This window comes from Heterocephalus glaber, unplaced genomic scaffold (assembly GCF_053883595.1).
Source record: "Heterocephalus glaber isolate CG9 unplaced genomic scaffold, H.glaber_assembly_v1.0 deba00001606, whole genome shotgun sequence".
Classification (NCBI taxonomy): Eukaryota; Metazoa; Chordata; class Mammalia; order Rodentia; family Bathyergidae; genus Heterocephalus; species Heterocephalus glaber.
Window position 1 is genome coordinate 40,314,296 of NW_028258377.1, and position 220,011 is coordinate 40,534,306.

A 220,011-nucleotide genomic window follows, 5' to 3' on the forward strand; every position below is an offset into this window, starting at 1 on the left:
TGTGCATACACTCCTAGGCCCTTTAGCTCTAAGCATCTATCATTTTTTTCATAAAGATCAACAGTTTTAGGGTTCCACCAGAATAAGGCCTGAGGATTTGTAGCCCAGAACTTTTCTTTTGTTGTTGTTGTTGTTGTTGCTTTTCTCTTACTAGGCATTAAACCCAGGGCCTGGTACTCTAACTCTGAGCTACATCCCCAGCTCTTTTAATTTTGAGAATAGAGTCTCTCATTAAGTTGCTCAGGATGGCCTTGAATTCACAATACTCCTGCCTCAGCCTCCTGAGTAGCTGGGATTACAGGTATGTGCCACCACACCAGGTGGCAGCCCAGCTGAAACCATGAACATGCTATCCGAGATAGCTTCTTTTATATGCCAAGCACAGTGTTCTGAGGGCTCCATACAGACGGTCTCATTCAACACCCAGAACTGTCCTGCCAGGCAAGTGCCCCTGTTCTTATTGTCTAACAGCAGAAATCAGGGCTCTGGGAAATTAAACATTTGCTTTGGGTCACACAGCTAGTTATGGGGGAGCAAAGACTTGAAGCCAGGCCACTGTGTCTCTAAACCCACATTCCCTCCATGGGGCCAGGTTGCTGGCCACCTTCTTAGAGAATTCTTGCTCCTGTATGTCAGACTTCAGAGCTCTCGGTCACCTCATTAATACTCTCTCAGAGACTGTTTTCCAATGTGCACGAAGGAATCATGATGCTTGCTGGGTGCCATTCTGGGGACATAACAAAGACAAAGCCAGAATGTTGGTGCTAAGTGCTATCTCCATGAAAGAGAAGTGGAACCCCATTTCCTTGTGCAATCAAAACTCCCAGAAACTTCTGTGACATCCTTTCTCTCTACAGCCAGGCATGGACCCCAGAGGGATGTCCCACCAGGGACTCCAGCTGGAAATTTTCACTCGTGAAGATCAGAGGGCTTGGGTTTGAAAACAACGGCTTGGGCTCATTTATCAGCCAACTGGGTACCTGCAGATGTTGGTGACATGGTTAGGCCACACAGAAGGGGTGTTGCTGACTTGACACTAATTGTGCACCTTCTCTGGATGAAGCGAAGATTTGGGATTTGCGTGACAGGGAGCACATGGAATGATACTGTTGCCTCTTCCACAGGGAAGAAAAATGAGATGAGTGGATAAAGGCTGAAGATAGTGGGTCACCATCTGAAAGGGCTTCCTGGCAGTCAGAGCCATGCTGCCCAAGACAGGCTGCTACTGGGATTACCATGGGCTCGGAGCCAGGCTCCCCAAGAGGTGCGATTATATGCATGCACCAATACTCCTGGCTTGTTCTACAATTCTTCTCTGAGAGAGAATGACTGGTGTAACTGTAATAAAAGTAAGAGTTGCCAGAACCCAGAGGTCACCCAATGATAGGTGATGAAAACAGAATTAAAATGACTGGTAGAGGCTCAGGATCCCACATGCACCCTGTCTTCTTTGCAGCTGAACTCCAGGAGCAGAACCGCAAAGGGTCAGAGAAAGAGGGCCCTCAAAGCAGCCAGCCGCGATGTGGTGCAACCTTCAGGAGTGCCAGGCCACAGAAAGCCCACCTCGGCCCGGAGCCAGAAGCCCCTGCAGACCAAGAGGCTCCCGGACACCCCAGCTCCGCAGCCCTGAGCCTTCCCTGCGCCGCCGCCTTGACCCAGGTGTTGGGGAAGGGTCGCTTCCAGTCGGCGGGGGACGCTGTGCGCTGGGGGTGCCCGCGCACCTGCAGGAGGAGGGTGAGGGCCGCCTGAGGTGTGGCGGCTCGTGGCGCTGGAGGTGGCTCCTGAGCGGGGACAGCAGTCCACGAGGACCCAAATGGCTCGAAGCCACGCAGCCGCAACGTGCACCTACATGTGCCCAAAGAAGCAGGAAAGTGGGCCCCCAGGCCCTCGGGCGCAGTGGCCAGGGAGTGTGACAGAGCCTGCCCACACGGGGCTGCTCAGGTGGGCACGGGGCGCCTCACGGTGCCCGCAGGGAGAGCGGCGGCCACGGTGAGGGGAGGGCGACGGGCAGACGGCCAGCCTCCTCCCACGGACACCATTATAAGGAAGCCAGAAGCGGAGGCGAAGGCGGCCGCCCAGCACTGCCACCGACCAGCCCAGCCGGAAACCAGGCAGAGGCTGGGATAGAAAACTGGGTGCGGAACACTTGCCTACCTTCTCTCGCTTCAGCCTCTTAAAATGAGCGCTCCCGGGATTCTGCCTCCTTCAGCGGATGAAGAGGGTGAGAGGGAATTCGCAGGTCTGAACAAGGGGACGCCAGGAAGGTGCCAAGGCCGCAAAGGCCTGTGGGTGACTGCTAGGCGTCTGCGACGAGGCCAATAAGAAGCAGAACGGCCCAATTAGAAGTTGTGCCTGAAGTCAGCGGGGTTAGGTGAACCAATCAGAGGCGGAGGGCGGGGTCAACGCAAATCCCAACCGCCATTGGAGCAAGTCGGGAAGACTGGGGCGGAAGTTGGGTGGTGGGCTCTGTGGTGGGTGTTTTGGGTCGTCTCCATCTCTTGCCGCCTGTCGCCTCTGTCTTTCAGCATCAAGCACTTCAGCCAGCACAGTCAGCTGCTGGTAGTGAACTCCACGGGGGCGGACACTGGGGAATTCAGCTGCTGGGCTCGGCAGCGCGTGGGTAGAAGGCAGGGACAGCCAGGGAAAGACATTCGTCTCCTTCACAGGTGCCTGCAGTGGGGTCCCCAAGAGTGGTGTCAGGGAAAGCTCTGTGAACCGAGCTCTAAGACTCCTTTTAGATCCACCTCTAAAGGGGGAGGGATAGCTTTCCAGACCCTTTTTGGGCATTCTGAGATTCCACCTCTAGTTCCAGGCAGAGCTGAGTGGTCAGAGTCCTGCTTTATGCGGAGGCGGAAACGCACTGCCCTTGTAGAGTCAGTCGTGTCTTTCTGAAATCAAGCCATAACGATAATGACCCAACCTAGCGGTTCAACAAACCCTACAGGTGATTCCCGACTCCTGACAGGTTGGGGACCAGGCACGCAGCCCCGGCCAGCTCTGGCTGCAGTTCGGACCACCCCCAGAGCTTTAAAACCACAGACCCCAAGCCCTGCACCCCAGGGCAGGTCCCAACCTGCTTGGTCTGGGGGGTCAGGTGATTCTAATGCACGTCCCAAGTCGAGAAACAACTGCATTTGTCAGGGCCACTTCACCCAGTACGGAAGCCACTGAACAGATGTGGCTGTTTGAACGGAAGCTAAATAAAACCCTAAACAGTTCCTCAGTTGCACTAGCCACATTTCAAGTCCCCAGCAGTCACATGTGGCAGGTGGTCACAAGCTGGGCAGTGTAGGTACAGAGCATGTCATGGAAAGTTCTGTTGCACAGCAATGCTCTAGAGAGCTGCTCCCCAGACAATTCCTGCCCATTGAACTGCTATGCACCTGAGTCTGACCTGAGACTCTGGTTAAAAGTGCCTTGAAAGAGTGTGATGAATGTTTGCCTCTCTGGGGCCTGGGGCCTCATGTCCAATATCTCATCTGCTTCTTATCAGCTCTACAAAATAGGCCAGATTGGGATTACTGCTCCCCATTGACACATGAGAAGAGACGAGTCCCAGAGGGGCACATTGAGCTGCTTAAGATCTCACAGGGAGTGAGTGGGTAGGGGGACTGAGAACCAAACTAGAAACTTTGATTTTGAGTTCAGTATTTCCTACATTTTCCTCCAGAAGGGCCCTTAGGAGTCAAGCAGTCTGAACCTCTCATTGTATATAATGATGACCAGAGAGGGAGTTTTAAGATACACAGCAAGCTAAAGACAGGGCTGGAACTACCAGGTCTGTCTTTAGCATCCTGAGCCCAAGAGAAAAGCATGCAGAGCGGCTGGGTGGAGAGGGTAAGGTTTCAAGCCCCCCAAGGGACCTCATGCTCCCGGTGGTGATAAAGCATCAGATGATGGGATGGCTGACCAATCTGGCCAAGCCTATCTCTCGCCCTCTCATTCCCAGATCCAGAGGAGCTCTTTGTCCCTAGGGAAGATTTCTACAGGTGGTGCAGCTGTCCACTCATCAGCCAGCACTGCTTCCCTGCCAGGTGACCAACCCCTGGCCTGGGTGACTGCACCTGGAGTTCCTCCCGCAGAGGTGCCGGTGGTGGGACAGACATCTCCTTCGATGTGAAGAGAGGCTTCACCATCCTCCGACCCCGAGCTCCGACCTCTGGCTGGCCCCTCTTCTGCTCAGCCAGCCTGGTCTACCAAGTACATGCTGATCTAAACCAACTGTGCCTGGGTCTGGGGCTCTTTGAGGGCAGGGGAGGGAGGATATGCAAAGGGACACTGCCCTTAGGACCTCAGATCTGGGGTGCATGAGTTATGGAGCTCTAAACAACCCGACAGGGTTTAACCCTCCTTGCTGTCCAGAGCCCCTCAGTGCTCCACAGCAGGCAGCCAGTCAGCCAGCAAGCTTCCTGCATCAGTTCGGCCGCTCCACGCCTCTGTCCTCAGTCGGTCCAACTAGTCCATTCCTTCATCCTGCCCCAGGTCAGCTCTGCCCCATCTGTCTCTGCTCCCCCAGGTCAGCCATCCCATCATCCACCCATAGTCCAGGATTCTTTATGTCTCTATCAGTCAGACCACCTCAACCATTCAGTTTAACCTTTCCATCCATGCACTCATTTAATTCAGTTTAACCGTGCCACCCATTCGTGCCGTTCAGCCGTCTCTCCATCCACCACCTGTCGTCAACTCAAGCACTAACAATCTTGCTTTTTATCCATGGCAGACCCATCTTCCTCCCCGAACCCACCATCCAGGCTTCAGCAACATCCGTCCAACTAGGGGAGAACTTCGATGTCAACTGCTAGGTCCTGGGTGAGCTGGAGATTGCTGTGGAGTTCAGCTTGGAGGACCCCGGGCAGAAGGTAAGCGCAGGGCGGGAGGCCGAGTGATGTGTCCATGCGCGTGGCTGAGGGTTGGGCAGGGAGTGGGGGTGAGGGACTGGGACAGAGGTCTGGTGATCACTGCAATGGAACCGCTGCCTGACTGGGGGTCTGAAGGACTTGGGTTCTAGTCCCGACCCTGCCGCTGCTCTTCTGAGTGACATGGAGCAAGTCACCTGCTCTATCTGGGCCTCAGTATCCCCATGTGGTAAATAGAACTACTCAGGTCACTGCCAAAGGAGGTAGAATTTATTCCTTTGTTCACTTATCTGACAGTAATTATTGAGCTGCCACCATGTGCCAAGCACTGTGCCAGGTGCTGAGATTACAGTGCTGGTCAAAGAGACGAGGTTTCTGCGGCCCGCAAGCTTATGCTCTAAGCAGGGAGAGGGGAGGAGGATCGCATAGGAACTGCCGAGTGCCATAATGGAGCAAAACCGGGCTCTGTTTAGGTCTGCTTAAATTAGGGTGGTCAAGGAGTCATCTTCAAGGTGTGACCAGGGTGGCCCCAACCACGCGAAGACGGGGTGCGAGCAAATGCCCAGGCCTGCGGCTGTGAGGATGAGATGACTCGTGAATCGCCTGTTTCCGGGGCGTGGCGTGGGCCAGACCTTCCCCACGTGATGGTAGAGAGGTGGTAGTGGTGCTGATGATGATGCTCCTTCCTCTCCAAGAGCTTGAAACCTCCAGAGAGCAGCTGTGGCCAAGTGTGCCAGGAACACCAAGGACTTTAGGAATTCTTAAAAGAGCTTCCTGGATGAGCTGGAACTTGACAGGAGCCTTGAAGGGTGGACTTATGTGTGTGGAAGGCTGTGTGGCCCGAGGCAGCAGGAGCAAAAGCGAGGGAGTGCGTGTGCCTGTCACAGGAGCTGCACACCCACCTCACACTGTGAGCTGCTGAGCAGGCAGGGAGCCGAGGGGCCGGGCTGAGGAGCCACACCAGTCAGGATGTGCTGTTCCTGAACTTAAACTGCCTGAGCTCCGCTCCGTCTTGCCCATCTCTGGGCATCCGGAGCCAGGACATCAGGAGCGCCCTGCCTGAACCTCTCTTCTCCCTGTGCTGACCTACCTAGGCCGGCTCCAGCCAGGATGGCACAAAGAAGAAACTCCAGGGCTGCAGGAGCTGATGGGGGGATCATTCTTCCACCTGGCAGGAGACAAACTGAGACCCGAGAGGGGGAGGAACAGAGATGCCTGGGAGGTGGCTTTGCCGGGCCAGTATCTTCCGGGTGTGTCCCTTGCAGTGGTAGAACACTAGAGCCCTCTCCTGCATGCTCCGGCGCCCAAAATGGTGTTCTGGGGAAAATACTGCCGATGACACTCACCCCGCACCTTTGGGAGTTGGCACATACATGTACACGTGAAAGGGTCAGGTCTAGGTCCCATTTACTCAGCATTTTCCAAACACTGGTCATGGGACCCGCACTTCACCTGCCATGCGGACACACGAAGCACTGACAACCATCCTTTAGGGCCAGAGGACCACAGACCCACACCGGAAATGCCATTCAGAGCCCAGTTTCCTCCAGAGTACTTCCTGAGCAGGAAGGAGACCCCGGCTTCTCTCCAGGGACCTGAGAAGCATAAAGGTTTTCACAAAGAACTGGCCTTCACGGAGCTCTGGCACCAAGGGTCACATGCATGTCATTTCCCTGAAGGGTTGCCTGGTGCCTAAGCTGGACAGGCACCCGGAACAGCTAATGGGCAGTTTCTGTGTCACCTGCAGCTAGGCCGACCCCCCTGTGTCAGCGAGCAGGCCGAGGTTATCCACCGAGAGGGCCAGGCTCAGCAGCAGGCTGAGAGCACCTTGGATGTGGAAGAGTCCAGGGCTGGGGATGCTGGCATCTACACCTGCAGGGCCACCACCCATGTCCACGTGGCCCGAAGCCCTCATGTCTCTCACACCTTCCTTAGCTCCTCCTCACTGCCTCCCGCTGCCTGCACTCGGGTGTGGAGCAAGAGGCGGGCACGGGTGGCACCAGTAGGCACCTGGGCACTGCAGGGCTGCTTTATGAAGGCTGCCACTCCCAGCAGAGACCTCCTCCTTCACCCTGTGCTCGCCCTGGTGCTGTCTTCCCGCTCTTCCCTGCAGCAGCTCCCTCCCCACCCTCCCTCCAGTCCACCTCCACCCCTGGCCAGGTGCCACCTCCAAAGCTGGGGCTGAGCCACGTTCTGGTACCTGAGAAGGGAGCTCAGAAGGGCCTGGGGGCCCAGGCCCCGGAATTTATTCCTTAAAGATCCTGGCCACCTCTCTCTTCTCCCAGGAAAAGCAGAGACCAAAGAAATAAGATATTTCATGTTCCTTTTAGCGTCCATAGCTTGCCTGGCCCTGATAAGGGTCTGACCGGAGTTTATTTCTCCTGCGTGTCCACCACAGGGTGCAGGATGGAAACCCCTGCCCCTTTCAGCTAGGAGGCAGCTTTCTAAAGTGCATTCTGCAGCCTGAAGAAGTTTGGCAGATGCTCAATACATTGCTTCCTGTGTGAGAATTTGCAAAGCACGTTAGCACATTGAAGGCTGGAGAAGTCCCACAGACTGCAGATCTGTTTTGCTTTGGGAAAAGTCCCATGAAAAATGACATGTCTGCTCCTCCCCAGGGCGACTTCCGGTGAGCTGGGCCAGGGCTTGTGCTGAAGCTGGGGCCTTTTAACTCTGGTGAGCTCCTTCTGTCTGCTGCTAAGGAGGGACAGACACTTGCTTCAAGGGTCTTATGAGGATGAAGGGAGCGAAGCTGTGTGGAAGCACTTTCATGATCAGACCCTGAGCTTCCTGAGAAGAATCTGATCCACAGACTGGCTGGGCGGCCTGCTGAGGTTTGTCACTCCAGCCCCACCGGCGCAGTGTGTGTGTGTAGTGGGGACTGAGCTATAACCCCAGACCTTTTTATTTTGAGACAAGGTCTCGCTAAGGTGCCCAGGCTGGGTTTGAACTTCCAACCCTCCTTCCTCAGCCTCCCCGAGTGTGGGGATGATAGCCGTGCACTACCACGCCTGGATTCCAGCCAACCCTTTTCTCACTGATGGCGAAGCTGAGGGCCATGTGGGAGGCCCGGGCCTGGGGCCTAGGGTCCGGGATGGCAGGAGGAGTGAAGACAGACAGCAGGGGAGAGGGTGACCTGGGAGTGGGGTCAGTAGCAGAAGGTTATGCCACAGACCTGATGTCCCCAGAGCCTGGGAGAAGAGAAGGAGCAGCAGGCTGAGACCTGCCCACAGGTGCGATCCCATTCTGACTCTGGGGCCTGCTCCCCACTCCAGCTTTCTCACCTGTACAGGGCCAAGGGTTCCGCTCTGCCTGCTGAGGGTCCTCAGACCCCCGGACGTGGCCTCTGGGACTAAGGGACTGGGAGCACTGGCCTGCGGGACCTCGGCCAGCCGCCCACCTTCCCCTCTGAGTCAGGACGCGTCCAGCCTCAGCCCCTAGCCTGACCTCCTTCAGGCAGGCCTGCTCTCGGACACTGCCGCCTCTCGAGTCACTGACAGGTACCTTAGCTGTCTCAGAGCAGGGGAAACTGAGGCTGGGAACAGAGCAGCACAGAACTGTGAGCTGGCAGCAGGGCTGCAAGCTGGGACCATGGCGGGCTCCCCATTGTCAGGTGGCCCCAGGGAAAAGCCTCAGTTTCCCTGATTTGGGTGACAGACACGGGACAGAGGACTCCTCTTGCGTGTTCCCAGGGCCTGCAGTGCCCCTGGGTGACCCTCGTGGCCCCAGCCCCGGGCTCTGGGCTCCACACACCTGGGCTCCCCACCTCGCCCCTGCCCTCGTGCCTTCCTGGGAGAAGAACCGAGCAGCTCCGCGGCTTCTCCAAGTCTTGGTGGGAGTTGTCACTACAGGCATCAGGATGGGCCGGGCCCTGCCCTAGGTGGCCAGGAAGGAGACCTCCGTGGGGGTGACAGAGACCAGGGGGAAGGTGGAGGGGACGTCCGCCCCAAGGACCCGGTACAGCAGCTCCTCCTTCTCCTGCTGCAGCTGCTGCCGGGCATACGACTCCTTCTCCAGGGCCTTGTGGGCCAGAAGCAGGTCTTCCGAGAGCTGCCTGTGGTACAGACAGGCCGAGGGCTGCTGCAGGGACGCACCCTTCCTCTAGGCCGCTAGCCTGCCCCAGGTCCCCAGCCCCACCCCTCTCACGGTCCCGGGCCTGTACCCAAGGTGCAGCTCAGGCTGCGGACAAGCTCAAGGTCCTCCAGGCAGCCGGCTCAGGGCTGCTCCAAATCCCTGTCCCACCACGGGAAGCATAACTGGGGATAGCTCATTCATGTGGCTCATTTCAGTTTCCTCATTTGTGAAATGAAGATAAGGTAATAGGACCCAGCCCTTAGAACCCACAGGGCTGTATTTTGTCACTCTCCTTCTCATCCCACGCGGGCCCGCCTACCCTGTTTCCTGCCCCCTTCCCCTCTTGCCCCGGAGCCTCTGAGCCAGCAGCAACATAGACGCAGACGGCGACCGCGCTTCTGCGCAGAGCAGGTCCATCGGGTTTCCTGACCTCCAAGGAAAGTGGGGCCACACTTCCTGGCCAGGCTCAGGGCCCCCTGTCAGCCCTCTCCTCAGACTTAGAGACCCTCCCAACCTGAGACCTTGACCACAGTGGGAGGTGGCGACCCCTACCTTGACACTACCGCCTGGTTCCGGGCTTGGACGACCAGGTCCTCATTGTCCTGTTGCAGGGTTGTGATTTTTTCCTCCAACATCAGATTTTTTTCTTTCTGTAACAAACCAGAATGAGCTCAGAAAGCTGCCAGGTTCACATGGCACGACACCTGCTGTCACCTCCCTCTTGTCCAGGGTCCCCCAGACACGGATTCATTCCCGACTGGTGTTGCATTTCCGGAGCAAAGAGATAACCTGCAATAAAGCTACAGAGTTGACACGCTGCCATCTTTCAATTTTGCGACGGGGAAATGTGAAAAAGAAAACAGCTCCTACCTCACGTATCACCACCTGTGTACAGAAGAAAGGGCATAGCTTTTGGGCTCCAAAGCCAAAAGGACACAGTCTATATAAATAAAATGACGCTAGTCTATTGTGCAAGAATGGTTCAACAAAATTGACAGGGCACATCTGAGCCGGTGTGGTGTCACACGTGGGAGACCAGGGAAACTCCTGAGCAGCACGAGGACTCAGCCCCAGGCTTCTGCACTCAGAGTCACCTTCCTGCCTCCTTCCTCAGCCCTGCCTGGCCTGTGACACCTCCCAGCCCCACCCGATCAGCTGGGCTACCTGTCCCAGCATGGTCCCTGTTACAGCTGGATGAGTAGCCAGTAAAGGCGCAGGACCCCATGCCAGGAGCCACCGCCTGGCCCAGACCGGCCACAGGCCGGCCTCGATCGAAGCCGCTGTGCACCAGGCTGGGCCTCCTCTGCCCACGCTCACAAAGGAAATGCCCAGAAAGCGAGCCCAATGCTGCATTCTCAGCCACGAACCACGGTTTCCATGAGGATCAGCCGCTTGTCCAGCTCATGAATCCGCTCACTCTTCATCTCGATGACAAAATGCAAGCTCTCCAGCTCCTGCTCCCAGAACTGGCTGGGGCTCCCATGGTCCTGGACAGGGCCACAGAGGGACCGCATCAGATCGGCAGGTAGAGCGGGCGGGCTGTCCCCTTCTCCCCATTCTGCCCCCGCCTGCTGACTTTGGGAAGGCACCGCCATCCTTGGCTCGCGGTATGTGTTGTTCACTTCATCTCATTTTACCCTCCCCTCCAGGTGTGTCCCAGCACTTTCCCAGGTGAGGCGGCTCCTCTCACATAGGCTGGGTTGCTGTGCTACACGGTAGGTTTGCTGTTTGCACCCAGCTCTCGCTGGACCAGGGGCTGTGCCCTTTACCATCCCACCTGCCTGTCCCAAGCCTTCCTGCCCCCTCAGTGAAATGTGGGCCCTCGTGCTGCAGTTCCCCCTGAAGGTGAGTGTCAGGTCTGAGGCGTGGGCTTGCAGAGGAGCCAGCCTTTCTCACTGCCCGACCGTGCCCTCCTGGGGGTTGAAGGAGTGGGGGGCCCCAGGTGAGCTGCACCTGCCTGGATGTGCTTCTTATAGTCTCGGGTCAGAATGGACTCCTCCACCCTCTTCATCTTGGCCTGGAAGGCCTCCAACTGGGCGCTCAGTTCTGCTACGGTGTCCTGGAGAAGGGAGCAGGAGGGAGGTGGTCAGGGTCTGGTGATAAAGGTGGATTCCACCATGTGCCAGAGGAGGACAGCTTTTGGGCTTTTCGCCTGTGGCTGACGAGTCCAGGCTTAGTCTACCCCAGCCACTGCTCGCACCGTCCCAGCCCCTCCGCATGCTATCCAATCCCGAACGGCTCCCTAAGCCCTTGAGGATTGAGTTTTTCTGGTCTCCTCTCTCACTGCTCCTGTCTCCACATTCTGTCCCGCAGCCAACATCACATCTCTGCTCCAAGTACAAGCTGTGTTCTTGTCTCCAAACTTCCTTCCCTGGTGAGAAGATTTCCCTCTGTTAACCCTTGACCATGACCTCTGGATCGAGTTCAACCCTTAAACACGGCTCCCGGCTCCCACCTTCTGGCCTCACCCACCTCTCTGGCGTCTCCCTCTTTCCCATGCAGTCCACACCCTGGGCATCTGGACTTCCTTCAGCTCCTCAGGTATTCTATATTTTTTCCCTTTTTCCTCCAGGTTTTAGAATAGATTGCTTCATTCTGCTCAGGGCACTCTTCCTACCCTTCTTTACTGAAGATTTCTAACCCATCTCTTGGGTTCCACCTTAGATCTCATTCCCTCTAGGAAGTGTTCCTTGGGCAGCCACATTGAGCTGAATGCCCCCGAGTGCCTGGCATCTGTGTGCCAGTCTAGTCATGTGGTAACATGCAGTCCCTAATATCCTCCCAACAGTCCTTGCAAAAACTGGCCAACCCCGAGTGCAGATCAAGTCCTCTTGAGCTAATAATGGTCTGGTTACCACATCCAGGGCCTTTTGGACACCTGGAAGGCAGTCACCTCTGCCCCTCTGACCTAGTGGCCATCAGTTTGGCTGCTTTGGAGCCCCGTGCTGCTTTCTGCCAGGCCTCCCCTGCCCACACCAGAGACTGGCACTGCTTAGTCATCTTACCTGAAGGGCCGCTTTGGCCTCCTGGAAGGAGTGGGTAAGGGCTGCTTTCTCCTGCTCCCAGGACGCCTGGAGGACTGTGGGGGAAAGGTGATCTCCATGAGCCCAGGTGGTTCTCCCTAAGTCTCCTGAAAACCCCTCAGGAGCAGAAGGGTAGAGATGATCCAGGGCCTCCAGGGGCCAGGAGTTGGGAAGGGTCTCACTCACCCTTCTGTCTCCTAGGCTGGCTGGGAGCTGTGCCAGAAATACACTAGGCATTTAGCAAAAGCTCGGGGGAATGGAGATAAATTACGTCTCTGGAAACAGACCATACCCATGAACGCCACCAGATTGTGGGCGCCACGTGCATCTCACTGAGGCCCAGATGCAAAGGCCCTGCGGCCAGCCTGTCTACCTTACACCTCACGTCATGGAAGTGCATAGGGCCATTATCAGCCGGGCCAGCAAATCACAGTCAGCAAGCCGTTCGGGTCACACCAGAAGGCAGAGCTACGGGAGGTGCATTAGCTCCGAGGCAGGAAACCTACCTGAACTGGCTCTGCTTCTCCAAAGCAGGGACCTGAGAAGATCACATCAGACATTGGAAAGTCCTGTCGCCTCAACTGAGAAATGGGGTCAGTGCGCTTGTCCTGACTGTCTCAAGGGGTGACTCAAGGATCACCTGAGAGGAGGATTTGTACAGCTTCCAAAGGGAGCGGTGCTGGAACGCGCTGTCATTCCCAAGTCAGTGGCTGTTTATCCTCCCCACTGTCCCCGCAGACTGCCTTTGGGAAAGTTCCAACCTCGTCTCATTTGAAAGAAGACAGCAAAGAAAGGGCCAGTCAGTGGCCAGGAAGAGAAGTAGAGTAGAGAGGACAAAAAAGTTAAATACAGCTAAAGCAGCCAGTCCCTGTGGTGTAGGCCTATAATCCCAGCACTCTGGGAGGCTGAGGCAGGAGGATCACAAGTTCTAGCCCAGCCTGGGCAACTGAGTGACTTAGTAAGACCCTGTCTGAAAATAAAAAATAAAAATAAAAAGGGGATTGGAGATTCTTAGTAACACACCCACACACAGCCAAAGGGCCAGGTGGGTAGTAAGAACACAGAAAAGGATGTACAGTGATATAAATGTGATAGAGCCATTGAAAACTACAGCCTTCACTTAAAAAAAAATGGACTTAGTTCGTTAATTTGCCTGTCAAGACAGGCTATGGTTCCGGAGAAGACACTTTGTCCAGGTTCCTGATTGCAGTAGCCACACAATCCAGACAGAATGAAAAGGAGTGATTTGGAACAACTGTTTGAAAAGTAAATGGTTGCAGCAAACTGGGCAAGAAGACAAAGTCTTAACAAATAAACAGGAGCGACTCAGAAGAACCAAAAGGAAAGTTCAGAAGTAAAAGAGTCAATAAATGAAATAAAAAATTCCCTGAGTAGAATCAACAGCTGGATGGAGATGATGTAAGAAAGACATTGAACTTACAGATAGATCAATAGAAATTATCCATTCTGAACAACATAGAGGGGAAAAAATGAGAAAAAAGTGAACAATGAACAGACCTTTAGGGCCCTATAAGATAGTCCTAAAATGTTTAACATCTGTGTCGTCAAAGAAGGGGAGAAAGAGTGAATCTCAGAAAGATTATTAAATGAAGCCAATTTGGCAAAACATAAACCTACAGATTAAAGAAGCTCATGGGACCTCAAAGTAAACCCAGTGAAATCCACATCCAGACACATCACTTCTGAAAACTAATGACAAAGAAAGAAAAAAATCTGCAATGGGACTGTGAACTAATGGTACATTATTTATGGGGAACATCAGAAACTTTGGAAACTAGAGGAATAAAAATTTTAAATTGCTTAAAAAAAAACCGAAACAAAACTATAAACCCAGAATCCTATCTCCTCTGAAAATATCCTCCAGGAAAGAAGGTAAAATAAAGACATTCTCAGATTAAGGAAGACCAAGAATTCATCATCAGTAGACCTAACCTAAAAGAATGGCAAAGAAAAATTTTCAAGTAATACCAGAGGGAAACGGGGAACTTCAAGAACATAAGAAGAGCAACACAACTGGAAAAAAATACCTGGGTGAATGCAATAGATTCTTACTCTTCTTTTAACCCTTTACAAATATGACTAATGATTAAAAGTAAAAATGATGACATTGTCTGATGGAGTATTCAAATATATATAGATGTAATACATAAGAAAAATAAAAGTAGGCCCATCTTACCCATGATGTCATTTCCCATGGTTTCCATTACTTACAGTCAACCACAGTTCAAAAATGGTACACAGAAAAAAACAACTAATACTTTTAAAGTAACTTTTATTACAGTATATAATTGCTCTATTTCATTATTCTTGTTGCTAATATCACTGTGCCTAATTTATGGATTAAACTTTATCACAGATATATGTATAGAAAAAACACAGTATACTTAGGGTTTGGTGCTATGTGTTTGGCATCTGTTGGGGTCTTAAAATGTATCTTCCATGGATAAGAGGGTACTACTGTGAGGCAAACAGGGAGAGGCCAGAGAAACCTACATAATGGTAAGGCCTCTACATTCCTTTTGAGGTGGTAAAACATCAATCCTAAGTAGACTATTAAATAATTATACTATAATTCTTAGAGCAATCACTTAAAAATACTATACAAAAAGACACAGTAAGAAAGATGAGATAAATTGATATAGAATACTGTACTAAAAGATGTAGAAATACTTTAAAAGAAGGGGGAAACAGAGGATAAAAATGGGGAGAACAAACAGAAAACATATATTAAAATGAAAGACCTAAAGCCAAGCATTACATGTTCTAAACACACCAAACAGAAGATAAGAGTATGTCAGAATGGGTAAAAACCAGCACAACCACCACCAGTATGTTGTCTCAGGAGGCATTCCATTACTGTGAAAAAAATTTCTGAGATAATCAACTTAAAAGGAGGAAAGAGTTATTGTGGCTTATGGTTTCAGAAGTTTCAGTCCATGGTCACTTGGTCCTGATGCTTTATACTTAGGATAAGATAGTATATCATGATGGGAGAATGTGGAGGAGGAGGCCTGTTGACCTCATGGTATTGAGATGCAAAGAGAAAGCCAGGACGGGGCTGGCTCCGAGTATCCCCTTCAAGGCCATACTACCAGTGACTTCCTTTCCCCCCACTAGGCCACACCTCCTAATGGCTCCACTACCTCCTAATAACTCTATGGGCTGGGGACCAACAGCTCAGTGCATGGGCTTTGGAGGACATTCAAGATGTAAACCCACCATATATATATATGTGTGTGTCAGAGGTAGGTTAACAGTGAAAGAGTAGAAAAATAAACATTTATTAATAAAGTTGTAGTTACTATATTAATTTAAAATGAAAGAAGAAACAAACAAATATTCAATTAGAAGTACAGTCTTCAACATTATACAGTTTTCAGTAGAAAACACAGAAAACCAGCAAGGATATGAAACTGAACATCACCATCAACCAAACCTGATCTAGCTGATTGACCTATAAAGCATTCAGCCTAACAAGAACATAATACACATTCTTTTCAAGGGCTCACAACACGTTCACTAAATAGACCATATCCTGGATCATAAAACAGACTTTAGCAAATTATAAAGGAGTGAAATAAAACTGGTTCTCTGGCTGTACTGGAATAAAAACGGAAATCAGTAACAGAACGAGAAGCAGAGAAATATCCACACTCAGAAAAAAATTTCTAAATAGTCAGTGGGCCAAAGGGCAAATTAGAAAATGTTGTGAACAGGACAAAAATACAAAATATCAATTGTGGGATGCAGATAAAGCAGTGGCGGTGAGGGAAATTTATAATGTTAAATGATTATACTGGAAAAGTCTCAAATCAGTAATCTAAGATTTTATTTTAAATCATAAAAGGAAGAGCTAACTAAACATAAGCAAGCAACAAGAAATAAAAATAGGTATCAATGAGATTAAAAATGGGCAGATAGAAAAAAACTAATGGAACTAAAAGTTTGCTTCTTTGAAAAGATCAATAAAAATAAAAGCCTCAGGCAAGAATGACAGGAAAAAGAGAACACACAAATGATCAACATCAGGGAATAAAGGGGAGGACCTTTAGACATAGTAAACATTTGACACGATATCAGGGGAATGAATACTAAGAACAATTCATTGCATATAAATCTGACAACTTAGATGAAATGTATCAATTCCTCAAAAGCTACAAACTATCAGAACTTGCCCAAGGTGAAATATAAAACCTCAATGTTCACGCATTTATTAAAAGAAGTGAGGGCCAGGGATTTAGCTCAGTGGTTGCGCTGCCTGCTATGCAAACGCAAGGACCTCAGTTTGATCCCCAGTCCAAAAAAAGGGACTGAATTTTTATTTGAACACATTCTGGGAAAGAAATACTCAAGCACAGATGGTTCCACTGCCAAATGCTATTAATCACTTAAAAATGACATCACACCAATTCGTTATGTTTATCCAGAAAGAGGAGGCAACATTTCTCAACCTGTCCCACAATGTAAGTTTTATCTTGATACTAAAAACAGAAAGGGAAAGGAAAGAAGGGAAAGAAAAAAATATGAGAAAAGTAGGAAAAAATGGAAGCAAAGCTTTTGTAAAGAGGAGGGGTGGAGGCATGGAAAGGAGGGAAGGAGAGTGGAAAAAACAAGAACTAAGATATGTCATGTATAGGTACAAATTCCCAATGATGAATGTGGTCATAATGCATGCCTAAAATGTACCAATAACATTAAAAAAATAAAAACAAAGAATAAGAAAACTACAGATACATATCTCTCAGGAACATAGACACAAACATCCTCAACAAAGCATCGGCAAATCAAATTCAGCAACATATATATCTATTTTATATAGATACCTAAAATAAATCGCTTTTGGCTAAGATCAAGTGTAGATACATCAAGTAATATACCATGACTGGTGGGGTTAACACCAGAAATGAGGTAAGTTAATATTTGAAAACTCAGATCTTGGAATCTACCATATCCACAGTCTGAAAAAAGCACATGATCATAGGGATCACGGATTTAAATGTTAAATCTAAAACCATAAAACTTTTGGAAGAAAAATAGGAGAAAGTTTGTTACCTGGTTTGAACAGGGTTCACAGAGTTGACTCCAAAAATATAATTAAAAAAAGTAAGTTTGACTTTATCAAAATTAAATGTTTTGCTTTCTGAAAGATATTATTTCACCAGGTCTGGGCCCCATGCCTGTAATACTCAAACTTTGGGAGGCTGAGGCAGGAAGATTAAAATTTTGAGCCCAGCATGGGCGACTTGGTGACTTAGCTGGACACTTTCAAAATAAAAAGTAAAACGTGCTGAGGACGTAGCTCAGTATGAAGGCCTGGGTTCCATGCTCAGCACAACAAAAATAAATAAATAAAGGAAAGAAGGAAGTAAAGAAAACAGACATTATTAAGAGAAGGACAAAGCCCCTACAGACTAGGAGAAAGTATTTGCGAATACAAAGGATTTGTACTCAAAATATATAGAGCTCTGGGCCACAGATTTAGCTCAGTGGTTTCGCTGCCTGCTGCGCAAGCACAAGGACCCAAGTTCAATCCTCGGTCCCCCCCCCCCCCCAAAAAAAACCTCCAACCAAAAATATATATATATCGCAAAACTCAACAGTAAGAACAAATAAATGACTAAAATGGGGGAAAAATTTGGACAGACATTTGATCAAGAAGCACGTATGAACAACAAATAAGGCCTGAAAGATGTTCAGCATCACCAGTCATTGTTAATGTGCGAACTAGGCCGCGGAGAGTCACCCCGCAGGTACCAGAGCAGCCTAAACCAAGCCACCAGGAGCGCTGGCCAGAGGAAGGGCCCTCACCCCCCGCAGGCGGGCACTGTAGAAAGGGGCTCGCCCTGGACAGCAGAGCAGCGCTTCTCATCGTGCCTGATGTGCATTTATTACCTAGCCCGAGGAGCACTTAGGAGAGTGCCCGGAACAGCTCTGTCCACAGTCACTCAACCGGAAACGACCCAGCGCCCTGCAGCAACTGTGGGAGGGACCTTGCCCTGCAGCTCAGCAGGGAGCAGGAAGCAGCCGACACCAAAGGCCTGTTCCGTCACTCACCTGTACAACAGCTCATAATCACGGACAGCAGGCCGGGGGGGCCCGGGACTGACCAGCAGGACACGGAGGGACAGAGGCCTTCGGGGTGACGGACTATTTTACATCCCGATTATGGTGAGGGTCGCACAAATCCATAAGTGTGTTAGAACTGTTTTTCCCCAGTCCTGGGGGTCAAACCCTGGGCCGCCTTCTGCGTGCGAGCGAGGGAGTGCTCTACCACTGAGCTATAGCCCAGGTCTTTTAAATTCTTATTATCTCTTGAGATTTTGAGACAAGGTCTCACAAAGTTGCCCAGCCAGGCCTTGAGCTTGTATCCCTACTGGCTTAGCTTCTCAAATTGCTGAGATCACAGGTGTGTGCCCCCATGCCTGGCTGCGTGTAAGAATTCATGGAGCTGTGCACACACACACACACACAATTTAAAATGAAAAAAATAAAAACAAAAATAGAAGATAAAGGACAGCAAAGGATCATGGAGTATGAAAATCCCCACTAGGCTTTCCTAGTTACTTTCACAAATAAATGAAATCTCTCATATTTCCCCCCAAGCTATGTACTTGTGCGTTCACTTAATACCCACTTATGCAGCATTTGATATGGTGCCAATCTGAAAATAACTATACAGGAATTCTGATGATAGCAGGACTGGCACTCTCCTTTGGGCTTTAGGGTAGGAAAATTTTAATCAACACTTTCATAGCGATGAAAATAATATCAAAGTGTAGAGAATAAGGTTGCTTTTGAACAGACCCTTGGGAAGCAGAGCAGGCAGATTTTAGAGAGAAATGGAGCTCAGATGTAAGGAGGTGAGGGTGATAGGGTGGGCTGGTAACAGGCTGCTTTAGTATCAAAGTACATCTCTAGGACTTCTCCGCAAGGGCCTTCATTCCACTCCAGAATGCTCCCTGCTCGTGTTGCAATACGCTTCAAGATTCTTAAAACTGTACAGACCTCTGTTCCAGCTACTGTTTCAGGGACTGAGGACCTACTGGGAAATGTGGGCATATCTCTATGCACAAGAGGTACAGGAAGGAGTGTTACAACAGCTAGAATCTAGACTTCTGGACTCACAGAAAATAAGCAAACCGTGTATGTTATAGTCTAGCCTTTTAAGCATTTTAGTAGAAGCCTATTTGGAAACATGCTTGATAGCACGTTAAAGGAAAAGAACAGGATATAAAATATTGTGGTAAAATAATCATAACTGTTTAAAAAAAGACAAACACTATGTTTCCCTAAGAATAAGACCCAGCTGGAAAACAATCACCCTTGAAAACTAGAGATCAAAACACCAGCCCCGGGCCGGGGATTTAGCTCAGTGGTGCCACCGCCTGCCTCGCAAGCACAAGGTCCTGAATTCAATCCCTGGTCCCCCCCCCCCCCCCCGCCAAATATGCCAGCCCTGATCAGCTTGTCCTGGCCTTCCCTGCCATCACGGTTCATCAATCTTAGTCACGATGTAAGTGCAAATTAAACCGTAAGGGCACACCACTTCACACTCGGCAACATAGCAATAAGTTTTGAAAATAACCAGTGCTGGCAAGGACATAGAGCCATCGGGGCCTCATGCTTGGCTGCTGGGAACAGCACATAGTACAGCTGCTGTGGGAAGCAGCTCCGTGGTTAAGTGTAGTGCTTCTCCCCCGGGGTCCACGCAGGGAAACTGAAGTCAGGGGGCCAGCGGGTGTCAGTGTAGGGTGCTGCCCACGGTGGGAGAAGGTAGAAGTGGCCCAATGGGCATCAACTGATGCACGCATCAACAAAGCATAGTCCACTCAGCGGAGCATTACTCTGCCGTAAAAAGGAACAGCGTGCAGATGCGTGCTGCAATATGCATGGGCCCTGGGAACCTCACGCTGGGGAAGGAAGCCGGAGGTGAAGGCCACAGGCTGTACAGTTCTATTTCCATGAGTGCCCGGCATGTAGCAGGCACATCCACAAACAGCAGATTCGCGGTTGCCAGGGGCTGGTGGCAGTGGGGCTGCCTGTGGTGAGGAAAATATTCTGGAGCTGGCTTGCAGCAGCGGCACTGCGAATGCGTTCATGTCACTAGGGTAAGTGTTGTGTCTACCTCGCCAACATGAAAAACACGCACACACGCTTGCCCTGCTGGTTCTACCAGGAGGTTACTCTAAAAATAAAATCATGAGCATGACAAAGATTTTACGAAATAAGGTTCACAATGTAAGTATCATTGCTATTTATAAACAATGACAAAAATGTTCAAACTCCCTAAATATCACCCAAGGGGACTCAGTTAAATGAATGGGTATAAATTGGAATGCTACAGTTACTAGATGTTCTAGAACCATTTAATGACAGAGTCCTAATATGATTCAAAGTGAAAAAATAAATTATCCATTTGTGTTTATTGTGTGCATTTATGGAGAAAAAGAAACCAAAGGGGTAACTGGCTAGCTCTGGGTGGCATCACACATGACTAACTCTCAACGAAATAGTAAGCGTAACAGTTATCCACCAAGTTTTTACACCGTTCTAAATTCTATCTTTGTCTGTCATGAAAATATGGGATTTTAATAAATACCTGAGGGAGGTGAACTCTTTTAAAGTTACACAGCTGAGAAGGGGACCTGGTTAGACTCACACCCAGGGACCGTGGCTCTGGAGAACAGGTCTTAGCCTCGACACTAAAGGATCTTTTTGTTTAACTCTCAATTTTCTGTGGCGATCACATTTGGTGATGTAAAAGGAAAGAGTTATTTATCAAAATCCTCAGCGAAACTGTGCATTTTAACCCTGTCATCATGGTGGGATGGAATATGAGGACTTAAATATTCTCCTATTTACCTAGGTTTTTGTGATTTCCTTTAATGAACATGCACTGCTTTAAAAGAAAACTGTCAATGGGGTGGGGATTTAGCTCAGTGGCACTGTGCCTGCTTGCAAGTGCAAGGTCCTGAGTTCAATGCCCGATACCGCAAATTAAAAAAAAAAAAAAAGAAAGAAAAATGTCAAATTAGGTAAATCAACATGAGCCATTTTTTGTTGTTGTTTTGTTTTGTTCTGGTACCAGGGATGAACCCAGACCCTCTGCACTGAGCTTCACCTCCAGCCCTTCATTTTTTATTTGAGACAAGGTATCACTAAGTCACTAAGTTGTCCAGGCTGAGCTCAAACTTACAACCCTTCTGCCTCAGCCTCCCAGAGTGTGGGATTATGGGCATGTGCCACCACGCCTGACTTTTATTATTATTATTATCCCCCCCCCCTCCCCGTACCAGGGCTTGAACTCAGGACCTTGCGTTTGCAAACTAAAAGTCCCACCACCCTCTTAGGGCCAGGGCCATGGGCTCAGCTCTGAAGCAGCAGGAAGTGCAGCGGGGAGAGGGGCCGCAGGTCCTCACCTCGCAGGGCCTGCTCGTGCTGTCCCTCCAGGGCGAGGCGCTGCTCTTCCAGCCTCTCCTGGAGCTGCAGCTCCTGCTCCTCCACCTGGGGCAGAGGGGAAGGAGTGAGGGGAGTGTGTCTCCCAGCTCAGCGAAGAAGCCCGTGCCCTCTGCTGAGTGATGGGAAAGAGGTGGGGGCACGGCAGCGTGGCAGGCTTTGCCTGTTTCGGGCTGAGCGAGGGTCCCTGAGAACTGCCTGCGTATGGGCACTTGGGGGCTTCAGCCCAGTGCATCCAGGCAGCAGGAAGCCCACTGCCCAGTCCCTTGTGCTGCAGTGTAGGGAGCGAGAGCAGCCCCTCACTGGGCCAGGCTGTCACCGCGGGCGGGCGTGGGCAGCCTTCCGCACCGAGCGCCCCGCCCTCCCCACCAGGCCGGCCTCTGCCTCGGTCCCGAGCCTCTGCCCGCTCAGGCTGGCTGCTTCCCAGGCTGAGACACAGAAGCCTCATTCCCAGCCTGCGCCTTCTGAGGCCAGGGCGCCCGGCCACGCTTACCACACTGGAGCCTTCTGAGTCCCTGGGCCACCTGCAGGGTACAGGTGATGGCTGCACCAGAGCAAGGCCAGTGGAAAGGGGTTCGAGCCTGGGCTTCCCCTGAGATGAGTGCCCTTCCCCCAGTGACAGGGCTCAATGCCAGGACGCCGGGGACCCTAAAGTCTTGGAGCTAGGCACCCCCAGGCCGAGGTCAGGGCCAAACCACGTCAGGACAATGCTGCTACCAAACCGAAGCCACAGATGTGCTCGGAAAGCCCACTTTTCATAACAGCCGTGTTCTGGAAAATGGGTCCAAGCAGATACTGTTGGAATGTGTTGAGGCTCCTGAAGGACAGGCTTTGGGCCCGAGCAGCCCCTAGCAGGCCCGGGAGCTCACCCTCAGTGCTCCGAGTCCAGCGGAAAATCTTTTAGTCCCCAGTAGCTGCACAGTTTCGCGGAGCTGTGTTCATAACTAATCATTTTTAAAAAGACACTTCATGTTGCAGGAGTGTGAAGGCTCACACTGAGTGTGTTCCACAAGAACCACCAAAGGAAACGAACAAGGTGATTTAGGGCAGACGTCTGCACACCACCCTGAGATCTTCCCTGCTCTGTCATCTTCCCCTGGCCGGGGGGAAACGGAGGCACACAAGGGGAGGGCGTGTGGAGTGGGAGTGAGGAAGATGAAATCCTGGGCAGTGGCAGATCGTAGTGGATGAAGCTCAGCATCCTGCGAGCCAGAAGTGTTCTCAGTCTCTCCTCATCTTCTGCAGCCCTGGCATCTGACTAACACGGGCTGCTGAGTGTGTGGAGTGTCCCTCAATATTCACTCCATCTAATTTTGTCTTGAGGCCCTGGGGATTGAATTCCAGGACCTTGCATACACTAGGCAGAGGCTCTGTCACTGAGCCACACTCCAGCCCTTTTGAGTTTTTATTTTGAGACAGGGTCTTGTTAGGTTGCCCAGGCTGACCTTGAACTCTGCCCTTCAGCCTTAGCCTCCTGAGTAGCTAGGATTACAGGTGTGCCTGCTTCCAAATATATACATATATATAATTTATATATTTTACATACATTATATCAGTTATCTTTGGAGACAGGGTCTCACTAAGTAGCCCTAGCTGGCCTTCCATTTGTGGGGATCCTCCTGCCTCAGCCTCCTGAGTGTTGGGATTATAGGCACGCACCACCCATGAGGGTCTTACACAAGCAATTGCACTCAGCCAGAAGGGGCGCTGTTTTTTCTCCACAACTCATCGGCCAGACCTAGCTTGGAGCCCCACACAAACGCACTAGGCCTGAAGGCAAAGAGCCCAGCAGCAGCTCCAACTTCGCCTCTTCTCAGGCCACAGATCAGCTTGGTGAGGGCGACTGCCGGCTCCATTGCGTGGCCAAGGTGTCTGGCCTACAGCGGCCGGAAATAAACACGTGTGAGGCGGATCTAGGGCTCCCTTCTCGGCAAGAAGGCCAGGAGATGCTTCCGACACAAAACCCAAATCACCGGGGATCCCGAGGGGAGAGTGCGCGCTGGGCCCCGGCCCACCTGTTGGGCCCACTTCCTCTCCTCTTCCTGTCGCTGCAGGAGCCGGGCGATGTCCCTCTGGCTCTGGTGCTGCTCGGCCTCCTCAGCTGAGCACAGCTGGGCAGTTGTGGCTGCAGGGAGAAAGAAAGCACTCGAGCAGCGCAGCGCAGGGAGGGCAGGGGAGTGGGAAGCTGCAGTGAACGATGTGAACCCTGGACTCCTCAGGACAGTTCCAGAGGGAACCCCAGATCTCGCTGGCCACGGAGCCCTCCTTCGGGGCAGGAGCCAGCGGTCTCCGCAGCCTCCCGCACCCCGGGCTGCCCCCCACATGCACACCAGAAAGTAGCCACTGAGAATTCACAACCGGGAAGATTTTCCTTCATAACACAGATTTCTAACTTTTTTCTTAAGGAATTCAAAGAGCAGACAGCAAGTCCTTTATGTCAGCTGGGGCTGCAACTCCTTTGGCCAGCCGAGGTCCTCCGCTTCTCATGGTGACCCCTGCCCTTCACCATCGCACCTCCCCAGCGGGACGGGGAGGAGGCTTCCCCGGGAGGCCTCCCTCTCCCCAGGTACCTGCTGAAATCCGGGCAATCATGGTGCCACCTTGTGGGGGAACTGATCATTCATCAGAAAACAAGGGCAGTGGAAATGATAAAAGCAGGTAGAGCCCCGGGAGTGCAGCAGGCCCGGCAGGGCTCCAAGGTGCCCAGAGTCGTCCTCACACACCCAGGGTGCTGCACTAGGTCATCCCGGAGCACACGCGAGGGGCACGGGCCTTCTGCCACCTGCCCAGGCTCACCAGTTCACCATCGGGACAGCGGGGACCTGATCTTCCCCATCCAACTCTCCTCGTAACTGCCACTCCCCCCCGCCCCACACCTACTGCCGCTCCCGACAGGACACCCACCTTACGCCCCGCCGCTGCTCGCAACAGAAAGAAATGCGCGCCGCGGGTGCCGGACGCGCTCGTGTCACTAAGCGCTTTCTCTGCAGCTCAGCTGCGCTCGGCACGGGCAGTGGAGGCTGTGCCACAGCCGGGACCGTTAGTTACCACAGCCACTGTTCCAGTGGTCAGCCTCGTGTGGACAGAGCGAGGGCTCCCAGGAGTGGACACAGGGGGGGTTGAGGAAGCGATGGGCATGGCCAGAGAGCCCAGAGGCCCCTCGTCCCGGGCTCAGGGTTGGTCCCGGGATCCCGACCAGACTGAACCCCGCAGGGCAGAAGCCTGCTGTAAAAAAATCCTTCAAAGGGCCGGGGATTTAGTTCAATGGTTTCCCCGCCTGCTGGGCAAGCACTAGGACCTGAGTTCCATCCACCGTACCAAAAAAACCAAACTAAACAAAAAATCCTTTAAAATGCAGATTCTCCACCCCCACTGCCAGAGATGCTTAGCTGAGCGGCTGGAAGGCGGGGCCCAGAATCTGTGTCTGACATTGCTCGAAGAATTTTTATATACAGATTGGAGAAGCTCCAGGTTCGGGCCCAGTGCTCATCTGGGCCTGAACTTGATCTGCACTACCACAGGCGCTTCCAGGCCGTAATCCAGCACTGCAGAGACGCGGCTGGTTCGGGCAGCCCACAAGCAGTTCTTTGAGACGGGGCTGAACTCGGCCTGCGTATCGTTGCTACCTTGAGGCCCTGGTACCCGACCTCTGGCGTACCTAGAACAAAGCTTGTCTTTCTTCTCCACTGGGCACTTCGGACACTCGGAGAGAGTGGGGTTTTAGGGCAACATCTTTCCAGGCCGACCATTCTCTGTTCCTTCACCCATTCTTTGCAGGACATATTTTCCAGATTTTTTATTAGCCCAATTTTGCCCTACTGTATTCCCTCCAATGTTTTTGAATCCCTTTGAAATACTTTCCAGAAATAGACACAGTGCACTAGGTGTGGTATCAGCCCCTCAGAACAAGGAGGCACAGGTCAGGATTATCACCTCTGAGGTTTTGCACAAGATACTCCTATTAATGTAACCTACCTAAGACCTCGCAGGCTCTTAAAGTGGCTCCATCTGCTTTGTTGATTACAAGGTAGAAACATTGTGAGTGTCAGTGGGTACAGCTGTGGGCTTGGCTACTCACCTGCGTCCTTATTCAGGGGACTCAGTTCCTGGGGCCCTGGATCGGGCGGCTGCTCCTGTTCTCGGTGCCCCTGGAAGAAATGATTCACAGATGAGGAGCTAAGGCTGGCAGGGTCAGAGCCTGATGGAGGTGGCTTGGGCCTCACCTCAGGATGCTTCATCCAACCCTGGCCTGAACTGGCTGAGTCTGACAGGAGAAGAAGCTGACGGAGGGACCTTCCTGTCAGTGTGGTGTCCACTGCCCCTGAGATTTCGTAAATGAACGACATTTTAATTCACTGTTTTTGGTGGTGGGGTTGAGCCCAGGGTCTGGCATTCAAGGCTGGTGCTCTGCATTGAGTCATGGCCCTGGCTCACTGGGCTGGCAGGGTGGTAGGAGCAGACAACCCAGGACGTTTGATGAAAAAAGTATTTGCAGGTTATCATTTTACCTCATTTTTATTTCATTTTGTATCATTAATACTTTTGTGTGGCCCTGGGGATTGTACCAAGGCCTTGTCCATGCTAGGCCAGTGCTCTACCACTGAGTTGCAAACTCCACCCCCACCCCCTTTCTTAAATTTTTATTTTGAGCAAGGCCTTGTCATGTTGCCCAGGCTGACCTCCAACTTGCAGTCCTCCTGACTCAGCCTCCAAAGTAGCTGGGATTACAGGCGTGCTTCCCTAGTGTTTTGAAAAATAAAGATATTTTAACCTTCCAAGACACAGGAGGGGCTCAAGAACAGTCCATGCAAGAAAGCAGTGCTGATATCGACGCAACACTGTCTCCCCAAGCACACTTCTCTCATTTTAGTCCAGGTGGGTGAAAAGCTGGCCAAGATTTGGGATGGAAAAGAAACCGACTTTTTGTACATGTGTCAAGGTGGTTTAAAAAGAAAGGAGAGAGCCAGATGTGGTGGCACACACCTGTAACCTCAGCATTCGGGGGGCTGAGGCAGGAGTACCACTGCAAGTTCCAGGCCAGCCTGGGCTACATAGGGAAACCTTCAAAAACAGAAGGAAAGAACAGAAAGGAGAAAAAAATGTTCTAGATCCTATTTTAAGAACCATTTTATAAAGTCAGACCATGAGGGCTGGGGATTTAAAGTCAGACCGTGAAAAAGTTACAAAAATGATTAATTGTATATTTAAAAAGAAAAACATTACTTTTGACTATGGTGACAGGTTTGTAAAAAGCAATTGTTAGGACAGAAGTTGGTACTAGCTTCCTGACCTTAAGACCTTCTGCTAGAAAGCACACTCTGACAGCGGAGGGCTGATCACCACGGGCGCTTCCAGGATGGACTGCTCTCCCCGTGAGGTGCCAGGCACAGAGCCTGGCACGCTTGTGTCCCTGGGAGCTGGAGGAGGCATGGCGCCTCCCCCAGGCCCCTGTGCCCAGATCTGCCTGCGGCCCTTGGCCTGATGACCAGCTCCTGGCCACTCTCCCGTCCTGGGTGGCAGGATGCCTGGGCCAGGCGCAGCCGGAGGAGCTGTCAACGTGGAAATCTGGAGGTGCCGAGCAGCCTCCCGGGCCAGAGGAGGGGAGACAGTCGACAGTGCCACTCCTTCCCCACTGCTGTCACTGGTCAAGGAGAACCTGGGTTGTGTTTTCTGGGGTCCGAGCCTGGCTCTGCTCCTGAGACCCCACCAGGCTTGCTCCCATCCGCCTCAGCTCCTCCAGAGCTCTGCAGGCAGAGGTCACTGCAGGCCAGGTGACTGAGACCCCGGGGTCTGAGACATGGTCCCACTGGGCCCATCCCAGTCAGCCTCGCAACCAGGAGTGGGATGTTAGTGCCCCGAAGGGCAGCAGGTTAAGAACTCCGGGACCCTAGGATCACCCCGGTCTGGATCTGAGCCCCAAGCCCAGCACTATGGCCCCGCGATCACACCAGGCCTGTTTCCGTGCGGGGCTGTGGTGGGGTTCGATGGACCAAGGCAGCTGCAGAGCCCCACACAGCGCACACCTCAACCACTGCGGAAGTTCTTGCCGTGGGTCAGGAATACGGCGAGAACAGAGCTCAGACTCGTGCTCGGCAGATCTCTCAGGCTGCCGCTGCCACCGATCACAGGCTTTGCCACCTGAAATAAGACCCAAGCCCAGGAAACACGGCCCTCTTCCAAATAACAGCAGTCATGGATGGAATGGTGGAGAACTCCTCCTCATAAAAAGCCGCCAGACAGGCAGGCGTGGTGGCGCACAGCTGGGATCCCCACACTCTGGCAGGCTGAGGCAGGGGATCCCAAGTTTGAGCCCAGCCTGGGCAACTTAGTGACTTAGCGAGACCTTGTCCTCAAATAGAAAATTAAAAAAGGGCTGGGGATGTAGCACGGTGTGAAGGCCCTGGGTTCAAGCCTCAGAACCACACATCCAAAAGCAAGGCAGGCTCAGGACGTGGCCTTAAGCATGCATCCCTAAAGCCCACCATTCTCTTAACATTTAAATATTTCAAACATCTTTTTCCAGTATAGAAAATACAGAAAAATTTAAAAATTAAATCCTACTTCCTAGAGGCAACCCTAGAGCAAAGGCATATACTGGTCTCCTCCACAGCTGTATTCAGCACTGGAATATTACATGGACTTTCTTATACCTTCATTTTTCAAACATGAGCATTTACAGTACAGCATGACTATAAATGTATTAATTTCAATGACTTACAGTGCTCAGAGCATGCGCTGAGCATGCAGTTCATGCTTGGCTTCCATTCCCAACACCAGCAAACAAACAAACAAACAAACAAGCTTGTGTGCACATCTAACAGGACGGGCCCCGGCCCTCTGGAAGTCCCAGCAGGCTTCTCACCCACAAATGGCCACGAGGAAGGCCAGTTCCAGTGCACCTCGGCCGGCAGGAAATGTTACTGGATCACTTCTTAGAAACTGTCAGCACATTTGCTAGATCAAAACTTGGGTCCCTTCTGGCCCCAACACGCATGTCCTTGGCCACCCCACCCTGCCCAGGTTCCCTCCCAGGCACCCACTGCTTCTCTGGCTCCCTCCGGCCCTCCCCGTCCTGGGCTCCCAGGACACCATCCGGGGAGTGGTCTATGTCTCCTGTCTGCCAAGGCCTCCTCAAGGACAGACACCACTTCTGAAGCCCACTTTGGGTGTGTCCAGTGTCTGGCATGGTGACCAAACAGGACTGCCAGGGCTCTGTGGACTTTCTGGGTGAGGAGCAAGTGGGCTGCTCAGTTCACATAATCTCCAGCCTGGTCTGGGCCCATAGGACCCGGGGGCAGTGCATGCTGGGATCTCCACTCCTGGTCATTGTCCAGATGACCCGGAAGCTCACAGACGCCTGGCGACACAAGGCCTAGAGCAGAGCAGGACCCAAACAACCACTGAATGGAAACTCTCCGGGTTGGTTTCCCGAGCTGCTTCCTCCTCAGAGGTCACAGAGCAGAGCACACCCTGCATGGGAGAGGTGTGAAGGGGACATAAGAACTTCCCCTTCCAAAAGGAGGGGCATTGTGGGGAGGCCTAGGGCTGGGGTGGGGCATCCGGACTGTGCTCTGACAGGGATGGCAGCTTCCTGAGTCACCGGAAACCTGGGAGTAAGAAGGCGGGCAGTACAGAACGTGGGAGAACTCGGATTCCAGCTTGACTGGGGGACTTCAGGCAAGTCACTTCTTCCCTAGGTCTCAGTTCCCTGTCTGTGAAAGATCAAGATCTCCTCAGCCCTCCTCCTAAGATGGCTGGAAACAGAGCCCTGTCCCTGGGCAGCACACACAGCTCTGAGGCCCTGCAGCCTGTCAAGCCCTCGAGGGCCCCGTGGAGATGACCGGAAGCACTCTGGGCCACAGCAGGACCTGGCTGTCAGAGCAGACACAGTTGGGCAGGATGAGAGGAGGTTGCCCAGGGCTGTGGCAGAGCCCAGTGAGACCCCTGAGGAGAGGCCCACAGTCTGGGGGCAAAGTGGACCAATGGAAGGGCATTGGAAAGAAAAACTGACGGGCTGTGGAAGGCACCCAGGAGCTGCTGTGACCAGAACATCAGTCGGAGCAGAAGCAACTTGGACCGAAGCTGCCCGGCTGTCCCTTCAGAATGGGGTCAGGAGCGGCCCTGAGAACGGCTCGGCCTCACTGCTGGCACTCGGCCTGGCCCCTTTTCCAGAGCCTTCACTCTGTTCTGTGTGAGGGCTGTCCACGCTTGTGCATTTCTGATAAGGGCTTTGTGACCTCTGCCTGATGCAGAGCCTTTCCCACAGAGGGGCCTTAAGGTCCTCCTTGTCCCATGGCCACAGCCCTGGCTCCCTCCGGCCACACAGTTTTACCCACCTATCTTGGCTGAGCTGAGGAAGGCATGCGGAGGCCCAGGGACAGGAAGGAAGGGCCCTGGAGGGAGTTCATTCCAGGCTCCACCTCCTTCCTCCAGGTAGAGAAACTGAGGCCCATGGGAGGGCTGGGCAGATCACCTGCCAGAGGCTACAGGCCGGGAAGCAGGGCCCTGCGAAGAACTTGATGCACAGTGAGCCTGGCGCCTCTTCCTCCTCCTCCCTCAGGCATCTGAATGCCAGCTTTACCCAGGGGTCCGGGCCTTTGGGGCAGTGCTGGTTCTGAGTCCGGGACTCAGGTGGAAGCCTGGGCAGTGTGACAGCCGCCTTCCTGCAGTCCCACTCCACCTGGGTGTGGCCCCAGCACCATGAGCTTCGGATTTGAACAACCACAGGCAAGGCCATTGGCCCGGAGACAGAGGCAGGAAGGAGGCGGTGGTGGGGCCCCCCGGGGGCCTTGCGGGGCCAGGCCTACATACTCAGCACTATGAGAAATGCGAGCACTCACACCCGAGCTAGGAGGCTCAGAACAGCAGACACAGGCCCCTGCTTCCCCATCTCTCAGACGGCAGAGTCGTCTGCCCAATAATGCCTACGTGGGATCTCCTTCGCACACTGCCAGGGCCACTGAGGCTTAGCTCAGCCCCCACGAGGTCAGCATCTCCTAGGCCTGCCTGGGGCACAACCAGACCAACGGAGAGCTGGGCCGCCAGCCCCCGCAGGCTGCACACCTGCAGTGGCCCCACAGCGCACAGGGCAGGGACGGATGTGGTCTCGTTGCTCCTACGCCCCGCTGACAAGCGAGGCCGGGGACCTCCGCTCCTAGACACCTGCCCCACAGGCCTGCTGCTCCTCCCTGCCAGCCCACACAGCCTCGAGAGGCTTCCCACCCTGGCTCATTTATGCTCTTCCTCCCTACAGTTTGCCTTTTCTTGCCCCAAATCTGCCGTGTTTGGCTGCCTTGGAGGGAGGCCCGGAGCCGGTGAAAGCACTGCCACCCATTCTGCAAGTGGCTCAGCCGGGCAGGCGGGGCGGAGGAGGAGCTGCACAGCACACCCGAGGCCGGGTGGGGGTGGGGACAGAGGCTGAGGGCCCAGAGGCGCTGCCAACAGCACCCACAGCTGAGGCCCGCAGCTGGCCTTGGCCCACGCCTGTGGCCCCAGCGCTCTGGGAGGCTGGGGCAGGAGGATCACAAGTGTGAGCCCAGCTCGGGCAACTCTGTGAGGGCCCTGAATTCAGTCCCCAGTTGTGCCAACAGCAGAGGCCCCAGCTTGCCATTTGCTGGCAGTGTGACTTGGGGTGAGCACCCTGCCCTCTCTGGGCTTGTTTCCTCCTCTGAGTGGCGTGGCACTGGGCAATGGGAAACTTAAGAGCCCTTCGGTCTCTACACACCGCAGATGGGAAGCTGGGGCCCAGCGAGGTCACCTTGCTATCTCGGCCTCCGTCAGTCCTGGTATGCTCCTCGCTCCGGGCAGGGCAGGGGCAGGTGGTTTGACACACTCAGCTGTCGGTCTGTATCACACAGAAGGCACGTGGCAGGGCAGGAAAGGAGGGGCCTGGGTGGGATTCGAGCCCTCAACCTCCTGCAGGTCTTCAGCAGCCCGGGTACAAAGGGAGGGCAGGACAGCCTGGATTCCAAGGTGACAGAGCAGTGGGCACCTTCCAAATCACAAGCAGCACATTCCTTGGCCCTGCCACTGCACTGTGGGCAGGGAGAGGTACCCTTTAGTGAGGACGAACAGTCACCCACAGAAAGGGGAGATTTAGGGGCCAGCTCCGTGTTCAACACCCAAGTGCAGCTCAATCCGCTAAGCCACCTGCTACCCTGAGCAAGAAGGAAGCGGACCTCGACATCCAAAGAGCAACATTTGATCAAATACTAGTACACAAAGAAGTTGCTCCATTGTTCCCTGTGCATTCACCTACACAGGCACGGCCTGGTGGCCTTATCCTCTCAGGAGAGGGAACTAAAATGCTGCGCTCAAACAGGGGGAGTTTTGCTTTAGGCGCATTCTCAGAACTTTCCCGGCAACAATGTATTCAAGTGGTATGTGTGTACAAAGTAGCAGCAAGAACAAACGTTTCCTTTGGGCCAGAAAAGCGGCCAGGGCAGTCCCTGCCAGATGGAGAAGGGAAGAGAAGACTGCGAACAGACGGAGCAGGGCTGTGCCAAGCTCTGGTCCCCGCAGGTGCGGCACCTGGGGTCCAAAAGCAGACTGGGGGTGGCCCAGCAGCTCCTCCTCACCTCGTGCTCCTTCCCCCGGTCCCACGTGGGTGCCAGGATTCCTTGCGTGCCCTACAGGGGCTGCTTCAGTGAGGCTCCCGCTCTGTTCCACCCCATTCCCGCTGCTAGGCTGCAGCTCTTAAGCGGAGGCCTGAGGCTCACACCACCCTCCCGAGGGGTGGCAGCTGGGACAGTGTGATCAGGTGCATGCGGAGCCGTCAGCCCAGCGCAGGACAGGTTCCTAGGCTGCTTGGCAAACTACTACAACCTGCAAACAACAGCACCTGCTTTGTCTGGACACTAGAAGTTTAAAACCAAGAAGCCTCCTGCTGGAGGCCCCAGGGCCTCTCCCATCTTCCTCCCCCAGCTCCTGCTGGCTGCTTGCAATCCTTGGTGTCCCCTGGCTTGCAGGTGGCACCATCCCAACCTCTGCTTCCATCACTACCAGGCAGTCTCCCCGTCTGGGTCCAAATTCCCCTTCCTGTAAGGTTGCCCGCCACGTCCAGTGTGAGCTCACCTTGCTCACATCTGCAAAGATAAGGTCCCAGCCACAGGTGCTGGGAGTCTTTGAGTTTGCGGGGGGGCATCACCAAGCTCTTCTGATGTCTGGGCGATTTCCCTGTGAAGTTTCTACCAGTTCACTGTCCGTGCAAAGGAAAAGAGCTCCACAGGGTGGGAGGTCAGACTGCACACGGAGCATGCAGGGCAGCAGGGGCAGGGGCGACTTCACACATACTGAAGACGAAGATTTGAAAACAAAGTGACACAAAATAAACTATTTTTAGGGATTAACATTCACCTGGCTAGAGAAGCTGGTGGGCTCATCCTCAGGTAATGGATGGATTCAGACCAGCTGAAATGGAGGGTGATCTCTCCCTCCCCTTCCCCACACAGGCCGGACTGGACTCGCCACAGCTCCACTTCCTGTCTGTCCCCCGGGCCTGCAGGGCAGCTCCTCACACTGGAGGTGGGCAGAGGACACGGAGCCTTGGGGTCAGAAACCAAGGACACCGGGGATGTCAGGGCCGGAGCTCGGCTCATCCATCTCCGGCGGATCTACGCCGGGGCTCTCCATTCTTCCGAGTTTAATTTTTTGAACACGAATAGTCATGGCTTTTATACTGCGACCCCTTAGAGCTGTCTCTAGGCAGAGTTTAGGCCTCTGGTTGATGAACACAGCCCACCCCCCTGAGAGTTTCAACGTCTTGATGCAGACAGTAGCCTGTTTCTGGGGAATTAATATGAACTTTTATCTTTTCTGTCCTTTTTATAACAAAAAACCCCCACAAGCGCTGACGTGTGGCACAGGCTCAAACCACTACCCAGCTGAGGCAAAGCAAGTCCTCCTTAGTGGGGCACATGGGCTCTCAGGGGCCCCATCCAGCCACCTGTGGCCTCCTGCAAAGTAGAAGAACAGAATAACCTGCCAGGCTGGGCACCCGCCTCGGCCACACCAGCCCTGGGTTCCATCCCCACATCATGAAATGAGATGTGCACATCTGCACGCCTGTGGCATCACAGGTCCACCTCAAAGGGAAGGGTTACTAGGGATTATTCGGCGGGGTTTTAGGTGTATAGTTCGGCTGTCCCCTTACACCAGAGAAGCGCAGTTCAAACCTCCTAAGTCTGCCTGCTGGCTGGACCCAAACCAGAGGTCACACAGGGCAATGTCCCCTCTGGGGCTGGGGCCCCAGAGGCCCTGAGCTGCCTCTGCATGGCCCAGGGCAGCTTCCTCTCATGTCCCAGCCCAGGCAGACCCAGCTCCAAGGTCACATTTGTCCCTTCCTTGTGACTGGGGGTGAAGGGTCTGCTCCCCTGTTCCTCTGCTTAGGACACTCTCCAACCTCGGCTGTGTCACCCCCTCCACCCTGAAAGCCCAGCCAAGGTGCCACCTCCAAGGTGACCTTCCCTGACCGCCTCTGAGCCCAAGGTCACTTTAGTCCCAGCAAAGATGCTGATTAGTAACACAGGGAGGCGCAGGAAATGTAAGCAACCAAGGGTCCCAGCAGCTAAGTAACCAGAAGACAGCCTAGGGGCCCCCGGAGCCATTGAGAGATCCTGTTTTCATGGGCCATTTAACAGGGGAAAATGGCCCATGAGCTAGTAAGTAACCAGAAGACACCCACATAAAATATATTCTCACTCCTATAAAAATACTCACACTCACATGTTATATATGTAGAAAAAACCCCAGCAGAGCTGGGTGTGGTAGTGCAGTCCTGTAATCCCAGCACTCAGGAGGCTGAGACAGGAGGATCACCTCAAGTCCAAGGGCAGCCTGGGCTATATAATGAGGTCAAGACCAGCCTGAACTATACAGTGAGACTGTGTCTCAACCAAAAAACCAAACCAAAACAAACAAACAAAAACAGTAGAAAGAATGGTACCAGGGGCTGGGATTTAGCTCAGTGGCACTCCACCTGCCTTGCAAACGCAAGATCCTGAGTTCGATCCATGGTACCAGAAAAAAGAGGAAAGAATTATACCAAAATGCATTCAATGGCTATTTGATTCTCTTCCAAGTCTTGAAATTCTGTCTTAAAGCACAATAATTGGTGAGAACAAGTAGATTTCTTAATGGAATCCCAAATTTGCTAGTCCTAGGCTGGTGTCCCCCATATGAGTCTTTCCAAAATCTCATCTGACGCCTGCTTGCGTCCCACTAGCAATGGTGAACTCACTACTCTCAGGTTTCGTTGGCCACGGTGCCCTCCTGAGGAGTAGAAATCCGGCTCCTGACCCCGCTGGCCAGTCTCGCCTTCCGGAACAGCAGCGAACAAGGCTGCTCTCCACACCCCTTGACAAGAGATTCCAGAGCAGCACCCTGCCTGCCGCCCCACATCCCTGCTTGCTCTTCCTGGGTTCCATGCAGGCCTCGCTGTCCTTAAAGCCTAACTTCAAGTCTACGCCTCATCGCCTCTCAGGAGTTTGCCAATTGCTGCTTGGGCCACCGGGGTCGCCAGTGCCTGCATCCTTTCAGTGAAGTTTCAGAACAGTCCTACAACACAGGAGCTAACCGCATGCCTCGCTTGCCAAGAACCTGAGGCACAGGGAAGCCGAGTCACTTCCAAGGTCACTTAACAGACTCACGAGGAGGCAGGACTGAACCAGAACCCAGCCCAGATTCTAGTGTGGGCCACACAGATGTCTGCCAAGCTCATAGAAGAATAAGTGGCCTCAGTTCTAAACCCTGTGCCCTAGAGTGTGCCGCTTTATTTGAGAATTACTTCCCCTTGGGCCGGCCTCTTCCATGTTACTCGCTTCCACCTGTCTCCCTCTCTCTCACCTGGCCTGCTACCTGCAAGAGCCCAGGAATGGCCACAGCAGGACTGTCCCGCTGAATCCCTGCTGCCTGGGGCCCAGGTTGTGCTGTGGCACTGTGGCCAGGGCCATGGGACAGGGAGAGCCAGCAGTGTTGTGCACAGTGGCTTGGCCACCAGTGCCCCCTGCCCCGCTGGTGACTTGTGGGGATAAGACAGCCCCTCATTGCCCCTCTTTAGCCCCAGGCAAGCCCACAGGTCTGTTTCCTCGGCCCTCACCCTCGGCCTGGCTGCTCCCAAGTCCTCCCGAGGGATGCGACCTGTTAGCCAGTCTCTGTCAAGAGGAAGCGTTTAGGAAAGACCACACCATCCCGATGGGTCCCCAGCACCTCCGCCCTCCTCCCAGGGGCTCCATGTACTCCCAGGATTGTCCCTCCCGGACGCAGGGCCCCAGGCTGGGCCTCTAAGCGAGTTCCAGAAGGGTTGGTCAGCCCAGGCCCGGGGTCTGCAGAACTCAGCAGGCCCTCAGAGCCCTGAGCCAGGCAGGAACCTGACAGGCTTGGGGCTGGGCAAGGGGTGAGCCCTGTCCTGAGCCAGGGCGGCCCCCAACCCCAAGCGAAGCCCCATCCGTTGCTGCCTGCTGCCCCCAGTCTGCACAGAGCCTCTCAGCTGCGCTCCGCACGCTGCCCTCTCGGGCTCGACCTGGCAACCCCACCAAAGCCTCAACCCCCAGCCTGCACGCAGGCCTGTGCTCCCTGCACTCGGGCTCCTCTGCCTCACCCAGTCACCAGCGAGTGTACTTAGACCTGCTCAGAGCTGGCTCGGGAGGAGCATCCTGCAGCGCAGGCTCGCTGGCTGGACACAGCTCCTCAGCCAGCTGTTTCCTCACCGGGGAAGGGGAAGATTCTCTCTGCAGCCCAGCCGGGTTTCCAGGGCTCCCTCCTTGGGAGGGGAGGGGAGGGGAGGGGAGGATATGCACGCAGTGTGCAGCCCCCTCTCATTGTTCCTGTGACCCGAACTTCTGGAGTCTGGGGACGTCCCGTGCGTAAAGTCCCTTCCCCTGGGGGTGACCGAGCACTGGACGTGGACTCCCAGCTCAGGCCTCTAGGGACTGGTGCCTGGAAGAGAACCCGGGCCGCTGCAGAACCTAGAGGGGCAGCGACCGGCCCGAAGTTCAAACAGTAAAGCCAGCCCATGGAACCCGCACAGGGGCAGGGGGACAGGCCAGGCTGCTCAGACGCCACGAGGGTGCGGGCCTTCACGCCAAAGGGCTCTGAGGCCGGCCTGGAGCCCCGGGAGGGGCGAGAGTGAAGAGCCAGGACAGGCGGGAGGGTCTGGGTCAGAGCTGGTGAGTGGAGGAGGCGCAAGGCGGGCCGGGCACTGCACTTCCGCCTCGGTCTCGGCGCAGCCGGGCAACAGGCTCCTCGGTCCTGCGCGAGACGCAGAAAAGTCTGCGGGAGGCAAGGGCGGAGCAGGAGAGCGGCCACGGCGCGGCCCGAGGTTACCGAACACCGTCCCGGGGCGGTGCAGTGCGGGGCGTCTGGAGTCTCCAGGGAGACCGCGCCAAGTTCGCAGAGCAGGACTTCAGGCTCCTCGGTCGCCGCGCCCGGCTCGGTGCTCGGGGCTCGGGGCTCGGGCTCGGTGCTGCGCCTGCCCGAGGATGAGGACGCGTCCTTCTGCTCCAGGCTCCCACTCAGACCCGGTGGCCGGTGCCCCGGAGCGGGAGCAGAGTCCCGGCCGCGCGGCGGGGAGGCGGGAGAGGGCTGTGGCTCCGCGCCCGCACAGGTCCGGAGCGCGCTGGGCAGCGACCCTCAGACCGCCCGCCCGCCCGGCGAGGTCCGGTCCGGTCCCGGTCCCGGTCCCGATCCGGCCGCCCGAGGGGCACCTGCCACCCGCACCCGCGAACTTCCCCGGCCGGGCCGTACCTTCCCGGGGCGCCGGCGGCAGCTCGGCCCGCAGCCCATCCTGCTCCTGGGCCCGGACCCACGCCCTCCGCGCCTCGCCGGTCGTCGAGCCCCGAAGCCGAAGCCGAAGCCGAGGCGGCCGCCTGGAGCCGCGCCGTAAATACCCGAGCAGCCGGGCCGCCCGGGCAGGCGGAGCCGCGCGGTGGCGGGGACGTCCGGGTCCTGTCTCTCCGCGTCCTTGCCGCTGAGGTGCGGTCTGCAGATGACCTAACAGGACCCGGCCGGCCGGCGAGCTCCCGCCCCGAGAGAACTGCCCCGGACCGGATCTTTGAGCCGCTTCCCTACAGACAGGCTGAGGCCACGTGGAGCCTCCCGTGGCGGGTCGTGACCTCTTCCGGCCCCACTGCATAGCCGGTCTGTCAGAGGGAACAAGGCGGCAGGATCCAAGAAAGCAATTCTTTACTGCCGGGCAAGCACCGCAGCTCAGAGCCCCATCCTCATGTCACTAGCGGCGGTTTCTGGGAGTGGCACTGTGTGTGCCTGTGGTGTAACAGTTTTGAAAAGCCCTTGTGGACGCATATCTGTGCGTGTATTAGAAAATTAGGGTCAGGCTGCAAAACTCCGGAGCAGATGTATTGATGAAAGGGATTTACTCAGGATGGGAAAGAATGTGCACCCTCACAAGACCTTCGCCTGTCAGGGTACAGAACCGACTGCAGGTGGTTCTAGAAAAGCAAACAGGAAACAGGTGACCCTGGGTTCTTAGAACAATATAGGCTGGTGGTTTACAAAGCGTGGTTGTGCACCAGCAGCCCAAGCCCTGCCAGGGATAGAAATGCAAATTATCAGGCTCCACTCTGCACCTACAGCTCCCAACCTGGGTGTGGGGCTTGAAATCCCTGGCTCAGGCTAAGGTCCAAGGAACCCTGTGTAGGAAGTGCCAAGGGTGACGAGGGAAGTGTTCAGTTAGGGCTATTGAAACAGTGCTCAGGATTTAAAACAAACAAACCCCGAACAGCCTAAATAGTTGGGGATTGAGCTCAGTGGTTCAGGCGCCTGCCTTGCAAGCGCAAGGTCCCAAGTACAATCCCTGGTACCAAAAAACAAAACAAAACAAAAACCAAAACCCCAAACAGCCTAAATATCAAAGGAAAGAAGCTTGGTTAAATAAATTATGATACAGCCACAAAAATAGAGGGTGGGGGTGTGTAGCTCAGCCTAGAGTAAGCACACAGGCAGTTCTCCGGGTCAACCCCAGCAGCAAGGGGAAGGCGTGTATCCCTAAAAATCCTAAGGAGATGGGCTTTTTTTTTTTTTTTTTAGACAGGGTCTCACTATGTAGTTCAAGCTGTCCTTGAACTCATCTTGCTGAAGATGGATTCTTTTAAATGTTGAAAAATGTAACAAATTCATTTTTATTGTAAGAGAAAGTAGGAGAGCAGGGTGTGTAGCACACCCCTAATCCTAGCACTCAGACAGAGGCAGGAGAATCGCAAGTTTGAGGCCAGCCTAGGCACTTAGTGAGACCCTGTCTCAAGAAAGGGGGGGACTGAGCTTGTGGCTCCGTGGAAGAGCACCCCTGGGTTGGATTTTCAGTATCAAGAAGACAAAAAAAGTGTTAATAATGATTACTCCGATTACATTTTGGATTTGTAAAGCTGTTCTTCATTTTCTTATATTAAAAGAGTATGCATTTGGTATTATAATAAACTATTAAAATAGAAAAAGGTTTTTAATGTTTTTTTATGAAAAATAAAATTTCATAATCAAATAAGACAATAACAGTTATTACACTATGCATCATTATCTTCAAAGTTGTTACTCAGAGTACAAGACATAAACCAAAAAGATTTTTACAATAAAGAAGCAAACAGATACACAGAACTTTCTTTTCAACAAACTAAGAAACTGGTAGTATAAATGAAATCAATTAGCAAATATATTGAAATATTTTTAAAATAATGGAATTTGTAGTTTAGGGAAGTATTTGAACTTCTCCCTATATTGTAGTGAGGGTTTTGGCAAGGGAATACATTTAATACAGGACACATAATTTATAGGATTATTTTTATAATATTTACCCCCAAAGTCAAATACAAAGGAGTGGAAGAGATTAGCTACACACTAGAGGCCCAAAGAATCCAGCCAAGGGCCTGGATCCCAGAAATGTCCTGCACAAGTCCAGCGGAAGGCTTAGAGCTCAAGGCAATGTCCTCCACAAGCCCAGCCAGAGGCCTGGAGCCCACGGCAATGTCTCATGCTTGTCCATATCGAGGATCTGCTCTTGGAAGGCCCAAAGGCCAGTGGTGAAAGACAGAAAACCTACACTAGTGGGGTGAAGGATTTGTGCCACCTGGCAGAGGGAGCCACACTGGAGCCAGGAAGTGATGCCCATGGTGAAGATCAGAGCTCCTCCTCCAACAAGAGCGGCCAGGTTTGCATCAGGAAAACCAACTGCAGCAAGCTTCTCCTAGAAAATCAACCGCCCACGATCTTCCCCTCCTTGTTCTCTTTTTATGGCTATTGACAACAATCCGCAGGTGGGTCTTCCATGCCCAGACCACACTAATTCAGTTCAGCTGGGCTGGGCGTTACAAATTGACCATTAGTTAATCCACCACACCCTACTTCCTATTTATCTCTCTTCTATTTTGCTCTCTCTCAATATATGTATTTTTTTCTGATACAAGAGAAACCACACAATATTTGCAGTTATGTATCTGATGCATTTCACTGAACATTATATTCTCAATTGCATTCATTAACCTAGGAATGCCTCAAGTTTATCTTTATGGCAGCATAGCACTGCACTGTGTATCAATGCCACATTTTCCTTATTCACCTGTTGCTGGACATGTACACTGTTCCCAAGATCTAGCTATTATAAATGGTGCCCCTACAAATATGGGTATGCATGTATCCCTGTAATATGACAACTTTAACTTTTTTGGGAGGATAACTAGAAGGAGACTATCTGGGTCAAATGGAATTTCTATTTTTAGTTTTTTGAGGAAGCTCCACACTGATTTCCACAGTGGTTGTACTAGTTTACATTCCTACCATTAAAGTATATTTTAAAACCATACATGGACCTAGGTGTGGTGGTGCACGCCTGTGATCCCAGCACTCAGGAGGCTGAGGCAAGAGGGTTGCCAAGAGTTTGCGGCCATCCTGGGCCACCTAGTGAGTTCAGGGCCAGCCTGAACTACGCAGCAAGACTGTCTCAAAGAACAACAAAACCTAAAAATAAAACCACGCATGACGTTGTGATTAGTTGCTCACCATCAAACTCTGAGCAAGTCTCGAAGAAATGCAGGGTGGCTGTTGAGGTAACTAGGAAGAAGAGCCACATAAAGGCCGGAGATGGCTGAACGGCAAACAGCACGCAGGAGGGGAGGACGTGAGCGGTTAGGTGAGCTTGAGCCAGTTGTTTCTCCTGCCTGTCACTTTCCCATCTGCCCTCTGAAGAGCTGTGTATTCTAAGATGGATCTCAAATTGTAACGCCAACCATGAAATCAATAGCTTGCGCTGGTTGGCAGCAACTGGGGTGGTAAGTTCTGCTCTGGACCCTCAGATCAAAAGAGCACTTACTTCCAGCTTCTCCGAGCCTCCTGGGAAGTAGGTTCAGATTTCCCACTCTTCCACTGCTGCCTGTTACATGTCCTTTGATGTTTCTGCCTGAGACAAGCCCAAGGGTTTTCCTGTTTTAGTTTAAGAAAGTTGCCAGTGAGACTCTTGACGGTCACTGTGCAAGCCAGGTTAGATGAGGTTTCTCAGTGACTTAACATGAGAGGCGCTAAGCTATCACTCACACCACATGTCCAGCAGGGCAGGGAGCGACATCACGCCATCCTGAAGTGCATCCGCCTCAGCAGGGTGGCTTCATGCTTACCGGGGTTGCACAGGGAGCACCTCATGGGGTCTTACATGCTCCACTCAGAAGCGACACATGTTAAGTCCATGCACATTTCGTGGGTCGCAGCAAGTTGCAGTCATGGCCAACTTCAAGTGGATGGAGAAATACAAGGTCCACCCAGAAGGAGGGGAGAATCAGACATACTGGTAAACAGCAGTCACACCTTCCGGAGTTAGCAATCAACAGCCAGGTCCTAACTACTATGTGCCCACTACTTGGGCAATTGGGGTGACTTACTCATCCTGGTTTGTCGGGATTTCCCCATTTCTAGCACTGAAAGTCCCAAGTCCCAGGCACACCAGGATGGTTGGCCCCCTATGGGCAAGGCATAATGAAGGTACAAGCCAAAACTCAGACCTTGGGCCGGGGATTTAGCTCAGTGGTTTCGCCGCCTGCAGTGCAAACGCAAGGACCTGAGTTAGATCCCCGGTACCAAACCAAACCAAACCAAACAAAACTCAGACCTTGTCCTTCAGTTGGTTATAATCTATGTTTTTGATGTTAGACTTATGCATGAGGAAAAAAGGGAAACCATGCAAAGCAAGTTATAAGGCTAGTCCCACGCAAAAGGTATTAAGGGGCCAAGACGCATGGGGAGGGTCAAGGGGGACTTCCTGGAGGGGTACCAAGCCAAAGGGTGATGATCCTCGGCTGGGATGGGACGTGCTGCCTGGCTTCTATCGTCTGCAACTCAGAACTGAGTAATACAACCCTCTTCTTACGATTGCCCTTTAGGTGGGCGTGCAGCCCATGCTCAATACTTGTAGGAATGGGAAACCATGTCCTACCTTTCCCTATCCAGGGAGAGGAGGAGGAGTGGGAGTAATTACGGCAGGGAGGGTAGAGTCGGGTCAGCAGAGGGTGTGCAGGTTGGGGAGCTGGCCACGAGGGACTTGTGCTATTAGGTTGTGGAAAGGTCCGACACTGAGGCGTTAGGTTCCTGGGGGAAAATGGGAAAGAATGATGTAGGGATTATCCTGAGCATCTGTCACGAGAAACAGACGACACGCTCAGGCATAAAAAGTCCGGCATAGACATCCAGGCAGCTCAGGGAGCTGGGCAGCCCATGCCACGGGCCGTGTGCACATCTCCAGTCAAGCTTTCTTCTCCGTGAATTCTTCTGAGTGAGCGCAATGGTTCCCCAAGCTCATGTCCTCAGCCCAGAGTGATTTTCTTCACAGTCCATTTCTGTGGGTTGCAAGTCTCCTTGTCCATCCAAGAGCAGCTCAATGCCTCTGCCCAACAGTCCGGCCCATCCGCTCTGCAGCCCTCCTAGCACACGCGGCAGCTTCCGCTGGAGTCAGACCTGTTTATGTGCTCTCCGTGCCCCGCCTCGTGGGCAAGGTGTTAGGGGCCCTGCTCCTCGCTCCTCACCCATCCTACGCAGCCTGGACCTTAGGACCTGGCCGGTCCCTTCCTCCACTGCCGCTCTCTCTTCCTGAGTGACAGAACGCTGAGGCTCCTGGGGTGGCAGTGTGCTGGGCTCACGGGCTGCTTCCCCGCATCTTCTGCACTTACAGGTGGCCAGTGATACGCAGGGACACCTAGAAAACCTCTCCTACGAGATGACCCCATTTTATTGCTCTTTCCTTTGCAGTCCAGCAGTCAGCTTCTTACCCCATGCAACAGGAGGAAGCCGTGGTCTCCAGTGAGCTTATCCAGCCTCCTGCCCAGCCCGACCAACTACTTCCAAGCCCCGTCACAGGACAGGATAAACAGCAGATGGGCTTTGGCCACCGCTGCTGCGATTCCGTCTCTAGCAGAGAATACACAGGTCGGCAATCAAGGCTTATTATATTGGGTTTAATTAGAATTAAATCACTGTGATACTGTGAAACCCCAGCTCCTGGCCGAGGTGGGTAACAAGGCCCTACTAAGAGGGGCTCCTGGGACATCCAGACCCTGCATGGAAAGGCGGATTCGACAGCTTCCTCTTGGAAAATACTCACAGGAAAGAAATGCAGGAAAACCTGAAACAGTTCCTCAGGCTTCTGTTGAAGCATCCCTCAGGGCCAGGGCAGGCACAGGGCCTGCAGGCCAAAGTGCAGTTTACTGGTCTCTCTTCTCCCCACTGAGACCCTGGGGACTCTTCACAGTGAAATTCCCACCACGGGGACTGGACTGCACTGTCGAGCTGAATGCAGGAGAAACCCTTGGAAAGCAGGGTTGAGTCTGAGTCAGGGTTATTGGCGAGAAGCTTTCCCTCCCTGCCGATTTTCCCTGGAGAACTGTGGTTTGGGATTTGGGATTGCCTTGGGAGAAGTGGTGAAATTCACTTCCTCACTATGGAGCCCAGGCTGGCCTTGAACCTCCAGTGATCCTCCTGCCTCAGCCTCCCGAGTGTTGGGCATCCAGGTGTGTGCCATCACGCCCCACGGCTTCCCTATTTTCTCTACCGAGAGTTGATCCATGTCAGTCACTGCACTTCCTCCATCCCCACAGCTTGGCTGGAGGCCCCCAAGGAGCCCGAGCTAGGTGCTGCAGGGTGGGCAGGTGCAGCTCGGCACCCAGGCACATCCTCTGGGAGAAATTGTGCAACTTCTCCTCAAGGTGCTTGGGGTCTGGAGGCTGCCAGGAAGGCACCGAAGCGGACAGAGCTACACGGGGCTCAGGGTGTGGGCCAGGGATGCCCAGCATCAGGAACTCCTGGGAAGTGCCTGGAAAGGCCGGCTCTTGGCTCCAGCCCAACCTGCAGCTCCAGGCACCAGGTGTGTGCCTGGCATCTGCCCACGGTGCCCAGGCGTGCTGTTCCCGAGCCCCTGCCTACCCCTCAGGCCCTCAGGCCCTGAAGGGACCAGAGTGAGGGACAGGCTCAGTCCTGGGCAGTGCGGAGTCCGAGGGGCCCCCACCCGGGATGCGGAGGGGACGGTTCCCTGGCTGGGACGACAGCAGGTCGGGTCCCTCCCCGTGGGTGGTACAGGAGCTGCAAGCGTTTCTGTCCTCTGAGGAGAGCTTGTGGTGCTGACTGACTGAGCGATGGCAGCTGCACCTCAGCTGCCCCCCCCCCGCCTCCTCCAGGCCTTCTCAGAGGACGCCGCCGGCCGCCGCATGTCCGTGATTCCCACCCAGCACCCGCCCTTCAGTCCCCCTCAGTCCCACACAGCTGAACTCTGTGTCCTTGGTCAGCGTGAGTTCTAGCTCTTGCACTTCCTTTCTCCCCCTGCCGTTGTGCTGGACCCAGAGCTGCTCCACCACCAAGTTACACCCCAGCCCTTCTTTTTCACTGTGACACAGGGTCTCACTAAGTCTCTAAGATGCTCAGGGTGGGCTCGAACTTTCGATCTTCCTGCCTCAGCCTCCCAAGTAGCTAGGATGACCGGTGTGCACCACAGCCCCAGCTCCACCTCATTCTTTGATTTGCAAAATGAGGTACTCACTCAGTGGGACCAAAGAGAACTGCCCTTCTGGGAAACCGGGTGCTTCCAGCCAGCAGGCACCTGCCGGCCCTGCTGCAAGCCAGGGCACGGGAGCGTGGAGGGCAAGGACGGGCCGTGTCTGGGAGTGAGGAAGGGAACTAATCTAGCAAGGAGCTGCGCAGCTTGTCACAGACCTGCTGCTGCTCACGAGGGGCTCTTTCCCAAAATGCGGACCTCCTGGGGCATCTGAAGGGTTTATAGGGACAGGGAGGTAGAAACGTTTCAAAACGAGGGAGCCCGGACACACGGCAGGTGGGCCAGGTCTGCAGCTCGACTCCCAGCCGCCTGCCAGGCGGGCTGTCTGCAACTGGGAAAAGGGCCGCCCGGATTCGGGGGTAGCACACGCTGGGGACAGGGAGGAGTCTGGGCGGTTTGTGGTGCGGGAGAAATGAGTGTCCACCCTGCACCGATCCTCCAATTTTGCAAAAGATGTGGGAAATCTGTTTGTTTTTTGAGTCAAGGTCTCAGTATGTGATCCAGGCTGGTCTTGAACTCAGTGTGTAGCCCAGGCTGGCCTCAAACTCATGGTGATCCTCCTGTCTCAGCCTCCCCAATACTAGGATTACAGGTGTGTGCTACCACACCTGGCTGGAGATTCTTAAATGCAAAATAGCGCTTTCTCCCTTTCGGCTTTTTTGTTTTGTTTTGTTTTGGTGCCGGGGATCGAACTCAGGTCCTTGGACTTGCGAGGCAGGCGGCAGAACCACTGAGCTAAATATCCGGTCCACTTTCGCCTTTTTTTCACAAATACACACACACAATCACCATGCGAGTTAAACCAGTTACGTGGAGGCTGCTGAGTCGCAACTGCCCCAGCAGCCGGGCCGTGGATCGCAGGGTAAACCTCACAGGAGCAGGACTGGCCCTGCCCAGCAGAGGGGAGGCCGCAGCCTCGCCGAGGGTGATGTTCGGGCTGGGCTCTGTAGATCAAGCAGGGTTCTTGTCTGAAATGTGGGAAGAGCGTTTCGTGGCCAGGCTGTGAGACATCTTCGGCCCGGTAGGACCGGAGCGCTGGGTGAACGGGCAGAGTGGGGCGGATACGTTCGGGGCGGAGGGCCCTGCAGGGCTGGACTCTCGGTCTCTGTGCCGTCATCGTGCAGGCGAGCACGGATTGGCAAGGTCGGAGGCTGCAGCCCAAGGTCACTGGCCCGCAGAAGGTGGCAGAAGGCTCCATCCTGCAGCTGCACTGCAGAGCTGCCGGTCCCCCGCTGGCCGCTGGCCGGTGTAATCCAGTGACTACGGCTCAAAGGCAGCAGGCGCTGTGGGTAGGTGGAGCGGTTTCCTCCACCGTCAGCCTGAGCACAGCCTGCAGTGTTGTGGTTACCAGGGCTTCGGGTTACAACACATGTTTGTTTTTCAAAAACATTGCAATACTTTTAAATCGGGGCCCTGGACAGGCTCCAGGGGCAGTAGCAGGGGCCAGGCCCCATGGCGCTTCTTAAAGCAGCAGCTGGGGGAGCCTTGGAGCCGGGCTTGCTGGGAGGATCCCCACACTCAGCCTGGCGAGGTTTGAAGGACACCTGGTCTCCGAGGCAGCTGCTGCCCCCTCTTCCTTCCTGTTCCAGGATGAGGATGGTCTCCCAGCTGCCTGCAGAAGTAGGAATGTGGGGTCCGCTGCTGGGGAGGAAGGGGCTCTTCCGCCTGGTCAGCCAGGGGTCCAGCTTGGCAGGGAGTGAGTGCCCGTTGTGGAAGGTGTGCAAGCAGAAGTTACGCTGGCCAGGAGGCTGACGGGTCTGCTGGGAGAGGCAGCCTGAGGGGACGGACACACAGGTCCCCGGGACTGCGACTGGAAGGAATCATCGCCACGCCCCTTCTTCAGAGGCAGTAGTTCTTCCTTACAGGAGCCACACTGGGACTCATTCTGTGACTTCATTCTGTGGATGAGGGTCGTAACTCAGGGGTAGAGTGCTTGCCTGACACACAAGGCCCTGTGTTCCATGACATTTAGTGCAGTGTTAGTGAGAACAGAAAATGAGGCAGCCGCTATGAAAAGCAGTATGGAGGTTCTTCAAAAAAAATTAGAAGTAGAATTTCTATATGATCCAGAAGTTCTGCTGGGTATTTATCTAAAAAAAACTGAAAGCAAGATCTTGAAGAGAGAGCTGCTTTCCCAGGTGCATTGACGTATCATTTACAATAGCAAAGAGATGAAAGCCTAAATGTCTGTCGACAGATGAATAAAGACAAAATATGATGTGTATATCACACAGTAGAATATTACAAAGCTCTAAAAAAGGAAGGAAATCTTGCCACTTGCCACAATGTGAGTGAGCCTGGAGGACATTATGCTAACTGCAACAAGCCAGTCATGACTATGTGAAGTATCTAAAATAGCCCAGCAGGGGGTGGTGACACACGCCTGTAACCCCAGGACTCTGGGAGGCTGAGGCAGAAGGATCACGAGTTTTGAGCCTAGCCTGGATAACTTAGTGACTCGATGAGTCCCTGCCTCGAAATAAAATTTTTTTTAAAAGGGCTGGCATGTAGCTCAGCGTGAAGGCCCTGGGTTCAATCCCCAGTCCTGGGAAACGAAGTCAGGCTCATAGAAGCCGAGCGTGGAATGGCATTATGGTGGCTAGGAGGGAGGGGAAGTTGGGGTTTGCTTCAGGTGGGTATAAGGCTCTGTTACAAGATGAACAGGTCCAAGAGCCTATGGTCAGTCATACTTAATTATGCACTTAAAATCTTATTAAGAGGGTAGATCTCAAGTTAATTGTTCTCACTGTAACAAACAAAGCCACAACACAAACAAAACAACAAAAACAAAACAAAGGGGCACAAGGAAGTTTTGAGGGAATGAATCTGTCTGTTGCCTTGGTTGTGATGATGGTCTCGTGGGTGCAGGCATGTGACCAAATCTATCGAATTGTGTACATTAACTAGGCGCAGCTCTTTTGTATATTGACTGTACCTCAATGAATTTTTTAAAAAATAGCCCTTTTTAGGGCTGGGTGTGGTGATGCACAACTGTAATCTTGGCACTTGGGAGGCTGAGGCAAGAGGATCACCTCGAGTTCGAGGCCAGCCTGAGCTACATAGCAAGTTCAAGACCAGTCTGAACTGCATAGCGAGACCTTGTCTCAAAAGAATAGACTTTCATCTGATCTGTGGTTCGCTACTGATTTGTGCCCTGAAGTCTCACATACACTCACTTCTCCGGGCTCGTGTCCCCCACCCTAGGGAAGACTGGGTAACACACACGTGAGCAGCCAAGTGAGCGGGATGGCGCTGATGCTGTGAAGACCAGAGGCTTCCAGGGAAGCTACAGTCCCGCCTCGGTGTGGGCAGGTCCCCGGCCCAGGGGGACACTTCTTGCTCTTATTCCTGCTCATCTTCGGGACCGAGGAGGGCACGGCTCCCAGGCAGCCCAGGCTTGAAAGGGGATATTTGCTCAGGGTGTCCGGGGCCTGAGGCCCAGCCCCTGAGGAAGGCCGGCCTGCGGAGCGGGACAGAGCCCAGGCCAGCCGGCTGCTATTTCCAGCAGCCGAGCCTGGAAAGGGTGCAGGCGGCTGAACAGCAGTCGTAAGAGGAGCCGGCGGCTCGCCCTCCTCCAGCTCGCCCTGTCGCCTGATGTCTAAATAAGGCTTCGAGGAGCGCTCTGGGCGGCTAAAAATATCCCTGCCCCCCTCCTGCCCTCGGGCCCTGGCGACCTCCTGGCCCGGGCTGTGGGGCTCCCCTGGGCAGGCCCAGCCCCACCCCGGACCCGGGGCAGAAAGCCCTGGGGGGAGTCGGGACGCCCTTTGTCCGCTGGACCTCAGGCAACTGAAGACCTGAGAGAACCAACTTCGCCCTAGCATCTCACTCTCTGACTCAAGTTCGGCGCAGTTGCCCACTGGTGTTTCTGGGCTGCGTCGGTCCTGTGGACCCATTTTTAGCTCAGTCGTTCACAGTGGTGTAAATGAAGCTGGGTCCACTGCTGCAGGCTTACAAAAGTCAGCATTCAGGGAGGCTGAGGCAGGACGTCACAAGCTTGGGCCTAGCCTGGGCAGTTGAGCCAGATTCAGTCTCAAAGTTAAAAAAAAAAGGCTGGAGACACAGCTTAGTGGGAAGGCCCTTGGCTCAGTCCCTGTGAAACACACATGGACGCGCACCGAGTAAACTAAGCGCCCACCCTTAACGTCTGGAGAGTTCACTCTGGATTGCAGCTTCTGAACCCTCGGCCAGTGGGCACCGGGCAGTCCAAGCTGGGTCGTGGCTGCCCCCTGCCGGCGGCACTGATGCACTGCAGGGGCTGTGGGGGCCGCAGGCTCCGCTCTGCACCCCGGAGCCGGGCCGCACCCTCGGGCGGCAGACGGAATGAGCCAGGCACAGGACGGGGCGCACACCAACTGTACAGGGCCCGTGGAGGGGCCGTGGGGTACCAGTGGGCCGGAAGCTGCCAGTCGCAGGTTGGGATTCAGGTCCCAGGGCTAAGAGGAGGCCAGGCGGCTACACCACGGCCTGCGGGGGTCATCGGGTTTCCTTGGACCCCAGGCTGGTCCTGGGGAGGTGACGGCCAGGCGCTGCCACCCTGAGTCAGGCTCGCAGCCCGCAGGAGGCCGGGAGGGAAGGAGGAGGAGAGAACCGGTTTCCATCCGCGGGCTTGGATCCACCCGGCTGTCTCGGGCAACTTCCCAGAGGAAGACACCAAATTAAGGAAGGCTGAGTCGGGAGGGTTCTCAGACGGCGTGAGGAGAACTGGGAAGCACTGTCCTTCCTGGCCCATGTCAATACCTTCAGTGAAAAGGGAAATTACAACTGAGGACATCAGCGTGAATTCAGATGGAAAATCTGAACTGGAAAGCAAGAGGAAATGGAAGGAACTTTAGCTTGAGGAGCTGAAAGCTGAAAGGGGCGCGAGTCTAAGAGATCAGACCGACCGCAAGGCAGGGGGCGTCTTCCAGGGCGCTAGCGCCTTGGTTTTAGAGCCGCAGAGGAATCCGATTCGGCTCTGCCAGTGTCTGTTCTTGCTTGGGGTAGGATGGGGCCTCTGTTTGTCCCCACGGAGGCATCGCTCAGGCTCGGGGAGGTCTGTGAGGCTCCACTTTCTGGGAGCAGGAGGGATCGAGGTTCAGGACGAGGCCTGGGACTGGCGAATCACTCCGAGCGCTCTCACCTGGGCTCTGTGCAGGCTGCCCACTGGGCCAGCAGTCCCGGACTTACTGTAGTGTCCTCTGTCTTAAAGGGGACGGGACAGGCAGGTAGATTTAGGGGTAACCAACCTTGTGTTACTGGCACTCCTGAAGTGTCTACATATCTACGTGCAGGGCCGAGCAGGAAGCTGACCCAGAGTTTTAAGGTAAAAAAGGAGAAAAACCGAGGCAGAGATGCCGAGCTTCAGCCTGTTCTTGGTACCCATGGGGCACCTGCAGGCCCAGCCTCTAGGTCTCCGTCACTTTGTGAGCATTTTTATTTCTCTGAGGCAGGGTCTTGCTATGTAGCCCAGGCTGGCCTTGAACTCTCAACCCTCCTGATACTGTGAGCGTATCTGAAGACAGGTCATAGGTCACTTAACCTCTGTCCTCCGAGTGATCACCCTGAAAACAAAACTCTTTTCCTGTTTTGTTTTTTTTTAAAACAGGGATCTAACTCAGGACCTTGGGCTTTTGAGGTAGGTGGTGGCACCACTGAGCTAAATCCCTGGTCCTCAAAACTTTTCCTGTCTTGACTCCTGCGTGTCTCTCAGATTGGTTTCCCAGGATTGGGCAGGTGGCCAGGCCTGGTCTATTGGGCCTCCCAAGTCCAGTAGCAGAAGCGCTCAGTCTGCCACAGTGCCGTACTTTGGGGTACCATTTCCTGAGCCCCAACACTATTCAAACGGTGGTTTTCAGCATTGTCCAGCGACCTCGGCCTCACGGGGAGGTAGCTAACACTCAGTCTTGGGGTCCACTTCGGACTTGCTGAGTCATATTCCTCCTTCGCCTGTATTGGCGCACTGGTTCTCACTGCTGGCTGCACCTGGGAAGCCCGACGGGCCTTCGAGAAGGTCTCCCCTGGGTCCTACCCCGAGGCGCAGCCTGGGCCTGGCCACTGTCCGGAGCTCTGCAGGGGTCCAGCAGGGCCAGCGTGAGCCTCACAGCTCTGGAGGGGTGAGCTTCGGGGACTATAGCGATGCCTCCCTCCGCGATCCCTCTGACCCGGCTGTGGGCAGGCTGTCCCCAGGTCGGGCTTCAGACTGGCACGGCGAGAAGCGTCATCTTTCCTACTCGCCGTCTTCGCCCAGGCTGCGGCACGGAAGCCAGGCCCTGGCCTCGAGCAGTGGGTCCAGCTCCCTGCAGCTCTGTGCACATGCGTAGCTTCCCACGCGGACCGGGACCCCGGGAGCGTCTACTCGGCCTCACCTTCTTCGGAAGGGAGGGTCGAGGCCGGGTACCCGCACTGCGGCAGAACTGTGACTTGCGTGGAAAGCATTCTGGGCCAAGTGGCCTTGCTGTTATCTGCTCCGCATCGTGGGCTCTGTGGCTCTCGTTGCCTCTGAGGTACGTATGACTCATACCAGCAAACAATAATCTTTGCTGTACACATAAAAGTTGCGGCCCTTGGGGTTTAAATTGTCTTCCTCCTCCTTCTGCGGTGTGCCTCAGCGGAACCTGAAGATGGCCCTTCTTCCTCCCTAACGCTGTAGACCTGGACCGGGCAGCCTCAGGAGCCGCTACCTTGTATCCTTCCCCCGTTCCCTTCCTGCGCATGCCCGGATCACGAAACAGTCGCGGTGCCTTTGCGTAGGCCACGTGGGCCGCGGAGCACTACCTGCCCGGCCTTCGGGTCGTCCGCCGTCCCCTGGGAATGGAGATCGCGTGGCTCCCGGGCGGCCCTGAGCCCCAGACGAGCTATGGTTCCACCTGGTCCCGAACTTTCAAGAAGAGTCTTAGTCTCTTCATCCTCTCTTCTTCCTCTCCCACCGCTCTCCCCGGCTTCGGACCCTCCGCTGTGCCGATCGAGGCCGCTATGGGAGAGGTCAGTTTTGCCTTCACATTTATTATTTTAATTAAAAAATTTTGAGACAGGGTCCTGTTGTGTATTCCATAGTTCAGGCTGGCCTTGAACTTATAGCAATCCTCCTGCCTCAGCCTCCCAAAAGCTAGGATTACAATCATGAGTCATAGTGTCAGGCTCTTCACATCTATGGTATTTAATGTATTTGTTCTTTGGATCGTCATCAAACTGATTGTAACATCTTATCGGTGCCTCATTAAGCAAAATAAATCTTGAGTGCATGTGCCTTTTATATCTGTAAGACCATGGGCCTTACCAAACGCTCCGAGGAGCTGACTACAGCGAAGATCACCCGGGAGGGAACACACTGGACAAGTTGTAAAACAGACCTTTATTAGTCTGGCCAGATGGCATTCTCCAAGCACCAAGCTTAGAGAGGCGAGAGGCTCAGAGCCTGAGGTCCTTTTATAGGAGATGCTAGGGGGAAGTTGGCAAGCAGAAATACAGAAGCGAAACGCAGAAGTAACTTTTACAGATTGTTTTTAAGATAACATATTCAGATATGGACTTGGGCAAGCATGACGGAACACTACGCACACAACAGACCTTCCTGGCACAACAACAAGCACATCCCTGGAACTCGATGTCTACCTGGTGATCCGTAACAGAAGCAGACAAGTTGGGGCCCTATTACAAAATGGAATACAAAATGGAGTAACTGTTGTTCAGTCTCACAATATCTATATGAGAGATGTGGACTTTATTTTCTTTTTGAAAACTTTTTTTTTTGTTGAAAACTGTGTTTTACTAGTGAGAATAGTCTTGGGAGGCTGAGGCAGGAGGATCACCATGAGTTCAAAGCTAGCCTTGGGTACATAGTGAGTTCAAGGCTGGTCTGAACTACATGGCAAGGCCCTGTCTCAAAAAAAAAAAGTTATAATAATAATGAGAATAGTCAGGCTGGGGATTTAGCTCAGTGGTTTCGCTGGCTGCTGCGCAAGCTCAAGGACCCAAGTTCGATCCCCGGTACCAAAAAAAAAAAAAAAAATGAGAATAGTGAAAATTTAAAACCAGATAGCCTTGACTAAAGGTGGGATTGAAACTTGTAGCGGCAGAGTGATAACACAGACGGGAGCGTGGGTGAGGATGGGGGAGCCAGCTGCACCTCTATGTGTGGCCACTCAGCCCTGTGGACTGTGGCAAAGCTAGAAACCCATACTGATGATTTATAAAAATTATGTTAGAAGCTGTGTAAAAATGGCTAAGAATCACCACGCAGTCAGACCTTGTTTGAGGTCTGTTCTTCTCTCTGCGACCTCTATATCTGACCCATATGCCGGCTTCCTACATATTTTGTTTTGCTTTGCTTTTGGTTTTTTGAGACAGGGTCTCACTATGTAGTGCAGTCTAGCGTTGAACTCACTGTGTAACCCAAGTTAGCTTCGAACTCGTGGTAATCTTCCTGCCCCAGCCTCCTCCTGGGTGCTGGGATTACAGGTGTGCACCACCATGCTTGGCTGCTTCATAAATATTTGAGGTGGTAAGCATGTTTCATAATCAGGGCATGCACGCGCGCGCGCGCACACACACACACACACACACACACTATAGGTCTCCCATGACCTCAGCAGCTATCATGTATAGTAGCTGCCCTCTTCCTATCGTGCCTTGCCCCCTCCCCTGTGTGGCGTCACGCTAAGATGGTTGCTCCCACCAAAGAACAAACCCTTCTTCCCAGCATGCCCCTGTTCCCACCTAGAGAGTAACCTAATACTCACCTCCTACCACCTAGTGACGTCACCGGCTCCTCCATTCCCTAGCCACTACCTCACTGAACCCCGCCTCAGCTCCTACAAGCCCCACCCCCGCTCCTATAAAAGGCACTTGCTGTCCTGGCCATATTGCTTTTGTCTCTCCTTTGTTCGGAGACAGCCCTGTAGATCTGTTCCCCTAATAAAGGCTTCTTGTGGCCTGGTCTGGTTTTGGTTTTCGGCCCTTTTACCTGACAACACACACACATCAGGAGCATGGCTGTTCCTCCTGGGCCACGGTATTTCAAGTCCCAGCCCCGGTTACTCTGCCAGTGTCGGAGCAATGCTACAGAATTTTAGGGAAAAATCATTTGAGTAGGCCTAGTTCTCCTGCCTACAGGCCAGCTATGGCACTTCGAGACATAACCACTCCGGTTATCTTGTTACATTTGTTTCTCCTATGTAATGAATGGAAGATGCAGCAAGGGGGTGGGGGGTGCGGGGGGGGGGGCTTTCGTCTTTGCTGCCCAGAGCAGCACTGATCTGGCCCAAAGCTCAGCTTCTCCAAGTCTCACCTTTTCTACCTTTCCTGTATAATAAGTTAACTCTCCTTGTGCTGTCGGGGCTCGCAGGAGACTAGGACTCAGTGCAGAGGTCCTAGTAATGTCCCCTGTCCCTGTTCCCTACATGCCAGGAGGCCCATCACTGATGCTGAAGCAACGATTTCCAGTTCTCTCAGACATTTCTCCTAGAACTTGAATTGCTCAGGACAGAGAACTTGTTCTAATAATTGCCACCTTTGTGTACATGTGCACCTTTATACGTGTGTGCGTGTTTCAGGTTGCTGGCTGTCAGAGCGCCATCGCCGAGAATTGAGAATGAAACAGCCCAGCGGCTCCCTGCGGGAGACCAGGAGCCACACTTTTCAAAAAGCGCCACAGAGTGCGCACCCCTGGCTGGAAACTGGCCTGGTGGTCATGACTGGCTCTTCCTCAACTGTGAGGTTGGCTGCGGAGCAGACTTCTAGTTTCACTTCTGCCGGGAGCATGGGCAGGCCCTCCTCCGCGCTGCTCTGAAACCGCACAAGCACCTGAGGAAGGGCTTTGGAGCTGGGAGAGGGAGCCTGTCCTCTCAAGAGGCTCATCAGGGAGTCTGGAGCCTGTGCCAACGCCTGTGCTTAGGCCGTACAGAAAGACCATTACTATAGGCAGCTAAGTTAGATAGAGATTAATGTGCAGGGGGATTGGGCCCTCAAGGATGTCAGCTCAAAAAAGGACCTGAGAATTGCAGCTGGAGGCAAATCTAGAGAGCCAGGCCTCAGGATGAAGAAGCAAGACCAGACCTGCAGCCTCCCTAGAGATCCACAGCAGTTCAGGGTTATATTAGCACCTCCTGGCCCAGTGGGCATCAGACTCAGCTGGGGACCAGGACACTGCGAACCCCCCCCCCCCCTCCTGAGAATTCCTGTGCTCTTTCCCTGTAGGATCCATATTAGCTGAGTGGCTATACCAGTAACCCTACAGACTGTGGTCTGACTCATTTGTACCCATGTCGTGACTTTGCCTTATAAATTACCCCCGACAAAGGGTCACCCACCCACCCAGGAGGCGGGTCCCTCCAGGAAATTCAGGAGCTGTTCTGCTCATTTCCAGTAAAACTCTCTTAACCTCCTGCAGTTGGTGACTTCATCCTTCAGGGTGAGGCCACAGACTCTGACATCTCACAGGTCGGGAGTTTAATTTTTGTTTATCAGCATGATATTTTAATGCTAACAATGGAAAATTGGAAGAGGGTTCTGAACAATTTTTGCAACTTTTCTATAAATCTAAAATTAATTCTAAAAAGTTTATTTTAGAAAGGTGGTGAGTTTTAAATTCTTTGTATGCATTAATTTATTCAGCAACGATTATCTATTATGTGTCAGGCAGGCGTGGGATTTTAGTCACCTTAGTGACCATAAGTTATGGTCCAATCTCTTGTGCAGCTTACAATCTAGTGGTAATTTGGTGGAAATGATATTTCTAACTTCTTCTTTAAAGCGAACTTCAGCTAGCATAGCGACCTAACCAAATCTTGTATGACCGGGTGCTTAGTCTTCACTCTGCTGTGACTTTCTGTGTGACTTTCTCAAAGTTAACCTCACAGAGTATCAGATTCCTCAGCCTAAAATAGGAGAAAGAACACCAAAACCCCACATTTTCTGGTAAAGTCCTTGGTCTGCCAAAAAGCACCACAGTTAGTTTTTGCAGTAATTGTACTAAAGGCAGCGATCGTTTTTTTGAGTGTGTTTGTCGGTGGTGAGCAGAGTTGTCGTACTTGATGTGTGCTGTCTGCAAGTATTTTTGCCGTCACATACCCTTGAGGTGACGCCATCTGCGTCCACTTCGTGGTGCACGCTGCGTCACACCCGTCGCGCGGAGCCCTCGAGGGCGCAGTAGCCAACGCCCCCCGACTCCGGTCCTGCCCCTCCCAGCCCTGGGCTCCTTCCTTGTGTTTCACGCACGTGTTTGTGGTACGTAATGGTCACGTTCCTCGGTCAGCGCGACTTGTGACATCATATGGGAAGCACAGCACTGGCAGGGAGCACGACGTTTTAATCAAGGAAGACTTGAGTGGGATAAAACTGGTTATCTGGGTTCTAAAACTCCTTCCGGCAGAGTAGGTTACACAAAGAGCCCCGCAACCACCGCTTTGCCCGCCCCGCGCTCGGCCCCACCGCTCTGGGTGCTCAGCCCCGCCCCTCGGGCGCTCAGCCCCACCCACTCCGCGCTTATTCCCCGCCCACCCGCGCGGAGCCCCCACCTACCACAGGGACCCGTGCCCCTGTCTGCTGCGCTCACCGTGCTGAGCCCCGCACCCTGGACGGGCTGTTTCCTCCTGGCGCTCAGCTTCCTTCTCGAACGGGAACGGCCGCGCCAACCCTGGAGGGAGGGGCCCAAGGACGAGGAGCGGGGGCGGAGCCGGGGCGATCTCGGGGCGGGGCGGGGCCCCATGGTCTGCCATAGGCCGAGCTCGATTGTAGGGGGCTGCGCTCCACAGCGCACGCGCGCCGCCGCAGCATTTAAAGCGCCCGCGCCGCCGTCCGGGCTGGCTCCGCCGCTCCATCCTTGCCATGCGTTCGCTGCGGACTCTGCAGCTGCTCGTCCTGGGCCTGCTCCTCGCCAGCCCCACGGACCCCGCTCGCCTGGGCGTGAGCCGCGTGAGTGCAGCCCCGTGCGGGTCGGGGCGCTGGGGTATGGCTCCCGCTGCAGGCCTCTGTGGAGGGTCAGTCTTCCTCTGCGCGCTCCGGCCGCCCCAGCGCTGGGGCTAAGCCCTGCTCCGGGCCGGAGACGCGCGCCCCTCCCGTTTCCCGGGCCGAAGCCTGGAGCCTCATCGCTTCCGCTCCAAAGCCCTGAGCCCTGCCTGGACGGCGAGGGGTCGAGAGCCCGGCTGGCCGGTGCGCCCAGCCCTGCCACGCGGGGACAGGTCCAGCCCCGCCTCACTGTCATTCGCCCCGTGCAGCGGGGTTGGGGACGGGACACATTTCGGTGCAGAGGGGGCCTGCGCCAGATCCCCTCCCTCTGCCGCCTTGGCGGGTGTGAGTGAGGAGCAGGCTGGTGGAGGGGACAGTGGCCAGGACGAGACCGGGGACGGGACGGGGAGGTCCGGCTGCGCCCCGAGCCCGCTCTCCCTCACTGTTCGCGTGTAAAGAGCTGTCAGTGAGGGAGGGGCCTGGGAAAGCTTAAAGTTTGCAGCGGACCAGGTACCGCGGGTGAGCAGGTGGGCTGGCCTCGCGTTGCTCAGAGGCAGCAGGGTGACCTGTTGGATGAGGCGCAAAGACCTATTCCCGTTTCCCCGAGCATAAGCATCCTGTCCCCGAGTGCAGTCGGAAGCCGCTTCTCTGGGCTCAGGCCGGGCAGGTAGAGTGGAGTCTGGCCGGGCCCTGGGCCTGCCCTGCGGCTTGCTCTCCTGTGTGCCTCGGCTTCATCCAGGGTCGCGGCGCCAGCGGCTCTTTTGATCCTGTTTGCGGTCATCTACAGCTTCCTGTGGGCTCGTGTGCTCTGGAGCCCTGCCCGGGGCGGGGGCGGGGGGGGGGCAGATGAAGGCTGTGGGTGACGGGCATGGCGTGCGTTGGCCTCCGGAACCCTGAACCCGCATGCAGCAGGTGTTCAATAGTCCTGGATGTTGTATGGTGGCCGCCACTTACTGTGCACATACTGTGCGCTGTGCATTGAGCCTTGTCCAGTTTTTCCTAATAAACTTTATGGAAAAAATTTAGATTTACAGAAGTTTACAAAGACAGTATCGAGTTCCAGTGTCTTCCTGAGAAACACCATAGGTGCATCCCTATTAACTAAACTTTACCTGGTTCCCACCACTTTCCTTCCTTGTTCTGGGATACCACTTTGCCACTGCTGTCTCCCTCCCATGGTCTGGCCTGTGCGGCTTCTCAGTCTTCCTCATTTCTCATGAGCTTGACAGACTTGAAAAGTTGAGCCCTGTGTACAGGCTTCTCCCAGTCACAGTGGCCCTGTGAGAAGATAGAATCACGCCCATTTAATAGATGAGGAAATTGAGTCTCCAGGGGTTAAGGAGCCCAGGACCTCAGCTGGGGAGAGTGACAAAGTAGCGCTAACCTGCGTCTAACTGTAGCCTGGGGCCCTGTCTTTCCCCTCTGCCATGGGTCTCTCTTCCCATGTGTCGGTGTGCACTGACATGGCAGATATCTGGTGCCAGCCTGGCCCTTCATGGGCACTGCCAACCCAGCCTGTCTCTATTCCCAGCGAGCCTGGAATCAGCTGCAGAACCCTTCACCACGGAGGCAGCCAGCTGGGCGCCGCCTCTGGGACCTACCTTGTCTGCCTCCCCAGGGCCTGGGAGCAGGGTGCTGAGTGGTGGAAACATGAGGGGACCAAAGGGCATGCTGGGAACTTCCCTGGGCCTGGATTCTCCTCTCAGTGTGGATCGGGCTGCTTCGGAATTCAGGAAACAGCCTCAGGAGGTGGCCAGTCCTGTCGGGCTGTCCCTGCAGCCTGACTCTAAACCCCGTCCTCAGTCATGGACCTTCGTGGGGTTCCACTGCCTCCTGATTATGACCTGTGAGGCTCTGCAGCCCTCCCTTCATCCAGCGCCCCTAGCCTGTCACCCTTCCCTTAGCCCTGGAGAGGCTCAGGGCCTCTGCCTGGGTTCTCTCTGCACTCGTAGGTGCGGCTCCTCATCCTGCACATGTCCAGCTTGAGTCCTCCCACCGCCAAGTGGAAGGGAGTCTTGTTCTCCACGTCTTCTCTTCGTTCCCTTTGGCACTCTCCAGTCCAGGGGGTGATGTTTACTTACATCAGACCGTAAGTTCCAGGAGGCAGGGCAGGAACTGTGTCTTAACTGCTTGACCTGACACATCACGAAAATTGCCTGTGATTGTCCCTTCCTAAATGTTTGCAGAATGAATGCTGAAGGAACTATTTGCTGGTTCCTGCCCCAACCTGCCTTAATCTTAGTCATATGTGACCTTCATTCCAAGGATTAGAAACCCATGTCAACAAACTCCATTACGGGGAAGTGTAACCAGTGTGCAGGGAATCTCAGGAACTAATGACAGGAAGCGGAGGTGGGAGTTTCCTGGCTGTCCCTTGGTGAGCCTGCTCATGCTTTGTACCTGGTGCGGTGTGTGAGCTTTACATGAGCGCCCTAACTCTTGGGACAGCCCAGAGAGGAAGGGAGAGATGCCTCCACCCAGATGTGGATGAGCAGCATGTGTGCACACACCTAAATTCCAGCACTGAGGGAGGCTGAGGCAGGAAGATCACAAGCTTGAATTTCACCTGGGCAGCTTTAGTGACACTGTATCTCAAAGTGAAAAAATAAAGAGGGCTGGGGATGGGGACATGGCTCAGGTACAGAGTACTCCAGCATTCGATCCCCAATACCAAAAAAAAAAAGCTGGGGATATAGCTGGGTAGTAGAGAGCTTGGCTAGCATTATGTGAGGCTATGGGTTTTATCTCTCGCACTCAGAAAAAAAGATGTGGAGGTGGGCATGGTGTCATACATGTGTAATCCAGGACTTAGGAGGCTGAAGCAGGAGGCTTGCAGTGAGTTTGAGGTCAGCCTGGCCTACATACCAGTAGTGAGTTGAAGGCCAACCTGAACTCCATAGTTAGACCCTGTGCCAAAAGAAATGAAGAAAAAAAAAAAAAGATGTGCCCTTGGGGCCGGGGATTTAGCTCACTGGTTTTGCCGCCTGCTGTGCAGGTACAAGGACCTGAGTTCGATCCCCAGTACCAAAAAAAAAAATGTGGCCTTTGGGGCTCCAAATGGGTCACGGACCCCTAGAATCACACAGTCAATGTGGCTGAGCTGACTCCAACCCAGGTCTGTTTGATTCCAACCCGGCTCACTTCCTGTGTGCCCCCAGAGCCACACCCTTCCCTGCCACCCTGTGTGGCTTCTGTAGGGAGGGTGAGTGACTCCATCTGTTGCCCTTCTGTAGAAGAGCAGAGCTCTTAGTTCTTGACCCTTCACCAGTTTTGGATTGGTCCCAGGTCCCAGGTCCAGGTGTTGCAGCACCAACCCAAAGCTTATGACCCAAGATGGCACCGGGCCCTGAGTCCTGGAATGATGCAGCCTCTGCTGCCCTAATCCCAGCGCTGTGGGGAGAGGGTCAGCCTAGCCTAGGGTAGGTGTTGTTGCTCCTCCTCTTCCTCCTCTTTTTGTGGTGGTGTTGTAGACTGAACTGGGTTTCTGTCCTGATCCAGTTGCCTTTGGATGCGGGGAAGATGAGGTCAGCTTGGGGGTATAGGCTGGTGGGTTTTCCTTCTGAGACTGGGTGCCCTTAGAGGGAGTGCTGAGCCTTTCGGGGGTCTGGAAGAGGTGTGAGTGGCTAGGAAGAGTCGAGGGTCGTGTTAAAGATCTCGAGATCCTCTGGAAATGAGTGGGTGGTCCTGTGGGCTCGGACAAGGTGGAGATGGACTCTGCAGGGCGTGGCGGGGACATGGCATGCGTGCTGGGGTGGGAATGAGACCCCCCACTGGAGATCTCCCCACTGTGTCCTGTCCCTCCAGGGCAGGGCTTGCAGTGCCACTGTTTCCCACTGTGCTTCGCGCTCCCTGCTACTCTTGGCCCTGGATTGGGGGTGCCGTATGAAGGGGCCATGAAGGGTGGTTCCCCAGGAGCCGGTGCTCTAGTGGGGTCCCAGGCTGGCCAGAGAGCAGCAGCCCCGGAGACAGATCCGTCAGTCCCGTGTGGTGATGTACTTTTCAGTTTCGGGCGCGCTTGTGGGAGATGGTGTCTTTGGTTTCTTCGTTTAGCCCTGCCTGTAGAGCCCCAGACAGGTGTGCGCTTGAGTGTAAGATGCAGAGTTCCAGTGGGGCCGGGAGGACCTGTCGCACTGCCAGGAACTTGTTCTGTTGAGGCTTCTGAGCCGAGGTGGCCCCTTTGTGAAACTTCTGTTTTGTTTCCTTCCTTGCTGCTTGATGGGCTCCAGCCTTCCCAGCTTGGCCGCTTTTCCTGGGATAACTGTGATGAAGGGAAGGACCCCGCGGTGATTAAAAGCCTGACTGTGGAGCCTGACCCCATTGTCATTCCTGGGAATGTAACCGTCGGCACAGAGGGCAAGACCAGCGTCCCCCTCACGTCTCCTCTGCAGGTAAGCGGGCAGGTGGGAGGGGTGTGGCGTGGGCCCTAGCAGGGGACCTGAGACTTAGAGAAGAAGTTGGAACCCTAACATCCCACGGCAGCGAAAGATGGATAGGCCCAGAGACCCATTTGGGCTCAGAAGATGGCAGGATTGTAGGGTTAAAGGAACCCCTGATGTCAGCCCAACAGCTTCCCAACGAGGGGCTGACACCCGGTGCCTGCCGAGGCCACCCCAGCCTTTTCAGACATGTGGCCCACTCTGGTTGCTACCAGGGTTTGTCATTGTCGTTATTATAAAATAGACGCATCAATTAGCCAGTGATGTAGCGTCACTTTAGAAGGCACAGGTGATAGAGGGGAAGAAAATAAATCACCTGAAATCCCACAGCCGTGATCCGAGACAAACACTTTGAACATCTTATAGGATGTTCTCTGCAGCTTTCTCTCGTACAGTCTTATCCAGAATAGATGGACTTATTTTTAATAGCTGTATATGAAAATGAGCAGTGCTTCTTCTTAGAAAGGCCTCCTGCAGCTTTCTCCTGAAAGGGCAGTCATGATTAGCTCTTTATCTTGTCAGACTTTTTACGTGCTTGTAAATACAGTGTTTGTACTTATATTAATGGGATTATATGACATATGCTATTGAACTTGCCTTTTATTTATTAAGCATCATACTCAATATTCTATATCTCTTTCCATGGGATTTGACATAGAACCACCTAAAATTTTGGGTTTTTTTTTTGGTACCGGGGATTGAACTCGGTCCTTGCACTTGCGCAGCAGGAGGCAAAACCACTGAGCTAAATCCCCTGCCCCACCTACAGATTTTTAATGGCAGAAATATCCTGTTGTGGATCTTTCATATTTTATATAACAGGGGCCGGGGATTTAGCTCAGTGGTTCCGCCGCCTGCCTTGCAAGCCCAAGGACCCGAGTTCAATCCCCGGTACCAAAAAAAAAAAAAAAGCATATTTTATATAACAAATCTATTGTTGGATGTTTAGTTTGTTTCCAGGGTAGTTTTTATTTGTGTATTTATTTTGGTTTGGGAAGGGTTTTTTTGACTATTAAAATCACCTTTGTAGACATTATCCTCTTTATGCATCTTTTTATACTTTCCTGATTATCTAGATACAGGTTTTTAAGGTCTTTTTCTTTGTTTTGTTTTTTGCACTAAAGATTGAACCCAGGGCCTTGTGCATGCTGGACAAGCACGCTACCACTGAGCCGTACGTACCACCAGGCCCACATACACCTTCAGTCATACATTGCAAAAGTGCCGCCCGGTGTTCTGGGCAACCTACCTCTTAACAACAACGGATTGTCCTTTTCCACCCGTTTGTCAACTCTGAGCATGTTCTTAAAATCTTTCCCAGTCCCTTGTGCTATCCTAGAAAACTTAGGTGTCTTCATGAGTTTTGCCTTTTGTATTTACTTGGGAGTAACCAGTTTCTCTCTATTGGCTGTTCTTCTCGGAATAATAAGGGCTTTCAGTATATCCATTGCAGCATCCTTGATTGCAGTCCTATGCTCTACTGAGGATCACCACATTTCTAGGATGTTCTTCTGCCCTGCAGTCTGTTCCTCCTCCCTATTTATTCTGGAATCCACTCTTCCCCTTAATTATTGAGAAGTTCTGGTGTGAAATCTCTGTTCCTGAAACTAGCCGTAGACTTGGTGCAGTCCCAGTCCCTACCTCCCAGGCCTGGCTTGAACAGTGCCTGAGCCAACAGTAACGTGGGAAGTGCCCCAGGCAGGCCTGGCACACAGGACTTGCGTAGTTGGTGCCAGCCCTTGCCAGCATTCTGGATAGCACGAGTCTTATCCTGCAGCTCCTTCGACCCACACCCCACGCCCCAGCTTTCCGCTCCCCCATGGCTTCCTACAATTTCTCTGGGCTGGGCGACTGCAGTTTTTTCAGCTGTTACCCGGTGCAGGGCCTCAGCCAGTGCCCTCTGATCTGAGACTCACTGTCTCGAAGGCCTCACCTCCACTTCGTGCCCTTTGCTGACCCTGGAGTGTTGCCTACTCCTGCAGGTTTCCAGGAAAGCTAGTCCGGAGCCAGCGTGGAAGCTGGAAGCAGGCACAGCTTGTCCTTTGCCCCAGCTGCTTTTCCTGCTTCTTTGTGGGTCATCACCATGGATTTTACCCCTGGTCCTTTCATATTGCTTTGTCACCTGTCATAAACTTGGGCCAAATTTTGTCTTTATTCTCACTCATGCTTAGTACGAATGAGCCTCAGACCCCCTCGGTCCTGTCCCTTCACACTCCTGGTTTGTGTGGAGTTTTGGTTTAGTTCTTTCCCCTTCTCAGGCCACCCGCTGTTGGACGCAAGCCCCTGTGATGGCTTGTTTGGGAGGAGAGGTGATTCGTGGCAATTCACAGACCCCGAGCTTCAGCAGCCGGGGGAGCAGAGGGGCGGCCAGGTGCGGCTCCCGACCTGTCCCCTCACCTGCAGACCCTCGCCCCGGGCCGCTGCCCACCCCAAGCACTGTGGTCTGTGCTTCCACCCCGCGTACTGCCCCGGCAGCCTGTTAGATGCTCTTCCTCTTACCTTGTTCAGGGGACATTCCCGTAGTCAGAAGTGCCATCTGGGGCCTGTGCTGCAGAGTTTTCAAAGTTGCGATCCTCAGATCCCAGAGCTGCAGGTGAGGCTGGGGCGCGCGCTCAGGAGCTCTCTCTTTGATCTTTTGGCTCCTCCGCAGGCCTGCATGTAGTCACTAATGCCCATGCGCCAGGCCTCCCTCCAGTTGCAGACTGTAGTCCTGGTCATCCCACCCCGGGAATTGTCCATTTTCCCTGGCGTGCATGCTTATATACTGGGGTTTCAGGCCTGGTGGCCGTCCTCCCCTCCAAGGGACGCATCTGCAGGGCTCCCTGCCTCGGGCCTCCGACACCTCTGGTCTATTCGAAGGCTGCCCTCCCAGGCAGTGGAACTCTGTCGAGCGCTGTCTGTGTGCCCGCTCTGAAGGCTCCAAGAGAAGAAGCCGATATTTTCCAGGCTGTAGGAAGCTCCTGCTCTTGGGATGTCACTGGCAGGTCTCCCTGCACTCGTGAGACCCACACACCTCACTGTCAGGGCTGCGGAGCAGAGGCCTTGAGTCTGGGGAGGGCGGGGGAGGCTTGCCAGGGGCCCGGCAGGCGCGTGCCAGCCTGAGGCTGGAGCCCGGGATCCTCCCCAGGATGCTTGTGTCTGTCTCCCGGCAGTAGGTGGGGAGTTGATGCAGTTGTGCCATGAGTGCCGAGGAAGTCCTGGTGTGCAGGGGTGGGTAGTGCCTTACTGAGGAGTTCTGCTTGCTTCTCCACGTCCCTGTCAGCAAGGAGACCAAGAAGCGGGCCCTGGGGAGTCAGTCCCGCGTGGCATCCAAGCTGGGCTGGCTGTGGTCTTCAGTGCAGGAGCATCCGCTTTGCCCCTCCTGTGCTGTGCTAGTCTGGGGTGCGGACAGCAGTGAGGGAGGCCTCGCTCCTTCCCGTAGAGGCCCCACCCCGTTCCCCTCACTGGGAGTTCTCCTTTGTGGGTGTAACTGGCGCAAGTATTTTCTTCAAGGTACTGGGAAAACAAGGAGGGCTGTCAGCCAAGGGACAAGCTGGCCCAGGGGCAGTTGTGCGTCCCGGGCACCGTGCCATGTGCTGGGCGGTGGGCCCTGGTGAGAGGTGGGCACCAACACCACTTTGGGGGCTGGGGTGCAGACTGAGGGAAGTGGAGCAACTCTCCCGGGGCACTCTGCCTGTCAGTGGAGAACTCGCTTTGACTCCGGCTCTCTGCCTGGTCCTCATCAGCTTGGCAGCACAGAGGCCGGGGCTGGTGGGAGCCGTCTGGAACTCGGGGTGGGTGGTGGATGTGTCAGAGCAGACGAGGCCAGCCGGGGAGACAGCCTGAACCTGTCCATACGGGACCCGGGGGTGCTGACTTCCCCTTCTCTCCGGGCCTGGAGGAAGACGCCAATGCCCTGATGTTGGGGCACTGAGAAGACTTGGGTTCACAGCCCAAGGAACCAGCCTGAGCCCAGCAGCCTCCAGGGGAGTAAGGGTTTGTCTCTTAGAAACAAAACTTCAAATAAAGCCAGTCTTGAGGCCGGGGTTCGTGGCGTGCTAGAGGTCGGAGCTGGAGCTGCGGGAGCCTAACAGCGTGGCTTCCTGTCACATGGCCGCCGTGGCTCGATGTGTGGGAGAACTAACTTCAGAAGCGCAGTTCTAAGGGACAGCTTACTTGGCAGAGGCTGTTTAGTGCTCAGCCTGTGCCAGGTGCAGCTGGGCAGTCTGCCTTGGGCCTGGCTCTCTTCCCAGGTCAGCTCCATCCTGCAGAGCAGAGGAGGATCCGGCAGCGTGGAGGTGTGAAGCGCCTTGTAATCTCTGCTAGCTTCCCCCAGGGTCATGTTGTAGGTCCCCCCACTGAGTAGGGGAGCTGCACTTTCAGAGGAAGTGCCATTGGTGTCACCTGGCTGTGATTACGACCTTAGACTAACCTCACAGTAATCTCGCCCCGTAAATCCCCGTTCTTCTTTGTTCTGCCTTCTGTGGCGACACAGCGAAAATCGGATCCAGGAAGAGCCAAAGGGCCTCACGTTGGTAACCAGCTCCAGTGAGTGAACAGTGGTCATCCAAAGGCCAGGGCAGAAGGTGGTTCTGCGGTGAAGACTGGACTGAGAGCCACAGTTAACCAGTTAGTGGGATTTTGGTGCAACTGTCGGCTCCGGTCAGCGGGTGGTGACAACTCCAGAATTCAGATTGCGTGTGTTTCAGTGAGGGGAGAAAATTCACACCTGATCATTAGTGCCTGCCGTGGGCACACACTGCAGTGTTGTCATTCAGGGTCAGGCTGTCACTGCCCATCCAGTTACATCCTGTGGTTATAATTTCACACTAACTCTTTCAGGAGGCAGTGGAGCTGTTATGCTTGCCCTAGAATTTACATTGCAACTTTCCCCCAGGTGGAGCTGACTGTGGAGAAGGAAGTGGCCGGCCTGTGGATCAAGATCCCGTGTGTGGAGCAGCTTGGCAGCTGTACCTATGAGGACATCTGTAACCTGCTTGCCAATTTCATTCCCCCCGGGGAGCCCTGCCCAGAGCCCCTGCACACCTACGGGCTTCCCTGCCACTGTCCCTTCAAAGAAGTAAGTCCCCGGGTAGGGGGCATTGTCCCTGTGGCTAACGGGGTTTGGACAGAAGGGCCCTGCAGCCTCCTGCAGACCCGGCTGTCTGTAGCTCTGTAAGAACCGCTCATGTCTTGGGCACCTCAGTTTAGCCGTCCGTGAAATGGGAGACACGACCTCAGGTGTGATCTCAGGGACCCTGTGGCTATAGTAATCTGTGCCCTATGGCGCCATGGTGATCTGTAATCCTGGGGCCTTCAGGAGAGTGGGAGGATGGGTTGGTTGTCCATGGCTGCAGCCCGGGGGTGGCTCCAGGAGAGGCCCCATCACCAGGATCCTGCCCAGGGCTCCCCTTCCTTCCCACAGGGCACCTACTCACTGCCCAGAAGTGACTTCACACTGCCTGCCCTGGAGCTGCCTGGCTGGCTCAGCAGCGGAAACTACCGAATCCAGAGCATCGTGAGCGGCGGCGGGAAGCGGCTGGGCTGTGTCAAGATCTCGGCCTCTCTGAAGGGCACATAACTTGGCATTCGGCTCAGCAAAGCCAGGGGATGAGGGAGGCCCTCTTCCTCGGCCTTGAGTCGCACCCTCAGCTCCTCTCCCCACTGCTCTCTTCGGGGACTCCGCACTCACTGGAAATCGCCATGTGCCACTTAGGTTCCCGGCTAGGGCCAGCGGCCTCAGGGAGGGCAAGGGGCCGTTCTCCAGAGTCCCACACCTCTGCAGGGCTGATCCCGTCCCCCTTCTCCCACCCTGAGCTTCTCTCACTTCCAGAGCAGTCCAGGGACAGGAGCCACCGTGTCTGGGACCTTCAGTTCTGACTGACCCAGTCCTGGCCTCCGGAAGCACCTGTCTGACTTTGTTTGCTTTTTTTTTTGGTCCTGGGGATCGAACTTGGGACCCTGTGCTTTCGAGGCAGGCACCAGAACCACTGAGCTAAATCCCCAGCCCTGTTTGCTTTTGATCATGACTTGAAAGTGCCAGTATTAATATTTTTCTCTTCTCCAAACCCCTCCTGCAGTAAAGGGGCTGAAGTAGTTCGTCTGTTCCTCCATTAATTTCTCCAATTCAGTTTGCATTCATTCCGTGGTTTGCATGGTCAGCACTGGGGCAGGGTGTGTGGGGTGAAGCTGCCTTGCAGAAATTAATGATCTCAAGAATACTGTAGGTGTTTGAGATCATTTACAAACTCAGGCACCTGCAGGGCCAAGCAAAATTAGGAACCTCTAGAAACAGCTGGCTTCCAGGCGTGACCTCTACTTTTACTTCTTTGATAAACTTAACAGATCTCCAAGGATTCCTTATGCTGTGTGAGAAGTCAGGGCGACTGCCCTGATACAGGAGCCAATAGTCCATCTCCATGGGTTCGGGCAGCTGCCATGCGGTGTGGCCCCTTGGGCCATGGAAGAGTATTACGGGCCCAGTGTTCCCAGGGTCCCCATTGTGCTCCCTAGAGAGGCCAAAATCCAGATTTTTATATGAAATCTTACAATTTTTAAATATCGGCAGCTCATTATCTTTTTATACATTGTACAGGCTGAAGCCCAGTCTGGGTTGTCCTGCTGCTGGGCCCAAGACTGGACCGGCCTTGTCCTTCCACTTTCCAGGCAGCTCCTCCACCAGCCTCTCTCCACAGTGTCGGGCCTGAGCAGATCAGCAGCTGTGTGGGCAGCAAGATTCGGGAGGAGGCCGTACCTCCCTTGCCAGCTGCTGGGCCCTGTGCTCCGACCTGTTGTGCTTGACACCCTCCCGAGCCAGAGAGCCCCGCGTTCTGGACTCATTTGCAGCAATAAACCTTTTTAACTTGTGAGAAGTCCTCTTTGGTCTTGGCTGCATTTTCCACTGGTTACGTCTGGGGTTACGTCTCAGAGCGGGCTTGCTGTGGGCGATCCTGGGAGGATCTGGGGCAGTGGCCCGGGGCTGGCTCTTCTGCTGCCGCCACTCTGCTTCCTTCTCAGTCACCGCCCAGCTTCCTAGATGTGCTGTGGTGTTTTCCATGTGACCGCGAGCCTTTCCTCTCTGCTGGAGCTGCAGCCTTACTTCAGCCGCTTTCTAGTTCACACTCTAGTACAGTCTCAGGAGCTTGGGTAACCTTTATATCTGCAGAGCCGATGGCTCCAGTGTCCCCTGCATCCTCCTGGGGTGCAGGTGGGAAGTCAGAGGTAGCACTGTAAATCACAGAGCAGAGTGGAGCTTCTAATAAATGGTGCTCAGCCAATAGGAAAGCCATTTGGGGAAAGCTGAAATTAGCCATGCAGTGAACTTCCAAATGGATCCAAGACCTAACTAATAAGGAGCCACGCAGATATTAAAAGAAAACATGACTGAAAATTCAGCTGCAATAAAAGCTTGATAAACTCGATTACATAAAGAAGGGTAAAACTGCTTAGCAAAAAAATATAAATCGAAAAACTGGGAGGAGATTTTGCAGCATAGATCTTAGAGTGTTAACATTCCTATTATTAGAGAATTAAAAATTAAGGGGCAAAGGACCGAAAGTGTGATAGAAAAATTAGGAAAAGACAGGGACACAATTCAAAGATATAAAAATGATAGAAGAAATACCCAAACTGATGATTAGGGAAATGCAAATTGAGATTATACTGAGATACTATTTATCATCTACCAGACTGGTGAAAACTAAAAAGCACAACCCCAGGATCTGTTAGGGTTACCGAGCCACAGGCACTGCCTGCCAGTGGGTGCAAATGGGTATGACCTGCTGTGTTTCTTTTGCTTTTTTTTTGAGGGTGGTGGTGGTACTGGAGATCAAAACCAGGGATGTTCTACCCCTGAGCTACATCCAGCCCTTTTTATTTTTATTTTGAGACAGAGTCTTGCTAAGTCACTAAGTTGCTCAGGTTGAGCTTGAATTTGTGATCCTCCTGCCTCAGCCTCCCAGTGCTGGGATCCCAGGTGAGCAGCACCATGCCCAGCTTATAGTCTGCTGCTTGTGTCCACCAGAGGCCCATATGTTGGCGTGGTCACCAACCTGTGGAGCTGCTGGGAGGTGGTGGGACTTGAGGAGGTGAGGCCCCTGGGGTGCTGTGGAGGGGACATGGGGAGTCCAGCACCTTCCTGTCTCTCTCAACTCCCTGCCTACAGTGAGATCAACGGGTTTTTCCATCACATGTCCCTGCCGTGGTGTCCTGTGCTCAAAGCAACAAGGCCAAGTGGCCCTGGGACGAAACCTCTGAAACACAATACTACACAGCCCAGGCTGGCCTCGAACTCAAGGGGATACTCCTGCCTCAGCCCCCTGAGTGCTGAGATTATGAATGTGTTCCTCCTTTTGGGGTGATCATTCAGTTTTGTCACAATGATGGGAAGCTGATGGGGGCCTCTGGAGGGGCCTCTGTCTGTGCAGTTGTCCCTCGGAACCCTTGAAGACCCCGTTCTGCAGGTGCTCAAGTCCCTTCCAGGAAGGGGTGTATTTGTGATCACCTGTGTACAGCCTCCTGAAGAGTTGATCTTATTTTTGCATTTTAATTAAAAAATTTTAATTTAGATGTATTTTACTTGATAATAAAAACTACACATTTATGGAGTGATGTGATTTTTTGATACATGTGTACATAGTGTAATGTTTAAATCAAATGAGATATATCTATTTATGGTGAAAACATTCCAACCCCTTTCTCCAGCTTTCTGAAGCACACGGGCCTGACCCGTAGCCACTGTGTTGTGCAGCAGCAGGCCAGATCTCCCCTCTGAGCGTCGCTCCGGCCCCTTCTCTCCCCTGCCCCAGCCTCTCTCTGGTAGTCACCCCTCCACCTCACCTTCTGTGCACGAGTGAGACCATGTGGCGCTTGTCGTTCTGTGCCTCTTCTGAGTATGTGGGATTAACTCTGGATTACCTCTAGTACCTAAAATACAGGTAATGCTAGGTAAGTAGTCGCTGTGCCACATCTTTTAGGGAATAATGACAAAATCCGAACACGTTCGGTACAAAGGCAGTGTTTGGAGGTGCTTGGGATTATACTCAAAGCCTTCTCACTGAGCTGCAGCCCCAGACCTTTTCTTTCCTGACACGGGATGGATCTCACTGAACTGCCAAGTTGCCCAAGCTGGGCTTGAACTTGCCATCCTCCTGCCTCAGCTTCCCAGAGTTCTAGGATTACAGGTGGGCACCACCATGCCTGTTGCAATTTTCTTTTTTTCAGAAAATTTTTATTTGCAATTGGTTGAATCCATGAATGCAGAACCCATGGATACAGAAGACTGATTCAACTTAAAAAAAAACAACAAAACCCTACAAAACCATGTATCTTTCCATTAAGACATCTCCAGCGTACAAAGTATCTATGCACAGACTATCCATCGCTACATTGTGACCTCATATTATAGAGGACGGCTGAATAAACCGTGACACATCCCATGATGCAGTTCTCCTTGGGGTGCTTTTCAGGATACATTGTGAAGTGCAAAAATCAAAGTGAAAAAAGTATAATGTTCTTCGTTTCATGTAAGAAAGAAGGGGATATAAGAAAAGACACATGTACCTGCTTCTGTGTGCGAAAAAAATAAGGAAAGATTCTCCCGACGAGGTTTGAATAAGGAACGACTGGGCCGACGGGACCGGATGCCTGTGGAAGTGAATGAAGAGGGAGGTGGACACTTCTGAGTAATCTTCCTGTGTAACGCCGAGTCTTAGAGGCACAGTGCCGCTTTTCAGAACCCAAGATGAACCAGGATTTGAGGAGAGTTCAAAATGATGTTCAGTAATGAATGAATTGTATCTTGAATGAGTAATAAACCACATTTAAGAGGCCAGGGACGAAAAAATGACTCGCGCTGCAATATTGTGATGGGACACTGTAAAGCCGGAGACAAGAAGGACTGGGTCAGTCAGTCTGCTTTTCACGGGTTGGGGTGAGGCGGTTGGAAAGCTGCTGAGGCCCGCACAGCGCAGGGCCCGAAGCCGCGGAGAGCGGTGGGAGATGGAGGAAATTGGAAAATAATAAGAAAGCAGGCCACACACCAAGACTCAGCTTCGCAGCTGGGACAGCTGGGACCACAGCCCGAGGCGCTAGGGGCCCCTGGCGTCTGCGCTTTATTTACAGTGGGGGAGGGGGTGACTCCGCCACGCGGCCCACGTGGCCTCGGCTGCACGCGCTTGTCTCGTGACGGGGCATGCGCAGAAAGGAACAAGGACGCACGCTGTAACTGCGTCCACCATCCGGGATCCACAATCTTAGCCAAACAGTGTCTGTTTGACTATCTGATCTATGGAGGAGGGAGGGAGTAGGGATTAGAAGAGCCGTCTTCAAGCTTGGCCCGCGGTAGAAAGCATTTTATGTGTACCTTAGGAATGAGAAAATAAATATATTGTGGGTCATAGAGTATAAGCGAGTTTATTGAAAGGACATAGGAACCAACTTGAAGGAGCTTTTGATGGCTAAGTCTTGGGTAATTTGAGCAATATCATTAGTAATGACAATGTGTTATACGCCATTAAATAAAAATACACAATTGGAGCCTCTAACATTAAGATCTCAATGAATGTAGAAGGAATGACAGAAAAAAAAATATCACTAGGCAAATGCCAGAGGAATAATTCTTACAGACAAGAAATGTCTATGGATGCTAAATTAGCAGATAAAAGTATGGTGAGGAACAAGGTTTTGGACGGTTAACAAGTATCTCTTCACCAGATACTAATTATAAAGGGAAAAACAGTCACTATATTTATGGTAGAGAAACCTGGCACACATGACCTTAACCAAGAGACCAAAGTAACATAATGAGTAGTAAGACATTGACATCATGTGACTCCTATTATGATACCCTAAGGGCAGATTGCCACTCTTTGGGATTCTTGTTAAAAGTACATGATCTCAGTGTACTCATGAGAAGTAATGAGACAAACCCAAGTTGAGAGATGCAATACAAAATAATGGACTAGTTCTCTTCTGAGTGTCAAGGTCATGGAATAAGGGAAGCTGAGCGGCAGTCAGATAGTGAATGAGAATAAAGAAATATGACTAAATGCACTATGAGATCTTTGAATGCTAGGTTAGAAAAATAACCAGAGATACCCATTTCACCAATATTACTATATTTTTTTGACAGTTGTACTATGATTAGGTAAGATGCTGACATTACTGACTGAGGTAAAAGGTACGTGGAAATGCTCTGATTTTTGCCACCCTTTGTAAGTCTAAAGTTTTTCACCTCAAAAAACTGTAAACAATGTGTTGCAAAGGTTTAAATTTTAAGAGAAGAAAAAGTTATGAGTCTGCTCTTATACAATTTCAGGACAGGAAGGGAGATAATACAACTGTGATGCATTACAACATGGAGGCGGTGGGGGACAGAGTCCAGGTCAGTGGGTGAGGGCAGAGGGAGTTCTGAGGAAGCAGGAGCTGGGATCTGAAAAGTGAGGAGGAGTTAAGAGGTGGAGGGAGGGAAGAGACTTCTCCGTGGATGGAGCAGTATGAGCACAGCCCTGGTAAGGGGAAGCTTGGCTTTTGGGGGCAACTGGACAAAGGCTGGCATGGCTGGGGCAAAGGTGCTATTGATTGAGGAACAGCCTGGGGATGGGAAGGGACCAACTTGCCCAGAGCCTTTTGTTTCAAGTGTAAGTTTCCCTGACCAGCAACCCAACTTCCTAAGTGCACCTGAGAAATCTTCCTTGTCGGTGTCATAGTGCCCAAGTGATTTCACTTTCAAATGAGGTTGGCATGTCATTAGAGAAGTCTTGTCTTTGTCTTTTCTTTTTTTTCTTTTTTGACTTTGAATTAGGTAACTGCTCAAGGGGCTCCTGTGTAGGTTTGAATCAGGCTTAGCCTGGATACTGTTTGCCAGTAACCCATCCTGGAGACCTGTTAGTTTGGGTTAAGTGTCACCCCAAAGTGCACAGTCCTCAGCTGGTGGCGCTATTGGGAGCTGGAGGAGGAGGAGGAGGATTGGTGGAAGAAGTGAGGTCACTGGAGGTTCCCTGGGCCACCCTCCTCTCTTTCAGTTTTTAGCTCTACCACACACTCCACACCATGGTGCACGGCCTCACCACAGGCCCAGTGTGACAGGGCCAAGTGACCATGGACTGAAACCTCTGAAACTGTGAGCTAAAATAAATATCTCACTCTTTTCCTTTGTTTTTCTCAGGTATTTTGTCACACTGATGGACAGCTAACACGAGATCTAAAGGACTATCTATCAGCTTCACACCCAGGGTGCTGTGGCTTATAGACCAGAGCCTTTGTTACTTGTATCCAATTGGTAACCAGTTCTAACACCTCATGCCATACTGGTGACTTCCGCACATGTAGAGCTGGTGTGAGCTTTTGTTTTTGCAGCTTCAGCTCTCTATTCCTTTTTCTTTCTTTCGGTGGGCATGTTGAAGATCCAAACCCAGCTTCTCCCTAAACTGCTTCTGTGTGTCATTTCTGTTTAGCCTCAAGTATGGGCCGAGACATGTCACATTTGTCAGATAGAGAAGTACTATGAGAAATGACTTTGAAGGCCCTAAATGTCACTACCCTCTCCCATCTTCTGTATCCTCCAACTGCCCAGTCCAAGTTCTTGCCAAAGAAGTATGCGAGAGCAGAGAATTCAACCTAAATTGCTGCAACTGGAGTTTAGCAATTTGAGTCCTACCAGTGACCCCAGAGTGTTGGCTGCCGTCAGAGAGAGTTTTCTGTGCATCACATGGTGACCTGGGCTTCCTTACCTGAGAGCCCGCGTCCCTTACCTGGTGTTGTCCGCTTCTACCTGCAGACCTACCAAGGGTTGCTATCCACTACCTGCAGATGGCTTGATCCCATAGGAAGCAGAAGGGCTTGCATCCTTTTTCCAGAGGCTCTTTCGCAACCTGGGGTCTGTTGACTCACAGGGTTCATGTTTGTGCTGAAGTTGCAGGTCAGGGTTAGCATGTTTGCCTAAAGGGGGGGTTTATGGGAGGAGGAGCGATAGTTCTCGTTAGAACCTCCATGAGGTGAATAATCCCTCATCCCCTAGGCCACTAACCACTGCCCACTAACCACCTCCTGCTGACTTACAGCTTTCTGTCCAGTGATCTCGTGTTCCTCTCTATCTCTGTTCTTTGTAATGTCACAGCTGCCTCATCTCTTCTGAAAGGTTGTTGTTGGACTTTTTTTTACTGGTATATATTTCTATACATAATAATTACATTTATCTTGGGGAGTCAGTACATATATTTATCACATCTTAATCATATTTACCGCCCTACCCAAGGCATCTCTTCTCCTATCCCTAGGATCCCTTCCCAGCTCCACAAGTCTACCTCTCTTCCATCATGTCTCTTTTATTTTGCTCTTTAAATTATAGTATTTATATTTTGGATTTCTCATAGAAGAGAAACAATGCAATGCTTAATATTCTGTGTCTGATTTACTTCACTTAGCATTATGGTCTCAAGATGCATCCAGTTTTCCTATAAATGAGTCAAATTAATCCTTCTTTATGGCTGAGTAATACTCCATTGTACAGAGATATACCACATTTTTAAAAAATCCATTCATTTGTTGATGGGTATACAGGCTGCTTCCAAAATTTACCTTAAATGAATTGTGCTGGTATAAACACGGGTATGCATGTATCACTATTATATAATGTCTTTAAATCTTTTGGGAAGGTACTCTGAAAATATAGCTGGGTCAAATAAACTTTTTATTTTTATTTTTTGGAGAAATCTACACACTGATTTCCATAGTGGTTGTACTAGCTTACATTCCCACTAACAATGTAGAAGTATTCCTTTTTCCCCACATCCTCACCAATATTTGTTGTTTTTTTGAGTTCTTGATGATAGCCATTCTTTTTGGAGTAAGATGGAATCTCAGTGTTGTTTTGAATTTGCATGTCTCTATATTTGGCAAAAAATGCTGGATATTTTAATATACTTATTGGTCATTTGTACTTCTTTTGAGAAGATTTATTATTTAGCTTCTGATTTTTGATTGAGTGTTTTATGTTTGAGGGCTTAATTTTTCTGAGTTCTTTATATGTCCTGGATACTAGTCTTTGGTCTGATGGGTAGCTGGCAAAATGTTTTTCTATTTGGTAGGTTGTTTCTTCACTCTTTTGATTGATTCCTTTGCTGTGCAGAAGCTTTTTAATTTGACATATCCTATTTGGTAATTCTTGGTATTATTTCTTGTGCAATTGGGGTTCTGTTCAGAAGGTACTTGCCTATGCTTATGTCTTCAAGAGTTTTACCTAATTTATCTTCCAGAAGATTTAGAGTTTCTGTTTAATGCCTAGGTCTTCGATCCATCTGATTTCATTTTAGTACAGGGTGTGATATAGTATAGGTCTATAGTCATTCTTCTGCCTATGGATAACCAGTTTTCCCAGCATCATTTGTTAAAGAGGCAATCTTTCTGCAAGCATAAGTTTTGGTCCCTTTGTCAAAAATCAGATGGCAAAGGTGCTTGGGGTTGTTTCTCCATCCTTGCTTTGACCCCATTAGTCAGTATCTCTGTTCTTCTCCCGGTACTGTGATGTTCTTATCACTGTAGCTTTGTAATAGACCCTGAAACCTGGGGCTGTGAGGCCTCCTGCTCTGCTCTTGCTGCTCAGGACTGCTTGGGTTCTCCTGGGTCTCTTCTGAGTCCATGTGAATTTTAGAAGTGTTTTTTTTTCTAGGTTGGTAAAGAATTCTGATTTTAATTAGGGGTGCATTAAATCTCTATCATTTTGGGTAATGTGGTCATTTTGATGATACTGATTCTGCCTAACCAGCAAGAAGGGATGCCTTGCCACTTTACAATGTCCTCTCCAATCTCTTTTTCCCCCCATTATTATAATTTTCATTACAGAGGTCTTTCATTTCCTTGATTAGGTTAATTCCTAGTTATTTATTTTTAATCCATTGTGGGTTTGTTTTCCTGATTTTTTTCTTGGTGAGTTAATTGTTAGTCTACAGGAATGTGATTGCTTTTTGGGTATTGATTTTGTATCTTGCCACTTTACTGAATTTATTAGTTCTAAGAGTCTTTTGGTGGAGTTTTGTGTCTTCTATGGAAAGCATTACATCATCTGTGAGTAAGGATAATTTGAGCTTTTCTTTTTTTATTTCTATTTCTATCCCTTTTCTTTCTTTCTCTTGCCTTATTGCTCTGGCTAAAGTTTTGAGTAGTATATTAAACAGGATTGGTGAGAGTAGACATCCTGGTCTTGTTCCTGATTTTAGAAGGAATGCTTTCAGTTTTTCTCCATTTAGTGTGATGTTGCCAGTAGGTTTGTCATAAGTGGCTTGTATCAGTTTCATGTAAGTTCCTTGTATACTTACTTGCATCGGGTTTTTTTTTTTTTTTTTTGTCATGAATGAGTGCTGGATTTTGTCAAAGGCTTTTCCCACATCTACTGAGATAATCGTGTGATTTTTATCCCTGCTTCTATTTATGTGGTGTGTTGCATTTATTGATTTACATACGCGGAACCATCCTTGAATCCCTGGGATGATGCCAACTTGCTCATGATGTGTGACTTTATATTTTTTATTGTTTTGAGACAGGGCTTCACTATGTGAAGGCTAAAATTGAGCTCACTGTGTAGCCCAGGCTGTCCTCAAACTCTTGGTGACCTTCCTGCCTCAGCCTCTCAAGTGCTGCGAGCCTTGTTGAAGTGACAGTAACAGATTCATAGTATTACATAAACTTGGTTGGTAAAGCAACATCAGGTACTAGGGTTGATTCCAATCTTGCGGGAAACCCTACTATGAGAAAAATGTGACCAAACAGCAGCGCATGCTACAGATCGATCTTTCATGAAAGAACCCACTGATGCAGCAAATGTGTTTTTCTCCCTAAGGATCTGCACAGCCACCCGGCCTTCAGCCCCTCCACCCTGAGCAGAAATGACAGCCGCCAACACCAAGGCGAGACCTCCACTATAGGCGACCCTGAGCTCAGGTCCCTGCCCCAGGTGCCAATTATAGGCAACCTCAGTCTCAGGTCCCTGTTCGGTGCCAACTGTAGGCGGCCCCTGCCCCAAGCCCCACGCTGGGGCACCACCTGTAGCCAGCTCCCTAGGCTGGCCTTGGGCTGGAACTCAGAGCCGTTGCTTTGTTCCGCCTGACCCGGGTGATGGAGGAAGAATGACAGAGACACGGGGTCAGCTGAACGTGGGCAGCCAGGGGTCTGTGCCTCTCGCAGGCAGAGAGGCCCGAGCCTTTGGCTCCCCTCGCTTTTATTCCCCAGACACCGGCACAAGCAGTCAGAGTAACACAGGATGCACCTGGTCTCCAGCAGCCATCGCTACATCCCTGGTAAACAACTGGACCTCAGCTGTCTTCGCTTTTCCCTAAGAGGCGACCAGCCCCGAGTGCGGCCGTTCTCCTGTGTGCTCACAGGGACGCCAGGCGGGCCTCAGCTCTCCTCTGGCTTTTGACTCTCCACTAGCAAAAGGGTCAGGACTTGCTATGGCCTCAGGTAACTCTGAGTGATTTTTGCAATAAAATAATTTATTTTTAAAATTAAGGTGTGTACATTGATTTTTAGACATAATGCTATCACATACCTAATAAACTACCATATAATGTAAACATAACTCTTCTACACACTAGAAAATAAAAAGAATTACTTTATTGCGGTGACCTGGAACCAAACTTATAGTGTCTCCAAGGCCTGCCTGTGTTGTCTTTGGTACATGGGTCTTTCATAGCTGTCATCAGATTTGCTCTCAATTAAGGTGTATCTTTGAGGCTATTCAAATGGTATTTAAATAGTTTAATTTCTCATAGTTTGATTCAATTAGGCTTTTTATATTCGATTTTTTATATGTATCATGAAATTTTGTAAACTCAATTAGCAGCAGTTTTTGTGTAGATTCCAAAAGCTTTCCTGCATTAATTCATGTCTTCAAATACAGTTTTACTTCTTCTTTTTCAACCTGGGTGCTTTTGACTTCCTGTTTCCTGTCTAATTCAGTGTCTGTAACATCTACTACAATCTTTTTTTTTTTTTTTTTTTTTTTTTTTTTTTGGTACCAGGGATTGAACTCGGGACCTTGCCCTTGTGAGACAGGCGATGCAACCACTGAGCTAAATCCCCAGCCCCATCTACTACGATCTTGAACAGAAGTGGCGGGAGTGGTGGTCTCCCTGTGTTGTTTCTGATCTCACTGGAAAAAATTCAGTATTTCCCTATTATGAGCGTTTCATTGCTATAACACAATATGAGACGGAAGGTAACTTTCTAAAGAAAAAATGATTATTTAGCTCACAGTTTGGGATGCTGAAAGTCCAAATGACTTGGTGTATATTCTGGTAAAAGGTCCCTTTTCGCTATGTCACCTGGTGGCTGGTGGTAAGAACAGAAGTGCATGTTAGATGGAGATGGGAGGGACAGCGAGTAGAGTAAAAATAGAGAATCACGCATAGACACCCGTGGAGTTGGCCATGGGGTGGCCAGTGGGCTGGGTCAACTCATAGAGGGCTTAGCATGTCCCGAGGATGCACCCCCAAAGGCCCAGGATGCTGATCATGATGTCCTTTGCGATGACCACACAGCTCATGCCCTCAGGGTAGAAGGTGGCGATCTCTAGGAGCAGGGGTATGACCAGGGTCAGGGCACTGCTGCTCACAGAGCCCACCAGGGAGAGGGCCAGGGCCAGGGCCAGGTGGGGATGAGGACGGCAGAGACACTTGAGGGTGAGGGAGAATTGAGGGTCACCGGGTGCCCCTGGGAAGGGGTGTAAAACACAAACCATCGCCTTGGAGCCTAAGGGTTCCGCAGGTCCCTGAGGAGCTGCTGTGGAGAGATGGGGAGAGCCCGCCGAGGTGGGAATGTAGGCAGGCACCGCAAGTCTGGATTCCCAGCTCTCCTTTTGTATTTTGGGTTTTTCGCACATATACTTATTGGAAGGTCTCCTCTCCCACTTATCTATTATCGTCTCCTCAGTGTAGAGAGGGGGAATTTACAGCTCTAGAGGAAACAGGACTCCCTAGGTCACACAGAATGGAGGTAGAATCCATCTCTGAGGTATGACAAAAATGCTGTGAATATGTTAGGTTTAAAAACATCACAGTAAGGGCCGGAGATTTAGCTCAGTGGTTTCGCTGCCTGCTGCGCAAGCGCAAGGATCCGAGTTCGATCCCTGGTACCCAGAAAAAAAAAAAATCACAGTAAAAGATACCTGAGCATTGACACCTCTCAGAATCCTCCCCCTTGCTCGGGACACACATCCTGTTGTTCTTGCCACTTTCTGATGCAGCTCTGGAAGTCCTCTCCCATGAGTTGCACTGTGGAAGCTGCCTCGATGTTCTGAACCAATTCTGAAGGTTTATCTTTCATGGTCATTTTGACTTTGGAGAAGAACCAGGAGTCAGAGCGTGCTAGATCCATGAATAAGGCGGATAAGGGCAAATCGTAGTGTCTTTACCAGCCTGCTTTCCCCTGGATGGCCCTTGGCAGCAGCGTTCACTGTATTTTCTATCGTGCCTTGGAAAGACACTCATGAAAGAGGACTTCCGGAACTGCTTCAGGAAGTGGCCAGAACAATGGGCTAAGTGTGTGGGAAGTGAGGGGGAGTCATTTGAGGGGAATTAATGGCAATATGTCTTTTACTGTAATACATTGGAAAAATGTAAGTTTTCACTATAAGCTACACATTATGGCACACACCTATAATCCCAGCACTCTGGGAAGTTCCCAAGTTCAAGACCAGCCTATAGTAAAACCCATCTCAAAATAAAAATAGGTCTGGGGATATAGCTCAGTGCAAAAGCCCTGAGTTCAATTTCCAGTACTGCAAAACAAAACAAAAACATTCACCATCCCTTTCAATCACACTTGGTAGCTGTCACATCCAAGGGCTGCCCTGCTCTGCTGGATCCATAGATGCTTGATCTCAAACCCAGACCTGGAATCAAACTTCATACTGCCTACGCAATATAGCTTCTGTCTAGAAGCAAGGATGAGGTTAAAGAGGGAGAGAGCGAGAGAGCCATTTTTGCCCAAATCTCAAGCACTTACTTTCTTATTTGTAGAAGGGTTCTGGTAATTGATCAGGACACAAAACATGAAGACCACTTTAGGCTGCTCATCCTTCATCTCTTTCCTTCTATAAGCGCTCTTCCATCTTCATCTCTTCTACATATAATGAACACATATCATGGATTTTCCCAAAAGAGTTTGATTTTGATAATGTTTGAATGAGTAAATATATAATTTATGTGAGTTAATTTCATATAATTATGATTTTTCTATAAAAAATTGTCTTGGAGAGCATCCATACATGGTTGCTGGATTTTCTTGTTTTGAGGAGCTGAGGATCGAGCCCAGGGCTTCATGTTTGCTGGACAAGTGCTCTGCCACTGAGCCACCTCTCCAGCCCCAGCTGGCCGGATACCCAGGGAAACACCACCTCTTTCTGCACTGGCTCAAGCTTTGTCCAGTGGAGCAGGAGAGGCACTCACAGGATCACGCAGTGGGGACCATGTCACCCCTGCTGGTGGCAGGACCCTGCTCACAGCTGTCCTGCTTCAGGAGTTTAATGACTGCTGACCACAGGATGGACAGAGCCACGGCAGCCCTGTGCTCCTGAGTGCTCGCACTGAGCAGACAGCGAGGACGTATCCAGAGAGCGCGTCCAGCAAGGTGGGCTGGAGGGCTAAGGCTCAGTCCTGGCCATGCCAGCCCACTGCACAGAGCCCAGCTCCAGAGCACCACTGAGGGAGCTGGCAGCTTAGGTCTCGGCCCTGCCGCATGCTGAGCCCACCTCTCACCACTCTCCTGCTTTCGGCTCTCCCAAGGCACTGAGGTGAGTACAGGGGGCCCTTGACTTACAAGCTCAGTTCGTTCTCATGGGCTGGTTGTAACTCAAGTTGGTCAGTTGAAGGCTCAGGCCCCTCTACACAGACTTCAGTCTCTCTCCTGTACACAGGCAGATCTCAGTGTCCTTAGAGAGACATTGGCCCAGGATTTCTCAACCCCACATGGGAAAGGATTGCTGTCATGCTCCTTCCAGAACTCTTTAAGGGTTAAATCTGTATCTGAGACCATCTGGAAGCACAAGCGGCTGGCATTTGGGTCATAACTCAAGACTTTGTTATAAGTTAAAACTAAAATTCCAGTCATAGCCCCCAGTTGTTCGTAGGTCAGGCTGGTTGTAACTTGAGGGTCTATTGTACTCAGCTCAGGTCTGCGCGCAGCCTGCTCCTACACATGGTACTTTCTTCACTCTGCCATCTGCCTCCTACCTAACTTTTAGTTCTTAACCAAAATATCCCTGCCATGGAAAGGACCCCTGACAGACCCTGTAGTACAGAGGGTGTCCTCTACCTCCACCCTGAGCTGTGACAAGCACTTGATCACACACCATCGTAACATTCTTCACAAAGCGCTGTCACACTTTCTTTGCAAGTATTTGCTGATCGACTGTAAGTCCGGGGAGGCAGGAGCTACATCTTCATCATTATTCATTATGTATCCCAGGGCCTAGGCTTATCGGAGGTGCTCCAGGAAAGACAGAGGAAGTGGTCACTCAGTAAATAGCAGAAACAGGACAGGTCATCGGAGGGCCAGCTACCTCTAGCCACACTGTCCCTGATCTTCAGTGGCCTGAGTCCTTCTGTTCTACTAGGGATGATTTCAGAACGACACACTGACAGGTTCCTGGATGTCTTGGCCTAGACTGGGAAGTCTCTTTAACACTTTAAACCAAGTAGGGGTGCTGTTTCTGCTTGAATTCGTTTCTCCTCAAGCTGTTGGTCTGGTAGCACTTGCTCTGCTGGACAGCTCCAAGAGGTACAGGGCTTCTCCTGACCTAGACTGAGACTTGATCCCCTCTGGTTCAGGCGCTGACTCCTGGAGCCGGTCGGACTACAGTTGTTCTCTCCCTTGTCCCATAATCCCATGTTCAGAGTAAATTCAGAAATTCTTCGAGCTTTTGGTTGCCTAGGAAAATCATCCGCAGTTCTGCTGGGAATTCCTCATGGGGAATCTTTTCTGATTTCTCTTGATGTGCTCCACAGAAACAGTTGCCAGCTCTGCTCACGTTTCCTAAAGACCTATAGCAGTGCCTAATGTGAATGAAAGGGCAAACAATGATGGGGAAGGAGGCCAGAGGGAAGGAGAAAGAATACACCTCAAAATGACCCTTGAGTCTTTAACAAATCAGCACTTGGGGGGTTTCTTTACAATTCAACACAACTTTATACAGAGGACTTGACTGTAATTAACGATAGAGACAATTCAGCACAATGGCAGCAGGCTTTGGTGCCACCCAGCCTGTGACTGAGCCCCTGCTCCATCCTGTAGTGGTAGATGACAGGAACACGTTACTTAGTTTCTTCAGATCAAGATTCTTTCGACTGGCCAGGTTGCCAGGCTGGCAGGAGAATTAGGTGATGTTAGGACCATGCCTGGCATAGAAGAATGACTGAAGCAATGATGCTTCATTCTCCCATAACTCGGCCAGACAGTAGAGATCATGCTGACATTTACTATGTGGGCTTTTTTTTTTGGTCCCGGGGATCAAACTCAGGACCTTGAGCTTGCAGGGCAGGTGCGGGGCTACTGAGCTAAATCCCCAGCTTACTATGTGGGCTTTTAAAACCTACTTTTTCAGCAGGGAAAATAGAGGTCCAGGGAGACAAAGTATCCTGCCCCAGGTCACAAACAAGACAGAGCCAGTGATGGCAGAGCAGGCGCCAGTGTGGCTCCTTGCTCTTGATTTGGGCAGACCGCCCTGTGTCCTATTCACAGGTCAGGCACACCACGGCTGTGCGGACGGACAAGTCCACAAGCAGCACCCAGCTCTCAGACACCTGGGAGATGGCAAACGGGACGATGATCTCGGCCAGGACGTGGAACTGCAGGGCATAGGTGAAGAAGATGCCGACAGAGTACATCAGCTTGACCTACTGGTGCAGCCTGCAGACAGATCAGCAGGAGGACGTGAGACGCGACACGGCCCTGGGGAAGGCTGTTAGGACTCACTCAGCAGCTGGCCCCGGCCCTGGAGCTGTAGGATTGGCTTGTCTCCCCAGACTCAGGTCAGGCTGCCTGTTAGAGCTGCCCGGGAGCTCCTTATGCACATTCTTGGAGGTTCCATGCCACGGCACGTGGCTCTAGTCTGCGCTTTTAATTTTTTAAAAGCTCCTGTCTACAGAGAGTAAACTTCACAGTACAGAAGTCCAATTGTGAAAAGCATTTTTCCCAGCCTCCATTTCCCTTTCCATAGGCAACCACTCTGAGTTTTCCTGTGGCCTCCAAAATGACCTGTGTGTACAACAAGCTCACGCAGACCATGACACACACGTGTGCACACCTGTGCACACGTACATGCTCACACACACGGTGGTGTTCTCCACACACTGCCGACCTCATTGTTTCACGAAATATTTCTTGGAGATTTCCCTTTATCCCTTTTTACACAGATCTGGCTCTTCTATTTAACAACTGCTTGGTATTCTAATTGCATGGGTATAGAACAACGTTAAAACTAGTCACTAATTCATGGATATTTAGATAATTCTCTCTCCCTTTTTTTTTTTTTTTTTTTTTTGGTACCAGGGATCGAACTCGGGTCCTTGCACTTGCAAGGCAGGTGGCAGAACCACTGAGCTAAATCCCCGGCCCTAGATAATTCTGTCTTTTACCAAAGAGACAATGCTATAAAGAATGTCCTTGTTCACATAACTGTGCACATGTAATACACAACTCCAGAAGGGAAAGTGCTGGGTAGGAATACATGTGACTTTAAATTCTGATGGCTATTGACCTGTTGCTCATTTGTGATCCTAGCCAGGTGTGTGAAGGTGTGACTGCATGTTGGTCTCTGCCATTCTGGTTTTTTTATTTTAATTTTAATTTTTATTTTTTTGGTACCGGGGATCGAACTTGGGTCCTTGCACTTGCACAGTAGGCGATGAAACCTGTGAGCTAAATCCCCGGCCTCATTGTGGTTTTTTAAAACTGGCATTTCTCGTATTGTTTACCACCTTTTTAAGTAAAATGGCCATGTTTTATATCCTGTGAACTGTTTGCTCACATTCTTTGTTTTTTTTGGTTTTTTTTTTTGGTACTGGGAATCGAACTCAGGACGTTGCGCTTGTGAGGCAGGCGGCGGAACCACTGAGCTAAATCCCCAGCCCAATGTTTGCTCACATTCTTTACCCATCTTCTTTGAGCTGTTGTGTTTTTCTCATCAGGAAGGGTGGTCTGCTTAAGGCTGCCCAGGAAGAGCAGCCAGGTTCACATTCGCAGGTGTGGAGTCCGGACGGAACTCCATGTCCATGTTTTCTAGCTGCGGTCCAAGAAAGGATAGCAGCTAATGGGAGCCTAGTCTTCCCAGGAATATTGGGATGGTATCTTTCTTATGGAAACAATGCATGGTTTCAAGGAAATTCCACATTAATCATCTCACTTGGTCACTGCCACAGCACAGGGAGGGGTGTGGGACTGGGGACTCTTTTCTCATTTTACAGCTCTGGCTTTGTGGGAAATGCATGCTCCCTACCCTACTCAGCCCATAAAGACAAGGCTGTAGGGACACAAAACTGACAACACTGACACCCCATGAGGGCTTGCTGCTGTACCTTTTTAGGCATCTTTGGGATATTAAACCAATTAATGCTCATAATCACTCCACAAGGGAGTATGGTCATTTGAGCTGCTCACCAAAGACTTCCAGGTGCTTCCCTAACCCTGAGTACCTGCAGGGAGGAAGTGTGGGCAAGAGAGGTGCCCTCCACCTCGGGGGGGCTCTGAGCCACTGTGCTCTCTGGCATGATCACCAGCAACACTTTGGGGAGCAGCTGCCCCCCTAGTGTGAGCCTCAGATGCCCCGAAATGGACATGCAACATGAATATAGAATTAAGCATTTGTATGCACAACCACTGAGCATGTTTATTACTGGAGCATAACTTTGCCTATCCTATTGTCAGACAAGAGAATAAAGGGCGTGTAAAGACAGTAATGGGAGCATGGATATCACTGAAGTGTGTTATAGGCATGTATGAAAATGTCACACCGAAACCCAGTATCTGGTACAAATGAGCAGCAGTCTGGGCCACATAGTGAGTTCAAGGCCAGCCTGGACTACATAATAAGACATTGCATCAAAAAAAATGATAGGAAAAAAAAAATGATAGGAACTAATAAAATATATTATAAAAAAGATAAAGACAGGTGAATAAAAAAGAAAGCAAAAGTGTTGATTGGCTATTTGACAAATTAAAATATACTTATTTCAAAAAACAAAATTTCATACATAAAATAGATTATTCTGATTGAATATTTAAACACATGCCAAAAGACTCAAAGAAGTTCAGATCTGGAATTTTGTATAGAAGAAAGTAGTTTGTAGATAATTTAGTAAGAATATTTAAGTAACTAAAAATAAATGCCTGCAAAATCTAAAATAAATAAAGAAGCTTACTTGCTGACATTAAAAATAACTTATTCTAGGGCCGGGGATTTAGCTCAGTGGTTCCGCCGCTTGCCTTGCAAGTGCAAGAACCCGAGTTCAATCCCCGGTACCAAAACCACCCCCCAAAACAAAAAACTTAGTCTATCCTGACTGTTACAAATAGACATCAGTATTGTCCTCATTTTACAGAGGACGAAGGCAAACCCCAAGAGAAGGTGGCCGCCCAAGGTCTCCAGTGAGCCAGCAAGCCAACCCTACTGGGCAGCTTCAGAGCCTGTGCTCTTGAGGGCTCAGCTGTGCTGACCACTTAGTCACTGTGTGCTCAGTGCCGCCACCACAGTAGCAGCTCCCGTCAATGCATGCACATTGTGTGCAGCCCCTAGGACGCTTCCTGGATGTGTGCATGAATGAATAGTGAATGAATGCTTCCACGGAAGTGGAAGCACAGATTAATTTCTGGGACTGGGGCCTGAAGAGCAGTCCACCTGTGGGACTCCAGTCATTATGCTGTTACACTTTTTGTGGTTCTGTTTCTTTCTCCTTGTCATTCCCCAATCATTTCTGTTTTAGTGGCTTTACACTTTAAGGTCAAAGTGGATTCAAGTTTCAGCTTCTCACAAATAATGTGGCTGGGAAAGTTACATACAATCTCTCCAAATATCAATTTCCACATCTATAAAGCAGAGTTTTTAATAATAACAATAATAATAATAATTCATAGGGATGAGGTTAGAAATTAAATGAGATAGTGCACATTGCCTGGATCATCAAACTGACCTATTATTATACCAGTAATCACCAGTTAATTAATTAATGCTAATATTAACATTAGCGCTTGTTAATGATAACCCAAGGCATTGCCCACTCTGTTGCTAAGCCTCTGTTCCACGCTTCTTCCTCCCACCACGTGAGGCCCACAGGACATACCAGCAATTAGAGAGGTTGAGAGTGATACTGGCCTGGGTGTCTGAACCAAATTTCACATAGCCCAGTGTCCCCAGGCAGATATACAGGGAGATGACAAGGGACAGCCCCAGGTACAGAACAAAGGAGAACTGCTGTGGATTCTTCATCTGGTTTTTCAGAGGCAGAACCTGGAGGTGGAAAGAGTTTGGGAAAGAAAGGGTGGAAAGATATGCAGAACATCATGAAGATACAGTTGCCTACACAAGCACAAATGTCCTTCTCTGTGTTGCCCCTGGGTCAGGAAGGGGCCTCCCATGGGCACACTGCTTTCATTTTCTCTCATGCTCTCTACTGTTAGGGATGCCCGGCTGATTAGTGAATTCTCACTCAGCCTTCAGGGCTTTATGTGGTATATGGAGTGGTAGGTACTCTGTACACATGTGCTAACTTTTCCTTCACCAGGGGAAATTATATTCTTCACTTTTCATGAATGCTATTACTTTCGACATCTGGAATTAAAACTGGCCACCCTAAAGAGCAGTAGGAACTATTCACATTCAAACTCATCAATCTTACCATACCAACACCTTCAAATGTGAAGATGGTTATACCAAAGAATAGCAAGAGGGTTTTCCAGCTTGCCATCACGGTTAGATTGCTGGGATACGGAATTCCCTGGAAGAAAAAGTAAGAGAAAGGCACTGGTTTTGCCATGGTGAACAAGTCATTCCAAATCTTTGCTGGGAGAGCTGGGTTAGACCTGACCTCATATCACAGGAGTGCCCATAAGATATTTACAGCATGGCTGAGCTTCTCATCTTTTAAACCAAGGGACATGGATCCACACTGTGGCCTGTTAAGAACCAGGCTGCATGGAAGCAGGCGAGTGAACACAAGCTTCATCTGTATTTACAGCCACTTACCATTGCTTCCATTATTGCCTGAGATCCACTTCTCAGATCAGCGGTGGCACTGGATTCTCCTAAGAGCACAAATTCTACCATGAACTGCACACATGAGGGATCTAGGTTGTGTGCTCCTCATGAGAATCTAATGCCTGGTGATCAGAGGTGGAGCTGAGGCAGTGATACTAGTGCTGGGAAGTGGCTGTAAATGCAGAATAACATTAGCAGACAGATTTGACCACAGAGATCCTAAGAAATAAATTGCTGGGGCCGGGGATTTAGCTCAGTGGTTCTGCTGCCTGCCTCGCAAGTGAAAAGTCCTGAGTTCAATCCCCAGTACCAAAAAAAGAAAAGAAAAGAAAAGAAAAGAAATAAATTGCTTGCAGACTCCTATCAAAATCTTGTCAATGAGTGGCAAGTGACAAGCTGCATCTGGTGGCAGGCTTTAAATCAGAATCCAGCACTTATTTTAGTCTGTGCATGGCTTACTCACTGTTTTACCACTTCTGCCCGTGTCTCTTTCCTCACTATGTATTTGTATCAGTCACAGTTTTGCTAAGTTCCTAAGTAACCCTAGCCCAAATGAGTAAAAACCAAGCATCAGTGGAGAGCTTCTTCGAATGGAGTGGGGGGAGAGATCCAATGATGAGATAGCAGAAGACTAAGACTGCCAACAAAAAGAGAGCTGCATTTAAATAAAACACCAAGAGTCCTACTTAAATTATGGGTTCACTGGAACAGGTGATTCACATTCTCCAAGCCTGCTCTGTAGAACATGATGACTGGCTATCCAACAAAGCCACAAAACCTTCTAAACTGCTTTTCCACATGGAGACCAAGCATCTTGTATTAAAAGAAAAGCCTTTGGAGTCTTTAAAAAAGATAAAAACAGAAGCAATTATTCATCAAGTGTGTCTGCACCTAGGGCAGCATTCTTAGGTGTAAACACATTGCTAAAGCTAAGCCGCCCTTTACTACTGGTGAAGAGTTGATCCTGACTGCTGCTGAGAACATTTGTCATGAATATTTAGAAGAGGCTGCGGTTCTAAAAGTGGCATGTGTTTCTTTTTTGGCTGGCACCATAACTAGACAAATTGATGAATAGCAGTGGATATTGAAGCATAATTGCTTGAGAAGATTAATGAGTCACTGTGGTATGCAATACAGGTTGATGAGTTAATCAGTGTTAATAACAAGGCAACAATGCTTGTTTTTGTGAGATATGTTTTTCAGGAAGATGTGAGTGAGGTTCTGTTATGTGCAATTTTGTTGCCAAACAATATCACAGTTGTAGCATTATTCAAGTACTTGAATGATGACATATCAGGAAAACTGAATTGGTTGTTTTGTATCAGTATATGCACAAAGCAGTTGCCATGAGTCTGTGGCTTTCTGGTTTCACTAAGTGGGTCAAAGAAGCAGCTTCTGAATGTGAGTTTATGTTCTGGGTCATCCAAGGAGAAATGCTGGCCAGATAAAAAATGGCACCAGAACTCAACAACAATGTTTTGCAGTATGTAATTATCAACCACATAACATACCTGCCCTTAGCGCACATCTGTTCATGCAGCTCTGCGGGGAGATGGATGCAGACCACATGGGTCCTCTTATTCACAGAAGCAAGATGGCTTTCTAATTGTAGATCCCTGGCCAGAGTTTTGGGTTATGAGAGTCACTGGAGAGATCTCTTTTAGAAAAACTCACAACTGGGAGCACATTTCAGTGACAGAGTGGATCAAAAAACTTGCTTACTCATGTGACATACTCAACCTACTCAAACTCAACCTGTCACTTCAGGGGAGAATGACAACTGCGTTCAGGTTGGCAGATAAAGTGGATGCATTCAAAGCCAAACTGGAATTATGAGGGGGACAAGTGAACACTGGGATTTTTGACAAGTTTCATACATTAGCAGAGATTTCAAGAGACTGAGCCGGGGCCTTCTTTTTCCTAGCTGCTGCATGATCACCTGTATCAGCTGTCAGAAGAGTCTGAACATTACTTTCCAAATACACAAGACCCCAAAACTGGGAAAGAATGGATCTGTGACCCATTTGTGAATACACCATGTGAACTGAGTTTGTCCATTCTAGAAGAAGACCAATTGCTTGAGATTATAAATGATGGTGACCTTAAAGTATGTTTGAGGGAGTTTAAATTTCCATATATTCTGGATTAAAGTCAAGGAGGAATGTCTTGCAATTGCCACAAAAGCACTGAAAAGCCTGCTTCCATTTTCAACATCCTGTCTTTATGAAGCAGGGTTTTCTGCAGTGGCAGCAGCCAGAATGAGATTACAGAGTCACTGGACATAAGTAATACTGGTGTCACTGTCTCTCCTCACCTCCATCACCCCCAGGTGGGATGGTCCAGATGCAGGAAAACAAGCTAGGGCTCCCCCGATTCTGCATTATGGTGCATTGTATAATTATTTCATTATATATTACAATGTAGTAATAATAGAAATAAAGTGCACAATAGATGTAACATGCCCAAATCATCCCTAAACCATCATCCCATCTCCGTCCGTGGAAAAACTGTCTTCCATGAAACTGGGCCCTGGTGCCAAAGAGGCTGGGGCTGCTGATTTAAATAGATTACTCATGGAGCACCGGGTAGTGTGAGGACTGTGAGAACCGAGCTCACATCTGCGACAGGAACCGGCCCAGGTGAGAACAAGAATCGCGTGCTGAGTAGGACACCTTCAGGGAGAGAGAGGTTTGTGAGTTAATGTCATGGCCATCAAGAATGAGGGACAAGGAAATGGCACACTGTGTTGTTATTATTATGGGATGTGGACAGCAAAGACTCTGCCCAGGGGGTTTCACATGGGAATAAGGACACTTTTGGGAATTGGACTAGAAGTCATGCTTGTACGTTACAGGCTGGCAATGAACTTGTCTACATTTTTTCCATTCCCTGAGATGACTGGACAAGTTTATCTGGCATAGGAGATTTTAAGGCAGCACAGCTTTCAGGCAGTATCATGAGTTTCATTGGCTACTTTTATCTATATTTACAGTAGTATTGTGCACAAAAGCACAGCAGAAAAATAGGAGAAACTTGCAGTTTGGCCAGAAAAGAAAAGTTGTGGATGAGAAGGGCACCGCTGCTGAAGAGATAAGCATCATTAAAATGAAGCCAATTTGCAGGGAACAATTGGGAAAATGCCTTCAGAGGTTCTCACTGGTCAGACCCCACCAGTCACAGCTTCAAGGGGTTACAAATATGGACTCATTTGAAAGACTTTGCTCTGAGAGAGAATGCCAGGCACCTGTTTGAACAGGGCCACCTGGAAACTTGTTTCCTAGGGTTTGTTTCACAGTGCTCAGCCGTCTAGGCATTCAGAGAGTCCTGCAGCCATGGTCCAAGTGGACATGGCCGCTGCGCCAGCTGCTGGAAGATCTTGGGCATCATCCACATGGTGTTGGTTTTGCAAGTAAGCAGAATACAAGAGCTGCAGGGTCACAGAGGCTTCCAGCCAGCTTTCAAAGGATGGTGGGGAGGCAGGGTAATGTGTGGAACAATCAGAGTTCCCACAGGCACAGCTAAGACAGCAATATGCAAAGTGTGAGAGTGGAACTGAAGCTGTAATGCTTCAAGAGCATGGAAGGCCTGCTGAGGAAAGCCACAAGCAGTGAGCGGAGCCAGTCCAAGGTGCCACGGGGGCTGCAGCCAGCAAAGCTGTAGAGGGGGGCTGCCCACGCCCTTGGAAGCTCCTGTCATGCACCAGCTGTCCTGAGTGCCAGAGACATGGAGCCCCAAGATTTAATGTTTGTTCTGATGGGCTTTTGGTCTGGCTTTGCTATTCTCCTAGTCCTCTTGTTTGGAATGTTAGCCTTGTGCCTGTTCCAGCATTGTATGTTGGAAATGTGTAACCCTTTTTTATTTTTACAGGGGCTCACAGCTAAGTTTGCCTTGAGTCCTGGAAGAGACTTTGGACCTGGGCTTTTGGACAATGCTGTAACTGCTAAAACTTTGGGGCCTCTTGGAGATGGACTGAATGCATTTCGTATTTTGAGTTGGAGGCAAGCCTTTGGGGGCCAGGGGGAGTATTACAGTTTAGACCTTAGACGTCCTCCGGAAGTTCACGGATTGCAAACTTGGTCCCAAGCTGACGGAGCTACTGGGAATGGTGGAAACTCAGGGAGGTGGTGTCTGGTTGGAGGGGAGTCACTGGGGTGTGATTTCTCAGGGTATATCTCGGAGACCTTGGGCCCTGGGTCTAGTGTTAGTGAAGCTATGATCTGTGAAAAATCCAGGAACTTTCATGGTGATTTACTGCAAGAAAACCTCTCCACAAGACCAATAAGTGATAAACTGAAAGCCAGTAGAGGGTGATTTGATAAATTCCACAAGAGAAGTGGCCTCCACAGTGTGATAAGACCTGGTGAGGCTTCCGATTCTGACAAGGCCACTGCAGAAGCTGACAAGAAAGAATTTGCAGAATTTATGAAGGCAGAAGGATGCATCACTCAACAAGTGTTCAACTGTGATGAAACAGGGCTCTTGTGGAAGACGACGCTGAACAGAACCTATAGCACACGGAAGGAAAAGGCACTGCCAGGGCACAAGCCCTCGAAGGACAGGTTGACACTTTTGCTGTGTGCTAACGCAAGCGCTGATCTGAAGATTAAGCCACTACTGGTGTCCCATTCCCAGACCTCTCATGTGCTGAAGGACCAGAATGTGAACAAGGCCAGGCTGCCTGCTGTGTGGAGGGCCAATGTGAAAGCTTGGGTCACAAGGCAATTGTTCATGGAATGGCTGCACAAGGTGTTCACACCCACCATTAAGAAAAAGTCTTTGTAAATCAGGAGGGATGGAGGGGTTTAAGGGAGGGCAGCGGAATGGGGAAAAAATAAGAACCAAGAGAGATTATGTAAAGGCGCAAATTTCCAATGATGAATGTCATTATATTGTATACCTAAAATGTAACAATAAAATTAATTTAAAAAAAGAGAAATATCTGACAACTGCCCAAAAGGTGCCTTCTTCTGATGGACAGTGCCCAGGCACACCCTCAGTCTTGATGGATGATATGGACACTGAGTATGGCTTCATAAAGGTCAAGTTCCTTCCCCCAACATGACACCTCTTCTGCAGCCTAAGGACCAGCAAATGACCTGCAACTTCAAGAAGCTGCACACAAAGGTGCTCTTCACCAGGTGCCACTGCAGAGACAGACTAGCTGTGATGTGATGAAATCCACTATGGAAAAATGGAATGAGTGCCAGGATTGCTTGGAGAAGCACCTCCCCAACATAACTGTAAGGAACAGAATGTTAAATCTGATGAACAATAACATGGTCTCTCATTTCCAGAAGGTTATGCAGTGTAGGAAGAAACAAGTGACATCTGACTGCTTTTTCATCAAAACTGACCTTGCAGCTAAGAGACAAAGAGAGGAAACCCCTGACGGAGATCTCTCCAATGCCTTAAGTAGGGGCCACCCATCTTCCTGTCCTCCATGTTAGAAATTACTTCAAGCAAGGTGTTTGTGAACTGAGTTACCACTGTATTTGTTACAGAGGTAACAGGAAACTAATACAACTGTAAAAATTTCCAGATCCAAAGAATTGAAACTATAAAGGTAGAATTCCAGGATGGTGATGACAGTAGAGCATGGGCATGGGAGGCAAACTGACTAGAATTAGTGGAAGAACCACTTTCTGTTTACCAAGTTCCTTGTCTGTAAACTGGAGATAAAGATAGTACTCTCCAAACAGTATCCTTGTAAAGATCCAATGAGATAAAACTGTAAAGTTCTTGGCAGCAAGTAGATTAAGCTATTTTATCATTAAATTATTTTATCTATGGATCCCCTGTCCAACTATTATTGTTACAGTTTTTGGTGGTTAATCAGTGTTAATCTCCCCATGTGAATGCAACATCTGTGACAGTAGACACCGTATCTGTTTTTTTAAAATTTTATTTTATTGGTACATTTTAGGTTTACAATATAATGACATTCATCATTGGAAATTTGTACCTTTACATAATCTCTCTTGGTTTTTATTTTTCCCCATTCCCTGCCCTCCCTTCAACCCCTCCATTCCTCCCTATTTACAAAGACTTTGTTTCCGTCTTTTCATTTTCTCATGGTAATCCCATTCCCTTCTATCCTTTCCCCACCCCTCCCAATTCCTCCCCCTTTGCCCCCTTCTCTTCCGATTTCACATTATCTATTATGCCATTTAGTCCTTGTTTACACTTTCAGTGTCTCACACTAGAGAAACTATATGGTATTTATACACGTGTGTCCTGTTTATTTCACTTGAGTATGGCCTCAGTGTGCATCCACTTAGCTATAAATGTCTCTGATTTCTCATTTTTTTACGGCTGAGTAATACTCCATTTTATAAAAAAAAACACCCCACATTTTCTTTATCCAGTCTCCAGTTGATGGACATTTGGGCTGCTTCCAAGTTTTAGCTATTACAAATTGTGCTGCTATGAACATGGGTGCACATCTATCACTGTGGTATGATTCGTTTAATACTTTGGGGAAGATCCCCAGCAGGGGAATAGCTGGGTCAAATAGGACTTCCAGTCCTAGTTCTTTGAGGAATCTCCGTACTGATTTCCAGAGTGGTTGCACCAGTCTACACTCCCACCAGCAGTGGAGCAGGGTTCCTCTTTTCCCACAGCCCCGCCAGGATTTGTTATTGGTTGATTTCATGATAGCAGCCATTCTTTCTGGAGTGAGGTGGAATCTCAGCATTGTTTTCATTTGCATCTCTGGAATGACCAGTGATGTTGAACACTTTTTCATATGTTTATTTGCTATTTCTACTTGTCTGAGCAATCACTGTGTTTACTTGCTACTGAATTTCTAGTCCCTTGTACAACAACCAGATTACAGAAGGTATTCAGAAACTATGAGTTGTTGAGTGACTCACTGTTGTTCAATATGACAGTGAGGAGGAAGAAGGGGAGGAGGAGGAAGAGGAGAATGTTGATGACTGGCTTCGACAGCTCATGGGGCAGAAGTGTTCTTAGACCTCACCTTGGCAGGGGCTGCTCAGAACAAGGGGCCATCTTCCTTCCTTTACCTGCCCTTCATGATCACAAGTCTCCCAGGTGCCTCAGAGGTCCTGGACCTGACTCCCTTCTTCCCATGGTTTCAGACACAGACCTGGATGATATACCCAAAGATCAGACCCATGCTCCCCAGGGTGGTAATGTTAGCCAGTGTTAAGACGGACAGCAACTTGAGGTTCTGGATAAATGCCAGCATGATCAGGAAGGGCAGGATTGTCAGTATGTAGAAGCGAACGTCCAGGATAAGGGTCAGCACCAGGATCTTTCTGGGCTGGCAGGAGCTGGAGATGACGTGGGCCTCTTCCACTATCTCAGAGAGAGCGTAATGAAAGGCAGGGTAGTTGATGATCAGCAGAGGACGCCTAGTGCAATCTGAATTTCAGATAATCAGCAGAAAACCTTTTTAGTACAAACATGTTCCAAATATTGCATACTCAAAAGTAAAAATGGTAGTACTCACTATTTATCTGAAATTCCATTTTAACTGGGTGCCATGTGTTTTTATTTTCCAAATCTGGCCACCATAACTGCGGTGCCCATGAGTGTGATAACCAGAAATGCTTAGAATCATAAAATCTCAAGGCTGAAAGGCCCTTTTGTCATCTAGCCCAACCTCTTCTTCCCCACCAAGGGGTTGTTTTCTTTCATACAACTAGAGAAAGGGAGCGCATCACACACACATATCCTCTTCAACCTTAGCTCTACAGCTCAGAGATCTATCTGCTTGATTCCTGCATCTATAGTGCTGGTCAGAGATCGCTGGATGTGTGGATGTGCAAAAACAAATATGGTCCTCTACTCCACAAAGCTGAGAGAGAATGCTAGGACCAATCTGTAGAGTGTATTAGGGGTTCAAAAGGGAAAGTTGCAGCTAGTTTGCCTTATATTTAGTTAGTACAGCATCTTCTACACGACATCATGAGATAGCCAAAGTTCTTTTCAGGCTAAAAATTAAGTTAATTTGGCCTCTGCTTCTTCCTTTTAGAATGTGAGCCTCAGCACTTACAGAACTCCTAACTGTGGTCTAATCAGGGAGTACAAGTGAAGCTGTCACCTCTCACAACGTAAGTGTTATATTTTTGCTAATGTAACCCTGGCAGTGGGAAGTCTGCTTTTCTCACACTCTGATGAGAAGAGGTCTCTTTTACCTGTTGTAAACTGTGTGCTATAAACATAAAATAAACACTGCAGAAGCCCAGGTGGGTAATGATGAATAAGAAGCTGACAGTGTATCTGAAAAAGAAAAGAGGCAGAAAAAAAAAAAGAAGCAGAGAGAGAAAAGAGACATTAAAGTTATTTTTAGTAACTTTAGTTATGAAAGTGCTTTTATGTTTTTTAACAATCACTGTATTTGTTCGTTTGTTTTGGTTGCTTTGTGTGGTGCTGGGGCTGGAACCCAGTGCCTGTCACTTGCTAAGCAAGTGCTCTACTATTGAGGAATGTCCTCAGGTTTATACGTAGCACTGTATTAAAACCTTTAAAAATTTAAATTGCTATATTCTCCTTGCTCTATGTTTTTCCTTACAGCTTTTTATTTTTTTGTTGTTGCTGAAGACCTCCGATATCTGTCCTGTAGTAGTATATCCTGTTTCCTGCATGTGGTTGGTGACTTCCTTACACCATCATCTGTCTTGTTCCTCTATCCTGTACTTCTTCTAAGCTGATATTAGAGCCAATGACTTGATTTGACGACACTTCTTCATTTATTTTTTAACAGGAGTATTTCAGAGGTGTTGTTCCTTCCACATGCCTACTATAATCCATGCCAAGGCATAGTGTGCCTGGCTGTGCCATCTAAACATGGTGCTCAGTGCTAAGCTCAGTACACAGAGCCAGGAGCAGCAGTGCCTTCCTCCTTTATATTCCCACTGACTTGCCTGAGCATCCATGAAACACTGTTGCCTACCTAGGATGGATAGTTTCTAGTCAACCTCCAGAGGCATATAAGATACACTAAAACTTACAAATCATTGGTCTAGTTAGTTACTTCTCCAAATGTTTCCAACTCCTTTTAAATCACTGTATATCCAAATAAATGGCACAGTGTAAGCTGGATGTGTGGGAGCTCAATGTTTTGGGTTCCGTTCCTTGGTGTACCACTAAATTCCTGTATGATCCTGAGCAGCTTTATTGTCTTCACTGGGCTTCAATGCAGTATTTCCATCTCAACAGGTGTGGATAAAGTAAACTCTAAGGCCATTTCAGCCCTAAGTATTTATTCAGTGTCATCAGAAATTGATCACCATCTCACCTGTCTGATAATCAGAGTGACTCCTGATTGAGAGGATGAACTACTGAGAATCCCAGGACATGAGAGGCAGAAAGAATGAGGGCAGCTACAGCATTGACTCTCACTTTTCAGCACTGACTCCTGAGCTCCTCAGAGCTACAAAGGGCTCTGCTGGGAAGGTCGTAGTGAGAGGCTCTTGGCCAAATCTCTGCTTCTCGCTACCGATGATGACTTTGGATATGTTATTTAATCTCTATGTGCCGTGGTCACCTCATTATGTTGAGGACAATAAAATCCCACTCAGCCAAGTGTGGTGGCACATGCCTGTAATCCCAGCACCTGGGAGGCTGGGATGAGGATCACCATGATTTCAAGGCCAGCCTGGGTTACATAGCGAGACCCTGTCTCAAAAACAAAACAATATCAAGAAAAATCCTGCCCTGTCTACCTCATAAGTTTTTTGAGATGATCAGAGATGCCAAGACAGAAAACCATTCTGTACATCATTAACTTTTTATCAAGCAAGAAATGTCACCAGATGGGGCCTGAGGAGATTTCCCAAAGGGTAGATGGGGACCTCAACTTGTCCCTAACCACAGGGTAAGCAGTAGGTTCCTCACTTACATTACAGAAAACGATTTCAGGATGCATGGGTGAGAGTCATAAACAGATTTATTAGGCAGAGCTGAAGTACACACCTGGCAGATAGAGTGTGATGCATAACGAAGGGAGAGGTGCATTATGGTGTCGGGTAGTGACCATATATGTTCTTGGTGTGTCTTCGGGGTTGTCCTAAGACAGATGATCTCAGATGTGTCCCCGAGTGCCTGTCAGATTCCTGGGAAGGACTGGTTAGGGCTCAAATGCAAACATCTGCATGTATTTGAAGTTTAGAGATATGACAGCCAATGAATGCACTATTTCTGAGGGTGCAAGTCTGGGGCATTTGTGAATCTTTAGCATTAGAAGAAAAGCAGGGGCCTGAATTTACAGGAGCAACCATGGGGTTTGATGTACAGTGTGTCTTTAAAACTCTTGAGAATCTAGTAGTGAGTTGTAGGGGACAGGGGAAGGGGACGTTACCAGAACCTCTGCAGTGAGTCCTGGTCTCCTGCGAGCCACGGCAGCACACGGCGAATTACAGGAAAGGTAGAAAAATGAGACCGAGAAGAAGCTGAGCTTCGGGTCTGATCAGTGCTGCTCTGAGCGGCAAAGACAAAAGCCCCCAGCTTACCACGCCTTTTATTCAGTACATCGGGAGAAACAAATGTAACAGATGACTTGCAGAGAGTTCAATAGTTCACATTGGGATAAACAAGGTGTAACGGAAGGCTTGCAGAGAGTTCAGTACATCTCCGGCAAACAAGATGTTAATCAGTCCAAGAACAATGAGGAACTGAGCAGATGTTTGTTCTCCCAGGATGTTTCTTGTCCTGGAGAATCACAGCATCACTGGATCACTGAAGTCTCAGTTGTGACCGGAGGCCAAACTGGAGTTATTCTGTAGCTGGGCTGTAGGCAAGAGAACTAGGCTAACCAAATGATTTATCCCTAGAATTATGTAGCATTGCTCCCAACAGTGAGTAGTCTGGAAGGGAAAACACAGGATTTAGGATTAAATTTTTAAAAAGGTGTAACATTGAAACCTTAGGTAACTTTGTGTTCTGAAGCTGCAGTTTTCTTAAAAGTACAGTTTTTAAAGTATGATTTTCCTCATCTCCTTTCTGTCTTTATTTCTTCTCTCCTGCCTACCCCAGGAACAACCTGCACGCTCACTCACTGGGGCGGGGGGGGGGGGGGGGGGTGGTGTCGGTGATCAAAGAAAATATGGTCCACGGCCACACCTGGGAATAGGCTGGATCTATTTGCTCCAGCGTGAAAAAAATGGAGACATTTGATGAAAAAGCACATTTCTAAACATATGACTCTAAGTAAAGCACAAGAAAACAATATGAATTATATGTCTATAGGTCAAATTATATAGGTCTAAAGGCACATTTACTAGCTAGGGAGAAATGACTATCGTATGGGTGAAGATGGACTGGGAGTTTCTGCACCGTTTGATAGTTCCCAAAGAGAACATACTCATTTAAAACTTGCATAAATAAAGTCAGAACAGGAGAGGACAATTGTGACTGCAGTTGTCACTGTGCCTCTGGCACCTATGGCTCTACCTTGCCCATGCCAAGTGGGTCCTCAGCCAGGAGCTCGAACAGCTTTCCAGGCTGTACATCATGGTCTCCTCGTAGTTCACAAAGGTCTTCTGTAGTCTAGAGGAAAGGACAAGTAGTGTGGAACTCGAAACATTTTTGTTGAAGCTACAGTTTACTCCTTAAGTGAGGAATGAGTATATACAGTGTGCTAACATGGAGTGTGCTGTTACTTTCCTAATAATAGTATAGCTTATATGATTTTCTGGAATTTGTGTTATCCTTTTTCCCCCCAGTACTCTTTTAAAGGACAAATACTTAAGTGGACCCCATTGGATTTGTTTTGAGGGAAGAGCTGTGCAGTGATTTAGATCAGAAGCAGGACAGAGGGTTTCGGCAGTGTGTGTGGCCAGCCCCTCATCCTTTCTGGATTTACATATGTGCTTCCTGTTGCCTGGGGTGTGTGATTGGCTGCCACACCCGCCTTGGACTGGATGCCGGGCAACGAATCCTTCTAGGATGAGATGCCCAGGTCGCAGCCTCTCTTCATCCCTTGTCCCTCTTCGTAGGTAACCCTCTTGAAGGCTGAGGCAGGCCCAGCTGCAGGGCCATCTTGGTTCTGGGCAGGTGTAGGTAGGGGCAGTGCAGGTTGCTAAGGTCCACCATGCTCTGCTAATTTGCAGAACTGCTAGGATGCAGAAAAGGCCCAGGCTTGTTAGGAAACCAGGGTTTAAATCCCTCATCCCTGCAGACAACTGGAGACCTGGAGCAATCTAGTTCTGGGCATTTAGGTTCCGGGGAGGAGATGGAGAGACAGATCTGGAGATGGGGGGATACAAGTACCATCCTTCAGTTCCTGTTACTGCTCACTGCGGTTGGCATTTGCAATGTAAATGGGGTCACACAGCGCAGGGCTGGCAAACAAGTGCAATGCAACAACTTCAGGGATCAGACAGGCGACAGTGTCACAGAGCGGCTCCCTCTGAAGCTCTTTTGCAGAATTACTTTAAGCTTTTTTTTTTTTTTTGATACTGGGGATCAGACTCGGGACCTTGCGCTTGCGAAGCAGGCAGCAGAACCCCTGAGATAAATCCCTGGCCCACTTTCTTAACCTTTTTGCTGCTCTTACCCTTATCTTCTAACCCATCCCTTCCACAGGGCACTCTAAATTCTACAGATTAGCTCCCTTTGGCTTATGTGAAGGGACTTGCAGGACAGTGCAGCTTCTGCTGCAGAGGAAGCCGGATGCTGGCCCAGGCTCTCATGAGGAGGAAATAGGGGGGGACTCGGCGCCAGTCTGGCGGGGAAGCCCTGGGCACTTCCTTTCCTTTGTCACACTTTTCCTCCCATGAAATTCCCCGGTGGTCCCGGGCTTCCTAAGATAGAGCTTGGAGGTGGAAAATTCTCTTCTATCTTCTGCAAGAATGACTTTGAATAAAACCGTCTCCTTCAGCCAACTTCTGTCCGCTGAGTTTTGGTTTGAGTTGCAAGCAGAGCAGATGTTTGACTCCCGTGACCTTAGTGAGAAGTGGGCCACAGGAGCTGTAAGAACAGGACCAGGTGTGGTGGGGGCACCTGTGATCTCAGCTACTCAGGAGGCTGAGGCAGGAGAGCAAATTTAAGGCTAGCCTGGCCGATGTGGCAAGATCTTGTCTCAAAATAAAAAAAAAATTTAAAGGAGCTGGGGATGTAGCTCCGCAGTAGAGCACTGGCCTCACACACCAATCACAGGTAGGGTGGGGGCAGGGGGAAAGAAAAGAAGGAAAAAAAGAAAAGGGTGTTATGGGGACAATGGCAACCAGGAAGTGTGTGTCCAGTTCTAAGGGTAAGATTGGGTCTGGGCTCTGGAAGAACAAGGAAGAAGGAAGGCCCAGATGTGCCAGAGTAGCTACTTGACAAGGACTAGGCAGAAAAAAACTTTAAAAAAAACTGTAATACAGTATGGACAATGTTTCTAAAAGTGCACCATGATTTAGTATTGTCTTATGTGTTTTACATATTTTTTGGCCTATTACTTGGGTTGTTAATCTGTATGTATAATTAACTTTATAAGGACTTAAAATAAATAAATGAATCTGATCTGGTGAAGGGGGGAGGGGAAGGGAGAAAGAGAACTGAGATGTGTTATGTACACGTACCAATTCCCCACATGAATGCAATCAATAGGTACTCCAAACATGTGCTAATAAAAAATAAAAATTAAAAAAACATTTTTAATGTAAAATCTCCAGGTTTTTAAATATCGGCTCAAAAAAAAAACCCCAAACTGTGAACGTCCTCAAAAATCTACCTGAAGCCTGCAGTTGGCTCTTAGGCCATCAGTCTGAAAACTCTGCATGAGAAGTAGAAGAGAAGCACTGGCAAAGCTCAGAGAGGGGCTGTGGAGAATGCCCAGGTGTAACTGCTGGATGAGAAGCTCCAGAAAGCGTATCCTGCGCCGAAGGGTGCTCCAGTTAGCTGGGCCTGTACTCCAGTGTGCCTGTCAGGGCTATGCAGATCTGGCTTTAGGCTTTGGGAGCACTGAGGCCCATGGATCTCATTAGCACTATTTGTTTTCATTGCAACTGTCTTTCATCTTCTTTTAATAAATTATTATAATCATCAACACATGCTAATTATTCAGATCAGTGGGATTCTCTGCATTCACGGATCGTACCATCCACACTTCCACTTTCGGTTCCTCTTTCCCTGGTTTTCTCTCCCTCTCTCCAGCACCGGTCCAGGCCCTAAGAGTCCTTCTTAATTTTTGCTGTTCCTCCTTCCTCTACCTGTTCCCAGCCCATGGACATGTTCTGTTCTGTACTTCTCTGTGGTCGACTTAATGGTTTCCGTAAACGTATGAGAACGTGTGGTGTTTGTCTTTCTGTGTCTGGCTTGTTTCACTCAACATACTGATCTCCGGCTCTATCCATGCAGCAGCAAATGACAGGATCACATTCTTTTTTTGTGGCTGAGTAGTATTCCATTGTGTCTTTTCTTTCTGAGATTGTTTTTGTATTACAGTTTCAAATGGATAAAGCTTGAGTGTTATGTGTACTTTTAATGACTGAAGTCAGTGTAAATGATTCCTTTCATTGTTAACTATGTTTGTCACTTTTTTTTTTTTTAGGTACCCGGGATCGAACTCGGGTCCTTACACTTGCGCAGCAGGCAGCGAAACCACTGAGCTAAATCAACAGCCCTCTGAGCTAAATCCCCGGCCCGTTTGTCACTTTTAATAACTTGTCCTGAAAGGGGTTTGCCTGGAACCAATTACCCTGGCAAGGGGTCAGGAGATTATAAGGAAAAGCAGATGTCTAAGCATCTTGCATTTACCTGGCAGTTCAGAGGGTGCTTCTGCATCTTCTATCATGTTTGAGCTTCCAGGGACCAGGCTCAGGGGGCACAAAACCCTGGTGAGCCCTTGTAGCTCACTAAGTCTGGACCAAGAATATCTACTTGGAATTCTCCCCACCCCTCCACCATGTTTAGGATGCACTGCAGTTGGGGCAGGAGCTGGAGAGGGGCCCCGTTCATCAGGCCAGCAGTCAAGGGGAGCTCAACATCTCTGGGATGAGGGAGAAGAGGGCTCTAACCTGTGTGTGAGGTGCTGTGCACAGTTCAGCAGGACGACCGTGCAGTGCACTGTGAGGATCCCGATGGCCAGCAGGCTGAGGGGCCCAACCTGTGGAGAGGAGGCAGCCATGAGCTGCCAGCCCATCTCACCCCTCCCTAGCCCTCTCCCTACAGAATAAAGCTGCCTCTGGGACAAGAGACCCTGCTGAAGGTCCTGGGGGCCCTGCAGGTCTGCATGCCCATCCCAGGACCACTGCAAAGTGGCTGCTTAACCTCTGCCAGGATTCCTCCAGTGATGGAGAGCTTACCATCTCCCCACAAGGCTGTCTTTTCTCATATGCCTCCAGTTCTAGCCTACTGGAGTCCTTCAGGGCAATTTTAATTCCTTTATACACTGTAGTAGTATCAACAGCTAGGTTAGATAGAAATTAATATGCTGTCAGACAGGGATTGGGCCCTCAAGGAAGTCAGCACAAAAAAAATTACAGACATCAGAATTGTGGCCTGAAGTAAATCCCAAGAGAGCCAGGCCTCAGAATGGAAGCAATACCAGCCAGGGCTGCAGCCTCCCTAGAGATAAATGGCAATTTAGGCTTATACCGTGATTAACCAGTGGGCCTAGACAGGCACTAGACACATGGGTGGGGACCTGAACACCTGGGCCCATACTCCCCTCCCTTTCTGAGAATTCCTTGTTCTTCCTATGTACTATGTGACTTGTTTCCCTATTGGATCAATATTACCTAAGTGGCTATATACTTGTAGCCCTCTAGGTTGATTGTAGTCTGACCCAGGTTGTACCCATGTCATGACTCTGCTGTATAAAAGACCCCTGAGGAAGGGCTTTGGTGGCCCCCACTCAGCACCCCTGTTTCTGAGGAGCTTTCTCTTAATAACTGTTTCTACTCTTAACCTCTTCTTTCAATCTTTCACATTTGGGGAACACGGACTCAACATCCCTGACATCCGATAAGTGGGGAGTTAAGTTTTTCCTCTATCACTAGCCCTCACCTCCTCTCAGATACTTGAAGACCAAGGTTCTTTCTAGGACCAAGTTTCCTTCCTTTACTGCATGCATAGCATGGAGGGCCCTACTGACACTGTGCAGCAGCTGAGCTTTGGCTGTAAGAAGCTGTGCTGTGTGCTGTGGGATGGGGAGCAGTGTCCCCGTGCCTCCACCCACTGGCTGTCAGTGACCTCCCCCAGGCTGTGACAGTCATGGACATCTCTAGTCATTGTAGTGGGGGGGGGGGGGGTTTGCACAAAATCATCTCAATTGAGGATCACTGCTCTTATGTTTAACAACATTCCTGTAAAAAGGTGTGGCCAGTTATGAATAATAACAATCTTCCAGATGAGACCAGAAAGGCAAAAAGAAGGACACTCCCAGTGGCTCTGTTTTGGATGCTTGTGCCCCAAGACAACATTACCTGTCACAAAGAAACAAGTGAAGGATCAAGAGCATCACTAGACTTCACTCGCATGGAGCCTCCATGGGCAGAGTTTTTCTTGTCTGGTTCATTTCTATACTCCCAGGGCCTAAGGATGTACATAGTAGATGCACAGTAAATCTCTCTCAACTGGATCAGGGTCAAGGGTTCTGGGGGGAGATGGAGGGTAAGGAAATCACTCAACAACTCCTAGGAGGAAAATTTGAAGTCTAAAAGAGCCATCTTAAGATGCCCACACCACCCAGGCAAGGATGGTCCAGATGGAGGCCAGGTGGTTCTGGTGCTCCTCTGCAGGCCGTTTGGAACTCAGAGGACTCCAAAGGGTGAGTCCCACTGCTGGGCTGGAACCACTGCAGGGCAGAAGTCATGGCAGAAGCAAGGGTCTGGATGTGCCTTCCTTAGAAATGGGAGCCACTAACAGGCCCGAGGAGAAGGGAAGCTTGGTGCTGCTGGGTGGAAATATATATTGGTATGAATTCAACTCAACTATGTTAACAGGGGCTTCCTGTGTACAGCGCCTCCTACGGTGAGATGTGAAGGGAAATCAGACAATTCCTGTCCCCACAGCCTTCAATTAAATTAGGAAGAAGGGTCTATTGAAAAAATAAACACGTCTCACCTTTAAGAATTTTGGGTGAGAGAAATATAAGGTGAGAGCAGTATTCATATTCATAGGAAACAGTACAGCCGAGAGAGGAGGCAGATTTCAAAAGGCAGAAGGCAGGGATTAGGTGAGGCCCAGGAGACAGCCTGCAGGTGCAGGGGGAGGGGGCCCTAGGGACCCCTAGCTCACGGCCAAGCCCTTGTCACGCGCCATCAAATGCCTTGAAGAGGGTCACACACCCCGTCTCCGCAGCACCGGCTGCAGGTGTGAGTGAGTGGAGGCCGCGCTGCGCTCGTGTGTTGGGGCCGTGTGCCTTCGGGGACGCCGAGTCCAGCTCCGGGGCACTGATAGGCACGGTTCCCTCCGCAGCCGGCACCCCCAAACTGATAGGCACGCTTCCCACGCAGCAGGCACCCCCAAACTGCCCTCTGCTCACAGTTCAAAGGCCCTAGAGACCCGACTGTCCCCCCACAGTGGGCGAAGCTGGTTCCCGCCCGCGGAGGCCTCTTACCAACAGGCCGGCGTTTTTTACTGCCAGGGGAAGCCCCAGGAGCCCAGCGCCGACGCTGCACTTCAGCAGGTGGATCAGAGTCTGCGCCGGGGTGTGGAGGGAAGAGGAGATAAGGCATCCTGTCAGGGCAAGGCGAGGGCAGCGCGAGGGCAGCCGGCCAGCCTGTGAGCGTGCGCGCCGCCGCAGTGCCTGCCGGGAGGAGGCCGAGACCCGGATCAGGACTAGTGCGCGTGCGTGTTGCTCAGTCATCACCGAACGCACGCACCCCAGGCTCCAAAGAAAATGGGGATAAAGACTGCTACAATCCTGGAGAATGCCCTAGTGCCAGTCGGTTCATTAATTCATCAAATCACCAACCCCCCTACACACACACCTGGGATCGAACTCTGGACTTTGCTCTTGCGAAGCAGGCATAGCGCCATTGAGGTAAATCCCCGGCCCCATCTAATCATTTCTTTCATGATTTATTCACTCAAATGTTATTTATTGAGCCCTCCTACACGCCTAGCAATCAGATAGACAATGAAAAGATTAGTAAGAAGGGCTGCAATTTACAGAATATTTATTGGCACTAGGTCAGTTTTAACTCACCCGTGTGTTGTTATATAATATATCCATGCTATGCATTGGATACAGATATAAGTTACTGCTTTAATAATTGCTATTTTACTACGTGCCCAGCAGGGTGCTAGGCACCCAGATTCTAAGTGCTCTTCACAGAGGTGCTGATGCAGATTGCGGAGGGGGTGGGGGCAGGATCATGAGAAAGGAGTCAGAAAAGGAACTGAACTGAAAAGTGAGTGCAAAAGCATTGAATTCCGAGGCAGAAGCCCCACTCGGAGTTCTGGTTTTGCCACTAACCTGCTCTGTTACTGACTGGGGAGCCCATCAGCTGCCTACCCCCCGGGCCTCGTCATTTGGGGAGGTGAAGCGGACCTCGAGGAGCCCCTAGAGATCTGCTTTCCTCTCAGGCCAAGGCACTGAAACCTTAGAAAAATTCCTAGAAATGGCATAATTGATAAAAAGATACATTTATTTTTATTTAATTATACTGAAGAACAAAATTAGGGAATAACAATAAGAAATTCAAAAGTTAAAAGCAAAGCACAATAATGAATAATAATGTGTAATGAATAGAAATCTCTCTCTTCTGTCTCTCAGCCTCCCAATTTCCTTCCCCACAGGTAGCTGCTGCTTTTGGTTACCTATGTACATGTATGTGTAACGTGTGTGCACTTTCCAAGATAGGACATGCCAAATAAGTAGCTGTATGCTTTATACAAATGATATTTTAGGATTTGACATAAAACACTGTCATTCAGAGAGGTACTAATTTGATTCTTCCACAAAAGCAGGCATTTCCCAGTATGCTTATCAACACTGAGTATTGTCACAGTGTCATCACAGCTCATGGGTACTACCCAATCTGATCACTATATAACAGTCTTGCTGGCAGTAAAGTCCTAGAGAAAAAGTTCCATTTGGGGGACAGAAAAAGTAGGACATGGAATTACAAGGTGACTTTATGTCCTTATGTTTCCTGGAGGAGGGGGAAAGGGGGGAGAGAGAGAGAGAGAGAGAGAGAGAGAGAGAGAGAGAGAGAGAGAGAGAGAGAGAGAGAGAAAGACAGAGAGTCTAAAATGGAAGAAAGAAAAAAGAGCCTTCAGCCTAAGATGGGAAATTGCTCCTGGAATCCAGCAGCCCATGTTAGGGGTGGCTGTTCTATCTGGGTTCTAGGGGACATGAGGGTACCCTGCAGAGCCACAAGATCAACCTTCTTGGGTCCTGAAGAGCAGGTGGCACTGAAAGAGAGGATCTACTCAGGACAATGAGCTGGCTTCACCAGCAAGAAACCACTTGCCACAGGGGTCCTGGGCCGGCTGTCCAAGTCCAGCGGGCTGCTGTGGGCCTGTCCAAGCAGGGATGTCTTCGACATGGCGGTGGGTGGCAGAAGCTCGAGGCTGTGCTCTATGACAGCCTGGGACCAGCTGAGGGTGGGTTCTTCTCCAGACCGACCATGCTGCAAATCCAGGATTCTTGAGGGTGCCTGGCCCTGGCTGAGCCCTGGAGCATTCGAGTTGGGGAAGAGGGGGCAGGACGAGCTGGTGCCCGGAGGGTCTTAGGACAGTCTCTTCTCCGATGGTCCACAGCCCCTCGGGGGCTCAGGTCCTGTCCAGGACTCGTGGGCTCTCAGATTTTCCCAGTTGAGCCCTTGCTGCTGGGAGGGAGAAGGAAGCATTTGCCTGGAGGCGCTGGTGCTGGGCTGCAGGCCCAGACTCCATGCTGAGCTGGCTCTGTGAGGAGGAAACCTGAGTGACCTCACAATGGAGGTTGCCTGGCTGACAAGCTGCTCAGAACCCCAGGAAGCCAGGGTGGCCCCAAAGGAGTCCTCCAGCACCAGCTTCTCTGTGTGGGGTGAAGAATGGCTCGTGATGTCTAACCCAGATGCCACCTGTGCAGAACTTCTGCCTAGGAGGAGTGTATGGAAGGAGTTCGAGTCAACTATGTGGAAGGGAGTTCGAGTTAATTTTTAAAAATCATTTGTTCAGCCAGGAGTGGTGGCACATGCCTGTAATCCCAGCACTTGGGAGGCAGAGGCAGGAGGATCACTGTGAGTTAGAGGCCAGCCTGGGCTCCAAAGCGAGACCTTGCCTCAAAAAAAAGAAAATCATTTGTTCCAAAAATATTTATTGGGCACATAATATATGCTAGGAATTGTTCTCTGTGCTAGAAATATGTTAATGTAGAAAATCTACAATTTCTTCACATCAATTTTATAGTCTGGTGGAGTCTAGGGAGGACAGGTGACAAAGAATTTGTCAAGAGTAGGTTAACCTGGGCCTGAGACATGTACTTGTAGTCCCAGCTACTCAGGAGGCTGAGACAGGAGGGCTGTGTGAGCCCAGAAGTTTGACACCAACCTGGGCAACATAAGGAGATGCTGTGGGAAAAAAAGTCAGAGAAGAGAAAGAGAATATGTCAGTTGGTAATAAGTACCAGAGAGAAATGGGGCATGCTGGCTAGGGGGAGGGGTTAAAGTTTAAACTGGGTAGTGTTGAAGTTTGGATCTTATCTGTCCCCCGAAAGCTCATGTTTTAAGGCTTGGTCTCCAGCTCATGGTGCTACTGGGGGGTGATGGCCCCTTTAGGAGCCTGGAGCCTGATGGGAAGAAGTGAGGTCCCTGGAGTGGATATTGGCCTGAGCCCCCTTCCTCTCTACTTCCTGCTGTCCTGTGAGCAGTGAGTGGCTTTGGCTTTGCTCTACACTGTGCTCCCTGCTTTGATGTTTGCCTCACCACAGGCCAGAGATGACAGGGCCAAGCAACCATGGACGGAAACCTCTGAAACTGTGAGTCAAAAAACCTGTCTTCCTTTTCAGTTGACCGTCTCTGGTATTTTGTTACAATGACCGAAGCCTGACTAACACAGGTAGCAAGAGGGCCTCCCTGAGAAAGTGGCATCTGGGGAGAGGTTTGAGTAAGATAAGTGAGCAAGCCACACGTGTGCCTGGGTCAGAAACTTCAAATAAATGGTAAGTGCCGGGGTCCTGAGGCGGGAGAGGATGTAGGGTGTTTCAGGAGCAGTAACAACATGTGGCTGGCTTGGAGTGCACAAAAGTAGAGTGAGCATGTGTCTGGTTCACCCAGGAAATTCTGGGTTAGTGCCGGTGGCCCTGGTGCCTCCTTTCACTACTGGAAGTCCCCTTGTTTGGATGATAAATTACAAGGTCACACCAGAAACACAGTTAGAGATGCAGTGGAAGAGGGAAGGTGTGGAGCGGGTTGGGTAGGCCACTGGGATAATGCTTTGGTTTCACTTTCCGGCCATGGAGGAATTTGAGCACAGGGTAACGGCTCTCTCTGGCCATTTTATTGGGATCAGGTTGAAAGGGGCAAAGGCAAAGCAAGGCCAGTTAGGAGACCACTGCCACAGTCCCAGGGGCTCTTGCAGGGCTCTGGGAGACAGACAGCAGGATGACATTGACAGGTAAGGAGGGATCAAAGTCTGGGCTTTTAAAAGGGAAGCTGAGAGGTGGGGTGGAAAAGAAAAAGAGGCGCCAGAGAACACCCCCAATCTATGGACGCTGTCACCCGAGCACTGTCTGGGGCCGCCTTTCTGCCAGCGTGGTGGACGTGGATGCTGGTTTACCTGGGATCTGGACAGGGTCCTGAGGAGGGTTAGAGAGTGTTGTATTCAGAAAGCGGATTGATTGAGGAATAATTTACATCCAGGAAAAGAGTAGAGTTCAGTGAGCTCCGGAGATGCATGTCTCGGAACTTACATCACAGTCTGCGGAATCCTTTCAGGAGGTTCCCTCCATCCTCTGCATCCCCACAGCACTCAGCTCCTCGTAGCCACTATTGCCTCCCATCCCACCAGCCTGGCCTTTTCCAGAATGCTGTATGAATGCACTCAGGCAATATACGAGCTCTCAGTCAGCAGCTGTCCCTCAGCACAGTGCGGCTGAGATTCACCCATGTTGTTGAGACCAACAGCAGATTTATCCCTTATTAGAGCTGTGTAATGTCACATTGTCCGGGGCTGATCAGACCCTCGAATACCTGTAGGAAGGATGACAGGGAATAAAAGAAAGAGACAGAGACAATATTCAAGGTACAAGGGGGACCAGGATAAGCCTGACTCTAGTGGACAGACTCTACAAACTCCACGGTGGACCTGCTTTTGTTATTCAGCAAGAAGTGCAGGGGAAGGGGTAGTGTACTTTTCTAGGAAGAGCAGCTGCAGTAGATGGGGGGAGCAAGATGGGGAACAAGGTTAGCATCTCAAAGGGAACAAGCTGAGGTCCCTCCCTGCACCAGGATGCCTGCATTTTGTGTGCCCTCAGCAGATGCTGCCCTGCCTCAGGAGCACTGATTATGGCTTTCCCACATAGCCAGGAAATCTGCAGCCTTTTGTATACTTCTCTATTCCTGAGCACAGCAAGTCAACACCGGCCTGGGACTGCAGGGCCTGTAGTCTGGGCCCCACCAGTCTATGCATTATCATGGCTGGTCCCCAGCATCCCATAGCTGGGATGCACCGCAGTGTGCTTATTCATTCACTTCATGCACATCTGGATTATTTGTAGTGTTGAGTGACAGTGAATACACTTCCTATAAACATTCCTGTATGGCACTTCGTGTGGCCGAAAGCTTTTATTTACCTGGCAAAGATTTAGGAGTGCTATTGATTGATTGTATGGTTTAAGAGTAGGTTTACTTGGTCATACTGTAAATGTATTTTTATGTTTTTGCGGTACTGGGGATCAAACTCAGGACCTTGCACCTGCAAGGCAGGCACGGTGCCACTGAGCTAAATCCCCGGCCCCTGTAAGTGTATTTTAAAATTTATATCAAACTGCAAATTGTTTTCAGCAGCAGCATTCCCATCAGCAATTATTAAGAGTTCCATTTGTTTCCATGTGTAGTCATTTTTTTGTGCCTTATTCGGTTTGATAAAACCCTTCCTATTTGATGTTTGGGACATTTCATTTTCAATGTTTTATATAGACAGTACTTCGCTGAGTCGCCTTAGAAATATGCCTCTGGCACTCATCTGATGCATCTTTGCCTTAGGATGTAGTATTAGGATTGTTAGATCAAATTATCTTTTTTTTTTGGTACCGGGGATCGAACTCGGTCCTTGCGCTTGCGCAGCAGACGGCGGAACCACTGAGCTAAATCCCCGGCCCACATCAAATAATCTTAATGTCAACTTTGACTCATATTTCCCTCCAGAAAACTTATGTCCAATGTACTCTTACCCCAAAATGGGGATCAATTTCCCCGTAGTCTGCCAATGATAATTGTTATTAATCTTTAAAATGTTTAGCCACGTGATAAGTAAAATGCTTCACTGTTGCTGTAATTTTGAATTATTTGGTTACTTCTGAAGGTGAACATCTTACATGATTTGTGCACTTTTTCCTCTTGTGTACTGCCCGTTTGTGTTTTTGCCATTTTTCTATTTTTTTTTTTCCTGGTACTGAGGATCGAACTCAAGACCTTGCGCTTGTAAGGCAGGTGGGGCACCACTGAGTTAAATCCGCGGCCCTTGACTTTTCTATTTTTTAAGTGTGGCAGCTATTAAGGGGTGCGTGTGTGTGTGTTTGTGTGTGTGCATTTAGGTGTTTACCCTTTTTTGGCTCCACATAGTCTGCAAATATTTATTTCCAGTTGAAAATAATCATTTACTTTTTTCAATGCTTCTTAAAAGTGCAAAACTTTAAATTCAAGGGGTGATAGGAGAGTGTGGTGAATGTTTAATTTTAAATATTTAGGCGCGAAGAGGAAGTAGATTGGCTCCCAGGGTGGGGTCGAGGGGTCAGGGCAGCGCCACTTCCGGGTCTCGCCTGCAGGGGCCGCACGAGGTCTCGCAGGGCGCCAGGCGGCATCGCCCAGGAGCAGAAGGAAATGAAGCTGCAGCGACCCAGTGAGCGGCCCGGAGAAGCTGAAGAAGCAGAACTAACAGCAAGGTACCCTCACCTGGCACAAAAGCCCGGAGGTTCCGATGTTTTAAGGAAACGATTGCTTCTGGGGAGTACAGCGTGGCCAAGGCAAAGGTGAAGGGCCAGGGGCTGCACGGGGCCTCGCCGCCCCTTGTCACCAGCAGGCTGGCGGCTGACAGCTGAGCCGCACGACCCGCTAGTTCCCTTTGCCCCGCCTTAATCTGCCGCTTCGACACTTTTCCTTTCATCGACAGCCTTGCGGGTAGCAGTGTGAGCTGCCGGCGTGGGGCACAGACGTGTGGAGGCCGAGGCGACTTGTGAGCAGCACGCGCCGTCTGTCCTCTGCCTGGACACAGCTGTGTGTCGCCGGACCCCAGCAAGCAACAAGCCAGTTCTATTGTTTCATTTCTGCTCTCCTTCCTTCATCTCAGGGATATCTTTGTATGTTTCTCCTGTGTCACATAACCTCTGTTGTATAGAGATTTTTCCTGTATTTTCCTCTAGGATTTTGTAAAGCAGAAGTTTAATCGCAAGTTAGAAGAAAGGCCACATAATCAAACAGGGAGAGATGGGAACTCTGGAGATGTGCATGCACTTGAATGGCTTTAAACCTGTCTCAGCATTAACCATAGCAGGTTACTTGGCCACTGTTTGCCCTTCCGGTGTAACTTCCGGGACTCAGTGCTTACCAGCTGTCCCCGAAGGCTGCATTCTTGCTCAGGTCTGTGTGTTAGGCCACTCCCCTTGCAATATGTGGATGAAGTATGCAGGTGCATCGACTGCTGGATTCACTTCTGTGCCATTTTTGTAAATACAGTAGTTTTGCCAACATTTCACAAGTACCTGCATTATTTTCACATATTAGGAAGTATATAATGTGTCACCCTGAAGCACAAAAGCTGCCACACAAAACTCTGTCATTGCAGCTTTTGTGTAATGACAGCAATTTGCAGTCTTGGGCCGTACAATGAAGCTTTTTGTTCCTCACATCCGTGACATTCACTGGCCTTGTGCACATGTGATACGTGGCTTAGGCACATCTTTGTCCTGTGCAGAACATTTCCTTTTGACTCTTGTGAAAGTTGCAGTTCATATGATTTCTATGAACCTTTAAATGTAGACACATTTTGCTTCCACACCACCCTTGGGCACATAGAATAAAAGGCTTCCATACTCTGCCTTCCACCCCCACCCTCCCCGCCCTGGCTTTTTCCTTTTCCTCTGCTCCTTTGACTCCCGGTCTTGGGCTGCTCGGTGGCTATGAAAGCCCCGGGGTCTGAACCCTTACTCTACACTTGTGTTTTGTGACACACTAACGGTGTTTTCCTTCTAATTTCCCAGTTGTTAATTGATCGCTCAATCCTGTATTATGAGTAATACTTGACAATTGTTTAAATAAAAGGAACTTTATAATGGAACAACTAGTTGAGAGGACTGGCCCAGGAGTCTCTGTGGGGATGAACTGAGTGCTGGTGGATGATCTGGAGGACTTTGATGAGCTAAGAGAACTGTGATGATTAGGGTGACTCTCATGACAGGGAAAACTGCCATTAAAGTATTTGGATGTTAGTGTCTGCGGGTGCCACTTTTATGAATGCCATTTGATTTTGCTTTTGGTTGATCTAATTAGCGAGAGCCGTAAGTCATTGCTGGCACACACCGAGAGCTCCTTTTCGGAGCTGGGAGGCTGTGGCACGACGGGGGGTCAGTAGCCAGCGATGGTACCCTTTGCTCTTCATCTCTGACTCACACAAGGCCTCCCCTCCCCTCCTCTCTTTGGGATGCAGGCATCTTGTCTGGGTCTTGGCCCCCTTTGTGTAGCTGCGCTCCTCTGCTCCCAGATCGTACTGGCTGGCGCCTGGGACCCAGCGTCTGCTCTCGCCCTGCCCACCCCCGGAGCAGGAAAGCAATGAAGTCAGTACTGTGCTCCTTTCTGATTCTAAGGGTCGATGATACATAAACGCAGTATTTGCAGTGAGAATACATTATTCCCCAATGTGTATACCTGCTGTTGATTTAAGAATTAAAATATCCCAAAGTCAGGTTTATCGTACCTAGTCTTTGGTTTTTACATAAACATTTGTAAGCTGTCACCACTAAATCCAAACCTCAGCCAAGACAGGCAGAGAGATGCATTGTTCCTGACCATGAGGGGACTCCTGGGGTTCGTGACAATGACAGGGAGCCTGCTTGGGTTTTAATTTGTAGACTGCAATGCTAATATTTAACCTACCTCAAACCTGTTAAGGATCTGTGAGATACTGAATAAGTGCCCAAAAATAAAGTACAGTGTTGTTGTCTTTTTTATAAAGGAAAATTTTCTCACTAAGCCAACCTGCCTTCTGTAGTCACAGTGCTTAAAATCTCAGGATTTTCCATTGCAAAAGCCCTGTCAGTAATTTCTCAGCTTCTGTTTTTGGTGCTTGGGTTAGAGGGGTTTAAAATTTTTCTATTTTTTGTTCTGCCTCAAAGCTCAGTTTATTGAAGACATTTTTACAAGCTGATTCAATGAATATTTTGATGAGATGAGCTTAATTGTCCACTTCGATTATTTCAAAGTTGTAGTTGGAGAAATGGCTAATGTTAATCATCATCCTGTTTACCATAAGTTAATATTAAAGTAAGGTGAAATTGGAGACAAATACTTGGTGAAAACTGGCTATCTGAAAGTCTGAAAGTCTGAAAGAAATTAGCGGTCTCATGTGCCGTGGCTTCACTTTTGGACAGTGCAGTTTTGAGAAGTGTTTCATTCTTGACGGCTACATCTAGCTAAAACAACCGCAGTTCCTGGCAAGTTGGAATAGGATTGTTCTGATGAATTCGAGGGAGCATTTGTGATCTACAAGTTGTCCAATAATCTTGTGCTGGTGACATAAAAAAATAAGTCTTAACCACTGACCAGGGCAAGCCCTCGAAGGCTTCTACTTGTTATTACATCTACAGTTAGAATTAGTTGTTCTTTTTACTTGATGTAACAAAAGTATACCTCCAAATATTTACCAATGCTTCTTACTAAATCAGACTTGTACTCTTACTTGATCCAAACAAAGGAGTGTTTCATCCAGGCTGCAATGCAGTTTTTCCTCACACTGTGCTCCAAAATTGGCATTTGGTGGAGGGACAGGTGACCCATGGGAAGAACATTTCAGGCTGGTTACCAGGGCGGTTTCCCTGGTGGCCTTCTGATGCTCCCCAGCATCCAAACACTTTTCATGTCCATTCTTCTCCGCCATTTTTCTCACTCCCCACGTCTGGCGTGCTCTTGAGGCCCACCACTGGCATTTACTAAATGGTGCTTGGGGCTAATGAATCACCCGTCCTTGACTCCCTTGCCAATGGGTCACAGTTTAGGATGCTGTAAGTTCTCAGAAGCATCATCCTGCCCTGGGTAATGACCAACATGAGTCACTGTCCCGGCTAACTCAGCATGCACGTCCAGTCTTCCCTGTGCCCCACCTGGGCTGGACATCGGCCGTCTCTGTCACCTAGGTGCGTTTCCCTGGGTGTAGAAATGGGTGGGAAAGCAGAGAGCAGTCACCACCCTAAAGGCTGGAGTGGTGTCTCCGATCACCTGGCCCGAGCTCAAGCCAGGGTCAGCCAGGAGAACAGACAGTGGAATGTCAGGGACAGGGTGCAAGAGGGCCTCTTCTCTAGTGGACAGAAGACTAGCTGCTTGAGTCTGTTCTCATTCATCAGTGTAGCCTCTTTAGCAAAAGTCACATTAACAGTGAACTTTTGCTGCAAAAAGCACATCTTCTGAATTGAGACCACAGACTTTTCTTATTCCTCACGATTTAGGGTTTTACCTGCACACTTTTGGTCCTGCGCACATTGAGCACATCCTGTACCATTTGGTTTCGCCCCCAGCCCCCTTCTGCACAATTCGTAGGGTTTGGTTCCACTTGACTAGAGCTGGTGATTGTCCAGGATGACTTCGTTGGGCCATCTGGAAGTTGACAAGCTGGTTGTTCTAGGCTGCAGGGCTCAGATGGGATGATTAGTTTTGACTCCACAGTAAGCTGGCCCAGGCCTTTTCACTTGGTGGTCTCAGAGATGCAAATCTCCATGCAGCCTTCACCGAACCCTTTCTTCCATATTTCTTGTTGTCTCATTTGGCCAAAGCAAGTTACAAGGTGACGGTCAGATTTAAGGGGCAGAGATATGGACTTCATCTCATCTCTTGGTTTAAGGAGCGATGTGGTCACATTGTCAAGAGGAATTCATGGGCAATTTTCCAATCTTTTCATTATGCTTGGCACACAGTAGGTAGTAATCCAGAATGATTGTTGCAAGGATTACAAGACAAAGTCTATTCAGATAATGTCTGTATCTACTACTTCGTGCCCTGAGCACATCTGCTTCTATAGAATCTTTGAGCTGAGCTACTGCTTTATCCAGTGGCTTGGAAACTTCATTGCCCTTAACTTTGACATGGTGGCTCCTTTCTGTCTAAGACTTGCAGCTCACATGGCTCCTCACGGCCCCATCCATCTCGATGCTGGAGTTTTGGACACCTTGCTGAATTGTGGGTTAGGTCTTTATATCGGTCAGGAAATGGGGAAACCCCCTGTCTGCGAAGCATGGCCTGCCCTTGCTCACTTCCTTCTGCCAATTGCTACCATTTGGAGCCCCCTGGTGGCTTCTCCTTGTACAGGCCACCCAAGGTATGAAACTTAGCTCATCAATTACCAAAGAACAGTAGAGAAGGATCCAGAACCTTCCATGGGAAAGTTCTCAGTGTAATGGAAAGCGAGAGATGGAAAGAAAAAGGAATAGACAACAACAACAAAAAATTTTTTAAATTATCATTTAGACCTTGTAGCTGGCGAGTCCTTGCTTATTTTACTGTGCCTTAGCCCAGAGAAAATGCAAAATAGCAACATAGAGATAGTGCATATAAAAGAGATCCATGCCATTATTCATCGGGTGTTGGTGGGTAAGGAGGGGTCCCATTCTCACTGATTAAAGATGGTGGAGTTGGAAGAAGGGAGAGACTCCTCTGACTCAATCAGCTCGTCCAGGGCCTGGTAGGTCCCCGTCACGAAGCCCACGAAGCCCAGGATGCTGATGAGGGCGTCCTTGGCGATGGTGAGCGGGCACAGCCCCTCGGAGGAGTAGGTGGCGATCTCTAGGAGTGGGGGGATGATGAGAGCCAGGGCACTGCTGCTCACGGAGCCCACCAGGGAGAGGACCAGGTCCAGGCGGGGGATGAGGATGGCCAGCATGCCTAGGAGATGACAGGGAGCAGGTGGAGAACCCCGGGCTTAGCCGAGCTTTTTCAGTGTGTTCTTAAATCCTCTTTTTAATAAATGATATGTTTCTCAGAAATTCAGTTACAGAAAGTAGCAGTTAGAAGTCCTGTAATAGCCCCCACATTCCTTAGAGAAGGTGCCTTAACATTTTGACCTATCTCCTCCCAATTGTTCTAATAAATACATTCACATTGTTGGGAAGCAAAACCTTTCTCTGCCAACTCCATGCCTGGGGAGGAGGTTGTCCACAATTGAACTAATAGTAGAAGTATTAGCATGAGAAAAAACAAGATTTATTTATGAGCTCTGGAGTTTTCAGATGATTTGGCTTCCACATCTGCCAAAGACAGCCGTTTGTATAGCCACTTGGTCAGGGGAACGGAAGGGAAGACCTCTCCAGATAGTGGATTTGAGTAATTGGCTGTTTCAGGATAAGGGTCAGCCTCTTATCTGGCTGTCAACCTCCCAGAGAAGGGCACTGACTCTGGAGTTAGATGACTGGGTTCACATCTCACTGCTGATTCTTAACTGGCCAATTAGGTGTCACTCCCGGTCTCAGTTTCCCCTTTTGTGAAGTAGGGTTTAGCATAGTTCTACCTTATGAGGCTTCCCGTGGGGACTGAATAAAATGTTATGAACTATAAACTAGGAAGAACCTAGCACTGTGCCTGGCCCACAGCAAGTATTCGATTAATGTCGATTCTTATGACTATTATTTGGTAAACTGGGTCCTTTGACTGGACAGGAATAAATCTGTCTAGAGTCCATGTAGGAGCAAGGTTATCCCAGTGAGTAACACGTGCAAAGCTTCAGAACAGTCCTTGAAATACAGTAAGTGTGTAATAAATGCTGGCTGCAGGACTGTCCCCCACCAACCTGGCTGGCTCCTGATGGCCCTCAGGAAACCTTGTGCTCTGCTCTCTACTCACAAGTCAGGCAGACCATGGCGAGGCGGACGGACAGGTCCACAGGCAGGGCCCAGCGCTCCGACACCCGGGAGACCGTGAAGGGCACGATGATCTCTGCCGGGACATAGAACTGCAGGGCATAGGTGCACAGGATGCCGACGATGTAGAGGAGCTTCACCGACTGGTACAGCCTGTGGAACAAACCAGACCCATGCTCTCCGGGAACCAGCCTCTGCCCTTGGGACCATCCCCGGGGCTGCGGTTCCCCTCTAGAGTCAGGGCGAAGTCACAGCAGAAAACACAGTGAAGACAGAGGGAAGCATCATGGATTCAATGCCAACAGGCGGGAGGGCACCGCTGGTGAGGCACAGAGGACCCTGAGCACGGGCACACATGGCACCTTCACCAACCATGCCCATGGGGCCATTAGTGCGGATTCAGAAGAGAGAGGCTCAGGTCAGACACTTTCCCAGGGAGACACGGCTATGAAAACCCTGAATCCAAAAGACTGCGGTGCTTTTTCGTCCCTGTCAGTCCCTAGAAATTCTCTGGATCCCCAAAGCTCTTGGCATTTACCCAGCTCCCCACAAATGTTGCTGCTTAATTGGGAGAATCCCAGGAAGAAGAGTTTATAAATGAGGTTGCGTGGAGCCTGGGGGCTGAGGGGATGGATTAAAGGAAAGACAAGGTTACTTGTAGGCTAGGCCAGAGGTGGAGAAAGAGGGTGTGTAGCTTCAGGACATGTTGAGTTCTCTCAGAGTTTCTTTAGGACCTGAGGAGACATAACTGTTTTCCTTTAGTTCACTAATGTAGTAGGGCCAACTCACCACACTGGAGAAGTGTGTTTGGTCACTCCTTAAAAAAACCTAACTTCCGTATTTTTGTGTTTCTCGCTTACACTAGTCCTGCTTCCTGGAGCATCCTGATTACTCCTTTTCCAACAATCCAAACACTACTGGTACCCTGAAATCTTCTTTTGAGCAGGTACCACAGTTCAGATGCTTTTAGAGACGGCCCAACATAATCCTCAGGAAAACTCTGCTTTATAGCTGCAAACTGAGGCTCCAAGAGGTAAAATAAATGAACCAGGAGCATAAGCCAGTGGGCCAGGGAGCTGGGGCTGGGACCTGGAGGACTGAGTTGTATTACTGGACAACCACTTTCCTGCTGTCCTCTCTCTCTCTCTCTCTCTCTCTCTCTCTCTCTCTCTCTGCAGATTGAACCCAGGGGCAAACTCTACCACTGAGCTACATGCCCACTCCTCTTTATTTTGAGACAAAGTCTTGCTAAGTTGTGCAGAGTGGCCTAGAACTTTTTTTTGATCCTCCTGTTTCAGCATCCCAAATCTGTGGCTGTCTCATTCTGATGTGTCTTCTTTCCTCAGAAATCTCCAAGGCCTAGCTGAGCGTGGTGGCGCACTCCTGTGATCCTAGCACTTGGGAGGCTGAGGCAGGAGGATCACTGTGAGTTTGAGGCCAGCCTGGGCTACATAGTGAGTTCAAGGCCAAGCTGAAGTACATAGTGAGACCCTGCCTCAAAAAATAACCAAATCTCCAAGGCCTGTTTGTTACTCTGGAGGATACGGTAGAGTCTGTGTGCATTTACAATCTACCTCTCTGACTCTACCCTGTTGCTAGAGAAGACAGTAAAATTTCACCACCATAGTCCACACCCTACTCTGTCTAGACTGGCATCTGTGTGTAGTAACTCGTTGGTGACTGACATTTGTGGGGAAAGAGCCCCATTTGGGCAAATTAGGTCCCCTAATGACTGTTTGGTTAGAAAGACCGAGTCATCCTGGAGTTAACCATCTGTCTCTGTGTGGGCAAAATGCCACACAGTGTAATATGGGGTCCTGTGTCTGTTCACAGATGGCACTGTGGAAGGTGGTGGCATCAAACTGCTCCGTGAACTGGGTACATTGGGCATAACATGCTTACAGATGCCAGTGGTCCCCCAGATTGGTGTTTTACACCTTTTTATCCAGGCCACCCTGACTAAGGGGATGTGTACCAGTGGCCGTGATGAGCCGGACTCGGTCCCCACCTCGGTAAGCAGGACTGGAAGTGCTGGCGCCCCCAGACTTCTCCCTCCTGCCTTCCTCCGTGCTTGTCCCTCCTCTCCCTAAATGGCGAGATTCTCACTTCTGCCCTCGCTTCTGAACCATGTCCCCATCACTTTAGGTGATGTGGCCTAACTCAGTGGGGAGCTGCTGTTGGAGGAGGAGCTGGGGACCCAGGATTCCAGTGACAACTCTGCTTCTCCCCTCCAGATCTTGGCTTCCCGGCTATGGAGGGGCAGAGGATGAGAACGGCATGTTTCCATCCATCCCTCAGTCCCGCCACCTGAGAGTCCACGAAGGTACCAACAGTTGGGCAGGTTAAGGGTTATGCTGGCTCTGATGTTGTCTCCGAAGCGCAGGTAACCCAGAGCCCCGATGGCGATGTACAGGGCGGTGATGATGGACATTCCCAAAGACAGGATGGCAGGGAAGTGGCGGGTATCCTTCATCTTGTTTTCCAGAGGCAGAACCTATGGAAACATCACAGTGCAAGGAGAGAGGAAGTAAGAAAACCAGCTAACCAACAACAAAACTAAACTGTGAATATATAAATAAGAGAAAGGCATGCCACTTCTGGGAATATATTCAAAAGCATTGGAAGGTGGGACTCAAAGAGGTATTTGTAGACTCATGTTCATCCAAGTATTATTCATTGTAGCCCCCCAAAATGGAAACAATCCAAGTGTTTATCCGGAAAATGGATAAACAAAGTGCGGTATATCTGTGCAATAGTATATTATTTAGCCTTTTAAAAGAAGGCAATTTGGACACACACTACAATATGGATGAACCTTGAGGACATTCTGTAAGCGAAATAAGCCAGTCTCGAAATGATCGATAACATATGCTTCCGCTGACAAGAGGTATCTGAGCAGTCCGGTACACAGGGACACACAATAGATCGGGGCTGCTAGGGACTGGAGCGAGGGAGGAGTGGGAGTTATTGCTTAGTGAGTACCACTTCAGCTTTGCCAGGTGAAAAGCATGCTGGAGAGGGATGGCAGCAGGGGCTGTACAGCGTGTGAATGTATTTGCCAAACTTGCACATCAGACTGGTTAAGATGGAACATTTTACGTTAGGTGTATTTTGCCACAGTGAAAGAAAAAAAATGAAAGGGAAAAGGCGGGGAGGAAAAGAAGGAAGAAGAGGAAAAGGGAAAATGGGGAAGAAAGAAAAGGAAGGGGGAAAGTGAGGGAAAGGAAAAGAAGAGGAAGGCCTGGAAGGACAAGATGAGCAGGGGCCACCGAGAGCTCCACGGGTTACCCGGATGAAGGAGCTCAAGACCTGGCCAGCAGGAGGCGCACTCTGCTCAAACAGCGATAGTCTTAATTTTATTAACATATCAATTCTACACATTAATAGATATTTCCATACACGAATACAGCGTGAACTGATCAAATCCAACCCTCCTCACCACTGCTGCCAATCTCTAGTTATCACGGTCCTATTTTCAGGTCGACAATTTTTAGCTTCCATATATGAAAGAGAACCGGCACTTATCTTTCTGCATCTAGCTAACTTCCTGACACAGTAACTGCCAATTCCACCCATTTTGCTGCAGATGCCAAGATTTCCTCCTTCTTCATGGCTGAATTGTGTAGGCATACCAACTTCTTTATCCAATCACCTGTTGCAGGGCATGCAGGCTGATTCCATATCTTAGCTGCTGTGAAGAGGGATCCTCAGTCTGTTGACTTCATTTTCTGTAGCTGTGTACCAAGAAGTGGGACAGCTGGGCCATACTTTTAACAGTTCACCTTTTAGCTTTTGCAGACCCTCCGTGCTGTTCTCCATAATGGCGGTGCTAATTTACGCTCTCACCAGCAGCGAGACCCCGAGGGTCTCCCTTTCCCCACATCCTCACTGACATTTACTTTTTGTTTCTTTTGGTAACTGCCATTCTGACCAGGGTGAGATGATACCTCGTTGTGGTTTTTACTTGCATTTCCCTGAAGGCTAATGATGAGCATTTTTCCATCTATCGGTTGGCCATTTGTATTGTTTCTTCTGAGAAGTGTCTATTCAGATCATTTGTCCACTTTGACTGGATGACTTGGGAGGGTTATTATTATGCTTTTTGAGTTCCTTATATATCCTGGCTGTTAACCATTTGTCAAATAGTTGGTAAATACTCTCTCCCATTGTGCAGCTTGTCTCTTTGCTTTGTTGTTTCCTTTCCCGTGCAGAAGCTTTTGGTTTGAATTAATCATAGTTGTCAATTTTTGCTTCTGTTTGCTGTGCTTTGGGGACCCAGAAAACCGTTGCCTGCACCAATATCTTGAAGTGTTTCCTCCTAGGAATTTCAGAGTTTATATCTTACTTTAAGGTCTTTGATCCATTTGGAGTTGATTTTTGTGCAGGGAGAGAGAGAGAGGTCAAGTTTCCACTTTCTGCATGTGAGTGAGCATTATAGTGGTGAGTTTCCTGATTTTTTTTTCTTCTCTCTCTCTGTTTAAACTCAAAGGAAGCCTAAATCCTAAAATTATGCAGTAGGCACAGACAGAGAAACAAAACAAGGGCTAGGGATTTAGCTCAGTGGTTCTGCTGCCTGCCTTGCAAGCGCAAGGTCCCGAGTTCAATCCCCAGTACAAAAAAAAAAAAAAAAAGAAAGAAAGAACAAGACACTCCAGGAGAAACCTTTTAATTGGCCAGAGAATCTGGAATGAGGACTGCTGTGGGAGAGAGAGCCTGAACCCAGACCCTATTTTTCTGTTCTTTGTATTAGCTCTGGGCCATTCTCCCAGGGCAAGTTCCAGTTTTGTATCAGTGACTGTGATGGTCACCTGCGCACCTAAAGATCTAACATAAAGAACTTCTCTCTCAGCCAGGCAACTGGGAAAATGGGCTCCAGGAGTCTGAAGAGTGTAGGGAAATCAGGACTAGGTACATCATTTATGGGGCCTAATATAAATGAAAATGCAGGGCCCCTTGCTCAAAAACCAAGAACATCAAGGTGGTGAAAGCAGAGCATTAAGCTGAGGAGGGGTTCTTCTGGAGGTGGAGCCCTACGAGGCTGTGCAGGTTGCATACCCATGAAGCTGGCTCTGGAAAGAATCTCTATTATTTTTCTCTTCCTTTTATGTGAGTATTTAACTCTAGAGGCAGACTGAGCCACAGGAACTGCATGAAAGTGCAGGAAAAGTAAAATCCTGGATTTCTAGCCAGAAGACCAGAACAAGGAGACAGTAGGAGCTGGTGAACATGCAGGAGAACAGAGGAGGCAACTGAGAAAGTGATCCCTGACACCTGAGAGTGAAGTCCTGGGCTCAGCTCTGAGCTGACATGGAGCTGATATGGAAAAGTTTTAGATAACTTAATAGATTGAATATCAAGGTAGTTGCAGAAGCAAAATAAGTAATGTGTTCTTTTAAGATTTGCTTTTCCTGGAACTCCTTGTTTAAGGTGATGATTATCTGACTCTAACCTGTAACTTCATTAACCTAACAAAGTTACCAGGCCAGGGTGAATTTACAATGTATATGTGCCTATCTTGTGTCTGTGACTTGTAAATAGGAACTGGAATTGTATTTACACATCAAAGACCACTAGGGATGAGATAATGGCTAAAAAGGACATAAAAAGGGAAACGCTGAACAAAGAGGGGCGGATACTGACCAGACTGGTTTCTGGCATTCCGGCCCGCTCCAGAGAAGAAATTTTATTATTTTATCCGAATTCTGTGTCTCTGTGTATTTCTTTACGAGGTTTCCGCAACAGAGCGAGCTGAGGTGAAGTAGCAAAGCAGGGTTTTGAGAACTGAATTACTGTGTAGATGGCCATCTATGGACTTCTTTGCCCTCGACATACAAGGGGCCACAAAAACCTCAGCAACTCTCAAGGGAAGAGACAACAGATACTGTTCTGGTTAGGTGTAATCATCAACTCAATCAGATTAAGAGACACCTGGAGAGGAGATTGGATCATGGAGGTGCTGTTCTCCTCAGTGGATTAATCCCTGACCCTCACAGGTGACTGTAGTGTTAGGAGAGAGTCACTGGGATTTGCCTTTGGAAGGTGTTCTCTCTGGCTCTGTCCTTTACTCTGCTTCCCAGCTACCATGAACTAGCAGCTTTGCCCTTCCACACCCTTCTATCGTGATGTTTCTGCCTTTGAGCCAGCTGACCATGGACTAAAACTCTAAAACTGTGAGCCAAAAATAAACCTCTCCTCCTTTAAGTTGTAGGTGTCTGGTATATTGCTCCAGCAACAGAAAAGCTGACCAGTATAAATGCCAACCCTAAAATGACTCAAATGTTGGAAAGATCTGACAAAAACTTTAAACTACCTATTATAATCATGCTTCCTAAAGGGAGAACACTGTTGAAATAATTGGACCAAAATAAAAGAAGTAAAAGCAAAATAAAAGAACTAAATGGAAACTGTAGAACTGGAAATAACAACTTAAAAATATCTTACTTCAGAGGCTTGATCGCAGAATGTAGATGACAGAAGATACTCAGTGAACTTGAAAACAGATCAACAGAAATGACCAAATCTAAACAATACAGAGAAAAAGCTTTCGAAAAATTTGAATAGATCCCCAGAAACCTGTGGGATATATAACTAAAGGTCTAATGATTAGATCATTGGAGCTGCAAAAGGAGAAGAGAAAAAGGTTGGTGCTGGAAAGAATTTGAAAAAGTAATGGTTGAAAACTTTCCAAATTAAGAAAAAGACATACATTTGCAGATTTAATAAATTAAGTTTAAAAGTTGAGTATCAAATAGAACAAACTCAAAAGAAAACTGCCACATAGAACTATTTAAAACTGATGATTAAAAATATCATGAAAGTAACCAGAGAGAAACTATCACACCGCTTGTCAGAAACGATCAAAGGCTAAAGACACAAAAACTGTATTTTCAAACTGATCGAAAAACTCCTAGAAGTCAGTATCATGAATAGTGTGCCTTTCAGGAATAAAGGCAAATAAAAATAATTTCAGAGTAAACTTTTTCTGTTAGACCTGTTCTAAAAGAAATGTTAATGGAGATTCACTTAACATTACAGGTTCAAGATGCCTCCATTTTCCTACAGATGACTTTTTCATGGCTGAATAATACTCTACTGGGTATATATGCCACCTTTTCTTTTTCCATTTGTCTGCTGATGGGACACCTAGGCTATTTCTATAGTTTAGCAGTTGTGAATTGCAATACTATAAACATGAATATGCAAGATCACTATTGTATGATGACTTTAACTCTTTCAGAAATATATCCAAGAGAGATACAGCTATGTCAAATGAAATTTCTGTTTTCAGTTTTTTGGAGATATTTCCATACTGATCCTCCCATAGTGGTTGTACTAGTTTACATCCCCACCAGCAATGTAGAAAGGTTCCTTTATCCCCACGTCCTTGCCAACATTTGTTGTTTTTGTGTTCTTGACAGCCATTCTTACTGGAGTAAAGTGAATGCTCAGAATTGTTTTGTTTTGTATTTCCTTAATGGCATAATAATAATAATAATAATAATAATAATAATAATAGTAATTTTTGTTTGTTTCTGTTTTTGCTTTGTTTTTTGGTACCAGGGATTGAACTCGGGACCTTGTGCTTGTGAGGCAGGCAGCAGAACCACTGAGCTAAATCCCCGGTCAATAATAGTTATCTTTAGACAAGGTCTCACTAAGTTGCCCAGACTGGCATTGCACTTGAGATCTTCTTGCCTCCCAAGTAGCTAGGATTATGGGTGTGTGCCACCATGCCTGGCTTCTGATGGTGTTTATTGGATTTAGATGTAATACACATGGAAATATAACATAAAAGGAGGATATTAAAGAGACCTATATGATGATAAGTGTCTCCACTCCTAGGCCGCAAAGACTCATGCACATCACTTTATATAAAACACATTTAGTCCACCTCTAAGACTTGCCAAAGTCCTAACAGTTTCAGAAGTGCTGGAAAGTCCAAAAGTTTCCTCTGACACTCAAGCAAACTCTTAGCTGTGAGATCCTGGGAAAAATCAAAACCAAGTTGAACACTGCCAACATTCAACAGCACAGGGCAAACATTCCCATTCCAACAGGGAAAAATAGGAAACAGAAAGGAGTGGGACCCAAGCAAGACTGAAACCCTGCAGGGAAAACATTAAATCCCACAGTTCCATGTCCAGCATCCAGAACAAGGTGTGGCTGAGATGTACACGCCAAATGGCTGGCCTGGCCCCTATAAGCATTGCCAGCAGTTGTAACCCTCAAGGTTTCTTTCTTGGGCAAGGCTTTCTACCTCCTTGCAGCTTTCCTCAGATGCTCCATGTTCCTGGTTTCTCAACATTCTGGGGTCTCCACTGCACTTTCACCTTCACTCTCACAGTTTCACACACTGCCCTCTGGGGCACCTTGTGTGGCCTCCCAGGCCTCCTAAAATCCAGGTGGAAACCTCTCTGACTCCACAACTCTTTTATTCTCCATGTACCTAAAACTAGCACCATGTGGATGATGCCAAAGTCTGTCACTAGTGGAGCAGGAGCTAGGCTTTTTTCCATCTGGCCTGTGGTTGCAGAGGCCTTCAGTTGCCTGGATGGCTGGTCAGGTGAAGTGAATCCCAGGGAATCAATTCCAACAGGGTGTCCTGGGACTCTCTTCTCAAAGCACTCTTTCACTTTTGCAGGCCAAATTGTAGAAGCTTGCTCTTTCCCAATATGGCCCTTAAGCCATTTTTCCCATTTGTCCTGTTGTAAAGTAGTTGGCTTATTTTTAATGCTAGTCTTTTTGGCAACCAAGCTGTCTTCTGGTTCATCTTTGCAGGCCCCAACTTTATCTGAGCTTCCTTTCTGGCCAAACTGAAATTTAAAACATTCAGCAGTGCTGCTTGCTCTTGGTTTTCAGTATAAACCTGGCTAAATGCACGAAGCACTATCCATGCTACACCCTGAATGTTTGTTTGCCTTGAAATTTCTTCTGCCAGATTAATTAGGCTGCTGCTCTTAATTTCAGTCTCCCACAAAGTCTCAGGACAGGAGCAAAATGTACACAAGTTTTCTGCCAGAGCATAACACACATGGCTTAGAGGCCCACTGCCAATGGCATCCTTTTTCCCAACCGAAACCTCCTGAGACTGGTCTTTACTGTTTGCATTTCTGTCACCATTCTGGTCTCCTGAGTGCTGACCAGTATCTCCCATCAAGCTAGGCTCACGGCATTCTAGGGCTGCTTCTCTAGCTGGCATCTCCAAACCTTTCCAAACTCCTCCCAAGAACCAGTTCCAAAGGCTTCCAAACCACATGGCCAGTAGTGTCATAGCAATGACCCCACCTCTCTGATACCAAAATCTTTCTTAGTCATATCCCTCATGACTTCTGGAAAATATCTTACACCCACAACTTAAAGGAGGAGAGGTTTATTTTGGCTCACGGTTTGTAGAGGTTTCAGTCCATAGTCGGCTAGGTCCAAGGCAGGGTGGTATGGCAGAGGAGCATTGCTCATGGTGTGGTAATGGGAAGCAGAGAGAGTGAAGAAAGGTGCAGTGAAGAGATAAGCTTTTCGCAGGCCTTGCCCTCAGTGATCCACCTCTTCCTACCAGATTCTGCCTCTTAACAGCAAATCAGCTATAAGCTCCTCAGTGGATGAATTCATTGATGGGATCACGCTACCATGATCCCATCACCTCCCAAAGGCTTCACCTGTGAGCACACGAAGCTTTGGGGAGATGTCTAGGTATAGATCATGACAGTACGAATTCTGCCTTTTACTAGCAATGGTAAAATATCAACCCAAAGTATGCTGTGGAAAGTTATAGATGTACATTATAACTGCTAGAACAACCACTAAAAGCATTTTTAGGGCTGTAGATTTAGCTCAGTGGCACTGCGCCTGCCTTGCAAGTACAAGGTCCTGAGTTCCATCCCCAGTACAAAAAAGAAGCATTTTTAGAAAGATATACAGTTTAAAAGTCAATAGATAATTTAAAGTGGGATACTAAAAAGCATTAGAGCCATGCATGGTGGCACACTTCTGTAATCCCAGCACTGTGGGAGGCTGAGGCAGGATGATTACAAGTTTGAGCTTAGCCTGGGAAGCTTAACAAGACCTTGTCTCAAAATAAAAAAATTAAAAAAGGGCTTGGGCTGTAGCTCAGTGTGAAGGCCCTGTGACCAATCTCCAGTACTTAAAAAAAGAATTCAAATAATCCACAAGAAGGTACTAAAGGGAGAACTAAAGAAAAACAAAAGTAACTTGCCAGGGATTTAGCTCAGTGGTTCTGCTGCCTGCCTCGCAAGTGCAAGGTCCTGAGTTCAATCCCAGGTACAAAAAAAAAAAAAAAATATATATATATATATATATATATATATATATATATATATGGCTACAATACAATATAACTACAAGTTGTCTAACCATACCAATAAAAGGATAAATATTATCAATTGATTTAAATAACAGGACCCAACCATATGTTGCCTTTAAGAAACACACTTTAAAGCAAGATAAAATAAACAGGATTGCATATTGCAAAAAACAAAAGTATAAACCAATATTCCTATGAATGTGGATACAAAATTGCCTAATAAAATACTAGTAAACCAAACCTAGGGGCACATTAAGAGGATTATGTATCATGACCATGTGAAATTTATCCCAGGAGTGCAGGGTGTTCAACAGATGAAACTAATTAAAGTAATATATCATATTAATAGAATGAAGAGGAGAAAAGCCATATGATGACTTGAATTCTTGAATTAATGCACAAAGAACATTTAACCAAATTCATTTCACAAACACTTAACAAACAAGGAAAAGAAGGAACATCTAAACCATTTAGCAAAAGAAATCATCTAAAAGAAATCTACAGTGAGCACCACACTTAACAGTGAAAGACTAAAAGCATTCCTAAGATCCAGAATAAGGCAAAAATGTTTGCATCTGTCATTTTTATTTAACATTATACTAGAAATTTTAGCCCAGCCAATGAGATACAAGAAGAAAAAAAACCCAAAAGAAAACATTCAGTTCACACACACACACACACACACACACACACTCACACACACACACACAGAGAAGAGAGAACTAGCTATTGGCTACCACATAAGTTTGACAAAGTTGCCTGATACAAAATCAGTGTGCAAAAATCAGTTGTATTTCTATATACCAGTAAGGAACAGTATGAAGAGGAAATAAAGACAGTTCCATTTACAATAGCACCAAAAAGAATAAAGTACTCAAGAATACATTTAACCAAGGAGGTACAAGTGTTGTGTGCTGAAAACAACAAAATACTGCTGAAAGAAATTAAAGACCAAGAAATGCAAATTAACATAACAGTGAGATTCTTCTTACTCCAGAAAGAACGGCTATCATCAAGAAATCAAATAATAGGGCTGGGGATTTAGCTCAGTGGTTTCACCGCCTGCCTTGCAAGTGCAAGAACCCGAATTCGATCCCCGGTACCAAAATAAATAAATAAATAAATAAAAAATAAAAATAAAATAAAATAAAGAAATCAAATAATAAAAAATGTTGGAGAGCCTGTGGGGATAAAAGCACCCTTCTACATTGTTGGTGGGAATGTAAACTAATATACAACCACTATAGAAATCAGTGTGGAGATTCCTCAAAAAACTAAAAATAGAAATTCCATGTAACCTAGCTAGTCCTCTTCTAGGTATCTTTCTGAAAGAGTTAAAGAGATCATATCACAATGATCCATGGATACCCATGTTTATAGCTGCATAACTTATAATAGGTAAATCTTGGAAAGGACCTGTATGTCCATCAGGAGATGAATGGATAAAGAAAATGTAATATTTATACACAGTGGAGTACTACTGTGCCATAAAAAATAAATTTTAGTAATTTGTAGGAAAACGGATGCACCCTGAGACCATAATTAAGTGAAATAAATCAGACACACAGCTTAACTATGGCATGGTTTCTCTCAGATGAGAAAACCAAACCATAAATAAATCAAAGAGCAAAATAAAAGATAGATCATAGGAAACAGGGAGAGAGATGTTTTGCAAGTTGTAAAGGACCAAGAGGTAGAAGAAGGGAGAGGGGAAGGGAAAGGGACATAAAAAGACTTAAGGTGTGCTATGTATGTGCACCAACTCCACACCATGGATGTAATGATTGTGTACCAGAAACGTGTACTAATAAAAATAAAAATTAGAAAAAGAGAAAGAAGTAGAACTAGTCTGAGGAAAATAGAGGAACAATGAATTTCTCCAAACCTCATTTTTCAAAAGCAGTGCCTTGGCTGGGAGCGCTGTAGTTCAGAAGTTTAGCCCATGTCTAATGTGCAGGAGCCCCGAGTTCCATCCCTAGCACCGCAAACCAGACAAAACACCCCAAAAACAAAGACAAAAGGCAAGGACTAGCACAGATGCAGAACGACTGGGATGTTCCTACGTTCTGGTGGGAGTAAAAATTCTGAAAACTTCTAGGAGATTTCTTAAGAAGTTAAAGATACATGTGAATCTGGGACCTTGTAAACAGAAATCAAAACCTGTACACAAAGGCTTGTAGCAGCATCATTCATAGGTGCCACGAACAGAAGCTACTAAGATGCTCTCCAGCAGGAGCACCAATAAAACAAAACGTGGTACAGTAATGCCCTGCGGGCGAGGACAGAGCCACTGACACGTGCAGTGGCAGGGATGGTCCTAAAGGCGTTAGGCTATGTGGGGAAAGGAGCCAGTCTCAGGAGGTCACACACTGCCTGATCCCATCCCTAGGGCATTCTTGAAAAGATGAAACAACAGACAGAACAGACGGAGCTGTCAGGATCTGGGTACAAGAGTCGACCAGAAGTCACGAGGGATTTGGGGGTGAAGAGCCGCTCTGTATCCTGGCTGTCATGTGTCTATGACACTGCACTTTTCGAAGCTGATGGGAACGTATATCCCCCAAAGTTAATTTTAATGTATGCAAGTAAAAGTAAATTAAAACTAGATGGATAGCACTACCCTGGCTCAAATGTGGAAGTAGAGACTAACAGTAATCCATGTAAATATACAATTCTTTTCTGTTTACAACTTTATATTTAATCAAATCTTTTCATTTAAATTGTTTGCCATTATTAGTCTTAGTTTTAAAAGGTTAGAAAACTCAGGCTGACAGGAAGAAGAATATGTAATTAGACACATTGAGACAAAAAGAAAACTGTCTCGTGACCGCCTCTCTGTTGTAATCTGCTTTTCCTCTGCTGGTGACAGTGGCCCCAGTGAGGCCGGGGGACTCTCCCTTTGTTTCTCAGCAGGCACCAGGACAGATCGCCCAGTTCAAACCTTACCACACCGATGCTTTCGAATGAGAAGATGGCCGTTCCAAAGAAGAGCGGGTAGGTCTTCCAGCTGGTGGCCAGCGGCAACCGGCTGGGGTCTGGAATGCCCTGAAGGAGAGAGGAAGGCAGTGAGTGAGCTTGCCACTCAGAAAGCACATCAGAGCTCCTGGAGGAGAGAGGTACTCTGGGAGGAGACCTGAATGCTTTTTAATTGAGTGTCGAGATTACTTCAAAAGCAAGTAGGCAATGATCAGCGTGGATTTTAACACTGGCCAATCTGAACACGAGGGCATTGTCAAATCCTGAAGGTCAGCATCTCACGGAGGAAGTTCAGCTCATTAGAAACCTCCAAAGAGAACCCTACATGTCACAGGCTGTGCTGAGCTAAGGTACCCAACAGCATCTGTAAGAGGCCTGTGGCCGTGGCTCTTGGAAAGCACTGTTGCTGTGATTGTAGACTACACTAGGGATCCCAAAGGAAGTAGCTAAATGTGAAAGCCCCTTTCTTTTTCCATGGGCAATAAGTTGAAGGAGAGGCGAGGGTATAGAGTAAATATGCTCTGTACTCTCTGACCCAGAATGTGAAAATAATCACAGAACCATTTTCCTAATTGAATAGTCTCTGGAATTGTCCAAAGCTAAATCAGAAGTAGCTGTCTCATTAGGAAATTCAGTGTTGTAGAATCCATCAGTAACTCCTAAGGAATACAGGACTGATCTGTAGTTTTTCTAAAATGTTTGTTATTTTATTATTTTTATTAAGTTCCCTGGACAATGTAACTTTTATGGTCCCTTGTGGTTTCTGAAAGAGAAAAGCATCTGAAAGTTGTTGGGTATATCAAGGATTTTCTGGAGCTTAAATGCCTATGTAGTGTTGTCTACTATAAAAGAAGAATTAGAAAGACTAGGAAGGAAATTGAAGGAAAATTTAATATCCACAACCCAAAGATATTGTCATTAACATCATAAAAGACTTGTTTATGGTTTTTGAGATTCTGTTTACACTTTGGTCACTAGATATTAGGCCTTTTTCCCTACAGTGTTCCCTGGGGCAATTTTGGGTGCCAGGAATTGCAGCCTAGAGGATATAAGAGTATGGCACAAGAAGCTAATTTTTTTCTGCCTTTTGCTGCTAGCTGGTCATTATAGGGATGGTCTATAGTTTACCAATCAAGATGCTTTCCTTACAAAGCAAATGCAATATTTTTGAAAGCCAGAATTTAACATAAAAACAGGTGTTTGGAAAAGCAACACGAATGAGTATACATCCAGGTGAGCGAGATAGTGCAGACGTCCCTGTGCAAGCAGTTTACAAGGGGGTGGGTGTAGGCCTAAGAGTGAGCAGCACACTTACCCCTCCGTGGGGTGGCCCTCGACACCCAGCCCTTGGTCCCTGACTGGCACAAAGGCCCTGCCCCTGGCGGCATCGGTGAGTGCCATGCACGGACCTGGGTGATATGCTGGGCGATGATGACCAGGCTGACCAGCATGCTAACGTTGGCCAGCAGGGAGAAGATGGTCAGGACCCGGAGGTTCCGGATGAGGACCAGCAGCGACAGGAAGGGCAGGAAGGCAAGCATGTAGAGCCGTGAGTCCATCGTGGGCGTCAGGGTCATCGTCTTGTTATTGTGGCAGTTGTGGGTTGTGCCATTGACAGCTTCTATTACCTGCAGAAGGAATGGGAAAAGCAAGAGAGAAAACAGATCTTCTGACGCATGAGCTCAGCACGTTGCCACAGTCGAACTCCATCATGAAGGAGTCGGGCTGAATTTAGAACTTTTTACTTTAAACCCTGCATACTATACTTCTTCAAAGGAGGCTATGCAAATACATCTGATAAAAATTATTTTAATGACCGGGCTTATGGCAGGTGTTTGTTGGCTTTGGGCACTGATTTATGGTAGTGAATTCTCTCTCACTGCCTAGTGCAGCCTTGGAGGGCCATAAATCACAGCTGATGGCAGGGCCTTTGGCTCAGGCTGGGGCTCTCGAATGTCTCCCAGGAATCGGAATATAAATCTCCAGTCAAGTAACAAAAGGACAGAAATAGAAAAGGGTAAAAATTAACTCTAAAAGTGGACCCTTTGGAAAGAGCCCAATAGCTCTACTGCCCAGCTGCTGGTCTTTTCTGAGAACTGCCTTTAATTTTGCCAATCTCCTGGCACTAAGCACATTTTCTAATCAAATTGCCCCAGAATCTGCTTCTTTGGCTTATTAAAAAAAGACCCACCATTTCCTGTTTCTTAGCTGACCCCAGTGACTGTCTCCTCTTCTTTCTTCACTTGCTTTTAGCCAAAAGGCCGAGAAGCGATTCCTTTTCCTTCTTACTGATTCACTGATTGATGGCATTGCTGGGGATTGAACCCCGGCTTGCATGTGCTAGGCAAGTGTTCTGCCACTGAACTACATCCCAAGCCTATAAGGTTTTTTAATTGGACCAATACTAGCATTTCTTGTTTTGTGTTGCTTTTGTTTTCTTTTTTGAGACCAGGTGTTGGTATGTAGTTCCAGCTGGGCTTGAAATCATTATGTAGTCCAGCCTGGCCTTGAACTCGAAGCAATCTTCTTGCCTCAGCCTCCTAAGTGCTGGGATTACGGGCGAGTGCCACCATACCACACCTGGCCCCAAAGCATTTTAAATAGAGAACTCTTCCTTGTGTGAATTGGGCCATCCACTGAAGAACACTTAACACCCCTGAACACCATCCAATGGGACTATTAACATTCTCCATTCGTTATAATAAGAAAGAGCTGAGAACACCCTGTCCTAATGCATATGCACAGCTCGTACACCCCTCTGGCAGAGTCCTTGGTGAGTGAATGGTAGTTTAGAGTTTGCATGACCTAATTGGTACAAGCAATATGACTGTGCAAGCATTAGAAGTCACCACAGAACAATTAGAACTAGAGTTAAGCAATAAGAAAATATAAAAGCATTGTTAATTTCAGTGTGCATGGACAGTCATGGTGACACCTTGCAGCATATTCATCTATATATTTTCCGTACAATGTCACAAGTTATGCATATGGCACACATTCTTTTTATCTTATAAAATGGCAATCAGAGCACAAACTTATTTTGAAACCCCCTTTCCACTTAAGTATACACTGTGGATACATAAATATGGAGCATTGAGTCTCGTATCTCCATAATACCTCACGACACAGGAGAAACACCTGGAAGATGAGCCAGGCATCCAAGGCCTCTATCCTGGGCCCTGCCCAGACCTCAGGCCTCTTCCTTTCTCTTGGTGACTCCTCCTTCTGTCGGCCATTGAATGGCTTCTCCTGAGCAAGACCCATACAGTCCTGCCTCTAGGTTTCCTCCCATCCCTTCTCCCACCCTGGCTGCCACCACTTTTCCTCCGAGCTGCCCGTCAGTGCCTGGTCCAGACGCGCACCTGTGAGCTCTGCGTGTGCCCATGACTCTGCGCCTTGGCCTCGGGGTGTTGTCAGCGGCAGGCTGATCTGGCACCAAAGTATTACATTGATATTTTGCTTTTATGTTTTAGAACACACCCTGCTTAACCCATAAACTTCTCAAGACAGTCCTTGCCTTGATAATAAACACAGCTGGTAAATAAATGTAGCGAATAATAGCTATAGATAATAATAAAGGTCCAAGACTGCTTTCTGTAGAGCAATCTGGCAGCATGCTTGGATCAGTAATTCCACAGCTTAATATCACAGTATAGTCCAGAAATGGAGCGCTTGCTTAGCATGTGTAAGGTCCTGGGTTCTATCCCCAAAACAAGCAAAAACAACACACAACCAAAAAAGAGGAAATAAACGACTGCACAAAGACTTGTGAAAGACTCATGTGTCACCACAACAGATTATAGACGTAGAAAAACAAAAAGAAATAAATGAAACATCTAGCAGTAGAAGAGTGATCATGTTATGGTCAACCTGTGTGATGAACTATTATGAAAGTATTAAAAATGACATTTAAAAATGTAAGGTCATTGCAAAGTGGTAACCAGTTGCTTTGGTCAGCTTTCTGTCATGATGATGATATAAATGAGATAATTAGCTTTTGAAGGAAAAAGATTCACTATGCCTTATGGCTCTGGAGGGTCCAGTCCCTACCAGTGGCTATGGTGAGGAAGGGTCCACATGGGAGCTTGTGGGGGAGCACGACAGCCCATTTTGTCAGGCCAGTTCTGTGGGTTTACTAACATTTTCACATTTCTAAGATTTTGGTATTACTGTTAAAAGAAGAAAAAGAGCTCTAAAAAGTAGCCTTTCTTGTGTAAGCTATTGATTAAGGATGGCCTCTGTTATTACCCATATTCTTTTATTCTAAGTTCTGTAAGATAACTTCTAGGTTAGATCAGGACTTCCTGAGGATGAGCACCATTAAGTCGTTGGTAAATAGCTAAAGGTAGATAAAGATCCCCCAAAGAAGATTAGGCATCATGTGTACACACACAAACAGACACACACACACACACACACACACACAGAACCCCAATTTTTGAAACACTATTAGGGTTAAGTTCCAAAACAAGAGGGCTGACAAACTCCAAGGGTCCTTCCCACTCAGGATCTTAGAGGTCCACCTCAAGGAGGAGTCCAAGGTCCTCGGCAAAGGGTACCATGGCAAAACTAACCACATGCACATGCCCAGACGCCTCCCTGGGCTGGAGGCTGGGCTCTCTGACAAATCCAGTCTCTAAGGGGGACACAGGACTCAGATGAAGAAATGTGTGACTACCAGAAGAGCCTGCTTTTCCATGCTTCCTCCACCATCTTTTCTAGAAGAGTGTACCTGTTTTAAATTATCAGCCAGAAATACTATGTACACACAGCAGAAACCCAGCTGGGTGACCACAAGGAAGACGCTCACGATGTGCCTGGAAGAAAGGAAAAGAGACAAACTTGTGATAAAGAAGCTGACTCTTCAGTTCTACTCCTCGACCTTGTGCCCTGTCCCCAGGACTTGGTGGCCCTGTACCAGCACCCTCGTCTTCCCACCACAACCAACGAAGGGGCAGTAAGAATGAAGTAACAATAGTTCTTTTTAAAAAGTGGTTCTCTAACACGCTCACACTCTGAGCACAGTGAATGGTAAAATTCTTCAAGCCCAGAGCTTCCCCCACCTGGCCCTGCGGCATTCCTTTCCTCTCCGTGGTTACTGCTGAGGCAGGGCAGGAAGCGCAATGTTTTACTAGCTGTCCTTAACATGTAAAGTATTCTTCCTCCCACGTGCCAGACACCCAGTTGGGCAGTGAGGACACGGAAGTGACACATGGCCCTCCCGCTGGTGCCTCGCAGGCTAGTGAGAGGACAGAAATGAGCCTGGGAGATTATAACGTGGCATTAAGGGCCACGGCAAGAAGGACATTTTATCCAAATTATGGGAAGACAGAGAACCTTCTCAGAAAAACCGCTGCCTGAGCAAGTCCCTAGGGAAGGAGAGAAACAGAGACAGAGACAGAGAGGCAGAGACAGATGGAGACTGGCAGAGAGGCAGAGGGAGAGTACAAAGAAGGAGAGGAGGAAGAGGAGCAGGAAAAGAAGAAAGCATCTCAGCAGAGGGAGCAGACAGATTTCGTGAGCTGCTGTGTGTGGAGCCCGCTGGAGGAGAGAGAGGAGCTGGAGGAGATTCTTGCAATAATGGAGGAGAAATGGGCCCGGGGATTGAGCTCATTGGTGCTGCTGCCTGCCAAGGTCCCGAGTTTGGTCCCCAAAAGACAATACTAATAATGGGGGAGAAAGAAGGCAGCCGCCCGGACGGAGATGGCATCAGGATGAGAGAAACACTTGAAAAGATGCTGGGAAACTGGAACTCGCGGAATCTGAGAACCGCCTACTTCCGGGCTCAAAGGGAGAGCGAAGGCCAAGAGGACTTAGGGCTTCTGACCCAGACAGGGGAAAGGGGAAACTGGGAAGGAAGAGCACGTTTGAAGGGACAGGGAAGCAGTGATGCATCCAGTGCCTGCGTTGAGCTGGAGTCCACTTCAGGAGACAGCAGACAGCAGCCAGAGCCCCGAGGCAGCCAGTCAGCATCGGAGAGAGGAGGAGGAGGTGGTGCACTAGACCCCGGGACCACCGGTGTTTCACAGAAACCAAGACACGCTCAGCACACAGCAGGGGACGGTCAGAAAGCCAGGACAGAGATGAGGGGCGGCGCGGGGAGAGGACGCTGGGAGAGCAGCGAACCTAACCGTTCCCTCCGCGACGAGTTCTCAGGCCAGGGAGGGCAACAGCGAGGTCTTTAGGGCGCCGAGGAGAGAGCTTCCTGCAGGTGTGGGACAGTGAGACCAGGCAGCGACAAGGGTGTGAGGACCCGAGGAAAAGGAGGCTCTTCCTTCACCAGCGGGAGAGCGCTCAGTCCTGGCGGGATCTGTCTGGCTCCTCCCTGGGGACTACAGCACCGCCTGACACATCCTGCGATTCAGGAAGTGCTGTGTGAACAACCGTATGTGGCATATAAGGTAGGATGATGGCTGTAGGCTGCTGTAAGGTCCAGGAAGGGTTATTATTATTATTACTGTTATTATTAAATAATGGGGATTGAACCCAGGGCCTTTGCACTAAGCTACATCCCCATTCCTTTTTCTATTTTTTATTTGGAGACAGAGTCTTGCTAAGTTGCCCAGGCTGGGCTTGAACTCGCAATCGTCCTGACTCAGCCTCCCAGAGTGCTGAGATTACAGGTGTGCCCCGCCACACCTGCTTTAATTTAATCAAAATTTTTTCTAGTATTGGGAGGGATAGAACCCAGCTCCAAGCTCAAACGAGGCTTCTGAACAGGCATAGAACCACTTCCAGCGAAGAGGTGGGCACCTCTGGACTGCCATACCACTGCTCCCAGCGCAGAGGAGTTTCCGGGTTGCTGCCCTGCCGCGCCCACAGTGGAGGAGGCATGTGGGATGCCGTACGGCCTCTCCCAGCTTGTAGAACACTTCCGAAATGGCTCAGAACCGCTCACAGCGAACAGGAGAATGCTTTTGGTCCACCATACCACATCTCCTGCCACGGATAGAACCCACTGGACTCAACCAATGAGCTACACCCCCAGTCATTTAAAAATTTTTAATTTTAAGACAAGATTTTGCTGAGTTGCCCTGGCAGCACTTAAACTTGTGATCCTCCTGCCTCAGCCTCCTTCAGTGTGGGGATTATAGCCATGTACCACCATACCTGGCTAACTTTATTATTTTTAAGATGGAAATGCGTGAACATACTGAAACGCTGAGCAGCAAGGCCTACAGCAGAGACGTTACCGTAAAGGAGGTAGTTAGAGGCACGAGGCCCCGTACGGAGCAGAAGCTCCCTTGTACCCCAACAGTGAGCAGAAGAAGGGGCCGTGACGGCCGAAGCCGCCCGCCGGTGACGCCGCTGTCCCCCCGTCTCCTTGGTCCGCTCAGAGGCTGAGCTGACCCCATCCGTGGCGCAGCCTGGGCCTCAGGCAGGCGGCACCACCGCGGCCTGCAGACGGCCATTGCGGGCGGGGCCGCGGCGAGGGCGGCAGGCCTCGGACCGGCAATGGCGAGGTGCCGGCGGGCCTCACGGGAAGACTGGGGTGCAGGCTCAGCCTCAGTACCAGAGGACGGAGGCGGTGACTCGGCGTCACCCCAGGGGACTGCTCAGGGAGGAGCTCAGCCCAGCAAAAGGCCCTCGCAGCCTCGGTCCCTTCCTCCCCTCACGGCCATCCTTTCTCTCAGAGAACTCTTCCGCCCTGACTTCGTGTCTCCTCCTGGAGCGGGGCTCAGCTCCGGGCGCCTGCCGGACAGCTCCACAGCGCGCCATCGGCCCGGTCAGCCGGATCCTCCCTTTCCTCTTGGCCCGGGACCCAGTCCCCGGCCACGCCAACACTTCCTCCCCGCCACTGCCACCGGCGTGGCCAAGCCGCCTTCGCCACCGTGTGGTCACGGTCCGGCCCCTCTCGGGTCCGACTAAGTCCGCTCTCCCTCCCTCGCAATCTCTTCTCCCTGTCGAAGCTGGACAGATCTTCCAACCATGCAAACACGGTCACTTTCCTGCTTAAAACTCTCCAGTGGCTTCCTGGTTGCTTTCAAGAAAAGCACACTGGCCAGAGATTTAGCTCAGTGGTTCCGCCGACCTGGATGTGCGGCCTGCTTGGCCCCTGGCTCCTTCTCCGGCTTCACCTCCTGCCGTCCACCCTCCGGCTTCCTGGTCTTGCTGTCCCTGCACTGTCCCGCGTACCTTGCTGCTTTGCAGCCTCACACCTGGTCTTCCTTCTTCCTGGACGGTCAGCCAGGGCCCTGCCTTCTTTTCCCCCAAGTGACTCCTTGTTCTTTGCGGTGTCTTCCTTAGAATGCCTGGCCCTTCCATGCCAGGGAGCCCCTTCCACTCGCACCCCACATCGGGCGGTAAGAACTACTCCTCTCTGTGACATTTATCCTGGCGGTTACTGATGAGCTCTGTGACAGCAAGGCCTGGTGTTTGCCTCGGTCCCTGCAGCATCCCAGGACCCGGCACAGGGGAGCCCTTGGACGAGAGTGGTTTAATCTGAGCGAGTAACTTGAGTAACTTCAGCCGTGTCTCAGTGGACTGAGCACCCTCCCCGGAGGCGAACAGGCAGCAGTCTGGCCAGCGAGCCCTGCCCGTGGAAGGCCTGACATTCTGTGCCACACAGGCCACCTTTTGGGGACCCGCCCCCAGCAGCAGCATTTCCCTGCCCGGTCCCCCCTCACAGGACACAGCCCAAGGCCGAGCAAGATACCTCCCCCAGTGGGCGCGGCTCCGGAGCCAGACGCTGGGGCTGGCTTCCAGTCCGAGCATCACCGTCTCCCCGTAGTCCATAAAGGGCTTGTTGAGCCTGCAGGAGAGAGCACACGTGCAGCCACACGTCACACACTCACGTCCGACACCAGAGCAAGGTGGGACACAGCGGAATGTGTGGGGCACAGTGGCCACAGGCCGAGGTCTGATGCTCGGACCCCTGGCAGTCACCCCATGGCGCTTCTTCCCTTCACGGTAACTGCCTCGGGCACAGCTAGAGTAACAGCAAGGCCTCGCAGGGTATGGCAGGCTCCATAGCCACAGAAACCCCTGGCCACTCAGGGTGGGGCAAGGGCCTTTGGCTCCAGTTTACAGGGGGCCAGCAGGTAAGCTCGGTGACCGCCTACGCTGAGCTCCCAGCCCTGGAATGCTCTTCTTTTCTTGCCCTTCTTGGGGAAAATGAAGAAGTAATTTTTTCTTTTTGTACTGGGGATTGAACTCAGGGGCTTCGCACCGAGTTGTATCTCCACCCCTTTTGCTTTTGAGCCAGGGTCTCATTGAATCTCTAAGCTGCCCAGGCTGCGTTCAAACCTGCGGTCCTCCTGCTTCAGCCTCCCAGAGTGTACCCCCTACATGTAGGGTGTGTCTGGGTTGCCCTGAGAGCCAGTACCTGTGGAGTTGCCCCGGGGCACTGTGCTCCTCACCTTCGGCAGAAGTGCTGGGCACACCTGACCAGGATGTGCATGCAGTGGCAGGCAACGAAGCCCATCACCAGCAGGCTGAGTGGGCCGACCTGGAGGACAGCAGGCGGGTGGCCAGAGAGAAGAGAGCAGACTTACAAAGAGCAGTGAGTCAGTCGCACAGGTACCACTGGAAACAAAGAGCTTCCACCAAACTGTTTCCAAGCCATTTTTAGCAGGAACAGCTATTCTTTCAAATGTAATCCCAGGTAGACTTCTAATAGAGTGCAGAAAGCAATCCAGCGGGACTCTGTGGGAGTGGGGGACCCAGGATCCTGGCCACATACCCCCTTGGTGACCTCTGTTGGTGCGCCCAGAGAGACCCAGGCTCTGCAGAGCACAACTGGAGAACTGGTCATAGCCCAACCCTTGTGTTTGACAGAGGAGACAGGCCTGGGAGTGGCCCGGCGACTTGCCAGGACCACAGGAGCCTGTGGCAGAGCCAGAACTGAGCCCCGGGCTGGCAGGCTGAGTCCAGGTCTGGGCCACCTAGCCTCCTGGAGAGGCTGCCACTGCAGAGCATCCTACACTGTCAGAGCCCCGCCTACTCTGTGCCACAGCGGCCGCCCTCTTACCAGGATGCCTGCGTTCTTCACTGCCAAGGGGAGGCCCAGGACCCCTGTGCCCATGTTGCCCTTCACCAGGTGAACCAGGGTCTGGAACGCTCTGCAGGGGAGGACGGTGATAGGAGGTGAGAGATTCGGCAGCAGCAGGTGGACCCCGGCTAAACTGGGCAGCGAGACTCCTGGTCCCTTCTTGGTCCCCGAGTCCCTCCCTGGCCCATCCGGGTCCCTCTAGGGGGCCAACTACCCCACTTTACCCAGAACTGCTCCCATTTCCGCAGCTAACACTCAATACACGCCCTTGCAGTGCTCACCAGATGAGACACCATGCTAGGCACTGTATACTTATTTCATCTGTTTATCTTCTTGTCAAGACTATGAAGTCTTTGCAGGTGGAGAAACTGAGGCAGGGAGATTTCTAAAGATGATTTGTCCAAGGATATAATTCAGAGCCAGGATTTGAACCAGGGCGACGCCAGGTGCTGTTCTGCATGCTCACTCGTGCTGCGCTCCCTTCTGAGGCCCAGACAGTGAGTAAAGGGGCGGCCCTGTTTCATCAGGGAGGAAACTGAGGCTCAGAGCTGGGGCAGGTCCTAGATCAAGGTCACAAACTAATGGTAGAAACAGGGAAAAGGGAATGGGGCAGGCTGGAAGCAGAGTCACCGTGACTTCTGAACAAACAGGGCAGATGACATTGGTCCTTTGGGGATTGGGCTCCAGAAGGTTTTTTCCTCTCAGCTGGGGAATGGCGGTCCCCACCCCCAAACAGAAATGGAAACACCCACTCTTTCATTGAGACCTCGGTGAAGGTTGGTCCAGAGGTCACGGACTCTAAAGTTCTGGGGAAAAGCTCTCAGCGGTGGATCACAAAGCAAGCCTACTTCTACTCCTCGAAGCTGCACCCGAGGTAAGCCCTGGGTTTACGCCCACGACTAGAGAAGCCTTGGGAATCCCCCAGAGGTGCCTTCTAGGTAGGAGACAGTCTGAAAAGCAGCAGGGCTTCTGGAAGGAGCCTGTTCTTTGGAACTGGACCAACCAGGGGTTAAGACTCAAAGCCACTGCTTAAGGGCACTGTGCTCAGCTTTGGTGAACCCTGCAGGTGCTAGGAATAATGAGATTTGGAAAGGACTGCCCCGAATCCCCCGTCTCTACGTTAAACCCTTCAGTCCTCCAGCTTGACGAGGGTTACAGAGAACAGCTGGGGAGGAAGGGGGTGGAGCGTCCAGTGCCCGCATGCCTGTCCCCCTTGCTGTGGGCGTCAACATTGCTGACTGCGCGGCCGCCGACGCATGCACCCTGTGGCCCCCTCTGATGGGCTTGTTTGGCAACTGGGAAAAGGTGAATGGGCCACTTAGGAAAGTTCTAACTAAAGGACTTCGGAAATCAGAATTTAGCTTGTGGCCACCCACAAGCTAACTCAACTTCTAGTCATGCAAGACTCTGGATGGCAGCCAGAAGGCCCGGGCTCTAGACCTAAATCCTTCTGTGACCGTGGGTCATCATCACCGGAGTGGACAGGCACTGCGGGGCCTTTATGTTGTCCAGGAACCTGAGGGCCCAACCCGAGAGGACTGAGCTATCATGTCACGGCCGCAGGGAGGTTCTGTCACTTGCTCAATCAAGGGAGTAAGCAGCTAGTGGGGATTCCAACCAAGGGGCTGAGCCTACAGGTGTCACACTGACCTGGCCACCGGGCTTCAAGATCCCCTCTGGCTCCCACTTGTGAAATTGTACCAAAACCAGGTGTCCGTTTAGGGCACCAGAGCCTCTGTCGGAGAAAGACCCCCGTGCAGCAGAGGCTGCGCCCCCAGAGTGGCCCAGCAGGGAGCCATGGAGAGGGGCGTCCTCTCAGACACCGTCTCCCTCCCGGCTGCCCGGCCTCTCATCCCCACTTAGTTTCCATGAACGTCAGTCAGCCTTTAATTCACCACACCGAGTCTGACAGCAGGGAAGCAATAAGAGGTGCCACTCGGACTTGGGCCTTCTGACTCTCCGTCCAGTGCTCTTTCTACTGCCACGGTGGTGTCCCAACCTCCTCCTCACAGCGGCAGCGCCACCCCACCTTCCTGCCCAGCGCCTCTTCTCCTCAGGTGAACTAGCCGAACTGGTTCATCAGTGGGGTCAGGTGCAGGAAGGGGAGCTGCAGCCCTGGCGCACTCGGAAAGCCCCGTGCACGTCCTCCAGTGGCCCTGCCCTAGGGAGTGGGGAAGCCAGTGACCCACACACTGCTTCCCGACGTCGCACTGCAGCTCTCGGGAAGGAGCCCTGCTCGCTGCCAGAGGAGGCCGTGCTTGGCTGTCAGCGAGGCCAAGAAGCCGGGATGCGACTCCCTCCTCGGGGTCAACACGACTGGTCAGGAACAAAACCCTGACTTCAGAGCCAGCCCTCGGCTCTAGCTGCTGACCTCGGGGCTCCGTGTACAGCCTGGCAGTTGGGCCTTAGTTTCCCCATGTATCCCCCTAAGGGCTTTTCTGTTCCCTCTCCTGCCCCTTCGTCCGTCATTCGACACAGCCTCCGACTGCACCCCGGCCTCCTTGGTTTCCCATCCACACAGTGGGCTGAGGACCAGACACGGCCGCCTCCAGGTCCTGGCTAATGCACAACATCCGGGCTGGAAGGCAGAAAACAGCACTCACGTTATTCCCTTGGTCTTCTCCAGACCCGAGGACTCTGAGGAGCTTCCGTCTAAGAAACCGGAATCCTTGTTCTGCAGCTTCTTGGTACTTTTGGGAGACGGCATAAGGTCCAGTTTGAGGGTGGCAGCTTCCTGGGGGCCCTCGGCATTCTTTGTCACAGGCATGACTGCTTCGGAAGAGAGAGCTCAGGCTGGGAGGGGGCAGTGGGAAGAGTGACCAGTGCAGGTGCAAGCCCAGCTCTGTGGCTTATGCCCAGCCTGCTCTGGCCAGGCTGGAATGGGGCCCCGCCTCCTCCTCCAGCCCGGAGAAGCCAGTGGAGGAGGGACTCCTGGGAGGAGGAGGCCAGGGAGGAGGAGGCCAGGGCGGAGGATTTGGGAAGGGGTCCAGAGCGTTCCTGCTATCACCCAATGACAGGGATGGCAACGGCACTCACAACCTGGTGGTTTCAATAGCTAAGGGATGGACACTCCTCCACCTCTCCTCCACCTGTTTCATCTGTATTTTCTCATTAATCCTATAAGTAACTGAGGCTTTGTAGTAAAGGCATCTGGCCGGGATCATACTAGAAAGTAACAGAGTTGGGACCAGAGCCCAACCTGTCAGGGTTTTGAACTGATATCCTGTCTCTGCTCCCAAGAAAACAGCTGCAGATCCCTCTTTCTCTGTGCATCTCACAGTCCTGGGCCGCCCCCGTGGGCTTCCGCGGTCTGCTCTAAAGCTTCCACCTGGGAGCTCCCCTTCCTGAGGTTGGAAGGAAAAGGAAAAGGCCCTGCCCTCCTAACTGCACTTCAGCTGTGTACGGCGCCATGGCTAGAAGACGGGGCTGCTCAGGAGGAGGAGGCGGCAGAGATCGAGCAACTCCCAGTGGCCTTTTATTGGGCAAGATGTGGCTGCAGGAGAGGGTGTGACCTGCTGAAAGTTACATACGACTTTGAGGACAGACCTCTGTGGCTAGACAAGGCCTTTAGCGTTTCTCTGATCCCTTTCTCTGTCATTATCTCTGCTCAGTGCAGATGAATGAACCCAAATTTCCTCTCCCCACGGAATCATAGCATTTTACTCCAGCCACAGCACCCTTCCTCACAATCTCATTCCCAGCACTGACATTCCCTGAAGGCTTCCTGTGCACTTTTGCTGAAATCGTCTCGCTGCTAAATGGTAGGTCTAGGACAGAGTTCTCGGCCGCTCCCTGCCATGAGGCTTCATGGAAGGTCTCGTGTGCAATTCTGAATTTGTGATTTTGTTGCTCCTAAAGGATACTCTTCCTTTCCCTAATTGCTCCTCCTGCCGTACCCAGTGGCATAAGCCCCAGGCTCCCCAAACCTAGCTACTTCTGGGTGGCATCGTTACATCATTTCTGCACACGTGGAAACTGAGGCTCAGAGTGGTGAGGAATAGCTGGCCAGAGGTCACAGCCAGTACTTGCCAGACCCCAAACTCCGGCCGGTCTTGGTTTAAACGCTGGCCCCGCCCTCCAGAAGCACTCGGTGTGGTTTGTGAAATGTCCTCTCTTACCTTCTCTGGCGCCATGCAGCAGGGCTATTCCTGGTTTTCTAGTAGCCGCTGTGCTCTGTAACTTGCAATTGAGATTCCACACTTTGAGTCTAATCTTAGATCCTGCCTCACTGATAGAAGTTGTTCCAGCTCGAGCAATACGACCAATAAAGCAGAATTGTCAAGGGCTTGTGAGGTTTGCAGATGAGTCAGACTCTGCTTTCCTCTCCAGATCGAGAGGGACCTTGAGTTCATCTTCAGACCCTTTGGAAGGAGGCTGCTGGAATCCCTCCCAGACATCTTCAGCGAAAAGTGACTTTGCTGGGCAGGGCTCGGGCTGCAGACCCTCAACTCATAGCCAGTGCTCAGCAGGCAGGAGGGCGTCTCCTAGGGTGTGGCTCCAAAATCAGCCTTTCCAACATCACTCGGGCCTCTGGAGCTGTGGGTTCCACTGAGGATCCACCAGGAAGCCACTGGATCCTGAGAAGGGCGCTGTCCCTCCTCCAGCCCCAGTTCCCCTTTGTGAAGCGGGTATGAGGTTGTAGAGATGACTTCCAAGGGCCGAGGACTGAGGGACCTAGATGGGGTCCTGTGTAAAGCTGGGGTGCAGGCTCAGCCTTCCTTGGGCAGGGCTGAGCAACGGGAGGGGACAGCGGCATACCTGACAGTTCTGAAGAAAGCAGGACAGAGGATATTTAATTAATGGTGCTAATTTTCATGACCCTGTGGCCTTATCAAAGAGCCTATTTCTTTCACCCTTTTGTAATAGTTTTGAAACTTGGCATATATAAAACAGTCCGTTAGGGGAGACAATAACACAGGCTGAGACTTGCAGTGGCATGGAGCCTTCAGTGTTTACTGAGTTCTCCAGGTGACTCTGATACTGACTAAAATGTGGGCTTCGCTGTTTGGTGCGGTGGGAGGCGTTGCCCACCCTGTGCTTCGGTGGTGCCAGGGACTGAACCCAGGGCCTTCGGCATGTGAGGCTGGCACTCTGCCACTGAGCCACACCCCAGTGCTTCCCCCCAGCTTTTACACTGACAGATAATAATAATTATACCTCCATGGAGTAGGACGTGATGCTTTGATGGTTATACATTGCCTACTGATCGACTCAGGATATTTAGGTTACTTATCATCTCAAACATTCCTTACTTCTTTGACATGAGAAAGTCAAAATCCTCTCTTCTAACGTGGTGTATTCACACAGTGGGGTATTATTGTCATAAAGAAAAATAAATTATGTCATTTGCAGAGAAATGGGTGGAACTGGAACCATCATGGTAAGTGAAATAAAACAGACTCACAAAGTTAGATTCCGCATGTTTTCTCTTATGAGAGACCAAATAAATGAATATAAAGAAGAGATGACAAAAAACTAGAGGTGACTTTTGAGATAAGGAAGGGGATCAGCAGTGGGGAAAGAGGGTCACAGGAGAGAAAGAGATCAAGACAGGCTGGATATTTACCAAATACCAAAGTGAACTGCCCGATCCGTATTGCCCACATGCACTAGTAGTGATAAATAACTCCATATCCCCTCTTCTAGATATCTTAAATTGCACAGCATTGTTGACGCTCATCATTTCTGTGGAAGAGAGCACTGGAATTCTTCCTCCTGTCCAGGTCAGGCTCTGTACCTGCTAACCAATCTCTCCCTGGTCCCCTCCCCAGCCTCTGGTAACCATCCTTCTGCTCTCTACTTCTGTCTGTTTTTAAGAGTCCACCTATGGAGGAAATTGTGTGATATTTGTCTTTCTGTGCCTGGCTGGCTTCACTTAACATCATCCTATTGCCACAAACAACAAGATTTCATCCTTTTTGTGGCTAACTAGCATTTCATTGCGTATACCTACCTCATTTCCTTTAGGCATTGCTTCCCCACCTCGTCTATTGTAAATAGTGCCACAATAAGTCTTTTTTAGTTAGAATTAGACAGCCTAGGCAGAAAGCTAAAAAATTACTCACCTGAGGCTGTGTGATCGGTGGGTATGAATACCAGACTGGTACGCAGATGGGAGCTCATCACTCCATCCCTGTTCCCCATGAGCCTTCCCGGAGTCCGTGGCTGCATCCTCGGCTGCCCTTTCTGCACACCCTCAGGGAGTGGTACTAACCCTAGGCGTTGAGTCCACCAGGCAGCAAGTGCTGGAGTGCGTGTGTTACATGAGACGGGCCCTTCTCACCCATCTACACATGCAGAAACAAAGGCTCCAAGCGCCCCTCGTGCGCCTAACAGGGCCCAGTCCGTCCAGAGGCAGACTCGAGCTCCAGACCCCAAGGAAGGCGCCTCGAAGCTGCAGGTCAGGCATCTCTGTGATTCTCTCCCGTGCAGTGCATGGTGGAGACTCGAACACAGTTAAAAGCCCTTCCACTTGCACCGTTTATGTGGTTCTGGACTTTGGCATTTCGGGCACCAATCAATTTCCAAATAATCGTCAGGGACTGGCACATAAGGCCAATTCCCGTTTCTCTCTGTAAGCACCTTTATAGCATCTCTATTGTTTTCTACAAGATGGAGCATTTCAGTCCCCTCAAGCGGGGAAGACATATCCTCAGGATAAAGACAGCATCTTAATGTTACCTTCCTCATCCCTTTTGGAGATTGCCACCCCCTGCCGTAGTGTTCCTCGACTATGAAACGGTGATGGATGGGTCTGTAGGCAGGAGTGAGGGCTGAAGGAGGAAAGGACAAAGTATGGCTCCCAGGGAAGAGTCAGTCCCCAGAGGACAGCCACGGTTACCAGCTCATCCTACCACCAGAGGGAGCTTCCGAGGGCTGGAGGTGGAGCTGTACGATTTACTGACTGGGCAACCGAGGCCCAGGGAGAGGAAGGGACACCGTGAGTGAATGGCGACTTGAGGGTGGAATTGGGATTGTGACCCGGGCTGGTCCCTTGAGTTCTGAGCCCCATTGCTTTCACCACTTCTTAGAGCTCTGACTGCAAGATGAATGGAAGATTCACTCATTGCTTACATCAGCCCTTGGTGAACCCCTGCCACAGCAGGAGTGGGGAAGTGGCTTCCTGGGTATAGCTGTGAGAACAGTTCCATCAGCTGGTGGTCTAAATGACAGTTACTCTCTCACGGTTCTGGAGGCTGGAACTCCCTGGCCGGGCTCTTTGGGCTCAGTTCTGGGGAGGACCCCCTCCCGCCTTCTCCCTCCGTCCTGTGGCCTTTCCTTGGTGCGTGCACATGACAGGGTGGGCCCTTTCTCACCAGTGTCTCTTCTTCTAAGGACTCTAATCTGTCAGACTGGGGACTCATCCTCCTGGCCTCAGATAACTACTTGCTTCCTTAAAGGCCCCAGTTACAAATACAACCACCTTGGGGTTAGGGCTTCAACATACGAATGTTGGCAGACTAACATATTCAGTCCCTAACACTCTGTGAGCTGGCTCACAGCCTAATGGGGAGGCAGTGAAGGTTCGGTAGAGGACACGGTGTCCTGGTTTAAATATGAATTGTCCCCCTAAGGACTCACGTACTGAAGCCTTGGTTCTCCACGTAGCAACGTTCAGAGATGGAGCCTGGAGAGGCAAGTGGACCGTGAGGGTCCTGACCTCATCAATGGATGGATCTATTGACATTGATAACCAAATAGGCTATTAGGATGGGGTCCAGTTTGAGGAAATAGGTCCTTCAGGGGCATTCCTTCAAAGGCACCTTCTCGTTCTCTTTTTCTTGGCTCTTCCCTGCTCTCTGCTTTCCTCCATTGTGCCTTCACCGTGAAGTTTCTGCCTTTGAGCCAGTCGACGACGGTGGACTGAAACCTCTGAGCCAAAATAGACCTCTCTTCTTTTCAGTTGTGTCAGTATTTCATCCCATCAGTGGGAAGGAGACTAATACAACAGTCTAACGGGGAAGTGAACAAAAACCAAGGACATGCAATTACAAATTGCAGCTCATTGAGGGGAATGAACTTGCTGCAGTTATGGAGGATGATAGGGAGGAGGCGGCCCCTGGGCCAAGACTGGGAAGGGAGGCAGCTGCGGGCAAGCTGGGGGCTAAGTGTTACGGATGAGGTGCAGGCAGTGTGGCCTGGGAGAGCGGGTGTCAGAGAGAAGGCTGGGGGACCGTGACAGAGTTCCGGGAGCCAAAGGCGCCAGGGTGGCTGAGTCCTGTGAGTGTGGAGATGGGCCTCAGACAAGGGCAGAGGCCGGCCGGGACGTGCAGTTGTGACACAGAGTTTGCGTGTTGGGTCTGTAAGGAGAACGGGTGACCAAAAAGAGGGAGGAGCAGGGAGTCCTATGAGGAGGCGATGGCTGACGGAAGGAGTGGTGTTGGGGCCTGGGCTGCTGCGGAGCTGGTGGAGATGGAGAGAGATGGGGGGAAGAGGCAGGAGGAGAGCGACACACACCAGGGGCCCATCCAGTGGCACAGCCTTTGTCATGTAAGTCTGCTCTCCAAACGTCCATCTGACCCGCTGTGGCATTTGTAAAACTGACTCTATCCCTCAGAAGCCCTGGTGTCTAGTTGTTGGAGTTGTTAGGGACGCGAAGAAGAGTCAGACCACGAGAATGCAGTTACGTGGGCGAGCAGAGGGCTGCAGCTCACAAGGAGAAACAGCAGCTCGTCTCTGTGGCCCGCGTCTTTGATTGAGGCGGTGTACAATGCGAGAGCATGAGACACGTGGGAGTTTTACAACCAAGGCCTTGAGGCTGTTTTCTTAGAAATAACATCTTGAAAGCTTTCATACCTAATCTTGAGCTTTCCCAAAGCAGAATACTCATCCCCTCGGGAGTCAAGGTCCCAGGAACAGAAGGCGCGTCACGTGCAATGCTCCCTGGATGTTATCTCCCATGCCAGAGAACATCTGCTGTTCCTGGCACCGTTTTCCCAGAGTTCACCCTAAACAACATTCTTCTCTGCATCTAGTTACATGCTCGTGTGTGGGCACGGGCTCTGACACACTCCTAGGTTTCTGATCTTGTGGCAGAGGTGGGTTGGGGAGGGAGAAGAGGTCATTGTCCTCCCTGAGTGGCTTCTCTTGGTGGACAGGAATGAGGACAGGATGGGTCCTCTTAGTTGGTGCCGGTGTGAACTCCACTCATATTGATACAGGGATGATATAGGTGATGAAATATGGCCTCTAAGTGATATAAGGGAAGTATTATCATTCCCAACCGGTTAGCTCTCTGATATGCTGAGTTCATGTTCTCTAGAATCAAAGAATGAATTCTAGGAACAACGGAGGTTGAGAGTAGGAAATGTTTATTGAGAGGATGGCTCCTGAGCGGCAGTGGGGTCCTGAATGGGTAGCTGAGAACCCCCCTTTTCAGGGGAAGTTTTATAAAGCACCACCGCACGCGTACAACATCGGGTAAAGCTATGATCAGCCAATAAGGTTACAAGGATAGCTGCTTAGGTCATGGTGATCCAGTGGGGAGCAAGTCACGTGACAAGCGCGTGGCCAGAGCAAAGATTTCTTCCAGGAGATGATGTCTACTGTCTGCTCTTTCTGTGCCCCTCCAGCTGAGTGCGCCACGTGAGACTTGACCACGCTGCTCCTGTCTGGCTTCCCACCTGCACCAGACTCTGTACCTCACAAGGACTTCCTGAGTGGCCCACAAACTCAGTGGCTTTTCGGGCTCCGTGGAAGAGGGCCTCCTGCCTGGAATTCAGCAGCATTTGGGGGCAATGAGCAGGGGCTCCCCCAGGCGCACAGCTCAGCAACTTTTGGTGGGCGGTGGGGGTCAGGATGGGCGCCGAGCTCAGGGGCACCGTGAAAGCTGGCAGCGGACGGAACACTACACGGGCACAGAGCTTGGTGGCGTTTGGGGGTGAGGGGAGAGCCCACTCTGGTGCTGCTCCCATGACCCTCGGATTCCTCACTGCTTGACTCCAGTGCCCTGCGCAGGCTCCTGTCTGGCCAGGGCTCCCTGCCAGCCCCGACTCAGTTGCCACCCTCCCAGTGCCCTCTGCCTTACACTGTCCCTCGTGCCCTGGTCTGAGAAGGCCCTCACTTGTGAGTGTCTTGCTCTCTGGCTTCCAGCTCCCAGTGGGAAGAGAGGCGGGCAGCGGGCAGTGCTGCCAGGTTGGCCCCACTTGGCCAGGGTGGCGTGCTCCCTGCCCTGGCTGTAAGCAGTGCCCAAGTGGAGAGGTGGCCCTGCTGCTTTTTCTAAACACCTGGATACAAGAACTTGCCGGGTGGGCTTCCACTTCCGGCTGCCTCCCCCGTGCTTGACTGTGTTGCTCACCCCGCCCCATCCCCACCCTGCAGATCTTGTGAGTATCTTCGGGCCCTTGGAGGTGCTGCAGCCTCCGACCCCACATGCCAACTCCTGGCTTACGTTTTTTAGAAACTGAAATCATATCACGTATCTCCTCTGACCACAATCAATAAAAACAGAAACCAATAACAAGAAAAACTTTGGAAACTATAGAAGCACAGGAAATCAAGCACTATGCTCCTGGACAATCACTGAACCAATGAAAAAATTTATAAGGGAAAATTTAAATTTCTTGAAACAAAGGACAATGGGAGCACAGCGCACCGAAGCCTGTGGGATACAGCAGAAGCAGCCCAGCAGAGGAGCGGCAGTGGGAAACGCAGTGCAAGAGCAACAGCTCAGATGCCGGTACACACAGAAGCACACAGCAGCCCGCCCGCCCAGCAGCCCCAGGTTCCCCGGCCAGGCCAGGGCTGTTGCGTAAGGCTGACTAAATTAGCCATGTGGTTTCATCATGAATTTGTCCTGGTCTCCCTGTCCCCTCTGCAACGCTTCACCTACGCTCACTCCTCCCCTCTCACTCAGCTCCCCTCTCACGACCCGGGCGCTTGTGTCACACAAATACTCCCAACACAATGTGAGACTGTGACTCACAGTGAGCTCTGTGTCCAGAGCTCCTCACCCAGGCCCAGGAAGTTCTCCCAGGCCAAGGGCTACTTCAAGGCTGAGCTGAACCGGTTCTCTGGTTTGGTAGGAAGTCAGGCAACCTTCCGCAGCACACCCCACTTAAACTCCTTTTTCCTCCTCTGCTCACTGTGCTCTCACCCTCTCTGGGATACCTCCCCTCCTCCTCCTCCTCCTCCTCCTCCTCCTCCTCCTCCTCCTCCTCCTCCTTCCCTCCTTAAATACGATGAGCACAGTGGATTTTAAAATTCCTTCATGTATTTATTTAGTTCTCCTCCCTACTTTAGAATATAGGTGGGGTGTTTCTATCTGTGAAGCGGACAGTACGGTGAATTACTGCTTCAGCTTGCCTAGCGCCTTTCACGGTCCTGTCAGGCGAGCCCTCCCAGCGCCGTGGGTGAAGGTTTCACCACCAGCATTCCATCAGCCTATTCCCCGCCTCTGGCTGTCTACCGCGTCCTGAAATCTCCACCCAGACTTCCCTTCCTCTTCTTCCTTTTCCCCACTCCTGAAAATAATTTCTCAAACCCCTCTCCCTCTTTCCCCGTTCCAAATATAAAAATAATATCACCAAATCCTGTTTTCTAGTTCATGGTAGTCTCTTTTTTCTTTTTTCCTTATTTCTTCCCTTTTCCTTTCTTCATCCTCTACATCCCAACCTACTTATCACCAGTACTATCTTACTGTCTACCTGAGTTATTGAAAAAGTGTGACATTTTTAAGCAAGGATTAAATTGTATGATTATTACATAACGATACTGCAATGCTGGTACAGCCAGCAGTTGTTCCCTCCCTGAAGTGGTGACCAGGGCTGGCCCAATGTGTCGAGCTGAACAGCTGCGCACACACCAGAACATCAAGGAGCCAAGTCACACTGGAGACAGGCTCAAAAGAGACCTCCAAAGCGAGGACACGGGCCTCTCCCTAACTGACCACAACGCTCAGCACAAAACAATACACACACGAGGGGAAAGGCAAGCTCCTAGTTTCCAGAGAGGAGTGGATGGAAGGAAAGAAGCCAGGCAGGCCTGGTGTGTTGGTGCACACCTGCAATCTGAGACACTCAGAAGCGCGAGGCAGGGCACCACAAGCTGAAGGCCAGGCTGGGTAACTTAGGAGGCCCTGCGAGAAGTAAGAAGGCCGTGGGACCCAAGGGGAGGTGGGACCCTCTGTCCCACACTGGCTATCCCGGCAAGAACCAAGGTGCGCACAGTAGCTCCCGGGAGTGCGCGCACACACACACACACACACACACACACACACACACACACACAGTCCCAAAGGCCGGGATCACAACGTGGCAGTGGCTGTGGGAGCACATGGGACCAAGGGCCAGCCTGACCCAGGATGCTGGGCTTGGAACCATCGACCCACTGCCATCAGCTGCTGACCCCCACTGTGTGCTGGGGGCCTGGACATGTAGGGGACCCTGCCTGCACTGATGGGCACCACAGACCCCACTGTCAGCCCCAGGAAGGGCAGCGGGGTGAGGGTCACAGGCGGGCCTCAGGACACAGGGCCCGCACCGGGGCGTGGAGGGTCTCAGAGCCAGCGTCCGAGGAGGTGGCAGTCAGGTCCTCACTTGAGCAAACCTGCCGGGCGCTCCGTGCGTCCCCGCACAGGGCGCCCCCACACCAGAGACGCGGCCTGGCCCCCGCAGGTCGTGGCACGGACGCAGGAAGGCCGCTCACCGCACCAGCCACCCCAGGAGACCCGCGCGGCCAGGCCCGAGAGGGACCTGCTAACCAGGAGCCCCCTGGTGCCGGGCCGATTCCGCTGCGCTGCTCTCCCAACCTGGGAGGTGGCCAGCGAGCCAGGCCGGGGGTCTCGCGGAGAAGGGCCACAAACCATGGGAAGAGGCTGGGAGTTTTACTGGGAACAAGGAGAGGTGAGCAGCTCCTGGATTTTCAGGAGGGGTCCCGAGTGGCGGCCGCCGAGGCCCTGAAAGGGGTGATTTGTCCGAAGGTCACGACGCGGCCAGGCTCCAGCCAACCGGAAGGACTGCACTGGAGCCGCTCAGCTGGTACCGAGCAGGCGGCAGCGAGGCACGGAGCGAGGCACCGAGGAGCCGGGGCTGGAGGGGCGGGGCGGGGCGGGGCGGCGTGCTCCGGGCGGGCTGGGCCTCAGGCCTCTCTGGGCTCCCCGACCTCGGGCTGCTGCCCACGTTTGTCTCGCTAGGCCCGGCTCTCTTCAGGCTCCGCGCCAGGCGGTCTCCGCGCTTCTCCCCGTCTGCGCGGACCCGGCCCGGCCTCTGACTGCAGTTTCCGACAGAGCCGGCCCCGGGCACCGCCCTCCGGACTCCGCGCCTTCGCCGAGGAGCGAAACCGCCACGAAGTGTGCGCCAAAGAAGCCTTTCCTCCCCGAACTCTGCGCGTCGGGTAGTGTGTCTCCACAAGGAGAAAAGGAGCGAAGACCTTGCGAAGCACACCCTGGCCCTGTGTCCGCAGTTTGGGGACTGGAGCAGCAGCCACAGGCTGGGGACCGCGGCCGGACGCTGAGCGGGGAGAGGCAAAGGCGGGCGGGGAGTGCTGGGCAGATAACAAAAGGACAAGAAAAGAGAAAAGGGGAAGGAAGCGAAGGGGAGGAGGGAAGTAGAAGGGTGGGAAAGGAAAAAGAGGGGGAAAGGGAGGGTCGTGAGGGAGCTAGGAAAAGACCAAGCAGGCTGTCCAAAACACCACCGAAAGTTAAACAGGGAGATGCACGAAGGCGCTCCAGGGCCGAGGCTGCAGCGGGGCGGCTGCGAGCTTGCCCAGCAGGCTCGGTGGCCGGGCTCAGGCCGTGCTGCTCAGAAGTGCGAGGTCGTCCAGGTCTTCGAGGTCGTCGGGCAGAGGAAGAGCGGCCCGCCCCCAGCTGCTGGCATTTCTTTGTTTCTCGCACGGTTGGCGCCTCGCACGCACACAGCAGCACTAGAAACACCTGTCATGCCGAGGAGCGGAGGACTCAGCGGCCAGGGACACCGCCGCTGACCAAACGCAGCCACTTGAAGTCTTGTCCTCCGCGCACTCAGACACGCACGGCCTGGCCTGGAGAGGGATGCGGGACTGACAGCCGGCGGGTGAGGAGGGTCAGCCAGAGGACGCCCGGCCGCGCCTCTCCCCCTCACCGGCCGGGGGATCAGGGAGCCCACGGGGAGAGCAGTCGCGCCCTGGCCCTTGCCGGAGCAGTGGGGCGCGGTCAGGAGGCAAGGGTTTGCCTGAGCGTGAGCGCTGCTTGTGCTTCGGCCACTGCTCAGAACCCAGAACCGCCGCTCCAGCCGACATTCTCCGAGCTCCTTCCGAATCGCATCGCACCGGCTTCCTCTTGATTCGCAAACGTTTTCTGGACACCCCAGGGGTGCCTCGTTCCTTCCCTTCGGATTTGCTCTCTGCCCTTCTCCATTCTGCCCGCGGGGACTGCGTCTGTGAGGAGCTGGGATTTGGCCGTGGGCAGCAGAGGCAGGAGAGGGCCGGAGCGAGGCGAGGTCTGCTTTTCTCCGAGCCCCGGCCAGGCAGCAGCGGGTCAGGTGAGCGCCTCCTCCCGAAGCCAGGAGGTCTGCCCTCCAGGGTCTGCTTGTATCTTCATTCCGTTTGAGCGCGGCCTCCAGAGGCTGGGAGCCTGGGCCCAGCATGGTAGCGCTGAGATGACGGCACCTTTGAGAAGTTGGCCTCCTGCGAGTGACCGGTCCGGGGGGCCCCGCCCCCAGCAAAGACGGTGACTAGGGTCTGGGACCGAGTTAGGTCTCTGGAGAGTGGGTCGTTATAAAGCGGGTACATCTGCGTGTGAGCCCCGGGCTCCTGTCTGACCATGTGGTTTCTTCCAGGCATGTTTCTCACATGGTGAGGCCCTCCACAGTAGAGCTCTTACCAGGGGTAAAACTGATGCTGCTATCGACATTGAACTCCGACATTGTGAGTCATTAAACATTTCCACTTGTATAACTCACTTAGGTATTTTGTGTTTTGATGTGTTTTCTTTTTCTTCTTTTTTTTTTTTTTGGTACTGGGGATCGAACTTGAGACCTTGTGCTTGTGAGGCAGGCGGTGGAAACACTGTGCTAAATCCCCAGCCCTGTTGTGTTTTCTTTTGAGACAGGGTCTTGCTATATAGTCCAGGCTGGCCTCAAACTAGTGGTGACCCTCCTGCCTCAGCCTCCTGAGTGCTGGGATTACAGGTGTGCACCACCACACCCAGCTAGATATTTCATTTTAACACCAGAAAACAAACCCAAACATTGCTGGGTTAGGCTTTGCTGTCGTTCAGTCAGGGACCAACGCATTCCCTTGGTGGTTTCCTAGGATCTCCCTCAGTCATTTGAAAGAAACACCCTCAGCATCTCCCCAAGGGATCCAGTATATAGCCCGCCGAGGACCTGTTTCCACCTGGATGTGGACTAACTCAAACCCATGCTCCTGAGACGTGGACTCTTTCCGGACACCTGGTGAAGGAGGCGTGAAGGCTGACCACCTGTGTGGCTGGGTCCTGCCTGGAATCTGGTCCCCAGCACCCGGTGGGGTCAAAGGGCGGTTGTGACCAGACCTGGTTCCCCCAGACTCACAGTGTGCACCTTCAGCTGCTGTGTGCAGGGGAAGGAAGGGGAAAAAGAATACAAAGTTTTCAAGGAAGAAGACTTTACTGTGATTTGCTTCAGGGGAAAAACAGGCTACTTCAGACTCACATCACAATTAGAACTGAAATAAAAATCCCTATGAACTGAACTTGGGAAGCTCGGCTAATGATTTCAATAAATACTTTTTCCTCAAAGGAACAATGCATTGAAACTGAGGCTAGGAAGATGAAGGATTTTTAAAATTCCTTTCAAAAAGTTAGCTAATCTCATATTCCTTATAAAAAGAAAGTAGTCTACATTTCTTGATTTCTGGTGAAGAGACCTGGAGGCAGCCTGACTTTCACGAGAGAGTGAGCGTGCTGTCCACACCCACAGCTGGATTTCAGGCAGGACATTTGGAGTCGTCCAGGATTTTCCTCAGGATGGCCTTGGTGTCCTGGCCAACCAAGTGAAGTATACAACTGTGTATCATGCACACAAAGAAGCAGACGGCGCGGGAGCCGCAGCATGGTATCCACCCGAGCAGCCGCAGGAAGGCCTTCGCCACTGAGCAGGTCACGAGCCTCAGCCTCCAGTCAGCTCTGCACAGCTCGGGGAAACACCAGGACTTCAGGGTGTCCCTGTATTCGGACACCACCCTTCCCGTGCTCCAGGCCACCTGCTTAAGGGATTCATCATCCACACCGAAGTGCAGTCGGTAGGCCTTCAGACACTGCTCCAGGTCCTCAGCATGCAAGACGCCAGGTGCATCCTGCAGACATTTGGAGGACACTCTTGCCTTCAAGGAAGTCACCTTCTCATTAACGGTCACCTCACAGATGTGGAACAGAGCCTGTAAGGGACCACAGCACCTGATGTTGGAGATGTCTATTTGCAACTTCCTCCTGAGTGTGGGGAAGTCATGAAGTGATGGGTCCAGGCTGGATACCAGGAAGATGGGGGGATCGCATATCCCTTCCTTCCGGAGACTGTCCAGGATGTTCTCCTGGATACTCTGCCGGAGGAGGACCTTGGAGAGGAGAGTCGTGCTGAGGTCCCTGTCCACCTTGGTCCAGATGGCGTAGAATCGCTTTCCCACGCTCTCAATGGCCTTGGCAAGCCTCACGTGATTCAGGCTGAACTGCTCGGATGCAATGATGATGAAGAGGTCGTACTGGCCAAACTGCAGCTCCCCCAGGTAGCTGTCGAGGCTCTGGCCTGAAGCACCCATGCCAGGTAGGTCCCACAAGGAAACGTTGGGAAACCTGGGGGAAGTGTACCTGGCTGGTGTCAGCGTGGTCCTCACCACCCCGGTGGGAGCTGAGGCCTTCTCCTCGTGCCCAGTCTCTCGCAGGGCGTTGATGAAGGAGGACACACCACTGCCAGAGTCCCCTGCCACAGCAATGCTCACGGGAAGTCTGGACACAGTCTCCACTGTCTCCCTAACCACAGCAACTGCTTCCAGCAGCTTCCCCTCTCTCACAGCCTTCTCAAGCTTCCTGCTGGCTTCAGGTGAGACGCTGCAGCTTGCATGATAAGATGCCACCGATGCAAAGGAGGTGGACAGTGGGGTGTGATGGGACATCAGGTCTTCCGTCATGCTGGCCAGCAGTGGAGCAAGCTGTGGGGGCAGAGCAGCACGGGAGTTAGGAAGACACGCTTCACACCAGTGCCAGGGCTTCCCGTCCACAGCAAAGAAGCAATGATGATGCTCCAATCGCGAGCAGGGCAAACAAGCGCTCACGCGGGGTGCAGGCAGGGAGGAGACCCTGGGGCTGCTCTGCGGCTGTCAGGTCAGGCCTGGCCCAAAGCAGGGCTGCGGATGAGCAGGCTGGGGAAGGACAGTGTCAGGCAGGTCCCTGAGTGGCAGTGCACATCCCTACACACCACAAGAGGGTGGGCAGGACAGGCCACTGGAAACGCCAGCAGCACCAGCTTGTGGCAGCTCTCCACACAGTCATTCCCTGGCAAGGGCCCAGAGTCCCCATTGGGGTTGTCCCTCTGCATCAAGAATAAATTATTTTTTATTTATACTGTGAAAGAGGGGCTGGGGATTTAGCTCAGTGGTGCAGCCGCCTGCCTCACAAGCACAAGGTCCCGAGTTTGATCCCCAGTACCAAAAAAATAATAATAATACTATGAAAAGGGCTTTTATTTTCTCAAGGTATTTTCCCAGTCAAATTGGGACAGCATTCCCCAATAACTGCACGCATAGTAAATACCTGTCACCTATCAACCTCAACGGAGAAGTCAAGGCAACGTTTCCAAATGTCTCCTAAGATTTCTAAATACTTGTCTGCACATTCCTGTGTATGGACGTTGGCAGTCTGGTTAATAAAGGCATCTAGGGTATTCTAGGAACACGTGTCTCTCATTGGCTGAGTCTTTGAAATGAGATTAAAGCATTTGTGGGGTAGGAATTGGAAAAGAACTGGTTGGGATTTCCCACTGGACTCTGCTCAGGCTTTTAGCACTCGTGTTGTTCCTGCCTGACGGGATTTCACAGCCCCACTATCACGAGTGACTGCTGTTTGACTTTCCGCTGCATGTCTATTCTACTCCTTTCTTTGTGCATGACTGCACATTTTCAAGACTCTAAAACTCAAAACCATGTCTTTTGCTGAGGAGTTCCTCTCTGAGCCTCCCAGGATCTCTCTATTAAATGAGGAGCTCCCAGCTTCACCTGCCCCTCGGGTCTCTGGAAGTGGCTGGAAACCTGTCCTGTCCTCCCAGTGGAGTGTCCTGGTGCTGGCCCCAAGCCCCACTGCCCCATTTGGGGGACGAGCTTCATGCCCATGGCAGGTCCCGTGGTGCTGCTTCTTGTCTTCCACAAGCTCCCTGCACACATTCCCTCCCCACGCCCTTCTTGGGGTGGCTCCTGCCATCGGCTGGACACAGCTTCCCCACCTGCTGCCCCTCGTCCAGGCCCAGGCCCGGCCTCAGCTCCCCCGTGGAGGTAGAGGGCAGGCAGCTTCTCTGTGGCTGAGGATGGGGCTGTTCTGGAGCAGCCAAGTCTCCGAAGCCCCGGTTTTCTGCCCTGTGCCCTGGGCACGTCACGCTACCCACCTCCCAGGGCTCGCGGGGATTTTTCACTACAGGATGCATGTGGAGCTCTCGGCAGGCTCTCAGCTCCCGCACGGAGGGCGCTGGTCTGGTGGAGACACCCGAGGAAGTCACTCCTCAGGGAATTCTTCCTTCTTCCTTCATTCTCCTGCTTAACAATACAGAGGGAGGTCTTGTGTCTGTGAGTATGTCTGGGCTGGGTCCTTTGTGTGCCTTGTCTCATTTAATCTTCAAACTCAACTAGATAAGTGCTATTATTACATGTAATGGTGGGAAAACTGTAGAGTGTTAGGAATAAATAACAAGTCCTGAATCACAGGAGCGTGTGTGAGGGATGATGCAATGCGTGAACACCAGAGTGAGTTCCTGCCTCTCTGGATGGCAGTCAATCTTGTTTAACAGAACTGGTGACTGCTGCATGCTGAAATGTTTCTCTTGGGGACAGTGGCCCACTTACTATATTGATCATCACTCTCCCTTACCAGGATGCACCTTTCATAATGTGGGGAGAGACCGGAACCCAGTGTTTCCTGCTCCTCCTGTTCGCATTGCAACCTGGTTTTCAGTGGTGCAGGAAAATTCCTACTGTCTCAGTTACGTTACTTCCCTGTCGCTGAGACACAGTACCCAATGCCCACAAGGAGGAAGAGTTGATTTTGGCTCATAGCTTGTAGAGGTTTCAGTCCTTAATTGGCTGGCTTCAAGGCAGGGCAACATGGCAGAGGGACTTGGCAGGGGAGAAAGATCTCATGGCATGGTTGCAGGAAGCAGAGAGAGAGAGATCAAGGAACGGGGGTGGGGAGAGAGAGAGAGAGAGAGAGAGAGAGAGAGACCCTTCCAGGCCACGCCCCAGTGACTCACCTCCAATCAGGCTTCACCTCCCGACATAACACTTAGCTATAAACCCATCAGTGGGCTAATCCACACCTCCATGATCCAGTCACCTCCCAAAAGCCCCACCTAGGGATGCACGAGGTTTTGGGGGGACATCTACATACAAACCATAACACCCACATTGGCCCCACTTCTCAGAGCCCATTCTGGGGACTGTACACCCATCAGGAGAGGGAGAAGCCTAGTGAAATTACCATGGACTTGCCCAGAGTTCAGAGGGAGGTAGAGTTAGGGGGAAACCACCATCACACATCAAGTAGGCTTTGGACCTGCAGACCCCTGAGGTGGCTGACCACGCCACTCAGAGTCCTTCTCCATGGCTCCCAGGGACAGTCCTGGGGCTATATGTCAGGCTGTGCATCCTGCTGCAGGGAGCCAAGGTACGCTGATCTGGGCAAAGCCGTGAATGGCTCAGTGGTGGGTTGGTGCAGGCAGAGGCGGAGCTGGCCAGAAGCCCGGTGGATGGAATCCGGAACTAGGGCTAAGATGGGAAAATATTCTGCAATGGAAGGAGTGACCAGAGGAAAAGAGCTAGTGGCATCTAGGACCATTTTGTTCTCAGGCCTAGCTCTGATTCCCTTGCCTGTTGTTGTCAGGTTCAAACCCAGTGTTGGACGCACTTTGTGTATTGTAAGAGTTCCTCATAAGGGCAGTTTTGAAGGATGACCTTCTGTTCAAGGTGGTCAGCTTGAAGGAAATAGACAAGGAGCAACCATGAACTAAGCCTCATAAACCAGGAACCAAAGTAGTTCTTCCCTCCTTTAAGGTGTTTTTCTCAGGTATCAGTCACAGCAATGGAAAACTGACCAGCACACCCAGATGCAGCTGTCTGTCTGTGTTTATTATAGCACCATTCATGAGACCTGGGACCCAGAGTCAGCTTAGGTGACCATCAGTGGGTGCATGAATGAAGAAAACGTGGTGCACACACACGGTGGAAGATTACTCAACCAGGAAGAAGAATGAAATCCTGTCGTTCACAACAAAATAGATGGACACAACGGACACTAAGTGAAATGAACCACACACAGAAAAACAGACAAACAACAAAGAAAACCCCTACCCCATTAATCTATAAATAAATGACTGAGGCCCTGCATGATCCAGTTTATCCAAAGCAGATGAAATACTTGAACTCATAGCTTGTAAAAGTCCAAACTATCCCAGATGTTGCCTGGGGCTGAATCTGACCCTGGGAGTCTGTCCCTGAGGGAAAGCCAGGAGGCTCCACCTTGGACTCCAAGAGAGCCAGGTGGCACATCCCGCCCTCTCTCCCCAAACCTGGTCCCTAGGCACAATACCAGGAACACGTAGGTGAGAGGCACGAGCTGTGCCTTGCTGCTGTGGGGGGTGGGTTTGATTCACCGAAAATACTGTTGTGCCTCTGAGGGCGTCAGAGGGCGCACTGCTGTGGACACTCCGTAAGCAGAACCAGTCAGACCTCAGACTCTCCTCTGTGGCCTCAGGGCTCCAGCTGCACTGCCTGTGTTAGCAGAGCTGTTAGCCGGAGCTGCAGTTAGGAGCTTTCCACTTACCTGCTGCAGAGGGGCAAGTGTGATCAGGTGTCACTGGCCCTTCCTGGAAGTCATCCACTCTCTGGGACAGCGTCTCGACCTTCGGGGAAGGGGCTGCTCCTTCTGGATGACCCCAAATGAGAACGCAGACCAAATATATTCAGAAAGGATGGGAGCCAGGTGTGGAGGGCTGAGGTCCTCCCCGGAAAAGCCAAGAATCACGAAGGGAAGAGCAGGAGAGGAGAGTCTGATCGTCCTGACTGGCCTCCCAGACCCAGGACCACAGCGGGCTCCTGCTAACTGCTCTGCTTTTTATACATCTGCGTCCTGCCTCCCCCATCTCACAGGAGGGACTCTGGCCAGGCCAGCTTTCAGTTTCTGTTCCTGGAAATGAGCTGTTTCCAGGATTCAGCCAGGCAGTTCCCACACTCTCCTCAGGAGGGGTGAGAGAGCTACAGTGCTGCCGGAGCCCAGCTCCAGGGTGCCCTAAGTCTGCTTGTCTGCTCCAGGACCAGGAGGGCCTCCCAAGTCAGACCCTGCCGCTCCTCACCTAGATCCCCCCCCCATGATGGCAGCGGCCCAGCCCCTCCACAGCTGCAGACAGAGTGCTGCTCCCAACACTCAGCTCTGACACTCAGCTCTGCTGCAACAGCTCCCTCCCCAGCCGGGTGCCTCTGCTCTGCCCTGGCCAGGCACCTGCTCCCCACAGGGCGAGCTAAGCGCCACCTCCTTCCAACCTAGTGTGTGTCCCAGTTCATCTCACCTGGGGGCTGAGAGGCAGCAGTAACCGGACCGAGTGAGTCAGTCTGTGGGATGTGGGGGCAGGATTTCAGATGTTGATAACTTAGGAAGCCCTGATGTGGCTGTGAGATATTGAAAGTGACTTCGCCACCCCTGATTTCTCCTTCCACTCAGAGTACAGCTGGAAGCCCATTACGCGAGGATGTCTGTGGACAGGGGCTTTGCTGGGTAAGACGAGGTTAGGCAGGAGAGGACCAGGTCGCTCACCATTTGCAGAAAATGAGCAGAGGACAGGAGTCCTGTAGGTCCCGGCTGTCCTGTCCTTGACACACAAATGGGCACATCCGGGTGGACATTCTCTGTGAGCAGAACGCACCGCGCGGTAAGGGAAGCTGGGGGTTGGGCAGGGAACGTTAAAGGGGCTCAAGGGAGGTTTCTGGCGAATAAAGAGTTAGACCCCTGCTGCAGAGAGCGGCTGAGAAAGACAGACAGAGAGCTGATAAGGCCCTACTCTGGCTCAAGGTTCAGTTTCATCCTCCTCCTCCCCCTTCCCCTCCTCCAGCTAAGCACAATGAAACAGTGTGTATGGGGGGAGGGGCTAAATCACAGAAACTCAGTACATAAAATACACACTAATACCTAGACACACACACCTATATATAAGAGCATGCACATTTTATTATTCTCTCGCCACATTAGTACGCTAGGATTCGCATGTATCCCTTTCACTCGGCCTTGAATGTGACTCTGCGCAGACTCGGAAGACGTGCGCAGCGTATCCAGCAATGCACGCGTGCGCAGTGGGAGGACAGCGGCCGGACCAGCGGCTCAGAGCCCAGGGCCGCCCGTCAGGACTGACACCCTAGGGCAGAGTCCCTCTCCTGCCACCGAGTCCAGGGGCTCAGAACAAAGACCCTGAGGCTCGGCTCGGGCTCCCGACCTGCCGACAAGGTAGCTGTCTATCTCCCTGTTTCTCTCCTTTTCCCATTAAAGTGATCTTTTTTCCTGTTTCTCTTCCCTTTCCAATAAGGTGATTTTGTTCGTCCTTCTAAAGCTCATATCGCTAGTTATTTTCTTGGTGTAGTGTTTTACTCACCCCAGACAAGGATCTACCCTCATCAGACAGGACAGCGTGGAGCCAGGAGGGCCCTGTCCTCCTGAGAGTCCTTTCCTGCCCAGCCTGCTTGGCCCGGTCTGCCCAGCAGGCCGGAGTCAGGGCGGGAAGTCCACCTCTGCCCCTGCTCACTTCCCTCCGGGGAGGAGGGCCTGGGCCGGGCCAGGGAGGTGGTTGTAGTTTCCTAAGTCTGGAGTTTATTAGACAAAGTGGGCTTCGGGGGGATCGGCACTGGTCACCCTGAGCTCGGACACAGCACTGACCCCCGAGTGACACTCCCACTCGGGGAAGGGGAGGGGGACAGCCTCCCCGCGGGTGATGCAGGGGTCCGGACAGAGGATTCGCGCTGCTCTCAGGGCCAGGGCAGCCCTGCAATCTGGCCCGCTGTCCCCCCACCCCCTCCTGGTGAGTGCCCCTCTCAAGGCTGGGTGAAGAGCTCAGTGTGTCCCGGTCACCGTGGAGGGAGAGGGGCCTCAGGGGCTGGACGGTGAGAGGCACAGGAGACTCGCACCCGCACCCACACCCGCACGGAGCGGGCCCGAGCCCTGCCCGGGGTGCTGAGCACGAGCCCTGCTCAGTCCTGCCCCAGCAGCACCTACGCTCCCCTTCCCCGAGTCACCTGTTAAACTGGTCCAACCCCTGTGGAGATCGCGGGGGGAGGGGGAGTCCTCAAAAGACTGAAGACAGAAATTCCGCTGCCCCCAGCTTTGCCTCTTCTGGGATGTGCCGCACGCAGGACTGGGAAGGACTGGTGAGCGCGCGGCCTGCAGCGTGTGAGTCTCCATGTCGGGGGAGTTCTCTGCTTTCCTCCTCAGGGTTCCTACGCGACCCCACACCCCCAGTCTTCCTCACGGTGTGCTGGCTTCGTGGAGCCATCGCTCCCAGGACCACCTCAGCGGGCATGGGCCGCAGCCACCCAACCCAGCAGCCTCCATTCTCTCGTCCTAATCTGTGCCTGGTCCTGGCGCTCACTGTTGCCTCCACCGCCGAACCTAAGCTGGGCCTCATGCGGGGCTCCCTACCCTGCCTGCTCCCCTCCACCCCACGTCTAGAGACCTCGTCCTTTTCGACGTCCATGGGGCTCTCCCTGCTTTCCCCGTAGCTCAGCACCCGGGGTCGCCCCTTGCTGCAACCGTACCGCCCTGGGGCTTGGAGGGCACAGCGCTGGCTGGCTGGCAAGTGCCTCCTTTGGTCCACTCCTCACCTCACCACGGACAGCTTGTGTTTTTCTACACCCACACCTAGGGCCTGGGTTGTCCCCTGGCTTATTGTGCCACTTTCTTGAGCGCAGGTACAAGTCACCACTGTCCCCAGCAGTGTAGGGGACAGAAAAGAGCAGGATTACCAAGTATATTTTCTACATGGAGGAAATTCAATATGTTCAGGCTGACGTCACCCAACCCTACATATCTCTCTCCTCACACCCATGTATGTACACATGCACAATGTACACACCTAGGCGTGGCACACCCACGCGCACACACAAACCTGTGCCCACACACGCAGAGCAGCCGGCTTGAGTTAACCCCTGTTTCCCCGTGGTCGGCCTCTTGACTGATGAGGATGGTCAGTAAACGCCGAGTGTGGGGCCGACTTGGCCGAGTTCTTTGGCACATGTCTTGGCTGCGTGCAGTCACGGAGGGCTGGATGTGTCCCACACACCTGTGTCAGATTTAAGCCTTTTCTCTACTTACTCTTACTCCACTAGGGAGGAGGAGGGAAGACGAGTTGCCGTCGTGAGTGCTGCCTGTCTCAACCCCCGCCCGCCCCTCGTGTCCCATGAGGTCTGTCTCCCTACTGACTCCCCCACGCCTTCACCAGTGCTCCCCTGATGCATTCGTGATCGTTAGTTACTCAGCTTTCACAGCAATTTGAATCTGCGGGGTTCGTGCTCCTCCGCTTGCAGGTGCTAAAACGCAGGTGCCCGTGTGCAGCCATCAGCCCTGAGTCGTGAGCACCCACGAGCACATGCATGCAGGCACACGCATCTGTACACATGCAGGTCGACACAGACAGAGCCGTTTCTCTTCCGTTGCGCCAGGTGGTGAAGTCACCCACATCCTGGGCTCCCTGCCGAGACAGTGGTAGTGGCTCAGCTCTGGACGAAGCATATTCTGTCTCGCACAGATGCAGCTCCCATGAGTGACCCTGACTCTCGTGTCGCTTGTCTCACTGCATCCCAGAGCCCCGGAGGCCTTCCCTGGTCTCCTGATGACCAGGGGTGAGGGTCGCTGCTGTCCTCTCTCCCTCCTCATCCCACAAAGCACCTCGAGGTGGGAGGTGATGTATCAGGATCATCCCAGAATCATGAACCTGCCCAGCCCAATTCTTCAGTACCTCTGGAGTTTGTCCTTTGACTCCCCAAAAGAAACTGAGGTGGTATCATGGTCAGGGCACAGACAGGACCTCACCTCCCCGAAAATGCTTCCCTCCTGGTTGTGCCCTTTAATTTGATAATGGACTCAGGGGTTCTGAGCTACAAAATCAAGAAGAGGACGTCCCAGCACCCTGGCCTCGGTTCTGGTAGTCAGCCCCTCCTCTGACTAGTTCGTAGTGGAATTTAGTCAAAATAAGTCAGTATTTTGGTTAGAAATAACGAATCTCAATTTGACCATGTGACAGGTCATCAAGGTTGTCGGGGCCACTGGAAGAGAGTCAGAGGACTGGGTTAGAAGTCACAGGTTCACCCCCTTGGGCCTCTCCCCACCACACGATGTCTGCTCCTGTGTAAATCCAGAGATGCTAGTGGACTTCAGGAAGACCTGCTTAGTGACCCCCAAGTCATCACTGTGACCAGGTGGCTCCTCAAGTTCCTGAGAGCCTGAGGGAGTGATTTGCTCTCAGCCTTTGGGTTTCTTTCCTGCTCTGCTGTCTCTGTTGGCGTTGTCCTTATCTCCCTGTATGCAGTTACCCTCCTCCTCCTCCTCCTCCTCCTCATAGTTGCTTCCTTTTAGCCACAAATTGCTGATCCACATTTCAAGTGTTCTTGGACCCTGGGTTCAGGTCCACTCTGCTTTTCGATTGTCTGCAAAGCCTGTTTCTCACCTTTGCCTGCACCCACACAGGTGCGGCCTCGATGCCAGAGGGTGCTGTGGGGCCTCCTGTCTCCTGCATTCGGAGGCCGCTCGCCTTGCCCCTCAGGTCAGATGCAAGACCCATGTTTCAGCTCCAGGTGAGACTGCAGAGAAAGGCACAGGGAAACCTGAAGGATCCTGGGCAGTTCCTCTGCCCGTTGTTAATTACGTTTGCGTTTACCATTAGAAGAAATATCCATATCCCTAGCTCCCGAATGGCTGGGGATCTTCCTTCTACTTTTGTCAAACTCAGAAAGCCCAAAACTTAACTCTGCTGACCTAGAGGAGGAGGCGGGACCTGTTTGGAGACACTTCTCTAAGCCCTACACAGCTGGTTGCTTTTCTGTGCCTGCAGCTGCCTTGAGCGTGGTGGGCAGAGACCTGCAGATCCTCTGGCGGGCCATCCACAGCCCCAGAGCAACATCTGCACAGGAGGCTTCAGCCCCAGGCCCTTCCCCTTTCCCTCTCCAGGTCTCCTCCCTGGTGTCTTGTTCCGTTTTCCCAGAGCCCCTCTGAGCACCCTGACTCCCTTATCATGCATGATGACCACCCTGGTCAAGGGGTCCCCAGTGACGTGCCAGGGCTTGGTGCCAGGGCTTGGTGCCAGGGCTGGCAAAGTGTGCAGTCAGCACAGCATTCCTACCGGGGAGTCACAACGGGACAGTCCCTGGAGTCCTCTTCCTGCTGGGAAATGCTTCTCCTCTCTTGGAAGGTTTGGAAACTTGCCCACGTGTCCCGAGGACCCCCTCTGGCCCTGGAAACCCATCCCCCGGGTCCTGGCTGTGACCTCCCGGAGGTCCTGAGGAACCTGCCTCCCCTGGTCTCCAGTCTCTCTCTGACCTCTCCTTCCCTAAACATACCCCCCCGCAGCCACAAGCTGTTCAGTTTTCTTTTCCTGGAAATGCTTCTGCTGACCATAAAGAACATACAGCCCGCCAGTTTCGTTTTTGTTTTATCAACAGCCAGCCCACTCCCTGCTGAGGAGGGAGCAGAAGGCAGAGGCTAGGAGGCTCTTCCCTTCTTCCTTGCACAGCGGGGCTCCTTGCAGCACACGAAGGGCACGGGGCACACGTCCCTCCCCTCCCGCTCCCTGTGCTGACCCAGGAGGACACCGAGCCCTTTCTGGGAGGACAGCGTTCAGTGGGGCTTCGTCGCTGTGCTGTGGACGGCAGCGAGCACTTCCGGCTCAGCATTTCTCCCCCTCAGCGGACACACCAGACCTGTTCTTGTCACCAACGATCTGTCTGACCCGGTGAGTGAGAAGCTCCAGGATCCTGCAGGGATTGGGTCCAGCTTTGAGCCTGGGGGCCAGGCGCAGGGTTGCCTGTCTGTGAAGGTGAGTCCGCTCACCACTTCACACGCCAGGGAAACTTGTGTCTGAAGACTCCTTTCGGTGTTCCTGTTGTTGTGTGGTTGGTTGTGAAATTGTGAGAAAATTTGGACTAAGCAGAATCTTTGCTGGGTGCCTCCCCTTGGAGACTGTGCAGTGTGCCGTCCAAATATCTGGGTTTCGTGATTCTAGCGCGTCACTGGCATAGAAATGTTTTACAAGTCTGTTTTCCATAATCGATATGCAGTGTGTTTCACTACTGACACATAAAATCTGTTGAGTCCAAGTGACTCCTGCTCCTCCCCATCGCAGGCAGGACTTTGTCTCATGTTTACATTCACAGAAAGGCACTCCAGGATGAATGTGTCCACCCTTCAGAGTCTAAAAGAACTCTGCTGCTTCCAACGCCTGCCGTGTTACTTCATTCGTAATCCATAACATCCTTCCTGTTGTGAGGTCAGAAGGGACCCCTCGGAGGGTGACAAGATCCAGGCCCTTTTTAGAGGGTGGAAAATGCAGGCTCTGTGTGGCTGAGGGCAGCAAACAACGTCCAGGCAACTTGGTAATTTGAAGCTGACAGCCTGTGGTTTCACACCCAGTCTGTGCAGGCCACCACCCGCCTCAAGTGTCCCTTCGAGTGGGTGACTTCCCCGAACAAGCTGCTCTGGAAAGTTCCCCAGAGCCCACAAGGCCAAACCTAACAAGCCCAATCAAGTGTGGACCCTGAGGGGTGGGTGAGACCCCCACTGTATAAAAGAGGACTCGAGGGTGACAGCTCTGAGCACACCACTCCTTCTGGGGCGGCTTTGTCCTGCTTCCTACAACACCTACAATAAAATCTCTTCACTGTGCTCTGTTCTCCGACTCCTCTTCCGCTTTCTGTGTCAGAGAGAGACAGGCCCAGCAACGGTGAGTCTGGGGACCCCTACACCCCCGACCTACCAGATTTAACAATGTGTTCATTCTATATCTGTTTGAGAGTCATGATTTTTATTGTTTTGAAAACTATCTGAAGGTGCTAGATAGAGGGAAGGGCCCACCACTAGCACAATATTTCCCGGGGTTGCCTTGGCTTCATCAAATGTTTATGTTTCAAAGTTGTAAGGGCCGGGGATGTAGCTCAGTGGCACTAAGCCTGCCTTGCAAGTGCAAGGTCCTGAGTTCAATCCCTGGTACCAAAAATCAATTAAAAAGTTGTATGGCACTGTGTTTAAGAGGGACAGTCGGAGCTTCTGTTTACATCCTGGGTGACTTGGTGTCCAGTACCCACTCAGATGCCTCCTTGGCATGAGGGAGACCAATGTTAATTAGGCTACCACGGCATAGTGACGACAAGAGTGACTGTGGACGCCGGGTGGCTCATCAGCACCTGCCCTGTTGCCGCGAGGCAGCCCCGGGCTGATTTCCTGCATGGCTCGGCAGTCTGAAGTCTTCTGTACTCATGCAGGGGCTGCTCGAGTGGCTCCTTCTGCAGGACAGAAATCTGCCGAGCTCTGTACAGAGGGCTCAGGAAAAGCAGGAACTGTTCATTGGTCCCCATCGCTGCTGTACCGATTTGCCACAAACTTTGTGATACTTCAAACAACACAGCTTCAGCTCAGGCCCTGAAAGCCACTGGAAGGGGTAGCAGGAGCCAAGACATAGACTCGAAGTTATGAGTCTATCGCCAAATGAATTGAAAGAGAAAATGCGGTCTCTATACTAGCGGACTGGCACTCAGCCATAGGAAAGCATGACGTCCTGTCATTTGTGGCCACATGGATGAGAACGGAGGGCATTATGAATAGGCCGAAAGACAGATAGGTGTGTTCTCACTCATGTGTGGATGCTAAAAAGATGATGAGGGAGAAGTAGAGAATAGAATTCTGGTGTCTGCAGGCTGGAAAGGAGAGAGGGGCGTGACAGTGCATCAGTCAGCTTCGCAGTGTGACAGGATCCGAAATTACTGTGGCTCGTGTTTCAGAGGCTGCAGCTTCAGGGCTGTGGTGTGGAGCTTCTCGAGGCAGGGAGTGCGGGTGCAGCTGCCTGCTCCCCTTATGTTGGCTCAGAAGCAAAGACAAGCAAGAAGGGACTGCCCCAGTTTCTCTGCAGGACACACGCGCCCTCGTGTCCTCCAGCACCTCCGGCTTCTCTGAGTCCTTGGCCCTGGCCCTCTCTCCATGGCTCCCCACTCCACCTGTGCTTTGTCCTCCCGCCTCCTCCTTCTGTTCTTGCCCTTCTTGCCTTAAATCGTGTCAGGATTCTCTCGTGTTATTGAGCCACCTGGGGACCCTGGAGCGTTGTCACGCCCGAAGAACTTTGACACAGGTTACACAATCACAGGTTCCGGGGCAGGATGTCGCTGCCTTTATAGGCCATCACTCTGTCCAAACTCCTGGGAGACAGACGCCAGCAGCGTGGAGAGTAGGTAGGCCCTTCTGCGGTGGTGGACCCTAAACTCACAGGAGAAACAAACTGGTTAGACTGACAGGAATCAGTGTGAGGGAGTGGAAGGACCAGAGAGCCCCGCATGGCTCCTCAGCTGACCCTGTCTCTCTGTCTGGATGCTTCATTCTCTGTAACTCGGTTCTCTTTCTTTTCCACAGACCTCCCTTAGTGAACTGCTATGGATGAGTTCATCTCAGCCTTCCTGAAGAATTTGACTCAAAAGAATTTTGAGCAATTGACTGCCGATTTCGTGCCTCAGTATGCTACCTTAATCAGTGAGACCGGAGGCATCTTCCCCCCAGAAGCCCTGGCCAGAATCCAAGCGGCTTTCAAGGAGGGGAATCTACAGGCTGTGGTGGACCTGATCCAAGAAATACTCGGTGCGGCAGAAAATGCGGTCCTGGAGCTGGCTGTGATCGGGGAGTCCGGGACCGGCAAGTCCAGCTTCATCAACGCCCTGAGAGGGCTTGGTCACGGCGAGGAGGGGGCAGCCGATGTGGGGGTCGTGGAGACCACCATGAAGAAGACCCCCTATCAACACCCAAAATATCCCAACGTGACCTTCTGGGACCTGCCTGGAACCGGGACGGCCAGATTCGCCCCGGACACCTACCTGGAGACAGTGGGGTTCGCCAGCTTTGACTTCTTCATCATCATCTCCTCCTCCCGCTTCAGCCTCAATGATGCTCTCCTGGCCCAGAAAATCAAGGAATTGGGGAAGAAATTCTACTTTGTTAGAGCCAAGGTGGACAGCGATTTAGATAACGAACAGAAAGCCAAACCCCAGTCCTTCAAGAGGGAGAGAGTTCTCCAGCACATCCGAGACTACTGCCTGGCTAACCTCAGCGACATAGGATTGCCTGATGCTCGCGTCTTCTTGGTCTCCAACTTTGATCTGTGTGACTTCGACTTCCCCCTCCTGGAGACGACTCTGCTGGCGGAGCTTCCTGCTCACAAGCGCCAAGCCTTCGCACTCATGTTGCCCACGCTGTCCGATGCTTCTGTCGAGCTGAAGAGAGGTTTCCTCAGGGAGAAGATCTGGCTGGATGCTGTGAAGTCCTCGGCTTTGGCCTTCATCCCCTTTGCACCCATCGTCAAAGGCTTTGATTTGCCTGAGCAGGAAGCGTGCCTGAAGCTCTACCGAAGCTATTTCGGTCTGGATGATGAGTCGATTGAAGAGATTGCTGAGAAGCTGGGCACTTCTGTGCAGGATATCAAGGGCTACACCAAGTGCTTGGATTTCTGGCCCCTTGTGAAGGATGACAGTATAGTAGCAAAGGCCATGCACTGTGTCAAAACCTTCTGCTCAGTGAATGGAGGTCTCGCATCTGTTGCCTGCCAGTTTCTGAAAATCTGCTTTCTACGTTTGAAATTCCTCGATACAGTGGCTGATGATGCTAAACTTCTCTTGCGCAAGATTATAAGCGCTCAAGCCTGAGTGAATGAGGTAGAAGAACTGCGCCTGGCCTCAAAGAGCTGGAAATGGACCGCAGGCCTTGCATTGGAAGGGATGGTGGGCTTCCTGCCAGTCCTGAGCCAGTGTCCCCCAGGGTAGAAGAAGTGTCTGTCCAGCCATAGCTGCATGTGGTACCTCACTGCTGTGCAAATATAGCTTGGCCATAGCCTGTTTTCTGAAGATATTGATCTATTTTGATTGAATCCTGACACTACCATAGTATCTATCAGCTTTCAGGTAATCACATGTGAGGTAGTCTGCTAATTTCCATTATTTCTTCTGATAGAAAACATTTTGTAATAATCACAATAAATATTATAGTCATTTTATTATTTTTATTTATATTTTTATTTCATTTTGTTATTTTTATTATTTTTCTCTCTATTGCCATTTCAGTACCTTCTTCACCAAAATAAGAGAAGATCCACAAATATGGACACATGGTTAAATGAATAGTAAAAATAAGTGTTTTGGGAAAATGCAGCAGGACCTGGAGGGAGGAGGCTGAGAGAGGATTAGAGAAATGGTCTTGGATATCACATGTTCAGACCCTCGGTTTTGTCTCTAGGAATTTCTCAACACTGGATAGGCTGAAAGTCCAATGGATGAGGCAAAATGAAGAACAGGAGATGGGAGAGTGAAAGTGAATTGAACTGCATTAAGAAGGAAAGTTGGTTGCTCTTACTCAAGTCTTTACCTCAAACCTCTGAAATGGGATAATCAAATGGACCTGACTCAATGTTTGGGGCCTGGGAGACCACCCTGTTGATTATGTCCAAAGCAGGCTATAAGCAGTGCAGGCTATAAAGAGTTAACCCTGCCATTGGCTTGCTTTAAGACGTGAGTCCAAACAAAGCCTACATTACTCAGCCAAGGTCAGAGTGACTTGCATCCAACTTCTGTTCCCAAAATTAAAACCTTCGTAACTAAAAAGACAAGGTTGTTAACTACAACCTATATCTTGTCTGCTCTGTTCCACCCACAAAATATAAGCCTTGCCTGCATCAGCAACGTATCCCTAGCAACCACATGTAGCCCCCTTCCCCCAATTAACAATGATTGTGTCACCAATAAATATCGACGGTTCTGGCTGTTCGGGGCCTTTGCTTGCTCAAGCACTGGTCATCCCAGTTCCCCATCTTTCTCTCTTTAATTCTGTCTCTAAGTCTTTCTTTTCTCAAGCATCATAGCACCAAGCAGGTGATCAGATTCTGCTGCAGGGGTCTCTGATACTGAGGACTCTTATTCCTGTGTCACAGTCACCATATATGCAACTTTCTTATGCTTCCTGTCACGCTGCTCAGTGTCACAGCTGTAGAAGCAGAGGGTGTGTGTCAGATCTACCTCACTCTGCAAGCTGTCCCCAGGGTGTGGGGGGCCTGACACATGGGAGGGGTTACAGAACAGGCCATAGTCACTCCATCCTTCCCTGCTCCCCCACATAGGAGAAGATCCTGTATAAAATGAGTCAGCCTTCACCAGGGCTGGAGAGTTAGCTAAGTCACTTTGTGTGTCATCACATGTTTAACAGATGTGTGCAACATAAATGGGGAGAGATCTCTTCACGCTACCTGATGACCATCATTTTTGTTAAAAAAATGTTTTTCAGATATTAATACTCATTTCCTATTCAGAATTTATTTTTTCAACTTTACAAAGATACTGATTCATTTTACAGAATTTAAACTGTTCATTTTGTCATACAAAAAAATCAGAGGCAAAAACTTCTTGCATTTTAATAGAGATCAGTTTCATTCCTCTGGTTCTATTATACAAGGACTCTGTATGTTTTTGTGGAAAGTTCATGGAATTACTTTGTTTTCTGATCCTTTGAGTTCCTCATCATCTCCAGTTTTTTTTTTTTCCTCTTTCAACCACTGGCCACAGGCATGGAATGAGGTTGGGCCTCAGAGCAGGGGTCCTCAGCCTTTGTGGCAGTAGGGAATGGTTTTGCGGAAGACAATTTTTTCATGGATGGGGTGGGAGGGATGCTTCAGGAGTAGATTCACATAAAGAGTGCACAGCCCAGGTTTCTCGTGTGCATGGTCCTGCTTTGAGCTCTATGAGAATCTAGCGCTGATGCTAATCTGACGGGAGGTGGAGCTCAGGCGGCAATGTCAGTGCTGGGAGAGGTTGGAAATACAGATGCAGCCTCACCACCTGCTGCTTATCTCCTGCTGTGCAGCCCAGTTCTGAGTGGCCCTGGGCCAGGACTCCTTGGCAGAAGGGCTGGGGCCCCTGTCTTTGGTATGAGTGGTTTTATTGCTCCTCCTCTCAGTGCGCTCCTACCACTCCTAATGCCACCAGCTGGTGCAGAGTCCTTGCTTTAGTGATAACAGAAATTAAAACTTGAGGCATCCAGCACAGATTTGTAAGGAAACATTTTAATTGGAAAGTAAGAGAAATTGGCAAGGGAGTTTAGCTTAAGGATTTGACAAAGATGAAGGCTGACCCTTAACAAAGGAAAATAAGAGAAAATAGGAAAGGACTTCAGCTTGGGGAACTGAAGGGGACACAGACATCACAAAGAAGATCAGACTGGTCCATTGACAGAAGAATGGGAACCAGTATTATGGGTGCTGGGGTGGGCTGGGGTCTGGCTGATCATTATTTCGACCTTGGTTTTTTACCTCCAGACATATCCTATGGCTTGAGGGAAAATTCCATTTCGTGCTTGATTGTTCATGCTTGGGGAGCAAAGGGCACAGTTCTCACTGGGTAACTGCTCCGGCTAGAGGACAGTGGCCTGCCAAGCTCCATTTCTCCTGGAATACAATGTGATATCACATTTAGGGCAATGACTGGAGATTTGCAGGCATTGGATCGGGAACTAGATATTGTAAAAACTGGTAATTGAGTGTCCCAGCAGTTCTGAAATTATTTTAGTTACTTATATCTTGGTGTCCTCAATATTGAAGGAGGATGAGGTAGGCTTGGTAAATTCAGGGATACTACACCTTGTATTATAGACACTCCTTCAGTAATTAGCATGCCTACATGCAGGGCTGAGCAGGGATCTGACCCAAAGTTTTAAAGTAATAGAGAAGAAACGAAAGCAGAGATGCCAAGCTTCAGTTACCCATCGGGCATCTGTAGGTCTGGCTTCTAGGACCCTATCAGACTAACACAGAGTCAAAGTTTAAAATTCAAGCCCTCGAGGCGGTAGTTCTCAGGGACAGCTCCTTTGGTATAGGCTTTAGGAGGAATGTGAATGGGAACTGGGAGCTGGAGTTAGGAGCCTGAGGTTAACAAATCACTGTCTAAAAACAAGACCAGTTGGGAAGGACCTGTGCAGTCCACAGGAGGATTTCCTTAGCACTGATACCAGGCATGTGACTCAGTTCTTGGAATTTGATCACAGAAAGTCAAGTCTAGTTTTATTTTTTATTTTTTTGCTTTTTGGGTGTCTTCCCCGCATTTTTTATTAGTGCATATTGGTTATGCCTGTTAACTTCGTTTTGGCTGATTTGTAGATGCACACAGCGCATGTTAAGGATCCCCTCCTCACCTTCTTGTCCATCTGCCCCTGGTTCACATTTGTTTGGGGTTCGGTGTGCATAATGCACTTTGATCATATTCATCCCCCTATTTCCTGCCAATTCTAGTTTTAAATCAGTAAAAGCATTTGGCGTTGGGATGCTTTCAAAGGAAAAAAAGAATACAGTACACATTAAGGATCTTCCAACCGAGTACTTACTCCACTAAAATTCTTCTGAATGCTGAGACAACTGATTGACATGGGCAACAACCAGATCTCAGCAAAACCAGTTAACAGTTAATGGTTCCTTTAGTTTTCTGAGAGTCACAAAGTCAGCTTATGAGAAAGAAATTGAGCCAGCAAAATAAACACAAACCTCTCAATCATGCAGCTGAGAAGATGGTGAAAATCAGGTCCAGAATGTGGCGCTCGTGTGCTGGATCAGAGCGAGGCCTGGAGTGGAGCGTGTTAAATGATGCGTCACCCACAGGAGGAATCCGCCTCCAGCTCTCTGCTGTTGACTGCTTCCTAAGGGAGCTCTCAGGCTCCCCGAGCTTGATTCTCTTCCAATCTCCCTAACAGCCTCACCCTTCTTCGGGTAAAACTGGCACTGTAGACTGTGATTACAGGTGCCCGTCTCCACTTTCTCTTGGGCTTGTAGAATTTCAAGGTGGCCTGCCAATTACAGCAAGCGCTTCTAAGTACCTTTTTTAGACAGTGCTGCAAATCTTTTTTAAAATCTATAATTTAAAACCCACAAAATATATAAGTAGCAACACAAAGTAAACATCGGACAGATATGGCATGTCTGAAGTTCAAGTCAGAGAGTTAAGCCAATATTGTCTATGAACAGGCAAAATTGTCTTCTCTGTTCGTTTGTCCAGGATCCAAATTCCTCTGCCAACATGGGCATCAGGAGCCAGGTTTTGCCATTACTGTTGGGCAAGGTTTCTATGTGTATTTTACCTAAACAGACGAACAACCCTGACCTACTTTAGTGAAATTTCAGAAGAACCATCTAAGGCCCATCACCTCCAGCTTTGTTTTTGTTTTATTTTTGGTACCGGGAATCAAACTCAGGACCTTGCACTTGTGAGGCAGGCGCCAGAACCACTGAACTAAATCCCCGGCCCCACCTCCGGCTTTGAAGATTTCAGAGGATTAATGGAGCACACCAGAAATACTTGTGATTCCCTGCCCCAAACAAGTACACTCAATGCCAAACCATTGGTGCTAATTAGATCTTGATTACATATTGTTAAATTTTGCTTCATTAGTTGTAACAATAACAGCTGTTGTAAAGACTGTTGCATGTTAATCTCCAAGCCAATGATGACAAGTCAATGGGGAATTTTAAAAACCAGCTAACCATCTCGTTTTACGAATTTAAGCAAAGCTGAACCCCCTGGGACTTTTGCAGTCAGCTCCTCACCTATGATCTTCTAGGAAGAACATTCTGCTAGCTGTTTGGTTTTGAGTTGTTAACTCATTTGTGATGTTTTGGTGACATTTTAGATCACGTGCTTGGCCCTGTGATGAATAGCATTAACAAAAGTTAAAAAGCAGAAAATTACAATTAGAGTGGACCCTCAGTTATGATTGGCCTGACAAAGGAACAACTTGGATTAATTAGGTTAATGAAAGATTCATCTGCCTCTTGTTATCTATAGCGTGTACCCAGGTAAACTTCCAGATCTCAGCTTACTGACTCACAACTAACTTGAGTTACAACCAAGGAACCAATCAAGTTCATAAATTGAGGATTTACTGTATTCAAAAACCTGATTTTGCTGACCAGTAAGATCAATCCATGAGAATACAGCAATTATTCCCATATCTCCATCATACCCCCCCAAAATCCTTACAATGCTAAAACTGATCCAAATTGTGTAATGTAAAAGAAATAGGTTTTCAGTATCCACAGTAGAAGAGTTCATTAAGTTTGCTATAGAAGTTCACAAAACCCCACTGTCTGAAAACATCTGACCAGGAAGGATACAGAGACAAGGATGATACTGATTCTCAGAGGTATAAAGAGCTTGTGGATGCCACAGGCTGTCTTAGTTGCTTTTGTCATTGCTGAGTCAAAATACCCAGTGCCAAGTCAAAGGAGGGAAGGTTTATTTGGCTCACAGATTGTAGAGGTTTCAGTTCATAGTTGGCTGGCTCCGAGGCAGGGTGGCCTGGCAGAGGGGCATCACAGAGGAGAAACGGTTCATGGCAGGCAGAAGGCAGCAAAGCACTGAAGTAGTAGAGAAGCAGCAAGTGACAAGTGACAAGCAGTGGCCCTGTTTCTGTCCCTTACATCCTACTGAGGATACCCTTAGAATGGGTAGCACTCATACCCTGAGTGGAGCATCCTTAATCCTACCCAGAATGATGCCAAACCAGTCCATGGACTAATTTAGTAAGCATACACCCTTGATCCTAACATCACACACTCTGGATTCAGCCACCTCTGAAAAGCCTCGCCCGTGACCGCATGAGGCTTTGGGGGGACAGCTAGACACAAGCCATAGCATAGGCTATCAAGAAAGAGTTCGTGTCTGCTGTCCTCTCTGAGTGCACTGCTACTCTTTAAATCCAAGTATAAGCAGGACTGGTACAAGTCCATGCCACGTAAAACACAGATGCAAATGAGTGGCCACAGAAATACTTAGAAACATGCTCACATACATTAGCTAGCACGTGTGTGCGCTCTGTGGCCCTGGCCTCAGAAACTTTCCTGTCATTGCAGGAACAGCAAGCATGCCCAAGCCAAGATTTTGGTTTCTGAGGAGCCAGGATTCCTGGGAGGGATTGGGTCATTCTCCGGCTGAGCAGGGAACATAGGAGATGAGCTTGGAGTGTCTGGTGTTGCTGAGGAGTGAGGAAGCCCAGGAGCTCCAAAACTGGCGAAGCCCAACGGACCCCCAATGCTGCTTGACAAAGTTCCAGCTGGGGGAAAGAAAGGGTGGAACACATCGTACCCTCGTGTTTTATTGTTTCTTGCCATGATGTTTATAATTGTTACTCTGATCACAGGAGTCACTGTGTTTGTGACTAACAACAAACTCTCCATGAGGCACATTGGTAATGACATATTGAAATCTGATCTGGCTCACAAGCCCCAAATTCCAGTTTCTCTTAGTTCTATTGCCACTTCCACTCCTAAAGAAACCTCTCCTCAAACCCCCTGTTTCCCCACTCCTATGACTCCCCCTCTTATTGCTGACATTCTTTTTACTAAAGGGGTCTTACGAAGAGATTGAAAGGACAGACTTTAGATGTAAGAAATAGTGGAAAATGGGAAAAAGAAAGAAAGTTAAGACAGGTAAATGCATTAAGGAGACAAGTTACTCAGTATTTCTCCAAGTGCTGTAAATATCTCCTGCTCATGGACTATGAACCCAAATGACATTTAGTTAAGATGAATAGAGGTATAGAAAAATAGGGTGCTAATAGCAAACTATATTAACCATTGTGCAGTTTCTCAAGGGCCAGCTGGCAACCACAAGTTTGACACTTAGTTGATTAAATCTCGCTTGAACCCCCGCTGATAGAAAGATTTTGATTAAGTTACTTTCTGTTCTGTTTAGGTGTGGGTAAATAAGGGAACAATTGTAATTTTTAAATATGTATTCATGACATTCAATGAAATGAAACAGCTTAGAGGAATTGTACTTTGTTTAACAAAAAAAAATAACCTTTACTTCAATAGAAATTGCTAAGGCAATTTAAAATGTAAACATGTTCCGCCCAATGCCTCCCAGCTATTGCTTAAAGATATAAAAATAAATCAGACCCTGAGACTTCTCAGAGGGAACCTGAACATTGCTTGTGAAGGTTCTTTTCTCATCGCCGGCTCAGGACATCTCCCCTTCCTACCCTGCATCGACATCAACTGCAGCTGGTCTGCGGCACAAAACCAAAGTTTGGGTTTAGGTCAAAGAACACAGAAGTAAAGAGAGCTGCCAGTGGTCAAACTGGCAACAATGTAAGCACCAATATAAATACAATAGTAGTAGAGTGTAAACCAAAGTATAAAACAAATGCACCAGTCCCCACTGACACAAATGTCTAACAAAGGAGAACCGACAAGTCTGTCATATTAAGGAATGCAAATTGCCTATGTATGTGCACCTTATGAACTGGGGTGAAGGTTAACTTTCCTCCTGTCTCACCTCCTCCTCTCACCTCTGGATGGACTCAGCGGCTCATTTCTGAAGAACAGATTATAGACAGACAAAAATCCCGAGCCACTGAGCAGCAGGTGAGTCTTCCCACCTTAGCCAAGTGATTTACTGAACATCACCTGCTACCTGGCTCCCTGAGAAACACCGGAGTAGTGAGACAAGCCAGCCGCCTTTGAGATGTCCTTCCCAAAAGACCCCAAGCCAGGCCAGTCCTGAGGAAAGCATCAGGCTAACACAACTGAAGGACGTTCTACAAAATTTCTGACCAGTGCTCCCCAAAACACTCAGGGTCACTGAAAACAAGGCGGGACTGAGAAACTGTCACAGCTGAGAAGAGCAGTTTGGAGCTGTGGGAAAGAAAATGATGTGATGCCAACCCGAGCCAAGTCTGGAGAATGGTGAAGACTGCACCAGGGTCAGCTTCTGCTGGTTGAGAAAGGGCTGAGCGGGAACCTCCGGAGGTAAAGGTGAGGGCTGCGTGTACGTGAACTCTCTATGCCGGCCTCAACGCTTTCTTATAAATCTACATTTATTCCATAATAAAAGGTTTATTTACGAAACCTCAGCCCTATTAACTAAATTTTCTGTGCCCTGAGGGTGAAATCAAATTACTGTATTCAATAATTTTTTAAAATCAGAAAATAAATTCCTGAATATATTGTCTGCTCTTAACATAACAAAAAAGAAAACAAATAAAATAATATTCCACTTTAAAATGAGCTAGAAACATGAGTATATTTTTCCAGAGAAGAAATACAAATGGGTGACAGATACGTGAAAAGAATATTCAATACTTTTTGTTTTTTAAATTCTCAATACTTCTAATCATTGAGAAATTGTAAATCAATGAATAACTCTCATTTTATCATTCCAGCTGGCTGGTTGTTAAAGAGAGGGCAGAGGGTTGGGGAAGCTGCAGAGAGCTTGGACCCCCGAACACTGTTGGTGGGAATGTAAAATGGTGCAGCTCCTTAGGAATCAATATGGAATTGCCTCAAAAAATTAAAAATAGCACTACCCTATATGACCCAGCAAGTGAACTTCTGAGAATGTATGTTAAATTGACATTAGGATCTTGAGGAAATTATCAGCACTATTTTCCTTGTAGCCCTATTCACACCATCCATGGCATGAAACAATTTAAGTGTCTATCTGCAGGTGGGTGGATGGAGAAAAGGTGGTATAGACACATAGGGGAATACTATGCAGCGATGAGAAGAAGGAAATCTTGCAATAGCAGCAATGTGGATGAATCTTGAGGACTTTATGCTATGTCAACACAGCCGTGGCAGAAAGACAGATACTACATGATTTCACATGTTGGCTGTATCTAACATAGTCAAATGGGCCGGGGATGGAGCTCAGTGGCACCTCGCCTGCCTTGAAAGGGCAAGGTCCTGAGTTTGATCCCTGGTACCAAAAAACCAAACAAATGAAAGAGTCAAAGGCATGGAATCGAATAGTGGAATGCTGGTTGGCACAGGCTGGAAGGCAGGAGTGGGAAACATGGAGGCACTCCTCCACAGAAATGAAATTTCAGTCAGGAGCACAAAGAACGTCTAGAGATTTGCTCTACCACACTCTACCTAGATGCAACAATGAGGTAAGATAATCTGAGAAATTCATCAGGGAGGTAGAGCGCATGTCCAGTGTTCTTAGCACAGAGCACGAACTTCGAGACCATGGACAGCGCCCTCCTCTCACCCTGAGAACTCTCATGTCACCAACAGTGGCTCTCTGGAAGAGTCCGTTCTGTCACGTTGCACTGATTTTCCATATCACTTCTACAACAAAAGTGTTTCTTTTCTATAAAATGGAAAATGGACTTTCTATACCACTAAGATATGACTGACAAATAAGAATGATAAATATATAAAAAGGATAACTATACACGTAAAGCACGCAACGTGGTATTTTGGTACAAGTATACCTTGTGTGATGATCCCACAATTGAGCTACTTAACCTATCACCTCACACAGCATGTGTGTGTGTGTGTGTGGTTACAACACTTAAATTCCACTCTCTTGGCAGATTACCTGTGTACAATGCCTTTTATTAATTATGGTTACCACGTTATGTTTTATCTATAGAACCTCTTCATGTTATAACTGAAAGTTTTACTCCTGGACCAAAATTTGCCATGTTGCCCACACCCCAGTCCTGGAAACGACTATTGTCTTTGCTTTTTTCTCTAAGTTTGACACTTCTCCAGATTCCGCCTGCAAGTGCTGTCATGAAATACCTTCTTTCTCTCAGTATCGTCATCAGGCGCTTGTCTACGTTGGACAAAGGCCCTAGAGATTGGCCTCAATCCCACGGCCAGTGATTTAATCGATCTTGGCCAGTGAGACCCAGTACAGTCCCTGGACGCCGAGGGCCCTGGAGCTGCCAGGCTGAGGAATGCAGCCAGGAGTCTGCGCCTGGGACAGGCTGGGGAGACTCTGCTCCCTCCCATACCCCTCTCTGTGGGAGTCCCTAGAATCACACCCCAGTGGGAAGGACAGCAGTCCCCAGAGTTCTGTGAGTCATTTGAGTGAATGATTGAATCTCAGCCCCTTATGTATTTTTTCCTTCCTAAAGTCGCAAATTCTGCTCAGAGTCTACAATGAGTTAACAAAGACAATCCTTGCAGTGGAAACGCCAGGGCTTTGGAAGCTCTGTGCCTGGGGTCAAGGACGTGGCCCAGACCTGCTGTTTACTCCGCTCACTGCCAGAGTCCTTAGCCCAGGACTCAGCTTCTGTTCTGGACCCACTGGGTCAGATTCCGCCTGGCCCGAAGCCGGAGCCTGCTCAGGGCGACCTCTCCTCAGCCACGGGGAAGCCCTGTCCTGGCCCCTGTGTCCTCCCCTCACCAGTATCCCCAAACTGAAAAACCATGACCACTGTGCCTTTCACTTTCACTGCCCAGCAAGGGCTCTGTTTCTGGGAAGAGGAGCTTCTAGAATTTCGGTTTCACTTTTCTAGGTCTGGAGTCCCAGTGCCCTAGCTTGAGGCTCCTCCCTTCCCTGTGGTTTGTCAGATTCCTGCCTGAGGAGGGCAGAAGCCAGAGATGATTTAAGTCCTCAGAGTCCTCACAGGAGGCAGACATCCATGGTGAGCTCGGCACAGTTTTCCTGTGTGCAGGCCACGCGAGCCCGGCTGCCCTGCCCGGAGGACAGGTGTGGGCAGAAGGTGTTTCCTGTGCCGGGGGCTCCACCGACCACACGTTCAGCTCTTCTAGGAGAAAAGTAGGAGCGCAACCCCCGCACCAGAATTCTGTTTGCGACAAGGAGCTGGTGAGTGAGAAAATACTTTGGTGTCAATACATGCCTTAAAAATAGAACTTCAGATCAGTAAGTCCAAAGCTGGAGAACCTGGATGGTTGGTTCCAGGTGTCAGGAATTTAGAAGGGTGAGGAGGGGGTGGTACATGACAGCTGTAAGCCAGTCAGAGAGCTTAAATACTTTAGATATTTTCAGAGCCAGTCAGTGCCCTGCAGAACCATCACGGGAAGGGCAGCAGTGTCATGAACGGGGTCCTTCACCGAGAAACTCATACCCTGTTCACTGCTGATCTAAGCCATCGGGAGACCAGGGAGATCCTCCTGCCAGGGGAGCAGGCCTCCCCACCTTCTCCCTGAGCCTCGGGTGCCTCTCCTCACCACACTGTGCTTGTCCTTTGCCTCTGCAAAGAGCTCTGCACTAGGAGGGAGGATTCGCCTTGAACCCCAGCCCTGGTGCTTACTAAGGATGGTTCTCTCCCAACCACTCAGTGTCTTCAATCCCTCCTTTGAAGTCATTAGAAAGTCTTCGTCAGCCGGGAGACTGAGATGAGGAATTATGTGCAGGTACACCTGAGGTTGACTAGGTCAGGTCTCTTAGGTATGTCTCACCTCCCTCCCATGTCTCTCCTACTCACACCCAGTGGACACGCACACTGCTAAGGGCTCTGAGGTGAGGTCCCAGGAATCCTGGGCCGTGCTCTGCCCAGCTACCACAGCTTAGTTGTTCAGCAGGAAGTACTATTTAACAGACGTTCACACAGGCACCATAAGGCCATGTGTGGGACTTGGACAACAGGCTTGGGCTCCGTGTGGTTGAAGTGTGCTCAGCACACAGAATTCGGATTTCCACGTGTCCTCTCCCTGCTGTCACTCGGCTCCCACTCTATCTGCTCGGCTCCTCAGGACCGGTCTCAGGCAGACATTGCCACGCCCTCGTGGGCCCCACACCCTGCCGTCCTCTGAAGCTGCACCTGTGAGGCTGATGTCTCTCCTAGTCGGTCCTCCCCGAGGCCCTGGTTGGGTGTGGTTGCCAACTCTCAGGCTTTCAGACTCTGTGTTGGCACGCCTTCTGTTTCCCTGAGGAGCTGCAGGGTGGGCTGCTTTCCTCAAAGCAGTCCGTTCACCATGCAGCTGCCAGATGCTCAAGGTTTCCCCTCTCATTTACGTGAAGAAATTCCTGTTGGGTAGACAGAAGCACTGACATTACACGCATTAGTGGCTAACGGCCCCCTCACCCACCCGGTGACATGCAGGCCTTCCCCATTCTCTTCTCCATGGAGAACGCTTGCATCCGCGGTCAGCTGCACCAAACCAGATCTCGGATGCCTGCTCAGGGAAATCCTCTCTGAAGCTGTTCTTGCTGTGTCCTGTCCTCCTGGGCTTCAGTAGGTCACTTCCGGGACGCCCTGGAGGGTGTATCTGATCCCACACTTAGAGCCAAGGGGACCTCTTCAGCCTGTCCTCTGCCCGGACAGCAACTTTGACTGGAGGTGTCTTGATTCCTGCTCTAAAATTCTACACTTTCAGTGAGGTTCAGGACAGAGGTCTTGCACATTGCTCATTCTATTTAGTTTTGAGCATGTGCTTCCTTCCTGGTGCCCTGTCTTAAAGGAATAAGTCTTCCATTATCCAAAAGGTCCAGGACTGTAGAAGCAGGACGATTCCCCTGACATTGGGGAAGGTGGCAGAGAGACCTCCTTGGCTTGCTCCCCTTCACAGAACCCCTTCTGAGGCCCCCTCCAGCCTCTCCTCATGCCTGTCTTCTCCTGATGACGCTCTCCGCACTGGTCAGGCTGTTGCCCCTTTATTACACAAGCTGGGGTTGATGAGCAGTGGGCTCCCAGGACAGGTGGGCTGGCTCTTAGGAAATCCCAAGCAGGTAATCAGCATGTTATTCTCTTTTCTTTCTTTTTTTGGTTTTATTTTTTAGAGCAGTTTTAGTTTCAGAAAAAAGATGTGAAGAATGTAGAGCGCGCCATACGCCCACTGTCTGCAGGTGCACAGCCCCTCTGTTTCTGCACCCTCCACAGAGTGCTGCCGATGAGCCTCCCAGCACAACATAACCGCCCAGCCGGCGACAGGGTCTGCTCTTGGTGAGGTGCTGTCAAGGGCTGGACGATCGCACTGCCTGTGTCCTGTCTTAGGAGCACACCAAGGGCTTTCACTGTCTAAAGTCCTTTGGGCTGTGCCTTCCCCCATCCTGACAACCACTGATACTTCAAATTGTTCATAATTTTGCCTTTTCTAGAATCTCATAAAGTTGGACTAACACAGTGCGTAGTCTTTGGACTTCTTTCATTCAGTAGCATGCATTTAGGGTTTGACTTCCTCCAAGTCTTTTCATGGCTTGAAGGCTCATTTCTTTCTAGTATTGAATATGTCCCACTCTGGAAGGACCACAGTTTATTCATCCACTCACTCACCGGACAGTAGTTGTATCCAGGGTCTGGCATTACGGATAAAGCATCTAGAAACATCGATGTGAAGGTTTTTGTGTGAGCAAAAGTCTTCGGCTACTTTCTGTCAATATCCAGGATCCTGTAGGTTAAGCTGTTTCGGTGGGTAAGAAACTGCCAAACTGCTTTCCAAAGCGGAGGCGAAGTTCTGCATTCTCGCCTGCAGTGGAGGGTCCTGCTGCCCACCCTCGCCTGCACTTGCTGCTGTCTGTGCTCCCAACTGTGGCCGTTCCCACTGGTGTGTGCTGGCATCTCGTGGATGTTTTCATTCGTGTTTCCCTCGTAGCATGTGAGGCAGAGCATACTTCTATCTCTGTATCTTCTCTGGTGAGATGTCTGCTAAAGTTTCTGCCCATTTTTAACAGTGTTGTTTGTTTTCTTACTGTTCTTCGCATCCTTTGAATTGTAGTATTTCATCAGCTATGTCTCTTGCATTGTTTTTTTTCTTGAAACAGGGACTGAATCCAGACCCTTTGCACTGAGCTACATCACCAGACCTGAGTTTCCAAGCTGGTCTTGCATTTGTGATCTTCCTGCCTCAGCCTCCCAGGGTGCTGGGATTACAGGCGTGCACCACCATATGCGGATCTTTTGCAAATATTTTTTGCCAGTCACTAGACTGTCTTTGCAGTCTCTCAATACTGTCTTACATATTGAAGAATTTTAAAGTTTTAACAAAATGCACCTTATAAATTTTTTCATGTTTTTCTTTTCTGTTGTATTTAAAAAACAAAACAGGGCCAGGGATTTATCTCAGTGGTTCTGCTGCCTACCTCAAAAGTGCAAGGTCCCTAGTTTGATCCCAAGTACCAAAAAAAAAAACCCCCCCAAAATATTGCCATGCCCTGGGTCATACAGGTTTTCTCCTCTATTACCTTCTTGAAGTTTGATGGTTTTGCATGTTACAGTTAGGCCTAGAACCAATTTTGTGTTAATTTTTGTGAAGGATATAAGTTCTCTATCTAGGTGCACTTTCTTACATGTGGCTGTCTGGTTGTTCCAGCGCTTACTCTGAAGAGAATATCTTCACCCTTCGTATTGTCTTTTCATCTTCGTCTAAGACCAGTTGACCACATTTACGTGAGTTACATTTACTCTGTTCTCTCCACTCCACTCATGTATCTGTGTGTTCTTTCCCAGACATCACAGTCCTGATGATCATAGTTTTATGCTTAGTCATGCGGCCAAGTGTTGCTGTCACATGACAGTGGAAAGTGGTGTCCTCCTACTTCTGCTGCTGCCTTTCTAAATGATCACCACATGCAATTATTTTCCTAACAGCAAAAATAGCTAACGCAGGGCTGGGGATATAGCTCAGTGGTTCCACCGCCTGCCTTGAAAGCACAAGAACCCAAGTTCGATCCCTGGTACCAAAAAAAAAATAGCTAACACACTGTAAATAGTATAAGGAGGCAGAGATGTTTGGGTGGAAAATCAGCCTTGAAATAAATGAAGGATTCTTCAGGAGCAGGGCAGTCCAAGGCACAGGAAGAGCCTGTATGGGGCCAGGTTTGCAGGTAAGCCAGGGCCCAGGGAACATCTGTCATCAGAGACGGAAGATTGTCCTGTTAGGGTGCAGGACTGGGGATGCAGCTCTGTTTCGACTGTACGGGAAAACTGAGGCGTCCCTGCTGTGCTCACTCCTAATCTTCCCACCTGTGTCCTCCCTCTAGTGTGCTCGGCAGCTGGGCCATGGATCAGGCCTCCCGAACGCCCTGGAGCACAGAAGGTGGAGCTTCCGCCTCTTACAGCCTTGGCACACTTCTAAAAGATGTTGAGATGAGAAGTCGAATCCTCTCACAGGAAACCTGGGATTCAATTCTGTCACATCTGGAGGAAGGGGACGTTCCTAAGGCAGCTTCTGCAATCAAAGCTGCCTTGAAAGACATTGACAATGTGCCACTGAGCATCGCAGTGACAGGGGAGACCGGAGCAGGAAAATCTACTTTCATCAACGCCCTTCGGAGGGTAGGGCATGAGGAAGAAAGTGCGGCTCCCGCTGGGCCAGTGGTGACCACCACGGAGGGAACTGCGTACCATCATCTGAAGTGTCCCGGTGTGACAGTGTGGGACCTGCCTGGCCACGGCGGCACTGACTTCCCATTACCAAAGTACCTGGAGGAAATTGCTGATTATGACCTCTTCTTTGTCATCTCTGCCACCCGCTTCAAAGACAGTGATGCACAACTGGCCAGAGCCATTGCAAACATGAAGAAGAAGGTCTACTTTGTTCGAACAAAAGTTGATCATGACTTAATCACTGAGCAAAGAAGTAAGCCAAAGACCTTCAATAAGGACAAAGTCCTGCAAGAGATCCGAGATTACTTTGTGAGGCAGTTACAGGAGGCCAGTGTGACAGCTGATCGAGTCTTCTTAGTTTCCAGCCTCGAGAGGTCTGACTACGACTTCCCTGAGTTGGAAAACACCCTTCTGAGGGACCTGCCAGCTCACAAGCGTCACATCTTCACGCAGTTCCTGTCCAGCATTATGGAAGCTGCCATTGATCAGAAGCGAGATTCCCTGAAGCAAATGGTCTGGCTGGAGGCCCTGAAGGCTGGACTATGGGCAGCCATCCCTGTCATGGGCCTCTTCAGTGACAGTGATATTGAGAAGCTCCAGGAGACCTTAACCCGCTACAGGTCTTACTTTGGGCTGGATGACGCGTCACTAGAACAGATGGCCAGGGAGCTGCATGTGTCTGTGGAGCACCTGAAGGCAAACCTTCAGTCTCCTCACTTGCTGTCAGTGGAGACCGAGGAATCCTTATGGGAAATGTTGAAGCAGTACATTGAGAAGGTTCTTTCAGTCATGGGAGGACCCATTGCTGTTGGCCTTTACTTTACAAAGACCTTTTACTTGCAAAATTATTTCCTTGAGACTGTGGCAAGTGATGCGAAAGCTCTCCTTAAGAAAGAAGATCTCTTTGGTGACTCTGTGGGCTCTGAGGAGGGCTACAGCAAATAGGGGATGTGAGGAAGCCAGCCTCTGCCTTTGCCCCACTGTGCTCATGGCTCTGGACACTAGGAAGGCAGCTTAGGGCTCTCCTGAGGCAGCCAGGCCAGGCTGAGATGCTCTCAGGCATGGTCACTGTTGGGTAAATAAAGTAAGTAGTCTGGAGTTTTATGCTAAGAGGAGAGAACATCTTGCTGTATACTGGTTATTTCATACCCAGGACTCCTCTTATTGAGGATACAACAGTAAAAAATTGCTGGGTACTCAGTAATATTTCAACAATATTTTTGAATGGATGTATACATTGCATGTTTCCAGTATTCCTGACATTCTGCTACAAGTGTACACATTCTGATCATTAATAGAACAGTTAATGTTGACTGACATCTCCTGTTCCCTCGAGGGTTATCATTTATTGAGTAAATATGAAAGATAGTGAGCTAAGCATGGAGTGACCAGACATGAAGGAGAGATGCTGGCTAAGTCAAACTTTCATTCGGGTGCCTCATGAGAGGGCAAGTGTGCGAAATGAGAGCACCATCCAGGGGGTGCATGCGGGGACCTGGGGACTGCCAGGTCCTTAACACAGCACATTTGTTCCCCAATCTTCAGAGGTTAGGAAACGGGAGAGAAGAATATAATAATAAGATTAAATGTAGGAGACAAATAAGAGATATAAATGTTGCTTAAATATATGAAAACATGTTCCATCTCTCATCTAATAAGAGAAATGAAATTACAAACTATCTACACCAAGATAGTGTCTCACCTATATTTGGGAAAATTGCAAAATTTAGTTTATGGGTGAAATTGTCAAAAAATGTCATTTTATGTCTAAAGCTGCTGCCAATAGAAAAATGATAAAAGCTATAATTGGGAAATTAGACAATCTCTATGAAATTTATGCATATGTTCGACCCAATGATCCCACTTTAAACAATCTATGCTCTAAAGGTATGGAGAGTACAAATAGCTATATGCTGAAGGTTCCTGGATGCAGCACTATTTGAAATGGGAAAGATTGCAAACAATTCAAATGTTCTTTAATAGGGTTCATCACAAAACAGACGCCTTAACAGCCAGAATATGGAATGCGGAATACCCTGTCTGTCACTTGCAGGATACATAAAATGTCCAAAGCAAGGTGCAATAATGTGTATACAATAAATTGCTTCTGGTTCAAGAAAGTTCAAAACATAAATATATTTTGCACATATCTTAGATTAAAGAATGGAACAATCTTAGAAATGAAGTGTCATTATTTTGTTTGTTTGGTTGGTTTGTTTTTGGAGACAGGGTCTGGCTATGTAGTTCAGGCTGGTCTTGAACTCACTAGGTAGCCCGGCCAGGGCTTGAACTAGAGGTGATTCTCCTGCCTCAGCCTCCTCAGTGCTGAGATTGCAGGTGTGCACCACCATGCCCGGCTAAATGTCTTATTTTTAGAGGAAGAGATGTTTCTGGGTGGAGGGACGGGGAAAACACTAGATTTCATTTAGTACGTATTATTTTATCTTGTGAGCCTGAAAATGTTTATAGCTGCATAATCAAAAAAAATTTCTTTTGGTACTGGGGATCGAACTCAGAACCTTGTGCTTGCAAAGCAGGCAGTGGGAACCCCTGAGCTAAATGCCCGGCCCGCATAATCAAATTTTTAAAATTACATTTATAGAAATACAACCAAAATCAAACAAACTAATCTCAGCTCGTTGGCCTAAACCAAGAAAAGTTATTTTAAGATTTTCAAACATGTCATGATAAAAGTAAATTTCTGGTGGATTACATTATAAGAAATGACAAACCACTTCCGGTCGACACCGGAAGCGGAAGGGGGCACGGGTCGGGGACCTTGGTTTCCGGCCCGTCGTGATGCGAAGGCTTCAGCTCCTGGTGGTCTTCGGCAGCCAGACGGGCACTGCCCAAGATGTGGCGGAGAGGCTGGGCCGCGAGGCTGGGTGCCGGCGGCTGGGTTGCCGCGTGAAGGAGCAGGACTCCTACTATGGTGAGGCTCGGAGGCCGGGCGGGAGACCCTGGGCCTGGTCGGAGCCGAAGCCGGGGAAGAGGAGGCTTGGCTGCAGGGCGCGGCCGACCTGGCCCTTTGCCGTCACTCTGAGAGAAGGGCGCCATGTCGGGCCTGTTCGTGGCAGCCAGAGCTCTTACACTTGTGTCTTTTCGTTGAGGCGAATCTGATTAGGGAGCCCCTGATGATATTTGTTTGTGCGACTACAGGCGAAGGAGACGCCCCTGACAACATGAAGGTAAGCCTGGCTTGGTGTGGCTCCCTCCACCCTAACCCCATTTTCGCCACTTAGAAAGTCCAAGAAGCAATTTAAGTCATTGCCCTTGGAGACACTTTAGAGGTGGTTCTGAGAGGATGCCTTTGAGGGGACCTGGGGGCTCTCGTTTGATGTCCTCGCCAATAAATTCTTAATAGACACACACACACACAAAACCAGGCACAAACTAAACAAATCTTACACTTTTTTCAGCAGCACTAGTGATAATAACAGCCATAGTTGTAATGGCATTGCTTTCCTTGGAATATCATGTGCTGTCACTTTATCATAAAGCAAATGCAATAATGCCAGTACCGTTAAATAATAAGATTTTCACATAAACAGCAAAAGGCACGGATATAAAAAAGGAAAAGTAAGTAAAAATCTGTTAAGGAAATAGCAAGTATACATGCAGGACATTTTTCCTTAAAAACGTATTTTTGTTTGTCCAGTTAGAAAAGGCATAGGGTAACATACGACCACTCTGCCATCTACACAGGGCCTTAGAACACTATGTACAATCCGTAGTCTGGAGCAGTGATTTGAACCAGGGAGGACTTTTCAGTCCAGTCCAGCAGATATAAAGGTAAAACTGAATTATATGGTCATAAATCAGCAGAACTGTCCAGAAATGCTGTGAGTATGTCAAACGACTCAGAGACAATCTGAGAAAGTTCCCACTGGAAAACAAGTAGAACAATTGGAGAGTCTGTGTGTACCACAACTGCAGTTGAAACATGTCCAGTTTGTTTCTAGTAAGTCAGTAAGGTCACAGCACAACTAAAATACATTTTATTGATTAACTGAAGTATGCTAAGGAAGCAGCCACCCTTAAAAAACAAAAAACCGGTGGGCTGGGGATTTAGCTCAGTGGTTCCGCCACCTGCCTTGCAAGCACAAAGATCTGAATTCAGTCCCCAGTACCAAAAACAAAAAACAAAAAGCTGATATACAAGGGAATAAATCATTACTGCTTTTTATGTGGGAGTATTATACTTGCCCTTCCTATACAAATTGTATAGCAACCAAATGATAGACGAGAACTCGTTCTTCATATCAGTTTTCCGCCAAAACATGCAGAAGGAATGATGCACTTAATATACTAACGTTTTCTAAAGCTTAAAAAGTAATGGGGTCTGGGCATGTAGCTCAGAGATAGAGTACTTGCCTAGCATGGGTGAGGCCCTGAGTTCAGTCCCTAGCACAGCCCTCGCAAAGGACATCTAAAGAAGTAAAAAATCCATACCCAAGCTCACCAAATTGTATATTTTTTGTTTTTTCTAAATTTTCGATTTTATTGGCATAAAGTTGATCAAAAGCATTCTCTCATCTTTTTTCAATTTTTAATTTTTATTAGTATATGCCTGAAGTACATAATGATCATATTCCTTTGGGGAATTGGTCCATGTACATAACACTTCTTAATTCTTTTTCGTCCCCTTCCCTTCCTCTCCCTCCCCTTTGCCTCCATTTCTTGGTCCCCTTAGGAAATAGGGAGATAGATCTTTCCCAATCTGTATACTTAGTATGTTAATCACACCCCAGTAGAATTGGGGAAGCTGGGCGTGGTGGCACAGCCTGGGAGGCTGAGACAGAAGGATAGCAAGTTTAAATCTAGCCTGGGCAATTTAGCAACTTAGCAAAAACTTGTCTCTAAATTTAAAGAAAAAATGTAAAGTATATGTAGCTCTTGTGAAGTCCTGGATTCAATTCCAATACTGTAAAAAAAAAAAAAAAGAAAAAAAAAAGAAAAGAAAAATTAAAGATCTAGGCAATGATCATCTCTGACTGCTAACAAAAAGAGCAACAAGCAGGTATTTTATACCTCCCAGTGAAAGTACAAAGCTAACCAATAAGAAGTTTTCTTGCTCAAATCAAGATCTCTGAAGAAGGCTTCTGGAAGTATAGAGACCATGCCCCAATGTTAAATGATACCTTATGAACAAAATGATCAAATTCAAGGAGTATGGGAAACTCTGAAGTACATTTTTTTAATCTAATAATTGGAAAGGAAAAGAAAAAGTCTGGTGGTGGGGAACCAGTGGATTAAAGGCGAAATTAGAAACTTAGGAAATTGCAGTCTGTGGAATTTAGGAGAGGCTTATTCAAACATAACAGGGTTTATGTGAAAACCAGGGAAATTTGAACATTGGCCATTTTCTGATGATAAGGAACGACTGCCAATTTTATGCATGATAATGGCATTGTTCTTGTATGTAGGGAGCGGGGAAAGGGACGTTACCAGGACTACTGCCGTGGGTCCTGGCCTCGGAGCCACCACAGCACAAAGCAAATTCAAGAACAGACAGAAACAAGAGTTAGAATGGAGAAGCTGGGTCTTGGGTCCTGGTCGGTGCTGCTGATGGCAGCAAAGACAAAAGCCCCCAAGCACACCCAGTATTTATTGAATAGAATCATGGGAAGGAATAAGGAGCAGGGGAGCTTTGAAGGCATCTAGTGAGATACTGCTGAACACCTGGCACGACGGCACCAGGCAGGGCGGTTAGGGATTTGGCGCTGTTTATCTTGCTTGGATGGAACAGACCGGTACTGGGACCAGGTGCAATTAGCAAGCAACCCGTTGGGTCAGTGAGAAGCCATAATCCAGGCGAAAGGGTTTTAATGGGGGCATGCTGACCTCAGCTGCACATAACTCAGCAGAGCCCTGTCGCTTCCCAGACCAGGGCCTGGGTTTCCATGGCAGCCATTGAGGGAGGGGCTATGCTCGCCCACTCTGCCAGCTGACATGCCCTTTGGAGTCCAGTAGAGCTGCGGTCTGACTCCTGATGTAAAACAATATAGCTGAATTATGGAGAGCAAGATGCAGGTGCCACTCATAGCCCGCTAGTACTGGGCAGGGATGTCTGGTATACTTGTATATATAAAAAGTGCCTTTACCTTTTGTACTTGCTAAAATATTTATGACTGGTAATAAGTAGAATTTTCATTTAAAAATCGTGGGGAGGGCCTGGGATTTAGCTCAGGGATTCCCCCGCCTGCCTCTAAAGTGCAGGGTCCCAAGTTCGATCCCTGGTATCAAAAAAAAAAAAAAAGAGTCTGGCTTTAAAAAATGTAAGTCTTGCAGAGTGGAATTCAGAACTTCCAAAATAACACTATTTAGAAAGCCAATTTCTTATGCCTCTGTTATCTAAGATAGTCATGTTCTGGGTGAAGAAATGCATTCGCTTTAGATTTTGAATCACTCCCTCTGGGATGGCAGCCAGCAAGGAGAGCTCTTCCCTGTCGTGTGACAAACATCCTCTCCAGCACAGCGTGGCTTTCTTCTTCACTGCTTTGTGCCCTGAACGTAGAGCAGTGTGTGACATATGCCAGACACTTGGTGCTACGGAAACAACTCAGCTGATGCACACTGATCAACATTAACCATGTTTAAAATATTTTATTTTCCTGCCTGTGAGTTCTTCATACCTCTCTTCTGTCCAGGCCCATGGGCCACTAAGGGGTCAAGTCCTGTTTGGTCACAATAAGGACACTGAAGCCAAAAGTGGCCTCCAGCCCGTTTCCTTGCTGTGTGAAGCACACTGGATATAAAACTGTGTGAGCTGTGATCTGTCTTCATCCAAGCTTTGGTCTCTGGTGCATTGTAGAGAAGCCAAAGGCACTTTCCTGGTTTCCTAGCAGCCCTTCTGCGTGACCCCTCACCCAGCTCACCCTGGGAGGGGGACACTAGCCTTTGGGCTGTTTCTTCCAGGCTATGCCTGCACTCTTGGCCCCAGGTGACCCTGCAGGTGGCAGGAGCTGTGTCACTACTCCCACTTGAGTGTCTTCTCTCAGTTTAAAGGAACCTGTTGCAAACTCTGCTCAGACCACATTCACAAAACCTAACAATAAATGGGAACGAACTTCTCAGAATTTCACCACTCTCTGTAATGAACTATGGCTTCCCTGCTGCTTTGCTGAGGATCTTGGGTTAGTGTGTATGTGTAGATGCATGAACATTAACACACACACACTATTATAAAATTTGCCATTAATTTTTGGACATAATCTCTACTCCATTCCATTCTATTGTTTAAATATTAATTTGTGCCACTTAGTTGCTTTTACAGCTTCCAAACGGTCATATTCCACATGTGCAAGTGAAAATACTGCCTACATGCAGCACAGGTCTCAGTGGTCTGTTTGCTTTCCCTGTGTGCCATCGTGACTGGTGTGCTTCAGCTTGGATGGCTGCCACAGTTGGTGTGTGGACAGGGGACTCGTGAGCGAAGAGGGTACCCCACAAGCCCACAGGCCGTGCAGCTGGGCAGAGATGACTATGCCTTGTGTAAACAGGGTCAATGACCGAGTGGCTGGAGCCACGGTTCATGGCAGTGTTGACAGACCTCACCCAGCAGGACGGGCAGGGCAGGACTCTGTTCACACACACAAAGTGAGTGTGGAATAAAAACAGGGCTTAGTAGTGACTTGTTAGTCCTCCTCACATCTGGTGGCTTCCTATACTGCATGCTCTGGAAAGAAACCACTCATCCGAAAACTTTTTGATTCATTTCCCTTTTTCTTTGTTGGTTTTTGGAGTTCGAGTTTTTCTTCTCTTTTTTTCTTCTCTTTTTCCTTTCTTTTGATCTTTGTTTTATTCTTTTTTCTCATTTTTCTTTTTCTTATTTGTTCTTTGCTGTTATTTTTATCTAATTTTCTTATACTCTTTAATTAAATATCTTAATTTTCTCCCTTTTTTCAAATTTTTCTTCTTTCATTTTTTCCTTTTGTTAGTGTAACTATCAAACTTAATTTTTAGATATTTAGTTGACCATGCTCTTGTGAATTCTTTTCTATTAGTGGTGCTATAGTTACATTTAGTACCTATTTACTGCATGTTAATATTTGGTTTGTCTTTGTGACTATATTATTATTGCTGTAATCTCCTGTCAATTGTTAAAGGTCATACAGTGGTAGCTTTTATTGGTTCTTATGGTACGTTAATATCCAGTTTGTTTTTGACTCTATTACTGCTGCTGCTGTCTTTGCTATTGGCAGTGGTGGTATAGTTGTTGCTGCTAATTGGTTTTTACTATATGCCAATAGCTGTCTTTTTGTCATCAACAGTACTGCAGTTCACTTCTAGAGAACTGAGTGCTGGGCAAATTACATCGCAGCCTTGCCTTCCAGAATTAGCTGAGGTGCTTTGATCCCGGGAGGGAGGCAAAGCCCTGTAGTTCACCACACCCAAAGCCATGGTTTGTAGATGGGAGGGATATTGACAGGTCATCAAGATTGGCAGGCTTCTCACTCACAGGCAAGCAACCAAGCCAATTATGAGGGAGTGAAGAACAAGCTCAGAGATCAGAAACTGAACTCAGACGGCAATATAAATGGGGCTGTGCGGTTGCTTTAATTCTGTGTTCTTGCAACTGTATGGGGTTATTAATTGTTTCTATTTTCCTCCTCCTCTGTCTTCCTCTTTCTTATCCGTTTATCTTCTGTCACTTCTGTTCCTCCTTTCATCTGCATATGTGTAGGAGTTGTCTCTACATATGCAAAGGAAAATAAGAATTAGACACTGCTTTTATTTATTTTTTTTCAGCGGATTTTTTTGGTACTGGGGACCAATTGTGCATAGAGGATCCAAACACGAGCCAAATACCAAAATCTCAACAGGTTCTGATACTCACAACTTCTCTGAATCTCCAGCTATGCTTCCTTCCCTCTCTATCCCCATTCCTGTTCCCACAAATATTTTCTCAAAGCCCCTCAACACTAGCCCTTTACTTCAGTTGTAAAATAATTCCAACAAAATCAGATCTCCCATCTGTTTTTTCATCTATTGATATTTCTGTTCTCTCCTCTTCTAACTGAATTACCTCCTTCTTTTTCTCTTTCTTTTTCCTTCCCCCATCCCTGTTAGTAGCAGTATAGTACAATCTGTACTGGGCGTTGATAAAGGGTGAAATTGTTAAAAACAAGTTTTAATGTACACGATTGATGTAAAGTTGGATCTGGTGACATTGATGTAAGTGCTAGGGATTCTCTTCTTGAAACAAAATGACTGTGTCTGATCCTATTGAATTAAGGAGGTAGAACAGGTAGATAAATAACAGAATGCAAACAAAGCCAAGGTAATATCAATGGAAAGTAGACACTAACTAAAGACAACTCCATAGTAACAACAAAGTCTTTACACGCTAATCAACTGTCAGTCTTCAGCATAAAAAAGCTGAAATGAAGAAAGAAGAAGCAAACAAACAAAAAACTAGATCAGTAAGGTGCTCAGTGAGCTCAAAAATGATGTAACTAAACAAAATGACTTGCTAAACAAAATACATGGTATTTTAGAATGGTCTCTACCATGCTCTCTGGCCTACTATTTTGGCTGGCATTGGGATGGACTCCAACATTCGCTTACAGCCCATGGGCTCCTGACCAAGTCTCCGAAACAGATATCCAGAGCCTGCTTCATGGTGTTATGGAGCAATTGGGCATTGCCAGGCCACGGGTGGAATATCCAGCTCACCAGGCTGACGGAGCCCGCCGTCACTTGTCGAACAGCACCTGAATGGGGGAGTGAGGATGAAGAAAAAGAAAGACACAGAGATAGAGTCGGGAGGGCTCCCAGAGAGATTGAGAGCCCAAGTTTATTTTTTCTGGATCTTTTATACACTGGACAGGCTGTGGCTATTTTTAGTCCTGGCCTTGATACAGAAACGCCCACTTCTCTTTTCTTTGGAATTTCCCCATTCTCTGGAATTTCCCTGTTCTTTTAGTTCTTTATATCTCTGGGTAAAAGAACATTCATCATGGCACAGGACAATCTTTAAAGATAAGCATGTGGCTTGGCAGGGACAGAGTATTCCCAGAGCTGATATCTTGTCCTTTACGGTGGAGGGCAAAGTTAAAATGGAATCTTCATAGCTAACACCGCCTTCCACACCAGGCCATGAATCTTGTGGGCCCACAGAGTATCGAAGGTGGAGCACATGAAGGTCTGCAATACTTGGGTCCTTTTGGCAGCATCCCCAACATTGTGGCAGAGTTCACTGGCGACAACATTCCTAAGGACTTCAGCGAGGATCAGGGTTATCCTGACCCTCCAAATCCCTGTCCTGTTGGCAAAACAGATGATGGATGCCTAGAAAACACCCCTGACACAGCGGAGTTCAGTCAAGAATTCCAGTTGCACCAGCACCTTTTTCATCCAGAACATGACTACCCAGACTTGGGAAAGTGGAATAAGAAACTCCTTTATGAGAAGATGAAGGGAGGACAGAGGCGGAAGCGGAGGAGTGTCAATCTGTATCTGCAAGGACAGAGGCTGGACAATGTTGTCGCAAAGAAGTCTGTCCCCCATTTTTCAGATGAGAACAAGGACCCAGAGTAAAGAGAAGATACTGGGTGGAAACTCATGCCCCTCACTGTTAATGTGCATGTGTCACTAAAGCCCCTGAGAATGGCAGCATGTTTCTGATGTAGTTAATTATGGATGAAAAGCAGCTGCATTCACATTGTCCTTCACACTGATGGCTCAGCTTTCTGCTAAGTTTAAATAGGAGCTCTTTTTGTTTTTGTTTTTTCTGCAATGAACATTAACATTAAAATGTATATGTCAAGTAAAATAAAAAATAAAGCTAGGAAATGCTCAGATTTCTTGCAGTTTAAATGGTGTTTAGGGCTGTGATGCTTTGACCAAGTCTGCAAAAAAGCTAGCATTTGATTTTGATTATACAGTGCATCCAGCCCCCGGGCCCTGTTACACACCAATAAAGAAGTCTGTGCTCTCGGGAAGGACCTGACACATCTCTCTTGGCTGTATCTTAGTAAATGTTTATGCAAGCAAAAAAAAAAAAAAAATGAATGATACCATTCAAAATAATCATTGAGCTCAAATAAATAAAAAGCTAGCTGAGCTATCAAAAACAATACAAAACATGAGTGACCAAGTTACAAAGAAATGGACTCCCTGAAAAGGTAGAAAACAGAAGTCTAGGAGACTAAAAAAATTCTGTTGAAAGTATGGGCAACAGGAGTGAATAATGTGAGGAGTTTCCGAAATGGAAGATAGGGACTAATGACTGTGACTGTGTATTCAGAAACACCTTGAAAACAGCAAGAGGTGGTGGGAAACGGATCCACACCTGATAGATGACACAAAGAAGGCTACACAAGATTAATTGGAATTAGTAAACATCAAAAGACTGCATGAATAGCATAAAAAACCTATTTACAGAAATAATAGGAGAAAACATCCAAGAATGGGGAAAGAATTTAACATACAGATAAGCAAGACATATCAACCACAAAGAGCCAGGGCCCAGAAGAACTTCTCCACGGCACATAACAGTCCAAATCCCAGAACAGAAGTTCAACACAAGGACAGAATCATAAAAGGTGTTAGAGAAAAGCAACAAATCACTTCTAAAGTTAAACCTAAAAGGCCAGGAGAGCTTGGAGTGAGGTGTTTCGAGCCCTTAAAATGATTTCCAACTCAGACCTATTTCCTGGAAAACTATTTTCAAAATTGATGGGAAAGTGAGGTATTTCCATGACAAAGAACATCTTGCAAAAGTCATGATCACCAAACCAGCATTCAAAAGATTCTTAAGGATATCCTCGAAAGATACAGTGAAGCCAAAAATGGCAAAAAGTCTAATGGGACTTCATTTTGCATCTTTCCCAGTGTGCTCTCAAATAACCAAAGTGGTGCCAGATGTGACTGATAACCTTTCAGCCTGGACACTGAAGGGAGTTGCAAAGTAGGGGGCCAGTGATTTTCCAGGAGATCTCTCATCCTTTTGCTTTGAAAAGATTATCCTGATAATCAGATACTCAGACTTACCACTTGGCGAGCTTCACATTCATTATCACGCGAGCAGAGCGCTATTCTGATTACCGGCAGAGGCTGTAGCCGAAAAGATTACTGTGGATCATCATGGAAGATATTTGTACAGAAATGATGTCCAAGCAAGGCTGGGAAGGACAGGTTCAAGTAAGTAAGGCAAATGGGAGGAAGAAGGAAAATTCCTTGAGGTATAGCGAAGCTCATGAACACAGACCCAGAAAATGAGGTAGTTTGAAACACCTGGAGAAATGAAGTAAACCTGCTGCTGGAGCTAATATTCCAGTCTCAGAAGTGGTAGGCAGTGAGGGCTAGAGACACAGAAGGTTCTTGAATGGTGCACTAGACTAACTGATGCGCCATTATCATCTCAGGGACACGAGCAGGGAAATAAAGCTTGTGAGATGACCATAAAATTAGCCTCCAAAGGATGACACTGTAACAAATGAAAACAAATCATCTCATTCCTGCCGGGATATCTGGTCACCCTACACATATGAGGGTCAACTAAAGCTGTGTGCAACTGTGTAGGGAATGCCTGGGTAAATGAGAGAGCGATCACGAAACTGCTGCGGTCCATTGGAGAAATAGCAGGGGAAGCAAATAATTGTGACATATGAAGCACGTGAAATGGACAAGGTGTATGTATTTCAGGGTGTTGTGAGCATAAATGAAAGAGAGATCTAGATCTTTGCTTGGTCCCTTGCTCAGTGAGCGATCTGAGATAGGATATGGGAAGGCAGTAACTTGTTGCAGACGTGAGGTTAGGTAAATACTGATGACTAAATTAGCTCTGGATGTGTTTAGCAGTGGGCTACTGTTATGGCTGTGTCTAGATCCCTCCCCAGGCCTCAAGCAGTCATAGGCAGGGCTTTTTCAGAGGTGGCTGGATCTAGAATATATGACACTGGGATTGATTCATGGTGCAGTGCTAGGACCAAGGCGATTAGGATTAAGGGTGTCAGTGCTACCTGCCCTAAAGGCAGGTAGTTGGGATAAGCTATAAGGGACAGGAAGAGCCATAGTCATCCCTTCCTTGTTGCTTTTGCTGTCTTCTGTCCACCATGAACTGTCTCTCCTCTGCCATGCCACCCTGCCTTGGAACCAGACAATTATGGACTGAAACATCTACAATGTATGAGCTAAATAAACCTTTCCTCCTTAAACTTTGGGTGTCTGGTATTTAGTTTCAGCAACGAGAAGGTTAACTAAGACAAATACTCCTAACTCAAATATTTGTAAAATTGTGTTAAAAAGCAAAGTGGGTGATGAGCACTGCTTGTACTTAGGTCACAACTGTGGTTCATGTTGCCACTTGAATTGATCATTCGCCGTGTTTCTTACTGAAGGCACTGACAGCTTCATAATTTGCAGACTTCTCTGCACTCCAGGATGACCACTTCCTTCCATCCCACGTGGACTCTCTGCCCTTCTCCATTCTGTTAGACCCCCCAGAGGGATGATGAGCCAGACTATATCTTACCCTCCAGAAGGAGTTGGGATTTGGCTGATGGGCAGCAGAAGCGCGAGAAGGGTGGGGAGCAAGGCCAGAGGTCTGCTTCTCTCTGCTCCCTCTGCCAGGCATCTGGAGTCAGGTGAGCTCCTCCTGCAGCCGCAGCTGTGAGATGCATCCCTCCATCAGCCACCATCTCCAGGGCCAATAGTCTGCCCTGCTGTGCATCTGCTTGTATTGGTATAGGGTTTGAGTTCATCCTCCAGAGGTATGTGTGCGGGGATCTTGGGCCCCAGCATGGTGGTGTTGAGATAGCAGAATGGCTAGGAAGTGGGGCCTCCTACAAGGCAATCAGGACACGGGAAAGAGTAAGGCTAGTCTCTAGGAGTGAGTCAGGTCCCGTGGAAGTGGGTTGTTGTAAAGTGGGGCAGTCTGGCGCTTAGCTCTCTCTGGCTTCCTGTCTCACCTGCTTACTGTTTCTCACCTTTCCACACGCGTCTAAGGTTATGGTGCCATCCGCAATGAAACATGCACCAGAAGCTGAATGGGTGTTCTTGAATTTCAGCCTCCTTCTGTGAGTAAATAAATATCACTTTCATTTATATTTCATACTTTGGGTAAGTTTTATAGCACCAGAAAATCAATGTAAACATTGCCTGTCCCTGCCTTAAGGAGGCCACACCTCACTACTGTGCAGTCGGGCCAGCACATTCCCTGTGGGCTCCTGGCATCTCCCTCGCACACTTGAAAGAAACATCCTCTGCATCTCCCCAAATGACCCAGGATACAGTCTGCTGAGGACCTCTGTTTCCACCGGAAGTGGACTCGTAGAAACCTCCTTTTCAGTACTCCCTCTTCAGACACTGATTGTTTTCAGGTGGGCAGAAGTCCTGCCTGGAGTCTGGTCCCCAGCACCCAACAGAAGTCAAAGAACAGTAGTAACCAGCCCTGTTTGCCCTCTAAACGTCCCGGCTGAGTGTTTACCAGGCAAGTCTAAGAAATGGAAGGAGAAAAGTAAGAAAAGGCTCTAGTGAAGAATTAACTCTAAGTGCCTCGAGAGAAAAACAGACTGATTTAGATATATATCACATTTACAACTGAAAGCAAAATGTCTACAAACTTAACCCAGTTAACTTGATCAATGATTTCAATAAATACTCTTCCTCAAAGGAACACTGCATTAAACAGAGGGAAGAAAGGTTGGAAAAGATAGTCTGATCTTCCTGGCTTTCCTTCCAGACTTCAGGCCACAGCGGGCTCCTGCTAACTGCTCTGCTCTTTCTACCTGAGTCCTGCCTCCTCTGTCTCACAGGAGGGACTCTGGCCAGGCCAGCTTTCAGTTTTTATTTCCTGGAAATGACTGGTTTCCAGGATTCAGTCAGGCAGTTCCCACACTCTCCTCAGGAGGGGTGAGAGAGCTAGAGTGCTGCAGGAGCCCAGCTCCGGGGCGCCCTAAGTCTGCTCTGGGACCAGGACAGTCCAGCACAGGATCAGAGACTACTGCATCTGACCCTGCTGCTCCCCACCTGAGACCCCAGCTCAGAGGAGGGCATCTACCTTGTGCAAGGGCTCCGTCCAGACCCCAAGAGGCCCGGCACCTCCATAGCTGCAGGCAGAGTGCTGCTTCCTGCCACTCATCTCTGCTGCTGCAGCTCCCTCCCTGGGTGCCTCTGCTCTCCCCCAGCACTGTCATCTGCCCTGGCCAGGCACCTGCTCCCCCCAGGGTGAGCTAAGTGCTACCTCCTTCCGGCCTTAGTGTCTCCAGAGTCTGAAAGAATTCATAGTTCCTGGCCCACCCTCTTGTCCACATAACTGATGGGCACTGTCCTGGCAGTGTGTGTGTTCAGAGGACCCCCTTAGACCACCGATGTGGCAGGGCATGGGGAGGTGACATCCACATACAACAAGACACCATGAAGGCAGGATCCAAGGGTGCTAGATAAAGCCCCACTCAGAATTACAGAAATGAAAACATTAGAAGGTGGCTCAGGAGGTATAAAAAGTTTATTCCCTGAAATCAGAGCAGAACTTTTCAAAGTCTAGGGAAAGAATTCAAATACAAGAGGCATATAGAACCCCAAATAGCCACAAGTGGAAAAGAATCATTCCAGGGTGCATTATAATCAAAATTACAGAGATACAGAGAGGAAGGAGAGACAGAGCTAAAATTATTAGAGAAAAATAGCAAGTAACTTCTAAAGCCAAGCATATCTGAAGAACAATGGATTTCTCAGCACAAACCTTAAAGGCCAAAAGAATTTGAAGCAAAGTTCTGCAAGCCCTAATGGAAAATAACTGTCAGCCCAGACTTTCATATCCTGCAAAATTAACCTTCACAACTGATGAAGAAGGAAAAACTTCCCATTACAAAAAATATGAGACCACTAAACATTTACCCACCTATACTTCTTGGTATCTTCCAGTAAGAGTTGTAGACATTGTGTTTCGGTGATCCATGCACACCTATGTTGATAGCACAACTTATAACAGCTAAATCTTGGAAGTAGCCTACATGCAATTTGCTATATCCACACAATGGAGTACTACTCAAGCATAAACAATAAGTTTGAGTGATTTGTAAGAAACTAGATGTACCAGCCCCGGGATTTAGGTCAGTGGCACTGTGCCTACCTGGCAACCACAAGGTCTTGAGTTCAATTCCCAGTACTGGAAAAAAAAAGAAAATAGATGTACCCTGAGTTCATAATGCTAAATTAAATAAATTAGCCATGGAAGGTTAAATATCACATGGTTTTTCTTATATGAGGAACTCAAAGTAGAAATAATCTAAAAAGCAAAATAAAAGATAGATAATACAAGACATAGGGATAAACTTTGTGAAGATAGGAAGGGCACCTGGGAACAGGAGACAGGAGGAGGAGCAGGACAGGAGCAAGAAGTAAAAAAGATCAAGATGCATTATGTGTGTGTACCAATTCCCAGTGATGACTCTTTGCAAACTAATAAAAATACACTAATTTTTAAAAACAAAACAAAGGCAATTTCAAGTTGCAGATGAAATTAAAGTTGATAATACACTCTTTAAAACAGGAAGGTTAAAGAAATAATAAAATAACACAGGAAGGTTACCCTGGATACCTCTGAGCCCAGTGTAATCACAGAGATCTTTGAACACGGCCGCGCAGGGCAACGGAGAGAGTGAGAGGGGGTGTGGCTTCTGAAGGCCGCGCAGACAAATATATCTTTGCTGATTTTGAAGCAGAGAAGAGGGCCAAGGAGAAGCTTTTAGACGCTGATAAGGGAAGAAAGATTCTCCCCTACAGTTTCCAGGAAGTGATGCAGCCCCAAAGACACTTTAATGTCAGCCCAGCAGACTCTTGTTCGACTTCTGCTTTAGAGAATTGTACGATAATAAATTTGTGCTGTTTTCAGTCTGTAACACTAGCAAGAGGAATAACTTGCTTTTTGGTGTTTGTGATATTTGTAGCGAAATCCACTTTTTAATTTCAGACATTGTTCACCTTTTTCTCTGTGTCTTCTGGATGAATCTACCTCGGTGGTCCTTAACTGGGCAGTTTTCCCGGGAGATATTCGCCAACCGATTCCGTGTGGTGAGCAGAGCCCCTCGATGCTGCAGATGTCCTGACCGGAGCTGGCCAGCTGCTCGCCCAACAGATAACCACTGGCCCCGAAGTCCACAAATTGGAGAACTCTCGGTCAATTAATAGATTCATCAGTTCTGTAGATCTTTTCGAAGAATCTTCTGGCTTTATTAATTTCTTTGACTTGTGTTCTATTTCATTAATAATTCTCACTTTAGCATTTATTTCCTTCTGTTGTTTCTTTTGACTTACTCTGTTGGGTTTGTTCGTTGCTACCTCTGTCAAGTGGACGTGTAGAGCATTGATTTTGAATGTTTTTTTCTTTTCTAACATAGGTATTCAAAGCTGTAAATGTCTAAAACTACATCCCATTCATGGTGATGTATTTTAATTTAGTTTCAAAGATATTCTGGTTTTCTTTGGGATTAATTCTTTGACCAATGAGTAATTTAGAAATGTGTGATTACGAGTTCGATCCCCGGTACCAAAAAAAAAAAAAATGTGATTAATTTCCAAATACTTTGGTTTGTCTATGTTTCTTATTGTTGTTTGTTTCTAATTTAATGCTATTGTGGTCATAGAACACAGTCTATGTAATTTGAATCTTCTCAAAATTAGAAGGCTGGGGTTTTTTTTAATCACATCTATTTGGATGAAAGTTCCTCACATTCTTTTTTTTTTTTTTTTTTTTGGTACCGGGCATCGAACTCGGGACTTTGTGCTTGCAAGGCAGGTGCCGGAATCACATTCTTGAAAATAACTTCTATAGTTTCCTTTTTTTTCTTTACTTCCCAAGTAGTAACTTTTATAATAAATGGAAAATTAGGCCATGTAAAACATAAAACATAAGAAACAATAGATTCTTTTAGAAAAATATTGAAGACAATGCTTTTTTATACTAATACCATCCCAAAGTCTAATATATGATTTTCTCTTTATTATTGACATTAATATTAAAAAATCAGACGCAAACTTTAGTAAGTCTTAAAAGCAACCCCTACTCCTTTTTCCTGATTCTGTAATCTGTTAAATAATCATAGATTTTGCTAATCACATATCTGTGATTACTCTTTGGAATACTACATCAGTGTACTCATGAACATATGTAGGGACATTGGCCAGAGGTATGTATGAGATGGATATGCAGTGATAAGAGACTTTTATAGCCACATTTCTGAATCCTCCTGTAATGCATGGTTAGAGATTAAAAGATAACCTACAGGGCCACAAGCCCATGTAGGATCAAAACACACTGCCTTAAGGAATGAATGTTCTGGCCCTCTCCTCCCATTCTTCGATTTATCACATAGATTGGCCCTAAGTTCAATCATGTAACAGATCACCCTGACCTTCCCGTGACCCCTACGTGAAATCTTGCACTGACACCCTTCTTTTGCCCTTTATCCTTGCTTCCTGCTTCAACCAATAAAAAGCCACAGAAGCTTCAGTTTGGGGCTGTCTTTATGAGACTCTCTCACACTGAAGGGTCTAGGTTAAGGGCACAGTCCCTCTGGGCCTTCTTGGAGTTTGAATTGGCCAACAACTGCAAGTAATCTCTCATCGTTTACACCATGCCATGGTCATTAACTGTGACGCACATATGCCTAAATGGTTTCTCATTCTTACATATGTAACTATAATACTGTTATTCTTTTTTTTTTTTTTGGACCAGGGATCGAACTGGGGTCCTTGTGCTTGCGCAGCAGGTGGTGAAACCACTAAGCTAAATCCCTGGCCCAATACTGTTACTCTTAACTGCCTACATGTTCAGCTCTGTCAGAAAACATACATGCATGGGAAGACAGATGGCTTGGGTTCCTGATTTCTGGCCAGTGCTGCAATTCGCAACATGACTGTCTTACACCCCTGTCAAAAGCTTGGATTATAAATTCATCGTCTCTGTTTGCTGCCAAACCGACTTATACATATGATGATCTAATTTGTTACAACTTTTTTGAGTTGTTGAGGTCCTGATGTTTCTGTGTTTAAAAGTTTGAAGTTTTCTTTGATAATTTATATTTTCAGTTGGTTCAAAGGGATGTTTGCAGTTTATGCTTAGAGAATACATCCTCACCCACAAAATCAGAATCAACAGTGTCCTTGAGTAAATTAGTTTGATCAGTAATTATTGTGATTTAACTAGTAAGTGGTTTAGGATATACTTATGTTAGATTGTGTGTGTATGAGTGTGTGTGTGTGTGTGTGTGTGTGTGTGTGTCTTTTGGTGCTGGGGATTGAACCCAGGGCCTTGCACATGCTATGTAAGAAATCTACCGCTAAGCTATATCCACATCCCCAGATGCAGAGGACTGTAATGTTGATTATGCCCAAGGCAGGCTGTGAAGAGCTAACCCCACAACTGGCTTGTTTATAGAAGTGAGTCTGCCCAAAGCCTATGTGCCGAGGTCAGAGTAACTCCCACCCAAATTTCCGTTCCCACAACTAAAACCTTCAGACTAGAAGGACAATGTTCTAATTACAATAATATATTTTGTCGATTCTGTTCCTAATTCGAAAATGCTTTGTCTTTTCCTTTATGAGCCTTGTTTACATTAATTCCCATAGAAACTGCACAAAGCTTGCCTTTACCCTGATTGTACATACAAGTCAGTGCCTGGAACTGACTGAACTTTGTCGATTGCACTGGCATTGGTTGTCCTAGTACCCTGCTCTCTCTCTCTTAGTTCTGTCTCTTAGTGTATTTTTTTCTCAGACCTGCATTGCACACTGGGCAGGTGGGGACTAGAGATTTACTGCCGGAGTCTCTGGCACCTAGGTGTGTTGAGTTACATACACAAGCCATCAATTACATTTCTTTATTCTTCTTCCATAATATTCTCTTGCTTTTCATTTTGGTAGGTAAGTCTTTGTATTGCACCTGGTCAATATTTTCTGGATAAGGGCCGGGGATTCAGCTCAGTGGTTCTTCTGCCTGCCTTGTAAGTGCAAGGTCCCGAGTTCGATCCCCAGTGCCAGAAAATAATATATATATTATATATTATTTATTATGTATATTTATATATATAATAGTTTTTGGTTAGTTCCGTCTAATTTTTTATTTAGTTTTTCTTCAGTACACTTCTCTGCAGTCATGTAACCAGGTAGACAGAGGAGGAGTTTCCAAATTGCATTTTGCTTTAATCCACTGAAATCAAGGTAGTAATAGGACTGTGCTTCCTGAAGCTTTGAAGCCAAATCCATTCCTTGACTTCTAGCTCCTGGTGTTTGCCAGCATTCCTTGACTTATGGCTATATCACTTTAAATTCTACATCATTGGTCAAGTTGTTTTCACCTCTTCCTCTATTCTGTAGTTTCTAAATGAAGTTTTTATATTTGTCAATTAGGTCAAGTTCATTTATACTGTTGTTCAAGTTTTTTATCTCTTTACTAATTTTTTTGTGTATGTCATCAGTTACATAAAGATGTATTTGTGAAGTGTGCTTTTCCCCTAGACTCTTGTCTTCTATTTCATTTTCCATCAGATCAATTTATTATTTGAGTATTTTGAAACTCTGGTATTTGTTGCATGTGTGTTTAGAATTATTATGTCTTGTTGCTCAGTTGACCTCTTATCATTATGAAATATCCCACTTTTTTGTTGTTGGTGGTACTAGGATTAAACACTCTTATCACTGAACCACATGCCACCCTGAAATATCCCTCTTTTTTTTTACATTCTCTTCTGAAATCTCTGTTTTCTGATGTTTGTGTAGCTATTATAATGTCTTTTATTAAGCTAGTGTCACATGTCTCTTCCACCATTTCACTTTTAAATAGTTTAAGATGGATTCCTCATTGGTAGCATAGTATGTCTTGACTGTTTTAACCAGTCTGGCAATCTCACCCTGTTTTTTCGTTGAGTTGTTACCTTATTCACTTTTTATTAATGCATGTTTGTGATACATAATGAATACTTTCATTGTGGGGAATTGGTACATGTACATATTGTACCTTAGCTCTATTTCCTTCTTCATACACTGCTCTCTCTTTTTTCCCTTCATCTGCAGAAGATCTACCTCCCTGTTTTTGATAATGTATCTTTTATTTTACTCTTTAAATTATTTGTATTTTGGGTTTCTTATATAAGAGAAACCATGTGCTATTTAACCTTCTGTATCTGATTTATTTCACTTAGCATTATGGTCTCCAGGTGCATCTACTTTACTACAAGTGACTCATACTTATCCTCTTCGCTCACTGAGTAGTACTCTATTGTGTACACATACCACATGTTTTCATCCATTCATCTGTTAATGGGAATACAGGCAGCTTCCAGGATTTAGCTTTTATGCGTTGTGCTGCTGTATTGATAGATATGCTTGTATTGCTGTAATATGATGTCTTTACCTCTTTCAGGGAGATACCCAGGAGAATAGTTGAGTAAAACAGAATTTTTAGTTTCAGTTGAATCTCTACATTAATTTCTGCAGTGATTGTAGTAGTTTACATCTCCAAAAATGTAGAACGGTTCCGTTTTCTCCACGACCTCACCAGTATTTATTGTTTTTTTAGTTATTGATGATGGCCATTCCTTCTGGAGTAAGATAGATTCTCAGTTTTGTTGTGGTTTGCATTTCTCTAATGACCAAAGAAGCTGAATATCTAGCCATTTGTAGTTCTTCTGAACTTACTGGCTATTTGAAGTTCTTATTCTGAGAAATACCTATTCATTTTAATTTCCTGGCTTTTGATTCTTTTATGTAGCAGGTATCTAGTTTTTTTTTACTGTATTATGTATTCTTGATATTAGTCTTCTATCAGAGGAGTAGCCAGAAAAATGTTTTTCCCACTTTGTAGGTTGCCTCTTCTGACTCTTGGCTGTTCCTTTTGCCAGGCCAAGCTATTTAATTTGATTCTTGGTGTTATTTCTGGTGCAGCAAGTTTCTGTTCAGAACCTTGCCTATGACTGTATCTTCAGAGTTTTACCTATTTTATCTTTTAGCAGATTGTTTCTGTTTTTGTTTTTTTGTTTGGTTTTGGTTTTGGTACCGGGGATCAAACTCAGGACCTTGCGCTTGCGAGGCAGGCGCCAGAACCACTGAACTAAATCCCTGGCCCCAGATTGTTTCTGTTTTAATGTGTAAGTCTTTGATTCATTTTTATTTTATTTTAGTACAGGATGAGAGATACGGGTCTAGATTCAGTCCTCTGCATATGGATAGCTACTTTTCCCCTGCACCATTTGTTAAAGAAGCTATCTTGGGGGCCAGGGATTTAGCTCAGTGGTTCTGCTGCCTGCCTCGTAAGCACAAGGTCCTCAGTTCGATCCCTGGTACCAAAAAAAACAAAAAAAAAAGAGGAAGAAGTTATCTTTTCTCCAGCATAGGTATTTGGCTCCCTTGTCAAAACTCCAGTGGCCGAATGTACCTGGGGTGGTTTCTGCATCCTCTATAACAGTGAGGCGAAACTTCTAGAGACCGACTGCCCAAACTGCAGTGCCAAACTAAGTACCAACATTGCACTGTTATCCAATGCTCGGCTGCTGGGGCGATGCTGGGTGACCTGGCTCGCATGCCAAAGACAGGGCTCTGCCTGATTACCGCAGCATGCATGCCATAGGTTTGCCACCACTGCTCTGTACTGTTTCATTGATCCACATGTCGGTTTTTGTTCCAGTATTACGCTATTTTTACCATGGTAGCTTTGTAATATAACTTGAAATCTGGGAATCCGATGCCTCCTGCTTTGTTCTTAGTGCCCACGATGGCTTTTGCTATTCTGCGTCTCTTTTAGCTTCACATAAATATTAAGATTTCTTCTAATCCTTTGAAAAATGCTGTTGTTATTTTATTGGGGTTGCACTGAACCTGTATATCAGTTTTGGTAATATGGTCATTTTGAGAATATTGATTCTGCCTATCCAGCAACACAGGGTGTCTTTCCATGTTCTGATGTCCTCTTTGATCTCCTTTTTCAGGGTACTATAGTTTTCATTACAGAAATCTTTCACTTCCTTGGTTAGGTTAATTACTAAGTATGTAATATTTTCAAAGCTATTATAAATGGAATTAATTTCCTAATTTTTTTCTCAGTGGGTTTATTGTTGGTGTATAGGAGTGGTGTTGATTTTGTATTCTGGCACCTTGTTGAATTTATTAGTTCTAGCAGTGTTTTGGTCGAGTTTTTGGGTCTTCTATCTAAAGGATCATGTCATCTGCAAATAAGCGTAGTTTGACTCTTTCTTTTATTATATGTTTCTTTTCATTTCTTTTTCTTTCCTGGTTGCTCTGGCTGAAGATTTGAGTACTGTTTTTAACAGGAGTAGTGAGAGTAGGCATCCTTCTTTTGTTCCTGATTTTAGAGGGAAAAACTTTCAGTATTTCCCCATGTAATAGGATACCTGGAGTGGGTTCTTCATAAATAGCTTTTGTCAGATTGAGATAAGGTCTTTCTTTCTATTCCTATTTTCTTTAAGGTTTTCATCACGAATAAATGTCAGATTTTGTCAAAGGCTTTTTCTACATCTATTTACATCTATTGAATGGGACCTTTTTTTTTTTTTTTTTTTTTTTTTGGGTACCAGGGATCAAACCCGGAACCTTGAGCTTGTGAGGCAGGCGCCACAACCACTGAACTAAATCCCCGGCCCTAAAAGAAATCTTTTTTTTTCCCTTTGGGTATAGAGGATCGAACTCAGGACCTTGCACTTGTGAGCCACATGGCGGAACCATTGAGCTAAATCCCCCGCCCCTCTACATCTATTGAGATTATCACGTGGTATTTGTCCTTTCTTCTGTTTACATGATATATTACATTTATTGAATTACATATGTAGAACCATCTTTGCATCCCTGCAGCGACGTTAACTTGGTCACAATGTATGATCCTTTTAATGGTTTTCTGCTTTCTATTTGCCAGTATCTTGTTGTGGATTTTTGCATCCATGTTCATTATGGAAATTGACCTGTAGTTTTCTTTTTTGCTAATTACTTGTCCCAATTTGGTATCAGGATAATGCCAGGATCCAGGAATGAGCTGGGCAGTACTCTTTCCCCTTAAATTTTATTGAAGAATTTGAGGACTATGCTCATTGCAGCTTTTCTGAAGTTCTGATAGAATTCAGTGGTGAATCCATTGGATCCTGGGCTTTTCTTTGTTGGTAAAGATTTTATCATTGCCTTTGACATTGCCAATTATTGGTCTGTTCAGAATTTTCATATATTCCTGGTTCAATTTTGATAATTTATATGTGTCTAAGAACTTCTCTATTTTTTTCTAGGTTCCCCAATTTATTGCAATATAAGTTTTCAAAGTAGTTTCTTATAATCCACTGGATTTCAGTGATGTCAGTTGTAATTTTGCTCTTATCAAATCTCATGCTTGCTGGGGAATTTTCTGGTTTTCTGCTTGCTTGCTTTTCTTTACCAAACTGGTCATTCATATCTTGTATTGTCTTGTTTAACTTGATTGTTTATTGTTTGTTTATTCTTTAAACTTTTTGACCATTTTATTAGTAAATTCCTTTATCTGCTTAATAAGATTCTCTTTAAGCTTGCTAAAGGTAATATAAATTTGCTTATGTATTTCTTCTTTGAGCTCTTCTGACATTTAGTTTTTGAATTTTTCGCCTGTATCTTCCTTCACTTCAGTGTCCATGAAATCAGCTTTTGGAGAGTTAAGGGTTTGGGGAGGTATTTTGTTGCCTTGCTTTCTCAAATTTCTATTGTTTTGCTGGGGATTTAGCTCAGTGGTGCTGCCACATACCTCGAAAGCACAAGGTCCTGAGTTCGATCCCCAGTACCAAAAAAACCATTCTATTGTTTTGTGGTACAAGTTGAAAAGCATTTGGGTTAGAAACACTCAATCACTGCTATAGAGTCCTCTTTAGTAAGAATCTGTCTCCCTGTGATATGTCCTTGTGTTTGGTTAGGTGTTGGTGTTTGCACCCCTCCTCAACATACTCAGCTTCATACTGGACCATCATGTTAGTGTCCGACCTTCTTCTGGGGGCTTGAGCCCCAGCACCATGCAAAGAGAAGCAAACAAACCACAGCGATGCTGATGACACAGACAAATCAGACAGTGACTTAACAGTGAAAACCAATTAATAGTGACAGCTGTGTCACCACTGGCGATAGCAAAGAAATCCACAATAATAATAGAGTGAAAGATAAACTGATGTTTCGACGCCTGCTGAGCAAGCGAAAGGACCCGAGTTCGATCCCCAGTACCAAAAAAGAAAGAAAGAAAGATAAACTGAATATTGACCAGAATAAAAAGCTATAAAAGCTACCACTATATCACCCTTGACAATAGAATAGAGATCTGCAATAATAATATAAAGTCAAACCAGTAATGACATACAGTAAATATCTACTAAATGCAACTGTGTCACCACTGATGGTAGAAAAGAATTCAACAATAAACAGCATACAGCCAACTAAAGATCTAAAAAGTATGGGCCAGGGATTTCGCTTAGTGGTTTTGCCGCCTGCTGCACAGGTGCAAGGACCCAAGTTCGATCCCCGGTATCAAAAAAAAGAAAAAGAAAAAGAAAAAAGAAACAGCAAAAGAAAGAAAAAAGCAAATACCCCAATAACTCCCCCCCTCCCAATGAGTCCAAAAATTTCTTCTGTGTGTTTGAATAAGTGGTTTCTAACCTGAGCCCGCAACAATTGGAAACCCTTAAGTACGGAGGAGGGATAATGAGTTCTATTTTGTTTTGACACCCACTTTTTTGAAAGTATGCTGTCCTGCCTCTCCTTTCCTTCCAGGCAAGTTCAATCAATGGTGTGTTGTCTCCCTTAGGGCTGTGTTCACTCTAGCAGCTCTTAGTGTTTGTGCCACTCCATGCGCATGAAGTCACTACTCTGTCTGTCTAACTTACAGCCTATGGGATAGGACAGTGCCCCACCTGCTTCAGAGCCCCTCTGCTGTACACCTCAGGTTGTGGCAACCATGCAAGCCCAGGTGTTCCCTCGATCATGTTTTCAGATGGGAAAAGCAAACAGACCGCCGAGCACAGTGGTGGATGTAGGAACCAAAGGGGCAAGGTTACAAAGTCTGCTGTACTTAATCCCAGTGCTTTTAGACTCAGCCTGCTCAGAAAACCATATGGGAGGGACCTGGCTACTCACCATGAAGGGCAGGGCCACTGTCTTTCCTGGCTTGAGCTTGTCCACTGTATCCTTACCAGCCTGGGCTCACCACTGCTTAAACTTCTCAGTGGGTTTAATGACTCACTGTCCTCTCTTTGCAAATGTCCCTTGTGGCCACCTCCCACCCAGTCACTGTGGTAGGGTGACCCCAGAAACCCTGAAGTGTAGTTGTTCTGTAGCTTCTGATTCTGAGTATTTCAGTCTTAAACCATTAACGCTTTCCCACAATGGCTCCTGTTACGGCTGTGTCTAGATGTCCTCCCAAAGCTTCATGCAGTCCTAGGGCTTTCTCAGAGGTGGCTGAATCTAGAGTGTGTGACACTGGGATTAAAGGTGTGTGATTACTGAATCAGTCCACTGATTGGTTTGGCACCATCCTAATCCTGGTAGTCTGGATAAGATAAAAGGGGCAGAAAGATGCTATTTGTTTCCTTGTTGCTTTGCTACCTTCAGTCCACCATGAACTGTTCTCTGCCACATGACCCTGCCTTAGAGCCAGGCGCCTATGGGCTGAAGCCTCTATAAACTGTGAGCTTTAATTTTGAGTGTTGGGTATTTTGTCTCAGCAATGGGAAAAGTATGCAACACAGATCCTGATTAATCACTCTGAAATATGGTAGGTGCTGCCGTGTAGCCTGCCAAGTAAGACTCACTTTCAGAATAAAATCTCACACTGTATTTGCAGCATACAATAACTGGGTTGTTTTTGAGTCTGGTGCTTCAGGCCTGGTCTATTGTTTCTGCCTGAGGTTGATGGCCTTCTCTGGGCTTACCTTGTGTTTTCAAGGAAAGTCTTCCTCCTCAGGAGCCAAGTTAGCATTCCAGACTGCTTTGTTCTTTTCCCTGTGTTGTCTGCAATTTCTCCAGTTTCTCTGATTTCTAGCTTTCCTGTTGGCTCTTTTTGATTTGCGGATCTATCTATCTTTCTTTCTTTTTCTCTTCTTTGCTATATTGTTTTCCAGACTTCACAGTTACTGGTCCTATAGAGGCTGTGATAGGCTGCTGGATTTTACTCTGCCACCTTCCAAGACCTGTCAACATGTAATGTGCTTCTTTATTATTTACATGCCAGCATTTAAATCTGCTGTCCTCCTATTTGCTATTTTCCTTTTTCTTTTGTCTTTTTTCTTCTACCTGCCTTATTTTTTAAATAAGTATATTTTTAATTCATTTTTTCCATTAGGCTGGTTAGCTATTTTCAGGATATTAATTACCCACAGTTCATGGCATGCTGATTTGACTTATCATAGTCATCTTCTACATAATATGTATTATAAAACTTTGTTCGGGCTTTCCGGGTAGCTTTCGGATAGGGTCTAGTCACTGGAAACACCATCCACTGGAATGAATATATGGCTGTGATGTGGAGAACGTTAACCCTTGGAAAAGAGAAGGGCCTGACATCACTCACATGGCCAGTGGTTGCACCAAACTTGATACAGAGTGCGTTGGTACAGCCCCTGAGCCAAGGCCCCCTGGAGGTGTACAGGTGACAAATGGGTCATTGTGCTCAGGGGCCAAATGTCTGCGCCCGGGACAGGCTGGGGAGGCTCTGCTCCGTCCCAGACCCCGCCCTGTGGGAGCCCCTAGAATCACACCTCAGGGGGAAGGACAGCAGTCTCCTGGTTTCTGTGAGTTAACAAAGACAGTCCTTGCAGTGGAAACGCCAGGGCTTTGGAAGCTCTGTGCCTGGGGTCAAGGACGTGGCCCAGACCTGCTGTTTACTCCGCTCACTGCCAGAGTCCTTAGCCCAGGACTCAGCTTCTGTTCTGGACCCACTGGATCAGATCCCGCCTGGCCCGAAGCCGGAGCCTGCTCAGGGCGACCTCTCCTCAGCCACGGGGAAGCCCTGTCCTGGCCCCTGTGTCCTCCCCTCACCAGTATCCCCAAACTGAAAAACCATGACCACTGTGCCTTTCACTTTCACTGCCCAGCAAGGGCTCTGTTTCTGGGAAGAGGAGCTTCTAGAATTTCGGTTTCACTTTTCTAGGTCTGGAGTCCCAGTGCCCTACGCTTGAGGCTCCTCCCTTCCCTGTGGTTTGTCAGATTCCTGCCTGAGGAGGGCAGAAGCCAGAGATGATTTAAGTCCTCAGAGTCCTCACAGGAGGCAGACATCCATGGTGAGCTCGGCACAGTTTTCCTGTGTGCAGGCCACGCGAGCCCGGCTGCCCTGACCAGAGGACAGGTGTGGGCAGAAGGTGTTTCCTGTGCTGGGGGCTCCACCGACCACACGTTCAGCTCTTCTAGGAGAAAAGTAGGAGCGGAACTCCAGCACCAGAATTCTGTTTGCAACAAGGAGCTGGTGAGAGAGAAAATATTTTGGAATCAATAGAGGCCTCTGAATCGATAGTTCCATGGGTCTGAGGCTAGAAGGACCTAGATGCTCGATTTGGGGTGTGAGGGATTTAAAAGCTGAGGAGGGGGAGGTGCATGGACAGCTATAAAGCACTCAGACTTCTAAGCGTCTGGACACTTTCACCTCTGTCGCTCACACACAAACTGTCCCCCTTGCATGGCTGAAGGGTCCGGGAGAGACAGCAGGGTCAGTGCATAGGGTCCTGCACTGGGAGCTCCGGGTGCCACATCTAAACCCTCAGTCAGAACACAGCACTGTAACCCAGGCAGAGCTGCCGAGGGGTCTGTACCCCCTGCCCAGCCCTGGGCGCCTCTCCCACCACATCCTGGGTGTGGCCTTTGCCTCTTGGCAGAGAGCTCTGCAGTTAGATAGCATTCTCCTGGAAGCCAGCACTGATCATGCTGTGCTAAGGATTAGACCACCCTTATCTCACAGCCTGTCAGTGACTTTGATCCTTCATTTGGATGTGAGAGCCATGTTAATGGTCCTGCACAGCCACAAGGGTGAGATGAGGATTTCGGTATAGATAGTCTCCTAAGGTAGTCATAGGTATTTCTCACGCTGCCGCCCACTGCTCTCCTACTCCATGAGTGCTCTCTGAATGGCTCTAAGACTTTCTGGGACAGGCGTCTCAGAAAGCGCTCTGCCCCAGCTACCACAACTTAATTGTTAAATAAAAACTAATATTGAACAGAAATCCACTTACATCATAAGGCGATCTGTGGGGTTTGAACAACAGGCATGGATTTTATTTTGTTGAAATGTGCTCAGCACACAGAATTCGGATGTCCACGTGTTCTCTCCCTGCTGTCACTTGGCTCCCACTCTGTCTGCTCGGCTCCTCAGGACCGGTCTCAGGCAGACATCGGCACGCCCTCGTGTGTCCCACACCCTGCTGTCCTCTGAAGCCGCACCTGTGAGGCTGATGTCTCTCCTAGTCGGTCCTCCCCGAGGCCCTGGTTGGGTGTGAATCTCCAGCTCTCAGGCTTACTGGTTCTGTGTTGGCACACCTGCTTCCCAGAGGGCTCTAGGTTCGGGCTGCTTTCCCCGAAGCAGTGGGTTGCAGCAGCCAGATACTCAAGGTTTCCCCTCTCATCTATGGGAAGAAAATTCCTGCGGGCAGTCAGAAGGACTGACATCACACCCCTTAGGGGCTAACAGATCTCTCCCCGGGACTCAGTTCCATGGAGACTGCTTGCATCCCTGGTCAGCTGCACCAAACCAGATCTTGGATGCTTGCCCAGGAACTTCCTCTCTGAAGCTGTTCTTGCTGTGTCCTGTCCTCCTGGGCTTCGGTAGGTCACTTCCAGGATGCCCTGGAGGGTGTATCTGATCCTACACTTGTAGCCGGGGGACCTCTTCAGCCTGTAGGACATCAACTTGACTTGAAGTGTCACTTGGTAGTATAAATCACTAATGTTTTCTCTGCGAGCTTCAGGCCACAGGTCTTCCACATCATCCCTTATATTTGGTCCCGGGCATGTGGCTCCTTCTGGGCCCTGCCTCAGGGTTACATCTACTGTTATCAAAGGCGTGGAAGTGTCAGGGACTCTAGAACCAGGACAATTCCAGCAACATCAGGAAGTGACAGAGGGAGCACCTGCCTTGCCTGACTCCATCCAGCTCCTCAGCCCTTTCTGCAGCCTTTCCTCACACTTTGTCTTCTACCGGTGACGCTCTCTGCACTAATCAGTCCCCTTGTCGCTTCTCTGTGGACCCTTTATACCGGAAGCTGAAGTTTGGTGAGGACTGGGCCACCAGTCAGGTGCGCTGGCTCTTAGAAAGTCCCAAGGTGATAATCTTGCATGTTCTCTCTTTTTTCTATTACTTTAACTTTTAAAGCACTTATACTTTCAGAGAACAATGTAAAGGGGGCCACAGAGTTTTTCCAGGTACTCGCTGTCCCTTCACATGCATAGCCTCACTCATTATCAGCATCCTCCCCGAGTGGCGCATTTCTTACAACAGGTGAACCTACTCTGACACAGCATAAGCAGGTAGTTTAGGACTGGCTGTTGAAGTGGTACATTCAAGGGTCTGCATAATTAACTGTATAATGCCATGTAAGCCCTCTTATAGAATCACATCGTATCGGATGTCCCAGGTACTTTCTCATAGCTGAGACAAAATACCCAACACCAGAATTTGAAGGAGGAAAGGTTTGTTTTGGCTCACAGTGTGTAGAGGTTTGAGTCCATAGCCTGCTGCCTCCACCGCAGGGTGGTATGGCAGAGGGGCACGGCAGGGGACAACTGCTTGGGGGCATGGCGGTCATGGAGCAGTGGGTGACTGAGGGGCGAGGGATTGAGATGGACCCTTCCGGGCCACGTCCCCCGTGCCTCACCTGTCCCCACCAGGCTTCGCCTCTCAACATCACAGTTGGCTGTCAGCACATCAGTGGACTCATCCACTCGTGAGTGCCACGCCTCCACGATCCACTTACCTTCCCAAAGCCACACCTATGAAAGCTTGCGATCTGGGGGGCTCCTAGACACAGCCATAGCAGTCTTTCCCACGCACCCAGAAGACTCGAGCGCATCCCTTTGTACAGAAGGCATTTAGTCCATCTCCAAGAGTTGCCACCGTCCTAAGAGTTTCAGCACTGCTGAAAAGGCTAAGTCCAGAGTCTCCTCTGAGATTCAAGGCAAACTTAGCTGTGAGCCCCTGTAAAAATCAGAAAGAACGTTAAAGGCCTATAACATACACAGGCACAATGGAAACATTCCCATTCCAAAAGGGCCAGATAGGGCCTGGGATGGAGCTCAGTGGTTCCGCTGCCCGCCTCCTAAGCCCAAGGTCCCGAGTTTGATCCCTGGTACCAAAAAACAAAAAACAAAACCAAAAGGGAGAGATAGGGGAATAGAAAGGAATGGACAGCAGCAAGACTGACAGCCAGCAGAGCAAACATCAAATCCTCAGGTTCCAAGTGCAGCACCCAGGGCCAGCTGTGGAGAGATGTGAGCTCCAGCAGGCTCGGGGGCCCTGCCCTCGTGGCTTCTCTCTTGCCCTGGCTGTGGTCACTCCCAGAGCTTTCCTCAGACACTGCGTGTTCCTGCTTTTCCAGCTTCCTGGGGTCTCCTCTGCGCTTTCACCCTCACTCTCACAGCTTCACACACTGCCGTCTGGGCCATACTGCATGGCCTCACAGGCCTTTTTCTGCAATCTGGATGGAAGCCTTCCTGACCTCACAACTCTTACATTCTCTGTGCACCTAAACCCAGCCTGAGTCAGTGCTGCCAAGGTCTGCCCAGCTGGAGCAGAGCCAATCGGTCCCTTTTGCCTCTCGCTGCTGGGTGCAGAGGTCCCCGGGTGCCTGGTGGCGGATCCTGGTGAGCTGAGGGCTGTAGAATCCATTTCCATCCCGTAGGCCGCCGACACTCTGCCTTGGGCTCTCTTGAAAGCAAAGCCTTTCCCTCTTCCACCCTTGAGTCTGTGAAGGGTGGGCTCTTTCAAATTCCTCCCATGCCCTCATGGAGAACTTTGTATTGTGTTGTACCTCAGTTCATCAAGGCTTTTGTTTGCAGACAACTTGATTTGGAAACAGAAGCATTTGGAAAAATTTTGTTTTCGCTTGTAAACTCTGCATGGGATGACAAACATGACCAAGGCCATCTTTCCCCCATGAACAGCAATGCAGCCGTCTTTTCCAGAACTGTGGAATGAATTCAGTTCATGAACCGAGGTAACACTGTACTTGGTTCTTTTTAATGCCAATCTTTTTAGCAAATAAGCTCACCTCCGCTCCCTCTTTGCAGGCTTCAAATTTATAGGAGCGTCTTTGCTGGAGAAGCTCACAACATTTAAACTCATTCTGCTGGGCCTTTTACTCTTGATTCTCAGAGCTGGCTAAAAGCCCCAATAGTACCCATGCCACCACCTCAACCTTAGCCTTGAAATTTCCTCCCCTGGATTAATTAGTCCACCACCCGTTAATCTCAGTCTCCTGCACATTTTCAGGACAGGATAAAAATGACACGGCCTGGAGTAGACATGCCAGTGGAGTCCTTGTTCTCCACTGAAACACCCCAGCCTGGTCTTTTTCCTTTTTTTTTTTTTTTTTTTGGTACCAGGGATTGAACTTGGGCCCTTGCACTTGCACAGCAGGTGGCAAACCCACTGAGCTAAATCCCTGGCCCAAGCCTAGTCTTTTTCATTGGCTCTCTTATCAGTATTCTGCCCTTCTGGACTCAGCAGAATCTCCCATCAAGCTTGGTTTACACAGTTCTAGGGCTGTTTCTCCAGCCAGCGTCTCCAAACCTTTCCCAGCTCCTCCCAAGCCCAATTCCAAAGCTTCTATAACACATGAGCAGGTCCTGTCACAGTAACCACCACACTTCTGTGGCACCAAAATCTGTCCTAGCTGCTTCCTCATCACTGAGACACAGTACCTGGGACACAACTCAAAGGAGGAAAGTTTTACCTTGACACACACTTTGTGGAGGTTTTAGTCCATAGTCCACTGGCGCCAGGCAGGGTGGAATGGCACAGGGGAAAGAGCTCGGGACATGGCAGTCCATGGTCCAAATAACCCACGTCCCCTGAACAGTCTTTATCTCCCAGAGTCACATGTGTCT

At 49.3% G+C, this 220,011-nt stretch overlaps 8 protein-coding genes and 4 long non-coding RNA genes across 32 annotated transcripts in view; 8 read left to right on the forward strand and 4 right to left on the reverse strand.

Annotated features, from left to right (window-relative positions):
- Positions 1–1,745: 1,745 nt before the first annotated feature.
- LOC110345206 (uncharacterized) lies at positions 1,746–14,082 on the forward strand. 5 transcript variants are annotated; one of them, XR_015444875.1, is made up of 8 exons: positions 1,748–2,666; positions 3,950–4,200; positions 4,363–4,482; positions 4,724–4,862; positions 7,478–10,458; positions 10,583–10,604; positions 11,247–11,474; positions 12,158–14,082. It is a non-coding gene; the product is annotated as an uncharacterized LOC110345206 (long non-coding RNA). The 5 variants fall into 5 exon arrangements; XR_015444874.1 differs by having other exon boundaries at positions 1,749–2,666; positions 3,950–4,482; positions 7,478–8,359; positions 9,663–10,458; XR_015444873.1 differs by having other exon boundaries at positions 1,746–2,221; positions 2,526–4,482.
- Ccdc69 (coiled-coil domain containing 69) lies at positions 5,108–60,515 on the reverse strand. 6 transcript variants are annotated; one of them, XM_087194996.1, is made up of 12 exons: positions 37,175–37,865; positions 26,113–26,173; positions 25,657–25,754; positions 25,512–25,581; positions 23,449–23,558; positions 21,397–21,481; positions 11,939–12,012; positions 11,218–11,304; positions 10,891–10,992; positions 10,301–10,420; positions 9,486–9,583; positions 5,108–8,913 (listed from the first exon to the last, which is right to left on the reverse strand). In XM_087194996.1, the coding sequence occupies exons 1-12, from the start codon at positions 37,211–37,213 to the stop codon at positions 8,736–8,738; spliced, it is 1,122 nt and encodes a 373-aa protein (XP_087051122.1). In that variant the 5' UTR covers positions 37,214–37,865; the 3' UTR covers positions 5,108–8,735. The 6 variants fall into 6 exon arrangements, with proteins under 6 accessions (XP_087051122.1, XP_087051120.1, XP_087051119.1 ...); XM_087194994.1 differs by lacking the exons at positions 25,657–25,754; positions 26,113–26,173; positions 37,175–37,865 and adding an exon at positions 55,993–60,515 and having other exon boundaries at positions 5,108–6,454; XM_087194993.1 differs by lacking the exons at positions 25,657–25,754; positions 26,113–26,173; positions 37,175–37,865 and adding an exon at positions 55,993–59,793.
- Positions 59,014–66,380, forward strand: Gm2a (ganglioside GM2 activator). Its single transcript, XM_087194658.1, has 4 exons — positions 59,014–59,022; positions 60,611–60,772; positions 65,697–65,879; positions 66,225–66,380. Exons 1-4 carry the CDS (start codon positions 59,014–59,016, stop codon positions 66,378–66,380), a joined length of 510 nt encoding a protein of 169 aa, XP_087050784.1.
- An 11,814-nt stretch (positions 66,381–78,194) lies between these two features.
- On the reverse strand, positions 78,195–112,192 carry LOC101708584 (proton-coupled amino acid transporter 3). The gene is given in 11 exon segments (XM_087194659.1): positions 78,195–78,440; positions 78,443–78,467; positions 82,511–82,699; positions 86,128–86,294; positions 86,683–86,781; positions 94,150–94,365; positions 95,204–95,288; positions 98,460–98,555; positions 102,011–102,099; positions 104,557–104,851; positions 106,377–112,192. Coding segments are annotated over 11 exon segments (1,623 nt in total). The 5' UTR covers positions 106,493–112,192.
- Positions 112,193–115,794: 3,602 nt separating this feature from the next.
- Positions 115,795–143,369, reverse strand: Slc36a2 (solute carrier family 36 member 2). The gene is made up of 10 exons (XM_004836672.3): positions 143,090–143,369; positions 140,466–140,556; positions 139,855–139,943; positions 139,152–139,247; positions 135,228–135,312; positions 131,905–132,123; positions 130,466–130,564; positions 119,529–119,695; positions 117,185–117,354; positions 115,795–116,230 (listed from the first exon to the last, which is right to left on the reverse strand). Exons 1-10 carry the CDS (start codon positions 143,251–143,253, stop codon positions 115,959–115,961), a joined length of 1,452 nt encoding a protein of 483 aa, XP_004836729.2. The 5' UTR covers positions 143,254–143,369; the 3' UTR covers positions 115,795–115,958.
- Positions 140,553–152,015, forward strand: LOC147823025 (uncharacterized). Its single transcript, XR_015444882.1, has 3 exons — positions 140,553–140,983; positions 141,192–141,360; positions 150,059–152,015. It is a non-coding gene; the product is annotated as an uncharacterized LOC147823025 (long non-coding RNA).
- On the reverse strand, positions 149,781–165,914 carry Irgm (immunity related GTPase M). Of its 3 annotated transcripts, XM_021241967.2 has the most exons (5): positions 163,274–165,914; positions 162,200–162,536; positions 161,458–161,559; positions 159,032–159,179; positions 149,781–157,586 (listed from the first exon to the last, which is right to left on the reverse strand). In XM_021241967.2, the coding sequence occupies exons 4-5, from the start codon at positions 159,068–159,070 to the stop codon at positions 156,369–156,371; spliced, it is 1,257 nt and encodes a 418-aa protein (XP_021097626.2). In that variant the 5' UTR covers positions 159,071–159,179; positions 161,458–161,559; positions 162,200–162,536; positions 163,274–165,914; the 3' UTR covers positions 149,781–156,368. The 3 variants fall into 3 exon arrangements, with proteins under 3 accessions (XP_021097626.2, XP_021097636.2, XP_012920438.2); XM_021241977.2 differs by lacking the exon at positions 163,274–165,914 and having other exon boundaries at positions 159,032–159,176; positions 162,200–162,870; XM_013064984.3 differs by lacking the exons at positions 159,032–159,179; positions 162,200–162,536; positions 163,274–165,914 and having other exon boundaries at positions 161,458–162,183.
- LOC101707269 (Interferon-inducible GTPase 1) lies at positions 162,987–171,907 on the forward strand. 6 transcript variants are annotated; one of them, XR_015444878.1, is made up of 4 exons: positions 167,431–167,617; positions 168,039–168,151; positions 170,018–170,102; positions 170,281–171,907. It is a non-coding gene; the product is annotated as an Interferon-inducible GTPase 1 (long non-coding RNA). The 6 variants fall into 6 exon arrangements; XR_015444879.1 differs by lacking the exon at positions 170,018–170,102 and having other exon boundaries at positions 168,039–168,257; XR_015444877.1 differs by lacking the exon at positions 170,018–170,102.
- Positions 171,908–182,099: 10,192 nt separating this feature from the next.
- LOC106007613 (interferon-gamma-inducible GTPase 10-like) lies at positions 182,100–189,144 on the forward strand. 3 transcript variants are annotated; one of them, XM_013065005.3, is made up of 3 exons: positions 182,100–182,507; positions 185,954–186,030; positions 186,624–189,144. In XM_013065005.3, exon 3 carries the CDS (start codon positions 186,643–186,645, stop codon positions 187,912–187,914), a length of 1,272 nt encoding a protein of 423 aa, XP_012920459.2. In that variant the 5' UTR covers positions 182,100–182,507; positions 185,954–186,030; positions 186,624–186,642; the 3' UTR covers positions 187,915–189,144. The 3 variants fall into 3 exon arrangements, with proteins under 3 accessions (XP_012920459.2, XP_021097696.2, XP_012920456.2); XM_021242037.2 differs by having other exon boundaries at positions 182,243–182,507; positions 185,917–186,030; XM_013065002.3 differs by lacking the exon at positions 185,954–186,030 and having other exon boundaries at positions 182,244–182,507.
- Positions 189,145–189,403: 259 nt separating this feature from the next.
- On the forward strand, positions 189,404–204,691 carry LOC147823026 (uncharacterized). The gene is made up of 3 exons (XR_002388415.2): positions 189,404–189,901; positions 190,080–190,157; positions 203,891–204,691. It is a non-coding gene; the product is annotated as an uncharacterized LOC147823026 (long non-coding RNA).
- Positions 196,456–197,701, forward strand: LOC106007664 (neuroendocrine protein 7B2-like). The gene is made up of 2 exons (XM_013065009.3): positions 196,456–196,650; positions 197,068–197,701. The coding sequence occupies exons 1-2, from the start codon at positions 196,471–196,473 to the stop codon at positions 197,509–197,511; spliced, it is 624 nt and encodes a 207-aa protein (XP_012920463.1). The 5' UTR covers positions 196,456–196,470; the 3' UTR covers positions 197,512–197,701.
- A 10,382-nt stretch (positions 204,692–215,073) lies between the features above and the next one.
- The window catches only part of LOC101708940 (interferon-gamma-inducible GTPase 10-like), an 8,668-nt gene continuing 3,730 nt past the window's right edge, over positions 215,074–220,011 (forward strand). Inside the window, exons 1-2 of one of the 3 annotated variants that reach the window (XR_002388409.2) lie at positions 215,074–215,383; positions 218,962–219,119. The gene's annotated coding sequence lies outside the window, so the exon portion shown is untranslated. The remainder of the gene's footprint in view (positions 215,384–218,961; positions 219,120–220,011) is intronic. The other 2 variants (XM_021242017.2, XM_004836678.3) reach the window with 2 other exon arrangements.

Coding starts and splice junctions, on each gene's coding strand:
- Irgm (XM_021241967.2), bottom strand. CDS start 159,070: ATGCATCCTGTAGTGAAAAATCCCCGCGAGCCCTGGGAG. Junction 157,587..159,031: donor ATCCCCGCGAGCCCTGGGAG/GTGGGTAGCGTG, acceptor CTGCCCCCACAG/CTTGCTCCACTGCTGGCCAG.
- LOC106007613 (XM_013065005.3), top strand. CDS start 186,643: ATGGATCAGGCCTCCCGAACGCCCTGGAGCACAGAAGGTGGAGCTTCC.
- Gm2a (XM_087194658.1), top strand. Junction 60,773..65,696: donor CCCTCACGTCTCCTCTGCAG/GTAAGCGGGCAG, acceptor ACTTTCCCCCAG/GTGGAGCTGACTGTGGAGAA. Junction 65,880..66,224: donor GCCACTGTCCCTTCAAAGAA/GTAAGTCCCCGG, acceptor TCCTTCCCACAG/GGCACCTACTCACTGCCCAG.
- LOC106007664 (XM_013065009.3), top strand. CDS start 196,471: ATGGTCTCTACCATGCTCTCTGGCCTACTATTTTGGCTGGCATTGGGA. Junction 196,651..197,067: donor TGGAATATCCAGCTCACCAG/GCTGACGGAGCC, acceptor CTTCCACACCAG/GCCATGAATCTTGTGGGCCC.
- Slc36a2 (XM_004836672.3), bottom strand. CDS start 143,253: ATGCCTGTGACAAAGAATGCCGAGGGCCCCCAGGAAGCTGCCACCCTC. Junction 117,355..119,528: donor CTTAACCTGCCCAACTGTTG/GTACCTTCGTGG, acceptor TTTGTTCCACAG/GCTGTACCAGTCGGTGAAGC. Junction 116,231..117,184: donor CGCCATGGTCTGCCTGACTT/GTGAGTAGAGAG, acceptor GTCATCTCCTAG/GCATGCTGGCCATCCTCATC.
- Ccdc69 (XM_087194993.1), bottom strand. CDS start 56,640: ATGACAGTGAGGCGGGGCTGGACCTGTCCCCGCGTGGCAGGGCTGGGC. Junction 10,421..10,890: donor ACTATAAGAAGCACATCCAG/GCAGGTGCAGCT, acceptor GGCCCTGTCCAG/GACCATGGGAGCCCCAGCCA. Junction 9,584..10,300: donor TGATCCTCATGGAAACCGTG/GTTCGTGGCTGA, acceptor GGTTTGTTACAG/AAAGAAAAAAATCTGATGTT.